The sequence below is a fragment of the Candoia aspera genome, chromosome 1 (genome assembly GCF_035149785.1).
Source record: "Candoia aspera isolate rCanAsp1 chromosome 1, rCanAsp1.hap2, whole genome shotgun sequence".
Taxonomy (NCBI): domain Eukaryota; kingdom Metazoa; phylum Chordata; class Lepidosauria; order Squamata; family Boidae; genus Candoia; species Candoia aspera.
In genome coordinates, this window is record NC_086153.1 from 271,436,753 (window position 1) to 271,714,762 (window position 278,010).

Sequence of the window (278,010 nt, forward strand, 5' to 3'; positions counted from 1 at the left end):
TTTTTTAGTTTGATCTTTGTTATAGTAGACAGGAATGTATAGAATAGTAGTAGGAATGAAATAAATAAATAAATAAATGTTATCAGGGGAGGAGTTGATTAGGGTGTGTGTGTGTATTCTTTTAACATAAGGGGAGGGAACAACTGTATTTAGTGACTTTTATAATGTGCTAATGGAATAATTTATAGAAATAATATGATTTTGGTTTAATATAGAGTAAGGGATTGATTAGGGAAAATTTTTGTATATCCTTGCTGTTAAAAGTTGGAAGTCACCTCTTTTTGTAATTTTGAAAAAAATTCTCTTGTGTTTCTACATTTTTTTTAGTTTTTTTTCTTTTTTTCTTTGTAGTTTTTTGTTTTTCTGTAGCTTTTATCTTTGCTTGAAACTTAATAAAATTCTTATTAAAAAAAAGACATAGAACAAGGGCCCATGTGAGTACTGAAAAGTGAAAGCAGTATACATAGTATTTATTTATTTAATCAATTTATATGAGTGAAGGCAGCCTTTCAGGTATCGAGATAGGTCCCTAACAATGTTATACGTTAAAAGTTGGGGGGGGGAATAAAACATTTGAAAAGAAAGAAAACACTTACTTCAGAAATAAATTGTGAGAAAACCAAAGTACTATATTGCAAAACTGATATGGTAAGTAAAACTAGTTCCTATTCACATTCTAATTGCTGCATTATGCAACAATTGAAATTTTTTGGCCATGTTTCGGAAATAATCTGCACAAAGGATATTTACAGTGCTCCAGCATAGATGTTGTGTTACTGTGATGGTTTCCTCAAAATTCAAAATTGGTTTGGGACCATGGTGAATAAAGGGGGAATGCCTTTTCTGCTTCTGCCATATCATCATCCAGTTTTCCCTTCCCCAAAGTTATGTATTAATTGAAAAAAAAGCTAAAGATATCTTTGTCCCTTAGCTCTTCCACTTTGTAAAGAGCATGCTCACTCTTCTTCTGAAGTTAGAAAATATACAGCAGCTGTGAGGGAATGGTAGCATTTGAGTGGGTTGGTTCTGGCTATTTTTTGGCTGATGTTGATGTTGGGAGATGGGGAGACAGCCACAATTGTTGAATGGCATTTGAGTTAGCCATCTCTCCAATTCAGTTTCCTTGTGTACAAAACTGGTAGAACAAGAGGTCTGCCTTCCATGCTTTTTGAAGAATAAACACCATTAATTACCACAAAAGAGTCTTGTGGTGCCACCCCTAAGACTCAGGGATTTATTAGAAACTTTCTTGGATGATGGCCCAATTGTTGAGGCCCAAAATGTAATCCTGAATTATATACACATGGGTGGGGGTGGGAAATGGTAAACAGTGAGGTCAAAAAGAATTCAAAAGTAGTACTGTATGCATGGACAGTCACAGTATTAACAGTATTGCCATTCACAAAATGATTGCTGCTCACAGAACAAACATTTGGGCATGTTAGCCCTTAAGACTTTCAAAGACTTTCACCACAATTGCTAGACAGGGCTGTTCCTTTACAAACTATTGCAATAAAGATTGTAATGTAATGTATAGATTCAAACTACCTGGTTAGTAAATAAGTCCACTAGAGAGGTGTACACAAAGCTGTCTGGACTGCCCCAGATGAAGGAAACTGCCTTTCCCCAACGAAATTTGTTTAAATTGTTGGATTAGGACTGGGGAGACCCAGGTTCAAATCCATCCTCGGCCTTGGGTGACTTTAGGCAAGGCCGGCTTTCTCAGCACAGCCAACTCCACAAAGTTGTTAGGTGGTGGGAAAAAATGAAGAGTGTAATATATGCCGCCTTGAGTTTCTGGAGGAAAGCTGGGATGAATATGTAACATCCTGCCCAGCCACGCCAACAGCGGATAATGGGACTTCTGCTGGGCTGGCCACGCCTGGAGAGCGCCAGGTTGGGGAAGGCTGCGGTTAGCTCCAGTGTGGCGGGAGTGCTCGACCAAGCCAGTCTCCCGGCTGGTCCTTCCTCCAGCTGAGGGCAAGGGAACCGGCTGCCGCACTGCCTCTGCCGGACAAGGCGCTACTGTCCTGCGGCGAGGATTCCTTCCCTCATCTCGGAGCCCTGTACAGCGGGAACTTGTTCTCACTCGCCCGGGCTTGAGGAGAGGCTTCTCTCCGAGAGACTCGGGGCTGGAGTTGTGCGGGGTGCGCGCGCGCGTATGTTTTCCACGTCGTGGTGCCGCGGCCGTCTGGTGCTACTAGCTGCTACCTTTCAGGAAGCGCATAAAAAGAGGAACCGGGCGGGGAGAGAGTGGGAACAAAGCCGCTGCCCCGCAGGACCGATGGCAGGGAGCTGGCGAGGCTGCGCTCTGCTGGAAATGACTCCGGAGCCCATCCACGGGGGCAGGAAGAGGAACGCCAGGGGGACCGAGGTGGCCGCATCCTTCTGAAGAGGACCTGCTGAAGAGGGCCTGTCCTCGGAGGGCAGATGTGGTGGCATCGGTCTTGGGATGTTCCGCGGAGCCCCCCAGGGAAAAGCGCCGCTGCGAGGTACTTTAGGCGGGGATGGTCTCGGCTGGTTTCCTTTTGCCGTCTGGGCTGACGCCCTGGTCTCTCGCACGGAGAGCTGTTGTTTACATCCTGCTATTGTAGCGGGGAAAGGCCCTTTGCCTTGCCATATTTCCCCCTCTCCCTTCCTCCCTTTGGGGCCCTTCGCCGGCTGCGTGTAGGAAGGTAGGCCTGTTCAGCCGGGACACAATAGAGTGGGTGGCCAGGCAGGCATGCAGGCAATCTGTTCCTCCCGAGACAGGAAGGGCACATGGAAGCATGGTGGGATGTGGGGTGTCCAAGAGGAGAGAGAAACTCGCTGGGGGAGGGGGAGGCAGGGAAAGTCTCCAGTGTGATCCTTCTTAAGAACCCCTTCCAGGCTGAAGCTACAAAAGGGCATCCTTATGCCGTATCTGTAGAGAATGTATTAGGGGCATGTGTCCTCTTCCTCACAAAGCAGATTTCCTTCTCTATGTCCTCTGCTTGGTGATGAAAGCTAGAAGAGGAAGGAGCCAGTTCTCAAATATATTTGCTTTGCAAAAAAAAAGTGTGTTTGTGGGGTGAGTGAGTGATGTGACAGCTGCTGTCATTTCCGAGGAAGAGGTGTGGGTTTCCTAGGTGAAGTCAAGTTCTCCCTTGGAGAGTTCAAATAGTGGGCATGTTGAATAAGAGGACAAGGAGATGGGCATGTAGCTTTCCATTTCTGAAAACCGCAGGCCAGGACAAAATGCCTGGAGTCCTAGAGTTCAGTGAGAAAAGAAAAATAAACAGGCTCCCCCTTCGAAAACAGAGCAAAACGTTCAAAACTTTCCAGTAGCCAACTACACTCTCTCTTGTTTCTCCCTTAACATGTCTGTTTTGCTAACACGCTGTGCTATGGCTTTTCTCACTCACACATCCCATGATCCACTGAAGATGGCTAAATATAACTTATTGAGAATGTCCATGCAAATGGCACATTTAAAAAAAAAGGTTATTTTCAAAATCAGTTATGAGTTAGTGGAGTGCTTTGAGAGCACCCCAGACAGTCTGGGCAAAGTACAAGTACGATAAGAATAAGTCATTTAGTTGAGCCTAATGGAGTATTTTAGGATTGAAATGGCAAGGTTTAGTAGGAGAAAAACAGGTTTTTCAGTTATATCAGGCTGTAGTCTGCATTTGGTTTCATTCCATATTTTTTAAATCTTTTATCATTTAAATATTTGAGTAACAATTTGATTATAATAAATGCAAGGCAGTCGCAAAAGATAGACTGTTAGCTGAGCTGCAAAGTAATATACAGGACAATTAAGTCAACCCTAATTCTAATTTGATTGGGTTCTAACAGTTTGATGTTGCATTTTTTTGAGAATACCAAATATCTTAGTGTATTGCAGGCCAAGAGCCTTAAGAGATAAGCTACGGTTATAAAACAGCGTATTCAAATGATTTTGCAAATTTGTCCTCAGGAGATGCATTTCCTCATTCTGGCATTAGATAGATGGCCACACTAGATGAAGCATGAAAGAGGGCTTTCTCTTCTGGAACTTCCTTTCTAGGATCATACACCTAGCTCTTTGTTGCTCTTTTTCCAGGAGACTAGGAAGTTACTAGTCTTCTGGAAACACATCTTCCTAGTAACTGAGTCAGTCAGGCCCATAATTTCTGCATGGGCCAAGAAGTCCTTTTAGCTTACCTATTCCTGGTGGTTCATGTATCAGTTTACTCCTGCTATTTTGTCTAACTGTATGACTTCAGTCTTTCAGGTGACTGACTCATATACTCTGAGAAATGTGCCTGAGAGGCTTGCCCTTGAGGGCAACTTGAGTAAATGAAGTATAGAAGAGCATTAGACATGAATCTGTATTGCATGTATATTGTACCTGCCTGCTCGTTTTCAAACCTAAACCTCAAGTTACTTTATTGAATGAATGAATGAATGAATGAATGAATGAATGAATGAATGAACAAATAAATTTATAGACCACTTCAGGTCAACTGTCTCTAAGTGGTGTATAAAAGCTATAGCCAATGCAACAATAACATGTAATAATATGCAATAAAACAAATGCAGTATGTAATTAGAGTTAATAATTACAACTTATCATGGAAAAACCATTATATCATTCCTGGCACTAGGAAATCTATGTGACTCAAGTCCCTAAGACCTTCTGAAACAGCTGAATTTTATGAGCTTCTGGAAGTTCATGAGAGTGGGAACCACCCTTGCCTCAGGGACAAGCTGTTCTAGAAGAGGGAAGCCCCCCTAGAGAATGCCCTATTTTAGACCTCCTCACATTGCACGTCTTGATAGGTGAGGGCTTTCAGCAGATATTCCTTGGGTTCTCAGATTGGCCTGGCAGAATCTATACAGGATAGGCAGTTCCAAAGATACGCAGGCCATATAAGACATTGTAGGTGACACTTATCACTTAAATTGCACTTGGAAACATATCAGGCAGCTGAATCAGCTCCCACAGTAGTGATATTGCATGGCAGTAAGGAGACTGTCCAGTAAGCATACAGGTCACTGCACTATGCACCAACTGAGATTTCAGGGTGATCAATGTAAAACAAAATACAGTAACCCATACAAAAATCAATATGAGACTAGTAGCAGTTTTTCCAACGAACAAATTTTATTAAAAGGCATAAGCTTTCATGAGCTATAACTACCAGCTGCTAACAGATTCCTTTTGATTTTTGGCTATCACAGGCTAACATGGCTTTCGTCCTACAGTAATCCATAGAGAAGGTGACAAAGGTATGACCATCTTAGTGTCCTCTTTTCTAGGTAAAACTTGCAATCGTGCAAGCAGGAGCTGTGAGACCAGGAGGACCCCAAATTATGGCCCTTCTTTCTGTGGGGAAGCATAATCTGAGAGTCAAAGATGATAAAATCCCAGAATCAGGAGATTCAAAATGTATACCCACTCTGTCTTGTTTGCATTAAATCTGAACCTGTTCTTTCCCATCCTGACCCTGATAGCATTAAACATTGGGATAGGGTTTATACTGTACCCCCCATTTAGCCTAAGGTGGAGATGTACAACTGCATATCACCTGCATATTGATGGTGCCCTAACCCTCTCACCCTGAATGGGCAGATTAGCCCTCCCAGCAGTTTCATTCAGATGTTAAACAGGATAGGAAAGAGGACTAAGTCCTGAAGCACCCCATAAAAAAGCATCTGTGAACTCAACCTCTTCCCCCACTGTGATAAATGAGTAAATGCAGGAAGGATCACAACCATTCTAACACAGTGTCTCTAACTGCCACCTCTCGTAGGCAGTTCAGAAGGATACTATGATCCATGTCCAGGTCTGAATCCTGATGCCATTGGTCTAAATAATCTGTTTCTTCCAGGGGTTTCTGTAGCTGTTGCCTTATCACTTTCTCCACTAACTTCCCCACAAAGAAGAGAGTAGAAATTATACTAGAGTGTGGAAAAGAAATTGTCTCCACCACTCCCTGGCAACAAAGAATACACATAGTGAAGTCATCACTTTTTATTGCACAGCATCTGGCCAAGAGTAGATCCTGGAAAGGAAATACGTATGTGAAGTTCCAGTCAACCACTTCAGCAAAAGACCCATGCTTTGGGCAGTAGTTCACCAGATAGCAGGCTAGTGGGTATAGCGTTCCTCATGGTTTAGTTCCCTGTACGAATATCTATTACAGAAATGTTTCTCAAGGAGGCTGCTTGCAAGCCTGCCTGGAGCAAACAGATTGGCAATTGCACAGAGGAAAAGCATGGAGGATCTTGATTGTTGTTGCTGTTCACAGGGTTAGGCATACCTCATTTGCACTGCAGAAATACAGATCATCACCAGATAGTTGGAAAACATTAGGTTTTTTTGTGATATTTTGCCTATTTGAGTTAGACTTCTGTTGTGGCTTCCATGACACAAGAAATGGGATGAGTCCTGTGGAGAGCAGGCTTTGGTCATGAGGGGATGACTAGCAGCACAAACATAGGTGTTGTCAGCCCCACTAGGTAGACCAGACCAGACCAGACCAGGAAATGAATTCCACAGGAAGACTAGAACTACTGTTATTGAGATTGGCTATAATAATAGAATCTTTCAAGTCTGAGTCTGCTGTACCTCCTCCTCTTTCTTATATGCCAGTGAATCAGGGAGGTGTCTGCCCAAGTCACTTCCAAATATTATCTTTTCTCAGGACTTAAAAAATGTTTCAGCCCCTTTTGCCTAGGTTGCATATTTTCATCATGATAATTTCCTTGCTCTCTACAGTTGTCAATGAATAAGAATAGATGGTTTACTAAGTGCTCTACTTTTGCTTATGATGTGGCCTTTCCCTTATGGGGGAAGTAGGAGACTACTGTAGCTGTGAGTATATTTTCCCCTTGGATGTTGTAGAACTCTACTTAAATATGGCAACAAGCCACCCAGAGTCACTTGTTGAGATGGGCGGCTATAGAAATTAAATAAATAAATAAATAAATAAATAAATAAATAAATAAATCAACTTCTGCACTGTATGTTTAGATTAGCAGGCAGGAATGCTCAATCAACATCACCAATAATTAGGAGAGAGTGTGAGGTCTTTGCTGACAGATAGCCCACCTGTATATTAGTGCTCTGTCTATGTGGGAGACGCTACTTAAATTTGTTATGGAGGAAATATTACAGAAAAACAGTAACGGCAGGATACAAGCCCTAAGCCCACAGAAGTTTGTTTGTTTGTTTGTTTGTTTATTTATTTAATTTCTATAGCCGCCCATCTCAACAAGTGACTCTGGGTGGCTTGTTGCCATATTTAAGTAGAGTTCTACAACATCCTGTCATGAGTAAGGATGGCGAGCAGGGGGCTCCCATCCAGGCTGTAAAGCGCATGCGTAGTACAGAGGAATTAGGTATCCATTCAAAGAGACACAGATCGGGTCCGCCTTAGCCTTTGGGGTTTATATGTCTGGGTTTTTCCCACGCTTCTTCAGTTTGTTAGGATTTTCTGTTACGTAGCAGTAATAAAACACTAGAGACCTATTCCTTGTCTCAGCGTGGTTCCTGGCGGTTAGGACACATCCAAGGGGAAAATATACTCACAGCTACAGTAGTCTCCTACTTCCCCCATAAGGGAAAGGCCACATCATAAGCAAAAGTAGAACACTTAGTAAACCATCTATTCTTATTCATTGACAACTGTAGAGAGCAAGGAAATTTGCTTGGTTCTGACTTAGCAAGTTGTGTGATCCTAGCTAGTGTGATTTTTTTACCCACAGTTAATGATTAGCACAATGTGTGAACCAACCTCTGTATTCCCAAGGAGCAAAGAGGTATGAAGGAGAAAGAGAAAGATTTTGTACTTTACTGTCCCCTTCCCTTTCTTCCTATGTGCAATGCTTTGTCCTGGGTAAGTTTTGAGTATTTGTATCTGGAGCTCCTAAGGATTTGACAAGAAGAAGATTTTGTAATGTTCTCATTTTAGAGCCAGAGTATACGTGAAGTCAGTGATGAGAGTGTTTATTTTTTTATATAATTATCTGAGGCTGGCGTCAGCCATGAATGTTTGTCGTCTGGTGAGACGCATACGTTCTTTTCTCCTATGTCACCCACATCCTTCCCACAACTTTGGCTATATCTACACAATTGGAATAGCTGCAAGTGAGTATTGATGCAGGGGAGCGGCACTCGATTAGTGCAGTGGGACGTCGCACATATTCTATAATCCCTCAAGCAGCATACGGTACTGTATATTGATTATCTTGCTATAAATGTTTTCAAAATCGTAGAAATGGAAAATGGGTGGTATTGGTTCAGTAGTTATTAATGACTGCTTAACTGTTGTGAAAATGTATTGCCCTCTTCATGCACGCACATGCTCACTTAAATTTAAGATAAGATTTGGGGATTTTAAAAATTTAATACCACGTGCAGCATTTTTCTTATTTTAGTAAACTTGTACTTTCCCCACTAGATGGCAGAAATTTTCAGTACTCTATACAGTACCTTATTACTTATAAATGCTGGTTGGGCTTGATAGCCAACAGTTATTTGCAGAAAACAGCAAAATTGAGGTTCCTCACTTTGTGTTTCACTAAGGCAAAGTACCACAGATGCAAACTCTCATATTGATTTCCCAATATGGGAATTTTTCAGGAGAGAGTGGAGTATACTGTAGAAATCTCTTCCTTCCAGTTTATCACATTGGGATGAGTGCTTTTCAGAAAGTAATATTCACTCATTCTTCGTTGATCAAGATTTAAAAAATATATGAGTCCTATAATAAAAGGTAAAGATGCCTTCAACCTGACTCCTAGTTACTACCTCAATACATCCATGCTGGCTTTTTGTTTTGGTCAATAGGACAAAAGTACAATTCTATTAACTTCATCTTTTTTTAAAAAAAACTTCCCATTCTAGCCTAAATCTAGCCTTGATCTATCATTCACATATCAATCAGGCTCAGCCTTCTTAGCCTAGAGAATGAACTGTATACCAAAGATGTTCCTGCTGGTTGTTGTCAGCTTTAGAAATATAAGGGTCTGCCTTATACCAAGTCAGACCATTGGTTCATGCTGCTTAATATTCTCTATACCAGTACTTCCCAAACCTGGGAATTGGGTAAAAGTGGTTTTTCTTTGGGTAATGACACATGAACCCATTACCCAATCACAACAGGGACATTTAAATTGATATAACGTTAAAAAGAATTTTTTGAAAGTGGTTTTAAGTAATGAAGGAAAATGTTTGGGAAGCACTGCTCTATACTACTTGGTAGCATTATGGAGGGCAGTTTGCTAATAATTCATAGTAATAACTACATCTTCTATGCAATACAGAAATTTAAAAGCAGTCATGAATGGTGCTTTTTTAAAGCCTACAGAATGACTTTGGTTAGGTTAAAAGAATACTGTATTTTTATTGTATGAACATCAGGATTACCTTGAACACATTGGTATAACCAAATCTTTCAGGTAATAACACTGAAAGCATTAGCATGAATAATTATCAATTGAGATGGAAGAATTGTATCTAAAAAGAGAAATACCTTGGCAGAACATATTTTATGGACATTTGTTAGTCTGTACTGCAGTAGATGGCCAAAAGAATGGTATTCTAAAATGTAGTAACATGAAAACCAGAATGATAACAAAGAGACATTAAACAGTAAGTATTCCTTTCTGATTGCTCTCAGGAGGAGTTATAATGCAGGAATAGGGAAACTAACCCTCAGTTCTACTGTATTACAATTATTCTTCACAATGGCCTGCTGATTTAAAGAAATAGAAACACAAATATAGTAAGTTCTTCAAATATTAAAATCAACTGTTGCGGCCCTGCAAAAATGGTGCTAAAAGTGAGACATCAACAAACCAGAGGGAAATATCAGCATATTAAATAAATCAAAAATTACTAAGGGGACAACTACTCAAATCAACCTGGTAAGTTTTAAAATCTTTGCGCTGAAGATGTTGCCTAGTCTGGCAATGAAACATCTGCAAGAAAACAACAAGGCTCAGAGAGTACCAAGGACTCCACATATTCTGTGGCGCTGTGCACTACTTAGGATTTAGAAGAGGTATTTTAGAACACATGAGACTTAAATGTAGTGCCTGTGACCCATTACAGCAGCTGTGTCTGTTTCCAAAATGCATACTCCTAATACTAGTATCCAGCTAAAATGTTATTTAGGAAAAAAATAGAAAATCTCTAGTATCCTGGTCAGCCATCAAGAACCCCAGTAACAGCATTCTTGTTAAGAAATCAGATTTACAGTGCAACATTTTGTTTAATCTATTTTGGAAAAGCAAATATCCAGAATGAAAGTATGGTGATAAGCAAAATCCCTAACAGGAACTTGCATTCTGTCTGGTATTTGTATGTTCATTCTGACAGAAATTTAGAGTATATGAATGACATTGTGCATGGTGGTGTTAAGAGTTACAAAATGTGCTACTTTAAAATGAAACAGATCTGATTCTGGCTGTGGAATCTTAAAATAACTTCTTTTTGGGGGGGTTGCAATTTTAAGTGATACCCTCTTGTTGAGACTGCATGTACATTTACGTATTATCCAGATGTTCTTGAAAAGCTGTGTTGTTACACAGAATTCCTTTTTAGCTTCCTTTTATTTATGCTGTGCAGGCAATGATTCCCTGTTGTGACAGACCATTTTCAGCATTCTACAGCATTCTATTTTCTACATTTCATGGTACAGTATAACCACGAAAATCATTTAACAGCTAGGCATCCATTCCCACTATATGACAAATCCATTTAACGTACCCTGCTGCAGTGACCTGATCATGCTCATACCTTTAATCTGATAGCACCGGTCTGTAGGCGCTCAAGTATGCTTGATGGAATTTCTTTCCCTGTGATATAGACCCAGTGCTCACCTAACAATGGTACAATCAGGCCTAACAATTCCAGTTTTTCCTCCTTGCTCCACAATGTTGCCCTTATCTCATCTTCTCAACCATAACTTGTAAATTATTCTAATATAAAAGTATTTCCCACTGCCCTTATTCTAACACTGAGAGCCCAGGATGTATAAAACTTGTTTCATTTGCTACCTCTTACGCTTGGTCATGTGACATGTAGGTATAATCTAAGGTGTGCTGGGAGAGTGTTGGGAGATATGGGCACACCCTTCCTTTGTGGTTATCAGCTATCCTCTACTGCAATCATTTCTCTCTTAGTGTTTGCACTCTCCATTAGCATTTCATTTCCTGAGTTCCTTTCATACCTGTGCCTCCTTCAGCTCTCTCTTTTTGAGGCCAGCTTCTCTTCCTTCCAATAAGGACAAAGAGGGGAGAACAACCTCTACTCTTTCATTTTAGGAATAATAGTATCTATGTTTATGGTGATCCATGTTAACAGTATTTTAAAATATACTATATCTGTACCACAAGATGTAACAGCCCCGTTTTTTTCTCCTTGCAGTGTCTGGAAAATCAGGAGAGATGTTGAACTGGGGTTTCTTTGTTTATTGCTTTATTACTTACACTCCAAGTAAGAGAATGGTTACCCAGCAGCTAGTCACTGTAGGAGGAGAGCCATGTTATTATATGGCAGCCTTTCTCAACTTTTTGACCCCGGAGGAACCCTTGAAATATTTTTCAGACTTCAGGGAGCCCCTGCACATTCAGGCTCAAATATAGGCCACAAGTTACAAAATCATTATATTCATTTCATGTGTAGGCCTGTATATATGCATTAACAGTATTCTTAAGCTAAAAATGAAGAATGAAACTTACCTCTTTAATGTGAAGTTGCCTGAATTTTAAATAATTTTTAAAATAAATCATGATCTCCCAGGGAACCCCTAGTGACCTCGTGGAGCCCTAGGGGGCCATGGAACCCTGGTTGAGAAACCCTGATCTAGGGTAACCAAAAATCAGGAGGAGTCTGGTAGCCACCTTTTCAGACTAACAATTTTAGTGTTTTCCTCCTTTCCCCCATCCCAATTTAAATCCAGTGGAGTCTACTCTACTGCATTTGATGAAGTGAACTGCAGCTCACAAAAGCATATGGCTTTTAATAATTTTTTTTGGTCTGAAAAGTTGCTACCAGAGTACTTCTGATTTCCAGAAACTAGTGGGTGCCTGTTCTCCTGCTCTGGTTGCAAAATTATGGCACAGTCTGCCTTGTTCCTCTCTGAACCTATTCCTGCTATAGGGTCTTCCCATTTCACTGTATTTCACCTTGTTTGAACTTGTGAGATGCCTAACAGAGTATGGGAGGAAAGGTAGACAAGCCAGTTTATGGAAGCCAGATATCCTGAAGTCAGCCAAATCCCCATCCTCCTGTGGTGCCATGATTGATTAATGTTTCCCCACACTTTAAAAGAGGGCAGCAGTAGAATGGTTACCGCCTTGCCTATCAGGGTGGCACACCACAGTTCAGGCCAGCACCATTCAGCAGTGACTGAGAACCAAAGCAACAGAGGTGGGGTGGGGATTGGCCATGGGAACAGTCAGTGTTATGCTTGCCTGGTTTTGTGCTAAGTCAAGGATGGATAGATACTACTTCAACTCCGTGGTGAGGAAAGGACCTTGGTTACTCTTTCCGTTCCAGGGCAAATATACTACAGTAGCTGCCGGATTGGTAGCTGTTCTTCCAACTCTTGATGTAAATTCTCTCCTAATCCTAAATCTGGAAAACTGTAGCTAACGCTGTTCTGCTCGGGCCTCTCCTGTGCCTCTATCGCTCTTGTCGCTGTGGCCAATGGTTGCATGGAGGTGGCTGGGCTCAGTTTTTGCAACGCGCTCGTGGAAGCGGCAGATGGAGCCACTAGCCCGTCTTTTCTCCTAGAGCAACAAGGAGGCAGCTTCCCGGGCAGCTATCTGGGGTCCTTAGGCGCTTACCTTGCTTTGTATTGATACTTCCTGCACGGCTCTAATTTCTCGACGAGGCGCGCGGGGGATCGGAGTTGGAGCTGAGCATGCACCACCCATTGCGGGGATACGCTAGTCTTTGGCACTCTCGTTTCTGCGGCTGCTTTGAGGGGAGGCGTCCTGGATAAGCCCCTGGCAAAAGGAGCGAGAGCAGCACTTTCCGTTCTTCCGCCCGCCTTGGCAGAGCAATGATTCAGGGGCTCGGGCGAGAGACTGACACTCTCTTTGGGGTTTGATCGCTGGCTGCTTGTCCCGCGGATATGACTGGACCTCTCACGAGCAGGTGAGGGGAGAAGCACGACCAGCGGGGTTATGGAGCTGCACGAGGTCAACGAAAAGGGCTCGAATGGCGGGGACGCCGCCGCCGCCTGCTCCAGCTCGCCGTCCACCGCGAGCTCGGAGACGTCCGTGTGCCCGGAGCCGGAGAAGGTCTCCACACTGGGACGAAGGCACAGCAAAAAGAGGTTTGGGCTCAAGATCTTTGGGCGCAGGTGAGCGAGGGGTGCGACCCACGCTTTTAAAGTGTATGCGTGTGAAAGTAATGGGATAGGAGGGACATGGACACTCATCCATGGTTCACCACACACCGAATCACAATATATTCAGGTGGGGGGCAAAAAATGATTTGGCCAGTTGGTGGCTCAGTGTTTTGTGCAAAACTAGCTATCTTTAAGAAAGGGGTGGCGGGGATATCGATTGTTGTGACGCCCGGATGCCCTGTTGTTTTCGTTCTGGGGCAGGTAATGAAGATCAGTTAGAACGTGCTGGTTCCCTCTGTGTAACTGTTTCCCCAAAATACATGCACACATTTTCTCCGTATGTAGGCTTAGTAATAAAATGGGGATTCCCGCCTGAGCTACGTTTTTGAATGTAGTTAATAGGTGTTGCCAGTTGGCAATAGTAATAATAATATGATGATGATGATGATAAGGTAGTGATACAGCTTGGGAGAAATGTACTTTTACCTTTCGTAAAAAAAAAAAAAGCTAATCCTGTGAAATTAAGGAATGTAAAGTTTTGATTGTCAGCTGTAGTGATAAGAATGTCACTCTTCCTTTTACCCTTCCCCTCTAATCCTTTTTGTTTCATTGGATTGAGGCTTAGTCTCTGATGGTAACAAATGATTCTGTTTTTCTTTTGGTAGGAAGGAATAGAGGGCTGGGTGTTTTTGTATTTTTGTAAATAGTTAAAAGCTTTCAGTGGGATTCAGGTTCTGTCTCTCCTTTCCCACTCTCCATTTACCCAATTTCATTTGCTGTTGAATTAAGTTGTGTGTATAAATATACCTTATAGGGTTCCCTAACCTGGGGGCCTGCTGATGGATTGATTGGCAACTCCCATCATCTCCACCCAGCATGGAATATAGCAAATTGCAGATGGCTGAATAATCCAGCAATGAGGTTAGGTATACATTCTAAAAGGAAATGCTGTATTAGTGTTTGATTTGAAAATGGAGAATTAGGTATGAGTCTGTTTCTCTGTGTAGCAAAAGGAAGGATAGCGGTGACTTTGAATCATAGTCTTCTGGATTCCATGTCCAGGTATGCTGTACTACTGAAGTATTTGCTTTTTTTTTTTTTTGCGCGGTCCTTTGACCATGCTGTTGCATAGCCTTAAACATTATAACTGTCTTTCCAGCAATCAGACATTTGGCTTGTAATCTTTTCGTAGCTGCTTGGAGTTCTATGCCACACATTTAATATTAAAGTTATTTTGCTTTATATAGAGAGTCTAATGTTTGGGAGAATTCATAAGTCTTTAGTTTGAAATGTTATGTTGGTCTTGGACCAATATAAAATAAAGTTGATTTTTTTTGTCTTTTAGGCCAGTAGTGGCACATACCAGGCTTCTGAATTTTTTAAAAACCGAAACATTGTGGTTTGGTAGCTACAGTAATCACATAAACTTTCTCACGGAAGGGAACTAAAGCACTCTTTCACTGATTGTATTTTTGCAAATACTGACAAGTATACTGTTAGCAGTCCATGATGGGAAGTTTTGTGATGGCTCAGCTACACTAATCCAAATGTTATGGAAATGTCCATTTTTTTCCTTTATATAAGAACCAGTAGTTAATGTAATGCAGGTAAGTGTAGCCAAAGGTTATACTGTAATTATTGCTATAATTTATATAGTATACTTAGTCTGCATATTGTATCACACAGTGCAGATAGTTTATTTGGAATTATGTAGAAGTCACAGTAGGAAATGGCTTTCCACTTTACAGAAGGGAACTCCTGAAGCTTAGAACTCTTATGAACCCAAACTCAAAACACGTGTGGGCTAGACTGATTAAGAAAATGAGCCAAGCTGCCTGTTAGGGCAGAATATACAGATGGGAACCAATATAAAATTCAAACAAAGATAGTGAGAGGGGTACAAAACTGTGCCTGTGTATCACATACACCAGGCCTGCACAATTCGTTGAGAGGAAGGGGCCACTTGGAAAAATTAAAAATCCTTGTGAGCCTTAAAGAAAATACCTGGAGTGCTGACCAGCAGCTAGTGGAGTGGCAGAAGCAGTAGCAAAGCTTGGCTATTTTGGGGTTGCGATAGTGGCTGTAATTTACTAATTGTTAAAAAGTAATTGGACATACAGAGGCATGAAAATTTGGAGGATCTGGTATTATAGTACTGACCCCACTCTTAAAAGTTACCACTGAGTTTAGGGCTTCTAGCTGCAACATCCAAAACCAAGTAATGTAAGTGTGTAGGAGATCTAAACATAATTTCATTTCAAATCCAGAAATCGGAACTAAACAGATCAGCTAACAGGGCTCACTTAACCTTCCATTGCCACAGCCTTAACGTAAGAGTACAGGCAGATCCATTTCACTGCCTACAGTATGCTAGAACTTACTTTCTGGGCTGAGTTCACCCAAAATGTCCCTGTCCTTTCTGATACACATAAATCAGTGGCATGCATATATGTATTGTTGTTGTTTATTCATTCAGTCGCTTCCGACTCTTCGTGACTTCATGGACCAGCCCACGCCAGAGCTTCCTGTCGGTCGTCAACACCCCCAGCTCCCCCAGGGACGAGTCCGTCACCTCTAGAATATCATCCATCCACCTTGCCCTTGGTCGGCCCCTCTTCCTTTTGCCCTCCACTCTTCCTAGCATCAGCATCTTCTCCAGGGTGTCCTGTCTTCTCATTGTGTGGCCAAAGTGTTTCAGTTTTGCCTTGAATATCATTCCCTCAAGTGAGCAGTCTGGCTTTATTTCCTGGAGGATGGACTGGTTTGATCTTCTTGCAGTCCAAGGCACTCTCAGAATTTTCCTCCAACACCACAGTTCAAAACCATCTATCTTCATTCTCTCAGCCTTCCTTATGGTCCAGCTCTCGCAGCCATACGTTACTATGGGGAACACCATTGCTTCAACTATGCGGACCTTTGTTGTCAGTGTGATGTCTCTGCTCTTAACTATTTTATCGAGATTTGTCATTGCTCTTCTCCCAAGGATTAAGTGTCTTCTGATTTCCTGACTGCAGTCAGCATCTGCAGTAATCTTCGCACCTAGAAATACAAAGTCTTTCACTGCTTCTACATTTTCTCCCTCTATTTGCCAGTTATCAATCAAGCTGCTTGCCATAATCTTGGTTTTTTTGAGGTTTAGTTGCAAGCCAGCTTTTGCACTTTCTTCTTTCACCTTCATCATAAGGCTCCTCAGTTCCTCTTCGCTTTCAGCCATCAAAGTGGTATCATCTGCATATCTGAGATTGTTAATGTTTCTTCCAGTGATTTTAACTCCAGCCTTGGATTCCTCAAGCCCAGCATGTCGCATGATGTGTTCTGTGTACAAGTTGAATAGGTAGGGTGAGAGTATACAGCCCTGCCGTACTCCTTTCCCAATCTTAAACCAGTCCGTTGTTCCGTGGTCTGTTCTTACTGTTGCTACTTGGTCGTTATACAGATTCTTCAGGGGGCAGACAAGATGACTTGGTATCCCCATACCGCTAAGAACTTGCCACAATTTGTTATGGTCCACACAGTCAAAGGCTTTAGAATAGTCAATAAAACAGAAATAGATGTTTTTATGAAACTCCCTGGCTTTTTCCATTATCCAGCGGATATTGGCAATTTGGTCCCGAGTTCCTCTGCCTTTTCTAAACCCAGCTTGTACATCTGGCAATTCTCGCTCCATGAACTGCTGAAGTCTACCTTGCAGGACCTTGAGCATTACCTTACTGGCATGTGAAATGAGTGCCACTGTTCGATAGTTTGAACATTCTTTAGTGTTTCCCTTTTTTGGTATGGGGATGTAAGTTGATTTTTTCCAATCTGATGGCCATTCCCGTGTTTTCCAAATTTGCTGGCATATAGCATGCATTACCTTGACAGCATCATCTCGCAAGATTTTGAACAGTTCAGCTGGGATGCCGTCGTCTCCTGCTGCCTTGTTATTAGCAATGCTTCTTAAGGCCCATTCAACCTCACTCTTCAGGATGTCTGGCTCTAGCTCACTGACCACACCGTCAAAGCTATCCCCGATATTGTTATCCTTCCTATACAGATCTTCCGTATATTTTTGCCACCTTTTCTTGATCTCTTCTTCTTCTGTTAGGTCCTTGCCATCTTTGTTTTTGATCATACCCATTTTGGCCTGGAATTTACCTCCAATGTTTCTAATTTTCTGGAAGAGGTCTCTTGTCCTTCCTATTCTATTGTCTTCTTCCACTTCCGCGCATTGCTTGTTTAAAAATAATTCCTTATCTCTTCTGGCTAACCTCTGGAATTTTGCATTTAATTGGGCATATGTCCCCCTATCACTGTTGCCTTTTGCTTTCCTTCTTTCTTGGGCTACTTCTAGTGTCTCAGCAGACAGCCATTTTGCCTTCTTGGTTTTCTCTTTCTTTGGGATGTATTTTGTTGCCGCCTCCTGAACAATGTTGCGAACTTCTGTCCAGAGTTCTTCCGGGACCCTATCTACTAAGTCCAGTCCCTTAAATCGATTCTTTACCTCCACTGCATATTCCTGAGGGATATTAGTGAGCTCATATCTAGCTGATCTGTGGTCTTCCCTAATCTCGTTAGTCTGATCCTCAATTGTGCAATAAGAAGTTCGTGATCTGAACTACAGTCAGCTCCAGGTCTTGTTTTTACTGACTGTATAGATGACCGCCACCTTTGGCTGCAAAGGATGTAGTCAATCTGATTTCGGTGTTGTCCATCTGGTGAAGTCCATGTATAAAGCCGTCTCTTAGGTTGTTGGAAGAGAGTGTTCGTTATGCAGAGTGAGTTGTCTTGGCAAAATTCTATCAGCCTATGTCCTGCTTCATTTTGTTCTCCCAGGCCATGCTTACCTGTAATTCCAGGTGTCATTTGACTGCCCACCTTAGCATTCCAGTCTCCCGTGATGAAAATAACATCTCTTTTAGGCGTGTTGTCCAGTAGGTGCTGCAGATCCTCATAGAACTGCTCTACTTCAGCTTCTTCAGCATCTGTGGTTGGGGCGTATATTTGGATCACTGTGATGTTAGATGGCTTGCCCTGAATTCGAATTGAGATCATTCTATCGTTTTTTGGATTGTATTCAAGCACTGCTTTAGCCACTTTACTATTAATTATGAAGGCTACTCCATTTCTTCTGTGGTCCTCTTGTCCACAGTAGTAGATCTGGTGGTCATTTGATGTGAAGTGGCCCATTCCAGTCCATTTCAGTTCGCTGATGCCCAAAATGTCTATCTTTAATCTTGACATCTCACCAATAACCACATCCAATTTGCCCTGGCTCATAGATCTTACATTCCAGGTTCCAATGGTGTGTTGATCCTTAGAACATCGGATTCGCTGTTCACCAGCAGCACCGTCGGCCGCTAACCGTCCTTTCGGCTTTGAGCTAGCTGCATCATCACGTCTGGGGCTAGTTGAACTCATCCTCTGTTCCTCCCCAGTAGCATTTTGACCATCTTCCGACCTGGGGGTCTCATCTTCCGATGGTATACCGACATATCTCTGGTTGTACTGATCCATTTAGTTTTCATGGCAAGAATACTGGGGTGAGTTGCCATTACCTTCCCCAGGGATCACATTTAGTCTGACCTCTCTGTCATGACCTTCCCGTCTTGGGTGGCCCTTCACGGTTTAGCTCATGGCATCATTGAGGTGCTGAAGCTCCAGCACCACGACAAGGTAACAATCCTTTGCTGAAGCATATATGTATACATTTATAGAATTCTCCTTGCCTAGTATGAATGCAACTCAAGAAACATTTGTAAAATAAATCGGCACTAGATAGAAGAGAGATAAAGGCTAACATTATTCCCAACACTCTATTTAGGGGTACTATAATGGGCCAAGCAAGGAGAGGTGATGGCCAGCCTCAAGTGGATAGAATGTGGTGCTATCCATGTTCTCCCAACCAATGATCTTTTAAAAAGGAAATGGATGCATGAATTACTGTTCTCTTTTCCAAAAGAAACCATTGTTTTGCAGTTTTTGAGAGCTTTGCTAGGTAATTAGCTGTTCAGACCTAACCACTAAGAGCTTCTGTTTGTTTTTTAAAAAGAGAATGAATGCTGTTTCAAATGAATGTTTGAAATAAGTAAAGAATTGCAGACTTCATTCTTCAGATTTTACTAAAGGCATTTCTACTCAAACAGAAATATGTGACAATGATAAATCACTATTTTGTATTAAGTACTGATATGAAACTTGCTTAGTCTAAACTTTAGAAACATTCTGAGGGATAAATCTAAAGATGTGAGTCTGTTTCATTTGCCCCTGAGCCACCTGTTCATTCTCATAAAGAACATATTTAGGAAATAGCTTTGCTTGTAGAAATTAGATATTTGGGTGGTAGACTATATTATATTTTTTACCAGCACAGCATAAATCCAGCATCAATAGATGACTTGAGAAAAATAGTAAGCATATCTTGCAAAAACTAGTAAAACCAGTCCTATAGTGATGGATCTGTGGAGAATAGTTAAATCCATGACAGCTCTTTCATTTCCCACTTCTAATTCTTCAGGAATGAGACTTTCCCTTCGGATCTCAGCAGTTGATCTGCTGGTCTTGTAGGGACTAAGAATAACCAGGGCACCCATATTGACTCAAATACAAGAAGAGGCTTTGATGAATCATTTCGGGCTGGGGCTGGGGCTGTTCTGGTGTTCACATTACACTGTATATGTCCTAGTTAGGAGTACTGCCTGTTAAGATAATGAATGGAGATCTTTCCTTTATTATCCTTTCTGGTATAATTAGCCCAAGAATAATTAGGTCTTCTGTTTCTAAACTTTGAATTGTGCCAAGGCTTAAAGCCAAGGACATCTGTGAAAAACATATGTTAATATCTTCTTTGAGAAAGGTGATACACCTGACAAAGAAAAAAACTCGTGATATTGGATGAAGACTGTTGCAACTTTTATTAAATGCCACAGAAAGCATTACTTTGGTTTCGTGTAAAAATGAAGAGATTGGGAAGAAGGGTTGTCTGTTGCTGTTTTCTGTAGCTGAAGAAGGGTCTGGCTGCCCATCCTGCACACATCCCTTGTGTGCTGTATTTACACATGAGTCTACAGCCTGTAGCCACGCCCAGCTGTTTCTAAGATCAGGTGGCTGGTTCTTGCCTCAATGTTCCACCCTATTAACAAAGGATAGGAGAATCCTTGAACACCGGGTAAGAGTTAGACTGTGAATAGGTGCAGGCTCCAACTGTTGCCAGAATCAACTAGCAATCAGTTTTTGTCCCACTGTTCTGCCTATTAACTGAATATAAGTGATTCCATTTACATAGGAAAGTCCTCTCCTCCTATTGATTCTAGCAGGTGACTGTCTAACAAAATTATAGGTCTTTGTCCTTTCTCCCCACCCTTATTCACCCTACCACCCAACCAGCTATTACATAGAGAAGCATCTAACAGGTATCCCAAAATTAATACTATGTGAACTAAATACAAGTAGTCCTAGGTTAACAGTGGTAATTGGGACTGGAATGCTGTTGCTAAGTGATGCAGTCATAAAGTGCGATGTCACATGACTGTGTCAGTTAGCAACGGCAATCCTAGTTACCGTTGTTAAGTGAATCCCACTGGGTCATTAGGTGAGAACCCACCTCGATCCAAACCATTCCCAGCTTGGTGCCTCCCAGCCCCGAGCTTCAGTAAGGTAAGGAACTGCCTCCTCTTCAACTCCCCCACCCACCTATCTCCCCCCAACTCTGCCCTTTTGGCCGCCCTGCGCTCCATCAGCTCTGCTGGCCCTGCTGCCCTGGGCTCCGCTGGCCCTGCCACCTTGCACTCTGCTTTTCCTGCCGCCCCCAGCTGACCTTTGCTGTCTTCTCCCACTGCTGATGAGGCACACCCAGCTGGCCTGGCCCTTCACAAGGCAGCTGCTGGCCAGGCCAGGCCTTCTTCCTGAGGCTGTGCATGCCCTTATCCAAATCGTGTGTGGCTTTGTGGGCTTTGAAGCCTTCCAAAGCCTTGCAAGAAGGCTGCATGCAATTTGGACAAGGCAGGGCCAGCAGAGCGCTGGGTGGCAGGGCCTGTGGTCCTAAGTATGGGCAGGCTGCCAAGTGCCTGAATTTTGATCATGTGGGGATGCTGGAATGGCTGTAATTTCGGGGACTGGGTATAATTACCGTAACTTTGAATGGTTGCTGAACGAATGGTTGTTAACCGAGGACTACCTGTATAGTTTTCCTAATTATAATAAAAATAACTTACAGAAATTATCCTAAAAATATGAGAAATATTCCTAGCCTGTTGTAGACAGTGTGAAAATCCTTCTTTCTGCCCCCTTTAAAAGGTGGCCTGTGAATATATGGGATAAACCTGGTGGAAAAAAAAAGGTGGGCATGCCAGATTGCTTTCTGAGCATTGAGATCAGAAGTGTGGAACAAGCTGTTTTAATAATTTGTCTCTGGTTTTATCCTTCAATCTCAATATAGAAGCAAAATTTTCAGGCCTTGGAAGACCTTAGTGCACATTCTATTTCACAATGACTGGGATTGTGAGACTGATCCCAAGGTCATTGCTGTTCTCCTTGGTAGCCTTTCTCAGCTGCAGAAATGACTATTTGGAAAGCTGAGCATTTTGAGGACTGTGGATTGCAAACTTTTGGGGCAGTGTAGCCCAAAGGACTAGAGAGAGAACTCATACATTACACCTGACACCTGGGCAGATGACAAAACAGTGAACTGAAGACTGGAGATACTTCAGCATCTCATAATGGACAAACCAAATTCATATGTAGCTCCCTTATCCACTATGAATTTGGAGACAACACTTTTATTTCTCACTTCATCTGTACAGGTGACAGTGAGAGTACAAACTAGAGTGTAAAATGGCTTAAGAGAAATGTGTGGAGAAACAGGAATTCTAGGTGAAAGGACTATGGCTAATCAACCAGTAAATATAAAATCCTATTGATACAGCCTTTTAGCTAAGAATGAGGGAAGTGATACCCAAATGATAAGAGCAGGATATTGTTTCCTGTGACTATCCTTTTCATCGTATATTTTCCAATCTTGTATTAATGTGAAAAAGAACCTTTGTATTATTCATTCTAGCAAATACTGTGGAGATGAATGTATTTCCTGTTTATCAATAGTTGCAAAACTCGCTCCTTCTTGAAATTCTTGTACAAGTAGTATTCAGATAGGATGTCTCTGGCTATGCATATGGAAAGCAAACCTAAGCTATTCTGAGAACACTGCGGTGTTGCTGTTTTAATTTCAGTACCATTTCACTACATTGAAGGAGGACCTCAGTGTGGGAAGCTATTGCTGTAGATTAGAAGTGAGCTGTAATTTCAGCCTTGAGGGATGTAATTAGAACCCAGAAAACAGTGCCCTGGTATCTGATTAGCCTGTCAGCGATATGTTATGGCAAATGACTGGGCTTGAATAAAAAAGTCATGATGGCTGTTGGCCAACTTTTATATGTAACCATATTAGCAGATATTTAAAGACAAGCTGTGCTGAACTTGCCACTGTGACGTATGAAGACATTAAAAATGCAGTAGTTTAAGTATATTTGTGGGAGGCTAAAGCAAGGAATCTTCAGTAGATTGTGGCATTTGGTTAATTTGCCCCTTTTCATTGGCCCTAAAGTTCCTTAGATTAGATAGAGTCCCTCTTTTGGGGGGAGATGGGTGGTGGCAAAATCTGTTAAATAAATAGTGGGCCCTAGAAAAGCCAGTCACTTGTGAAGGATGTGGACACATGTGTAATGTTCTGAAAGGGTAGATGGGTGCATTGCCTTTATTTGATAATGTCCTAGATCATACGATTGAAACTGTGCTCATGAAAATTATTTAGTAGTAAGATGAAGCATAATAAGGGTCTACCTGTAAAGAAGGAACAGTGACTCTTTAATCGAACAGCTGTGGATGATTCAATCTTGTTATATTTTATTCCTGGGAAAGGTTGTGTTTTGTGTAACCCCAGGAACTATTGCCAGGAACTATTAAAAGCTGCATTTGGAAGATTTACTCTCACATTGTGGCACATAACTTTTTTCTCTATGGCCTTGTATTTGAAATGTCTCTGTGATCTTAGAGGAAGGAGGCAGATGACTGCTGTTGCCCTCTGCAGCAGATTTAGCCCCCACTTTCCCCTAGAGTACCCTTTGTGAACCTTCCTCCAGATCTATTGTACTATACTCATGTACTATCTGCCTGTTGCTTTCTAATGAACTTATCAGCAATTTAATTTGGTGAGTGTGGACCTCATACCTAAATGTTAAAGCTCTGAAGGGATTCCCCATAACCTGTTAATATAATTTGCTTTTTTCTAGATTTTTAAAATGAATATACATACATACATACATACATACAATGTTAGCGCCTTTGAGTCAGTGTTGACACCTGGTGACTGCCTGGACAAATCCCTGCAGTTTTCTTGGCAATGTTTTCAGAAGCGGTTTGCCATTGCCTGCTTCCTAGGACTAAGAGAGTGACTGGCCCAAGGTGTCACCCGGTTGACTTTGTGCCCAGGCTGGGACTAGAACTCACAGTCTCCTGGTTTCTAGTCTGTTGCCTTAACCACTACACCAAACTGGCGATTTTTTCTAGATTACTGTAGATTTACAAGAGTTGCATGCATCATCCCCCCCCACATCTTGCTTTGAGGACCTATCTCCTTGTCAGGATAATTATTAATTTGCAGAGCCTGATACTAACTTTAGAGAAGCACATACTGCATTCAGGGTAGTCCACATTTGCTTTTTTATCTCATTTCGATCTCGAGTAGAAGGAACATTAAAGTAATTCCAGCCTACATTGTGACTCTTTGTCAGGATCTAAGCTAGAAAATGGAAGCCAACAGGTTTCTGTTTCTGTTTCCTCTGGTGTACAATACCGTGGGTGACATCATTCATCTTTTCCTTCCCTTAAAATGTTGCTTCCAATAGCATGAAGTGCTGGATATAAACTCCTGATAAATATCGGAGTTTTTTTAGAAAAGGAATGTGAAGAGGAGAGTAGTCTTCTGTTGAATGTGCATTTTATTTATTTTTTATTTTTTATAAAGTGAACGTTGACTTTAATAAATTACAAAAAGAATATGAAATAACATGTCTCAGCAAGTTATAAATGTTTTCAGCCGATTTATTTGAGTAAAACACAATTTATCAATTAAGATACTTTAATGTAGGGGTGAGTCCCTGTGGTCTTCAGTCTAATTTCAAACTCCGCAAGAGGTGGGTTCAGCTCTCTGGTGAAACAAAGAGAACAGGATGTGTGAGAGAGAATAGATGCCATCCTCCCACTTGGTTTGCTATCTGAAGAGTTCCAAAATAAGAAACTGTTGTAAATGTAACAAAATGATCCATATCAGAATAAGAACAGAAATTCGTTAGAATATGCTGCACTGTGTTCCATTTATTTATTTATTTATTTAATACATTTCCTATAGGCACGTTGTTTTTAGAATAGATGGGTAGTGTTCAGATTAAGTTACTTGGAGGCATCATTGGAATTAGCAAGCATTAAATTGATTATTATGGCTGTGCCATTGATTTCAATTGTCTATTTTTGATTAATCAAATTTAACCATAGATGGTTAAGTTATAAGTTGCTTTTTGCAGTTCTAGACATTTCCCTCAAGAATGAGAAAAAAGGGACAACTTGCATTCCATATTAACTCAAAAGGGAATATTGCATTTTAATCTTAAATAAAGAACATATCCTTGAAATACAGAACAAGTAGCGAGCCTAACTTCCAACTACTTTTTCTCTGCCCCTCCAATGACTAGATACGGCCCTGCACACAAAAGGCCCCCAACTGTTCGTTCTTAGCCGAAAAATGTTGCCTGCCTCTCTTCTAACAGATCAATAGTTTACTATCCCGCCCCCCCAAAAATATCTGGAACCAAATGCAGTGGCTTTATTGCAAGCCTGTGCAGGTGCTCTTCTGTGTTGCTGGATTGTGATCTTGTTTTCCTCAGGATCACTACTGTCTGGACTGTTCTAACTTGAGATGCATAGAGTTATAGATGCATCTGGAGGCTTCACTGATGTGGTAAACTTAGCAGCTATCTGCTACGTATACTATGATTTGACACATAGGGAAAATTTTAATTATGCAGTTTTATATACGGGGGTGAGAAGGGGAGAAGCTGGGAGTGAATGCCATAAAAGGAGAGTGTTAGAGAGTTATCATACAGATAGCTTACATTTGCATTTCAGAGTTGCTGTTCAGAGATTAGATATGTAGGAGTTACATTCCCCATGTCTTTATTTCCACTAGTGACAGTTGAATGTTCATTGTCATTCGCTTCCTTTTGTTATTTTATTTTATTTTTCTGTTGTAAGTTCTATTCTGGCCTATGTACTATTTTATATGCTGCTTTTACTTTTTATTATTGGTTATTATTGTGTTTTTAGTAAGCACAGTAAGGGATAGGAAGAAGGAATAATAGAAAATAATGGTAGTGATGATGGCTGTTGACTTGAGGATTGATGTACTTTTATTTAAACAGTTATCCAGGAATAAATGCCAAGTATAAAGGATAGTAGAGGTTAAGGCACCAGGCTAGAAACTGGGAGATAGTGAGTTCTAGTCCTGCTTAACTTCAGCAAAGGATCGTTACCTTGTCGTGGTGCTGGAGCTTGAGCACCTCAATGATGCCATGAGCTAAACCGTGAAGGGCCACCCAAGACGGGAAGGTCATGACAGAGAGGTCAGACTAAATGCGATCCCTGGGGAAGGTAATGGCAACCCACCTCAGTATTCTTGCCGTGAAAACTAAATGGATCAGTACAACCAGAGATATGTCGGTATACCATCGGAAGATGAGACCCCCAGGTCGGAAGATGGTCAAAATGCTACTGGGGAGGAACAGAGGATGAGCTCAACTAGCCCCAGACGTGATGACGCAGCTAGCTCAAAGCCGAAAGGACGGCTAGCGGCCGACGGTGCTGGTGGTGAACGGCGAATCCGATGTTCTAAGTATCAACACACCATTGGAACCTGGAATGTAAGATCTATGAGCCAGGGCAAATTGGATGTGGTTATTGGTGAGATGTCAAGATTAAAGATAGACATTCTGGGCGTCAGTGAACTGAAATGGACTGGAATGGGCCACTTCACATCAAATGAATGATATTAAAGGCAAAACTGAAATACTTTGGCCACATCATGAGAAGACAGGACACCCTGGAGAAGATGCTGATGCTAGGGAGAGTGGAAGGCAAAAGGAAGAGGGGCCGACCAAGGGCAAGATGGATGGATGATATTCTAGAGGTGACGGACTCGTCCCTGGGGGAGCTGGGGGTTTTGACGACCAACAGGAAGCTCTGGCGTGGGCTGGTCCATGAAGTCACGAAGAGTCGGAAGCGACTAAACGAATAAACAACAAACAACAGTCCTGCTTAAGGCACAAAGCCAGGTGGGTGACCTTGGGCCAGTCACTCTTTCTCAGCCCTAGGAAGCAGGCAATGGCAAACCACTTCTGAAATCCGGCCAAGAAAACTGCAGTCACCAGGAGTAAAAACAACTGACTTGAAGGCACACACAAAAAAAGGATAGGTCTGTGTAGGCAGGCTATGCAAATGAGGAGACTATTCAAAATAACAGTTCATCTCTCTTTCATTTTCATGTTCATTCATATGGGCAACTGGGCTGGTGGGCAGTACTGCATCTTATGAGGCAGCCTTGGGGAATTTCCAGTGGAATTCTCGGGCAATTCAATAATTCCACTGCTCAGATTGAGAGCCAGTTTGGTCTAGTGGTTAAGGTTCTAGGCTAGAAACCAGGAGTCTGTGAGTTCTAGTCCCGCCTTAGGCATGAAAGCCAGCTGGGTGACCTTGGGCCAGTCACTTTCTCTCAGCCCAACTTGGTGCAATGTAGACTAGCCTCCTCGTAGTGCACCCCGGGCAATGTGAGTTGTCACAGCTAAATAGTCTACACATCTGGCTGCTGGACCTCACAAGGATTTCCCAGCAAGAAAAAGCAGCATGAACACCAAACTGCTATGCTATATGATTTAAAAAAAAACTGCTCAGATTGAGTTGAACTGAATTACCAAGGTAGAATATAACCACACAAACCCTTTTGCTTGTCAGCAGATATCTCCAGTACCACAACTGGGAAGTGTAACTACTCCTCTTTCATTTTGTCCTCTTCTAGATTTTTCTGACTTGCTTATCTTTATGAACTCCACCCTTTCTAAGCAATGGTATGCAAGCTCACTTGATTTCCAGCGGTTGCTTACAAAAAGCCTTTACAGTCATTCACCATCAAAGCACAGACAGCACCACAGCTTCACACAAATGACTGTGGGTCCACCTTACTGTATACACAGGTTTAGTTGTGGCTAGTCTTGCTTAGGCAACATTTAATTGATATGCAAATTGACATATTTTGGTTGTAGGACAATTTTGTGACAGGTTATATAAGAATGATACCCACCGAAAATTCTTAAATTGTATCTAGAAACTGATCTGGAATTACACCTGTGTCCTTTTAGTTATAAGAAAGCCAATGTAGTGTAATACTAAGATGCTGGACTAGTGGTGAGGAGACCCATGTTGTGGTCCTCCCTTCAGCATGGAAGCCATCTCTTTGGACCAGTCACTCTTTTCTCAGCCCTAGTCTGGAAAGTTGAAAAAGAAATCTACCAATCTGCACTGGACCAGCATGGAAGATTATGGTCCATAATCTTCAGTAAAGAGCCCTTCATCTTGCAGTGAATTGATATAGGCTAATAATAACAACAACAACTATAACAACTATTACCACTTCAAGTCATCCTGTAGATTTAATTATCACTGGAGCACAGCCCTTACAGTAAGTAGGACAAGCTAGTAATAATAGGCTTAATGATTTCAGTGTATCTACTGAAGTTTGATTCTAAGTCTGTTTGAGAATTTAGTTAGGCTTATACCTTACCTTGCCTGATTTATACTTTCATCTCAGTCTGCCACCCAACTCACATAATCATGACTTTAGATGGTGTACATTACATAACTCCCCCAACAATATGGAAATAAAAAAACATACAATATCAACAACAACAAAAATCATAAACTGACACATCAAGCAACATGCAGCCAGTGCTGTCCATTTGTACTATCTACTTCCTAGAAGATGGATTCATCTATCATCTTAACCCAATGCCCATAGGAAAAGACTAGTTTTTAAAGCTTTTCTGAATGCTAACAGTGTCAGGGCCATCCAAATCTTGGGGGAGGCGGAGTTCTTCCAAAGGGCAAGTGCAGCAACAGAAAAGGCATACTTCCTAGGTCCAGTCAGATGACATAACCTCAGAGAGAGGACCCTGTGAGAATGTGTGGGATGGAGACAGGTGGTCCCAAAATAAACCCATACTATGCCAAATAGGGCTTTGTAGATGGTAATCAGTACCTTGAATTGCACCCAGAAGCCTATTGGGAGCCAATCATCTCATGAAGTGGTGGTGTTACTAAGATGCTCCCATAAGTACCTCATCCACTACGGTACATTCTGGACCAATTGCAGCTTCCAGTTGGCCATCAAGGACAGCCTCATGTTGCAGTAGTCCAACTAGAAGGTGACTGTGGTGCAAAAGACTATGAGCAGTGATCACCCAATCCTGGAATGGAGTTGTGCAAAGGCCCTTCTGGCCACAGCTGCCACCTTCTCCTCAAGCAGTAACTGTGAGTCCAAGAGCACCCCCTAAATGTGCATCAGATCTGAGTGGGAGGGTTATAACCACCTTCAAAACCAGTGGTGGAAAATTTCCAGTTCAAGCAGTGCCCCAGACCCACAGCCATTCAATCCTGCTAGGCCTCCAGATACAGGGAAAGAACCTTGACAACATCAAGTGGTTGGCTTGGGACAATGATATACAACTCTGTATATCATCAGTACTTCACCATGTGCTGATTAATGACCCCACCCACTGGTTTCAAGTAGATGTTAAACAGAATCAGGAAAGAGTAGCGCCCTGAGTCACCCTGCAAAGGGTAAAAGTAGATCCCTGAGGCATCCCTCAAAGTAGGGATCTAGGGGTCTTCCCCTATCAACAGTGCCTTTTTTCTAGCTAATGGATGCTGTAGATACTAGATCTGCTGCATCTGCAGATAGTGGATGTACAGTAATGCCCAGAGTCACTGAGAGTTGGGGAGCATATAAATGTAATATATTATGGTTGATTGCACAGTCAGCCAGATGTTTAGATTAGATTTAGCATTTTTGTCTACCTGTCAAGTCCTTCCCAAGGACCTGGGATAGGCAGATGTTGTTTAATAATATTAAAGGTATCATCACAGGATGTAAGCTGTTCCAAGCAAAGCTGCCTTTTGCAATTGACTGATGGTGATTTTATTTATTTATTTATCTAATTTATCCCCGCCCATCTCCTCCCTCCGGAGGCCTCTGGGCAGTTTACAACAAATGATTAAAACCATCAGAATAATAAAATACAATAAAAATACTATAAATAGAAATAAAAATAAAGAATAAAGAATAAAAATCCAAGCAATGAAAGATCTAAAACAGTCCAAGTGTGGGAGGAGTGGTCTATAACAACCATCCCCATGTAACTCTATTCCCCTCTCCACCCCAAGCGAGGCGGCAGAACCAGGTCTTCAGACTCCGCCGAAAGGCCAGGAGTGATGGCTGTCCCCGGAGGTGAGATTGGCATTGCAATAGTCTATCTGAGAGATAACAAGGGCATGAGTGACTGTTCGAAAGGCCTCCTGGTCCAGGAAGGGGCGTAACTGGTGCACAGCACGTAGCTGCACAAAGGCTCTCCTGGCCATGGCTGCCACCTGCTCTTCGAGCAGGAGCCGTGAGTCCAGGAGGACCCCCAAGTTACGCACCGGGTCTGTCTGGGGCAGTGCAACCCCATCCAGAACCAGAGATGTTAATGTCCCGGATACAGAAGAACCATTAACCCACAGCCACTCGGTCTTACCAGGGTTCAGTTGAAGCCTGTTGTTCCCCATCCAGGCCCCCACAGCCTCCAGACACTTGGAGAGGGTGGTCACGACATCACTTATTTCACCCGGGATGGAGATATACAATTGAGTATCATCAGCATACTGATGATACCTCATCCCATGGTGATCCCACGGATGATCTCACCCATTTTGTCAAAGTCGTTCAAGTGGTGCTCCAGAAGATTTGGAATTGCACCCAAGGTACCTGTTACTATTGGTACCATCTTTGCTTTCTTTTGCCACAGTCATCCTACTTCTATTTTCAAGTCTTTATATTTTGTGATTTTCTCCAGTTCTTTCCTTTCTATTCTGCTGTCTTCTTCTTCCATGGCAGCATGTATAATTACTTGGGAAGGACGTTGCTTGTCATAGCCTAATGTCAAATTACAAAACCTGTTTGTGGATGTGTTACAGGAAGTCTACAAGGCCAGTCCCTTCTTATGGGATAATTATTTTTTATAACATTGAATGTTACAGAAACATTTGTCCATTTAGGTCTTAGCAAAAACAGTTGTTGCTTGCTAACCAACAAAATAAGTACCTGTATAGTGAACTATGTTTGTATTAGTTAAGCCATAGCCATAATTGCACCATGTTACATAATTCTCATTATATATCAACTCTGTGAGCTACCATAGTGTCTATTGCATGCTAAACTCAGTGAATGTGGCTGGAAAGAACATTGCATTGGCTTTGATGCACAGGTATTTTATGTGTTTACCTGAGAACCATTCCCCAGAATTTTTTTTTTCTTTAAATCAAGATGAATCCTAGAGTGTAAACAAATACAAATCAACAGAAGTTTTCTGTGTGGTGACTAAAAAAAATCTAATCAGAATATTATTTAATATTTGACTTTATTTTTAAAAAAACCCTCATACTGGGATATTTGTACAGAGCTTCAAATTAGCAGATGAGTCCACATATCTGTTTATATTTCACATGTATAAAGTGAGTAATATAAGCAGATTTATTGCTATATTAAGAATAGTCTCTCACTGGACAGTTTGAATCATTATTTAAACCCCAAGTAATTGTGGCATCTGTTGTCTAGATGACATTCTGATGTATTCACAGAACATTGCCAGTATAGAATGGATACATGTGGAGAGGGTAGACAAGAAACATTGAGGGGAAGACTGTTTTCAGATCATAAGCCTTTTAATCCCCGAACAGAGTCATATACAGTTTATTGCCACAAGAGCATTCTCCTCTGCTCCACCACAGAGAGCTTCCTGAGCTGTGGTACCAGCAAAAAATATGCCTTCTCCAGTGTAGTGTTCAGGAAGTCGGTTGTTCTTTTTCTGCTCTAGAGATGGAGATGGGGAAAAGGAAGAGGCAGCTTCCTCTGAAGTCAGAGCTGCTGTAAGTTGGCTTCCATCCCTTAGACAACAAGCCTATTTTTGTACCTTATAATTGTCTGAAGGGAAGTGTAGAATAATTGGCTGCAGCGCTGATTGAAGGAAATGCACAGTACATGTGTCTGGGTTGTCACTTCGTAATGCTTCTAATTGGGCAATTGCAAGTAGTGAGGATAAAATTACTTTTTGAGTTTTGCAGTTACCCTGAAGGTATATGTGAAGGAAAAAGAAAATTAGTTGCCAAAAGGGAAATTCAGGGACTGATTTTCATTTGCATTGAAAGGCAATGAAGATATAAAACTATGACACTTTTACAACCATTAGTAGTTGGATAGATGTTGGAATCTGCAGGACTAAGAACTTCTCTCATATTCTTATACATTCACTGGAAAACAAGATAAAGCTCTTGTGTCTTAAGAGTATTGTGTCTCAAGGTTTTATCTTTTGTATGAAATTTAAATATAGAATATAGCAGTCCTTCCCGAGCCAGGAAGTCTTCACATGTGTAGATGTCAACCCCTGGGATTCTCAGTAGTAGCTATAGTAATTGAGAATATTGGGAGTTAGCCTACAGATGTGGTAAGCACATAGGTTAGGGGAGGCTAAGATATGTTATATCTATCCTCATGTCTTCAAAACAGATGGTATTGTAAGATGTAGAAAGCCCTGGTATAGCTCTCTGACATAAAACTCTGTTAAGCAGCCTTGAATAAATGAAACTCTCAGCCTAATCTATCCTGCAAGCTTATTATCAGGGTTTGAGAACAGGGCAAGAATAAAAATGAAATAAATCAGAACACCTTCAGATCATTATAGGCTCTAAATTCTGAATTTGCTGTGTATGTCATCTGTTGTCACAAATTAAGAGTCTTGGAAGAGAAAATAGGAGCTGCGAGCGAGCAATGCTGGAAAAAAAAGACGACTACAAAAAAAGCTTCCCTTCTCAGCACCCATCAGAAGGTGCCAGATGCCATCTGGCTCCAATAGAGGTCTATGAGCTGAAGCTTATAGGCATCCAAGGCCATGCTGTTCATCATTGATCAAATGAAACAGGAGTTAAATGTGCAGACTTGCAAAAGGGAAAGAAAGGGAAATTCCAGTAATGCCTGTTTGTTCTAAGATGTGGTTACGTGGGGTGGAGGACAGGGCAGGAGGAGGTGTAGAGTGTTTTAACGGCACCTGAAACATTCTTTTTAATGGCTCCTCTCAAGAATCTTCTAACTGATGCATTATACTTCTGAAAAACAGCAAGAGGAATTGATGGATTGAGAACTGCTTTTTGTGATCAGAGCTGTTTACCAGGTTACTCTCTCCACTGAGATTTATTTCAGCCTAAAGGCCTACATTTAGATGTTTTCTAGTAGGATCATATTGTCTTGTATGTATGTATGTATGTATAGAATGTGACTTGATATTGCTTATACTTTCTGCAGAGTCTGAAAAGCACCACATCCTGCAAGTAAATATAGCTGAGTTTACTTTCTGAACTGGTATTCAAACTGTTTGAGCTTTAACTGTCAGGAGACATCTATCCACATCTTTCCTGTACTATATGTTGCTGATGTTAGGCCATATTAACAAGGAGAAAACAAAATGACATTTATAACTACTGCAATGTCTGTATTCACATGAGGCCTGGCTGGCATGACTTATGAGTCATTTGGGCATCTTATTCACTTGAATATACTCATGGTCTAGGTAACTCTGGGAAGCAGAACATGTGTATGATGGTATTCTGTATTTTAAAAATGAAACTGTATATCAGACTGAATTCTAAGGAATTTTTTTAACATAATTTCTTAATTCATCCATTTGTGTTTGTTTTGCATAGTTTGTTCTGTTCCTTTCAAGGATCAGGGAGTATATGCATGACAATGAGAATTCTATCTAAGCAATACTATGTGGTTTGAAGCTTATATTTTCTGTGAATCCACTAGACCTCACTGATAGAAGTTTTAAGCTTGTGAAGCCAAGAGACCTAAACATTCCCTTTCAAGGATAATGCTAAACCCCCAAGAAAAAAATAACATATTTTTAATGGATTTGTAGTGGTTTGCTCTTGCTAGTGACAGTTACGCATAGGTCATGTTGGAGGAGAAGGCTGGAAAAAAGGGAAATGTTTGTGGGGAGTCTGAAATGATCTTTTCTTGGACACAAAAAGAAAAAGGGACTTTTTGATCTTTAAAAGCAGGTTCTAGGATGAGCTTTGGTAGAATTTAGTCTTGGGTGGGGACAAAGAATGTAGAACTTGCTGTAGTTAGAATTTTTATTGAGAACTATGGGTGGCAGTGCTGAATTTCCTAATAAAATAGAAATTCAGGTTTCTATGACAGTCATAGCAGAGATATAGTCTTGTTCAGGAGTGAGAAATGTGTTTTTTAAAACTTTGCGTTCTGAGGATCCTGCATTTTGAACAGGAACTTAATGGGTATGTATGGCTGGGACAGAAACAAGCATGTTGGGCAAAACAAACGTAAGAAGGTGGGGCAGAAGGGGACATATCCTACACAATTTAGTTTGAGTGTAATCATATTTGCAAAGGGACATGGATACACAAGAGAAAGTGTGACAATTGCAATTTATGTAATCCAGATAAGTAATCAAGAGCTGTATGTGAATGTTAGATATTGGGGCACAATACCAGCTAATTTGCCAGACAGAATATTATTTGACACATTGAAAATGCAGAAGTGTGTGTGTGTGTGTGTGTCCATGCATACAATTGGGGATTGTATTACTAAATTTTGCACCTGGCAACATATTCTCTGCAGAATATGAAGAATGCTTAACATGCCCTTGTTGTGGAAGGTTGAACAAGGAAAAACCATTACCAGCAGGTACAATATTAGAGGAGAAATGCCATGTATGAGCTTTCTCTTTTTACTCACTGTGTGGAGTACGGCTTCTAAGGAGATCTCTATATTTAGCTTTCAGCTATCCTCTTCTGGAGCTCCAATTTCTTTTTGTGTTTGTGTTCCCAGGTGACTGCCTGAGTTGTTACTAAACTCAGATTTATACCTCTTCACATGGGTTGTAATCTGGAGCTCTTCCTTCTTAAAGGTTGCTGCTTTGAATATAATCAGATCAGCTTTGGATGAAAGTCATTGCCTCAGACAGCCATCATGCATGGTTCATCTGCCCTAGTTGCTCAACTAAAACCTTCACACAGTATATGTAACTAGCCACTATTTTGGAAGATTTAGGAAACCTGATAATGATTTGGAAACAGGACCAAAGTACTTCTGTAATTTGCCTCTTTCAGAATTCAAAGGATGAATAACAAGGTTTTCTTTAGTGTAAAATTGCATTGCAGAATGTATCTTCTCTTAAACAACAGTTAACCTTACAGTATTCTTTTGATTGCATAGCTTTATTTACCAAGAGACACACAGGAAGAACCTCAGGAGATCACTCTAGCGGACATAGAATGTTGTTCTTCCAGAGGTAATATGTTACCTCCCAGAGGTAATATATAATTACTAATTATCATTGGTAACCATTATGATGAGTAGCCATGGAGAGCTTTACGTTCATAAATTAATCTAAGGCTCTTTTAAAGTCAAATAAGATGATACTTATCACTATATCTCTTAAAATGTGGGGGAGATGGGCGGTGATGAAAATATGATAAATAAATAAAATGAATTTTGTTTTTTGATTATGTGCTGTGTGAAAAATTACTACTATGTATCTTATACTAAATGTTCCACCATTCAGCTTCTTTGAATGATCCTGATTCTAGCATTAGGATAGAGTACTATTGCCTGCTTTCTCTACAGCGTGCATCATTTTATAAACCTTTCCTGTGCCCACACCTCTTTTTACACTAGACACTTCCTAGCATAGTTATTTATTTTATTTGTTTTCTATCCTGCCTTTATTATTTTTATAAATAACTCAAGGTGGTGAACATACCTAATATTCCTTCCTCCTCCTATTTTCCCCACAACAACAACCCTGTGAGGTGAGTTGGGCTGAGAGAGAGTGACTGGCCCAAGTTACCCAGCCAGCTTTCATGCCTAAGGCGGGACTAGAACTCACAGTCTCCTGGTTTCTAGCCCATTGTCTTAACCACCAGACCAAACTGGTTTTCCTTGTAATGGAGTTATTCTAGGCTTTTGATCATTTTGGCTACCCATTTCTGTCCATTTTCTAAGCTCTAAAATATTAGTTTTGAGGGGTGGTGGTAGATCATTTTACATTTGCTTACACTTAATTTTACTTGCCTTGTAATGCATATTCCTTCATTAGAGACAACCCCTTTGGAGCTTTCTGCCATTCTTTTGTTTTAATCTCATTAAATTACTATTAGCTTGGCCATCTTATTGCTTACCCCTAAAACCAAATTATTTGTAAATAAGGTAATAATGTAGTCCTTATTGGAGATCCTTGGATACCTATTGTTTATAACCTGCAAGAATATACCATTCGTATTCTCCGCACTTTGTTTTTTAAGCCGTTACCAGTACCTAACAGAACCTCTCTTCTTATCTCAGGACTGCTAAGCCAGTTCCAGAATCTTTGGTACCACTGAGAGATGTTGTCAAAAATCTTTTGAAAGTCCATGTAAAATTATTATTGGATCACTTTTGTATACAGGCTAGCTGACATTCTCAGAAAAGAATCAGTACTTAATTCTTGCAAAAGCCATGTGAATTTTTCTTCTGCCGAAGTTGTCCTGTATGCTTGATAATTTTATCTTACGTAATCACCTTCTTAGCTGATTTTCTGCTTTTGATATATTTAATTTTGGTGGTAGTGGTGGTCTTCTTTGCATTCTTTATTTTTTTATCTTTTTGTATCTCTTTTGTGCAGCTTTGTGTTCCTTTTTGTTTTCTTCATTTGAACAAGCTGTCTGTTTTTTGAAGGAAATGCCTTTTCTGTAAACAGTTTCCTGAACTGTTGTTAACTGTGCTAGTCATCTCCTGGACTTCTGTAATATTTCCTGACCTGTGGTATATATTCTGACTGAGCTTATTATAATTAATTTGATCTGTTGCCACATGTTCTAGAGAAAATTTAGTTTTTTGACTGTCCCTTTCAGATTCCTTTTTTACTAATACTCTTTTTTTTTTTTTTAAGTTTACCCCCTTTGGGTCCTGGGTACTAGTAGTTAGGATTATGTCCAGTGTTGCCTCCTATCTAGTCAATTCTGTGTTCAATATATTTAAGGCACAATTGTTTAGAGTATCTGGGCAATCTTGAATTTATCTTAACTGGAACATTCATGTATCCAATTTGTAAGTGAAGCTGTTGTCCATTTCAAGATCATCCTGAACATTCTGGCTGGCTAGAGGCTGGCATTAACACCTACAGAGCTTTTGTGGAGGAATCTGTTTATTTTGGTATTCATCATCTACTGGATACTAAACCTTCTTTGACTAGAAAAGCTGTTCCAGCAATGGTAGACACTTGTTTATGCACTCTCTAATATATGTGTGTGTATCTGTGTGTGAAGTTTTTATCTAGTACTGAGTGTATCCCATTAGTTCTCTCAATTCTACCTCACTTCTGTTATCCCTGCTATATTTATTTACTTAGGGGATTTATATGGCTGCCCATCTTACATACGTGACTCTGGACAGCTCACAGTATTAAAAATAATAAAAAAAACTTATATTAAAAAATATAAAATCCATAGCAGCTGGAAAGAAAATTACAAAGCCGCAATCCAACACTCGGCATTACTAAGCAACTGGGTCCATTCCACACCCAGGGCCCCAGGCTGAAGCACAGAGCCATGTCTTCAGAGGTGATCAGCAGGGACAAGGCCAATTTGATCTCTGGAGGGATGATATTCCAGAGGGCAGGTGCCACAACAGAAAGTCTTTTCCTATATTTATAGGAAGATAAATACCATATGGCAAAGACTATAAATCCTTGTAGTTCTGTGATCCTTTTGCCTTTTCCCACTCCCCAAACTGCTTTCAAACAGAGTTACAATTGCATATTAATTTTGTGTGGCCCTGTAAATCTAAGCATGTTTCCTTAGAATAGAGGGTGCTGCTTAGTTTACTTAACAAAGAATGTTTTTCCATTTCTTGATTTTTTTGGAGGGGGTCATAATGTAGAATTAAGTTTTGAAGCCATGGATGCCTTTGAAGTGTACAAGATGGAGATTTTGTAGATAGGTGTCTCATGCTTGTCTGAATACACCCATTATGCAAAATTCATAATTATCCTATTGACACATGCACAGGGATATCAGTATTGTGTATATGTTTTCATGTCACCTAAAATAACACCATTGTAAATCATAAGGTGAGTGAAATTAATTTTGTGTTAAAGTGATAGAACAAAATCCTGGCTTTATTTAATAGTATGGGACAACATAAAATGGTATTTTGTACTAAAGCAGGTTGATGTACTATGATGGTGCCTTTTCCTCCTTGGCATTATATTGGATTAAAATATTGTTTTTATTACAGAATAAACTTTGTTTTTCCAAAAGACCATTCACATATGCTAACTCATTCTCATTATGCTTCCTGTGATATTTTCAGACTGGCCAGTGACATATTCTTATTACTTGCGTTCTGAGACAAAAACCTTTCATTGGGCTCGTGCAGTGGAAAATGTTAAATATAGAGAAACGTCTGCATGGTCATCCTGAGCAGAGTTCTATTAATGTGCTCCATCAAGCCCTCCTCTTTTATAGTCGGAAAAAGTAGTTAAATACTGTGATTAGTTTGGTTGCAGTGACTAAGCATGTCATACAAGCAAAGAAAGGTCCCTTAGATATCTGCAGTTCGCCACCAGTTTAAATAGCTTACTGTACAGATATACACACAAGCAGAGAGATAACCTTTTCTCTATATCTTTTGTGTGTTTGTGCGTGTGTGTGAGAGAGAGAGAAATCTGAAGCATCATGGCAATCCTTATTTGTCACTGCAGTATCTTGTTAAAATTGTTTCACTCCTTTCTTGTTCCCTCATAAAGAATGAAGTGGAAACGTTTTTGAGGGACATCCACATGTTCCTTCTAACTTCAGCTTGAAGGTGCCCATAAAGCATTCTTTAAGAACATGTCTTCATGATGCTGCCTGTGACGGGTGATGAAATGGCAAGTACTAGAATCAGCCCAGTGCAGCCCTCATTGGTTGCTTTCAGGTGCAGGCATCTCCCCCACCCCACCCCACCCCACCCCTCCAATTCACTGCTGACTTACCTTCATGTTCACTTTGGTTTGTGTTGCTGGACTGACACGAAGTCAGAAGAGAAGCAGCAGCACCAAGATTGCTGCAGGAAGTGGTACATCAGGACTAAAAATACACCATATTTTCAAAAGTGATTTGTCTTTGGCTTTCTCTGGCAATATTGGTGCTACTTTGAAATAGCTCCCACCTGAGGTTTGAGGGTTCCCTGTGCTTTTAGCCTCCCAGAAGGCTATGAAGACCTGGCTTTTCCTACAAGCGTTGGGCTAGCATGGGATTGAGTCAGGAGGTTAATAGTCTGGTTGGTCTGGTGCCTGGTGGGAAAGGTGGTTTTGTTTTTATTCTTGTTTTTAGCAGTTGTTGTGAGCATATAAGGATCATTATATGGCATAGGTGGCCATATCAGTTCTAATTATAATCATCACCATCTGATAATCTCATTGCAACCTGCCTGTCTGATCCTTGTAGCAACAAATGCACTAACAGGTAGGTCACTATAGAGAGCTCTTGGTGGACCTGCTGTGGTGCAGGTGGCACCAAGTTCACTAGAGAATGTGGCAGAATCTCTCTGTCAGTCACGGCATTTTCCTGCATGGATCTGACAGGAAGTTTGCACCAATATTGCTGGAGCAATTTAAAGGTTTAGATTTAAAGGTTCTGACAGATGGCTAACCCTGCTGTTTTAGCCATCTGTCAAAAGTTGCCTCTAGAGCGATTTCTTGGGGTTTTCACTGCTGCCAGGGAAATCCACCAATTGCTACTGCTTAATTTGTCCCTCAGTAACCTGTCAGGACAGTACTGTTCGCCAGCCTCCATACAAAGGCAGAGTAGAGACTGGTTATGTAGTCTATTTGTACAACCTTTTTGTTAATATAGTTTGGTGACTATCTATCTATCTATCTATCTATCTATCTATCTATCTATCTATCTATCTATCTATCCATTCATACATACATACATACATACATACATACATACATACATACATACATACATTTATACAGTTCATATAGCAAACAAGCGACTCTGGGTGGTGTACAACAGGGCCAAAACAGTCAATAAATACATTAAAGGATATAAAAAAACCAAACTAAAAGAATAATAGATGAAGGGATGTTAATATTCCCTTTTTAGTGTGTACATGTGCTTATAATTGTTCAGAAGGTTTTAATTACAGTATTTTGCTCCTTTTTAAAAATGTCACTATTTTTGTTTTCCCTATTTATCATCAATATTTTCTTGCTGATATGGGGACATAGCCCCTTGCAGAATATGATATTTCAAGTGATTTTCCTATCCAGTTTGCTCTGGAACCGACTAGCTTAGCTTCATGTGTGGAATCATCTGAGCCACTTTTTTTAAAATCATGTTCTGCATCTATTTTGAGGAAGCCTGTCCGCTCTTGTATTGGCGTATCTTTAGGAGCTGACTTCCTAAACAACAGAGGCAAATTTCTGGTTCATCCAAAGTGACTAAAACAATCATTTTGATCCAAGACCATTGCTACAGACTGTCTTCTGCCATCACTAATGGTCACTGCTGAGCTGTAAATGCACTTCTCCTTAAGCTATTCCTGGCAGTGCCAGCTAATGGCAAACTTTAGTCATAATGTATGGCCACAAACCTGGATCAGTATAGTCCAATAAATGATATCCTGAGGCCTTTTCCAGAGTACAAAGAGTGCAGTCTTGACAGCCACTTCCTTTTTCAGCATTTTTTCAGTGAAATAGTTCAGGGGTTCAAATTCTGTGTGTGTGTGTGTGTGTGTGTGTTTCATTGGTAAGCATTTTAGCCAAAGTGGATATAACAGACATCTGACTTCCGTTGTCTGTGCTACTACTTACATAAAATGCGAACATACACAATTTGAATGTGTTTTTATTTTGCCCTGTATTCGTTTACATTTTATGTATCTTTCGATTGATGGTACACATTCCCATAATATAATTGCTTCCCCATAATTGTTGAGCATATATTTAAGGCAAGTGAGAGCTATTCCCTCTTTTCCAACACATGCAATTTCCCCCTGCACTTCATTTTTTCCTCCTACACAGATTCCATTTTCTTTAAGAACATTCTACCAAGAAACATCTAGCTCAAGTTTTTCCTATTTAGTTTCACATTGTGGTGAGTGTTTGACGTTCGATTGGCAGAGCTGCATGATATATAAATCAAAACTTGGGAAATTAGATTTTTATTTCATTTTATTTCATTTCGCAAAGAACTGATTCAGGGATTTCTAGTTCTGTAAAATATTCTGTAGTACAGCTAAGCTAAGGAGGATGAATGCATTCCTCTTACTTGCAGTTTAATTTTAATGATGCCAGATTAATTCCCAAGACAGTAGATGTAGATGCAGGCTTTGTGTATGTATGTGTACAAAAGTGGAGCAATCTACCTGCAAAATGCCACAGAATGAATGCATCTGATATGCTGAAGATGTCAGCTTTCATTTTTAAATAATGGTTCTACTCCATATGGCTGCACAATAAAACAGGAAGTATAATTTATTTTATATTTTAACTGTTTTAATTGTAATTGTTTTAATTGTTTTATAGTTTTATTGTTGTAAGCCGCCCTGAGTCACTCGCTGAGATGGGCGGCTATAGAAATCAAATAAATAAATAAATAGGGCAGTGTCTAGTGAACCATCAAAAATCAGAGGTAACACAAGGCAAATTTAAATGTACTTGAGTTTAGTACTCTAAACAGCTCAATTCCATATTCTTTTCTCCTTCACCTTTTTCATGTTTTGCCTCATGATTCCAAATTATTTGGAAGCAAGATGAAATATGAAGAAACAATACCAATCTGTTTGTTTAATGTGCGTTATGGTGAATCAACAGATTCTTTAGTATAGTGTGGCTATTTGGGCAATAGATCTATCTAACTGCTGTCAGTAAACTTATACTGCTGACGTGGTTCTCTATGTAGTCATTGTTTTCCACTCCAGAATCCGTTGTGGACTTACGTTATTCACAGTTGTCCTGGAAAAACAGGTGGAATACGGTTGTTTCCTTCCCAAAGAAAAAGCTTCCACCAGTTGTGTGTATATCCCAGCTGTTGTGAATCAGCTCCATGTGACCACATTCCAGAAAGGGAGAGGTGAACTTTGAAAGGGGCTGTAAAACTTTCAGAAATTTTTCAGAAAGTCGGCTGTCCTTGATGACTCTTAGGTATAAAATGCTGGTCCTTTTTTTTCCCCCAGAGGAAAAATAATTTCACATGTCCTTTTCCCCCCCAGAAAATCTCCTCTCTGTTAAGGGTACATAGGGTACATAGATTTCTTTACCACAAATTATTCCTATACAAAGTTGCAGAAATAAGAATTCTTATGGACTATAGAATTATAGGAGCATGTTTTTCAGAACTTTTCAGGGAAGAGGCTTATTCCTATGTGCAAGGGCAAAATATTGTTTGGTGTTGGAGTGAGGCAACTGCAGATACTAAAGGTAATACAAAGAACAAAAACAATTTTTTAAGGAAGGCAATATGACCATGTGCTAGCCAGAATGAATAAATACATAGTATCATGGATCAATATTTATACTAAAATGTGTAGCCACTTTGATTTTATATAAATGCAGATTTTAATATATGTCTAGTAGAATGTTAAATGATTTGTTTAATCAGAGCCCAGGAAATTGCCCAATTGTCCCTAAGGAATTCTTTTAAACATTTATTTGTCAGCTTTGATCCCAGCTTTTGTTCAAGAGCGCAAAGTAAGCTGTGTAGCATTCCTCTTCCTATTTTTCTCTATAACAACAATTCTGTGATATGGGTTGAGCAGAGAAAGAGTGGCCTAGTGAGCTTTTATGGCTGGGGTGGGCTCGAATATGGGTTTCCCAGGTTTCCAACACCTTAACCAGAGCATCACGGTGCCTCCATTTGGAACATAAGGCCAAGTACTCATTTTGGGGATGAACAACCAAGGCAAAACAAGGAACACTAAACAAAAAATGTTCAGCTAGAGCAGAGCAAATGCAGACTGTATAAAGACAAACACTGTTAGGTAATTGGTGATCTCTACGGAAACCTTTTTGTTCACTGTACCATGTTTTGCCTTGATTCTTCATCCTAAAAACGAACAACGTTCATTTTTATTTATGAGCAGAGGGTCCAGGGTTCAGCTAGAGGGGAGTGGTACTGTCCAGGATTTTGCCTTTCCATAGAGTATTTGTCTGATCAAATGCAGAGCCCTTTTGAAATAGCCAGTATTGGTTATGGCCCTTGCTGGAACCCAAATGGTAAGATTTTGAAAGATGTTAAGCATCCCGTTTTTCCTTCTTCCTTGTCATCACCATGTTATGAAAACTGAATTCAGAATTATTGCTCTCCACAAAATAATATACATTGGCTTTCTCTGTATAATCAGACATGAGCATGTCAGAATACGTAATTGACTCCTCAGCCTTGCATCAAATAGTATCAATGCACAAGGTGAAGTCAGACTGCTTATTTTTACATCTATGTGAATCTTCGGGTGTTTACAGAGTGTTCAGACTTTAGAAGGTTCATTGAAAGGAAAGTGCAGTGCGACTGGGATCCCTCAGTCCACATTAGTATTATGCATGGTCTCTGATAGCTGTGTTCTGCACCCCAGGGAATTACTTTTCCCACATATGGCAGGAAAGTCTTTTGAAGTAGACAGATCGTTGTAGTCTGGATACTGGAAAATATGATGACAGTTCTGTTTCAGAATTACCTTAAAGAAAGGTATCTAAATTATTTTCTTCCTTCTCCACAAAAGGAGAAAAATAAATACATGCATAGTGGCTGTGTTCATGTAACAAGCTTGTTCTGGATTCTGGATTAACTGATTTCCTCAGTTTGCGCAGTACATCAAACCACTAGTTAATATGCTAAGCCACACACACAAAAAGAAAACATCCCAGCCAAAGTTATCACTGATTTGGTTAAGCGTATTGTGTGAACTCAACCATTCTGTTTGTGTGAAATTTAATCCACAAAGGTTCCGTATAGGGCACATTCAGGTATAACCATAGGTCGGAGTTCCTGACATTGTAACTTTAAACCTTCTCAACAATGCAGCTGGTAGCCAAAGGTAAAATTTGAAAATAGTCCTGGGAATCAGGAAAGACTGTCCGCCCAAAGGTATCCCATAAAGTTCTGACTCAGTAATAGATCAGAATGAACAAGGGCTTTCAGAACACACTTGGAGGTCCGTCATGATGTCACCTCACAGGTATCAGTTAGAATAGGGTTCTCTAAGCTTGGAGACTTTATCTTGGTGTGCAAGTGAAGAAAGCTTCAGGTGTCTAGCCCAAAACCACAATGGAGTTTGGAAGGACAGCAAAGGGTTGCAATGCAGAGAAGAACAGCAGAACACTTGAATCAATCACCACCAGAATGACAATAAGGTTTGCTCTTGGTTGTGGTGTTCTGAACTGGAAACCAAAAACTGAGCAAGTTCACTCACACACATTGCATGCAGGAATAGGCTGTGAACAGCTTGCTGTTTTGCACTTTAAGTTTGCTTGGATTCATACATGCTAAGCCCTGGTAGGGCCCTTTTCTTGCTAGCCTGTTTCTTTTGGCTTTTAAGTTTCTCCATCCTGTTAGTATTGCTTGTGATTGTTGAGGCCATTGCTCCATTACCTTATTGCAAAATAATATATGAAGCTAGTTGACATCCTTAGAGTTTATTATGCCTCTTGTTTCACTCTGATGATTTTGTTTCCTGAGAGTTCAAATAGCCCAATACAGCTCTGGAGTCAGAGGAGGCTGTGAAGGTGAAAGGCCCCTGTGCCAGCACCGAGTCATGCCTGACCCTTTGGGGGGACGCCGCTTTTGCGACGTTTTCTGGGCAGACTATAGCGCGGGGTGGCTTGCCATTGCCTTCCTCAGTCGTCACCACAGAGGGGGCTACAGACACCCGAATCCCTTCTGTATAGGTTTTTCAGCTCATTGAAGATTGCCTTATCTTAGGATCTTTCCTCTGCTAAAGTTTGCTTTTTTCTTTTGGTTTAATAGAACTGTATAGTTGACAGAGGGTGATATATTTATTAGCTCAATGAGAGACATACCTTAGAGTTCCAACAATGCAGCTGGCACCTCCGTGGAGAAATTCTCAACCCAGGACTTGTTCTTCGGTGGAGTTGGGTATCTTTGAAAATGGGCCGGTTGGATTTTGAGGTGATTCTTTGTAGGGATGTAGAGCAGGGATGTAGAGTAAATGTAGGTCTCCCCTTGGTAAGCAATCTTTTTGCACTGGAGGCTACATTTAAAAACAAAATCAGCAACCACTGACCACAGGGAGACAGGGCAAGGCTAGCATGATATCACATAAATGGGTGCAGCACGTTTTTGGCAGTCTGTATTGCTGCTTTAAATAATGCAGATTGTATCCGAAGGTTTTATGTACCTTATTACCATAGTTAATCATCAGAAAACTGTAGGGTTGCAGCACAATATTGGACTATCTATAAGGGCCATAAAAAGGAATGGTGGCTAGAAGAGTTTGCCATCTCATGCCAAGTTTTAGTGCATCACCAGGATTAAAGTCTATTTGTTGTCTTAACTAGAGTTATCTGTATATATGCTAGAGATCGAACTTCTTTGCTGATCAAAAGCAATCTCTCTAGTTTTGTTTTGTTTTCAGAAGCTCCAGTTAAGCAATGCTTCAGGGTCACTTCGTACAGTGGATGCCAAGCTTGTCCCAGTGTATTTGAATTACAAATCAGTATCTGTGCCAGAAATGATGTGTGCGCTGGAGCTGGTGTAATGATCAGAGCAGGGGAGGGTAGTTCACCATCTCCTGTTAGAGCTGCTACCTGACTCCTCTCTGGGCTCTTTTCTGAAGTATCTGGGTCACACGCACAGGCTAAAAGAGGTTTCAAGTGTGTCAACAGAGCCACTGGTAGATGTTACTTTTTCAGTAACATCGGTTCAGTAGGGAACTGCCTCCACCTGGTGGTGAGAAAAGCATCTTCCATTTATTCCTATTGACTTATTAACTGCTGCCACATTCTATGTTGTCTTTGGGGTTCTTAGAAAACAGCTGGAATTCTTTCCCAAAGGGAAATCATTGGAGTTCTTTGTGGATTGTTTCAACAGCTAAATTAGGATACTGGCTGATTAAATCAATCGTAGATTAATTGTTCATGTTATAGTCATTGTGTCATAGCAATAGATATGGAGGAAAAATACAGTCTTTAAATATGATGCACACAGCTCATCAGACAACAGCTTAGAAGAGGAAATCTATTCTTTGTGTAGCAAGAAAAAATACCACTTCCCATCAAGTACTTTCTATACAATTTTTGAAAGTACAAGTTTCAGTGCATCATTGGGGTTAAAACATTCAGGGTTGTATGGTTAATTAGTCTAAAGCTTTCTATCTGAGATTTGTTATGCAGAGTTTGTAATCCAATTGTATGTAAACAAGAAATTTGAATCCAATCCCATTCATTTGCATAGTATTTTTGGATATTTATTATTGTTCTGCTATAAATTCTTCCGTTAGAGTCTTAACTGTATGGTCATGTAGCAAAAAACCACAGATATAGATAAAAGGCAGCATTTCTTAAGAGTGCATAGGGAAATTGCTGCCACAGGATATCATAAGCTTATGTAGCTTTAAAATTCAAGTAGGATAAGATTATCAGTGTTCCGAATTCAGAGGTATCGTGGTTGGCCACTGTGTAAGACAAAGCATTGAACTAGATAGGCTGGGGGGAGGGGGGGCTTTTTATATCAGCCATATATCTTTGGGCGATAATCCATTGAGGCTGTGCGCTAGGTGTGGGTGGGACTGAAATCAACAGTGGGTGAGACAGAACTAGCCATGGACCACCTTTTCCCTTGTTTTCCTTCATCTTAACCATTCTGCTCTTCTTTGCCTTTAGTCCAATTGGGAGGTTCTGTTATCTCTTGAATATCTAAACTAATTTGAGTTTTCTTTGGTGAAATCACACGTTGGCAGCCCCCAGCCACATGTAGATTCCTACTCCCCCCTGGCCTAGCCTCACAAGACAGTGTACCATATGGCCTCTGGCATCCCAAGATAATGATTCAGACGGGGCTTCCTGCTCCCTGACCCATCCTGAACTCTCTCAGTGCAACAAGATTAAAAGACCATATGTTGCATCAGCAGATGGCCTCTTTTGGAACTTCAGAAAGTTAGCAGTTGAGTTGTAGCCCCATCCCCTCTGGAGTTGGTCACTCCTGGTTGAGGTGGCAGTTGTGTGAAAATTGCTTATTTGGGAGTATTTGGAGAAGGGAACAACTGGTCTTAATTCAGAATGGAGAAAGAGAATAGTGTGCTGATTTGGTAGTCCTTCTGTATTGTGTGTGTGTGTGTTTGTGTGCGGGCATGCATGCACTCAAAGAAAACTATGTGTCGTAATGAGAGACATGACTCGGATGAGCTGACTTATCTCTTTGTATTCCCAGACTCCATCTGTCTCACAGGGATGTCCTGCCTTGCCATCAGGGCAGCCAACCTGGCCACTGGGGAGTCCACAGGATAAAGCACAGGCCAGCAATATATAAGTACGTGGTATTTTTAATAGCTTGCCCAAGCTCTGTAATGCTGATATCTGTAGCTCCATCTACTGCTGAACCAAGCTTTTGTTTTCAATTCACACTGCACCCCTTTAGAGCTTGCACTAATTGAGGGCTTGGATCCAAAGGCTATTTATGGAGTCTGCATGTGTCGCTAGCTTTTGTGTCGGACAACAGCATTCAGTGCCAGAGTTACAAATGCAGATCTGAAGTTTGTGTGCTTGTGTATGCACCCTTACACACACATTTTTAAAAATTTGTGTGTGGAATTATGTCTGCATTCTTGATTAATTGATTGTTAGGGATATTTTATTGGTAGAATGCTTAATTATTTTGATTAATTTACTATAATTGATTTTTAAATTGATATTGTCCATTAAGTTCATTAATAATCATTAAGTTTTATATTAGCTTTACTGACTGGCAGTGGACTTTATTATTTAGGACTTTTTTCTTATGTGAAAGTTGGATGTTTCTTGGAGCAACCTAGGAGAGGACAGAGAAAGAGCTGGTGTAGTATGTTGTGGTGATCAAGATTTTCCTGCTGCTCTGCTGAGGAAAATGGCTATGGGTTGACTTGAACCAGAGTGATCAAGGTTCAAGGCATAGTTAGTCATAGAAATGTACTCATTGGATTGCTTGAAGCCAGTCATTTTCTCCATCCCAACCTTCTATTGACTTGGACTTGGTCAATAAAACAGTGAAACAGCTGAGTCAATTACTAGGGTGTGAATGGCAGAAGTTTTGCCATAAGCAGAACCCAAACAGTGCTATGGCATTGTTAAAATACTTTTTTCCTGTGGATATAACAGTAGCAACTATACACTCCTTCTTTGCTACCCTAGAATCATCAGAATGCTAGCAAGTACGGCTTTTTCAAGTGGAAAAGAGATATTTTCATAGATGTTCAGATGACTGAATCCTAGAAAGTCCACTCTGATCAGTGTACATTGTGTTTTGTAGATTAAATCACATTCATTCAGATATGCCATAGCATGACCAAGCCAAAGAATGGATGCAGATTAGACATGATGTGGACATACTATCTTACTTTTCAGCTTCTGTAAAATATACAGGGTGAGAATATAGTCAAACTATTGCAAACTGAAGTTTACAGCGTATTTCTCAAAATTTGCTCCTGCTTCTCTGACAAAAACCGCAAATCCTGCTTTTTTAAAACCCAGTGGTAAAATATGAACTGAAAAACAAAACTAGATCTCTGATGAAGATATCTATTGCCAATGTCAAACATTCATTTCTTGAGTATGATGATGGAAAAAGAATTAGTATCTCAGCTTCTGGCAGCCTCAAAGGAAACCAGTGCTTTAGATCTGTTCCAATCTGCTTTCCAGACAAGGTTCAGGATGGAAACAGGTCTGTGTTTATGCCAGGAAATGGGCACAGGGGAATATTAGTTATTATACATCTCGTTGGACTTTTTTTAATACTGTGGATCATAACATCCCTCTGGATCACCTTTTCTCTGATAGCATAATTCTGTGCTTTCTGACAGCAGCAACTCAATCAGTTGTGCTGGTGGACACAGCTCTGTTTTAGTGACCTTTGGATTACATGATGCTGCATGTGTTTGTTCTATGCCCCACTTTTTAAATGTGTTATGAAGTTGCTGGGGGAAAGTCATATGAAAGTTTGAACTGCAGTTTCATCAGTGTTTAGAACAGAAAAACAGAATCAATCCTACAGAACCCTAATGATATGTTGTGATTTGTAGTCCCAATACATCTGGAGGATATCGGGTGAGTTATCACTCTTATTTTGGCCTCAAGAAATAGTGTCGGAGGTGTAATGCTGAATTTTAAACACTAGGGGGAAGTGATCCTCTGTTCTGTTTCAGCTGAATGGATCTTTTTGAGAGGTTAGGCTTTATTTTCATATCAAAAGTGATAACCCTCCAACAACCCAATGTTCCGGTAAGCGATGTTGTTGCCTCAACAGTCTGGCTATGAGGCAGCAGAGGGAGAGTGTGTGAGTTCATATGCATTACATTGTTAATTTCACTTCATTAATCTTGTTTCCTTTCAAGTATTCATAGCTAATCTCACCCTTTCTTTGTTTCTTTTTCATTTAATAGAGTCAGGTCACTGTCAGAATGATTCCTGTGGGAGAAGATCCCTGCAGATGCATCCCTGGGAAGAGAGGAGGGGATAGTGTTTAATTCCTTTGTAGAGCACAGCACCTTCTATAGCATTTATTCATTAGCCTCTACCCTGACACTCAGCCTTGCTCTCAGGGGAAGTTCATTTAAAAAAGGAAGCCGTTAATGAGAACTTGCTAGCTTCCACCCTGGGAGCTCCCTCTTATTAGGGTCAATGTTGTTAACCCTGTAGTACCTGCACTAGTAGCAGCTGTAAGTTATAGCTAGGATTTTGCTGAAGCCTAGAAAGATGCTGAAGCATATTACATTCTAATTTTGGTTTGGGGGAGGGAGAAATTATTTTAAAGCAGTGGGAAAGAACCTGTAGCCTCCTTGTCATGTTCACCGTTCCAATGTTGCTGGTACATCGTAACGTTTCGCATGTCATTTCACTGATATGTGTTTCATCTGGGAAGGGCGGTGGATTCCATCTCCGGGAGTTGTTATCTGTTGGCTGCTGGGTTGGAATGTGTTCGGGTTATCTCATGTGTTCAAGGTTACTTTCCCAGGATGGCAGTTCAAACGGTTACCAGCACCTGGGGGGGGGGGAGTTTGCAACGGCAGGGCAAGGGGAGGGATTACGTTTGAGGCGAGGGTTTTTAGTTTGTATTTGGCGCGCTTTTACTCATTCTCAGCTTTCTCTGTATTTGCATACTATTCTTTTAATAAATCAGATATCATTAAGTACCTGCTTGTGAGTCTGAGTCTACTAGGATAGGCAACCATTACACTCCTTGTGTTCTAGAATATATTTCATCATCCCTCAGGGAGAATTGTAGCACAGCAGGGTTTGGGTTTTTTTTACAACTTACATATATGTGATTGTGGTCCTATTTCTTTGCTCAGTTCCTCTTCATTGCAGCACTGGCAGGACCATCATGGACAACAAATGACTGTATTGAGGATCACAAAGACTGCCTTTGATGTGCAAGAATGAAAATATTGAATTGTTCCTAGCTTAATAGTTCAGGGAATAGCACATGATGCTGTTGAACCAAGCAAGGCTTGTCTTTTAGCTGTCTTAGAAGGAAAACTTTCTCACTTGTCTTAAATATAATTTAAGTGTGTGGCATTATGTTGCTAAGCTAGAATGGTCTTACTCAAGATGGCTGAAAGTAATAGCATTTGTAGTCCAACACATCTGAAGGGATCAGTTTGAGCAAGAGTGAACAAAAACTTCTTTTTCTATTCAAAGCTGAATGTAATTGGCTGGGTTTTATAAAACCAAATGAATTTGTATGGCTAGAATTACCATCTCATACATTTTTCAAATAAATGATTAAACTTAGTGGAATGAGTCTTGATCTATTGATTAAAGTTGCATGTGAACAACAACAGTCATTCTAAAGCAAGAAACATACTTGATTTACAAAGCAAGAAGCATACTTGACATGCATATGGGGTCTTATTCCCTCCCCCCCCCCACTTTATGGAGGATGACTCTCAAGGTGTTTAAAATGGTTACCCACTGCAAGTTTTTCAAGTATTTATTTATATTATAAGAACTTGTTCAAATACTGTTAAAGTTTACTTGCTTGTTAATCAGGCAGGGAATCTTTAATCAATTAAGAAATGACTAAATCATTCTAAATGTGTTATATTTGATCTATGCCTAGGTTAACTGCCTGAAAACTCTTTTTCTTGCTGCCTGTTAGAAACAAAGGAAAGGATGCATTTGGTTATGATGGAATTTGCATGTTTTCTTTATCTTTGGACACTGAGCATCTGATCATGTCATCAGTTAATTTGGATGTATTAAATGTGCAGTATTAAAGTCTAATTTTAATAGTATTCAGAGAATCAAACAGTGGAATAAGAGTAGGTCTTAACTCCCAAATAAGCATGCATGGAATTGCTGCCTTAGAGTTTTATTTGTTTAGGCTATCACTTATAATGATTCCCAAAACAGAAAATCTTCAGTGGAACAGATAATATGTTGCATAGTATAATTTGCATGCTTAAATGTGCCTTTGAAAATGTCCCAAATGTTCGGCACAAACTCAATTTGTAGGGCAGTTCTTAAAAGAAAGAGAGAAAGGATTAAAAAGAGACAGTCTGTGACTGGCTATCCCATGTCCTGTATGCTAATAAAAACACAGAACAATCCTCTCCATCTGTTACATATAATTAAAATGTATTTGCTGAACACACATATTAAATCTTAGAAAAACTTTTATTACATAAAAAAGGTACAACTCCTTTGAGTCAAGCTTGTTTGAAGCTATTGTCTTGTGCTTATTTCTGCTCTAAAACAGGGCCAATTCTTTCATGAATGTAGCAGTGTAGTTACTTGCATGCGGAGTATGGCAAAAACAACTGCAGCACCTTTGACTGCAGGAAGTCAGATACAAGTGAGCCATATATGGTTGTTTTACCTTTGTCTGAAAGCGTGTACTCTGTCAATATCTGGTTGTCCTGGGTGGGACCCATGCATTTTTTGAGAATGGCACTTCAGTCTTCACGTATGGGAAGTTGTTTCCAATTTGTATCTATTTGCAGAATCACTTGTTAAGTGCAGTGCATATTCCCCCCCACCAACATGCCCAACTGAAACTTTGGGCTGTAAGGGATGAGAACTTAGTTTCAGTCTCTATCCAAACTACAGATTTTTTTTAGGAAAAGGACTTAGCTTCCAGGTTAAATAAGATTAAGGAGCAGTTGAAGAATTAATGAATTTTTAAAGAAAAGTGTTTCTTCCCTGAGCTAAGAAAACAAACAAACACTTGTTTTAATATCTAATTGATTAACTCCCAGGTTTGGTGCTGTGCTGTGATACTTGCATTCTGGAACTGAATGAAGATGCTGTATGGTAGCACCAGGTAAAAAGATCTCCAATTTACTTTTCTCTTCCACAAAATGCTGTAATTTGGGGATTCATTTTCTGTGGAATTGTTATTCCTCCCACTTTTTTCTCTTAACTTCCTTCCCTTCACTGTACAGACAAAAATAATCCTGGGAGGTACATTGGGGAGAAACTTTTCTTTTAGTGGAAATTGGAGAAGGAGAAATTGTGTATGTCACCATGAGCGTTTTGGAGGAAGATGGTATAAAAATTTAACAAATAGAGTTCCTTCTAAAAGGAAAGGCTGTTGAAAAAGTGGGTTGATACATCAACTTTTGCAAATTATTTCTGTTTTGTCTTTCTCTAGAACTGTATTGGCAATACTACAGGGGTAAATTAAGACTACATAGATTGGAGTGCTATAATATACAGTATGTATGCATGAACTGTGCTTTCTTAATTTGTGGTGGATTGCAGATTAATAATAGCATGTTTATAAGATCATAATAAGCTTTGAACTCTAGTATATGTGGGAAATCAGGAAATTTATCAAGAAAATAGAGCCAGTTTGTTCTAGTGGTTAAGGCATCTGGCTAGAAACCAGGAGACTGAGAGTTCTAGTCCCGCCTTCAGCATGAAAGCCAGCTGGGTGACCTTGGGCCACTCTCTCTCAGCCCAACTCACCTCCCAGGGTTGTTGTTGTAAGGAAAATAGGAGGAGGGAGGAGTATTAGGTATGTTCGCTGCCTTGGTTTATTTATAAAAATTATAAAGGCAGGATAAAAAAATCTAAAAAAAAATACTGAGTTAATTTGCTGTAGGAATATAATTATGATTATTGTGATTAAACTATTGTACAAACTGCTTTGAGCACAGTCCACATGATCACAGTATACAGATAAATGTGACTGGGAATAATTACTGCAGATTTCATCTTTTTGTTCAGTGATCACTTAATGAATTACATATGCATCAACTTAAAATGTGGCTAATTGAATAAAACATATGATCTAATAAAAGAAATTTAGTTGATACCTAGTTTCCACTGGCTACAAAATTGATAATTTATAAAGAAGAGTTCAACAAACTTTTTGAATATGTGTTGTATATATTGATTTCTTATTGGATTTGCTTCTTATTAACAGGGATTTAAACGTAATTATTTCTCAAGACTGCCAATTATATAACTCATGAATTAATTTTGTGGTGATCTATTAGTTCCTTCATTAGGTACATAACTTAAGCCCCAGGGTCATATGGAGCCCCGAGAAGCCTTAGAAAGGCCCCCAGAGTCATCCTAAACTCATTATAGTAAACTGTAGTATGACAGAAGAAAATGATTAAATGCCACACATGAGAGTAATTCTACTAACTGTTTAATTATAATGAAATATAAATGAAATCAAATTACATTACTCTACAGTTTTTGTCCTAGTCCCTCCAGTGTTTTTGAAGTGTGGCTACTTTAAGCACACTACTTAAAGACCAAGTATGCCTCTTAGCACAGAAAAAGTTGCATATCCCACTGCTTTAGGACATTCATGTATACTAAAAATGTTATTGTATCATGGGTTCAGTTAGTTGTTTTGTGAGTTAAAACTTCTGATAGCCATGATGCACGTCCTCTATATTGTCCTTCTTGCAATTTACTTTGATCAGAAAAAATATGTATTCCAGTATAACTTTTTGGAGTTTAATAGATAGAGGCAGCCATTGCCTTTTTTTAGTCCTGCTCTTTTATTTTACGCAGGAAACCTCTTTCTGAAATTTGCATGTTGATGAGTCAACCACAGATCTGTTTACCCAGCATAATCATCCTTCAGTTGGGGAAAAGAGGGTGAAGGCTCTGAGAAGATCAAGTGTAAGCTTTCTTATGCCAGCTTTAGAAGCCATATTGCTCACCAGGTCTCTAGATATTGACCAGCCTTTTGATAGTGTCCCATTCTTCTTCCCAGATGCTCAGGGAAATCTGCATGGAGATAGTCCATTTTATACCTCTGTGAGAAGTTAGGGCCTGCTATGGCATGCTCCAGATGTTTTGAGCTGCAGTTCCCAGAATTCCCAGCTGGCACGGAAAACACATCATAAGGGCATTGAGATGAAGAAAGATGAGTTGAGAGATAGCAATTCGCTTTCAGCTATCCAAATTTTTTTTCCTGTGCTCCTCAAGACCTCAAGCAAAAGTAGTGTGAGTTACAGAATTGACTTAGAAAATCTAAGAAAATACATTTATTTGTTTGATGTATTTAAATGTGTTTATACATTCTAAAAGTGTCTCATAGCAAGTTACCTAATAATAAAATCCAGGCATTTCCTGTTCTCAGGCTTCCAATCTAAGAAGACATGCTACAGATGGAAAAGGAGACAGAAAGGAAAAATAAAATAACTTCCCATTTTTAATGTATCTTCATTCTTGTTATTGCTCAGCTGTGATTGAAATGGGCTACACAGGGAAGCTCCGCTATCACCAGTGCCCCAGGACCCAACAGTCTGCAGCAAGCAGAGATAATTTTTTCTCACAAGACAATGGGTCCCAATGAGAGTAAGAAGCCTGCTCAGAGATCCCAGTATCTCGTTATCTTCTATCTTATTTCCTTATGCTAGAATGTGAAAAGGGAATCTGAAAAATGGCTTTGTCTGAATTGGGAACGAGATAATTACACTGGTCCAAATTTTTATGAACATCAAGAAAGGGCCTTCATCCAACTAACATTTCACTTGATGTTTTTTCATCTCACTGAACTGATTCATGTGGATCATTTTAGATTTACTATCTTAATTAAATCTTTCCCCATAGTAACCTGCTGTATTATATTTAGAAGCCTGATTTTTCCTTTTTTCTGAAGTCCAAGGTGAGGTGGATTGGCAACAAGGAAAGGGCATTCTTGCTGTGGTGTTGCCACTTGCCACTCTACAAGCGTCACCTGACAAATGATGCCAGCTGACAATGTTTTTACTTGCAAGAGTTTTTAATCCTTGTTTTGAGTGTTTATATGCCATTTTGTTTAATTTTGCTGCAATGGTTCTTAGGGTAGCCCTGTTGATATTCTCAGCAATGTTTATTATTTTACTGTTTTTAAAGTCTAAGAACATGTTTACTGTTTTTAAGACCCATTGTGAACCACCCAGCAGATGGTTAGGTGGAAGGCAGTATAAAATGATTTAAATAAATTAATAGACCATTTCCTCCTGCTGTTTCTCAGTTAACTTTTACACTTCCTTTTTTTATAAACAGAAATAAAATGGCACTGAAACTGTATTAGCTGGGGCATGGAAGTTTGTTTGCATCCTGTACTGACAGCCTTCCATGAGGATCTGAAAATGCCTTTTGGCTTTTTAACAGCAGCAGATACCTTCACCTGGTATTGTTTATGCCTGTAATGATAACTGCTCTAGAGACTTGGATCTGTCTCTCTACGTAGGTTAATGATACTCTTTGTGAGGTATATACCATGCTCACTGGTGGGATATGACCATGATAATTGCTTGAATGCCTAAAATTTTCTCCTCCTGTATTTGATACGGCAGGAGGAGGAGGAGAGCTTACAGGCAGTCCAGTCTGTGATAGGTTTAGATATTGTTATGTGGTAACTGCGTAACACTGCATGGTGGCTCGTTACACATAGCTAATTTATGATCCCCCCTCTTTTTTCTTTCTTAAATAGCAAGGTATGTGGGTATAAATCATCTGAGCTAAATCTGCTAAAGCGAATAACAAAACTGAAGAAGTTGGTGTTACTTTATAGCAGTCTTTTTTTTTCCCAACTGAATGTCTCGGGTAATACAAAATGTTTAAAATCTGGGAGGTAATTTGTCTCCAGTCACTCAATTTCTGTTTGCTAGATTATTCTGTAAAAGAACAGTTGAATGTTTCCTAGGACTAATGTGTTTGCTGCACGTACTTCAGGGTTACTCAGAATTTCATGCCACATATCTACGATGAGGTCCAGTGCACCCCCGTCCCCATTAGCATCCCAGAAACATGTCTGTGTAGAAATACATGCACATGTTAGAGACAGTGGTGACTGATCAACATACAAGTTCAGTGCATTGGATTTGAAACTGGGCACTGAGAAACAAGATGGAACGTTGTTGCCGTGTGATACCCCATACTGACACTTAATCTTTAATGGCAGATACAAAACAGTGCCTCTCTAAAAAACAGTTTGGTGAGAGGAGTGAGCATACTCAGAATCTTCTAGGAGGGAAGATGCAGCATAACATTTTCTTGCAAGTCCACCTTGTACTTCATGCATATGTTAACAGAAAACATTGGTGTAATGCTGCAACATGCATAGCAAATATACTTGTAGCACGAAGAACGATGCTGTTCCCAATTGCTTTCTCTTAAATGTCTGAAAATAATTACATGGGGTGATCAGTAGGACACTTCAATATTTAGATATTGCACTATGGATTATTCATCTGATTTTGAAAAATTAAGCTTTTTCAGCACTGCAGTTAAAAGGTTAATGCATCTGCTGACAGGCCTATGAGGATTTTTTTTCCTTAGTGAAGAACACACTTAAAAGTATGTAGTGACATTTATTTAATAAAGAGGGGAGCTTTTGAGAAGAACAGTGATAAAATATGCTTACTGGTGAAGAAGAAAGGAAAAGGTTGGAAAAATAAAGTGTATTTGAGAATGCTTTTGTGCACACTTTACTAAATAAAAGTTGTATCAAAGACTGTCACAAATTAATCTTGTACCTTTAAAGAATATGTATGTGTGCATATATAAAAAAATCTGACCGCATAAATATTTGAGTGATGAAGTGGATTGTGATCCAAGAAAGCTTTTGTGAACATATATTAGTCTTTAAGAACAACATGACCTTTGTCAAATAACATGGATACCCCTATAGGATCTGTCACAAATTACCCATTAAAGGTTTTTGCCTCCTAGAATATGCTGGCACACACTATAATCCATGTTTTCATTGTTGAGAGAAATGAACCAATCTAGTCCAAATAACCTGCAAAGTGAGTTGAGACATTACGAGAAGAGGAGGCAGGGCAGGGGGACCCTAGGCCTTCAGGGAAAACAATGCCCTTCTAGTGGAGCAGATACCTGATGGCACTGTGGGGTTTGGGGCGGGGGGTGTTGCTGCAGTCATTAAGACTTAGTTCATCTCCATCACTTAGTCTGATAATAGAAAATAGAATATTAGCACAGTACCTTTTGAACCAAGAAATAAAGGTGTTGAGTGTGTTGCTACTTGCGCTTGTTTTCCCCAAATAGGATAATTTAACAGCCTGCTATTTTTCAGATAAAAAGGTGTCACTGCTGCATGAAGGCTGTCGTTGAGAACAGGGTTGGCTTAAAGGGAGGAATTGCTCACTGAGGAGCTGAAGGAAGTGAAGCAGAAGGGATACCTTTTACTGAAGCAAAATCAGGTCAAGATAAAGCACTAGAGCAAGGGGGGAAAGCAGATATTTAACACAAGTAGAGTTAGCTAAGGAGGATTCCATCCCCCTCTTTCCAGATTTTTGATGGTTTCTCCACTTCCAGATGCCTTGTATGCACCTCCCTTTGACTTCTCCATGTGGTCTTTCAAAACCAGGAAGGTGATGGCATCCTAAAAACATGGGAGCAAAATCCTGTGATACGTAGTCCTGAGAATTAAGGTTTTCCCCTTGTAATTTGCTGTGTCTGCGGAGTTTGGCGGGACACGTTTCTGGGGCTGTGCGGCATTGTTCTCGCTTCCTCCCTCTGTGTTTACATTTCTGTGTTAAACGGGAGCTAATAAAATAGAACTAGTCTGACCTTAAGTAGCACAGCTCTCGCGTGGAGTCTTTATTCGGCCAGGACGGTTTGGCCCAGCTTAGCCAAGATCAGTAAGCCTGCACGTCTCTGTCTCTCCGTTCCCGCCCCTTCTAGCAGTAGCCGCCCTCGTAACTGCTGCAGGAGGAAGTGCTCTTGGTGGTTTTAAAAAGGGCTGTCATGATTTGTAGCATGGGGAGGAGGCAGCCGGATAAACAGAGACCTCTCTTTCCAAACTAGGACTGAAGCTCCACACGCTGGCAGCCCGTCCTCCTCCACTGGCCCACGTTCTTCACCTGCAGGATTTCCCCCTTCGGCTTCGGATCAGGTCACAAAGGCTCTGCCGGTCCTTCCTTCTGCCTCCTTCCCTGCTTAGAGTTATTTGCTAGGTTTGCCAGTCAAGGGCGGGGAAGTAAATAGCCTCATTTCCTTCCCTGAACTGAGAGCCAGGAAGACGTTATCCTTGGGGGTAAACAGTGCCGGCTTACGAAGTTCAGGAAAGGGAATGTTAATACTGGACAGTGGTACTGTGCTTGCAACCATTGGTTAGAGGTGATTGCTGCTTGTTGCGTTTGGGAGGGAAAGAGTATTCTGGGTCTTCTATGCCTGGCCCTCTGAAAAGACTGTCCAGTGCTGATGAAGTGTGAATGATGAAGATGAAGTGATGCGACCAGTGTCATCGTCGTCGTTGTTGTGTTTAGCAAACCTGTTAAGCATGTCATAATGTTCTAAGATGTAGGGAGACTGAAGCCAATAGCAGTTTATTGTGCTTGCATTTCAAGTTATATACATGTGGTAAGGGGTCTGTATGCATCTGTGTCCACATTGGGAGACTTGAGTTATCATCAGCCAGGTAACTTTGGCTTTTTAAAATGCCTGCTGTGTTTTCAGCATGCTTCACCAAACCAAAAAATTACTTGCGAGATAAATTCTAGTATGCCTGCTAACAGATGGGACTCAGCAGCTTCAGCTAGGCATGCATCCTCATTAGGCTTTAAATCTTTGAATAATATCGGTGAGGAAGAGAATGCTTCAATGTCCTATTTGCCTCAGCATCAGTTTTTCAGGATATAGTCTTAGATTTTGTCACCCATATCAGCAAAACTTGTTTGTGTCTTTTTCTTTATTTCTATCGTTAGCTTAATTTGCTTACCTAGGATTGCAGCAAGGCTGGCAGTTCTTTCCTGCACGCTCTCCAGATTCTGTGATGGGAAATCTAAGAAAGAAGCCCTCAAAAACATATTTTCCCCTGTCGTATTAAATTCGACACACCAGTTGTAAAATCTTTCTGGCAGAGAATGTCTAAATATTTCTGTGTGATGAGCTGTATATTCCTAAAGCAGAAACCAGCAGCACAGAAATACATTTAATATTTAGATTTCAGGTTAAATTCTTTGTGCCCCTGCTTGATATTGTTGCTAGGGTTTCTAGACAGCTTGCCTCTTCTTTTTAACCTGAATGTCTTCAATTTTTCAAGTTCCACTTTAGGTATCTGAAAAATGTTTTAGTCAACCCAAAGTTACACTAAGGAGTGCTATGCTTTGTGCTAAAAACTGGATACTTTCTACCAGTAATAAGAGGATATAAGTTAGCTCAGAATTGTCTGGAACAGCTGATACACATGTTTAAATCATAGCTTATGGCAAGCTACATGTCCCGCCGTTAACTACCCTTTGTGTCATGAAGTTTTCTCCATGCCATGGATCAAGCAGTTTTTTTCCATGACCCAGCAAACCCAAAATTACAGTGATTTACGTGATGACTGCAGCTCACCACATGGGTGTGGCACATCAGCATGTAAAATCACTTAAATGGCCTCTGTAACCATAATCGTGGGCCCAGCCCCTGGAAGAATACCTGTATTTGGGCTGTATTTTGTCCAGTCAAAACCAGTCACCTTTTAAATTTATAGTTGCTTAAATAAGAAAATGAAGATTTCCCATGATAGACCAACACTTGATTCAGCCTGAGTATCTGACAGTTTTTATCCTCAATTGATAGGTGGACACCTGAACCAGACAACTTACTCAAGCTCCAAAATAATCAGTGACAAAATTTCATAAGTAAGGCAAGGTTTCATTATTAGGCCACCTACATATATAAATATGAATGTGTGAAATTATGTTTATGTAATTTTAAGTAATCCAGTTAAAATAAACTTCCTCTCAAACTGGAAAATATAGAACATACAGCATTTTTGTAACAACTCTTTAAGGAAAAAAATACTTTATGCATCAGATGGAAGACTATCCTTTATATACTGCCTTAATATTAACAAGATGACCGGGGTTCATGGACTATTATGCTGGCCACATTTTCAGAGACTTTTCAAATGTCGTCAAGATGGGGGCAATACAGATCTCTTGGGGAATGCTGTTTTAGAGGGCAGACACTGAAAAGAGAAGGCACAGAGATACTTATAATAGCTACAGATGAAAAACGGGGTACCAGATCTGGGTTGCAAAAACCCAGATGACTACTTAATGGCAGCAAAGAGTGTTGCCATCTAGTCATTGTATGGATTTTTGCAGCTCAGATCTGGTAGCTGTAGGCAAGATAATGTTAGCGCTGATAGAAAAGTTGATAGAGAAGTTTGATGCTGTGTCTCAGAGGTTAGTATGAAGTGACTTTCCTGCTCTTGGTAAGCAAAAGTTTGTAATGATGCAAGGCAGAGGTTGTTTCTATCCATCCTATCTGGTCCGGTAGGAGGGGCACATTCCAAGTATCATCAGCTAAGGAATGTCAGCTGGTGGAGCCCAGAAGGAGAGCATTTTCTGTTACGGCACCCGCCTTCTGGAGCATCATCCCTCTGGAGATCAGATCAGCCCCAACTTTTCATGGGCTTTGAAGACCCGGTTCTGTGACTAAGCCCGGGGCCTTGGTGTGTAACAGAGCCCATCTCCTGGTTGTGTTAATGGCTGTCTTTATGGATATAATCCTTGTTCATAGGAATTCTCTTTTATTATTGCTATATAAGTTCCATGCTGCTACTGAAAACAGGCTAAAGCACCATGTCAGAGATCTGTGGTTTTAATTATGTATCTTCCAAAGATACACTATGCAACATAGTTTAATTGATCAGTTCTTACGGTACTGTGTGCTTATTTGGTGGGGGGGGGCAGTATAAATAGCATTGTTTAAAACATGTCACTGGATGCATTTTAAAACATGTTTTGCCTACTGTAAATAGTTACCAATGAAATACTTGCACGTGCATGAATGTGAAGAATGTTTCTCTTCCAGATGCTATGTATCTAAGTTAAGACTTTATGCTAGTCTAATATAATATTCATGGTATATCGGTAAGGAATGAAATTGCAGAACTGGCAGTTATTCCATACTTTCTGTTTTGACAGTTGAATTCAGTCATCAGAGAGTCCCACAACGGCAGAACAAAAGTGTATCAATATTCCTGTGGTTGTAGATCAGCATCAGTAAAGTACTTAGACTGAAGAGATCTATGATTACTGAGCAGGAAGAAAAAAATTATATTAAGAACTGTTTGCAAGACTTTGAGAGAGGATTATTTTATGGCTTCAGCATTCAGAGCACACAGAGGTTGTACGTGAAAATGCAAAAAGCTCAGAACTTGCATTGCATAGGGAGGGTGGTTTTTTTTCCATTTGTGGATGTGTCCACCAGCTGTCAAGCTACGTGTGGCTTTGTAGCTAGAGCAGTAAAGCTGTCAACAAACTATGCCTTCCTTCTATGAGCACTCAATACATACTTTACCAAGAATTGCATTGAAGAAGTTCTTGCAGAAGGTACTCTTGAACTACTGACTGGTCAGCAGAGCTACTGCATATAACAGGAACAAGAAAATAAGTCAATTCATGATGACTCAAAGAAATAGTGTGCCTAACCATACAAAATATACTGTGTGTGTGTGTGTGTGTGTGTGTGTAGTGGGGAGGGGGCTTCAAGTCAGTGTTTACTCCTGATGACTTTCTGAACTAGTCCCTGCAGTTTTCTTGGCAGAAGTGGTTTGCCTTTGCATTCTTCCTAGGACTGAGAGAGTGTGCCCAAGCTAGGACTCAAACTCATGGTCTCCCAGTTTTTAGCCTGGTGCCTTACTTATTTTATTTTTAAAATTTTTAATTACAAAAAGAGGAGAAGGAAAAAGAATACATAAAAAGTGCTGTAACAAAAAAGTGAAAGAAATACAACAAAGAAAAAAAAATGTTAATATGTCATTATAATAGTAAACAATTACAATTCTTTATATACTTACCTAATGCAAATATTATTCACGTACATATATATTTCTGACAGATTTATATGACTATCATTTTTTTTAACCACCTGTATTTTGTATAAATGAGTCCCATATTTCATTATACGTGTCCATACGAAGTCTACATCTATAGCCCGGTGCCTTGACCACTACACCAAAATGGCTCTCATACAAATATCAAGCAAGTGTGTATGCATAGACCAGTGTTTCTCAATTTTGGCAACTTTAAGTTGTATGAACCAACTCCCAGAATTCCCTAGCCAGCATGCTGGGTGGGAAATTCTGGGAATTGAGGTCCACACATCTTAAAGTTGCTAAGGTTGAGAAACACTGGCGTAGACATAAGTGCATATACATACAGACATAAAATCGGGTTTGTTCTAAACTGTGAGAATAACAAACTAAAATGCTATCCTTTTATTGTGTTGGCTGGTTTCTTTTTGATACCTTAAGTAACATGACCAGATTTGGTCTGCAAAACTCCAGATAACCACTAGATGGCAGCAAAAGTTACAGGAAACCAACCATTTTCAAACCTCTTCAGGCCACGGAATATGTTGTTAAAAGAATTTCAGAACTCCTGATCAAGAGGCAAAGTCCTAGTGATAGAAAATTGCCTGTGTCGAGATGAAGATGATGTTATTCTTTGTCTCTCACAGAAAGTTATTGTGGAACTCATGGAATACATTTTGAAAACCTGCAGGGAAGTCTTAACTTTTTGCAGCTGTCTATTGCTTGTCTGGACTTTTACAGACTGGATCTGATAATGTTTCCTTAAGATGTACTTCTGCAGTCCTGTTTTTCAAGATTTTCTGTTATTTCTGTCAACTTGTTATGGTACAACAACCTGTACCAGGCTCTACCACTGCCACCCCATGATATAGTCCACGACTTGCCTAGCTACTTGTACTAGCCTCACCTTTGCTAGTTTCAGCACTGATTGAATGGAAGTCTGTATTAACATAGACCTGGAAGAGTGCCATTGGTTGCCTCTTGAGACGGCATCTAGTAAAGGTAAAGGTTTCCCTTGACGTTAAGTCCAGTCGAGTCCGACTCTAGGGGGCGGTGCTCATCTCCGTTTCTAAGCCTTGGAGCCGGCATTGTCCGTAAGGACCCGTCCGTGGTCATGTGGCCGGCATGACTGCACGGAACGCCGTTACCTTCCCGCCGAAGCAGTACCAATTAATCTACTCACATTTGCATGTTTTCGAACTGCTAGGTGAGCAGGAGCTGGGACGAGCAACGGGAGCTCACCCTGCCGCGCGGATTCGAACCGCCGACCTTTCGATCGGCAAGTTCAGCAGCTCAGCGGTTTAACCCGCAGCGCCACCGCGTCTAGACGGCATCTAGTCAGTCATTATTCTCTTTCCCCATTGCAGAGATTGGGAACTAGACAGCTTCTTCTGTGTCAAAGGATACCAAGTCATCTTCCGAATATCTGCTTCACAGATGATAGGATTCTTTTCACTGCTGTCAGTAAGCCTATTTTTCACCCCATCCACTCAGATACTTAGGTTACAGTGCCATCTTAGTTTTACTGGCTCTTTTGAACTCTGGTTAGGGAGAGTGTAAAAGTGTTATCTTTGGAGTTCTTGGTGCTCTCTGAGCTTGGTTTTTTGCTTGCAGACATTTCATCACAGGTAACATCATCATTGCTAGTGAGTCTGGGGTTTGCTGCCTGTTTATACGCAGTAGCTTGCCCTTCCAGTGTTGGTGGGGGTGTGGTTTTCTCCTTGATACTTCCTTGATTAGGGTATTGTTTTCTTCTTGATTGTTTCTCTGGTGTTAATTCCTTGAGTGGTCAGGCACATTTTGATAAAGTTGCCCGGGTATCCATTTTGTTAAAAGATGTTGTGCAGGCGGTCTGTTTCCTTTTTCTGGTGTTCTGGGTTGCTGCAGTACATTTGTACTCATCTGAATTTACAGGTACCACTCAACCCACTACAGCACAAGCAACAGAAGCTATGAAAAGGATAACACTACCGTACATCAAAAACTTCTCAGAAACAACCAACAGACTGTTACGACCACATGGTATTACTGTAGCACACAAACCAACTAAAGCCCTCCAAAACAACTTAAGTAAACCAAAAGACCCAGTAGTTCAAGAAGAAAAAACAGGAGTCATCTACAACATACAGTGTAAGGACTATAACAGCCAGTATGTAGGCCAGACAGGCAGAAGACCAGCAGAGCGCATCCACAAACACAAACTAGCAGTCAGAAGACATGATGAAAACTCCTTAATTTTGCAACACATGGACAGACTCAACCATAGTTTTAACTGGGAAACTGAGAGCATCTTAGACCTTAAATTCAAAAGTGCTAGGGAATTCCTGGAAGTTTGGCATTCAGACAAATCAGCCATCAATAGACACACAAAGATAAATCACATTTACACACCATTCAAAAGAGACAATGAAAAAAAAACTAAGAAGGAAACAAAAAGACCAGAACACATCCTCTCCAGCAGCCAACACCCAGATAAGCAGGGATTAACACCAGGCAAGCAATCAAGCAGAAAACAGTACCCTAATCAAGGAACTACCTAGATGGATGATGAAATCCCTGCAAGCAAACAACCATGCTCAGCACCAAGAATTCCACGGTTCAACCCTGAGCTACAGATATTCTCTTCTATTGGAGTGATATCTTTGATTTGCCTTCCAGCTTTTATTCAGACTAACTGGCAAACAATATACCAGTTTGGGAAATCACATCTGTTTCATGGGTTCTATCTTTTATTCATTTTTGTTAATGCCACGGAATTTTATAGCTTTCACTTCTGTAACTTAACTATTATTCTTTCATTGTCACACTCATGTGATCCAAGGCTGAAGTGCCTCCCCAGAAAGGAGTAATAGAGCCATTTCCTTGGTGCACTCTTGAGAATTCCACTTCTGGTATTTCTTGGTGAAGAAGGATGAAAATATGAGAGTGATTTTGGAATTCCAGGATCTGAACTTGTTTATCTGTACCAGAAAGTTTTCCATGATTTCTTTGGAAAACACCCTCCCTTTCCTTCTCTCAGGGAATTGGTTTTTCTGTAAGCTTTCAGCATGTGTACTTTCATATGTCCACTAGACTGTTAACATAGGAAATAATTCTGGTCTATATTCTACAAGCTGTACTCCAGTTTAGAACACTTCCTTTTGGTTTTCCTCTGCCAGAGTTCACCTGGCTGATACTGGGACTGGAAGTAATGCATGTAGTAGTTGAAGAGCACAGATCTCTGGTTAGTAAGTTTATTGCAAGAACTTAGGAAAGCGGTTAAAAAGACTTCCAGTGACCACTAAATATAAAACGTAAGTCATATTTCTAGTGAAATCAAGGCTCAATTCTTGTACCATTTTCTTCTGCCTGCACAATGCAACATGCTGGAGATATCCTGCTTTTGAGTGGGAAGAACTGTTACTGCCTATCCCTTGTTATGAATTAGTGTGATTTCATGCTATTTGCTTCTGGCCTGCGTAGAATTAGCACTCACATCCACTATGCTGACAGTTTTTATGAAGTGTTTGAGATCGTACATGAGGATCATCGTTGCCCACTTCTGCTTCCAAGTTTAAGATTGGGGTTATCTCTGTCTTATCAGAGACAGTTGTCTGTTGGTACTCATTCTCATTCCATGCTCCAGGATCACATCCATGGTTTACTTAGATTGAGTTCATGCAACTGGTTTTAAGATTTATGATAGTCACTAATTCTAGATTCTGATTGCAAGGTGATTTTTCCAGGACCTTTCTGATATACCAGCCTCAAAACTTACATTCACACACACTCTTCTGAATTACTAAATAAGCTGGTAAACCTAAGAAAATGTTTTCTTTTCTTACCGAACCTTCCTTTGGTATTGATTACTGTCAGTGCTTCTAATATGGGATAAGATGCACTCTCCAGCTCCCTAATCAGTGGTCTCTCCCCAGACATCAGTCAGTTATTTGGAACTCATGGACATATTCAAGGCATTAGAGGTCTTCTATTTCATCCTTTGGAACTAGGTTGCCTCAGAAAGTGTTACAATTATCTTTTACATCAGCAAGCAATGGAATATTCAGACCCAGAGTTTCATGCTCATTACCCCTTGAGTTTGGGAGCACTGCATTCTTCAGTAATTATCATGGAGATTCACCTGGCAGGGGCAGGTAACAGTGTCACTAACTACCTCAGTAGAGCCTTGGTGGTAACTTACTAATGGGAGCTATACCATACAGTAGTGGGGGCTCAGTTCTACCAAGGGAAATTACCATCAGTTGATTAGTTTACATGGGTAGCAAACATGCAGTGCAGATATAATTTCATCAGAGCAGGCTGTAGCCAAGGCACACAACTCAACCCTCCATCTTCTTAATAGTTATCTGGCTTCAGGTAGCCTGGTTTTTCCCCCCCTCCCCAGAGGTGCTGCCTTGGGAAACTTAGGGAATAGGTGGGAACAATTCCCAGGAGTATTTGTGCTGAGGAGCATGCTTTTCATCAAAAAGCTGTCCATGCCTCTAAAAAATTCCAACATTGAATGACTTTTCACAAGTGCATCATCCATATATGTAAATGCACAGATGATCACTTGAAGAACCACATTTACATGTAAGCTATATTGTTGCCCTTTTTTGTGGGCACACCACCAAACAAAGCAATTGAGAGTAGCTGGTCATTCTTTTTATGTTCTAAGAAAGTTTATGGAGCCCATTTAGGTTGCAGGAACATTCTTGGGAATAAAGATTATGCTGAAGCCAGTGCTTTGTTTGGTAAAATTCCAGCTTCTCATCTTTTTTTAATTAAAATAATTATTTTTTTTAATATAAAAAGTCAAGTGGAGCAGACAGCCAGAGATGTGTTTACAGGCACTGTTTGGGATCTGATCCATAGACTATGGTATTATTTTTTTGGTTGTCTCATAATTGCTTTGCTGGGATCAGTTTTTCTTAGTTGAAAGGTAGAAATATATCATCCAAGAAGCATGTATATAAATAATTAACTGTGAATTATAAAAATGATTTTGTAGTGTATTTACGAACAATAATAATATTAATTTAATTTATATGCTGCCCTACTCCCAGCAACTCTTGGGAGTTTCTTGGGTAGTAAATCTGAATGTGAACAGATACACCTGACCTTCTCACTGGCTTTCATGTTTGTACATTTTATGTTCAGCAATACTTAAAAAAGCTTTGGCTGCTACTGCATAGCTTGCTTCTCTCTTCCCACAAGGCTGTTATATGCATGTTGTTTGACCACACATTCAAACTGTGGAGGCTTTGGGGTTAGCAAGTTGAGAGTTGCAAATCTGAATGTCTGCTCCTCATGGTTCAGGACTCTTTAAGTTGCCTCATACATGGCTTCATATTCTCATGCTAGGTCTCATGTGGTTTGTGACTCATAGACCAAGGAGTAGGTAAAGTAGGTGACAAATTATGTCAAGAGTTAGGGATATTCCCTGTCAGAAGTGTATATCCTTCTTCCCAAGCCACCATGTCTCACAGTGATACAGGATTTCCTATACATGATCACATAAACAACCTATCTAATCTGTTGTGCTGCACCTGATGAAGCATAGGGCCTTGCAGTCCTAGCAAGGGAACCCTCTAGTTTTCTTAGTGCTTTTGACTAAGCATTGTTAAATATAGTATACTTTAGTGGCTGAGTAGGATCAAAAGCTGCAATAAACATTAGAGATCAGCCCAGTTAGAATGAAAAGAGGGTATTTATGGAGAGGCAGGGAGATGAGGCAGCTGCATCTATGAGAAAATACATCTTGAGATGTCAGAAGGGTATGGGAGTGAGTAGATTTCTGTGAAAACATGAGCTGAAGAAAAATTTCTGGCATGTGAACTGTGCAAAACTTGGAGTGAAATCCCTGGATATACTTCCCAAGCCTCTGTGTTGGCCTTTTAAGCATTCTGATGGCAGTGATAGTGAAGGAAGCCTCTAACGTCCTTGTGTCAACAGTAGCAATTATTAATAATCCTGTACTTTTAGCAATTTCCTGATGCTGGGGATATAATAGCTGATATTATAGAGTAAAATAACCAACTAGCAGACTTCAGGCTCCTCCCTTTCTCTACTGTGCTGTGAAGCACATTTCAGAGAAATAAATAGGCAAAAGTGAGAAATGGTCTCTCCTGTAGCCTCTCTTAATCTTAGTAAAGGTAAAGGTTTCCCTTGACATTAAGTCCAGTCGTGTCCGACTCTAGGGGGCGGTGCTCATCTCCGTTTCAAAGCTGAAGAGCCGGCGTTTGTCCATAGACAGTTCTGTGGTCATGTGGCCGGCATGACTACACGGAACGCCGTTACCTGCCCGCTGAAGCGGTACCTATTATTCTACTCACATTTGCATGTTTTCGAACTGCTAGGTTGGCAGGAGCTGGGACTAGCAACGGGAGCTCACCCCGTCACGTGGATTCGAACCGCCGACCTTCCGATCGGCAAGCTCAGCAGCTCAGCGGTTTAACCCGCAGCGCCACCGCGTCTCTTAATCTAGGCTGACAATAATCTAGTTACACTTAGTAGAAGCTTGTGCCTTACTGTAAGATTAAACAATAAAGAGAAGGTACTATTTACAATATTCTCCATGATTCTCCCTGGCACCAAAGTAGGCATCTCTGGCTGCAGCCTTTGCAAAAATTGAATGGATGACTTATACACAGTTCCAACTACTTTGGGGTTACTAGGCCTGGTGTATTCACAGGAAAGTATTGGATAGGTCAGAGTCTTAGCTATAATTCTGTTGGATGTAGGATATTATTGTTTGCAGGTCTTTATATGCCTCAGAACGATAGTGAACTTTTTCAATTGGGATAAGCCTTATTCAGCCTTCCAAGAAATAAGGCACAGATGCTGGAATCTGAAGAAGTCAGTTGTTGCAGAAACATTTCCTGTTAGAGCCCTAAAAGGAAGGAACTATTTTTTGTGAACTGGGCAGTTTTGGGACCTTATGTCCAGAAAACATGTCCAACTAATAAAGCTTATCACCACCCTGATTAGCAGGTCAAAGATCCAGGCTGTGTATCAAAGACATTTTGGTTTCAAATGCAACTGGAAAACAGAAACAGGAGCCTTTAGAGGTATCTGTGGCTTGGAAGCATTTTTTATATGTGATTCATTCAGATATTCCAGACTGAATGAGATAAGTGTTCTTATTTCTGCTGAAAAACTTGTCTTGTGGATTAGCTACATTATCAGTAAATGTGAGAGGCTATTTTTAGTGAGATGAAACTACAGCTGCCACATAATGGCTTCTTTTCATCTAAACTAATATTCATGATAACTGCAGTTTCAAATACACAAAGTTTATCATTCTATCACAGTAATTCTGTATATAGACCCATCCATGTGGCAAACATAAGAACTCTTTTTCATATGGAAAGTTTGTTTGTTTGTTTGTTTGTTTGTTTGTTTGTTTATCTATCTATCTATCTATCTATCTATCTATCTAATTTATCCCCGCCCATCTCCTCCCGTCGGAGGACTCATTACAAATAAGTTTTGTTTTTGTTCTTGCTTTTTGCCAACCAGATGAAGCAAAATTTGGTAAGAATTCTAACTCTTGTTTGTGGGAAGCTGACATGAAAGCCATGCTTGTGTTTTTAAGGCATTCACTCAATAATTGCACACCCATGCTGAAAACCTTTCTCTTGTTTATTCATCATGTAAATAAGGCTAGAGATATGAATAGAGAATTTGTATGCATTATGAGTATTCCAGAGTAAAGATAGAATGGTTTTATCTTCAAACTACTGTCTGGATAGCCATGTTTGGTTAGCATTCCAACTTTGCCCCCTGTTGTCTGCATAAAAAGTTAGCTATCCAGATCTTAGCTTTCATTTTTTTCCTTAAAAGTAGTCTTTACATTTACTCTGAGTTATAAGGAAAATGGATATACAGTTTGTAAATGAGAAGCTCATACATAAACATTACATAATGCATAAACATATGCCTCCCACTGTTCTTGCAATGAGGAATGTTGCTATTAAGACTGGCAGGCAAATTAAATAAGGTCCTTCAAGTCATGCTCATTTCTGCTGACCTCATGGTCGCCTTCATGTAGTTTTTTCAACTTTTCTATGACCTGTAGTCCTATTATTCCTTGGTGGTCTCCTCCCCTCCAGGTATTAACCAGGCCCCATTTTGCATGACATCTAAACCCAAGTAGGTTTGGTAGGTTTAAGGGCACTGCAAATATCTAGTATATATTTATGTTTACAGTTGCATAGGCACTCCTGGTCAAATTGTATATTTCAGGGGTCCTTAAGTGAAAAGAAGCTGACATAACCTCTGAATCGTACAAAATTAAGCAAGACATCCTCCTATAAATTTGACTGAAAGTTTGCCAATTCAAACTAAGAAAACAGCAAATATAGCAGGTACAGAAATTTGGATACCCTTCCAGTTGATTCAATACTAATTTTTAAATTATATTGTTAATAAGACCTCAAAAAATGATTGACTTGTTAGGCCCACAATTAGCCAGAAGACAATTCCATAGGTGACCAAATACTCTAATCTTTCTAACCTCTTCTGATTTCCCACTTTGTGATTGTTGTTTTGTCTCCTCTCAACAACTAAGGGTTCCCTAAACAGCTCTCTAAGCATTTGGGGAAAAAAAGATGATTCACCGTTACAAAGCAGAGGAAGTCCATTAAAAAAATCTTTTAACAACTTCCAGTGATGAGAAACATTGTTAGGGAATTGATGAAACTGTTGAAGTCAAGACAAAAAAAAATTCTGTAGAACTGCCTGAAAACAGTTCACTGCAAACAACATGCTGAAAAGTTTAGCTGATGTTGCAGTAGTGGTTCACAGATCCACCATTCAGTGTTGCTTATGCAGCAGTGATTTACATGGAAGAGTTACCAAAAGGAAATGTTTTCTCCAGCCTGTTCATAAAAGTCATTGCCTAAAGTATGCACGAGAGAACCTTGGTAAGCCTGAAATGTTTTGGAACAAAGTGACTTGGATGATTGAAAGAAAAATTGAGCTGTTTGGCTACAACCACACAAGATACATTTAGGGGGGAAAATGAAGCATTTGAAGAAAAGAATACCTTGCCAACCATTAAGCACAGGGATGGCTCTATTACGCTTTGGGGTTGTGTGGCAGCTAATGGCATTAAGGCTATTTTGTAGGTGGAAGGAAAATGGATTCAACTAAATATCAACAAGTCCAAGAAGCTACTGTCTCATAGTCAGTGAAGAATTTGAATCTGGAAAGAGGTGGATATTTCAGCAAGACAACAGTTTAAAACATACCTCAAAATCAACCATGATGTACTTAAAGAGAAGAAAGATAAAAGTTTTGGAATAACTTTCACAGTCCCCAGACGTGAATAAATCTCAAACATGCTGTGAATGCGGATACCTACTCTAAGAATGTTTCTGCGCCAGAAGAATTCTGCAAGGAAGATTGGGGGGAAAATTCCAAGAGGAAAACTAGAAAGACTCTTAGCAGGCTACAGGAGACATTTGGAAGTTACTTCTGCCAAGATGGGGTTGCAAAGCAGTGACAGAAAGGCTGTCCAAACTTTTGCACCTCCCATATTCACTGTTTCACAGTGCAAAGGAAACAAGAATTTTGTATCCTCCCCTCCCTTTTTTCACCCAAAATCTAGGAAGGAAGATTTAATAAATACTCATTAAAATGGCATTAAAAACAATCCTTCCAAAGTGTGTTTTGAGATATTTGCTATCTCAACGTGCTGATTCTCTTTTCATTGTTCTTGCTATGCACTTTAAAATTCTTTGTCCCCTGCCCCATATCCAAGATTTCTCTTTCTCCAGCACTGTGAGGGTTCAGTTTTGACCCCCATCACCACCACAAACATCTTGTTTGAGTACCCAGGAGCTGACAGAGAAACATGGTGGTGGGGGAAGCGTGTTGGAGGTAGCTCATAGTAATGGGGGGAGGGAGTACAAAACATTCATTCTTTGAATTTTGTTAAGTTCCCTTAGGAACCAAGGTAAATGTCATTTGGGCAGTGGTCATTATCCTATAACTTTATAGCTACTCAAGTAATTTTTATCTGGTGACTGTCTGCCTCTTGGCTTACAAAAATTCTGACGTTAAGGTATTTCTTTGAACCAATACAAAGTTCCACCTAGTCTTCTCCAGGGAAAAGCCTTTTAAAAAATAAGGGCAAAGTGTCTTTGAAGAGGCACAGAAGACATATATCTTCTATAAGACACTGCTTTTTGGAGACTTTTGTTTATGCCATAAAATTAGGATAAGATTATTCCCCCCCCCCCCCCGCTTTTTTTTTTTTAATATCTTGTCTGGTTTCGTGCCTTGTGCTACACCATGCTTTGTTCAGCTGTGGTTTATTGAATAAAGAACAAATAATTGGGTTCATACAACACATTAATCCAAAAAATGTATGTTATTATACTGCAGTAGTTGGGATAATACAACACAAGCCAAAGACAAACAAATTACATTGTGTTTTAGTATAGTGCCAGAACCTGAGTTCTTTGTGCTAAACCATAATATGGTTTATTTAGTTTTGCATTAAAACAATGTAGACACCTAGTTCTTGCATTTTAAAGTAATTGTTTATGGGTTACCATAATGTGTGAACCAGCTATATTGGTTTATTTAAAAATTGTTGAGACAAACCACAGCTCAGTATGTGTGGGAGTTCAGTATGAGCATATAATAAGCTGAAATAAAATGATGCCAAACATCTGCTTCTCAAAGGTTAGAACTTCAAATATCATCAAATATCTACACTATTGTGTGCAGATATTTACATTCCCAACATACAAACCTCAGGATCAAATGTATCCATGAGTGTCATGTGGTGTAGTAGTGCGTATGTTTGCATTAAGGCAGCACACCTGTGTGTACTAACGGCAAGAATAGTTCAGCTGTTTTTATGTGTGTTGTTTTGGTCTTGTGCCCAACCATATATTCCATAGTCTTATGTTAGGCTGATTTGCTCTTTAAAACTACAGACGAAAATGGCTGATTTTTCTCTGGCATAGCGTGTTATTTGTTTTCTTCTGCAGAATATTGTATGTGTGAAAGAAAGGGATGGAGGGAGGCTTCATTCCCTATGGCATGGATTTCACTTTCTGTATTGATATGAATTAAGATGTGAAATTTGGTGGTAAAACTTCACAGTTTTAACAGTTCTTAAGTTTACTGATGATTTGTAAAATATATACCAAACACTCCTGACCATGAGTGGCAATGTGGTATCTAAGGTACTAAGTTGTCTGCAGCACCCCCAAATATTTCCATGAAACCACAAAATGTTTTATAAAATTTCAATAGGATGATACCTGATATCTTCTAAAAGAATGCCAAAATCTTGTCAGATCTCAGGAGTGAGATTGCTGAAATCATTTCTGGACATTTTAAACCAACCCCAACTCATGCTTTATGCTCAGAAGTCTATTTATTTATTTGTTTTTATGTATTCCAGGTATCAACTTTGTTTAAGGTAAATAGTAGAATTTTGCCCATTAAAATTGTTTGTTTTTAAACTGAGTTTTGATCATCAGTTTTTTACAGTTTCAAGAACATCAGCTCTGTTGGTCAGTTGCTCAAAATCAACAAGGAAATTTCTACTACCAATTTTACATTTTTAATGCTAGTTTTAATCACCAGTTTTGATGAGAAAAACAGCTGTGTTGCCATAAAACCAATCAATAATCTTGTATTTTCTTAAAGACTGAGAAAAGCCACTATTATGGCTTCAACTTTTGTTGATTACAGTCTGTTTTCAAGCAGGATAAATTGTATTCTAGCACATTATTCCATAATACATGTACTAGTCATTAAGAAATTGCAAGCATAGGGAAATATAAGGGACCTTTTATACATTAGGAGTCTGTTTTTGTACACAGTTATCAGTTAGAACTTAGATGGAAGCAAGTCCTCCCAAATTCAGTGGTTCTAAATTTCCAAATACCAGGTTTAGTGATCACAGTTGGGACCGGCAACTTGGTCACTAAGCAAAGTGGTCTCTAAGTGAAACTGACTGTGCTTATGATCTTACTTCAGTTTTCCTTTGCTTTACAGACCTGCAAAGGTCAAAAAATGCAAGGACTGGTTGCAAAGTTACTTTTTCATCACCATTGTTAACTGCAAACGGTCACTAAACAAAGCAGTTGCTAGACAAGGACTACCTGTAAAAATACTCAGCTAGATTTGCACCAGAGAACAGCAGAAATAGGAATTGTGCTGCCAGCTAAAATAGCAGCAGGTGGAAGAGCACTTTCTTTATACTGTAACTACTGTACAAATAACAAAGGATAACAAATGATCATTCTTTTTTCCATGAGTAAATGGTCAGATAAGATCTTTCCACAGCTTTTCCCCCAAATTATATGGGAGCTGTCAGTTGCAGTTCTGAGAAAGTACTCCATATTTTCAGTTCAGTCTGTGTAACTAACAGTTATAAAGCACATAAAAGGGGGTTATGTCATGAGCACTGATGGTGAGCAGGAGGGGGCCCCTATCCAGGGGGGAAAACGCATGTGTAGTAGTGAGCAGTCATTCAGAGAGACACAGAACAGACCTGCCTTGACTTCTGGGGTTTATCTGTATGGGTTTTCTCACGCTTCTTCAGTTTGTTAGGATTTTCTGTCTAATGTAGCAGTAATAAAACACTAGAGACTTCTTCCTTGTCTCAGTGTGGTTCCTGACTGTTAGGACAGGTTAGCTGCTTTTTATAGTTAACAAAGTAATTGCTTTCTCCATATTAGCATTCCTCTGAAAATAAAAGCTTATGCACATGGAGGATTCTCCAATTGCTACTTGTACTACTTCTCAAAACTCAGAAATGCGTGAAATCTGAATGAACCTTTGATGCACTTACTCATTTTAGCCACAATGTGTTGCTCTAATATATTGTGGAGTTACTATTTATAAACTTGAATATTTCTGAGTGTTTGGAATTCTTGTTATTCCTTTCCTTAATCTCAAGGGAAGTTCGCTGTTGCTTCTCGGATTTATCATGCTATAGCTTTGCCAACTCATTTCTTGTTTGTCACAGATTACTTTAGTTATACCAACTTTATAAAATGAGTTTTAAATTTTATTAAACAGGAAACATTTGGGTTTTCCATCAATAGTTGAAAGGCAGAAACTGATTGAACTGATATATTTCTCTCATTTTCGCCCAAGCAATTAAAAAATAAAAAAGAGAAGAGGGTTAGGGATGTAATCCAAGCACCTTTCCTCCTGACACCACTTTAAGGTTAACTCTGCCTCTTTCATTGTATGTTTATATGCAGGTCAAAGGACTGTATTTTATGTGTATCCGTTTTACTTGTTATATGTAAAGTGGATGAGCAAATTTGTGGTACATGAGAATATCTGTTTAGTATGAGAATTACTGACATCTCGACCTCTGCTTATCTGCTCAGTAAATTCTAAGAACTATGTGTAGATGATCTGAACTTTATTAGCCACAGTTCTCACATTTTCCATATCCAGTAAGCTTCCTTCCTCACAGGTTCTTCAGCAATCAGCTTCTTTCGTCATTAGTGTTTGGGGTGAACTGGATGGTTTAGCATAGTTAAGAGTTTTAGAGCTCCAGGTGGTTGGCTGTGTGACACAGAGCTGCGTATGGCCTTAAAAAGTTGATTAATGCTTGTAACAAAGTGAAGGAGTTGGAGCTGAAGTAATGCTCAAGGTCTGGAAGTGTCCATGATCTGTGCACTTAGACATCCAGGAGTATTCTAGGTAGTTAGATGAGAAGGGGGAACTCCTCATTTAAAACATGTACTTTTTTGTTAACAGCCCCTAATCTCCATGGAAACTTTTTTCAAAAAACACTTCAGGAGGAAGATTGCATCATCAAGGCCCCAACGCACCAGTGTGGTGGCCTTGCCTGCAAGCAGAGCAAGGCGGCGTTCTGTAATAGGCCAGCCCTCTTCCATACTTGTGGAACGCCGGCGCAGATCCAGTGCCCAGCTGCAAGGGATGTCTTGCCTGGGTTCCCCACGCAAGCATAGGTCGTGTTCCCGGAGGCGATCTAGTACCACCCCCCCTCACCTGAGCCCTAGATTTTCAGTCCAGAAGAAGCGTGGGGGCCGGGTGCACACCATAGATACTCATCTCATAGGGCCCTCCTTGCTTCTAGCCAGTCTCATCCAAGTGTACAAGGAAGAAGAAAGGGGACAGTCCCATTGTACTGAAAGCTCCAGCTCAGAGTCTCCTAAAGATGCGGTAGCGGACAGTGACTGGAGTGAGGAGGCACTTTCCTCAGGATCTGAAGGAGCAGAATGTGAAAGGAAGGCACTGCAAACTGAGTGCTCACTATATGCCATTCCCCCAGTCCAACACCCTCCTGATTTAAGACTTCTCCTACGAGACCCTTATTACCTGCGCCGCAGATCCTCCCACCTCCTTCCTGCAGAATTTGTGCACAGCAAAGCAGCCTACGGGCTTCAAGGCCGCTACAGATGCTTCAACCAGCGGCGGTGCTCAGGTGAAACTCCCAAGTCAAGTGCTTTGCTTCAGCCACGCAGGTTGCAAAGGGCTGCCAGGAGGTGGAAGGTGCCTGTCGGAACCAGTTGGCTGCCATTGACCACCCATAAACGCTTGGGAGTGGATCCTGCCCACAGCAGCTGTGGCAGTGACTCCTCTGAAGGCTGCAGTGCCCTTTTGATGTATGTATGGCTTATAGGTGGTTCTAAACTCATTTGGCTGTGGGTGATGAGGATGGCAGGGAGGTGATGAGAAGGGAGGAAAAGGCATGGCAGCAGGAATGCTCATTTGAATTCATTAATTTTGGAAGCTGAGCTCCACCTCCAAATAATTTGAATTGGGTGCATTAAGAAGATCGAGAGACCAGATTGCCCAATCATAACAAAGCAGAATCTGTATCTGCCATTCCTGAGACCAGCATTTTACTAGCTGCCTTGATCCTTGCTTTAAATTGTATTTTCTATTTTCGTAAGCAGTTTCAGGTGTTGTAGGACTGCAATTCCCAGAGCTGCATGGGTATTGACTGCTGGCTGGGAGTTACAGTCTGGACATCTGGAAACTACAAGGTTAGAAAAAAATCAATCTAGAAATTAAAAGCCACATGCAATCTTAACCATTGTTTTTAGCTTTCAAACTATGCTCACCACTCCTCCCCCCCCCATCAACTTCAAATGTTTGTACTTGAGAAACAACAGGAAACTGGACTCTGGTTCATCTTCTCAGGGATCTTACTAGCCTATGTAATTGCATCTGTTAGGTATTTTTTCCTCTACCCTTTTGAGAAAAATGATGCTCTACCCCGGAGTAATTTTTCTCATGTGGTTGGGCTGATAGAACACACTTACTACTGTATAGTTGGTTAGTGGCAAAGTAAGTGTGTTGTGCAAACCTCATAGCTCAGTCAGCAGTTGGGAAAGAGAGAATTAGCTTTAATCCCCCAAAAAACTCAGTTTGTTTTGGGTTTAACTACCTTCACAGACTTATGCAAATACTGTAACTCAGACAAATGTGGAGTAGTTTTTAAACCCCTTCCTAGTCAGTCATCCAAGAAAAAGGGGCTGAAAAAGCAAGGTTCCCCATTCATGGGTGCTCCTGAATAAGCCTTTCTATACTGGTTGGGTGCAGCACCCAATGAAGCCAATAGCTGCCTACCTGGCCAGTGAGAATGGGGCTAGTAAAGCCATGCTGCTACTCTACTGACACCAGAGTGCATGAAATGTGGGCATTTATTAGAGGAAGTGGGTGGGGGCTCAAAAGCCAAGCTTCCCCCAAAGCTTGGCTTTTGAACCTGTGTCAAAGTGCTGTGACTGGATTAAACAGGTTGGATGAACATGACCATGGAGCACTTCTTCTTCTTTTTAAAAAAGGTTGCCTTTATTTAGCATCAGGGGTTTTAAACATAACACATGTTGTCTATTTTGTGTGAACAAAATGCCCTTACAAAATGCCACTCTTCTTCTTGTCTTTCAGAAAAGCCATTGCCAAGTCGGGTCTCCAGCACATGGTAGCCCAGCCAACCCCCACATTTGCCTTAAGAAGTGACTCAGAGAGGGAGATTCGTAACTCTGTCGACTGGAGTGTAAGTTCCAGTTCCAGTCTTGGGGGAAAGAACAGAAGAACAGATGGTTTCTCCACCATTGGCTTAGCTGCAAGTATCATGCACAGTGCAAGTTCACACATAGTTGGCCTTCAGGAGTAGAGGCAGGGAGTATATTTGACCACAGTATGCTTCACAATCAAGTTGCTTGAGATCAAGGATAACATAGAGAAGTGGAAGCATGCAATATACTGGTATCCTATCATGTGGTTCATGTGTGTTCCCATTTCTCTGTAGCTATAATATGTCACCAGAAGGATGCATCTCTGGTATGGCTGAGATAATGTGCCTCTTCCCAGTTCATTATGAGGCTGAACTTAAGAGATAAGTCCATGAACTGGAATAGATGATGATGGAAAACTGGTCAGATTCTAAACTAAGTGTAATTTTGCATGGATCAAAATTGCCCCTGTCTTTCAGGAGACTGCAGTTTATGGAGAGCACATCTGGTTTGAAACCAATGTCTCTGGGGACTTCTGCTACGTGGGGGAACAAAACTGTGTGTCAAAAATGCTGGTAAGTTGTGTAAGAAACTGCCATTGCCTGGCACTTGTGAGACTGTATCACCATCTAGTGGAGAAATCAGATACACAAAAATTATTAAAACGGCATAGAAATTGGTTTGGTGAGTTGAGGCTGATACATGAAAAAAGGAAATACGCCCATTTTACTGGATTGATTTAAGCTTTATATGTTGTCCACCTCTCTTACGGCTTTGAGAGGCTTACAGCGATTCAATAAAACGTTATTTTAAACTGCTATTAAAAGATCGATTGAATAAAAATTCCAAAATTATAACAATAATCTTAAACAGTCTGAATTAATACATAAGTTTTAAGCTGCCTTCTAAGTGCTAGCAAAGAGGGGCCTCCTGCAGCCCCAGTGGCACTTTGTTCTACAGTGTGAGCCCCACCCTGAAAAAAGCTAAATTCCTTACTAATGTCAAATGCTCCTGTGGCAGGACTTCCCAAAGATGTCCTATTAATGAGTGGAAAGTGCACAGAGGACTGTACAGAAGTATGTGCTTCTGTGGGTAGCTTGGATTTAAATCATATAAGGTAAGACACACCTGGTCTATCAGTGGAAGTTAATAGAATACCATCATCACCAACTGATGATATGCAGCCATCCAGGGCCAATGCTGGAACTAAGAGGACTCTCATTTTGCAAGCCTGCTTCTTAAGGAGGAGTGCATCGTCCTGAATCTTGAAGTAAATCCATGAAATGAGCTATCTGTTCTGAACTTTGCTTCAGTTTATTCTCCCAGTCTTTATAGTAGGTAGGAAAGGAGACATAAAACTGAGAATTGTCAGCTTATTGGTGGCATCTTGCTCCAAACCTGGGAATGATCCTTCCAGTGGCTTTAGTATTAATACTCATTTATTTTATAAAGCCCCATACAACACAGTTTTGGTAAAATCAGTTTTAATTTCATTTTCTATATGAGGAATGGGGTTGTGAATTTATATTATGCTGAACAATCTTATTTGCACAGGAAGTTTCACAGTCTTTACTGCAAAACTCTCAAGAGAAGATGAGTTCTACCTCAGTGTGAAATGGGCATGGAGAGAACTTCACCAAAATCTAGGAGCACCTCTGCAAAACTGTTAATTGTCTAACTATGGATCCATGGGGCATGTGGCCCTGTCCCCAAAGTAGCACCCTCCCCCTCCAAATTGGCAGCCAAATTATATTTTTAGCAACCTTTTTTCCTTTATTTTAACAAGATAAATCCCAAGACAAGAATATCTTATAGGCCTAGTGAATGTAAAAACTGGCACATGCAAGCCAGGGTAAGATCCCAGGCCGCTGAGTTACAAATGCATTACTGGCCTTTTTTACCATATCATCAGGGAGATGGAACATGAGTGTGCTTGCTAGGACCCAGAGGGTGGTGAATTATGAATGCAGTGCCAAAGGAAAGGAGACAACTCAGAATCCAGAATAGAATCTAACCAGGTTAATGAATTTATTTCAAGTCTATCCCCAGCTCTCCTTCACGTGTACCAGAAATCTCAGATCTGCCTTGTCTAATGACAAGCAGCCCTTGAAAATTGAGGGTTGTGGAGTTCGGCAGCTATAACCAATTTGAATGAATGAATGAATGAATGAGTTTAGAGATAGAGCTGCTGCCCATTAGAGATTGGATCAGCTAGGATACCTGGCCAGATTTCTGAATCAGTATAAATGTATATAGTAAAACCTCCATTTTACAAACCATTTGGGAGAAGTAGTGCCTGTTGGAGATGAATGTCCATTAAATATGAATTTAGACAATTGATCTACTTTACGTCATCTGCATAATTACATCAGTTGTCCCAACCGCTTCAGAAACAACAGTTTGTCCATTATTAGGGATGAAGTCCAAACTAAAATTTTATTTGTGGCGTCCAAAGTTTTCTGAATGTGTCTGTAAAATTTAGGTTTAACTATGTGTTGATAATTCTGCAGTGTTCATCTGCCTCCCAAAATCTCACCATGCTTTCTGCTGAATATTTGGTAACAATATTTTCTCTCCCTTAATTTTTCTTTAAAAGCAGAAGCAAATTTTACAACTTTCCCTACTATTGTACAAATCTTTCTTGATCAAATAGTTTATTATAATAATTGTATTCATATTTATTGGCATTAAAATTTAGATTAAACAAAGCAAAATAAATATACACTTAAAAAAAGTGAATGTTCTTGAAAAGCTTTCACAAAAGATTTCCTAATAAACATGAGAAAAAGTAGTCAGAAGTCCAATGTTGAATTGACAGACAAGACTTCATTTGATATATTTAATGTTTCAATTAGTTTGCAATTTATTTGTTTGTTTATTCCATGATGCTTTAAAACTGACGTGTGTGTTTACATCCAACATACAGAATTATGAATTTATTTATCTAAAAGATTCTTATGGCCACCCATTTTAAAACACAATTCTGGGCAACTCACAGCAGAAATATATAAAAAATATATTTCAAGACATCTCTTTATTGAATCCTCTGTTTGGGGGCTTGTAATCTCATTCAGATTTGTTTGCCTCTCCTGGATTCCATTTGATTCATTATGATCAAGAAATGGAGAAGACATTGTACTCCATATATAAAGTCACTGTCTTCCTTGCCCGGCATGTATATAGAGATGGAAACATGTGGACTAAAAAGTGGCCTTTGTCTGAAGGTTTCTTATATGTTGGTATTTATTCCATAGAGTTGGTTTTCTAGATAATTTACGATCTTCTCATACACTGGTTGATTATATGAATATTGTATTTCCTTTGTTGCAGCAAAAACCTATGTCCAAGCGCAAATGTGCAGCCTGCAAAATTGTAGTCCACACTCCTTGCATAGAACAACTAGAGAAAGTGAGTAGAGTGTCATGAAAATGCTCTGCTGTATTTGATTCAATTTTGTCACAACCAAAATCTGAAGAATACTTATTTGCCTAACAGGATAAATTCATAAAATTTAAACTCTTTTTCTTATTCCTTGATCCTTGTTTTGCAATCTGATGGCCCTAGATTCAGTTAAATCTAAATTCATCTAAATCTAGACATCACCAATTAAATAACCCTGGTTTGGAGAACTGGGAGATACCTTTTATGAGAGACATTCAAAGAATTACTGCTATTTAGTGTAGACCATATTGAGCTAGATGAATTCAAGTTGCATGTAATGTTTCATACATTCTTCTGCTTAGTTTTTCATTAAAACTATTGAGAGAGGGGAATGGCAGAAAAAAAATCATATCAAAATAGACTATTATTCATAGGATTAAGTCCTTCTTCTGTTAAATCCTCAGATTAATTTCCGGTGCAAGCCTTCCTTTAGAGAATCTGGATCAAGGAATATCCGGGAGGTAAGAACTGCATGAACTAGTTAGGATTTTGTAGCATTGTTGAAAGTGGGGGATTTTTTTTAATATGCAGCTTCTTAAATGCATTTAAAATATTTGGCCTAAATTTGTCTTGAAGCAGAGAATTTGTAGCCAAGTCTGAAGCTGTACTCTTCCATAAACCTAAAAATATGAATATGTTTATAGAATAGAAATTATGACCCATTCATTCTTATCTTTGAGAATCTATATATTCGGATAGTGAGAAGTAATAACCTTTGTGCTACGCAGTGTCTCTGGTTCAAAAATTGTGCATATGTAATCACCATGGATAGATTTTCTTAAACCAAGAAAACAGTAAGTTACCAACTGCAAGACCATTAAAAGAATAAATGCATGCTATGTGGTTAGTCATTATATTTGTTTATAGAACTATTACTTAAGGTATTCATATGTTGACGCAGTATTAATGACCTGCTTTATAAATATAATATTTCATTCATCTTATACTTCATATTTTACTAGTATAACATGTGAATCCTTATGAGAATAGTGACTCTGAAAGTAAGCTCAAGTTTGCCACAAAAATAGTTGAAATTTTCCAGTCATTAGATAGCTTTTGCTTATGTGCATTAATTGTATTTTTAACACTTATTCCAGAATGTTAATTCCCAAGCTGTATAAATGTTTCATGAACAATATTGACAGCATCTCTGCATGGTTCTGTATTTCATGGATGCTATTTAAAGCCTGCAGAGGCCATATTGTATCTTCCTTCTTGAAGAGAAACAGAACTACATTCCATTTGGGGGAATGGGACCAGCATTTTGTAGTATAAATAACGGTCTGGAAGTAAAAGGTGGAAAAACACCAGGCAGCATCTATAGTTGATAAGAAGGGCAGTGCTTGCCTTTAAACTGGATGAAGAACAAAGGCAATCTTCCTGTATGAATTAACTCCTAAGGCCACTTATGCAACACTTCCCCTAGCTCCCAACATGAACAAACTGTGAATGAAATCTAATGCCTATCTTCATTTGCCAGCTCTTACCAGTACACCAGCAGCTGAATATCTAGCAGCACTGAAAGCTGTTGTGTGCCTTCCTGTTCCTTTGTTTCTTTTTTCCTGAACTCACTCTCCTGTTTCTTTGCAGCCTACTGTTGTGCGGCATCACTGGGTACACCGGAGACGCCAGGAAGGGAAATGTCGACAATGTGGAAAGGTGAGGAAAACAATGCATATGTATATCAAGATCTTATCAAATGAGAGAGGTTATTTTAGAGCAGCTAAGCTAGGATGGAGCTGGTGAGAAACTACATTGGACTTGTATCTTCACAGAAGATTCTGCTTCAGATCAGTTTATTCTTTATTCAGATCTATCATATTCTTTATTCTACTAAATAAGAATTAAAAAGTACTATATACCAGTGTTTCTCAACCTTGGCAGCTTTAAGGTGTGTGGACTTCAACTCTGGGAACAAAATTTGTACAAATTGTACAAAATTTGTAAATGTATTTTTGGCAATAAACAGCACTCTTATTATATAGTAGATATTACGCTTTTCACTGTAGTGTAAAAAAGAAAGTGAAAGTGAATGATTTTTCACCCTTCTCCTTTTTTTCCCTTCCTCTGTGCAGGGTTTCCAGCAGAAATTTGCCTTCCACAGCAAGGAAATCGTAGCCATCAGCTGTTCCTGGTGTAAGCAAGCAGTGAGTGCAGCAAGTATCTGTTTGCCAAGCTATTCTCCTTTTTTTATACATAAGTATCCCTGCCTCCGTTTGCCCCAGAAAACAACATGCTACTCACTGAAGTTTTTTATTTTTGCTTCATTATTTTTCTTGTACAAAACTGTTTTCATATACTGTATATGCTTTTATCATCATAAGTTCTTGGATGCAGTACAGTTTCTCCTTCAAGGAGAAAAATGAAAAACGGGCTGAGAAGAGATCTGTACAGTATGGGGGGAATAGAGAATTAAAATACAAGTAGTCCTTGCTTACCAACAACAATTGGGACTGGCAACTCTGTTGCTAAGTGCCGTGGTTGCTAAGTTGAAACATCATGTGACTGTGCCGGACTTACGACCTCACTTCTGCTTCCATCATTAAGCGAATCACCGCAGTTGTTAAGCAAGACATCATGGGACTGCAGCGTTCTCCATTAATTCTGCTTGTTAGAAGCTGGTTGTGGAGCACATGAATGGTGATCATGTGACTTCAGGATGGTCGTAAGTGCAAGGATTGGTCGCAAAGATGTTTTTTTTCCAACATCGTAACTTCGGATGGTTGCTAAATGAGGTAGTCGGTAAGCAAAGACTACCTGTAGTATCTGAGGTGCAGAAATTAGTCGCTCACCTTTCACTTCTTTATGTATTTCCCAAGAGTGTTGTTGGCTTGTCTGCCAGTGAGAAACATCTGAATGTAGAAGAATTGCAAGATGCTGTTCTTGAAAAATAAGACTTTTTCTGTGGGGATGGATTGATGCATGCAGAGCTAGTTACTCCCTTCTGTATTAATATTCTGTGTAGCTTAAGTATTTTCTTTAATATAGGAGTGCATTCAGAAATGTAACTCCTGCACAGAGAGATACACAAAGAGACTATCCACCTCCTGAAATAGTACCATCTTTTCCACCATCTCAGCGGTCTTCCTGTTAGGGTTCAAGCAGACAAAACAGGAACCAGAAGTTCTCAGGCCAGGCCAAACGTACAATGGCGCTCAACTTCAAGGCCACCAAGTGCTGAGTCAAGTTTCTGGTTATTCAGTAGGGCAGGAGGAAAAAACCTCAAGTTAAAATTCCTGAAGGAGTTTTTTTTTTTTTAACTTCTTTGCATAGCAGTGGATGATCAACTATTGTGTTACAGCTTTGTTACTGTCTGCTCTGAATAATCTATCTGAGCCATGTCTGAGAGTTTTCATCCAAGTCAGGCCCAGGAGTTGTGCTAAGGCATGAAGTCCCAGGAGATTTATTCCAAGCCTAGGATGAGAAGCCCAGCACTTCCATCTGATTTCCAGACCTTTCTGCTTACAGGAGTACGCTAGTCCAGTATTGGAAACAGGCTTACAGAAGCAGTGATTGTCCTTAATCATTTCTGTTCTTTTGCTTCTTTTCAGTATCACAGTAAAGTTTCATGCTTCATGCTGCAGCACATTGAAGAGCCCTGTTCATTGGGGGCACATGCTGCTGTTGTCATCCCCCCCACCTGGATTTTGCGTGTCCGGCATCCCCAAGTATGTTGCAATTTTAGGTTTCTTTCATCCCAGTCTAAATTCCTCCGCTAAATCCATTTTATCCTTACCTAGGCCCTTCTGTATGTGTTAAGTAACACTTAAAATTCCCAACAGAATTCAGGGAGTTGCAGTCTAACACATCTGGAATGTGGAGGAGGCACTTTAAATCAACTCCTGATTTACTTGACTTGTTCTTTTCTCCCTCTTCTCTTTCTAGAACCCTCTAAAGTCAAGTAAGAAGAAGAAAAGGACATCCTTCAAACGAAAATCCAGCAAGAAGGGGCCTGAGGTCAGAGATTAGGATTAAGATAGAAGACAGCTGAGACAAAATGAAGTAGCAGGCAGCCCTAAAGAAGCAATAGGAAAGAAATTCTAGGAAATTGGCTAGTGCTTTTTGTACTGCTGTATGTTAATTCACTGGACTGAAGTGGGTGAAAAGATACCTTTTAATAATGAACTGTTCCGTTCATTTTAATTTACAAAATTGCCTCCTTGGTAGCCCTGGACCATCATGGATTGCATATAGGAGGCTGCCTGGAAGCCATTCAGGCAAGTGAGTAGCCTGATTGAAAAGAAATTGAATGCTTCCTCCTCCTCCTCTTCCTCCTCACTCAGTACAAAGAACTGTCTTCTGTCTTTTCCCAGCCAGACCCTAGAAACATGGTGAAATCTTTGCAGATTAGTAACTTTTCCTAAAGACTGAGGAAAAATAGTCCAACAGAACTAAAGCGAATTGGACAATGCCATTTAGCATGGAGGTGAATAGTGTGTGGCTCTCCAGATGTTACTGGACTATCATCCCAGTATTCTTTATCACTGGCCATGCTGGGACGAGACTGCTGAGAGTCATGGTGGGGTCCGGTTGTCACCCCTTGGTTGTTACATTAAATACTAATAGAGGAAATACCTTCCTCCAAATTTGCAGTAAAACTTCTTGTAGATAGTGATAAAAATTAGTCATTCCTTGTAAGTATGCATTAAAAAACAAGGGAAGCTGGTTAATAGTGTCTTGATTCCAGAATATACTAAGTATTTTCATAGAAGCGAGAACTACTTACAATTATTGGGTACAAAGGCTAGATGTTGTCCCCAGGGAGCCTCAGAATATTGGTTGCTGGGGAACAGGTGGATATAGTTGCACTCATGTCTTGCTTGTGGGAATCCCTACAATATCTGATTGACTAATTTGGACATAGAAAACTGAACTAGGTAAGACTGGTCTAACGCAGCAGAGCTATTATGTTTTTAAATATTCCTGGCTCCACTCAGAGTAAAGGTCTATGGATATTTTGTTCTTTTACACCAGATAGTCCAAAAGGAGATTGTTTACAGCTTAAAACAATGAGAATTGAAACCCAAAAGAGGGCAGGGAGAAGAAAAGCTAAAAACAGCTTTTCAGATGAGATGTAGATGCCTGTTCGGCTTTACAATAGTTGAAATTTTTAGATCGCCGTCATTTTCATGGTCTTTGTTCTTGTTTCTATAGACCTTGACAAAAAAGACAAGATAGATCTCCTGTTCTACAAAAATAAAACCCAACTATTGCTCATATTCCTAGTCAAAATAAACCTAGCACTTTAAGTCATGTGCATTTGTCCCATTTTTTGTTGTCAAAAGTACAAGGAATTTAGTAACTGTAACAGCATGCATTCAACATAAATCCTGTGGGCAAAACCTCTGATTTCTTCATTTGGCATTCTGTAATTCAGGGCATCTTTTTCAGGAAGGAAGATGGAAACCCTTTGTTATCAAACCCATCCCAGCACCTCTCATGAAGCCTCTGCTTGTGTTTGTGAATCCCAAGAGTGGTGGGAATCAGGTAAAATTATTTATCTGATGTTATTTCTCACATACCATTGGCCCTCTATTAGCCTTCTTCAGCACATTTCCTTTTTTTCTTCTTCCATTCTATAGGGAACAAAAATGTTCCAATCTTTTATGTGGTACCTCAACCCTCGGCAAGTTTTTGATCTCAGCCAAGGAGGTCCCAAAGAAGCGTAAGTAACAATTAAAAGTCTGAACCTCACCCAAGCACATTTGTCATTTCCTACTGACACAGACCTGAAATTATTGGAAAATTATTTATTATATTTGTATCTTTCTTTTAAAATGGGCAGAGTGGCACTTTGGAGTTAGAAGAGTGAATGATCTTAAGAGCACTTGATGAGGTGACCTTGTTGAACTTCTGAGTGTAGATCTCAATGCAACACAACTGGCATTCCCATAGAAGGCATTTTCAACTGTTCAAATAGAGCTTTTCAACCATTGTCATTCATGCTTTCTCCTATGCTACAGAATAGTGCCCATTAAAAAGATAGTAGTCTAAGGGAAAAATACTACTCCAAAGGGAAGGAGGAGGAATAAACAATCCTGTAGAGTGACTCGAACTAAACGAGTTTCAATTCTCTCGGGTGATCAAGCAAGCACTATGGTTGAATTTTTGGTTTTCCAGGTCCAATACAACATTCTAGGAATGAATTTGATATCTTCACTCATCTTTGGGAAAGCCTGGTCAAGTTGCTGGATGCCCAGTGAGGTGGCTTCAAGGAGGAAAAGCAGTTCCCTAAAGCCCTTCCTCTTGGACCAAACCTCTCTTCCCCTGCTATAATTCTTCACAGAGAAAGAAGGATCAGATAAATGCTCTCTTTTTCTCTGGGTAAAGGGGAAGAGCTGCCTTTTTATATAAAGGAGAAAGCATAGAATTACTGCTCTCTGCTTTCTGCTCCAAAGAGAAAGGCAGTCTGCGAAGGAACAGATAAAGAGTAAATCATTCCTTACCATTGCTAGCACCAAGACATCTATTGTCTTGGTGCTAGCAGGGTCGATTGTTTCCTGTCATATCTTGCATGCCCATGCCCTTGTGGGACGAGGAGCAGGGTTGGTAAAAAAGGTAGAACTTCACCAGGGCCCCTGAAGACTAGAAGCAGCTGCTTTGTGAACTACATCTGGCTTTGCACTGGAGCTTTCCCTTACCACTCTAGATGGTATTCTGCAGTTGAATACTAAGCATAGTACTGAAATATGCTACTTAAATACATCTTCTAACCATGCCCCTTTCTGCTCTTTGGAAGAAAAAAAATCTAATACTGTTACTCAGAGAGAACGTATACAATTCAAAACACAAAGCTTGCTCACTGTTATTCACTTTTCATTGTTTGGGTATGCAGCTTCTTTCAACAATGCAGACAAAGCTGAGGAATCATTCTAAAGATAAATATTTTAAAATTATTTTTTACTGAGTCCCTGCTTCATACTATGTATCATTTCTAAAAATATCCTATGGAAACAGGGGTACTTCCTCATGATTTGGGGGGGGGGTCCAATAGATAAATATAAAATGATCTCTCTGTTTTGCACAGGTTGGAGTTGTATCGTAAAGTGCACAACTTACGGATTCTGGCATGTGGAGGAGATGGTACAGTAAGTGGCTTGGATCCCCTTTCCTGTGTGATAAGCTGTGATGAGGTAGATCTGCATCAGTAGCAGAACCTGGATTGGTGTCCAGATAGTTTCATTGCATTGAGTTATGTGAGAAGAATGGTCCACCAAATTACTTAATATAGCCATACACATTCAGGTCTACCTGTCCAAGGATACGGAGTTGTTTACATTTTAGCTAAAGCACTAATACAGCAACCTATTAGAGATGGACATTTCTATGAGCACCATCTGTGTTATTGGTTGGTTTATACTAGCTCCTGGCCTACTACTATTTTAACCTCTGGAGGAACTGATGTGGTATTACTATGTGCTGGAGCCCTTTATCAACTTTACAGTCCTGTCTAACTTGTAAACCAACAGTTCTTAGTATTCATAAGAAAGATTCCTTTTAATTGGCTTTGGCTAGTTGTTGGGTTAATCGGGACTGTATGGATGATAGCATAGTCACTTACAAAGCCTTCCCATCTTGTAACTCTTCTTTTTACCACCTTTTGGGGTTGGCTCATGTTGATATATATAGAAAGTACAATAAATAGCTGAAGCAACTGAACAGTCATGGGAAATTGCAGTAAAAATTCTGTCTGAATCTGTGTTTTTCCTGGCTGAGTAGGTGGGATGGATCCTCTCAATTTTGGACCAGTTACGCCTGAACCCTCCACCTCCCGTGGCCATTCTTCCTTTGGGGACAGGAAATGACCTAGCAAGAACGCTGAACTGGGGCGGGGTAAGAATTTGCCAATTCATTACAAGTTTGGTATTTGGCTATGTTCCAAATCAGCACTGAACAAAGCCAGCTAGATTGAAGGGAAGTTACTTGTTTCCACTACCTTGTCTCAGTTCCTCACAGAGAACATGTCAACCCACAGGGTTATACTGATGAACCCTTGTCAAAAATCCTGTCTCATGTAGAAGAGGGGGAAATTGTGCAACTTGACCGCTGGAATCTGCAGGTGGAGCCCAAACCAGAGGGAAATCCAGAAGAGAAGGATGAAACAGCAACAGATAAGGTGATCCCAACAGTATCATTACTGCTAAGTTAGTCATAATGTCATATGCAGATAGATCAACTGCTCGCACCCCCCCCAAACAAGTTATACTTTATAATTTATTCCATAGTGGTCGAGTATAATTACAGATTAGTTAAATATAATGAGACATGTTCTATGATATCATGGAAAATACACCTTGCTCCCTAGCCAGCTTTAATAAATTGCAACAGTGAAGAAGTAAATTCTAAAAATGAAGATGGAAAAGAATGGGTGGCAGAAATAGTGAATAAGCGTAATCTGAAACCAGTAAAATAGACAATATTTTCTAGAATCTGCAATTTGTGCTTCTAATGTACAGTGATTAGACTTAAGTGTAGAGCAGCTTACTGTCATAATTCATCTTAAGTGCAATAAAAGAAATTTGCAGTTCTGTGTTCAACTGTAGGAAGGCCAGCTGTAATTTCCTAGTTAGATCAGCTATAAGTCAAAATTATACACACTTAGCAGAAAGAAATTGTAGAAATTTTATTTGAAGCTGACTTCTATCAGAATGCTGATGACACTCAATCTTTTTCTCTGTAACAGTATCAGAGAAATATAATAATATATCACCACTGAATAGCTGCCATAATCAGTAATAGAGTGAATGAGGGATAATAAATTGAAACTGTCTTCTGAAAAAGTGAAGAAGTTCATCATGATGCAGTCTGGTGTGTTTCTGGAACCAAATCCCTCTGGTTTCCAAGGTTGGGGTAACAGTTCAAAGCACCTTTTATCAATGAGAGAATAGGATTATACGTACAGCCTTGCCCCTTACCCTCCCTGACTAAATTGAAAAGTCAGAAGGACAGCATACTCATGGATGCTTTTATTCAAATAAAGCTCTCCATGTAATCCAAGGCCTTAATAAAGCAGGTTTCCAGATTTCACAGTCAGCTGTACTTGCATTCATGTACACACAAAAGTACAGCTTTCCTTCTGTTCATGGGCTGAACATTTGATATGAGAGAGAAGGGGCTGGAGTCACTGTGAATGCGCTGTCCTCTCCGCATTTTAAGCCCTCCACACATCCAACTGAATGCTATTGTGAATGGACAAATTGTATGTGTGTGAGAAAGGAGAAAATGCTTTAAACTATTGCCACTTCTTGATTACCTTGCTCCAATTTGCCCTTGCAAAGAACTTCCCAGTCTCTGGAGTTTCAGATTCCAAACACATTCTTGGAAATTGGAAAAATGATGGATTGGAGTAGAAAAACAAAACTGTTTTTCTTTTGAAGCATGACTTAGACATGGATATATGTGGGATGCCTAGTTTGACCCTAATAATTTCTTCTGTATTTAGAATCACTGTGAGTTAATGTATCAGGGTTTCAGCTAAAACAGCTTTCTGAAAATTTTGTGAGAATCTCAAGCACATGTGATTTGTTATTATAGGACACTTCCGTGGAGAAGTTTCTGGATTCAGAATTTTATTTTCATACAATAAATAACAGATCAGAGGAGACTTTAATAGAAGAAGATGGCACTGTTGTAGTCATAGAAAACTAATCTCATGTATCCATTCCTGTTCAAATAACAACTATCATACAAAATTGAAAGTAGAGCAAGCTGGTAGCTACACACACACACACACACACACACACACACGGTAAATATAGGAGGCCTTTCTTGGCCATGGGATATTCATGGTGTTTGATGACTAAGGGCTGTTATCGTATGCAATTTTCCTCCATTCATTGTCCTTCATTAGGGAAGAGGGTTTATATTCACTGTTCTAAACTGCTTTATTTGTTCCATACAAATATCTATATACAACTAAAAAAATCTCTTTGTCTTCCAGTCTTAGGTTAAGTGTTCTGTTTGTCTATTTCAGCTCCCTCTGGATGTCTTCAACAATTATTTCAGCCTTGGTTTTGATGCTCGAGTGACACTGGAATTCCATGAATCTCGAGGTAAATGTCAACATGACTGATACTCTCAAAGCACCAGTTTATGCTAGGGTTGGGGTGATCACTTGAGAAATACTTAGAACTTTGACTTTGGAGGAGCTGAAGTCAGAAAGGTTGTAATTTAATTTATAAGACCAGGGAGGGAGGGAAAAGAAAGTGATTAGGAATTGGAAGCAATTGGCTCAGAGAAATAATTAATGCCTTTCCGGGAGTAAAGATACATGTTATTACTAATGCTACTGGGAGAGGGACTCAGCTTCCTGAGAACCAGTGACTCATAATAATGGATAACTAACTTCTTTCTCCAGAGGCCAACCCAGAGAAATTTAACAGTCGATTTCGGAATAAAATGTTCTATGCTGGGGTGAGTTCACCAGGATGCATGCCCCAGTCTACAATTTGTATCTTTTTCTTGATATGTCCCCGAAGTTATTTATTAGAGTATAGAAGCAGCCTTCCAGATGCATTGGGATTTCATATCCCAAAAATACCAGGAGTCATAGCCCCGATACATGTGGAGGCATTCTGAGTTGGGGAAAGGTGCTCTTAGTTTCCTTTGGAATACACGTGAAAAAAAAATACTTTATCTGCATTGAAAATCTGTATACCAAACTAGGCACAGTTTGATTGGCATTACCAGAATTTGGGAGTAAGAGAGGGAGAGAAGTTGGGGTGTGTATATGGGAAAGTATAGTTTTCCTGCTTTGCTTTGAAAAGCAGTTTGAATAATTCTGTTGCCATTAGTATTGGGTCAAAGTTCTGTATGAAATGTTTTTTTATGTAAAATAGGGTGTGCAGGTTGTCAGTAAAATGAAAGAAGAAAATCCAGAAATGTTCAAGTGCACTCAACTTACAGGGGAAAGTGGTAGCAGCTTTTCCCTTTCTGAGTATAGTTTTGCTATCCTCAGTAAGATGACAAGCCTTTTTCATATCCTGAGAGGAACTATGAAAGTGGGAGACATATTGCAATGTGGTTCAGCGCTAGGTGCAGCCAGGGGGTTGAGATAGTGGGATGGGACTTGGTATGCCCTTAGAAATTTACCCAAATCATGTATAATAGGGACTAGATACCATGCCTGTGAAGTAGAGAACAGCCTGGAGTATGGTAATATTAGATAATTGAATGTACAACATTCCTACTTACTGTAAACATATCCTGTCCTGCTATTTATATTGACATCTAAAAATGTGGTAATTGGCTGAAATCAATTTGCCCTCTCAGTTTCTGTTGAGGACTAGGTAGGTCAACTCTGTGAACTGTTTCAATTCTTCTGTTTGTAGACAGCATTCTCTGATTTTCTCATGGGGAGCTCCAAAGACTTAGCAAAACACATCAAAGTAGTGGTGAGTATATTACAAAACTGATGGGTTCTTTCAGAATACTGGAGAAAGGAGGTTATTGGCTTGGATAATAAGATTGGCCTACTCTCCAGATGAAGCTGGTTATTATAGAAAATATTGGGAGAATAAATTATCCCCAGGCCAAGTCTGAGGCAAGGAGAATTTGTTTTTCCCATAGAGATGATAGAGTCTGCCTTGTTGCATCTTGCCTTTGATACTGACTACTGATTCTCTTTTTAAAAATTCAGTGTGATGGAACGGATCTGACTCCCAAGATCCAAGATCTGAAGCCTCAATGCCTCGTCTTCCTAAACATTCCAAGGTGGGCTGTTACATTCACTGCAAAAAAGTCATTGCTTTTAAGCTGCATTCCCAGTCTCTAAATACCTCCCTGGGGTATGTAGTTCATTTTTCACCTTCCTGTCTATGCATAGGTACTGTGCAGGCACTATGCCTTGGGGCAACCCTGGAGAGCATCATGACTTTGAACCCCAACGCCATGATGATGGCTGCCTTGAAGTCATTGGCTTCACCATGACATCGCTGGTAAGTCAACCCAGCTACTCTGACTTTTTTACTCCAGTCTGCCTAGGTAGCCATATTGTTAAAGTGTATTCATTAATTGATTTCCTTTGTACTCTTTGGGCAATGGCTTACTGACACAACAGGAATTTCTCATACTCTACACTTCAGGTTACATCTAGAATAGCTGAAATGAATTAAGTAGTCACAAAATATAATTAATAAGTAAGAGCAGTGTCAAGCCCTTTATTTGTTGAGCAAACAACAGCCTGCCTAGAAGGAGTTACTTGACACAAGTAAACAGTGGTACATTTGGGTTCTGCAATTGTTGATTTGGGATCTAATTCTGTGGGGCATAGAATTATATGTATAGGTATAACCTTTTGTCCCCTGCTCTATTCCAGAGCTGAATTGGACCTTCACCACTTTCATTTTGAGTTGCTAAAACAGGTTCCATTCATTTCAATTGTACTTCATTTTGAAATGCAAATTGTCAGTACTGGAAACCCAGCCTAGATTAGATCCACATGTATGGAATCCACTGAGATTAAAGCCCAATCAGTATTAATCCCCTGTGCTAGCAATTTATATTGCATGACGAGGTCTCATTGACATTAGTGCAAAATATGAATGCTAGGACTGAATTCATGTTGAGATTCAACAGGAAACAAAGGATTAAAGCCATCACATAAGGGTCCTGATAAAGATGCAGAACACCCTTATAGTTTGATCTGAAGTGTGTGAGTATGCACGTTGAGGGGTGAGGATGTATCAGGCTGAGAAATGCCCCTGAGACTTTTCAGCATCACTGGTATATCGCAGCTACATGTACCATTGGGAGACAGCTGTAGCACCTTGGGTCAATGGGTAGAAACTGCAGGAAAGTCAAGCTTTCTGATACATTCAGAGAAACTTTTTAACAGAATGAGTTGAGCCCCAATAAAATATTGTCTCAAGAGCAGGTGATTTATTGTGTCTAAAAGAGCAAGGGGGTTGGGCTACATGTCCTTTTACATTCCTTTCCAACTGTAGATTCTATGACAGATTTCATGTCTCCTGCATTACATTTTATGGGAGAATATTTCTTTGGGGCCCAGGCTGGGCATAGTACTGTCTGCATGCATGTGGGATGGTTCTTCAGAATAGATTGAACTGAAACCATTTTAATACCTAGTTTTAGTCCATATGGTATGTATTAGTGTTAGGTATCTGTAATCCATCCACTTCACACGCTTCTTTGTTCTCTAGGCAGCACTGCAAGTGGGTGGCCACGGAGAGCGGCTGCACCAGTGCCGGGAGGTGGTACTTACCACATCCAAAGCCATCCCCATGCAAGTGGATGGGGAACCTTGTAAGCTAGGAGCTTCCTGCATACGCATTTCACTGCGCAACCAAGCAAACATGGTGCAGAAGACCAAGAGGAGAAACTCCATGCCTCTATTAAATGAGTATGTACTATTGACTATAGGGAGCATCCCCCAAGCTTTGGTACAAGGAACGAAGGAGGTCTCACCAGTTCACAGTACTCATTTTGACATTGTCAAGCTTTGCTTCGGTTTCTGTTGGATTTCTATCATATCTCAAACACTGAAGCTCAATGTCAGTGAAGGTTCTAAGACTATAAGAGGATTTTATAACTCCCTGAAATTCAAGCCAATATCTTTAGTTTAATTTTGAGTGCTTTTTAGATTTATTTTAAATAGGTTCTTACAGCAAGTTGGAAAGAACTAGGTGGAGGCTGTATAAGACATTATGAAATCAAAGAGAATTAAATCCTCTGTCAATAGTGGAAAGGTTCTGTAACTATCCTCTACTGAACCCATGAAATCCAAAAAGCTTTGGAGACAAACCTCTTCCTCAGATGGTTTTATTTGGAAGAGTCAAACTTATCCTAGATTCTGTAGCAACAAATAAAAGAAAAATTGAGGAAATGATGTTATGTGTATACCTATAAATAGGTTTCTGATGAAGTAAAATTATTTCATTGCCATACTATCAGAATATGTTTGGGGGGGTGGGGTGGAGAGTAGTTTCACCAATTCCCTGATGTTGATAATTTACATAATATTTTGGGAAATATTAGCAGCTTCTTACTTGGGATGGATGAGTTATGCCATATAATATACTCAAGGTATATGAAAGTGCTTGGGAGAAGAGCAATGACCAATCTCGATAAAATAGTGAAGAGCAGAGACATCACACTGACAACAAAGGTCCGCATAGTTAAAGCAATGGTGTTCCCTGTAGTAACATATGGCTGCGAGAGCTGGACCATAAGGAAGGCTGAGAGAAGGAAGATAGATGCTTTTGAACTGTGGTGTTGGAGGAAAATTCTGAGAGCGCTTTGGACTGCAAGAAGATCCAACCAGTCCATCCTCCAGGAAATAAAGCCAGACTGCTCACTTGAGGGAATGATATTAAAGGCAAAACTGAAATACTTTGGCCACATAATGAGAAGACAGGACACCCTGGAGAAGATGCTGATGCTAGGGAGAGTGGAAGGCAAAAGGAAGAGGGGCCGACCAAGGGCAAGGTGGATGGATGATATTCTAGAGGTGACGGACTCGTCCCTGGGGGAGCTGGGGGTGTTGACGACCGACAGGAAGTTCTGGCGTGGGCTGGTCCATGAAGTCACGAAGAGTCGGAAGCGACTAAACAAATAAACAACAAATATGAAAGTGCAGGTCTGGGAAAAGTAAACATTTATATCTTTCTAAGCAATGTTTCCTATTCTCTGGAGGGCAAATATACAACAGCTTGTATCCCCCTGCTCCCCATTTGAAACAACAGTACTAGATTGTCAATATTAGCCTTCGTATTTAGCCTTATCTCAGTGGATACAAGTATACATAGCTCTCCTGCCTATCTGTATTGTCCAGGTGACTTTATCTTCAGTAGCTATTAAACATTTTCTCGGGGGGGACTATGGGTGCAACATGCAGCTTTGAGTATGCTTGTTCACAACTAAAGGAGAAGTTTGTTAGAAATACTACTCACTGAGGTTATTATGGTTAGAGAGTATTGCCTGTCACCTTCTATGACCCTCTCAATTAGTAGCATCTCCTCTTTCCTGCTTGTACACAAGTGTTATCCTCCCTAATTTTTCAAACACCTTTCCTTCCTTCCTTTTCAGTCAGCAACCAGTTCCAGAACGGCTAAGAATCCGCGTAAGCCGAATTGGCATGCATGACTATGAGGCACTTCACTATGACAAGGAGAAACTCAAGGAAGCATGTGAGTAATTGGTGTCCTTTGAGCATTTGTTTAAATAGGATGCCAAACACCCTACAGCAGTGTTTCTCCACCTTGGCAACTTTAAGATGTGTGGACGTCAACTCCCAGCAAGGCTGGCTGGAGAATTCTGGGAGTTGAAGTCTACACATCTTAAAGTTGCCAAGGTTGAGAAACACTGCGCTATAGGAATGTCTGGAATTTTGAGCTGTTTATTATTGTACACATTTACTCAGAATGTCTGGCAGTTGGCTAATATTAAAACAAGATCTCTTTTGGCTAGATAGATAGATAGATAGATAGGTAGATAGGTAGATAGATAGGTAGATAGATAGGTAGATAGATATAACATTTACGTCCCCATGTTTTCACTTTTTTTTTTAAAAGGCCTTGCATCAAAATGTGAGAAATGGCATACATCTAGTCCACAATGTATATCCTTGAAGATTTCCCCTCACAGAGAAGTTTTTTTCCCCACACACAGAAGTGGTGCTATTGCGCCAGCAGTTTCCCATATGCGTATAAAGCATGATAAATAGTTGGCACACTGAGTGATTATAACAAATGTGGTTAGGAGGCAAAAATAATTGCATTTTTTTTTTTACTTTTCAGCTGTGCCTTTAGGAATTATTGTAGTTCCAGGAGACAGTGATTTGGAATTATGCCGGACCCACATTGAAAGGCTTCAAGAGGTGAGTTGTTAGAAAAACTACTGGAAAGGGAAGATGCAGTCTTGCTACACTCTTAGGACTCGTCAGACAGCATACCCTAGCGATATCCTTACTTCAATAGCATCTGTACTTCCATAATGATAATTTTCTTGTTTTGAAGTTAAAAGCAAAAAATACATTAGGAGATATTCTTGTTCCCAGTTAACTGCACATAGAGGAAAAGGAAGAGCTTTATTTTTGTTTAAATACGGAATTCTTCCTCACACATTCTGGCAAAGAATTGTGGGCTTAGCTGTAAAATTACCAGTTGTGTAAAGGAAATATATGGACAAAACAATGAGTAAGAAATCCAGATAGGGGTCACTGACTTTCGGGAGGTATGGCAAACTGAAGAGTGGAGCCGACAACCACAGCAAAGACCAAAGAACCAGTGAGTAGACCGGTTCTTCGGAACCTCTCTGGATAAGGAGAGGACAGGAGATCGCCCACATGTGCTCCAGACAGCTGCTTCTCACGAGGAGACTGCAGGACAGTGGTCTTCCCCAGGTTTGAGCACCGGGAGACGAAGGGATTAGCCATGTTGCTCACAACCATGGTGGTGCCTTTTGAAGGACACTAACTTCACAAACCTCACTTTCTAATCACTTTTGGAAATTGCCTATTAATCATCTTAAAGCTATTAGAGATCTTTGCAGTGACAAGTTTGAAAAGTCACTGGGTGAGTTTAGCTTCAACTCTAAACAAAAGAAAAATTAATTATGAACTTAAGAACTTAAAGAATTTGAAATAAACAGCAAAAAGCTAAATAAGATTTTGATCTAAGAAAATTACAAATGGAGTAAGGGTCCAGTGAAATTTGGAATATTGACTTTTACTGTAAGATTTTGGAATTAGCTATAAAAATAAATAGCTTCTTGTGGGAACCAGTTATTTTGTCTATCTTGGTACATAACAAAGCAAGTGACTTTATGATTTTAGAAACTGGACACTAGAGGGGGCTAAAGATTCTAAGTAGAAGGAAAAAAATAGAAGCCAGCTTTTGGTATCAGTTAACTGGGACTTGCAAAACGACACAAAACATCATAACATTGGAAATATTAAAGGAGTGAATGGAGCCAAAAATTAGTAGCTACAGTATCAACAGTGTCAGAAATGATGTCTGATTCTATGGATAGATTATGTCCAAAAGATGTCAATGAGGGAATGACAGATGTGGAGCAAATTTTGTCTGACAAGACAGAGAAAGTACCAAAAGTGAAACTACAAACGACAGGCCAAGAGAATAATTTGGAAAAGGACACTCTACTGGATATATAAAAGAAACTGGCTGAAGTTTTAAAAATTAAAAGGGAAATACAAATGACAAACCAAGAGGATGACCTGGAAAATGTTTTTTTTACTGGATCTACAAAAGATGCTTGTTAAACCCTTGAAGAAGTCTGCAATGTGATAAAGAGAAATTGAATCCTACAACAATATTTAAATGAACTCCAGATTAAGACTGTTAGAAGTAAAAGGAAGGAATATAAACTTGGTTTATTTGATCAAGGTTAAAATAAGACATTTGTTTGCAAAGTTCTGGCAACCCTTTACGGACTTTTTGCTGACACCAGGATTGGAAAGTTCATGTTTTATGGATTTGCTTATAGATAAGGGATGGGATATTGGATGAAGAGATATCTATCTGTAATCTTATAGGGGGTGAAGTGTTACTAAATTTGTCTGTATGTGTTGTAATGAAAGTTGGATGTCATTTCTTTACATATTCCTTTTCTTTTTCTTTGTCATATTCTTTTCTCTTTTTTCTTGCACTTTTTATTCTTTCTTACTATTTTCTTTAAGTTTAGTTTGTATTAGTTTTTAGTATAGTAATCAAGATCCTTAATAAAAAAATTATATGCAAAAAAAAAATCCAGATAGGACGTGTAGTATAAAAATTTAATCCATGTGAACTACCCAAAGGATTTGATTGAAAGGAGGTAATGTAAATATCCATAATCAATAAAGAGGTAGTTGCTCTTGTTACAATCTAGTGAGCTTACTACTCCAAGGATGGACAAGGAAAAATAAGTACACATTTATTCTCCTATTGTTTAATATCCTCAAAGAAACATTCCAAACAAAATTGTAATCCTACTTATGACAAATGCTTTGCAAAACAATAACTGACTCATTCTCAGATTTGGAGAGAACTTCAGTCATGAGAGGTTTTGCATGTTGCTTGTTGTTGTCTTTCTTCTGCCTTTATCTAAAACCCCACTGTAAGCCTGCCTTCATTTCTAAGAGAAGCTTGCAATTTACCAGGAAATATGCACAGGCAACACTCCAAATTCTCTTTCAGCTGAAACGTCTTGCTGGCTTCCTCCTTTGGCTTAACTGAATGTATGGAGGAGCCCCCTTCTAGAGCAGCTTTCTCTTATTTGGTGGCTTCCAGTAATTTTCCTATCCAGCTCAACTAATTGCCATGCATCTGGGGCACCAGGTCTGGGAAGGGTGCTCTAGAAGCTTGATTTATAGAAAAATGAAATGAAATGGGTATTCATTTATTTCTAATCCCTTTTCTTTTCTGCTCTCTCTCTCTCTCATTCTGGATTCATTCTTTGTTTAGTGCTTGGGTATCAACCAGGCAATGAATAATGCAGATGCTTAGTCTAGAAGAGTCCTGAAGCTTTACATCTCTCAGTTTCTTCAGATAGTCTGGACCATTATAGAAAAGAACAGTTATTAAGTTGCTTCATTTAGTGGATACAGGCTATGATAATGCAGTCCTTGAATTACAGGGGCTGGTGTTTTTGAGCACTTAGGTTCTACTATCAGTTCACCTCTTCAAAGTCTTCTTATCACTTGAGACAATTGACCTACAGAAGCTTATCAAAGGTATGGCGTGCACCTGCAAATCTCAGCGAGAAAGCTCTTTATTTTTATTTTTATTTTTTTGTGCCTTTGAGTCAGTGATGACTCCTGACAACTGCCTGGACAAGTCCCTGCAGTTTTTTGGCAAAATTTCAGAAGTGGTTTGCTATTGCCTCCTTTCTAGGGCTGAGAGAGAGTGACTGGCCCAAGGTCACCCAGCTGGCTGTGTGCCTAAGGCAGGACTAGAATACACAGTCTCCTGGTTTCTAACCTGGTGCCTTAACCACTTCACCAAGTTGGCCCTCTAATGAAGCTCTTCATTACTATTCTGGTAACTCAGCTCCTTCCCTTTCCACAGGACTTCCCTTCTTGCACTTCCACTATTCAGAATCTATTTCCTCAGGTGTGTATCTTTTTTTCTCTCCTTAGCTATGAGTCCTCTGTTCCCTTTTATTGTTTCCATCATGCATGAATAGCTTGCATCAGTATCTGTTCAGTGATGTCTGGGGCATGTTTTTTAAGCTTTACAACTTTATGCTCTAGTTCTATCCCATACTGTTTGGCAACATACATGCACTGAGTCTACCTGAGTTATCTAGGTAAGAAAAAGAGAACAAAAGAAAAAGTAGGCCTGGATGAAACTGAGGATTGATTTTTTGTTGTTCATTTATTTTGATCCAGGAGGGAGATGGAGCCAAACCAAAGACGTTGTCATGCCAGAAGCTCTCCCCCAAATGGTGCTTCCTAGACTGTGAGTACATATGTCTGGTTATTTCAATATCCATAAACTTTAGAATCAGTATGTGGGAACTGTCGCAACAAAGATTTCCCATGCTACCATCTTGGGAAAATCTTGCCACTAACACAGGCACTGCAGTGGAAAATGTTTCCATAATTGGATTTTATTTTCTTTCACATGGAAATTAATAGCATTCGGCTGCACCTTTGGAAAGTTATTTTGTCCTTCATTGCTTTCCCTGTCCATTTTTTGGCTATTCTTGAATACATAGCCAAATGGAAGGAGCTCTTCAGGATTAAATGCAGGAAGCGCAGAAACACTGAGTTGGAAGGGGCCATATTAGTCATTGAGTGCAATACTCCTTCTCAGTGCAGGAATCAAAATTAAAGCATCCCAGGCAAACAGCTGACTATCCTCTGTTTGAACAGATCATTTAAAGGGGAGCTTTTCTTCTGTTGATTTTTTTTTCTGATACTCAATCTTCCTTTCTGTAACTTAAATTCCTCATTCCATGTCCTGCACTCTGACATGAGAGAAAACTGGTCTTGACCTCTTTCCATGTTATATCCTTCAGGTATTTGAAGAACACTGTCATACATCCCTCCACTGTCTTTTCTTAAGGTTAAATCTACCCAGCATTTTCAGTCTGTTTCTAGACCTCTGATCATCTTTATTGTCCTCTCAGATCTGATCCAGTTTCTCTGAAACCTCCTTAAAGAACTAGACTCAGTACTTGAGGTGAAGTCTAACCAAAACAGAATAATTACTTCCCATGATTTAATTGAATTAATTTCTGTTTGATGCAGCCTAAAATTGCCTTGGCTGTATCTGCAGTAACATCACCATGCTGACTCCTCTTTGGTTTGCAGTGCAATACTATTCCACATAAGTACAGAACAAAAGAACAGAGTCCAGTTACAGTGTACCCACTGTGTTCATATGCATTTTATATTTGTTTCTTAAGCAAATCATTTTTTTCACTTTTCTCTATTAAATTTAATTCTGTTACTTTCAGCCTCTTTCTCTAACCTAGCAAGACATTACGGATTTTATTTATGTTTTTTAGGGTATTAGGTATCCTACCCAAGTTTGTTTCTCCTTCTCAGTCCTTCCCATGTAGATATGTGCTCCACCAATGAGCTTATACTCCATCACCTACTTTAACTGAAAAGTTAGTTGGTGGAGGAATAAGTGTAGTTTAACCCGACTTTTGTAGTTAGTGATAACAAGGCAGCTACATTTGGACTGCAGTAATCCAGATGACCACAGAGGTGACAAGGAGATACAGAAAACTCTGTCTCTGAAACTATCAAGTGACTGACCTGATTTTTGCAGCCCAGATATGGTAGCCCTGAATTTGGCTTAATTCATGAGAAAGCAACATAAAACATGGAGAGACATTTGCAGATATTCTGTACCTATATGCACTAGTTTGGGGGCAAAAATACTCTAACGCTAATGGAATTGTACAAGCTACTTTCCTTTTTTGGGGGGGGGGCTTCTGTTTTAAAGAAATAGATGTCTGAAAAGAATTGTTTACTCAAGGGGTGGACAATATTTTTGCTGAAGGCCAGCACTGGTTTCAGGAAAGGATATCTGGGTCTACATGCCAGCAGCAGCAGTGCTGGAACTGGAAATGGGCAGGGCAACCCCACTCAACCTTTGTAATGGTTGCCTAATCCCAAATACTCAGTCTCACAAGCTCGGGCTTAAAGATAACTGATTTATTAAAGGAATAGTATGCAAATACAGAGAAAGCTGAGAATGAGCCAAAGTGCGCGAAATACAAACTTAAAAGCCTTGCCTTCAATCCAGTCCCGCCCCAAGCACCCGTCAGCACGCACCCCCTCCCAGGTGCTAGGAGCCGTTACACACGCCTGGGAAAGTAACCTTGAACAGGATTGCAAACCCAAACATACATTCCAAAGTTCCAAAACAAAGCAGAGTGCAGGAATGGAAAAACCCAGCCATGAGCCAGGCGGGTATACACAGAAAAACGGTCTGACATGTGAAACGTTACGATGTTAACAGAACATTGAAATGGGGAACATGACAACCTTTTACCCACCTCTCTTTCTCTCCAATGGACAATAGAGTAGCAGATTGTCTCCAATGGACAATCAGAGCAGGAGGCAGCTTCAGACATGCTTCATATGCATCATATAAGATACTTAAATATCTGCAAACATGAAATATCTTCATGTTTGGTCCTTTATGCTTTCTAGTTGATTGCTGTAACTAGACACAGACCATAACTCACTCTATTCTGTCACTGCAGTTCATTTAAATCCTTTGGGTTCTAGATGACAGTTGGAATAAAGTCATTCATTCGTTCATTCAACCTCAAAGTTCAAGAAGGACTGTTTCTGAGCAATAGAACCTGTGTTTTGTTTGTAGAAAGTCCTTGGTTCAGTTCTTGGCATCTGCAGATTAGAGAGAGCAACACTTACTGTATGTCTAAACTAAAGAACTAGTGGCAGTCATTATACAACAGTGTTATCTTACAATATAAATATGAGGGTCCATTTAGATGGATTAACAGCATGTATAGGAAAGCTTTTTGTGTTTCAGAAAAATAGAAGCTTGGCTTCAGGGAAATGTCTTGAACAAACTCCACTTTTATCAAATTACAGAACCTTCTGACTAACCCGAATTTTGGGCAGGAGTTTGCACTGTTGGCATTTGTTGCCATTTCTCCATATTGGACTGAATAGTAATGCCTGAATTAGATTAATCCTGCTGTTTGCCAGCAGATGGCTGTACAGGAAAAAGGTTGAGGAAGATAAAGCAGTTTCACCCAGCTTAGCAAAAGGTTCCCAGAACCAATGAATATGCTGCATTGAAAGTTACCTTTTGTTCATCAAATTAAATTACAGCTTTTCCGTTGGGGGAATAACAAGAGAAGGCAAAGTAATAACAATTGATTTCATTATTTTTTCCCCCTTGCTGGGCCTGCGACCCAACCGGCTGTGTTTTGCAAGAATTCCCAAGTGCTCGGCAGGGCAGCAGAAACTTGTTTACAAACACAGTTTTGTTCCAACTTCTTTCCCAGCTGCAATTTGCCCCCTACCTGAAGGCCTTCCTAAAGCTTTCCAAGCTGCACATTTCACTTTTACTCGCACACTTCGGCTCTTTCTCAGTTTTAGTTTGAGCAAGACTTTGAGACTCTCCCACAGACTCAGACAATAGGGGCTTTTGTCCCCCTGTAGCAAAGCTGGAATAAGTTCCCAAACACACAGGGAGCAGCTTGCATGGTCTTTTAGCCTGTTGGCTGCACTGCGTCCCTCTAGGCCTCTGTTCAGTAAGGTTATAGGAGGTAGTAGCCACAAAGCTCTAGAGACTCAATAGATGGGAACAGCATGAGATACAGTGGGATTTAACTAAGATAGATGCTGGAGAGCGCAGAAAGCTAAAATGGACAGGCCAAAATCAAGACTGAGGATGACACTGATAGAAATTCGTTTCACTCCAGGTTCTCTTCATATAATACTGACAGATTGAACTTTGTTCTGTTTTCTTCCTTCATATCAAGGTGGGTGGATGAGTAAGAGAAAAAGTAGGGTAATTCATTTCACTGGTTTCTCCTAGTTTCCTGATTCCTCTTCTCTGGGATTTTTTTAATCTTTTCACCACCTCCACTCCCTCAAGGAACTATAAGATACTAATGTTCTGTCAGTGTCAGTGGGTCAGTTATTAGCTTCTCCTTCACTCCAGTCCATCCCTTATTCACAAGGAATAGAGGAAATAGTTCTTCCAAATGTACATCATTATGTAATCTTGCTCCCAAATGAAGAAGTGAGATCACCCATCCTGATGCACAACATACAGGCACATGCAAACATTTTATTAAGGGATCTCAGTGAGAAAAGGCCATATCTTTTGTGCCCCTATATGAGGATCCTGTTCCCAGATATTGTTGCTGCAGATTGTTTTCTCCTTTCCTGCCAGTTTCCCAGCAGCATGTTCCAAATAGAGGAAAATGTGTCAATGGAAAAAGCTGGAGTGGTATTCAGGGGCAGCACAGGCTCATTAAAATGGTTGAATTACTCTCCTTCATCAACAGCTCTGCGACTGTAAATCTCTCCCCAGGACAGGATAAACGAGGCTCTTTCACTCTTCTAATCTGCTCTGGCTTGTGTCATGAGCTCCCCTCCCTTCCCCATCATTTCTGCTCTATTCCCAAAGAAAATTCCCCAGTCTTTCTAGGGTCCAGCCATAGCAACCTTGGCTTGCCCACAGCATTCTGGAAATCCAAAGGAAGTAAGGAAAGCTTTGTAGGTCAACAAAATGCATTCACCTGAGCTGTAATTCTCTACCTGACTGCTCTCCTATGCCTGGAGCCCTTGGTACATAGCCATGCATACGAGACAAGAGTATTAATGACTCTGACCTGTGGGGTGTGAGCACTTCCCCTCCACTGCTATATAGCTCAGCCTCTTGCTCCTGGGCTTTGGATGCATTGGAGGTTCAACACCTCAGAAGGGCCCCAAGCTGAGGAACTGGGCACCTCTGTATTTTCTTTGTAACCCAGCAATGCCTTTTGAGTAAGACAGCATAATCCCCTGTTGGTCGAAGGAGAACCAAGGCAGAAGACAGCTTTCTAACATGTCACAGAAGCATTGTCAGAAAAGGAATTGTCTTGGTATCCTGGCTAGTATCCTATCTACTTGCTCATCTACCTTAGCTTTTGAGGACAGGTGAAATGAGCCAGGAACCTTCCAAAAAAAGGGTGGGGAAAGATTGGAGAATCACAGACTATTTAAATTAGGCAATAGCAGCAATTTATTTCCCTAGTTGCAGTCAGATTCTGAAAGCCAATACACAAGTACAGCAATTGCTTGCCTGAGTTCCCTCCACACCATCATAATTGGCGTGTGCATGCATCCTCTGGTCTTGGTGAAGAAAGAAATGTGCATAACATGGTATGATAGAGCATTTAGGAGCAGTCAATTCCTGCTGTATTCCTCATGGAACTTTTTATGTCACTTAGCATTCAAAGATGGGAGTAATTCCTGCTAACTTGAATCCCTGGCACGCAAGGGATTTAATTTATGTTTTATTACTCCCTCATTGACTGACAGATAGTGATGATAATAACCTATCAGTTTAAATGTCAAGATATGAAGTGAGTTTAAACAACATACTCAGTGTGACACGTATATATCCTGAATGAGATTTTGTCAAAACATGCAGCTAGGCTTCAGTTGCATATGCAAACATGCATCACAGAAAAAGCACATTTTAATGAAGCAGCATGCTTTTTTGTTTCTCTGCTTGTACTCAAGCAAGATGATTAAAAATAAGAGAATAATTTAATCTGTTTACCCTAACACAGTAAATCGTATTTTATCAAAGTGGTTCAACATCTCCAAGCTTGTAGGTCAGCCATATTGCTCTCAGCATTCAATTATGGAATATAGTCTTGAGCTCAGAATTCAGCATTTCCCAAATGTCTGTTTGGAAAGGCAAATTCCAGGTCTTTCGGCTGCACAGATATGTTGGAAAGTAGTTGGACAATGTCAGCTAATATATTAGATTCCAGGTAGTGATTGAGCAAGACTTCTGGCTATTTCACTAGTTACAGGGGTAGGAAGCCCTTTCTCTGTTGTTATGTTCCCTCAGGAGTAATTTTGGAGGGGATGCATGGTGGGTGGGATTAAAGTGAGCTGTGGGCAGGAATATAGCCAAAAAGAGGTAAGTGATTTGGGGCATCCTCTTTTCTCTCTTTCCTAAGCAACAGACTACAGGGAAGAGGCAGCTGACTCTTACTTGATAACTCTTACTCTGAACTGATATTGAGGTATTGAACTTAGGCTAAGAGTTGTAGGTTGCCCTCCATTTGGGTATTTCTTCTGTTATTTGAACCTTACCTTGACCATAATTTAAGCACCCTTGCCTAATTTGCATGGTTTATGGAAGAGGAAAAAGACTAGAATTCAGCTTTTCTTTGTGGAAAGGTGAATCATTTGGTGCTAATTGACTTAATGCACACAATATTCTCCTTTCCATTTAAATACCAGCAGAATTTGAATATGCTTGTGTTCAGAGTAGAAGGATTATCTTTGTTCTTCCACTTCACTTACAAGGGTGAACAATGTTTTTCCACCTGAGGATGGAAGGGTACTTTGGAGATTACAGATGGGGTCTGGGGAGGGGGAGGGGGCAATTGTGGCCCATAGCCCATGATTAAAAGCAATATACTTGCCTATTGGAAGAGCAGTTAATAAAGTTTTGTACTTACTCCAGCTACAGAACTATTGTCTTGTATGGCTGTTGCAATTACTAACATAGATTTTCACTTAGTTATTAGGATGTATTCTCATGATCAGTTAGTGCATCAGTGTGATTATATCTCAAATTCACACCATAAAACAAAAAATGTTTGAAGAGTGTATGTGAAAGAATGAATAAGCTGAATCATTCCCCCATCTTTTTTATTTTTACATTTGAGTGCATTTGTATTAATATATTGCTATATTAGTTCCTGGGTTCTCTAAGCTCATTATTAGAAATACAGATTAGAAGGTATTAATGTGCCATGTAAACACAGACACACACAAAAGAAGTCTTTTTAAAGTTACAGTTTTCCAACCAGGTTCTGTGGGTAGGAGCAGAACCAGTCACAGAACCCAAAAAGCCAGCTTTGGCACTCAGTGTGTATTAAGTGTGCACAATGGTTTATACTGAAACAATGTGAAATATGCACACACATTCAAGATGACATTTAACACTTGGATCGCTGTACTGCAAGGGGACAAGAGTTTCTACACCTGCAGTCCTGCAAACAAGTCATCTGAATGCACAAGAAATCCCAAAATGGCTGCAAAGCAGATTTGGAAAGCTTTCTTTTCTGCTACTCAGCATCCCAAAAAGTATAGTGACACACAAATAAATTAGGGAAGGTGGAGAAGAATTTTGTTGTCGTCTACACCGTGTTCTGGTATCTGTGTATCTGCACATCCATTTATTATTTGTTGAGTTTATGTGAGAGTTCATGATCAGCCAGAGCTGCTGCTACTTAAATGGACAGCTTTACCAACTGATCCATGTCGAGTGTAATACATGCAAGGATGTTACTTATTAGTTGCAAATTCTCAACATAATTGAAGCAAATCAAATCTTTATTAGTCATAGACCAGCATAAGGAGGGTAGGGTACAGTCAATTAAAAAGCACAGAAAATACATCAGAGTCTAAAAATAAAAATTATGAAAAGCTAAAAGATATATTAAAACAGAAAGTATATATAAAAAACAGGAGTCTAAAAGAATCTAAAAGGAGGGGTAGGAGCATTAGATGGGTGTAGGGGAGCAAAAAGTTTAGTATGTGGAAGACTATATCAAATTACAGAGCACTCTAGTGTGGCGAATTAGATACTCATTAAGTCTAATTTATGGCACAGGTCATCATCCAACGAATTTTAAGTGCTGCTGCTGCTGCTGCTGCTGCTATGCAGAGCCTGGCAACGTTGTATGTTGTGGCAGGGTTGGTATCTGAAAGCAGCAGGGAGGTGTAAAATCATCCTGCGTGCCCTGGGTATTTATGCAGTAAAGGTGAGATGAGGCTAGTTCGAATGTCTCTGTAATACAGGCACTGAGAAGCACATGCTCTGTTGTTTCTGCGTGTCCAGAGTCACAGGGGCATTGTCTCTCTGGGTAAGGAATCTTCCTGTATTGGCCTTCAAGGACAGCTGAAGGGAGGGAATGACATCGTGCCAGAGTAAAGGCCCTCCGGTGTTTAGGTACTTCAAGTTTAGTTTAGTACTCTGCCATAGGGGAGGGAGAGTACCTGTTGGATTCACTGGCAATAAAGGTTGGGGACCTGGCTAGATCCACTTGGCTATTTTAGTTGCCACTGCCTGTTTCCATGTGGATTGAAAATCAACACTCACCTCTCAACATAGCATTTCCTCTTGAAAAGGTAAAGTAACTTAATTTTGGAAAGCAAGATTTTTTTTTCCAATGAATGCATTCCCACTGCTGTTGAAAGTGGTTTGTGCACTATAGTTTGTCACATCTTAGGGGTATCTCTTAACTTATGGCTTGCCAACTTGCAGTGCATGTACTACAGTATATTTGTGGCTAGCCTCGACAGGAGTTGGAGATTCTCTTGATTAGCTGTGATCTGAGTCGGAACTGCGGTCCTGACTGCCCTTCTGTCACTGCACTGCTGCTGACACATCTTTTTCTTACTAGCTCCAGAGTTTAGTCCTCTTTTTGTCCTTGAGGACTACTAGCTTCTGTAATGTGTTACTGCATAGCAGGTTAGGGTGGTTTCTCTTTGGGTTACCAATGAACACTGAAATTACTGGCTTTTTTATTATTGTTTGCATATAACTTTGTGGAAGAGTTCAAAACTGCCCCAAAACCCATCTGAGGGATGCATGCATTTGAGGAAAGTGGTGTCAGTAGGTCCCACAGTGATGTTTTGGTTTCAGAAGCTCCTCATGTCACTTTATGTATTGGTATTTTCTTCTGTTGTCCTTTATAACACCTTCTGAGATTCTTGAGTGACATTCCAATCTGTAGCCACCCCAGCAGCAGTAGCACACAAAGTGGTAGTGAGCAGTGGTTCCTATGGTCCCACACTGATCCCCCTGTCTCCCAGCACCTAATGACTGCTGAGCTATTCTTCCTCTTCTGTTTCTGTCCTGAGGTGGCAGTCCTTAAAATGGTGTCCCACATTCACAAGCAACAAAACTGATAGCCACTTCTTGCTCTCTCTCTAAATGCCAACTCTGTCTCCACTCTTCTACAGGGACCTCTGGCTCTTCCAGCAACTACAGATTCACAACACTGTGTTGGCCCTTCAAAGTCCAGATTTCACCACTGTCTCCATATTCCTTCTTCCTTCATCCACTCCCTTCTGGCTTCCATTCTCCACATGCACTTGATTGTTATTCCACACTCATTTACTTCTCTTCAATTCTTAACATTTCTCATTTTTCAGTTCCTAAATTCATTCATTCATTCATTCATTTTATATGGCCATCCAAATTGTATGCAACTCTGGGCAGCTAATGTCCCAGTTAAAAAGAGCAAAAACTTTCCTCTCTTCTTCCATTCTTCTTCCACCAGTTCATCTGTCTCTTTTGACTTTGCCTTCCAGCTTCAATTTAGTCATCCTTCCCTCAACCATCTCATACTGAAAAATCCCAAGTGACTCCATTCTGTCCCTTCTCACATCTCATTCTACCACCATAAGACCTTGCCACATGCCAATTCCTAGGTGACCATAACAGTTTCAGTAGCATATTCCAGGTGAATACCTGATTGAAATGGGTCCAGATAATCAATATCTTTTAGCTGCATCTGGAACTGTGAGGCTTTTAATTGTACAATTCTACCAGGGTATAAAATACTTCAAGTGTATCTCCTTAGCAGGTGGGGTCTACGCCTCCATAGCCATTTTTATGTGGCAGCCAGAGGCACCAGATATCTCACTGATGCAACTTGCTGCTGCTGCTGCTGCTGCTGCTTCCTCCTCTTCTTCTTCTTCTCCTTCTCCTTCTCCTTCTTATTCTTGTTGTTTGGACATGGAATATCAACTTCATAGAAGATGGACCTTAGGCCTACAAAGAGGTTGATATTCCCATTGGTAGACAAGAATAAAAAAGCCAGAGCTTTGCCCAGCAAATTTTTCTCCCTTGGCAGATGTGGAAAGGAATAGCTGCAGAGTGTGGCTGTAGAGTGCTCAATCTCGTGTGTTTCTGCATATGCATATGGAAGTGTGTGTATGTGTGTCTGTGTGCAGAGAGAGCGAGCATGGAGGCATTCTTAAAAATTATCTTCCTCCCTTGTTTGATAAACATAAGGCAGCTCATTCTGTTGGCTGCATTCCTTGAGATTTGACAGTCTTATCAGTATCGAAACTGTGCTAATCTGGCATAGGTATTTGGAATTAAGTCCAATATATTCAGAATGATTAGAGGGGGACCATATAAGATTAAAATAATTTTTCAGTTTCCCAAACAGAAGGGAGTGGCTAACAATACAGAATGAAGAGCTCCAGAAATCAATATTCCCACTGAGGATAAAAGCCCCCTCTAATTGCTCATGGACTTCCCAGATGATTAAAGGAATTCTTGAAGTAAAGAATCTTACCATGTTGGGTCTGTGAAACCCACAATCCATTTGAGGAGTGATCATTCATCTCTGCTGGAGGAACAGAGGATGAGTTCAACTAGCCCCAGACATGATGACACAGCTAGTTCAAAGCCAAAAGGACGGCTAGCGGCCGACAGTGCTGGCGGTGAACGGCGAATCCGATGTTCTAAGGATCAACACACCATTGGAACCTGGAATGTAAGATCTATGAGCCAGGGCAAATTGGATGTGGTTATTGGTGAGATGTCAAGATTAAAGATAGACATTTTGGGCGTCAGTGAACTGAAATGGACTGGAATGGGCCACTTCACATCAAATGACCACCAGATCTACTACTGTGGACAAGAGGACCACAGATGAAATGGAGTAGCCTTCATAATTAATAGTAAAGTGGCTAAAGCAGTGCTTGGATACAATCCAAAAAACAATAGAATGATCTCAATTTGAATTCAGGCCAAGCCATCTAACATCACAGTGATCCAAATATACGCCCCAACCACAAATGCTGAAGAAGCTGAAGTAGATCAGTTCTATGATGATCTGCAGCACCTACTGGACAACATGCCTAAAAGAGATGTTATTTTCATCACGGGAAACTGGAATGCTAAGGTGGGCAGTCAAATGACACCTGGAATTACAGGTAAGTATGGCCTGGGAGAACAAAACGAAGCAGGACATAGGCTGATAGAATTTTGCCAAGACAACTCACTCTGCATAACAAACACTCTCTTCCAACAGCCTAAGAGACGGCTTTATACATGGACTTCACCAGATGGACAACACCGAAATCAGACTGACTACATCCTTTGCAGCCAAAGGTGGCAGACATCTATACAGTCGGTAAAAACAAGATCTGGAGCTGACTGTAGTTCAGATCATGAACTTCTTATTGCACAATTTAGGATCAGACTAAAGAGATTAGGGAAGACCCACAAATCAGCTAGATATGAGCTCACTAATATTCCTAAGGAATATGCAGTGGAGGTGAAGAATAGATTTAAGGGACTGGACTTGGTAGATAGGGTCCCGGAAGAACTCTGGACAGAAGTTCACAGCATTGTTCAGGAGGCAGCAACAAAATACATCCCAAAGAAAGAGAAAACCAAGAAGGCAAAGTGGCTGTCTGCTGAGACACTAGAAGTAGCCCAAGAAAGAAGGAAAGCAAAAGGCAACAGTGATAGGGGGAGATATGCCCAATTAAATGCAAAATTCCAGAGGTTAGCCAGAAGAGATAAGGAATTATTTTTAAACAAGCAATGCACGGAAGTGGAAGAAGACAATAGAATAGGAAGGACAAGAGACCTCTTCCAGAAAATTAGAAACATTGGAGGTAAATTCCAGGCCAAAATGGGTATGATCAAAAACAAAGATGGCAAGGACCTAACAGAAGAAGAAGAGATCAAGAAAAGGTGGCAAGAATATACGGAAGACCTGTATAGGAAGGATAACGGTATCGGGGATAGCTTTGACAGTGTGGTCAGTGAGCTAGAGCCAGACATCCTGAAGAGTGAGGTTGAATGGGCCTTAAGAAGCATTGCTAATAAGGCAGCAGGAGACGACAGCATCCCAGCTGAACTGTTCAAAATCTTGCAAGATGATGCTGTCAAGGTAATGCATGCTATATGCCAGCAAATTTGGAAAACACAAGAATGGCCATCAGATTGGAAAAAATCAACTTATATCCCCATACTAAAAAAGGGGAACACTAAAGAATGTTCAAACTATCAAACAGTGGCACTCATTTCACATGCCAGTAAGGTAATGCTCAAGATCCTGCAAGGTAGACTTCAGCAATTCATGGAGCGAGAATTGCCAGATGTACAAGCTGGGCTTAGAAAAGGCAGAGGAACTCGGGACCAAATTGCCAATATCCGCTTGATAATGGAAAAAGCCAGGGAGTTTCAGAAAAACATCTATTTCTGTTTTATTGACTATTCTAAAGCCTTTGACTGTGTGGAGCATAACAAATTGTGGCAAGTTCTTAGTGGTATGGGGATACCAAGTCATCTTGTCTGCCTCCTGAAGAATCTGTATAACGACCAAGTAGCAACAGTAAGAACAGACCACGGAACAACGGACTGGTTTAAGATTGGGAAAGGAGTACGGCAGGGCTGTATACTCTCACCCTACCTATTCAACTTGTATGCAGAACACATCATGCAACAAGCTGGGCTTGAGGAATCCAAGGCTGGAGTTAAACTCTCTGGAAGAAACATTAACAATCTCAGATATGCAGATGATACCACTTTGGTGGCTGAAAGCGAAGAGGAACTGAGGAGCCTTATGATGAAGGTGAAAGAAGAAAGTGCAAAAGCTGGCTTGCAGCTAAACCTCAAAAAAACCAAGATTATGGCAACCAGCTTGATTGATACCTGGCAAATAGAGGGAGAAAATGTAGAAGCAGTGAAAGACTTTGTATTTCTAGGTGTGAAGATTACTGCAGATGCTGACTGCAGTCAGGAAATCAGAAGACGCTTAATCCTTGGGAGAAGAGCAATGACAAATCTTGATAAAATAGTTAAGAGCAGAGACATCACACTGACAACAAAGGTCCGCATGGTTAAAGCAATGGTGTTCCCCATAGTAACATGGCTGCGAGAGCTGGACCATAAGGAAGGCTGAGAGAAGGAAGATCTGTGGTGTTGGAGGAAAATTCTGAGGGTGCCTTGGACTGCAAGAAGATCCAACCAGTCCATCCTCCAGGAAATAAAGCCAGACTGCTCACTTGAGGGAATGATATTAAAGGCAAGACTGAAATAGTTTGGCCACATAATGAGAAGACAGGACAGCCTGGAGAAGATGTTGATGCTAGGGAGAGTGGAAGGCAAAAGGAAGAGGGGCTGACCAAGGGCAAGATGGATGGATGATATTCTAGAGGTGATGGATTCGTCCCTGGAGGAGCTGGGGGTGTTGACAACCGACAGGAAGCTCTGGCGTGGGCTGGTCCATGAAGTCACGAAGAGTCGGAAGCCACTAAACGAATAAACAACAAGAGTGGAACAAAATTCAGGAAGCAGTAAAAATTACAACTGAGCAACTGAACTGTATCTTACCACACATTCAAGGAAGCAATTAGTGATTGGTTTTACCAATACTAGGTGACACTGGGTGAGAGGAGACAGGGCAGCCAGAAAGCCTCAAATTGATAGCAACGTTAGCTCCTCTGTTGCCAAAGCATGGTGGTAGGCTCTAGGGGCACTGCTTTTGCCACACATTCCTCCTGACTCACAGACAGGAGGAAAGTACAGTTCCCACAGATGTGAGGAAGAATACTTTAAATATCCTTAAGCATTTGATGATTTCCTTCACTTCAACCTTACCTCTGCGATACAAGGGGGATGGAGTGATTGCCCCGCCTTACAAGGTTGTTGTAAGACTTGTTGAGAAAATGAATGAAAGCACTTTTATAACTTTCTGGAATTCTGTATAAATACTGAGTAACCTATGTATTTCTCTTACAGCAACCACAGCAGATCGTTTTTATAGAATAGATCGTGCCCAGGTGAGCTTTAGTTTGTTTTCCAAAGACAGTAGACAATGAGCTTGTCCATTTCCATGCTCCTTGTGAAACAACATTTGATTTTTGGCATACATCTTGGTTTTTATTTGTTTTTAGAATATTATAGTACTAACTGAATGAAGGGATCGTTCTCCTCAGAAATAGTTATTATCTCCAGCTAGATTTTTTTTCTTTTCTATTTGTTTTTGATGCACTTCTGTAGAAAAAAAAATTACAGTGATTTGTTGCATATTATCAAACAGTACTGACTGAGGTTCTGACTAGTTAATAATAGTAGAAAAATAAATCCTGTCCCTGAAATTATTTATCTGTATATTTCCAGGAACATCTTAACTATGTAACAGAGATCTCCCAGGATGAATTGTTTGTGTTAGACCCAGAACTGGTGCGCACTCAAACAGTGGGCACGTCTCCTGCCATGCCTGACCTTGTTGATGTTCCCTCAACACCCACAAAGCAACACCTTCCTCTCCCAATGTCTCCACCATCGACACCAGTCTCCAGGTGAGGCTGTCTGCTTGGGGACTAGAGGTAAGAAAGACCAGGCTAGGTTAAGGGAAGGACCCTGAGGAAGAATTGCTTAAGGTTTTATACAAAATGGGGGATGAGAATTCAGTCTATGGGATTTGAATCTTTGAATTGGAAGAGGAGGGCTTATTGTCACCCTTTGTCAGCCCCACTAGAAAGATCAGACCATGAAATCAACTCCACAGGGTGGCTACGATGACTTTTATTGAGATTGGCTATAACAACAGAATTTTGCAAGTCTGATTGTGCTTACCTCCTCCTTCTCCTCCTTATAGTTCAGTGAATTAGGGAGGTGTCAGTCTGAGCCACTTCCAAAGGTTATCTGGATGTTCTGGACTTTAAAAACGTGTTAGTCCTTTTTGCCTAGGCAACAGCACCGGTGTCAAGGTCATCTTCCTTACTCTACATCCGTAGCCTCAATAATCTGAAGACTGGATAATCTATTTTAATCTTAACAAAATGGCATGATGGTTCAAACTGGGTGAAAAAGCCAAGGCAAGATAGGATGTGAATTCCTGCAGACTTCTCAGCACAGCGATGTCTTTCAGCTGACTTCATTTCTTAAGTAGAGCAAAGCAGAAATACCAATCTATAGAACACCAGCATCTTCCTGTTCTGTCTCTTTGATTCTAGGCAAACAGAGAGTAGTTCTTATGGAAGGGAGGGGTTTGAACAGAAGGACCTGTTTTTTAGCTTTGAATCTTGTTTTGTTTTCCCAGCTCAGCAATGGACAGCAGCCAGATCCTTAAAGGTGAGGCTTTTTGTTCACAATATGGACTTGCAGTATAATTTGTTCCTAAGTTTTTTTAGCATAACTGATACAATCCTTGGAATTGAGAGGTGGGAAGCATCAGTGTTGTGTCCATAGTTATATTTATTTGAATATCCACACTGAGGGAAAGAAGGTCTGTCACCAACGTGCTTGCTCATGCAGTTGAGACTTCACATTGGAACAGGCCCAGATTTGAAAGCAAACTTTTTAGTACAGCTTGCAGCGGAGTTTACTTTCAGCCTTTGGTAGGTGACATTTAGATATATTACCATTACGGAGCTATGAAGGAACAAGTGGAAGCCAGGCTAGAGCACTATGCTATGTGCTCTAATGCAGGAAAATTGGAAGTTTAATGTCTTCATCCCTGCAACAGGAACTTAAAAGTGGTAGAACCCTGCTTGGGGAATTCTTTCAGGAGAGCAGCTGCTTGAATGATTGAATTATTCTCCAGACGAGATCCATCGGCTTTGCATACTGCCTTCCTCAGCTCACTTATAACATTTGGCAGAAAATGCCACAGTGGTACAAAGTTAATCTCCTGCCTGTAGCAGCGTGGGATGCATGGAGAAGCAGCAGGATTAAGGTCTGCCATATACCTGTCAGGGGCCTCTCTCAGTTGAACAAATGGAAGGTGTTTCCTAGAGTTGAACAGAATGGAATTCCTCGAAGTATGAGTCACTGACGAGGCACCTTCCAGGTACTGTCTCCTTGGGGACATCTGCTTTCTGCTTCCCTGTTCACCTTTTCTGCTTCACCTTTTCATGCTGACTATTCATTATCCTATGAAAGGAGTCAGCAGTTATTTTGTGCCATGAAATCATTTCAGAAATGGAGAAAGCATCCAAAAGCCATCACAAAATGGCTGCCATGAGGACTACCCTAATGACATCAGGCAAATTCTTTGCCAAAGAAATCAACTACAAAAGAGATGTTGGACAAAATACCTATTTCTCGGGGGGGGGGGGGATGATGATGATGCCAATAAGAAAAAAGCTTAGACAAAAAAAGTGCACAAACTTAAAAATGCCTAGACATCCAGAAGGAGGAAAACTAGTAAGACACGTATCAAACTACCATCAGCTCTCCCAACACAAAACCCCAGGCATCCCCCCAAAAAGCTATGCACTTCAACGGTGCCATCCAAACAAGAAATCACATAAAATATATACTCCACAAGCACATACCGTAGGCAACCCCCATAAATACAGGCCACTTCTCTGCCTTCAAAAAAAAAAAGAGGAAAAGTTAACTCATGTGCACATGCAAACGGGCAACATCCTATCCCAGAGTCCAAGTAAAATGGATAGATGACCCCCAAAAGCATTACAATCCCCCTAAATTACAGAAAGTATTTTAGGCAACACCTTCATAAAAATCATACACTGGGAAGCTGCATGATTTATTCCCCGCCCCCTTCCATTCCTCTGTTTCCTTAGGGCAGCTTGATCAGGGAGCTAGAAAGCACAGGTTTTAACTACTTCACTCCCTTTCTTCATTTTCTTTTCCTTGGGAGGAGCATGAGGTACTGTGGGCACCTAGAAAGGTGTAATGAGTTTCCCACTGGAGATCTGATTGTGTGGTTTTCTCTCTCCTTGAATATCTCCTTTCTTCCCATACCTTGTGGCCTGCCTTTCTCCTTTTCCCGCTTGCACCCTCTTAATTTCCTCCGTAGCTTACTTCTTAAATTCTCTACAGCCTCAGTGATATATTAGGTTGTGTGGGTGTGAGAGAGAAAGAGAGACTTCTGCAGTTTTCAGCTAAGACTTGGAGTTGTAGGAAAAGGAAAGCAGAATATTAGCACCCCGTGAAGATCAAGGAATTTCACAAGTCTTATGCACCACGCCTATGTAGTACACACATTTCTACAAAAAAAGAGTAGCTAAGGCTAGTTTAATGTAAACAGGGGAACATTTACTCAGTAAATAATGAATTTGTATAAATTACCTTGCCTCCACAGTAACATACTTTTTTGTGTCTGAATTTTTTGTGCCTTATCTTGACTCCTCCAGACAGGCCCAAGGGGAGATTACACTCAGAAAAGTTTGCATGCATATAACCACATTCTGTTGCTTATTTTTAACATGTAAATTGGGGACCCTAATACAGGGGATTTACATCACTTTCTTCTTCCTGCTGTGAGCAAGTCCTCTGTGTCTATAGGTTTCCATAGGAATGAAGCTCCCATTCACCTCATTGGGAACTTTTTTCCCTATATATGTTGCAGGAATAGTGAGAGATCCAGTTCAGGACCTCCACAAGAAGCAAAATGCTGTTTGTTGCCCTTTTCATACTAGAGTTCTATTCTTACTTCTGAATAGGAATAACAATTGCAGGCTTCCCTTCCTGATTAAGATCTCTAGAAGTGTTGGGTTGCAACTTGTCTGAGATTGATGGAAGTAGGAGTTATCCTAATGAACATAGCAGTACACAGCTTGGCAGATAAAGTCCCAAGCAATTTCCTGAGGTTCTCTGGGTAATTATCTCTGGATTTATTAGCCAGTCCCTGTCCCTAAATTGAATTATTGTCAAGCCCCCAATTGCTGTTTCTTTGGCATTTCTCCTTCTCACATGTCTTACCATCTCTCTGTCAACTACTTCATTTTGCACTCTGATCTCTCTTCTTTTACAGATGATGCTTTGATAGATGCTGCCAAGAATAACGATTTCCCCAAGGTAACAGCTCTGGTGTGTTAAAACCAAGCTGCAAAGTTGAGGAGAGTACAGAACCTTTGCCAGAGCAATATCATCCATGCTGGTTTTATTTAGGGTTGCATGTAACAGTGTTGTTTGCATTACATCTGCAAATCTCTTAGTGGTGCCAAGTGACTTGTTGATTTCAGCTAGCCTGCTTATCCTTCACCAGCAGTTTAAGCCAGGTAGGCCCTTTTATCCAGTGAATTCCTAACTGGCTTACTGAGGGCCTTCAATTGCTGTCAGAGCTGTATTGTGACACCTAGAAGGTATGAAGAAAATTGTGGTTGATTTTCTAATAAAGTTATCTAGACAAGTTACAACTTAAAGGTTTTGGTCTGGATGGTAGGCTTCTAAGATCTTGAATGAATTACAGATGTATGGATCTATATGGTATCATACCCATTCATTTGCAGAGCAATTAAGAGTGTCAGAACAGAGCATTTTCTACCTTTTGTGGGGGGATGTGCTTTTGAGTCAGTGTTGACTCCTGATGACTGCCTGGACAAGTCCCTGCAATTTTCTTGGCAAGGTTTCAGAAGTGGTTTGTCACTGCCTACTTCCTAGGGCTGAGAGAAAGTGACTGACCCAAGGTCACCCAGCTGGCTTTGTGCCTAAGGTGGGATTAGAACTCACGGTCTCCCTATTTCTCACCTGGTGCCTTAACCACTACACCAAGCTACTTAGGGAGTACTAATTAATCTTGCTGAAATGGGTATCTTAAATCCAGCTATTTACTCTTAATGATCCCTGCTAGAAATATGTTGGATGTCATCTCTGTATCTATTCTTCTAGAATTCAAGGTAATTTAGCACAGTGCTTTATATTCAGTGTCAGAAATAGCTGTAATGCAATCATTAGCTTATTGTATTACAGCCAGATTTAGCTTGTGTTCCTTGAGCCAATTGTCAGGTAAGACAATGGTTCTGCAAAAGAAAAAAAAAAGCCCATCAGATTACTTTAGTGGTGTTTCTTAATAGTGTTTTTATCCTCTAAGATAACATTTAGAACAGGAAGAATTGTGATGAAACTGAGTAATTACTGTTTAGAAAACCATTAACTTTTTGAACTCTTCTAATTTGTGAGTAGGCAGTTATATACTTGCGTGAACTTCTGCGCTTTTCTTGATGTGCAACAATAGTATTTTTCACATCCCATTTTATGGCAATGTTCTTTATTTTGGTAAGAATAAGACATTGTAATTCTGGTGTTACTGGGACCAACACCTTAATTCAGGCTGAAATTGGGTTGGGGTTAGAACTACAGCCATTATCTTAGCATGGTGTATAAATAGGGCATTATACCATAATATTGTTTTCTTTGTTTGGTCATAGCATATTATGTGGGTTTAGTTAACCCAGATTTAGCAACCAATGAATAGAGCAGAAGAGATGGCAAGAGCCGCCTGGCCATTCAGCTATCTTGGATGAGGAAGCAATGTCTTTGATATGGATTGTGTAGCACCTGGTTAAGTCTACCAGCCAGCTGTCCCTCACTGTTAGCAGCACAGAAATAGGATTCTGCTGCAAATTTAGTCCACTTCTTAGCAGGGAAGAGCATTAGCTCATAGATTCCCTCAGGCACTAAAATATATCAGATCAGCTGCGGGTTTATCACGCTGCCTCTGGTTACATCCAGGAATACTCTCTTTTATATGGGAGACTAAAACATCTTTCCCTGGAAAAGCCTTTTTAATTGCTTCTGGCTCATACCACAACCCAAGTGATTAACTGTTAACTTCTTTTTCCAGTAATCTTTTGTTATTGCTTGTTTTAAACTTTTTGTGTAAATTGCTTTGATTGAGGCTTACCTCAACAATGTCTGTATTGTGGCTCATTTCAAGTGATCCTGTCTCGCTCTAGTTCAAAGAACTGCACCAGGCTGGAAAAGACTTGATGATCCGTGATCCCACAGGCCAAACTGTCCTTCACCATGCTGTCAAATCAGGGAGTAAGGAGATTGTGAAATACATAATTGAAAATGGTAAGTTAGGTCAGCAAAATGGATGAGGTTCTTAGCTGCTATTTTAGCTTCTATTTTAATCAGTCATCAGTGTAAGAAACTAGTCAACAAGAGCAACAGATTTCAATATTCTATTTTTATTTTGGATTCTTACTGTGTTGTATCGTTCTGCATAAAGCCATTCTGACTTCAGCCTTGAAAGCATTATAGACTTTCTTATGCCATCAGTTGAGCCTTGCCACTTAGAAGCTGGCTGCCCAGATGGGCACAGCCAATTGCAAAACATCTGTCTATCAGAAAGCCAACTAGTAATGTCACTGCCCAGTCCCCTGTAGCTTCACCCAGTGCTCTTCACTATTCCAGTTGACTTTTCTCTTTTCCCTGGGCAGGTGGGCACACTAAGGCAAACAAAGCAGCTTTCTGGTATTCTTATTTTCTAAAAGAATCCATGAGCCAATGTAAATCAAGATGGCATCCATAGATTTTGGTAAAAAGAGTACAAAAACCTGTGACCTGATCACAGAAGAGGCAGATCTGGCATGTATTACTGAAACCTGGCTGGGCGTGGAAGGAGGTGTTGCTTTTTCAGAGATATGCCTGGCCGGGTTTCGAGTCTGGCATCAGCCGCGACCTCAGGGCAGGGGAGGAGGGGTGGCTGTTGTCATCCGAGAATCCCTAGTGGCCATCAGAGGTCCTGCTCCACAAGTGGCCGGGTGCGAGACCCTGTTCTTCAAGCTGGGTTCCCGAGAACAGTTGGGAGTGTTGCTACTCTACCAGCCTCCCTGCTGTGTAGCAACCTCCCTGCCTGAGCTGCTGGAGGCCGTCTCAGGTTTGGCAGTGGAGTTCCCCAGGCTTATGGTGTTGGGGGACTTCAATTTGCCTTCCCTGGGGCAGGCCTCAGAAGCATCCCGGGAGTTCATGGCTACCATGGCAGACATGGGCCTGTTCCAGATTATTCAGGACCCGACTCGAGACAGTGGCCTCACCCCAGTCCTAGTTTTCTTGTCGGAGCAGTGGCAAGGTGATCTGAGGGGAGAATTACATCTTTCCCCTTTGTCATGGTCAGATCATGCCCTGGTGGCCTTGAGATTCTCTCGTGCCGCCCCCATCCACAGGGAGGCAGGACCCATTTGATTGGTCTGCCCCGGGCGACTGATGGACCCAGCTGGGTTTCAGAGGGAGCCGGGGGTTATACCCAAGTGTCTCCTGCATGGTCCAGCGGAGGCCCTGACTGCTGCCTGGAATAGGGAGGCAGCCGGAGACTTGGACAGGATCACGCCTGTGTGGCCTCTCTTGCCCACCCAAACCCGGCACTCGCCGTGGTTTACGGAGGAGCTGAGGGTTTTGAAGAGGGCTAAGAGATGCCTAGAGTGCCGCTGGAGGAAGACAAAAACTGAAACCAAGCGGACACAAGCTAGAGCCGCGATTAAGGCCTACCTTGTGGCGGTAAGAGCAGCAAAGCGCCAGTACTTCTCTGCTCTTATTGCGTCTGCAGAATGCCACCTGGTGGCCCTGTTTAAGATTACCCAATCCCTTTTGGGGAAAAGGGAGTCAGAAATCCATCTACAGGGCCATGCTGAGGAATTTTCAGGGCACCTGCAGGATAAAATCGCTCGGATCCGGATCGAGTTGGACTCCAAGCGTGAGACAGAGTCAGAGGAGATACCCAGGGAACGTACTTACCAGGTTATCTGGGACCAGTTCGATCCTGTTGAACCCGAGGAAGTGGACAGGATCCTCCAGACTGTAAATGCTACCACTTGCCAATTAGATCCATGCCCCTCCTGGCTGGTGAAAGCATGGGAGGTGACATGTGGCTGGGTCCAGGCGATGGTAAATACATCCTTGAGAGAGGGGGTGTTCCCAGCAGCCTTTAAGGAAGCACTGGTGCACCCCCTCCTCAAGAAACCATCGCTGGACCCTACTATACTGGACAATTTTCGCCCAGTCTCCCACCTCCCCTTTTTGGGGAAGGTGGTTGAGAAAGTGGTGGCTTTGCAGCTCCACAGGATTCTGGATGAAACGGATTATCTAGACCCCTTTCATTCAGGTTTCAGGCCCGATTATGGGACAGAAATTGCATTGGTCGCACTTATGGATGACCTCTGGTGGGAGCAGGATGGAGGCAGTGCATCCATTCTTGCTCTTCTTGACCTCTCAGCGGCTTTCAATACCATCGACCATGGCATTCTTCTGGACCGGCTTAGGGAGTTGGGGGTGGGCAGCGTGGTTCTGCGCTGGTTCACCTCCTTCCTCCAGGGTCGGTCCCACTCGGCATTGATAGGGAGCGAGAGATCTGGCCCACGGCCCCTACTTTGTGGGGTGCTGCAGGGTTCAGTACTCTCTCCGCTCCTTTTTAACGTCTACATGAAACCATTGCGTGAGATCGTCCGTCACTACGGGGTGAGGTATCATCAATATGCAGATGATACCCAATTACACATCTCCATCCCGGGTGAAGTAAGAGATGCTGTGGCCACCCTTTCCGAGTGCCTGGGGGCTGTGGGGACCTGGATGGGGGACAACAGGTTGCAGCTGAACCCAGGGAAGATGGAGTGGCTGTGGATTAGTGGCTCCTCCATTTCTGGGAAATTGGCATCTTTAGTTCTGGATGGGGTTGCACTGCCCCAGACAGACCCGGTGCGTAACTTGGGGGTCCTCCTGGACTCACAGCTCCTGCTCAAAGAGCAGGTGGCAGCCATGGCTAGGAGGGCCTTTGTGCAACTTTGTGTGGTGCGCCAATTACGCCCCTTGCTGGAGCAAGAGGCCCTTCGAACGGTCACTCATGCCCTGGTTATCTCCCATATAGACTACTGCAATGCGTTCTACATGGGCTACCCTTGAAGAGTATCCAGAAGCTACAGCTGGTGCAAAATGCAGCTGCGTGGGCGATCTTGGGTTTCCCAAGATCAGCACATGTCACCGCTTTGCTCCACGAGCTGCATTGGTTGCCCGTATGCTTCTGAGTCCAATTCAAGGTGTTGGTTATCACATTTAAAGCCCTATATGGCACGGGTCCAGGTTACCTAAGGGACCATCTCCTCCCCATCACATCAACCCATCCCACCCAGTCGTGCAGAGAGGGCATGCTACGGACCCTGTCTGCACAAGAATTCCATCTGGTGGGGTCCAGGAGATGGGCCTTCTCTGCAACAGCCCCTGCCCTTTGGAATATCCTTCCCCCGGAAGTGAGATTGGCTCCCTCCCTCCTGGACTTTAGGAAACAACTAAAGACCTGGTTCTGTAATTATGCCTGGGGTGGGAGAGAGAGCAGCCATTCCTGGGGATGGTTAGTTCCTTAGAAGGACCCTGCTCTGCTTGCAAATCACTGCTTGCAATCACAAGAGAACTTCCAGCCATCGGGGTTTTTATCATATTTATTTTATTGTGTATTATAGTGTTTTACAGTTTTATATTTTTATTTATGTTTTATTGTAAACTGCCCAGAGTCCCTTTTGGGAGATGGGCAGTGATAAATTTGATTAATAAATATAAAACTGATTTAGAATACTGTCTAAACGCACAATATTCATCTTCTAATACTGTCTAAGTATTAGAAGGTGAATATTGTGCGTTTCACAGAATGGTTTCAATACTTATGTGTCATGTTCACTGATTCAGTGTAGTTTATACATCGTAACGTTTCACATGCCAGGGCGCTGACGTGCGCTTCTGTTTGGGAGGGAGCTGCTGCGAGACCTTGTACCAAGCTCTGTTTGTGAAATCAGTACAATGGAATGTGTTTGGGTTATGTTCTCTGTTCAAGGCCTTTTCCCGCAGACCATCAGAAACCGTTAGGAGCACCTGGGATTGTGAACTTGGGAAGACTGCGGGGGGAGGGATTTCATTTGCACCGAGGGTTTTTAGTTTGAATTTGGCGCGCTTTCATCATTCTCAGCTTTCTCTGGGATCCTGTATACTATTCTTTAATAAATCAGATATCTTTGAATTCCTGCTCATGAGTCTGATGGTATTTTAGAATAGGCAACCATTACATTATGAGAAATGCATATCCTACTTTCTCTATAGGGGGAGGCAGTGGGGAAGAAAATAGATTCTCCATCTATAGGGCAAGGGGAAAGAACTGGCATGGATCAAATCATGCAGGTTGCTTTTATTTTATTTTCTCTCTCTCTCTCTCTCTCTCTATTCTAGCTCCTGCAGAGATTTTGGATGTGGCAGAAGAAGAGACGTAAGTTCCATTCTGGGTTATGGTGGCTAATGATTGCATAGTAGAAGATCACAAGGGAATTGTGTGCACTTTTTTTCAGTTGACGCAGCTCTTTATATATGGGTGCATGTGTATCCATCCATCCATCTTGTATGGCCACCCATCTCAACAAGTGACTCAGGGTGGCTAACAATCTTGTATGTGGGCAAGGATAGCTCAACCCAGCAGACCGTCTTTTGGGATTGTCCTCCTCATGGCTGCGAGAGCTGTCATGTTGAGTAGTTTGTGTTGTAAGCATAAATGCCTATGCCTAAAAAAACAAGTACAGTAGACTCTCAGTTAACCGGCACCCATTGGGATTGGTAGATGCTGGATAAATGTAGTTTCTGGTTGCTTGAGAGTTACTATTAAATTTTATTTAAAGTATTATTTATTTGATTTTTTGCCGGTTGCTTGAGAGTGAGTTCCGGTTAACTGAGAGTCTACTGTATTATTTATTTGATTATTTTTTATGGTTGCTTGAGTTCCAGTTGACTGAGAGTCTACTGTAGAAGGTTAACTCTTTTTCTTCATCCCTGTCCCCTACATACAATTCCAGCTTCCTCTGTGCTTAGTACTGGCTATTTGAAACAGGATTTGTGTCCATAGATCTGCTTGCAAAGGCAGTGAAAGCCTTATTTTCCTGCCAGCAGATCCACTTGTAGAAAAGGTGGGCAGCCTGCAGGTCATCACAGAATCCCAGATACCTGTACAATGGAATTACAGAAGCCCTTCAGTAAATCACCCTTTCCTGATTCAGCCGTTTCTCCATAACTCTCCTCCTCCATCCCACTTAACTCTTAAGTTGCTGTTTCCCTTTCCACTGAGGTCTCCAGGTAGCAAAAAGAAAATGCTGGGTCTGACTTGTGAGAGAGAACTTTCCCTCTCTGTTCTGAACGTCCCTCAGCCTTTCTTCCTAGCTGATGCAAGAACTGATCCCCATGTCTTACAAACATTAAGACACAAGAGCCTGTGTTAGGGACTGGTTCCATCCAGAGCTGTGCGGGGCCGTTTTGTATTGCTTGCCTTTTGGAGCATGGCAGAGGGGGTACGTACTGTTGACCCTAGTTCTCCATTTTAATCTTCCTGTTAGTGGTGAGACCAGTTTACATCAGGCTGCAGCTCTTCGCCAGCGGACCATCTGCCATTACATTGTGGAGGCTGGAGCTTCACTGATGAAAACAGATCTGCAGGTGAAAATTCGTTATGAGCAACGGAGCATTGGGAATACGGGAAGGGAAGGTTCTGTGTTCGGTTTCTGGATTCAGCATCAATAACAAATCTTTATATATAGTAGAATAGTGTATCCATGAGAAAAGTTGGCTGTAGTTGACTTCCTGTCATGCTAGCTAATTAATTTTTCAGGCTGGGGAAGTGTAAATGTGCCACTTACGCAGTGCTACCCACACTTGAGAATTCTACTATATGTATAAACTAGTCTTCCCCAAAAGTTAGAATTCATGCTAGCTGAGAATTCTGGAAGCTGTAATCCTATCACCTCTTGGGAGTTACTGGATTGAGCAGAACAAACAGATCTTGAAAAGGTGCTGGCCAGGAAGAGAATGATACTAAGCTAGGAAAATTAGACAGTGTATTAGATGAAGCTAGGTCTGGTTGTGGTCTGCTGCATTTAAGATAACAGCTTTGCAAAGGGGTTTGATTGATCTCTTATGCCGCCAACGTTGCAGGTTTCTTTCTCTAAATGTCAATCCAGATTGCTTCATTTCCCCTCTTTCCTTTTCCTAACACCGTTGCAAAAATAGCATCACTATAATTTTTTCCCACTGTCAACTGCATTGTCAAGCTTCCTGTAGGAGAGGAACACCCCATGGAAGGGAGAATGTTACAACTGTTAATCCAAACTGACAGAGAAGGTTCAGTCATTTTCAATATCAGAGAGATGCAGAATTTTGGAATACAGTAATCCAAGGTTATAGCTCTATTTTAATACCTAAGGGGATTTAAAGAAAGAATTGAAGTTATTCTTTGGTACCAAGACTCCCAGCGGCTGGCCTATAATGTGTATTTTCTGGTAGCTAATATGTGAAGGGGGCTTGAGTTCCTGACAGGAGACAGTACTGAATCTGTGATTTTCTTAATATGACTTTCTGCATTTGGAACAAGACTTGAGGGCCGCACAGCTGTAGCCAATGTTCCATAAATTTCAGTGTGTCTTCCTAACTTCATGCCAACTGCTGAGTGTTCATGCTGTAACATGGTTTAATTTTGCTCATGCAGGCAGAGTAAACTGTGTTACCAGAGTGTACAAACCTCCTTTCTGAACAAGTGCCAGCATGAGTCAAATACAATTTGGTCCCCGCTGCCTAAACAAAATAGTAAAGTGGCTGAAACATATTGGATCACAGTTTCCAGCAGCAGGGGAGATGCCTTGGAGACCCGATTCCAGATTCAATTTCTGTGTATTTAAGGAGGGGACCTCTCTGCTGCTGTTCCTGTTGCAAGAGAAAATGGGCAGTTGCATGGAACAAACTCTCTAGTGGTTAAAGATGCTGACAGTGATCATGAAGGAGCAGCCTCTGGGTTCTATTTGTATGTGTGTATCGATGTTTGCATACACTGCTTTAGAATGGGAAATTGTAGTTCCACTTTGTATGTGGCTTCATGCATGTGCTTTGCTTCTAGCTTTGTCCTTCATTTGGAAAACGGCTGTGGTAAGGGGAGGGAAGTGAGGCTAAGAACTTGTATGTATGTATCTGTGGCTGCTTGTGCAGGAGGCCCTGCATGTCTGTGCCCCTGTGTACTCCACTGAGATACTGAGATACAGCTGGCCATTGCCTCTGAAAACCCACCCACCCACCCTTCCTTCCTTCCTTCCTTCCTTCCTTCCTTCCTTCCTTCCTTCCTTCCTTCCTTCCTTCCTCTGTTGCCTTCTTTCTGCTAGGATGTGAGGGCCAGCGTGGGAGGCTTGCCCTATACCACTTTCAATACAAGCGGCAGCTAGCCAGTTTTCCTTGGCCCTTCTCAGCAGCGCATTTGTTGAGCGCTGGTGAAGTGTGGGGGTAGTGAATGAGAGGGAGGGAGAGTTTGTGCCAGGGGGAGGAAGGGGAGGCATGGCTGAAAACTGTTGACAGATTTACTTTTTATGGAGTGCAGGAGTTCATTAGCGGACACAGTCCAGATGGCTGCAATAACTTCGTGAAACGTGAGCCTCCTTGGGGATCAGGAGAGCTAGTAAGGCTGCAGGGATGGTATTTCAGGCCCTCCCCAGGCATTTACCTCACCAAGTCAGCCCCCCACTCCTCCTTGTTTTTGCAGAATGAGAAGACAAGTGATGAAGTCAAGAAAGACAAGCTTATGTCAAAGCTTCTCACTTTCCTTATTTACACTCCTGCAGTGCGATGTTATGGAAACACAGGCTCCCCCTCCTTACCCCATCCAGTAAGAGGAGTGGGGTGGTCATACAAACAGGCGCTGGAGGACCCATTTAGCTGTCAGCTGCTAATCTTCCAGAAAACCCTGAGCTTCCCATCTGGGCAGGCTCTTCCAGTCTTACCGCTCTTCCCCTCATCTCTTGAGGCAAGACTGGAATCTGTGGATGTAGCTGCAGCCCTATATATGGGCCCCCTTTTTTTTTCAGGGCTGCATGTGAATACAGATTTCTCAGGATAAATGGTGGGCGCATTCAATATAGATATCCTTATTTATGGAAAACTGTATGCACAGTTGATGGAGTTCTGAGTCAATGTAGAAGGCTACAGAGGCATCATTATTGTAGTCATGGTACATGTACATCTGCAATACAAAAAGAGGGGGAAAGATGTATTTTCTGCACTCATTTGTCTCTTGCTCCAAAACTTTGCCCCAATGTACACACATGAGGTGTGTATGTGTGTGTGTGTGCATGCACTTGTCTACTAGTTTGTTTATGAGAGAAAGCAAGACATAGTAGCAGCCAAATAATCTGATGTTTCTGCCTATGGGAATTACATGGAGCCTGAAATTAAATTTAAATGTTCTTGGACACTTTTATAAATTATGTAATGTCTATAGCTATGTAAGTTTGATTTACAAATCTAAGGTTTTTTAGCATTTATTTTTCACTCTCATACCCAAGCTAGTTTGCTTGTTTTAAAATCTTAGTTGAGACTGTCAGCCCCTCAAATTGCCAACCATTAGCAATATGTGCCAAACATCACAACAGAGTTGATGAGTTGAAAATGAGGAGAGTGAAATTCTGTTGTATCAAATAATTTTGTGCTCTAATCTCCTTCATTGGCCTTTTGTTTCGCCTTCTCACAGGGAGACACACCCAAGCACAGAGCTGAGAAGGCAAATGATCCTGACCTGGCTGCCTACCTCGAAAATCGACAGCACTACCAGATGATCCAACGGGAGGATCAGGAAACAGCTGTGTAGCGCTCAGCATGCCTTTATCCTTCTTCTGGGGGCAGAAGCAGAGTGGCACAGGAACCTGGCTAGCCTTTTCTTGAATATTGATCACAGAGAGGATCAAGAGCTTTTTGTCTGGGCTTGGCCATGGTGCTGTTATTTATTAATGTAGTGGGTGTTGAACAATGCTGACTCCACATCCCCCACCCCCACCACATTCCATGGATGGACACTGTTGCCTAATGCTTCATTCCTATCTGCTTCCAAGTTCTCTTGAGAGTCATTGATGCTCCTCTCAAAGCAGGAAAAAGATTCCTTCCTTGCTATTGCTGGAGCTCACTTTCAGATATCTGCCCCCCACTCCACTCTACCCCACCCTCTGCAACCATGTGCTATGTCCCTACAGGCAGCATCTGCAATCCTTTCAGGTCTCCTGAAGCTTCATCCCACCAATTCTGCTGATTCCTAGCAGTGGGTATTGTCTTTCTCAATAGTTTCATCAGTAGCAATGCCCATTGTCTTGGTATATTCTATACTGGAATATTGCTAGCACAATTTTTGAGAAGGCATACAGAAAAGACACGTGTTCATTTACTATAGTCCTATCTTGTTGCTCAGGCACTGTAGTATTCAATTACTTGTGTAAACTTTGGGTGACGGTCGCATTGGCAAACAGTCCAAGTATCCAGAGCAAGCTATGGGCTAGGCTTGCTTCCTCTCAGTGCAGCATATCCCTCTTCTTCCCTTTCTTTCATGTCCTTTATTCTGTTGACCCTGTACTGCAAACCCCATGCTGTAAAGGGTGTTTATATAGCTTGTAAAAACAGGGAACACCAGGCAAAATCCCACTCCCTCCAATTTAAGTTGCTGCAAGCTGAGTTTTGAGACTGCCACACTAAATGTTTTGAGCATCCTCTCCAGCTTTTTTTCCTTTTTTCCCCTCTTTCTATTCTCATATATCGCCTTTTTTCTGCTTTCTGCATTCACTGATTTAGGAAATAGTAGCCTGTTGTGAATGTATTCAAAATATGTTTAGACAGCCTGAAGTTTGCTGAAAAGGGGACACAAATCTCATCTGAAAAGGCCATTGGTACTTGTCATTCTTAAGGACAAAGCATTACCAGTAGGGAAATTACCTTTTCGTTTTAAGGAGATATGAGTAACTATGAAATACATTGATATGAAAGGAACTATTCCTATCAACCAGTGTTAATGGCACATTTATCCTTTGGTCCAGGGACTTGTACTGACAGTAGCAGTAATGGATCGAAAAGTTCCTGCACGGCCATCTGATTCCTTGCCTGAATAGGAATGGTCTCTACAATTTGCTCCTAGACTCATGCACGGGCACATAGTCATCCATTCCAATTTATAATACTTTGGTGCACACACTTAACAGTGTGCAAGCACTGTGAGCACTATTGCAGGCACATCCTACTTACCTTCCTAAGATGTTTGGTTGCCCAAGTCTCCCAGCACTAGCTGTTTGTCCCTTTTTTTAGTTTTGCTGAAACAAAACAACCCAAAACTTCCTAACACTTAATGTTCAGAGAACTTGATATGATATTACTATAGCTAGTAATGGGATACTTGTTTCCTTAACTGCTCTGCGCATCTCTAGCTGTTAAAAAAAACTTATTGTAGTCAAACTGCATATAAATTGAATAGGTGGTCAGCTGATGCCATAAAATAGGAACTATATGAAATCCAGCTGACGTGCACTTGAGTTTTTACAACTTTATACATGCGCTGTTCTATCTGAACAACTCAGATTAAATAAGGTGAGAGCTCTACTTGGTCAAGAAGAGTGGACTGAAACTGGACCAAAAGTTTTTATTAATTTACATCTCCAGGGTGGGCAAGAATTCTTAAATCTCAGTGAAGCCAGGGGCTCTGCTCTGGAACCACTGGAAAACAAGTCACTTTCCATGGACTGATGACACTGGACCACAAACGAGCACTGAGTCTTAAGGGCCCACAGGAGAAGTCTTTGTGCACGGAATATTTTTAAATTGGTGCATCGTAAAGGGCATGAGAGGCAAGCTGCTGGTGAAGAGAAACCTGCATGCAAAACTTACCAGAGGTTACCTTTCATAGATGCAAGGGTTTGAATTTAGAAAGAACAGTCTTTAAGGCCATGATTCTCTGACTTTTAGGAGGCTCAGCAAGATTAAGGTCAGGAACCTGTTGCATACCACCCAGATATATAAGAATATCCTATATCTGCCCGGACTTGCTTGCTTGCTGCATCTAATCCTTTTAAGGTTGAGGTACTAAAAACCTCTGATAGCAACTGAAACTTTAACAGATGGCCTTGTATCCATTTGAATCCCCTCTGGGAGCTTGCTTTTTTCCATCTGGTTGTGTCCCTGTCCTCCTTTAAATGTGGCACCATGCAAAGGATTATACCCAAAAGCAGACTGCACAGCACTCTGAGCATGGATCCCAGGCAAGATGTGAATTGTCCTAAATCAGAAGCACCGTCATCTCTTTGACATCATCCCCTGCTTTCCTCTCCAGAGATGTGGTAAAATAGCCAAAACCTTTGGGCATCTGAGTGTGGTGCAGATTCGCAGCTGCACCGTATCAAGCCTAACTGGTTGGATCAGCCAGGTCCTTGGCCTTTTACAACTGCCGTGCCAATAATGGCAAACTTCCCATCCTGGATGATGATGGATATTGTAGGTCAGCTGAAGAGAATGCCCCAGCCTTTGCTCTATCTAGCAGGACTCCTGCTCTGGGTTTTTAAAATTGTAAACATTCCTCTATATAGCTGAATATACAAGCTGACTCCCTAAACGTGTTTTATACCCCATAGGCCTGCTATCTTTTCTTCCCTCCTTTTATATGTCTTCTTAAACTTTGTACAGGTAGTTCAAAAGCACACTGTTTCCTCATCTCTAAATGTTTGTTTGTGCATGTGTGTGTCCTAAGCTGAGTTGCTGTGCAATTCAAACCTTGGCTTGTTCTACTCCAAGGGGGAAGGAGTGTGTTTGAGAGTGTTTTCCCCCTGTGCAATACCTAATTCCCATTTCCTAGATTCAGACTAGTAGGACACTTTTGGTTTGACTGTTTTGGTTTGGGTTGTGTTTTTTTTTAATGTAACTACATTGGAAGCTTGTGCTTCCGTTGGCTTTCTCTTTGACAGTTTAAATGTTTTGTTGAGTTTTGCCATTAAAATAGAAGGATGAACATTTTACTTCCCCTCTCTTCTTTTTTTCAAAACACTTCCTTTCCCCATATATGGTGTTTATAATAGAAAAGATCCTTTTATCCCCTGGAAAAAAGTAGTAGCTAACCCTATGTGTTGGAGACAGCTTTTAAGCACATTCATGCCCCTTTAACCACAGAACGAACTTGGCCACCTCTCTTCTCAATTTCTTTCTTCACAAAAGATGAATGAGTTGGGCTCTTAGCAGTTATTTTGCTTTTTGCAATATTTCATATAGTGTTAAAAGAAAACAAAAAGTGACATGGCAATGACCATTAGGTTTTTTGCTTCCATTCTAGCACCAGTGCTGAACCACAATTGCTGGTAGGTATTCCAACAAATAGCCCAACATTAAAATGTATGCTTGCTTGGTCATTAACATACTGCATAGTAGAACCTCATGTAGAGTTCCTGGAGGGAAAAGAAGTCATCTTCAAGTGTTTCAGGAAAAGCAACTACATCTTTGAAAACTAATATATTGTGACATGCAGTTTTGTACTGCAAATCCTAGCTCAACAGAGGCAGGAGTGTTTTCTGAAATTCAGGTGGACTTGAAATTCTAAAGAACAGTCATCCAAATACTGAACTGGATTTGAAGAACTGGGAATGGAAAACCTTTTCAGTTGCAAATAACTTCCCATTTGATCACCCAGGTCATAATGGGGGGACTTTATAACACCACTTCTTACTTATCCAGACTCAGAAGTGCAGGTTTACAACCTCTATTAATTTTGTGCACTAAAAGCTTCATACAGTCATGCATACTTATTTAAATCAAAGTCTGGGTTTCAGTTTTTAAAAAATGAGGTGGGATGCCCACCATGCACAGTGTCAACTAATAAGTCTTGACCAGTCCCAGTTTGACATTCTTCTCATACCTCCTGCTATTTCTCCATTTGAGCACCATTGCCTCACCCAATTTACATGGAAATTACCTCTTGTTTTGAGAACCATTTTCTGTTGTCTTTGTTCTTGTATTTTTTTAATATGCTGCATAAGCTGAAATATTCCAGAATTCGCTCTTCTGCTTCTGTGGTCCCTAGTACTTTTAGTAGGTCTCATGCATTCTGTCTTTCATTCATGCCCCTTTATACGTTCACACAAATACATGGTACAGGGTATAAAAGAATCAAACAGTAATGCTGGAAATAACATGATGGTGTATCCTTTTACACATGCATCTCTCTTTCATCTGACCCAGCAATCTGTCTGGTATTCCTTCTTAGATAATCCAAAAATACCTTGCTGTGAGGAACAGACCATCAGTCTGAGACCATTCTCATTTCAATGTTGCCATCCTCACTGATAAGTGTTGGCACATGGTCAGAGTCAGACACCTTTTGGGGGGGTGTTCTGGGGAACACAATTTTTTTCTTATTATTTTGTTCTCTAAAGGCCACGGAGGTTGTCTTGAGTGATACAGTGGTATCATATTCAGCAGGGCAGCTGAAATTGCTTAGCCTATTTTCTCATTTTGTGGCCCATTAATAAAACCTGGTGTAAAATGAACAAAATAAGTTGTGTTGCACCCCAAATTATCCTGCCAATAACTTTTTTTGCCACCTGATTTGGGGATGCTAGATGCCCTCCCTTTGTTAGATGTGATAGTAGCCTCATACAGATGGAAGACAGAGGAACATGTGTTTAAAATGGGTGATACTTCAGCAGGGAAAAAGTTCCACCAGGAATTTTTTTTATGATCAAGAGTGTGTTTTAAAAATACTTTTTAAAAACTTCAAACTTGTTAATATCTTGGAATATCCATGCTTCTGACCAGTACTTGAATCCTATACAGACCAGTCCTAGCAAATTTTGTTCTTGAATAAATCATGTGTATTTTAGTAGGACTTGTTTCCAAATAAATGTACTTCAGACTACAGCTGCAATCCAACACCAGTAAGTGAGGGGACAGATTTCTGCTGAACAGAGGTGTTTAGTTCTGTACTTAGGGTAGAAACTCCCTGAAGGCTATAACATCAATGAGAGCAGGCCCCTAACAGCAGGCTTGCATTCATAAACCAGACTTTCCTTTTCATTTATTACAGACTTCCACTTGTTCATAATATATCTCGGAATTTTTAATCAGCAATGTTTCATTTGGAAAGCCTCAAAAAAGCCTATTTGGCATTCACTCTACTGTGTCCATAAACTGCCTGCTCATATCTACTAAAAGATTTGTGGTTTCAAAGTTGAGCAAGGTCTGCTTTTAATTCTATTCCATCTTAGCTTGCTGACTCATATTTGAAAGGGGAGTGATACATCATTTCCTCTGTTGATTTTCCTCTTTGTAAACAGATAAAAATCCTGAAGTCCACATGCAAATGAATATTCTGAGAAAAACTTACGTTAATTTGAGGTGTCCCTTTAAAGCGGTGTCCTAGACATGGCTGTCTCATCAAAAGCCTTGCTATTCCATAGCTGCACATTCCACCTTAAAAGTTTGATTAAATACAGATGCTGTGGCTTTAAAGATCAGCCATTCCCCCCTTTCCCTTCTCCAGTCTTTTACTTGGTTTAGCATCTTGCCTGGGGGGGGGGGGAATTCTGTGGCACTAAAAAGTTTGCACACCCTTCTGACCTTACATAAGCTTAATATGCATTTTAGAATGTGCCATTGCATCAATGAACATTCAACAATAATCTGGGAAAGCTGAAAAGCATATATTTTTCAGTGATGTATTGTTCAGTCTTTATTACATGACATTACGATGAGACCAGTATAAGATTGCAGGTGCCAGAAAATATCTCCACATTTTTATAGGAATGGATGGAAGTTGGTGCTCATTCACTAACTACTAGGGACTGGAAGATGTCCAAATGACATTTTCCATTGTAGACTTAAGAACAAGATGTAGATTTGTTCTTCCCTAAGCCCTGGAAATGCATCCATGTGCTGGGACTTCTTGGATTTCTGTCACAGCCTCAGTACTTTGGGTAATGCCACTGGGTGCCCAAAGTAACAACAAGGTTATGAATAAATCTGTACCTCAGCCCCTTCAATTTCTGAAGCACTCTTGTGTCCCCAACTCATACATACAATTGCTGCTTTGTCATACATTAATACAGCACCTATTGCTGTATTAAAAACAGCATAAACAATGGATTATTTATTTTTTAAAAACAATGGATACCTCACCAATGCATAGCACTAGAATTGTGGGGAAAGTAGGCTTTGAAAAGTCTCATGGTTCATTGTTTCTATTTAGTGACAGCATAAGCTACAATCGCAAAAAAGTGACAGTCATGTGGGCTATTTCAGATTTTTTAAAAATGATTAAGTATATGCAGACGTATACAGATTTTAAAATCTAAAAAGTTATTTAGTTACTCATAGAAGCACCACTGTGTGGAAATGCAGTGAAATTTGCAAACCCACCTTCATGAGAAAAATAGATGACAGTTATCCATTTTCAGCCTTAAATGTATCATCTTGTTGAACAAGGTGAGAGTGAAGATGAAGAACAAGGGGTGTCAAAATAAGTACTGTAGTTCTGAAGACACCCTAATCTATATAACCTATACTAGACTGGAATGGTAATTGGGCTTATTTTGATATCTCTTCCTGATCACCAAAGGATGGATCTGAAGGAAAGATAGACATAACTTGCCTCTTCTAGCTGGAAGGCAGGACTTAAGTCTCTTCCTGTCCCCTCCAGTCACATGCATGGATTTCAGCTGAGTGTAGTTTGACTTTTACAGTGTAGTCCCCTGTAACAACAAAGTTGTAACTGGTAAGTTACATGGGAACAGAAGAACAGTGCATAACAGTTAAGGGGCAGGCGTCCAAACCAAGTTACCAAAAACCAAGGAGTTTTTTGCCCCCAAGTTACCATGCTGGGTATCACTAGGCCAGGTCATGCTCCCCTTGGCTGCTTCCTGGGGCTGTCCCCAACCTCCCACATCCAGCATCCTCCAGCTTTCCTGCCACCATCCTGTTGGTGGAATAAAAGGTGATCCAGTGAGTTCAGTCTCACTGAGGCTTTGGGAGGTTTAGCGCTGTCTTCTTGCTCTGCCCAGCCTCTGTTTCTGAGCTGGCTATCAGAGGATCACCACGACTGATGTACAACAGTTCCCACCTGTCACAGGGAGAGAGAGATTCTAGGAGCCAACAATCTTACTACGTTTTCCCGCTTCCTTCTCTGCCTGCTTTGGCAGTGACTGACCCCTAATCAGCTCCATCAACTATCCAGGGACACCAAACTCACAATGAGTGGATTTATTGCAGCAGAGTGAATGAAGCCATGATGAAAGAATTTGAAATGCAAGCCTATTTATATGGAAATCGAGCTCAAATTCTTACATCTTTTCCTCCCACATAAGATAACAGCTAGAAGCCATGGGGCAGGGGTGGGGGTGGGGGTGGGGGGGAGCAAAACCAATAGTTTCTGTTTGTTTCTTGTTAGGGCAACAGGCTGGTTTGGTATCAGGTCGTTTGCTTGTGACTGTGTGGGAACTTGCTTTCCAGGCTGTCTCCCAGCATTCCTTCCTATTGGGAAGGGTGTTCTTTCAGGCTGCCAGAGAATCCCAGCAGTTGGCACTGCACGATGCCTCATCTATTGAGGAGGGAGGGTTTCTGAATGGACTTCAGCTCTGCTCTGTTGTGGCTGGGCTCAAAGCCAGGGCCGCCCCTCACCTCTTCCATGCTCTACCACCTCTGCAGGTCTCACTGGATTCTTTCTCCATTTCCTAGGTTGCTCTTGCCCAGCCATGAGGCTTCTCTAGTGCTGCCTCTTGCTGACATGCTGATCAGCTGGTGCACAGCGTGGGGAAGACTGGTCATTCTTGGTTCCCAAAATGGAGCCAATGGAAAATTATTACTTTTTCTAGGATGAAGAGGTTAAGGGGTTTTCCTCCATGGAACAGGAAGAGGCCTTAAGCCCTACCATCTAGCTAGAAAAGGTTTCCTTTTTGCTTCATCTCTGGTGACCAAGAATACATGTAATTCAGTAGCACATGAGTTATTGCAAGCAACATCGTCATAAAGGGAATCTAAAACACTGTTTTGAATAATAAGCAACAGGCAAAGAGACTGAGGAGGGCATTGTGCGCCATGAGTGAACCCAATATTGTAATACTAAGAGTGGGGGAGGGAACCACTTTACCTTAGCAAAGATTTCCATTGCTGGCAAGACTTCTATTTTCTCTGTGGTCAATTACTGGGAGGACGGAATTCTGTTCTCATAGGATTACAGCAAACGTTCTCTAGAGAAAATTGTATCAGTCTTCAGAAATGGCATTGCATCTCTAAGGCTTACCGCAGGGGCTGTGAAATGGTGCCAGGGAGACTCTTGAGGTTTAGGGCAAAACTAAGGGGAGGTGGTGAATAAATTAGTAGTGAAGGGAGAGAGAAGGAACCACCCAAGCCAAGCTAATCAGCACAGAAGGGCAGCTTGCCAGCAGCTTTATTAAGGCTGGAAAAGTTACCGCAACTGAATGGCACAATAGGCAAGAGAGAAATAGAGGTCAGACCTCTCCTTTTTCATATCCGGGCTACAAAGACCAAGGCACACTCTAATTATTGCACTGAAGGAATAGCGCATATGTGCAGATGTTATTTAAAATAAGACATACTGTGAGTATGTATCTGCCATTTTTTAGAGCTTTACAGGATTTAACTCCAGATTGATGATTTTAAAAAAGCTCCATCTCCTTAGGCCTATCCACTGTTTTAACAGAGCCAGAAAGTATCCTATTTCAACATCCCTGTCATCAGTCCCGAACCTCTCTTCATTTACACGATAAAGCTATAAAGGTGGCTTTCCCAAGTCTTGGACGATCGCCCAGTCTTACCTTCTATCACCCTGGATGTCTTTAAAGGATGGGTCTTTCACTTTCCTAGTGGAGGTGGGGGGATGGATGTAACCATCCTTTAGTTTCTATACATATGCAATAGGGTTACTAAAAAAGGCCAAGGATTTTAGGCTGCAGCAATAGAAGCATAGTTCCCAAATCAGGACAACAGTTCCACTCTATTCTGCATTTATTAAAAAGTTTAGACTTCAGAGAAACCGGAACAGCTGTATATGACAACTGCAGCGAGATTATTTTATGCTCAAAGGTGGTAAGACTCGGCTTTACCCACAATGGAGGAAAGGTTGATGAAGATGATGGAACTTGCAGAAATGGCAAAATTGACTTCCTTGATTAGAGAAAAGACAATGTCTACATTTATGGCTGACGGGGAACCCCTTATAGACTTTTTGCATGAAACAAAAAAAATGCACTTATAATTTGTGGTTTTGGTTATTAGAAAACAAAATAGATAATAGAAAAAAGAGGGGGTTTTTTGGAACCATAGAGTAAGAGAGAATGTGGTAATTATACTCGTATTTGCTGCGAAGGAAATCAGAAGCTGCTTCTATTTCTTCTTCTCTCTTTTTTCCCTACTTGTCTTTTTCTCTTTTTTCTCTTTATTCTGTATTAGTGTTTGTTAGTTTTTACCTTTAAAAAAAAAAAAAAAAATTACTTTAAAAAAGAGCAATTTGGCAGCAGAATGAAGTACTATAAGAAGTAAACACATCCACTTCACTGGATGTATTCAAATTGAGGCTGAGAGTCAGCTGTTTGGGATACTTTGGATTCCTGTACCGAGTAGGGAGTTGGGCTTGATTGTCCTACATGCCAGCTTCAAAATCTACAATTCTATGGAAAGTTCAGATGTTATATTTTCAACATTTGCAGAAGCACTGAAGAAGAGAAAATAAATTCCATAGGCAAGTCAGAACCTTCATCTACTTCATTCAGAAATAAACGGTCCCAATGCTAAAAAGCTCCCTTCTGTTGCTAAGGTTATTTGGTCCAATCTCACAAAGGGTCTGCAAATAGAAGAGTGCGTGGTTTAGATCAGGTTTTCTCAAGCTTCTTACCCTGGAGGAACCCTTGAAATAATTTTCAGGTCTCAAGGAACTTCTGCATAAAAGTGGAGAAAAATATGAAAACTTCACAATACAATTTACATCTAACCTACAAAATCCATGTTTGACAATGTTTAGAACAACGGCAAAGCAGCAGGCTGGCGTGTAAAAATTCCCACTACTAGTATTGTGTGGTGTGCAAAGGTTTAAAAAAAGTAGTAATTCCCCCATCACAACATCTTGCAGGGTCCAAGGGTTCCACAAAAGCCCAGCTGAGAAAGATATACAGTGATTACAAATCCACATCCCTCTGACCTTAAATTATTCAGCCCACAGTATACTGATTAGATAATACTCTTGTGCTGAATGTTTATGAAGTTTGATTTTCCCTGCAAGAATAATGATCTAAGGGATGTGAAAAAGCTCATACATAGACTCAAGGAAAACACAACCCCATCTTCCATTCTCACATTTTGTCATACAGTTGTTTTCCTTCGGTCTTGTGTGGAACTTAGAGGTTATCCTCTCCTATGCTGTCACACTGCTTTGACAGTCTTATTGTCAATTTGCTATATAAAAAACTTTCCCAGTCGTCTTGTATGTTCTATTCTACAGCTACTTCTTGTTTTTGTGAAGCCAATCTCACAAGCTTAGACAGAGGAAAATAAAAAAGCATAATCATTCTCAAATGAGGTAGGCTAAGTATCAACTTCTCCTCTTGGCAATGTTGTTAATGGTCAAAAGACCCGAACCTTGGTAATGATTTTCATCACTGTCCTGAATTCCTGCTAATATAATTCAGCTTAAAAAATTCTTCCCATTTAAGGTCTTTGAAAACAAACAGCTTTTAAAACATGGTTTGTCTTTATATTTGAAAGTTTGTGTCCTAGGCTGAGTTACCACAGTGTATAGTTGAATGTGATGTTTGAATTGCCAGGATCTTATAGCAGGTCTCTGGGTGCTTAATGATTGAAGAAAGTTTACCAATTCCCACTTACATTGAACAGTAGAGTGTAAAAAAAAAGCAATGTTATTATCGAAGCTGAGTATGTACTGAAACTTTATATACAACTGAATTCAAGGACTTTTATATCTGTATGGATATACCTAGTGCCCATGCATGCATACACAGACCCAGACCAGTCACTGAATTGAAGAGACAGGAAAATCAGTACTATAAGAATTAAAAATAGGTATGGCTTGGCAGACATTTCCAGTGTGAAACATCTCACATACTTCTTAACCATTTTAGCCGTCTCTGCACAACCTTCCAGAGGAGATGGTGGAAATATGGTCTCATTTCATACCATTAAGCCATTCCTTTGGTATGACATGATTCCCACACTCTCCTGAAAGCTCAGCAGGAGAGCAAGATCCCCTATTCCCTCAGGGCCAGAGAAAAGCAAATGGGTCATTTCCAAAAATGATACTGCCGTCAGTGAAATAAAGAAGGCTGAAAGGAGCAAAACAAAAGTTCTGGGAGAGCAACAACTGTAATCAAGACTTCCATCCAGATCAAATGTTAAAAAAAAAATCACAAAGCATCCATCACCCTGAGTTCTACCAAATTTTCCTTAGTTTTATGGTGAAAAGAAAGAAAAGGTGTTTGTAGAGTAGGTAGATTATAACTCTAGGACTAGGAAAATCTAGAGTGAGATCACTAAGTGACTTTTAGACAGTTGCTATCCACTTAATGTGCACTACAGGATTGGGGTAAGAAAAAAGTGAAGGTAGATAACCATGCACACTGTCTTGAGTTCCTGAAGGAAAAGTAAACAGTAAATAGGTATTCGATAATAATAATAATAAACTTCAAGTTAGTTTTCTGCAGCTCATTGCCACCATCTAATCTAGCAACCATCTTAGAGTAACAAGGAATAGATAAGCAAAGTTCCAGTCCCACAAATCAGAATAAAATATAGATCGCTACAAGTTAAGTAAACACGTTTAAAAAAAAATATTGTAACACAGTAAAGACAATTCTCGGATAAATTACAGCAGACTGCAGCATCTAGCCAACCTTGGCTAGTCCCCCCAAAGCAACCAGACTTTATTAAATCTTGCATTTAAGAACAATTGGAGACCCCAAGCCTAGACTGGGGAGAAAAATAAATAAATCCAGAAGAAAGCAATGTCAAACCACCTTCATACTGCTGTCAAGAAAACTCAAGAGATGCCTTTATTTAGTCACCGGGAATTGAAATCAGCTTGGGTGCTAGAGGAGAAATGGGAAAAAAGCACTCCATACAGCTGCTGCAGGGGTGTGTAATCCACACAGGTTTATGCAAACTTACACATTTAGTCTTCAAAGTGCTCTATGTCTATGTAAACTATGTTGTTCTTGCTTTAGCAGAATATCATAGCTACCCATCTGCAAAAACAAATCTGTTTTTAAAAAAACTTCATCCCAGCAAGCCAAATAACACCTGGAAAGGAACCGTCTTAGCCAACTAATGAAAACTCAAGAAACAGGGAATCAGATGAAGCCATTTCATTCCATAGTTGGACTGTCATAACAAAGGTCTCTTCCTGAATCTCAGTCAGACTTTTTACTGCTACTGAAGACGCCAGATAAATCTCTCCCAGATCTTAAAAAACACTTTGTGAAACTTTACTAAGATCAAAGATGTACCTGCTGCTGCTCTTTAGAGCTCTCCTGCCCAATCTATTGGAGGCTTTGAAGGTAATCCTAACATATTATGATCAGCATAATGCCATTATTCACTGCTTTGCTCACTAGTCAAAATGAAGTAGCTCACCTATGAGCAGCCCCAACAAACCAAGATACAAATATATCTCTTTTTTATAATATTTTTATTAGAGATCACAATTAGAAAAAAAAATAATACAAACTACAAAAAATAAAAGAAAAAAAGTGTAGAAAGAAAAGAAAGTACATAAAGAAGTGACTTCATCACAACCAGTATAAACAATTTTAGTAACTTATCACCTTCTCTTAAAATACAACAAATTCTCTGTTCTTCCCATGTTACATCTCTTAACTATAAACAAAATCCAAAAGCCACCTCATTCAATCCTTATCAACAAAAGTCCATTAAGTGTTACCAGAGATAACTACACATCTATTTTAACCTTGATCAAATAAGCCAACTCTATATTCCTTCCATGTACTTTTAGCGATCTTGGTTTTTAATCCCTTCAAATAATGACCTAGAACTTGATTTATTTTCATTTTTTCTCTGTCCCTTCTCAAAGAATTCTTCAAAACTTTAACAGATCTCTTTTGTACATTCAGTAAAAAAAGGTTATCCTAATCACTCTTCTGGTTTGATATTTGTATGTTCCCTTTAAGTTTTAAGACATCAATCAGTTTCATTTGTATGTCCAGTATATCATCTTTTTCCATATCATTCTTATAACTTGATATATTTAAATCCACACTCAAATCAATTTCAGTCTTATCTGGTATAGCTTGTTCCTCTTCTGTGACATCATTAATATACTATCTATGATGTCAGACATTCTTAAAATTAATTTCTGAGTCCATTGTTCAGAAATATCCTTCAAGACATCAACTGTTAAAGTATTTTGCGCCATTCTTTGTTAACAAGTCAAATTTATTCTTCTCCTTTAATTGTAATCTCTAGTTTCTTCTAGTTCCCTCTAGTGTCCAACCTTCAAAGTCCCATCCTATCATTTTTTTCTCCAAAGAACCAAAACAACAACAGTTTCCCATAGGAAGAATTTTTATAATTAATTTCAAATTTTTATTCCAAATCCATCTGGATTTTTAACTTTTTAACTTTCCAAAAAGCAAACCTCTAAACATCCTTTTGCTGTTTATTCCCAAAAGTAATATTTTTCTGAATCCTTAAAGTCATATTTAAAACTACTTTCACTAAAGAGGAGACTCACCCAGTGAACGCAATAAAAACTTGCCATTCTGAAGGGTCTTAATATTTCCAAAGCAGTAAAAAATAATTCCAAAGGTGATTGAAAAATTACGCTTGGTCAAGCATTTTGTCCATAACGGCTGTGTTACAAATGCGATCTTAGATGGAATCCCTTGATTCCCAGCCACTTGACTCATAAGCCAACTGCAAAGACCTTGGTTCCTGAGGTCTATTCACAAGAAGCAGCTGTCTGGAGTGCATATGGACAATCTCACAAACTTTTTCTCTGGAGAGATTTCACCATCAATCTCTGCCATAAACACCATCCTGTTGTGGCAGGAATGTCTAGCTCGCCATGGCCTCACTGGAAGTCTCTAGATACAAATATACCTCAAGAGTTTCTTTTCTGTTTTCGACATTTTCCAGAAGGCAGATAAAACTGGTGACAAATGAACCTCCAGTGGGAGACCATTCCAGAGGGCCAGCCCCATACAGAAAAATAACACTTTTGGCTTTGCTCCCTCCAACCTCTCAAAAATGGGGGACAACCAGTAGTTTCTCTCAGGATGATTGAAGTAGTTTGACCAATTCTACTGGGGAAATGCAGTTCTGCAGGCAACCCAGCACAAGCCATAAAGAGCAAAAGGACCTATTTGTTAGGGTTTTCCTTAATATGGTACAGAACACAGACACAACGGCTGCATTGGTTTTCCCCACACAAAACAGCTTTAATGTACAAAATTAAACTCCTATCTTATTCTATTTTCTTATTACTATAAGTTTACAACTATTTCTATTCTTATTCAATTTATAAATTTCTATCCCTATGTTCTATCCCTATGTTCCTATTCCTATGTTAGCACTATGTTTTCTTATCTTCTGTTTCTTCTTTAATTTTTTTCTTTTCCCCCCAGGTCTTCAGCTCTTGTAGCCAAACTCCGTCCATTTTTGCATACGAAAACCTTTTTCACTCCTTTATAGACTTGTGAATGGGCTTTTCTCTCCCCCCCCCCCACTCCACAACCCCCAGCACTCCCAGTCCTCTGTTTCTGGAGCTGGTCTGTAGAGCTCTGCCCCTGGGCTGCTGCACACAGTGGGCTTGGTTCAGTTTGCAGCCTCTAGCTGGGCTCTCTTCCTCCCTGTCTCTCAGCTCTGCCTCTCAACAGTCCTGCAGCTCCAGGAATGGAAGCTTTCTCTTGCTGTCTGAAGACCACTGCTGAGGTGCTTGCCTTTGGGTGGGGGTTTCTCTTTCCCGCTTCTCTGCAGTCTTTCTGGCTTGTCTCCTTTCTTGACAGACCCACACACATGCCTGTTTTCAGTTCCCTTTTCATAAAACACTCTCCAGTTAAGGAGAGGGTGGGGCTATTTTAACTCTCCTTCCCAGGTAGCACCAATATTCTGGATCCCAGGAAGAAAAAATGCCTGTTCTCTCCAGGTGTGAGTTTAGTCTTCCATACTATTTAAACTGAATAAGTGCTGTACACGATACAGACTTTATCTGTAGTCAGTATAATCTGACTTTATAAACATGTGTATGCAGAAATGCAAATTGTTGTATACTGCTTTATAATCTCAAGAATAATACATATATGAACAGTATAATGGAGGAACTAGTAGTTCATGTATCTCAGGTTCAAGGTTTTATTATTATTATTATTATTATTTATTTTATTTCTATCCTGCCTTTATTATTTTTATAAATAACTCAAGGTGGTGAACATACCTAGTATTCCTTCCTCCTATTTTCTCTACAACAACCACCCTGTGAGGTGGGTTAGGCTGAGAGAGTGCGACTGGCCAAGGTCACCCAGCTGGCTTTCAGGCCTAAGGTGGGACTAGAACTCACAGTTTCCTGGTTTCTTAACCACTAGACCAAACTGGCTTTTTGTTTACTTACAACAACTACCACAAAAGTAGTAAAATAACTTCAATTATAATTCTCATACATTTGGAGATCTTCCATGAACTGCCATGATCAGAGTAAGGTATAAAACTCCTTCTTGACTAAAACTGCAAGATAGTAAATCAGGTATGAAGATGCTTGTTGGCAACATTTCTACTATTTGCACCAATGCTTTTTTCAATTCCTTTGTTACGATTACCAGATCTGGCCTACAAAAATCCAGATATTCATTAAATGGCAGCAAAGAGATGCTGAAAATTCTTAGCTGCCACAGAGCAGTCTCCCAGATATGTGGAGCCCAGATTTGGTTTCTACCTTTCTTAACGTAAGGGAAAAATGGGGAAGAGGCATTTTAAATCAAACAAATATTCACATTTTATGCAAGAAGTGCAAAAAGAATGTTAGATACAGTATGGCTACAGCAAATCAATTAACGATAGCAGTTCAGGAACCTTATGGAACAATCAACTTATTTTTTCATTTTAAAAGAAAGTTGCACAAAACTTTTCTGCAGGTCATTTCAAAAGAAAAAGGAACAAGTGAAAAGAAGTTTCTTGGCATGGTGCTTGCAGCTTGCTACACTCTTCATATGGTAAAGAGGACAAAGCATTCACAAGATACCAAATAGCTAAAACTACATATCATACTTCGGGAGATAAAATCAAACTTTGAGTCTGCCCGTGCCTGAAAGAAGGAAGAGGCCAAGAGGGCAGTTTCCAGACTCCTGGAAATGTGCTGAATTACCCTGAGGAAGAGGAAGAGAAGGCGGGGCGCGAACTGAGGTCGGACCCTAGTTGGGGATTCTTCAACAACCGGACCCAGCTTCAGTTTGCCCTACGGCCACTTTGCCTTTTGTCTGCAGCGACTTCACGAGGGAGGTGGAGCCTTGGCAGTAATTTTGGGCTCCCCAAACCACCTTTTGTTGTCAGCTGGGCGTGACGTCAGGGGCTGCCGCCGCGCCAGGCAAGGTTGTGTCCACATGTGACCAGCTGAAACTAGTTTTGAAGACACAAAGGGAAAGAGAGGGAGATAAGGAGCAGATAGCAGGGCAGGCGGTGGAGCAGCGCCAGCGGAGCGGCCGGGGAGCACGAGGAAGCCTTCTGCAGGAGACGGACCGAGGACTCGCCCGCTAAGCCCCCAGCATCCATCCAGGCAAGTCGGCGGGCGAGCTCCCGGGCGCGAAACGTCGCCGCTGCCCCGCGGGCTGGCCCGGGAGGGGGAAAAGGAGGCGCCTCCGAGCCTTCGCTCTCGGAAGAGAACGGGCCCCCGCCTCCCGCGTCCCCGGACCCCCGAAAGGGCAGGCCTGGTCGCATTTTTTCAAAAGAGCTTCGCTCGCTCTTCATTTTATTAGCGCCCGCGTTTAAGGTTCCAGAAACTGCAGTAGCCCAAACCCGCCCGAAGTTCCATCTTAGGACTCCTCTTTCCAGTTCAGCTTCAATGCAAGTTCTCAAAGAGAACCTTTGATTACGTCCGGGAGGGGCCACGAAGTTGGGGGGGGGGGGCGGCAACCCGCCTTTCTCAATAAGTGGAAGTTCTTTTTTCTGCACTCGCCGAGTCCCTCCACCAGATGATGCTCCGTTAGCCATAAAGTTCCTTCCTTGGAGCGAAGGTGGAAAGCAGCGCGCCTGACTGAGCGGGGGTGGAGGGGTGGGGTGGGGCTGTTAGCGATTTCGACGCCGAATCCCCTCGATTCCTCCCGTCCTGTCCTCGGGTTATGTTCCCCTCGGCCTTACATAGCATTTATGGTGAGGGATGTAGTCGTACGCGTCTGTGCAACCTTTTGCGTCCCGAAACTTCCAGGCAGAACTTTCTTTGAGTGGAAACTTCAAGAGTCTTTCGGAAGCCACCTGTGTCTACTTGCGGAATGTCCGGAGTCACGGTACTGAGCACCCCAGCAGAGACTGAGAAAGCCAACAATCTAACAATATCCCTAAAAGTCTGCTGTGCTGGGGGGTAATGAGAAAAGGGTTGGAATAAAACATCCATTTGCTGGGTCCATTTTACTAATTGTGCACCAGCCTTCTGGGTCCTTGTGTGTTTTCCTACCTATAGTTTTTCCACTCTGAACACCAATTTGCTTGAGCCATCAGGAACATAGATGAGGAAAAGTTTCCTTGTGCTTCACACTAGTTAATCAGGAAGACCTGTGGATAGAGAGGATGCAGGCACACCCTGAAGGGGTGGTAAAATCTGCTCTGTAAGAACATTCCCGCTGGACTGAGCCTTGGCCTTAGTCTAGCATTTTGTTTGTTACAGCGGTCAGTCAGAGCTCCCAAACAGGAGATGAACACATACCCTCTCCCACCATTGTTCCCCTACAACAGGTATTTGGAGGCATGCTACCCCCAGCTCAGAGGTAACAGTGAGTCTTCAAGATGAATAGCTCTTGAGGGACCTCGTCTGTAAGAGCTATGATTGCAAATGCTGCAAAATGGATGCAAAAGCTTTGTGTTAATCTGCGTTAAGTGCCTTTTAGCATCCACTTCTGAAATAGAACATCTGAATTTCTCTGCTATTGTTGCTCCCCCAATTATCTGGGCTAAGGCTGTAAATGGCATTAGAGTGGAGAGGTGTGTATGTGTGTAGGGAGAAGGTGTACTCTTGATCATTTTTAAAATATATATTTTTATTAAAGATTTTTAAAAAGGAAGATAAAAACTAATATGAACTAAGAAGAAGTAAGAAAAAGAACTAAAGAAGAAAGCTAAAAGTTCAAGAAAGGGAAAAAAGTAAAAGAAAAATAGAAACAAATTATACCTGTCGATAACATTTTCTCCTTGCAACCATCTTTGCTGCCACAATGACATCCACATACCCCTTCATACACTGCCATTTGTTCTTTGAGCTTCTCACCTATATTTATCAGGATCTCCTCACCTCCATCCCACCACAACTTTATTCATCTTCCTCTTCCTTTCAACCAATTCACTCTTCCTTCCTAGATTGGTTTTGCAATTCCATGTTTATTCATCTTCTCTATATGATCAAGCTGGCTGAAAGTACCTCCCTTATGCTGGTCACTTACTTTTGTGATGTGGAGTCAATAACATCTGAATGAGGCTCAAAGGTAGATGAAATATGATAAAATAACTTTCAAAGTTATTTCAAAGAAATTTGTAATTTCTTTGAAATTTCAAAGAAATTTGAAATTTGTTTATAAACCATGACAATATTGAGGTCTTTGGTTGTTTTTCCTTCAGCTCACCTGTCTTTGATCTCATATTTTAATTTTAATTTTTTTTTTGCACTTCCACAGACTGGGCTTTGATGATGGTCAGTGTCAGGGTATTGGGGTTCCACTTGCCTCTGATTATGTGTGAAAAGAACATCAAAAAGTATTCCATCAGAAGATTATTTTCCATCATAAATTGTCAAGGCAGTATTCCCACTGATCAAAAGGATGGGTCAGGAGAAATTATGTCTGCCTGCACTATCCAGCCATAATCCTCTGTGAGGGCATTCTCCAGATGTGTTGGCACTGCAGTTCCCAGTATTCTCAGCCAGGTTGGGAATGCCTGCTACCAAACCCATTTATCTTAGAAGGCTCATTCTGCAGTACCACCCTGTTTGTATATCCCTTTTTCTTCAGCTTTGTATATCAGAAATAGAGCATAACCTATTTTAGTTTCATAGTGCAATCCACACAACTCCTCTCCTTGTATGCTGTCTGGAATTTTGATTGTCTTGTTGGGTGCTTTGAGATGGTAATGGCTCTTTCACTGAATTCATGTGAATGAGTGTTGATTCAGCTCATCAGATGGCACAAGCCATGCAAAAGCTGATGGATGCCACCTTTTATTTGCTAGATGGCAAGCATGGTACTTGGAGGGGATGAGTGCAGATGGTGGAAAGTTTAGCTGTGGAAAGTAGGTGCAAAGTTTGGTACTTCTCCCAAGGCAGTGCAACCCTATGCATATCTACTTAGAAGTAAGTCCCATTGACTACTATGAGATGACATTCCAAACAAAGTTATATAGGGCTACTGCTTGAGCAGCTGTCCCTTGTTTTTCAGGCTAGCGGAAATTTCTTCCCCATCACATCAGCCCGTCCCACCCAATTGTGCAGAGAGGGCATGCTGCGGACCCTGTCTGCAAGAGAACTCCATTTGGCGGGGTCCAGGAAGCAGGCCTTCTCTGCAGTAGCTCCCGCCCTGTGGAACATGCTGCCCCCGGAGGTGAGATTGGCCCCATCGCTCCTGGCCTTCTGGAGGAGTCTGAAGACCTGGCTCTGCCGCCTCGCTTGGGGTGGGGAGGGGAATAGATCCACATGGGGATGGCTGCTATCCTAGACCACTCCTCCCACATATGGGCTGTGTCAGATTCTTTCGCCAATTGGACTTTTTTACTTTTTTACTTTTATTGTATAATCATTTATTAAGAGTAATTTTATATTTATATATTGTCATTTTAATCGATTATTTTTATTGTAAACCACCCAGAGTCCCCCGATGGGAGGAGATGGGTGGGCACAACTTAAATAAATAAATAAATGATAGCAGTGAAAAAAAAATTGTGAGGATTCAGCCTTCTGAACCTTTATATATTCATTGGGATCACTGCAACCCAATGAATATATAAAAAGGAAAAACTCTCAAGTAGAGCTTGATTCCTGATGACTGCACAGACATATCTAGGTAGATATTGAGGCAGAAGTATGGAAGTGGTTTGCATTGCTTTATTTTGAATGATTGCATATCCTCAAAAGAATAGAGGTGAAAAAAAAGGAAAGGGTTAAGAATAAAGAATGGTAGGAGAAGGTGGCGTGGAAAGCAGGCTCTGAAGCATCTCAAGAGACGGCCAGGGGAGAGGGAGGTAAGAAGTGGGGAAGAACACTGCATATTATTGAGTTGTACTGGGCTCTAGAAATTTGAGAAGGCTGCAAGGAAAGAGGGAATTTTGCCAGTGTTTCACTGAGAAGGAGTAGCTAAAGATTGGAGGGGCGGGGGGGGGGGGAGAGATGCAAAGAGAAACAGGTAAGACAGGACTGGGGAAAGAAATGCAGTTGTTCTCAAAATGGAGTAGAAAACAAATGCCCCAAAGAGGCCTGAGCAATTAGGTAAAACACCTATCCTTTAGATTCCCTGTAGCTGCCAAATGAGTGCCTATATATTTTAAGAGAATTCTCCTGGAGTTTGTGTGTCTTTATTCCAAATTTTTAGAGAATCTCCACAGATGTTATATGAACCCTAATTTAGACAAGTTTCCAAAGTATTCATTGTTTCTAAAATAGTCTGTCAATGTATCTGAATGCAGGAGAAGGTAAAGTGAGTTGTCCATAGTTAAGAAAATGAATTGTTCTTTTTCTCCATGCTGGATCAACAGCATCTGGATTTTTTTTTTCATTCCTACTACTTTTACTGTATGTTCATCATGGCAAATTGGATTATTTGGGGGAAAGGGTAAACTTTATACTTATAAGTTTTACTTTTTTAAAAAAAACTAGAAATCTAAGATCTACCAAATGGAACATTAGGCAAAATACAGACTCTTAAGGACAAGTCACATTAAATACATATCATGCAACAGTCCTTCCACTTTTACTGTGCTATAAAAACACAGTAGTTCCATACTGATGTTAATGAACTAGGAAAGAGCAATAGCATAAATAAGTAACCAACTGATAGCTGCAGTTTATGACACAATAATGTCTCTTGTTTCAGCTGGATGTGTGAATTCCTCAGTCCCAGAGTTGAAGAAATCTGGAGCCCCCCAAATAAACAAAATCTTATATATATATTTTACGATAAACAGGATAGTTTTTTCCAATGAGTTAGCATGCTGTGTGGCACAAGATTCCAGCATTGTCTTCCTTTCTAATGATGCCTGTGATATGTGGCTTCAGCCCAAAATTTGCCTAGACCAGCCTTTCTCAACCTTTTGACCCCTGCACATTGAGGCCCAAATATAGTCCAGAAGTTACAAAATTATTATATTCGTTTCATGGGCAGGCCTGTATATATGCATTAACAGTGTTCTTAAACTCAGAATAAAGAATGAAACTTACATCTTTAATATGAAGTTGCCCGAATTTGAAATAATTTTTAAAATAAATTGTGATCTCCCAGGGAACCCCTAGTGACCTCTTGTGGAGCCCTAGGGTTCCACGGAACCCTGGCTGAGAAAACCTGGCCTAGACTGAACCTGTCCAAAAAAGGTCTAAAATGGTTCTAGGGAATGTCCAAGAGTGAAGTATTAAAGGGGTCTTATTCTAGTAAGGCAGCATTTATAGCCTTATAATGTACATCCCTGATGGCAGGCACTCCTGAAATGAATAAGCCTGTTCAGCAGCCATTTTATCAGAGCTATACAGCAGGTTTCCGAAATTTCAAATGTGCACGCAAATCCCAAAAGCAGGATTTATGTGTTAGTTTGGGATGTTAAAGGCTTCATTTCATATTCCTACTAGTCCTTAAAAGCCAGTATGCTTAATCTAGACTGTAGCTCTGGTGATAAATAAAATGTAACAGTAAAAATATATACCTACTTAGTTTACTTTTCAGGTTTATATTCTTACATGCTTGTAGATCAACCTTCTGAAATCTAGCATCTTCAGAATGTGTTGGGACTTCCTGACTCCCCAAATTCCTAGCTGTCGGGACCATACTATTAGGATCCTGGGAGTAGAAAACTTAGCAGTCTAAAGCAATGATTCTCAAACTGTGGCCTCTGGTCTACAGCAACCTTTCTGCATTCCCTGCCAGCCAGCTGCCTAGACCAAGAATTTGCTTGCTGCTTCAGCCCCTGTCCCCTGACATTTACCACCAGTCAGCTAGTCTGCAAGCTAGTCTGATCAGTGGCTGAAAAGTGGTTCACTGAAGTGTACAAGTGATCCTACAAACTGCAACACGAATTAGTTCAGGTTCAGCAGTAAAAAAAAGTGCATTGAGTAAATAAATATTAAAATTCAGAACAGTTGATTTATTGGAAGTTGATAGAATAAATTTTGTCTATTTTGAGAGAGTTGGGCAGATTCAACTTCCTGGAAATATTTCTCCCTATGCCAACCCCAAGCCCTATGAGATCAGCAGTGGGTGCCACATTAATGGGGAATGTTGTCTTTTCTTCCCACTGATTTCTGAAATCCCTGCACAGGCAGTATGCAGGCTGCATAATTTCTATAAGCACTGAAGTTCCAAGAAGGAGTTGCTGATGATCTCTCCATATGTTTAGGAGAAACTAATCACTCAAGTCAAGAAGACAAGTCTGTTGGCTCAAAGGATTTTAAAAGGTGTTAACAGTGAAACATTACTCTAGATTTGCAGCCTAGTTCTGTGATGGTTTAGTCAGAAGTGAATGTATTAAATTTAATTTAAAAAGTCCCGATAATAGTTGCAGCCAAAGTCTTATAGAGCCCATATGAAGGAATTCATTGCATGCCTAAGGGTTCATCTGATTAAGACGACACAATGTAGCAGCTACAGTTGTGTTTGAAGTGGCACCTGGAGCAGATCTTGCTTGGCAAACTTGATTGAATATGTAAAGTCCAAGCTAAGCTCTTTGTTATTGTGCTTGGCACCTGCAACCCCATTCCAACATCACTCGAAGGTTTTCTGTGGACATAGTCCAGGGTTGCTTGCATCTTTAGCAATCCTAAATGTTGCCAAAGTATGTCTCAACTTTCAGCTTCATCTCAGCATGTGCAACTGAAAGAGCTAGTAGGAATTAGGTATGTTCCAAGACATAATTAAAGTTAAACGTGATAAGAGAAAATATTGAGTCATTTGGGAGAGGGTAGTCCCAAGGACACCTTTTTATTAAAAAAAAAAAAAGCAAGATTTGAAGGAATAGAAGACTTGGGAGGATAGACTATACATTAGATTTTTCTTATTTGGCTATGTTGATCTATATCATATATATACAGTATATATTATATTTCAGACTATAGTAGACTGGTAGTCAATATTTTAATTTTTATTTTCCTAGTTTGCAAATAGATACTTTTATTACAGTAATTAGAAGAATGAAGAAGAAAAAGCCTTGCCTCTAAATGTGAAACTATAGAGGAGGGTAGGGATTGTTGTCTGTATCTGTACAGTACCTTCCTTCATTGTACACAAGGAGAAATATGTGAATGTAAACTCCATAGTATTTTAAGCAAAAAGCCGTAATTTCTTATGGTTCCTGATGATTAATGTTTCTTTGTTAGTTTTCTCTTTTTCTTCACTTCTGATAATTCATAGTAGCCTTGAGTCCATTCTTTACTTAAGCTTAATTGAAATATAACGTGGAGGATATGTTCTCTTGAGGTTATCTCAAGATAATGGTTGCCACTTCAATCAGTTAGAACAGTAAAGGTAATGGAAATGCTGAGCCTGATATCACACCCCAAAAAGCTTTCAGCAGACATGAATCCCAGCCCAATGTTCTGCACTTGAAGGATGCATGATGGATTTCAACATTCTGGCATGAAAACAGTGCTCTGTAAAGATTGCCCAGATGGTCATTCCTATCTGCAAATAACTGACTTCCTGTACTTCTCTGCCTATAATATGCTTATCTTTAGCATACCTTCTATGGTTAAATAGTTTAGTTCAAATAAAATGGTCTTGCCTTAAGTCTGGTTTCAGGCAGTTGACAAATCCCATAAATAAGTAAAATAACATTATTTTTCTTTCATGGTTTGATTTGCCACCTAGTATATATATATATTACATATTACTTGGACTTGTTATGTTTATGGTTAAAGATATTACATTCTGTTTTCACATAGCTGGGAGATCAATCCTGTTTCTGAAACAATTAATGAAAGCAGAAGAGAGACACTGCTAAATCTGGAGAGAATGGTATTCTGCAGCCAGAAATAAAAGAAAGGAAGGCCCTCACGTAAGACTGAATATGCATATGGAGAGTATGGGAGCAAGAACAGTGGTTCTTTGCTGGATTTTGATTTGGTCAAAGAAGGGTTCAGGATGAGCAATTGTATTTCTTGCGTGTCTCCAGGAAAAAGGGTTCCAGAAACCACACTAGCCTGGGCCAGTGAAGCAGCCTTGAAACATTTAACAAGCAAGAGTCAGGCGGTGATAGGAAGATGATAAAATCAAGCTGAAGGTATGAAACTAGTGGTACCTGTAATGGTGCTGGGCTTGCTACCATTTAAAATATAAGCCAAGTTCAGACATTTGTCAAAGTCTTCATAAACCATGACACTGTGAACAAGTAGCATTAACCACCTGTCTTCCTCTCTGCTCCTGGATCAGTTTTCAATACATTAAACATGACTTACATTCAGACATAGTTCCCTCCTATGTCCAAACCAAAGAATTTGAGTAGAATGCCATTAAGAAATTGGCAGAATAAGCCAGGATTTATCCTGATCCAAGTCTAAATCTTTGGCGGCATAATGGATGTTAAACCAGTTCCTCCGTTTGGATATTTCAAGAAATTTTGCCTTAATGGAAGCTGATATCGTGGTGCCAAAGTAGGTGTGCCAGAACCTGTATGTGTAGTCCTAGAATTCTATTTTTTTTCTCTTTATCAAACAAACAAAAGTAAGTTTGGTACGTGGCAGTCTGAGTGCTGAAAGATTAGGTGAAAATAAACAGTTAATCCTTCCCCGCTTGTGATGAATTACGCAGGAGAAAAAGCATATATGAAGTGGCCAAGGTTTTTGAGTTTAACAAGTTAAAGAAAACTGCATGGCATCTCACATATTTTCTTGTTTGACCTTGGGACATCTAGTTAAAAAGTTCCAGTTCAAGGACAGAGGTACAGTTGCCTTTTTTGATGATGATTTTCCCCCTTCCTTGTCACTAGTGGACATCATTCCATGTCTTCTGCAGGGAGAGGGGGAATGAGGAACCCCACAGGGGGTCTCTTAAATTCCTTCCTCTGGAGGACTGAAAAGAACAGCAAAAATTATTTAGGCAATATCAACAAGAGGAAGATCAATATCTTCTTGTGGGGAAATACCTTGTGCTGACATTTTAAAGGGAAGAAAAACTTATGCCCCCTTTTGCATGGGCTTTGCCACGTGTTTGATCAAGTCTCATGTTGCACCAGGAACTCCTGAAAGTGGGAGAAAGTATAAAATAGGCAGAATGTAGAGTTATTGCAGACAATGTCCCTGCCACTGTGGCTACAAGGGGAAGAAAAAGCTCCATCAGCCTAGAGTTCCCCTGCTGGAGCAAACCGCTGTAGTACAAACTTCATGCATAGAACCAGGGCATCTTTAGGGATGGTTAAAAACATTGTGGCGGTTGTAGCTGTAGTGGCCATCTTGTTTTTTTAAAAAACAAATAAACCTCCCCTCCCCCACAGATACTTCTGCAGAGAAGTAAGACCTGCATTGCAAAACTAATGAGAGAGTCAAAATTGAGGGCTCCTCCCAATAAACCATATGCATAACATATTCACCCAGACTTATTGGGTATGTCAGTTTTTTTTAGGGATTTCAATGTTTCCCCCAAAGGAAATGCATACCTGAAGACAAACTCTGTTTACAGCAGGAGCATTCAGCGCACAAAGCATTAGTGACATGCTGAGGACCATCCTGGCCCCAAAATGCATGGAGCTGGAGCAAAGAAGTGGGCAAGACTAGAGCAATAACAAAATGTGGTTTTGTGACTTGAATTGTTCCCTGTGGTATTTAAGAATAAAAACCATAATTTGAAGACAACTTTTGGAAAAGCCCTGGGTTCTCCAAGCCTTTGTGTGGCTGGATGTGGCCCTGGGGCTATGGGCGTTGCGCCTCTCTTTTGAAGATGGGCTGGTATCCAGAGGAGAGGATCAGACCAGCTTGTTCAGTGCATTGCAAGCAGTGAACAGCAGCCTTTCTTGGCTTGTGGCAGCTGATAGAGGATTCAGCAGACCCAGCCTCTGGCAAGCCTGTTGCTGGACTTTGCAGTCAGAGCCGAGTTCAGATCCAGATTGCTCTTACAGTTGAGCTCCTGCGCTTGTCTAAAGAGGGCTTTGAAGAGAGAGAGAGAGATGCCTGGGCTGCGTCCTGACAGGCACTTTGCTCTCCCTCAGGATGTTTCCCCACTGAAAGCTGAAGGGGGGGACAGGGGTCTGCCTTCAGCCTGTGTAATTCTCTGTGACAGTTCAATTCAGAGGGAATCTGACCACTTCCCAGCATCAGGTGCAGCCAGCAGAGCCTCAGTAATGAGCTGAGCTGCTGTCTGCAGTGGCCTGCCTGGGGGGGCCTGTTGGGAAGGGAGCAAAAACGCTGATTGTGCCTTTCTTTCCTTCTGCCACCTCTTTCCCCTCCACTGAGCACAGCAGGCTTCAGCCTGGTCCCACCAATGTAGGAAACGGGGGCCAAAGACTCTTTCCAGCAGGGCTGTGGACACACTTCCAACTTATTTTGCCTAAAATGCCATTTAGGGTCTGCCTACTTTCTCTATCCTTCGCCGCCCTCCCCACTTCATTGCTTGGGATGTGGAAGAACAAGGATTAAATATCCTGTAAGTGCATGTAATGAAAGACATGTGCTGGTTAGATGCCCCAGTATACTGGATACCCCTGGAGTAGTTAGGAGCCTAAAAAGGAAATATGAAGCAACCTTATGCAAAAAAAACCCCCAGGAAGCCCTTATCCTTCTTAGCACCTTACCAGAAGCCTGGACAGAGTTACAAGCAAAGCTTCCAGACCTCTTGTCCAGGTCCACCATTTAACCCCTGCCTGAAGTCAGTTTCATAATCAGCCTCTACAGAGGGGAATGGATTTAGCAGCTGCATATGCCAAGTTAATGACCAGATTGTGTATTTTATTTTAAAAGCAAAACACAATTCACCCCTCTAGGGCAATGGGCTAGAGCAGCGGCCACTATCTGGTGCTCTCCAGATGTTCCTGGGTTGCAGTTTGCAGCCCCCAGTTGTATTGCTGGAGGACCTAAGCCTGGGAAAGCTGAGCTCAGAGTATGGCCCACTCTGTGTTTCATAACTGCCTCCTCTGTAAAAACATTTAAGACAAATAAGCAGAAAGATGCAGTGGTGCATGATATTCATGATTTTATAGAATACCTACCCTGATATTTGCTGATTCATGGAGTTTTATAATAAAAATGCTAAGCGAGGAACCAAAAACTGTATTTGACAGAGTATTGTCCTCTTTTTTTTTCAATGTGTGTGTGGTTTTTTTTAATCACTTTGGAACCTCTGAGTCTGGAATTGAAATTAGCCATTTGCAGCAAAGGACTGCAGAGTTACTGTAATTTGCTCAAACAACCCCTTAATGGCCATGTTTCTACATTCAAGAGGCAAATTAAAAGGCTCCATGTCATATACTCTGTCATCTTCATGCCCCATCCATGCCACTGAAAAAAAAAAAAGCCCTGGGAAAGGATGCCTTGACAATTAACAACTTATGTGCAACTAAACAAAGAGTTCTGTTTCCTGATTTATCCTCACATTTTCTGTTTGTGTGGGAGACCCAACAGAAACATTTTGCTGTTCCTTTTAGTTTTTGTTCTTTGATCTGTCAGCTCTGCTGTTGGCTGTCCTGCGTAAATAAGAATTACATTTACACCCATCAATGGAATCACCATTGTGGAGTTCCATGTATGGGAGAAGCGTATAAACCCGTTAAAAGGAGAATGACTAAATCCTGCTTTCTGAAATAAGTAATAGAGGAATTGGAAGAAAATGGCAAAGTAACAGTGATTTAGCAAACACAGCCTGTGCAGGATGGCTTTGGGCATGTGTGCCATTCCCCTTCTTCATGGGATGTGTGTGCACATACACACTCCTGCTGCGGCACTTGTTTCCACAAGCTCTTTGTTGGGGTATGGTAATAGGCTGACATTAAGTGAACCAGCAGGGGGAGCAGCCTGCCTTCTAAAGCACTCCACGAGATCTGATTGTGATGAGCTTTTATTTTTAATCTTCTGTTTTAATTCTCAAAACTGCCTGTCAGGGTTTCTTCCCCCCCTCTGGATTCTTTTTGAGATGCATAAAGGCTCCATGGCAGCGGAGATCGCCCCAGCCTCAGGAGCTTTGGCAGAGGCGAGGGGGCCTGCTGAGAGCTAGATAAAAGGGACACTGGGAAATGAGGGGATGGTAGCAGCTATGGAGGCGAGTGAGGAGCAAGGCCTCCCTATTGCCAGCCCGCTGACACCTCCCAGCTTTCCAAAAGTCAGGGCAGCATAAATCCCTTTGGCAGGTTTATTTTTCCCAGTTTTCCACTTGGTTGCGCCACACTCAGTCTGGGAAGGCCAAAGAGGGGATGCGATTTGGAAATGGGAGGTCTGAACCTTATCTGGTTTCAGCCCTCTGCTTGGGTAGTTGCATTGGAGAGGCCCTTTAGCTGGACCTGCAAGACACAACTTGTAGTGAAAGGCATTTCCATTGACTGGTGTCACTCTGAGAATGGTGTGTGAAGGTGTGTAGAGTCTTGTGTAGCTTCCCAAGGGGCAACACATATCAAAAAGAAAGCCCAGCTGAGCAAAACAGATAGCAAGGGCAGGAGTTAAAGAAACTGATAACTAATAGAATTATGATTAGACAGATAGCTCAACCAGGGGCCATTATATAGTCTTCAGTAATTTACTACTGTCCTTTGCAGCAACCTAGCAGAGAAGTTCTATAGATCGCATCTTATAATAAGAGCTAGTTTGGGCAAATACTGGGGTTAATATGACTAATAAGAATAAATTCCTGAACTTTTGGTTTGTCTACTGGGGTGAGAAATAAAATCAGAGGCACATATTTCAAGCAGGTAAATGATTCTACAGGATTTTGAGGAAATCTGTGTAAATTAGTATTTACAGCAGATGGCAGCATCTAACTGACCTTGGCTGATCTTGCAAAGCTAAGCCAGGTCTTTAGTACTTGGATTGGGTGACTACTTGAAAATCCAGCGTTGTAGGCTGGACTAGGAAGTGAAAAATATTCCACAGAAGACATGGCAAATACTGCTAAGAAAACTGTATGGGCACCATCACCAGGGTCAAGCTCAACTTGAGGGCATCTTTACCTTTATAGGCTAGACTAAAGTAAAACAAAAACAAAAGATTGTAATGGAAAACCACTCAGATATTGTTGCAAAAAACCCCTAAAGACGTATGTTCATGGAGTCACCAACAGCTAAATATTTACCTTTTGATAGAAATTAAAATTCCCCATTATTTACCAATAATATAAGCCATGCTATTTATCAAAGGGGAGAGCACAACTGATCATTTGTCTAAGTTGGTTTTAGAATTATGCAAACTTAAGAGTGATGCTGTTTCATTAGAGTTGTCATTTTGTTTGTTTATTTTGAGAAGGAAGCTTCTCTCATCTTAAGAGTCTGCTTCTGTTCCCTTGAATGTCAAAAAGCTAAACAGATTATCCCACTGCAAAGTCTAAAATGCTAGGAATTCACTAGACAGCCAGAGTCTTGAGGAAATTTGAATGAACTTGAGATGGCAGCTTTTTAAAAAAAATAGAACTGTTCTCTTTCTGTGAATTTAATTACAGCTTGAATTTCTGATGTGTAGCAAAGGATGCATTTCCTGCTATGGTAATGAAGTGGGGGGAGAGCTTAACCTGTTGCAAGTTTACATTCCAGGCTGCAGTTCAAGGCCCAGGAGCAAGGCCAGCAGAAAATCATATCCCTCCCCTTTGTCACATGCCTCCATCTTACTAGCTCTCTCCTTGGGATTAGAATGTATTTTATGCCAACAGTGATTTCAGTATTTTTCTTCTTATAGAATGCAGGCCCGTGGACTCTTTCTCCTCTTGGTTCTCATCCTTCTGGTTGTATCTTCAGAAGCTGGCAAGATTAAGAAGGGTGAGTGTCAGACTTCTGATTGCCCAAGAGATAAGTTGGCTATTTTTAGAAGATGTCTTTCAGTAGACATCTAGACATAGTAGATGTCATAGTAGACACAGAAATGAACTATGAAAGTACAGAGAGCAACACATTTCCTCTGAGTACTGGGCTAGAAACTAGAAAACGTTAAGTTCTAGTCCTGCCTTAGGCATGAAGCCAGCTGGGTGGCTTTGGGCTAGTCACTTGCTCTCAGTCCTAGGAAGAAAGCAACAGCAAACCATTTCCCAAAAACATTTATTTATTTATTTATTTATTTATTTATTTATTTATTATTCAAATTTCATTACCGCCCATCTCCCCCAAAAGAGGAACTCTGGGCGGTTTACAATAAAATCAAACTATAATCATAAGTGTTAAAATCTCATAAAACCACATTGCCAGCAAAACTGCTGCCATGCAGTCAGTGGAGTCAGGATTGACTTGAAGCACAAAAAAGCCCTCTATCCTACTTTAGGTGAGGAGAGATGGGCTGCTTTTAACAGTTCAAGATAGATTATAGAAGAGAAAAGGCTGTGAGTCAGAAATGTTTGCCTGTTCTTCACGTAGACAAGGTCAAGAAAAATGGTTCCGATTGTGAGGAGTGGCGCTGGGGTCCTTGTATCCCCAACAGCAAGGACTGTGGCGTGGGCTTCCGTGAAGGAACTTGTCATGAAGAGACCAAGAAACTCAAATGCAAGATTCCATGCAACTGGAAGAAGGAGTTTGGAGGTGAGCATGCACCTGGTTTAAAGGAAGACTCGGGGAATGATTCACCAGTCTTATCAGACCCCCAGGAAGCCAGCCAGGTAGTGTTCAAATTGAAATTTGAGAGAATAGACACAGACAATTAATACCTGCATTGTACGTCAACCCATTGCTTACTTCAATACAGTATCCATTTGCCTTGGTCGGCCTCTGGCAATTGGCTTCTTCCATTGCTTCTTGTTATGCTTTCATATCAAAAGCATATCCTCTAGCTTCTGAGGCCAACTGGTCTTTCCAGAAAGATATTATTTGTAGTTTCTGGCAGCTGCAGTCCTTTTACCATTTAGAAATATAAGAAGCTTCCCTCTGTCACATTAGCCAAACAGTCCTGGTAGCTCTGCTGGATGGCAGTGGTTTGTGACCTTGTGAAGCATGTGCACATTTCCTGGACATCTGGGTTGTTTCTCATCTTAGAGAAAATGAAAGGGAGGGGAAACCAAGCTGGATCTAGGTTTGTTGTAGATCCTGTATATATCTTACAGTTCTTACTTCTCCCCTAGCTGATTGCAAGTACAAGTTTGAGAGCTGGGGTGGCTGTGACTCTGCAACAGGTCTGAAGGCCCGTTCAGGTACTCTGAAGAAAGCTCTTTACAATGCTGAGTGCCAGGAAACTATTCAAGTGACTAAGCCCTGCTCTCCTAAGGCCAAGTCAAAATCCAAAGGTCAGTCTATCTGTAGGAGGCCATTGATAAAGTCTTTTGTGTTTTATTTTGCATGCCTCTAAGTGATACAAGAGTGGAAATGGACCATTCAGAACATTTGGAATTCACAGGTGGATATCCTGGTTGCCAGTCATGGTTCTCACTGTAATTCCTTAGGATTCCTTCTGCTCAAAAGAGGTTCTGATCTGTTTCACACCCTCTGCCATAGGCACCCTCCTTAGTATCCATAAAGGTCCCTGGCCAAGTTCATTTATTTGTAATGTATTTTGAATTGCTACAAAACAGAGGCAAACCACTACAAGATTGTTGCTAAGAAAACTATGGATGTGACCATGTTATGCCCAAAGGGCTTGAGAACACCCACCATCCTCATTTCTTTTCTCCACAGTGCTTCCTGGGGGCACAGTGAGACCTGGAGAAGTTAAGACAAGCAGCATCGCTAATCCTGTTCCAATGTCCAGAATTCCTAACTGGCATTCTGGTAGTTGTGCGTTTTCCATAACTAGTGGGCACCAGTTGGGAAAAATATTACAGCAGAGGAATCCACACATCTTATGTTTCTCCCACAGAGATTGGGAATGCAAAAGCCCAAATGTGACAAGTCTAGGCTTGTTTACATGCCAGCATAGCCAGAATGAATCAGGAGATCAGTTATCAATTGGCAGCTTTGTAAAAGCAGATGTTGGAGTAATATTGAACCTGCAAACTCAAATCGTGGTTTATTTGGTTGTGATGTAAAATGCTGTGTGAATCCTCTCAGTGTAGCTTGAAAACTATAGTTTATGGTTTATTGTGTTGGGCAGATCCAGCAAAGTGTGTTTTATTCAGTATCTGATTGTTATGCAAATCATGGATTGGTGTATTGTAGGAATTTGGTCTCCATGTAATGTGTTGCACTAATGTTTTTCCTCCTTGTTTCATACAGCCAGAAAAGGAAAAGGGAAGGACTAGTATGATGGATCCAGCCCCACTATCTTCAGGGCATGGTGCCTGAACCCACTTGGACACTCGCCACTTGAAGCTGCAGATTGGCCTCTCCCAGCTGGCAATGCTTTGCCAAACCCCATTATTCTTCAGCCTGCACAGCCTTATCTTTAACTGCAGTACCATTTCTAATCACTAGTTTTGTAGCGTGCAAGCCCACCCTTTCCTAAAGAAGGTGCTGCTTGCCTGACCCTTAACTTCTATTCTACCTCCTGTCCTCTCTCCTCTCTCTGTGTCTCAGTATCCTTTGCTCTGGTTTGCTTCCCTGAATGCAGCATGACCTTTGGAAATGGGCTAGGCTGCACAAAGGTCTTGCTCAAGCTCTCCACCTGTGGGGTCCTTTGTCAAAGACAAATGGCTTTTAGGCAGCCTCTTGCAATCTTAGCAACACCTGTGGTTTCTCCACATAGCTTCCTCTGGTCATAAACCAAACCATTCATTAAGGCACCCAAGGAAACCCTTTCAGGGAATGGGGGAAGATGGGAGAGGAAGTACAGTGGAAATGGGGTGGGGTGGGGTGGGGGTGAGAAGCTGTATCTGCCTCACCTTCCTAAAAGAGGCACTGTGTACAGTAGGAAAATGCAGACCTCTTTGGTGTTGTTTTGTGCTCCTTTTCCCACAGGAGAAGTGCCTACTTCCTGGCATGCTCTGCGTGTGCGTGATGCACACACCCTTAACTACATGTTTATTGATAGGCAGACTTCCCATCCAAGGAGTAGCATGGCTGGATCATCTCACTGAGCCATGTTTGCTCGGTCTTTCTGCCTACAAGCCACACCTTGCCTTCCTTTCAGCGTCCAGGAAAGGATCCCTCAGAGCCGCTGAACCTGGTTCCTTGATTCAGTCCCCTTTGTCTGTATTCCTGCTGGGATGCTGTGGCTTTCCCCCACTTTACTGGTGCTGGGTAAGCCCGCTCTGCTTTTCACAGTTTCCCCCCTTTCCAATAAAGGTCTTTTTACAAAAACCGTCTGCTCCCCCTTTGGGTCCTGTTTGTACATCATGAATTACTAGTCTGTGAACAAGGAAAGGACTGGGTCTATATGAGAGTAGCAGCAGGTAGAACACAGTGGATGCAGTTGCTCTGTGTGTGTGTGTGTGTGACTGTTCAGTATCACTGAATGAATGTCTATCCAAACTTGACAACACTCAGCATCCCAGAAACCATCTGACAGACACAGGCAGGAGGAGCAGAAGGATATTGCTGTCTACACAGATTTCCTTGAGGCATTTTTTTAGGCAGACAAAGTGAGACATGGTTAGCAATACAGTATTAAAAACAACCATTTTAGGTAATTAAGGATAAATTCAAAGCTTGTCTGTCATGAGCGGCTAAAGAGGATGTCAAGATCCAGATAACTGTCACTTTCCCAGAGCGGCTAGCCTGTCAGAGAACAAGGGTGGCAGCAGAACACTTGTCCTCAGAATAGGGACAGGGTGTAACAAAGCTGAGAGAACAGGATCCTGGCTCTAAACAGGGGTGGAGGTGTGCTATGAGGTTTTGTTGAGTGGTTTTGCTTCCTCTATATTCCTCTGTTGACTCAGCCTTCCATCCTTCCGAGGTCGGTAAAATGAGCACCCAGCTTGCTGGGGAAGGTGACAACTGGGGAAGGCAATGGCAAACCACCCCGATAGAGTCTGCCAAGAAAACATCGCAAAAGCGGCATCCCCCCAAAGGGTCAGACATGACTCGGTGCTTGCACAGGGGACCCTTCACCTTCGTATTCCTCTGTTGGGAAACAGATCTAGTCTGAGATAGCAAAAAAAATGGCAGCTTGGAAAAATATTTCACATCATTTGTGCAATAATATGATTATTGTAAACTAATCATATTTGTATGTGAAATAGGTAAAATATTTCACATCGTTTGTGCAATAATATGATGCACATGTTGTGTCTCCCTTTGCCCTCTCTGTGGGCACCCATGTCTGGAGCATTGTTCATCTAGAACCACCTTCATCTGTTACTAGCTTATTCTCCAGTTCAATGGATAGATCAGGTATTTCTTCTTAATTAAGCTCCTCTAAGAATATAATCAAGTAAGTAAGTACAGTATAGCACAGTGGAAATTCTGGGAATTGTCCTAACACATCTATAAAGTACTGGGCTGAAAAAACGGTGTTCTAGGCAACCAGAGATGATATCTGCTTGCTTCAGATCGGGATAGTCCACAACAGAAGAATAGGAATCTGTGGACAGCTCAGTGGTAATGACTTTTTTGGACTAGAAGCTTGTGCACATTTGATTTTCCCTAGTAATAAGTCTCATATATATCACAGCAGAACCACCTTTCAACAAATCAACCATGTGTTAATTAATTGCCCAGGATGTCAAATTCTGTTTAATGGTTCCTTGGACCAGAAGAAGACAGGGTTTCCCACTAGTAAACAGGTAACAATTCGCCAGGTCAGCATTTTACTCTCAGCCACTGTGTTCAGCAATGCAACACTCTTCTCCATTCATCCAGTATGCCTCAATTTTGGTTTGTGAACCTATTCCTTATATGTGGCCTGTTTACAGGGGCATCTTGGGGGAGGTGGGATCAAAAAGTGAAGATGGCAGCTAATGCAAGCTGCCATATTGACTTTTTCAACAAGCCCCCCACCACTACCACCAATGGATGAGCCTGCCTATTTATTTCCACTTTTACTTTACATTTTGTTTTTCTGTTTTAGGTACTCACTGCCTTGTTCCTGATAGAATGAAGTGCCTACTTTCATGATTATGCAGGGATGGAGATGTTGAAATACACCTTCCAATACCCTTGCCCATTTGCCATTGAGGGGGGGCACATTGGGAAAATCCAGCTCCCCTCCCCATTTTAATGAGAAGTGTTGCTCTTGATGGGTTTTGGGCTACTTATGCCCAAGGTTGGTGGTGCATTCTTTAATCTCTGCCACTGGACAACAACCATTTAAGAAAGCAATGGTGAAAATGCCACTGTATTTTACCAGCTGCTCCCTGGATTCCTTCAGCCCATTCCTGACCAAGGATATTTTCTTGTTCTTACTGTCAGTCAAAAGGAGAGGAGAAAGTTGGCAAATACTTAATGAGGGTTTTGCTGCCTTCTTTCTAAAAGTACTTTCATATGTGAGTGTGCACACACGCACACACATGCACATTCACTGGTAGCCTTTATAGTATTCTGTTCCTTTTTGCACAGAAGCCAAAAATAAAACTGATTTAGGGGAAATATTTGACTCCAGCTCTGTGTTGTTCTACACGGGGGAGAGGAGGGGGACAAATAAGTTCCTTCGTGTTCCTTGAAAAAAGGTTCACTTCATTATAGTGAACTTACGGTTCAAATACAGACTGAAGCAGCTATCCTCAGGAGCAGCTGATGTTGAATGTAACAAAGGAGTAGCAAAGTGTCAATTGTTTGATTTACTGTGATGGTATTTTTACCGCTGAGGGTTGTTGGAAGAGGTATGTGTGGTGGTTTGGTCTAGTGGTTTGGTCTAGTGGTAGTAGTTTTGGCAGTTTGATCTAGTGGTTAAGGTGCTGGGCTAGAAACCAGGAGACACTGAGTTCTAGTCCCGCCTTAGGCATGAAAGATGGCTCGGTGACTTTGGGCCAGCCTCTCTCTCTCAGCCCAACTCACCTCACAGGGTTGTTGCTGTGGGGAAAACAGGAGGAAGGTGTGTTAGGTATGTTTCCCACCTTGATTTATTTATAAAAATAATAAAGGCGGGATAATAAATAAATAAATAAATAATAACCGCCCAGAGTCCCTCTTTTGGAGGAGATGGGCAGTAGCAAAATTTGAATAATAAACAAATAAAATAAAAAATAAATAAAATTTCCCCCCTCAGGTGCCAAAGCCTGAATCCTGTGCCCTTTGACTGGAGGACAGGTGCTGTTTTTGACTGAGTCAAATACCTAGTGAACATGGGAGTGAGTCTGTATGCTTGACTGATACACAGGACCATATGTCTTACTAACAGCCCTCTCCTACTTTCAGAAATGTTGAGATGGCAATTTCCCAGAATTCTCAGCCAGCATATTTAAATTCTAGATTCCCAACCTGTCTGGAGGGCAGGAGGTTAAAGAAAGCCGATCTAGGGGTTTGAAATTCTGTTGGATAATTCTGAGAACATGCAGCATCAAGATACTATTGTTATAATTATTTTGGCCTTTGCAAGTGGTATGCTTTTCTCTTAGGCAGCTTCTAATTTTTAATTTTTAAAATTTCTAAAATAAAGTATTTTTAATTGCTAAAAAAAGGAAGGACTACAGCTTAGTGGCAGAGCACATCCTTTCCTGTTTTGACCTAGTTTCAGGGCCTGGCATCTGCTGCTAAGAATGGGTAAGACCCTTGTTTGAAGCCCCAGAGAGTCAGGGTTATTCCACTCCCTCCCTGCTGGCAATTCTCCAGGGCCCTGGACTCACCTTCCTTCTAGAGGTGATGTGAGAGCTGCTGCCATCAGCCTGCTTTGGCAAGGCCAGTGTGCTGAAGAATCCTGACTGAGCTGGGTCAGTGGCCCAAGCTGAAATTTGCTGTGTTCCTCACCCATTTAAGTCCACCTGAGCTGTCCCCTTCTTCCTCTGGAGCACGTACTTGAGCATTCGTTAAGGGGCATCTAGTATTCCAGTACTGCTGAAATAAATGGGTACTGTGCTCTTGTTACATCCCTATGGAATCTCCCTAGGTTTTGGTTGGAACCCGCTCCTCCTCCCCACCATACTCTGTTTTTCATTTGATATATTAGCAATCGAGTCCCTCCCGGAATTTGCTTAACTGGGGATGGGATTGGGAAAGATCAGGTGCCTAGTCCTTGTACCTCTGCTGTCAGTGAAAACTTGGCTTGAGGAACTGCTTCCTTTTTCACTTCTCACGGCTTAGGGTAATTAAGCTGGCAATTCTGCTGAGACTGGCCAAATAACCTCCACTTGGTTGAGTATGCAGGAATGCTGCACAGCTTTATCTCTTGACCAAAGAGGGTCTCCAAGGGGCCTTTGTATGCCTTGCCACCCATTTGTCCATTCTTCCTTTTCCTCTTGGAGAAACAAAATTCTCTCCACAGCCTCTTGAACTTCGTAGAATTCCTCAGTTAATGCAGCATAATTGCGACCAGACCAGACCAGGACTAGAAATGTTGCAGGATGATTGGAAGCAGACTCAAGGGCAGGGGACCTTCTCTAATGGGCAATATTTAACTATCCTGGTTTCCCAAAAGAACTCCTTCAGGAACTCTGCCACAGGCCAGGTGCCAGACAAAACCTGGCTCCAGTGAAAGTAGATCAAGACTCCATTCCAGACTCATTTCTTTAGTTTGCCAAGTGAGGCACTCTGGAGCAGCCCTCTAATCCCTGGAAATGATCATGTACAGCCTGCTCTTCCCCCTTTTCTCTCCTTTGCAAAGTTTTTCTTTCCTTGGTTCTATACAGTTTCATGTCTCTAGTCAAATAAAAAAAAGTATGAGAAAGCTGTTATGACCACAAGTTTGTTTCAAAAGCCTAAGCATCAGCTGTTTTGTTGATAGATTGTAAACGATGGCATTCCTGTGAACATAGAAAAGTCCATATTTTTGCAGTGCAAATACCATGCCTGTGCACTGTATGTATGCAGCAACCTTTTATAACTCTTCAAAATCAGAACTCTTCAGCCCAACAGTGTGAATGGCCTCCAGGTTATGCTGAACACAGGGCCGCAACTAGGGGGGCAAGCAGGCATGAGCCCCAGGCGCCACGCTGGGGGGGGGCGCCAAAATGAGCACTGGGGGGGGCGCCAAAATGGGTGCGGAATCCATGTTTGCCATGGGTGACACAGACCCTAGCTGCGGCCCTGGCTGAACATTTAATACAATAACAACAGAAATAAGAGCAGTTTCCTCTGAGGTGCTGAGATGCACCTCTCTGCATCACGGTCTTGAAATGCTATCAGCATGGACATCTTCACTAGGAATGCTTACCATCAATTCAAGCCATATTTTGTATTCAATAAGGTTCTGGAATTCCCCCAACTTTTTGTCCTCTGGAATTATTCTTTCTGCATTTGTTTCATTTCATTTGATTGCATTTATCTTACTATCCACTAATCCAAAGGAAGAACCAGTGTGTGAGTAAATGGCAGAAACAAGTTAAGAGTACTTCCACATATTCATTTTACAAAGCAATTTGATGGTGGCCTCCCCATCTACAGAACTGCAGTGCTGAAAATTTGCAGCAGTCACCACAAGCTAGACGGTTCCCTGTCACTCCTCAACAGAAGAACACAAAGAATATTGACCAGTAAATGCCCTACCCTTTGTGATGCCTTGGATCCCAGTTTAACAAAAATCCCCTCATCAATGCTCCGTGCAAAAAGGAAATTGAAAATGGTTAGCATTCTTCCTCCCAAATAGTTATAATGAAATGCCATGTAAGAGAAGGTTGCTTGTTTTAAAAAAAGAAACAGCCAAGCCATCTTGCCACCACCTCTCTGCTTCATTTAAAAGCCTCAAAATGCAAATTTGAAGCATATTGAATGTTTTGCAATCATGTGCAGGAAAGAATGAGTGATAAGTCCTGAATAATACAGACAACCTCCAAGATACTGAGTCTCTATAGCTGTGGGGTGCGGACAACACAGAAACAGTGAGTTGGGATGAGTCAACAGATGCCACCAATGAAAAAGTGAGCGACATGCAAGCTCCACAGAACCGCAGCATGTCTGAGAAAATTCCTGCTGTGCTCTGGTTTCAAATCAACCCTAACAGAACCAGGAAAACAAATCAACTCAGCAATCAAAACCACCCAATATCATGCAATCAGATAAATTCTAAGTTGGATCAGAAATGGCACAGATCCTTTATATAGATGTGTCCTAAACTTATGCAAGATCCCTCCCTGTGATTTAAACACCTTCTAGAATCACCCAGTCATCATTAAAGTAATGTAAAGTCTATTCTCTGTACTATTATTTCAGGACAGCAATAGTTGGAAGATGCAATATATTACTGCTGAGGATCCTGTGATAGTCCAGACAAGATGGAAATATGGTTGGCAGCTCCTCTGCTAAGGCAAATGCTTCCATTTTGTCTTAGCTGGAATACAGTACCATTGAAAGATGAGGTTTACTCATTAAACCAACACTTTCCTTAGAAGGTTGAATCTTTGCAGTTCCAAGATCTTCTATTAGCTTTGGTTGATATGCTCGCTGCAAACTTACCTGGATGAAAACAGCTTGATCATGCCTGCATGTTCTAGTAACTTGTATTATGGCAATGAATTGTGGAGAGAAGTGCCTTTAAATTCACTTCAGATACAGCAGTTAATCCAAAACAGGGTCACTATGACACTGAGAACTGGACATTTCAATCTTATTATGCTAGTGCTTCCCCAGCTGCTTTGGCCCTGATCTGCTTCTGGGTCCTGTTTGATAAGTTGGTTTGAAGTTCCTTAAAGCTACAAATAGCTTTGAACCAGGTTGGCTGAAAGATCGTTTTCTTCTATATGTATTTTTCCAAATGCTAGGATCTTCAGGAGTCCCATTCCAATTTCTTCATCAAATAGATAAAGGGCCTTTTTAATTGTAAATCAACTTGAGAACTTTGTTATATAGCATATGAAACTTGCAAAGCAAAAAACACACCTCTTAGATGACAAATGTGAAAAACAGGAATGTGGCTTTCAACAAGGTTCTCTTGATGCAGGGTCGGGAACTTTGCATTTAAACTTATGGCAAACATTTTGTGAACATTTTAATGCTTGAAATGCTATCTGATTGCTGGCATCAAGCAAGGCTTCCTTATTTTTGCAATACTGCAATCCCAAACTGTATTCAGAAACCAAGTATTTTGAATGCCGTGGAGCCATAAACCTTCAACTCAACTGGCAGCCTCAACCTGTCCCCACTTTAAGACAAGGAACAGACTGAGATCTCTTTGTCTGCAACCCTGTTTCATGTTTTAATGCTCTACATTTTTACATGTACACTTAACATATAGCTCTAGGATTTCACAGCATGATTACAGGATAGCACAAAACTTGCTGCTGCTCTGTCCTTAATTGCTTCATCCATCAGGAGTCCCTGTTGGCCCAGGGAAGAAAATTGATCCATTGGCTGTGTAGTTATCACTGTTTGGCAATACCCCAAGCCCTTGATTAAAGCTACCTTTCAATTGGGTCCTCCAGGGGCATTCCAGGATGCCACAGTTGACCTCCCAGACCTCGCATTAGAATAATAAAAGTCTGAGGGGCTATTGATTTTCCTCACTTTTAAATAACAGAAAAACAACCTCAAAGGATGCATTTATTAAGCCCATTACTTCTTCTCTTATGGGTGTCTTTACTAGGAAGCAGAATGTTAAGGCAATCACCTGGGGGTCAAGAGGGGAAATTTTTGTTCCAGATGGCAAAGCATTTAATTATGTGATTAAATCTTGTCATGTCCTTGTTGAGCATTTAGGATTCATCCCATACGTCTGACTGTTTGTTTAATTATCTGAATGATAACCTTTTCCATTAAAGAATGGTACTTGAAGCAGTTAAAAATAGAGTTTTTAAATCAAACAAAAACCCAACCCTTGTAAAAACCTTTGTTAAATAGTACTCTAGTTGAAATACTATTTAAAAAAAAACCTTGCTTCAAGACATTGTTCAAACCTTCAAAACTCAGCTCAGCAGTCCATCCAACATACCATTTAAGGCTTGTCTGAATTTTTTTAAAAAAAGTTTTTCCCCTGCCAGAAGATGGACTTTAAAAAGGGGCTGGCCTGATCTCCCTTGGCAGGGAGTTCCAAAGACTGGGAGGAGCTGCCATAGTTAGCAATTTCCTGTTGCAAAATATGAACCTCAGCAGCTCATCACAACTGCAGTCATCCTGAGGAATTATAGTAGAATTAGCTCTTCTCTGGTCTACACTGCAAAAATCCAAACTGGAATAAGCTTTTCCCCCTGGTTTTGCACCATCTAAGTTTCAGCTTCTGTGGCATACTTTTTCCAGGATGCTTCATGTTATATAAATAATTCAGGAACCTGGGAAAATTACATTTCCAAGGGCTTTTGGGACATTCCCATAGCATATGACAGCAGGCATCAGGGAATAAGAGTAGTCTTCAGAAAGAGCCCTACCCTTAAAGCTTGGCTGAAAAAATACACTCTGAGGCAAGGTCAAAATGACATCCTCAACCCATTTCATGCACAAAAGTTGGTAAATATCCAGATCTGCTACTGCTGCCCTCTCCATCTGCCACTCCAAATGGCCACCTCACTTTGTCTCACTATAGGACTATCATTAGTCTCTAGATTAAGTAAGTGGGAAGAAGCTGGTGTGATAGGATTGGTGGTGGGGTAGTGGAGGAACTGTTCAGACTGAACTACAGCAGAGACTTAAGTATTATCACACAACATGATGAGCATTGTCTAGTGGTAAACATGGACCACCCCTGCTTTGCTGGTTAGCAGACATTTTGGACGAACTCAACAGTGTAGAAAGGCAGTGTATAAAAGGTATCACAATGACCTGGACAGTGTCAGACCAGCTGACACTTTTGCTTTGACTGTTTTGTTACAATATGTGGACACAGCTTGAGCAGTCCTATTTTGCAACCATTCTAGTCACCTGTTGTTAGTGTGGAGGCCAGAAGGAAAGTTTACAAGCAATTAATCTTGATGTCTAGGTCCAGAAAATACAAGGAGAGAAGGTTAACAAAACATTGTTAAAATTGTGATTAATGTACTCCTTAACCACAATTTAACCTACAGTCCAGATTCCAATGACATGCTAGGCCTGCCAAGTTGTCTTAGTTTATTGTGGGAATACAGCTATGACAGTGCACTCTTAATTTCTCATTGGTCATTCTAGTTCCAAAATTATATTTCAGGATATATTAAATCTGAGCAAGTCATCTTTAAGCATCTTAACCAATAACTATTTCTTATTCTAGATTATCATAACTTTATTTTACATGTTTTATAGCTTTATAACTTATAAAAATGTGACCAAGCTTACAAAAGTTCTATTATATTACCCTAAAAGTTATCCAAAATATCCTAAATCAGACTTTCCCAGCTTGGTCCCCTTGGGATACACTGAATTAGCCAGGAATTCTGGGTAACAGATCCAGAGGCCACCAGATTGGGGAACCCTCCCTAAAATGGTCAACTAGTTCATCTTGTGTTTTTTCATGGGACCTCTTAATTCACAAAATCTTCTAGAGTAGAGTTTCAAGTTTAACCCCTAATGTGCTTAAAATGTGAAGAGTATTGCAGCTAGCTGAAAAATGATTGACCAAAGATGTGCTACATTTAGTTCAATTACTTTATTTGTTTAAGTGGTTCCCACTGTAGTTGTAACAAATAAATTAATAAATTAATTTTAAAAAACACTGCAAGGCATTCTGGGCAACATTATGCAAATTATTCAAAAGGCAGAGGCAGCATAGCTGCCTCTACAGCCACATGAAGCAGGAGCCTTTGGCCAAATGTAATGGCATCTCTTAAACTGAGAGCCCTTAGCCATGAGATAGAGAGAGCTCTATAGCCATGGTCACCTCCACCAACCCAGGAAACATTGGACCACTGATTATACTCTGCTCTGATATGTTCCTGAAGGTGCTGGAGACACTGAGCAACACTTGGATTTAACTGGTCTACACTGAACATGAGTATTCTGGGATTTAGGCTGTATATGTACACTGGAACCCACATGCTGAGGGCTCTATGACGACACTGACTAGAAGGAGGCAATGCTCATTTACAAAGCTCATGAATATCTTCTTAGGATGCCCTCAAATACTTAATGCAGAAGCAAGTGGGGTGGCCTCTCATAGTTTTCCTCCCCCCAGCCTGCTTAAGAACCTACTATCAGAATAAAAAAATATTAAGTACACAAAAGAAATTATCCTTAAGCAAGTATGTATGGAGCATGGGGAACTTGGTATGCATGGTGATATAATTTTATGAGGGGCTTTAGAGACTCTCTTAGAAAGACTTGCCAGTGTAGAGATCTTCTTCCACCATCATGGTTGCTTTGTTTGCTGTTCTCCTTGGAGCTGCCTGTCGAGTGTCCACTGCCTCAAGGATACCATGCTTACCTTTTAGATTAATAACTTTAGACAATCATTCCTTTGGCACACAATCCAAAATGTTGTAGAACTGACTGTGGGTATCTATGCGATATCTGTTTTTTTTTTCAAAACAAGCTGAGGTGGCATTCTACCTATCCTGAAAGGAGTCTCTCTATTCAACCACCTGTTTGGCTCAACGGCCTGCCATGGAGAAATGGAGTTGAGGCAGGTTTGGTAAGGTCCTTGAGAAGCCTATGAAGCAGACAAGTCTATCCAGCAGCTGGTATATTCCCTGAGAGGAACAAGTCCCTTGCACATGGGACACTGGAAATTCTACTAGACAAAGTCCTAGAATCTACAAATGGAAATTGGTACATCTTGGTCTATCTAAGCATGCCCAATTTCAGATGCCAAGCAGAATCTACTGCCAGCTCGATGACTGGTGCTGAGACAGTATATTTCTTTTCATTTTCACTGTTTATTAATTAATCAACCCTGCTGTCCCTTGCTGCTCTTTCTCTCTCAAATGTGCACAAAGTATAAAGCCAGCAATGCATCCAAGGAAAGAAGGATCTTTTTTGTTGCATTTCTTTCTAATGTACCATCTAGCCACCAGTAGAAGCCTCCTAGTTTAGTCAGAGATAAATTAAAAGGTCATGAAAGTCTACCAGTATTTCAAGAGCAGTGAGGCGAAGAGTGGGGTCTGTTACATCTGTCGGGTGAACCTGTGACACTTGGCCACATCTAATCCCTAACTTCCTTCTTCTTTGTTTTCTGAAGAAGCACAGTCAAGAGGGTCATCTGTGTGGAAGGCCTGCCTATTTCTTGGTGAATATTCAAGAGCCAAGTATGATGAAAAGTGTATGTTTTCACTAGTTCTCATTCTGCATTTGGTGAAAGGCTCCATCTAGTAGTTAATGGTAAGACTAAGAGTCATACATTTATCTGGTTGGAGAATAGCAAATCTCCACACACAACCCCATTGCTGAGCACTCCCCCAAATCCAGATTATCTCGCAGTACCAATGTTCCTGTACTGACACATAAGAAGATGCTTAAAGGTTTTCTTGAAGGTAGCATTGCAAAGGGCATAACAAGCTGGGTTGATGGTGCTGTTGACATAGCACAACCAGTACCCAATGGACCAGACTGTGTCAGGAACACAATAATCGCAGAAAGTATTAATGAGGACCATTACATTGTAAGGTGTCCATGTCAAAATGAAAGCTAACAAGATGGCAAAAATGGTTCTGGTGACCTTCTTCTCTCGAGCTGCCATTTGTCGCTTCTTCCTGACCTGACTCCTGGCGATGCTAGCAAATTTCCTGGCAACATTAACTGGACGGCTGTTTGATAAGGTAACTGGGGTGGAACGGGCTTCTTTGTCCGGGACAATCTCAATGGCAGTGACACATTCAGTCCCAGTTTGTTTAGTGACTATCTTAATTTTGGACCACTTAGAGGCAGGGTTGGTCCGTGGATGGGCAGGGCTCTCACCTGTGTCAGCCGGTACAATTTCCAGCCCCTGCTTCTCCTTATTGGTCTGGGTGATGCTTACTGTGCTGGATTCATTGGAGGTTTCTTTCTCCTCTTGGTGGCCAGTAGTTTCAGATGGTTGCAAGGGCTGCTCTTCTACTCTCCCATTTTTTGCTTCCTCCTTCACCTCCACCACTTTCTTGGGAGAATTGTTGTTATTCTGCTTGACCAGCGGGCTTTTCAGAAAGCTGAGTGGCTTAGTCCGCTTCTCTTTCTTGCTCTCCGGTTTGTGCCTTCTCACACGGCTCCGGCTGGCCAATGAGATGTGGATGTACAGCACAGTCATGATAACCACTGGGAGGTAGAAAGCAGCAATGGCTGTGCCGAAGGTTACAGCTGCATTGGAGAGGAACTGAATGTAGCACTGTCCTTCTGGCACTGTCCTCTCTCCAACGATGAACTGCCAAAACAATATGGCAGGTGCCCAGAGGATAAAGGATAATATCCAAGCAACTGCAATCATCAATCCTGCCATTTTGGTTGTCCGCCTAGCTGGATAGGTTAGTGGTTTGGTAACGCAGAAATAGCGGTCAAAACTGATGATAAGTAAGTTCATGACAGAGGCATTGCTCACTACATAGTCCAGAGCCAGCCAGAGGTCACACACTACAGCCCCAAGTGGCCAATAGCCCTTGACAATATACACTGTGTAGAGATTCATTGAGAAGATGCCAATTATCAGGTCAGCACAGGCCAAGCTAAAGAGGAAATAGTTGTTGACAGTCTGAAGTTGGCGGTTCACCTTGATGGACAGCATGACCAAGATATTTCCAACCACAGTGACAAGACTAAGTGACCCAGTTACAGTGGCTATGAACACTAACTCCACGACTTTATACTTAGTGATGCCTTCCTTGGTGAAATTGCCATTGGTGAAGTTGGCCATCCTTAACAGTTCAGGCTGAGAAGACAAATTATATGTGGAGTCTGCAGAAAGGGAGGGAAGGAAGGAAGGAAGAAGACATTGGAGATATATTATACATCTGCAATATTCAAACAGAAGAGCAAGTATGGGCAACTCAACTGGGACCAGGAAGACGGGCATTCAGATCTCCACTCAGCTATGATGCTCATTGGATAACAAGCTTAATTCCTTTATGTCAGCCTAATTCATCTCCCAGAATTGCTGTGAGGATAACATTGAGCTGTTATTTATTAGTCAAAAATACTAATAAATAAGAGTTAATTCTTTCCCTCTGAGACAAAAGCAAAAGAGCGTACCTCCCTTGTTTTCGTTATCATTCCTCTCAGCATTTTAATCCTTGAGACTTTCAGATGATATTTGCTGGGTGTCTTTTTGGGACTGTGTCATTTTAGTTAAAGGTTTACATTTTTTTTCCTTAAAAAAAGTGTTCTTCTACAACAGTCTCATATAGCCAAATGGCTGTAACTGATTTGTACATTATGATCATTTTCAAACCCTTTATATCTTATTCTTATTCAAAGGAGTTCAGAGGGATGCACCATGTCCTCAAAGCAGTCCTGTAAGATGAATTAGGTGAATCCACTGATGCTCTGGGCGCAAACAAACAAATAGGATCAAATGTATTTAGATCCATCATTGTTAACACTGTAACACCCTGTGGGATGGGGATGCCTAAGTTGTTGATCAAACTTCCCTTCTGTTATGGCAGATGTTAATCACCCAGCCAGCTCCCCCCACTGGGTTGTTGTGAAGATAAGAAAGGGGATGCCTTCAGTGTTTCCATTTTCCTGGAAAAGGGAAGGATACAAATGTGATATGTGAAAATCAGAAACTTCTAATATGCTCCCAACTCCCTTTCTGTAGGCCCAAGAACTTTCAGAATTATACTGCCAAAATCTCCCCCATTTCTAAACCCCCCAACTCCTTTACATGTATTGCATTGCATTGCACTGTGACTACTTCAGTTCCAAGGGATTCTAGGCGATAAATACCTACGTCTAAAACATAATAATAAAATTAATATATAACATGACATGAAACACTGATAATTGATAATATAACTCCAGTAACTCCATACAATCAGTTCCTAAAGGCTTTCAGAAAAAGGGTCTTGCTATCTTTTGGAACACTATGAGAGTGGAAGACCTTAGGGTGCAGGCTGTCTGAAGGAGGGGTCCCCCCCCCCAAAATACTTATTGTCTTCCCCCTCCCATCACATGTCACAGTAAAAGGAGAATTTTCTCCCTGGTCATCCATATTAGGCTGGCAGAATCTACCTGGGAAAGAATGCAGACTATATTGGGCTTTATAGGCAATGATCAGCATCTTGAATTGCACTGAGGAACATTGGTAACCAGTGCAACTCCTGCAGTAATGCTGAAACATGGCAGTACTGAGCTGCAGTATTTTGTTAATGCAGCAGTATAAGTGCTGCTCCATTTTGGACCAACTGAAGTTTCCAGGTAGTCTTCAAGAGCAGCACCATAAAAAGTGAATTTCAGCAATCCAGTTGCAAGATGACAAGGTATGTGTGACCTTCCTCAGCGCACCCTGTTCCAGATCAGGACACAACTGGCGGACCAGACAAGCTGGGTAAAGCCTCTCCTGGCCTGAAGAGGTAGATGACTTCTTCCGGCAGCATCATGTAAATGTTAAACAGTATTGAAGAAAGGACCAAGCCCATTGTAATTGAGTGTCCAAGAACCTCTTCCCTGCCTGCCACCACCAATTGGACCCATCTACTCAGGTAGAAATGAAACCACTGTGAAACAGTGCCTTCAGTTCCTAAATCATGCAGAATACGATGGTTGACAGTACTGAAGGCTGCTAAGGGTAGTTATGCTCCCCTTATCCAAGTCCTATCACAAGTAATCCATGGGAGCAAACAATGTGGTTTCTATCACATGCCAAGGCCTGAATTCAGGCTGCCGTAAGTCCAGATGATCTGTATCCTTCAAAGCTGTTTGTAACACCACTGCTATATCAAGAATCTTGGATATGACCCATTAGCTGTCCATTAAGGCTGGCCTCTTAAGCAAAGGACAGACCATAACTTGCTAGAGAGGCACTGACTACTGCCTGCATCCAGTTTCTGATCCCCTCCATGATTACTCTAGTTAGCCAGATGGGACAGGGTCCAGTCCATATGTGTCTACTTCTTGAGATCTACAGGCTCAAAAACCTCCCAAATAACAACTGGGAGTATAGACTTCGGTCACCTTTTTGGATTCTGTCCACCCAGCTTCCTATTCTGAACTAATATGAGTTATTTTAACCACAAAATGTTTGGCTAGACAATTAGAAGTTTTGGGCACTCTAAACAGTGTATCTGGCTGACTTTCTGCAAATTTAGTGAGTTCAGAGAAGTATTCCCACATTGCCATAGATGATAAGAGCTCTAATTTTTGCTCCTGAACATGTCCAGTTATAACCATTTCTCATTTTCTACCAGTTTCACTACAGGCACCTATTCACTCACTTCATCTCCCAAAGCACCTCAGAGAACTAAGGAGCTGTCTAAGATTGATGAGCAATGAGAGACTGCTCAATCCTATCTAGTGCCCTAGTCACTCCCATATTCCAGACAAGCCGTTTAATAGACCTGCCCTCCTGACATCTAAGAAATTTCCAAGTGCTGTCTGGAAATCCTCCAGGTCCATCAAAATCTGGGGCAGGCCCTTCCTATCTGTAAAGGTTAGTGGCTCCAGTTAATCCTATTGACATGATGAAGTGATCTGTCCTCAGTAAGTGAGTGATGGAAAAGTCTGCCAGTACTAGAACTTGTCTCAACTGCTCTGAAATAAAGGCCAGATCTAGTGGGTGGTCAGTTACATGGGTTGGACCAGTGACAACCTGGGCAAATCCATGGTTGTTATTGTGGCCATAAACTCGCAAGCCATCTCAGACCTCAGAGAAGGGAGATTAACACTGACCAGCACTAACACTCTGGACAGATCTACTGCAGTGTGATCAAACAACTCAAATCTGGCCACCTGCAGAAAAATGGTCTTGCAATGGCCAGGGTTTTCTAATAAACAATTGCCAGTCCACCTCCTTTAACCTGAAATTTGGACTGATTCTCATGTTCACCGTTCCAATGTTGCCGGTACATCGTAACATTTTGCATGTCATTTGGCTGATGCGTGTTTCGTCTGAGAGGGGAGGAGGATTCCATCTCGTGGGATTAGGCAACCATTACAGTTATATGTTAACAGCTGGATTGGAATGTGTTTGGGTTATCTCTTGTGTTCAAGGTTCCTTTCCCAGGACATTGGCAGAAACGGTTACCAGCACCTGGGGGGGGGGGGGTGTGCAACGGCAGGGTGAGGGGAAGGATTATGTTTGAGCCGAGGGTTTTTAGTTTGTATTTGGTGCGCTTTTGCTCATTCTCAGCTTTCTCTGTATTTGCATACTATTCTTTAATAAATCAGATATCATTAAGTTCCTGCTTGTGAGTCTGAGTCTATTAGAGTAAGCAATCGTTACATAAAGCTGAGAATCCAAAAATTTTTTTCTGTTAGCCCCTTTCCAGATTTATTTTGTGAGGGAGAAGTGCTAGCAATGAGCAAACCAAATCCCCAAACCACGGGAAGCGAGGAATCGAGCAAGGGGGAACCCGACTCCACAGAGATAAAAACGGAGAGAGTCCCTCCTCGAGAGCCCTCAGAAGTTCAAGAGGGGTCGAGCTCCAGCCTAGGAGAAGAGGAGGTTGGAGGTAAAAGAGCCCCTGAACCAACCGGTGAGTCACCAAGCGAGCTGCTCACCTGGGATGAAACACAGGGATCCCTACCAGGGACGTCCAAAACATCTTGGAAGCAGCGATACTCGATGACCCCAACCGTGGTGAGGCAGGAGGGAAAGAAGGATTCCCAAACCCCTGATCGTATAAAACTGGTGGAGGCCAAATTGGAGTCACTAGAATTTATGTTCCGTAAAATGTCCATGGACTGGGGTCCCCGGGAGAGGAGGAGAGAGGAGTCCAGTAATAGGTATTCGACTCCTTCTTTGCCCCCACCTTCCCCGGGGGAAAGGAGTAGGACCCGGCACAGAGAGGAAGTAAGAGTGCCGAGGGTGAGAATTTCAAGGTCCCCTCCTCGTGAGCGGAGCTCCCTGGGAGCTAAGAGGAAGCCCAACCAACCAGCTGTGGCCAAGGGACCACCCAGAGTGGGGGTTAAGGACTTTACCGTTAAATTTGATGGAGATCCAACTAAGCTATCGTTCTTCCTTACCAATGCAAGGAGTTATATGGACAAATGGGAACAGTGTTTCCGCTCAGAAAGAGCCAAGATTAATGCCATTGCCACTAAGCTCAAGGGGCGAGCTGCCGATTGGTATGTGCAGTTATGTCAATCGGATGCCCCTGAGCTGGAAGAGTTCGAAGAATTCCTGTGGGCGTTGAAACTACACTTTGAAGACCCGTTAGCTAAAGAAAGGGCAAAACGGGCATTGAGGGAGCTGTGCCAGGGGCCACGATCGGTGGCAGACTACGCTCTGGAATTTAAGGCTCTGGCTGGGAAAGTTGAGGATTGGTCCCAATCCACATTAATAGAACTTTTTAAGGACGGTCTGAATACGGAGGTCCTGAGGTGGTCACTTGGCAGGGACGACCCAGATACCCTGTATGAATGGATACAGCTGGCAGGGAAGGCTGAGCATGCCCATGAGACTTTTGCTCACCGGAAGGTGATGAGATATGCTGGGCTCAGCAAGGGTTCCTGCACTGCTGCACCCACTGGAAAGACCAGTCAACGTGCCTGGGAAGAGGAGAGAGAGTGCCGCTATGTGAAAGGACAATGCCTCCGATGTGGGAAGGAAGATCACCGAGCGGCGGCGTGCCCAAAGGGAAAGACCGATGATCGTCCGGGAAAGTCATCGGGGAAATCTCCGTCTTTACCCAGGAAAATGAAGGCAGCCATGGCTGAAACTGAAGTGGAGGAGATTCCTTACTTCGGGGATGAGGGGGAGCCCGATCTACTCCAGCCGGCGGGAAACGCCAGCCACCTGCTTTAAAGAGCGCCTCTGGGCAGGTGGTGGAGGAGGGGCGCGACCATATTTCGGTGAGTGGCAACTATCCCACACTGACAGTGAAAGTGAAGCTAGGCTCCCGCACAAGAACCATTGAAGTTTGGGCATTGACCGATTCAGGGTGTTTGCGTTGCTTGATGCACCCTGACGTGGTGGCTGCTTTGGAGTTACCCAGCTTTCCACTAAAATGTCCCATGATTTTTACCCAACTGGATGGTTCTATGGCGGGGGGGAAGCCAGTCACCCATTCCACGGGCATGGTGGCGTTGCAAATGGGCAGCCACTGTGAGGGGCTGCCGTTTGTAGTGGCACCTGTGGGGGGTCCCTTAGTCATTCTGGGGATTCCCTGGTTGGTCCAACAAAACCCATATATAAATTGGGTGCACAGGACTTTGACTTTTGGGGATGGTTTCTATCAAGCCCCTGGGGAGGACGACGCTCCGCAGGCTGTAGTGGGGAGGGCGGCAGCAGCAACCCCGCATTTCGCTGTCACCCCACTGGAGGGCTTGCCAGAGCAATACCAAAGCTTTGCAGATGTGTTTAGTGAGAAGGGAGTGGACCAACTTCCACCTCATCGAAAAACTGACTGTGCGATAGAGTTGGTCCCCGATGTGCAACTGCCCAAACCAAAAATCTATGCCATGACGCAAAGTGAACTGGCGGCGTTGCGGGAGTTTGTGGACAAAAACTTGGCCAGGGGTTTTATTGAACCAGCAAATTCACCAGTGGGCGCCCCCATCTTGTTTCGAGTGAAGAAGGATGGGACATTGAGACTTTGTACAGATTACCATGGATTAAATGCGGTCTCGATATTAAACAAATATCCTGTCCTGATTACCAGGAAACACACTGAGGCGAGGACTTGGTCTCTAATATTTATTAGTAGTACTTAACAAGAATCCTAACAAACTGAGAAAGCGTGGGAAAACCCAGCCATATAAACCCCAAAGGTTAAGGCGGTCCCGATCTGTGTCTCTTTGAATGGCTGAACAGTTCCTCAGTGCTACGCATGCGCTTGACAGTCTGGGTGAGAGCCCCCTGCTCGCCATCCTTACTCATGACATATCCTCTGCCAATAATAAAAGACATGTTAGCACATCTGGCTAAGGGGAAAATCTTCTCTAAGCTGGATTTGAGGGAAGCCTATTTCCGTATCCGCATACGGGAGGGGGATGAGTGGAAGACTGCTTTCAATTGTCCTCTGGGTTCTTTTCAGTACAAGGTTTTGCCTTTTGGGTTGGCAGGGGCACCAGGGGTGTTCATGCAATTGATCAATGAAGTGTTACATGAACATTTGTTCAAGGGTGTACTGGTCTATTTGGATGATGTTTTAATTATACTGAAATGGAGGAGGAACATGAGCACTTGGTGAAACAGGTGCTTAGCAAACTGAGAAAGGCTGAGCTTTATGCTAAACTTTCTGAGTGTGAATTTCATCAGACTCAGCTTGACTACCTGGGGTACAGGATCTCTGACAGGGGCATTGAAATGGATCCTGCGAAGATTCAAGCTATTTTGGGGTGGGAGCACCTGCGTACCCACAGGCAGCTCCAAAGTTTTCTTGGCTTTTCCAACTATTACCACCAATTCATCCAGGGGTTCGCAGAAATTGCATTGCCTCTGACTGATTTGTTACATACAAAGGGGTTGGGGGACACACGCAAGGTGAAGAACCCGGGGCATTGCTCAATTGGACACCTGAATGCCAGTTGGCTTTCAACAAACTCAAAAGCCTGTTCACTGCTGAACCCATTCTGCAACACCCTGATCCCACTAGACCCTTTGTGGTTCAAGTGGATGCTTCCGATTTCTCAATTGGAGCGCTCTTGCTGCAAGCGGATGCTGCTGGCTGCCTGAAGCCCTGTGCGTATCTGTCCCAGAAATTTTCCGAGACGGAAAGGCGATGGCATGTTTGGGAAAAAGAAGCTTTTGCAGTCAAGGCTGCTTTGGAGGCATGGCGCCACCTCTTAGAGGGGGCTAAATGTCCTTTTGAGGTTTGGACTGACCATAAAAATTTGGAAGCGCTCAGCATGCCCCGTAAGCTCAGTCCTAAGCAGATCCACTGGGCTCAATTTTTCAGTCGCTTTGACTTTAAGTTGAAGTTCATTCCAGGCAAGAAAAACTTCCTGGCTGATGCGCTTTCCTGCCTGCCCCAGGATTTGGTCCAGGCACCTGACATTGTGGGTACGGTGTGGATAGCACCCCAATTGGGGTTGCAAGCTGTCACATGCAGTCAGACTCGTGCACAGCTGCCCCCAGCTTCGGTTTCACCGGCTGGGGGAAGGATGCCAATTCCCTCGCAATTGCAACAACAGTTTCTGCTAGAGCTGAAATCTGACACTTGGTTGCAAGCGAATAGAGACAATGTTACATTTGACAGAGGCTTCGCTTGGAAGCAGAACCGCCTCTATGTCCCTGACAGTTTGCGAAGGGAAATTTTGATTAGGTCTCATGATGATAAAGTGACTGGTCATTTTGGGTTTGTCAAAACCTTACACCTCGTGCGCCGCCAATTCTGGTGGCCCACATTGAGATGTGATGTAAAAAGTTATGTTGCTTCTTGTCCTGTCTGTGCTATGTCTAAACGGAAGGGGGGGAAACCGCAAGGGCTACTGCAGCTGGTGGCCAGCCCCTCCCGTCCTTGGGAGGAGGTTTCCATGGATTTCATTGTGGATTTGCCTCCTAGTCAGAGAAAGACTGTGATTTGGGTGGTGAAGGACTACTCTTCTAAGCAAGCCCATTTTATTCCATGTGCTTCCATTCCATCTGCGCAGCAATTGGCCCACCTTTTTCTAGTCCACATCTACCGGATTCACAGGAGCCCCTCCCGCTTGATCACGGACCGCAGAACACAGTTTACTTCCCAATTTTGGAGGGCATTTTTGAAGCTGGTGGGCACCAAGCAGGCGTTGTCCACTGCGTCGCATCCAGAGACTGACGGATCTATGGAGGCTCTTAATTTGACCCTGGAGCAATTTTTGCGGGCATTTGTCAACTATCAGCAGGACAATTGGGTTGATCTGCTGCCTTTTGCTGAGGTGGCTTATAATAACGCCGTCCATCAGAGCACAGGGCACACCCCTTTCCGTACTGTGTTTGGCCGGGACTTTGTTCCCATTCCTGACTTGCCTCAGCCCTCCACACCACCCTCCTCCACTTCTGATTGGGCCGCTCACCTGGCTGATTTGTGGCCGGTAATTCAACAGGCGTTGGCTGATGCCCAATCTGCCTATAAACTGCACGCCGATAAGCAACGAGCCCTTCAACCTGCTTTTAAAGTTGGTGATAAGGTCTACCTTTCCACCAAGTTCATTAAATCCCCTCAGCCCTCAAAGAAGTTGGCTCCTAAGTTTGTTGGTCCTTTTCCCATTGTGGGAGTTGTAAACCCTGTCGCATTTAAACTGGATTTGCCACACAATCTGAAGCGTTTACATCCTGTTTTTCATTGCAGCTTGCTCAAGCCTGTCAACCACTCTGATCATTGGCATCCGCAACCCCCACCTCCTGCTCCGATCATGATTGATGGACAGCAACATTTTGAGGTGAAGGAGGTCCTTGATTCTTGCAGACTTCATGGCACCCTGCAGTACCTCATTCAGCGGAAACACTTTCCCCACCCTGAGTGGATGTCTGCCTGTGATGTTCAATCTCCTGTTTTAGTTAGACGCTTTCATCTGGCTTATCCTATGAAACCTGCTCCTTGATATTTTTGGGGGGGCGGTATGTCATGTTCACTGTTCCAATGTTGCTGGTACATCATAACGTTTCGCATGTCATTTGGCTGATGCGTGTTTCGTCTGGGAGGGGAGGAGGATTCCATCTCGTGGGATTGTTATATGTAAGCAGCTGGATTGGAATGTGTTTGGGTTATCTCTCGTGTTCAAGGTTCCTTTCCCAGGACATTGGCAGAAACGGTTACCAGCACCTGGGGGGGGGAGTGTGCAACGGCAGGGTGAGGGGAAGGATTATGTTTGAGCCGAGGGTTTTTAGTTTGTATTTGGTGCGCTTTTGCTCATTCTCAGCTTTCTCTGTATTTGCATACTATTCTTTAATAAATCAGATATCATTAAGTTCCTGCTTGTGAGTCTGAGTCTATTAGAGTAGGCAATCATTACACTGATGTATTATGTGAAACCTGACTGGACAGATCTCCATAAGGGGAACTCCCCATACCTCATCCAGCCAGGTCTCAATAATGCACACCAGACCTGATCCCTTATCCACAATTAAATCACGGACAAGGTTAGATTTATTAAAGATATGAACGCCTGCCCCCAAGATGGCGACGAAGCCGTAGCCTCCGTAATGGGCTCTTCCATTCATACCTTTTAAATCATAACTACTACTACGGTCAACATGGGAAAATGAAAGAAGCGACAGAGAACACGTCTGCAACACAACTGCCAGCCAAGCCATTAAAACAGCAGAAGGTTGATAGATTTATTACCAGCAAGCAAGTCTCCCCTCTAAGTAACATTTCCCCGCTTTATCTAACACACAGATACAACCTGCTTGAGTGGGATTTGCAGGCTGAGATTGAAAGCCAGCAACTTTTAGACCTTTCCTCATCACTGATAGAGAATGCTTCCTCTCCACAGGCAGTTGCTGTTAGCTCAGCCGCTGAACTATTTATACAGGAGGGAGACATGGATTCTAACCCTAAATCCTTGAAAGAACAAAATGCACTGGACTTTATAACTAGGCATAGCCTACTAACTGCACAGACGGTTCTTTCAATTTTTGACTTGCTGACTGTGATTAAGGATAAAGTTGACTCCCTAAAAGAATCCTTCACGAAATTTACTGAGGGTCAGCCTAATCATATTATTTACCCTACCAAATTAAATGACTGTGCTTTACATGCAGCCAACAGAGGAAAGGAAGAATTTACCTCCAAATCCATACCTTTGAGAGGGAGTGCCAGCGGGGGGAAGGAAAAGATAAGCAGCTCCACAGAGAAAGGAGTGAAGGATGAAAAGTATTCATTAAGAAAATTTCTTCTACAAACTAATAAGATAACTTTGCAAATCTTAAACAACAGAAGAAACAGAGGCAGATGCGGATCAAAAAAAGCCATTATTCAGTCCTTAAGTCAGCTTTTACGCTGTGAAAGGAAATCTATGGACTTACAAAAGGTAGCATGGCTTCCATCCAGGGGCAATTATAATCGATCCTGCTAACATTTGGACAGCCTGTGGTAGCCAGCATGCTCTTCAAAATGAAACCTTTTTTGAGTACATTTTCAATCTTTACAGTTCGTGTTTTTCACTTTGAAGAAGTTAGATCACTTGTGGCTCAGCGCAGCCAAGAGGATACTGGCGCTTTAAAATACAATAGTAAAACTCCCCCAGACAATTTCAAGGACTTTTCAGCAGCAGAGCCTCTGCCAAAGAAACATTCAAGCAAACAACTAGCCCATCTTACAACTACACAGAAAGCCTGATCAACTCCTTCAGTGCTCTGTCAGACTCAAGGCAGGCCAATATACTTCAGAGATTAGATGTTCTGAGAGAAGCCTTAATGACAACTTGCCAAGCAGCCAAGCCATTAATAAATTTTGCCCTACAAAATATTCAGGACGATAAGCCCAACTTTAAGCAACAATGTGAAGGTAATCCTGAAAAAGAGCAATCTCTCGGCACACCCACAGCTGCTATAAAAAATCAAGAGCTACAAAATTCTAAGGCAGCGTCTGATTTGGTGGATCTCTCTGCTTTTAATTCTTGTCCTAATAGCCCTCTGAATGTATTAGAAGCTTCAAAATCAAAAATTCTTGTAGTTGCACAGGTTCATGCGGACTGGGCCTCCTCATCTCCACCTCTCCAAGAGTAGTACCTAAATCTATACCCTCGTTGAGGCAAATGGCCTTGGCTTTTTTGCTTGACTGGTGTTCTGCCACTCTGTTAATTATCGATGTCCCAAGCTGTTTGTTATAATGACTCCCATCCACCTGTCCACACCCTTTGTAACATGTAGGATGTATCATTTCACATACTGTTTATCTGGTACCCTGATGTTATTCTGTGCCTAGAAGTAGATGACAAGAGATGTGGATTTTGAGTTGGGGCTGACAGAGGCAGTAAGAGTTTTAGTACCATTGGATCCAGGATGCCCACGGGGATGGGTGAAGTCACTGTGCTTTCTTTGTGGAGTGTCGTTCTGTCACCCAGGTGTGCAGAGAAACAATCGTGTTCTGACTGCAAAGTGGATTGTTAGCTTCTGCTCTGGACTTGGAATCTGTGATATTACTTCTATGCAGATAGCAGGTCAATGTTGCCATTCTTTGACATCGCACACAGAGAATACATTTTATAGAACTCATTGGGGTTGCATACAATTCACCTAAACCAATATTGTCTTAGAGTCTAATATTCATCTTACTATATATATCTCTATTCCTTTTTATTGTATACTATTTTACCTTATCTTTTATTATTTTACCCTATCTTACCATATTTTATCTATTTTATCCCATTATATTGTATCTTACCTCATTTTGTCTTATTGTATTTTACTACAGTTGATGTTTTGATATGGTCAAATAGACTAATCAGTAAAGTATAAAGTGAGTATTAAAGATCTACTGTACCTAGTGTTCAGAACCATTAACCAGAAACCAGCACACCCAGTGATTTGGATGCCTGGCTCATTAGTTGAGATAGGGAGCTGGAATTAGAGATTGGTACCAGATATTCAACCTCTCTTCCTCCCATCTCCCACCATACTTCCCTTTTCCTGCCAAAACCACTATCCTCCCTTTCATCTCCACTCCCCTGGGCTGCCTAGTTCTTCTCTTCCACTCTACTATATTAGTGTCAGCTAACAGCAACCCCCCAGTAAGATCTAACTTGCAATCACAATATACATCCATCTGGCAGACACCCTCAATTCCCCTCAGTTATTCCAACATTCTCATACAGACAGTAGAAATAATTAATTCCTTCTACCCACTGTCCTCATTTATTTCCCTCCCCAATTCTATACCTGATTTTACCCAAGTAGATCCCAAGAGGTAGGAAACCCCCCTTCTCTCACTGCAGGGAGGGGGACCTTCTCCTCACATCTCAGATCCTAACTGTAAAGAATGAAGCACATGTGTGTGTGTATATATATGCATTACACGCTACTTCTGGTTTTTATCTCAGGCAGTGCCAGTGTGATCTGGAATTGGGTAATGTTACTATTAGCCCCTTGTCATGGACAGATCATGTCCTGTTGGCCTTGGAGTTCTCTGTTACTAACCTCTGCTAAAGGGACGAAGGACCTGTTTTGGTGCCTAATAGACCCGGTAGGGTTTCAGAGGGAGCTCAAGGTTGACCCTGAATTCTGGTGTATCAACTGAGGCCTTAGATCCTGGTTGGACTGAGTCACAATGGAGACTTTGGATTGAATTACTGCTCATGGATCCTGGACAGCCCCCTGATTTTTGGAGAAGCTCTGGGAGAAGAAATGGCAGCAAAGACACCTAGAGCAACATTGGTGGAAGACAAGGAGCAAACCCAACCAAGCACAGGTAAGAGCCTTTTTAAGGATTTCCTTGTGGCAAAACATAAGTACTTCACCACTCTTAGTGTCCACATATTCCTAGCCATCAGCTTTATTTAAGATGATTGAGTCATTCCTTGGTAGGAAGTGGACAGGTCCTTGGACCACCTATGTTTTAGATTCAGGCCCTCCTGTTGGTCAAGGCTTCCCAGGAGATGGCATGCAGTTAGATCCTTGTGGTGTGAATGCATCCTTGGGAGAGGCGGTCCTCAAAAAACCATCATTGGATCCAACAGAATTGAGAGCTGGGTATGTTAGGAGGAACATAATAGCAAGTTGAATATAGTGGGAATGGGTTCCTTAAGCATGTATGATATAACAAGAAGAGATAGGGTGAAGAATGTATGGATGCTGAGTGAATATGGATTGAATGCACAAATGAGTGATGGATACAAAAGAAAAATATTGAGGAGGTCTAGTCATATAGAGGAAATGAATGAAGATTGAATCACAAAACAAATATATGAAAGAAAAGTGAATAGGTCAAGAGAAAAGGGGAAACTGAGCAAGCCCTGGTTGAATGGATCTGATGAGATCCTCAAAAAGATAGTAGTGAGATGTGTAAAGAATTAGAATTGAAATGTATGAAGCAGAGTATGGACACAGTGGAAGCATGGATAGCTCATATGGAGAGAAAGACATGGAAATGTATTGTGTTGATATATATTAGATTTCATTAAATTTCCTTTTCTTTTCTCTTATCTCCTGCTTCTAGTTTCATTTATTTATCTCCTTTTCTCTGGTTTGCATAAAACTGCTTATCCCAAAATGGAATTGCATGATGGAGATGTATGCATGTATGTATGCAAGACATTTTCTCCCCCATAAAAATAATCTCACATAGAAATTATGTGAGATAATTTTTATATATAAAATATATTATTTCTTAGATAATATTAGGGTGAATGTGTGTGTGTGTGTATACACACACACACACACACATACACATACATATACACACACTCACACACATGAAAGTGTGCTAGCCTAGGTTTTCCCTGTGATCTAAGCACTGAATATTCTTGGGAACAGAATTCAGCCATATGCAGGACCAGCCATTCTGTTAGATGGAGTGAGGTGGCTGCCTCATCAGATTTTGGCTGTCATGGAAAAATAGCAAGTGATTCATTAGATAGAGTACATAGATAGAAATTATTTTCTTCCTCTTATGCCAAAATAATTTGACTGACAGAGTACTGTGCAATTTGATTTGGCTGGCTGGGAGAAGATGCCATTTGTGCTCTGATACTAGTCTCATCTGTAGCCTGAAGTCTCTCTGCTGTAACAGGTAAGCCCAAAAGAAGCCTAGAAGCCACTCTGTGTAATTATGCAGTTTAGTCATTAGGTGGCTTTGGAATTCTTTGTATTTAGGGTGAATCAAGGAAGTGTAACTATTTTATACCAGTTGGAAGAAACAATCAGTTCCTTGTGTAGCTTTCTATTGGTGTTTTCTCCTTAAACAGGCCTCTTTCAAAGAGGACCTTTCAGATACAGGTAATCCTTGTTTAGCGGCTGCCTTGTTTAGTGACTGTTTGCAATTACAACAGTGATGAAAAAGTAACTTTATGACCAATCTTCGCATTTACAATCTTTGCAGGTCTTTAAAGCAAAGGATAGCTGAAGTAAGAGCATAAACACAGTTGCAGTTTCATTTAGCGACTGCTTTGCTTAACAACCATGTTGCTGGTCCCATTGTGGTTGCTAAATGAGGACTAAGTGTATTTTGTCCTCTAGTGGATGGAGTTGGTGGATGACTGCTGAATGGGGAGAACATTTGGCATTAGAGTGACTAATGGAGATATTCAGATGTGATGGCTGGGTGTAATATTGGTGCACATCCATCCCTTAGGCTTTGAAAATGTTTTGACTGGCTGTCTTACCAAGCAACAGCTACAGCAAGCCTGCATGCTACATTCATCAAGAAGCTGTGTGAGGCTACTAGGCAAACTGGTAAAACTAAAGTCCTTTTAATCCCTCCCTGGATTATCAGTTCAGGCAGAAAAGACATGTTATTCTAAACACCGGCATTTTCCCAGGCCAGTGTTATCTTTGACTGATATTTGAAAAATCTTTCTGTGTTGTTCCTAGCTGCCCTCAAATCCTGTCAGCCCCCTCCACACAAGTTACTTGTAGCAGTCGCAACTAAAGAAGCTCCTCACTTTATTTCAGCTTCAGAGAAAGTAAGAGTGATTTGGGCTCATATATACTCCAGGAATTTTCTTGTGGAAGCCTGCCCTCTCCTGGATCATTCTGGTATTAACCACTATAGTTAGATATTGGGGATCTCTACCCTAATTTTATCTTCTTCAGTGGAGCTTTTTTTTTTTTAAGTCTAAAGAAAGAAAAGGGCATAGCATATTCCCAAATTGCTCACTATTTGCCAATGATGTATTGCTCAGTATAGGATGAGCTTGAGCTTTCTTCTGGGCCATTTTAACTTATTAAACAGAGTTTCTGCGGGCAACAGAAAATTTACAAATTTATTAAACTATGGAACAAGATGGAGATGTTGTAGAACAGATAGCTAGTTGCTGCAAATTTGAGCATTTCCATTAGTGTAATTTGCTTTACAGTGGAAATGGCTTAAGAAGACAGTCACTTGTGTGTGTTTGTGTGTGTGCGCACCCGTGCACACAATACACACACTAACACCTACAGTTGGTCTGAAGCAAGCTGCCTCATTCCACTGCCTAAGAATAGCTGCTATTTCTGGGTCATCTTAGCAGACTGAGACCACCAATTATCTTATCCAGTCCCAGCCAAGTTCTACAGTTTTTAACAGGATGATGAATTCCTTGTCTGCTGAAGAATCAATATCTCATTTTCATAATAGCTGGGGTATTTCCAGAGGAGCCTTTATGGCACAATCACCTTGCCTTATGCACTTAATTTTAGGAGATGCTCAGATAATAATGTCCATGTTTATAGCCTTACTGTCTTTCCTCACTTTCTTCTACCATTTTTTTTCTTGCCAGAGAAGATTTGTTAAGGAAGAATTTTTTTAAAAGTGCTAATTGCTAGTGCTAGGTGCCTTCTGTCAGAAAGCAACACAGTTGTTTTTTTTAATAAGAATTTTATTAAGTTTCAAGAAAAAAGGAAGCACCACAGTTTCTCATCATCCTGACATATCTGAAGAACCCCCTGAGCTTCAGGGATGGGGAGGGGACTTAGGATCCAGCAGATTTCTCAGCCTCTTAAAAAATAGCTTTGAAGACTAGTGGGGAGACAGGAAGCAGAGTCAGATATTACATTCTTTTCTCCAAACCTCCAACCTCTCCCTGCTGCTTTTCAGAAAGGAATCCAATGCATCCTATAATTCCAGGGACCATGGGTTTATTCCTATGAGAGGGTAAAATGAGAACTCCACATGCAACTTGGAAAAAAAAGTAAAATATGGGTATGACTAGATGGGCAGATAATGGAAACTGGTTCATATATATATATATATATATATATATATATATATATATATACACACACACATACACATACACATACATACACACACACACATACATATACATACATACAGAGAGAGAGAGAGAGAGAGAGCACGCTTAAGATTTAACTTTACTTCACATGGAGACAATTTCTTTTCTTCAAAGAGGAGGGAATCAATGAAAGTATTAGAAGAAAATAAATCAGTAAAAAATTAGGTGCAAAATTTGTTCTTCAGTAGATTAAAATAGAAACTTTCTGCTTTTCCTTGTTGAATGAAACCTTGTTTCTATCATATGACAGTGGTCTAGTGTACACTAAAATTCCTGTTATGACTCCATTCATTCCCTTAAAATTAATCATGAACATCTGTCATTAATGGTCATGTCATGTTATATTTTATATAATAGGCATGAGGAAAAGTTACCTGTGGAAAAGTGGAATAAATAATGACATAACTTTGTATAGTAACATATCATGAGGAAAAAAGTTTGGAAATATCCAGATTTCCATAAATTTTTCCAGAGTGTTCAATAGTCATTCCAAGTCTTCTATGAATTAGAGCATTTCAGAGGAACTTTTATCCCTCAAACATCATAAACAAAAGGCTCATGCAGAAGAATGCACATTACTTGATTTAATCTCTTGATTACTCATCATTTCTCATAGCTGAATGGATAAAGTAGTGATTCGTAAGTTCTGTTTGTAATGAAGAATCTATGAAGGGATGCATCATTTATATCATCACCTCCATCAAAAACAAGTGTGAATCAACCCTTGGTGATATTTGGTTGAAAGTAAGGTAGGTCCTTTTGATCTAGTACGTTTCATATCCTTTGAGTAGAGCTCAAATCCTGATGACTTCAACATATCCATGCAATTTTCTTGGCAACAACATGTAAGTGGTTTGCTGTTGATGTTCCCTATTGCAAGCTACACTAAAGCCACAAACAAAGAATTAAATGTGTTGCCCTTGGCCCAAACACCAAAGAGTTCCTTTGTAACAAGGAAAGAAAATCACAGGTAAGGGTACCAAGGCTTCAAACCTGAACAGACTTGTAATAGAGTAAGTCCTACTGAATCCAATGTGACTTCTATAAAATAAACATTACTAGGAATTCTAATGAGCAGTATTTAAGCAAGTAATTTCTGTTCTTTTCACTCCTCTTTCACCTGTGTTTCTTTCACTTATAGTTTCTTTATTCAGATGATGAAGATGATTTCTCTTTTCTACCAATCTCATTCACCTCTCTCAAGACTCCTGTGGCAAAACCAGGTTTATTTGGACAGCAGTAGCATAAATTTCTTTTAAGTTTATTGGGTGGATGCATAAATATATTTTAAAATCTTGCTCCCCAACCCTCCCAAAACCCTGATAAATAGAATTCTTACACTTTCTTGTCAGTTCTTTTCTTGATAACATTTGGGGGGGGGGAATTATTATACTTTCAGTTATTTGGAGGACCAGTTGATTAGGAATAATTATTTTTTTTATTTAACAAGAGCAATGTATGAACAGACATTATAGGATATGGTTGTTTCTGTTTAGAAGTACATCCTAGGTGCTTAATTATGGAATGATTGTCACAAGTGCTATCAGCATCTTCCTTTCCTTTCCTTTCCTTTCCTTTCCTTTCCTTTCCTTTCCTTTCCTTTCCTTTCCTTTCCTTTCTAGTATCAGCAAATGATCAATGGCTTTAGTTCTCTTCAATTCTCTTATGTTTTTGCTTACTTTCCTTATAAGGAAGTGGCCAGTTAACCATTCATTTGCTTTACCTGAAGACAAATAAGCAACCCTTTGATCACAACTCCCCCCTCCTTGCAATCTAATTTCCCTGTCTTTAGCTCAAGGACTGAAGAGAAATTGCAGACCCAATGCCATGATGTCTGGAGAAGGGTCATGAGCATGGCAACCAATAGCAGCAATAATAAAGATGCCAACTGGATTTGCTCCTTCCCGTTCTGCCAAAAAGCTGTCTGCAAATGCTCTAACAGACACATTTTGATTAGCATGCTGGAACAAGCTTAATTTCTGTCTTTGTTCACCCACTTCCCTCATCTCTGCCTGTTAATCTAGAGAGATATTTTGCTCTAAGCATCATAATAATACCAGCCTTGATATTCCTGGAAGATAAGAGCCAGCTGTGTTCCTCTCTCTTTCACTTGAGGCCCCTTCTGTCCACCAAGTGTTTGGAGTGCAACACGAACAAACTCAATATATTGACATTCCCAGAAAAGGGAATTGAGTTAAGGGATCTAAAAAGGAAGGGATCCAAGCTGTCCTCTTCTGTCAACGCTGTTCTTCCTGTTCTTCCTGTTCCTCCACTGTCATTCCCAGTGACAGTGGTGCTTGCAGACTCCCCAGCTGGAGCTTTGTTTCAGCTGTGCACATGAGTCTTGCTTGCAGGTGTCCCACCTAGAGTGCCTGCAAGTATGGCTCAGTCTCATCCCCTACCTTCCCAAAAGGGAAAGAGGCCAAGAAGCCCACCTGGACCTCTGCAGGGACAGCTGGGCTTCATCCATCCTACATATTCACCTCCTTCTCCCCATACACAAATCTACTAGTTTGGCAGCAGGCACCTATTGTTTACCTGGGAGACGTACTTTTCTAAAGTTCATTTTGATCTCCAAGGACTGCGCTGGGCAAGTCTAGTAACACCATAAGGTAGCTGAAACTTTTTGGCACATTTTGGGGATATGTAATATTTTAAGGATGAAAAAAATCTGAAAACCCTGAATTTGGAAGGTTTGATCCCTTCAAAACAGGCAACCTTGACTAAGAAGAACATCCTTTTTAAACAAAAACAGTTAAAGACACTGAATATGCATATGTGGACACAGAGAGAGACAGAAAAGCCCTGCATTTGTTTACCTAACACTTGGCAGTCTGAAGTCCCTGAATAAAAAAAGATGGATTAATCTGATTCTTCTTTTCCTCCCCGCCCCCCCAAAAAAACCACTGAATAGCCATGGTATGATTTCCAGCGATAGCCATAGCAAACACCAAAGATCTGGATTTTTGAACAGGGAGGTGTGGGGAGGTGTGGGGAGGAGACCCTCCAAATCTCTCTAAGGTAAGCTGGCTGTTTTCTGAATCACAAACTGAACTCTAAATTCTCCAAAGCACTGAAGTCTTGAAACAAGGAGAGGTTTAAACATATTCTCTGAGTAGCAAAGTAAGGGCAGCAACTAAAACAAAAGGCTAAGTAGAAGCATCTGCCTAATAAGAATTATCATAAGAGGAGGGGGAGAAAAAAGACAAGCAGGAATGACGATAGACAGAACATGTAGATATGGGAATGACATGAATGAGATAAACCAATGAATTTCTCTGAGCCATATGAATGTTATGCCCTCCCAGAGGAGATTGGCTTTTGATCTGGGCTTATTAAATCAAGACTTTTGGAGAAGAACAGAGCCTGGGCTGCTGGAGCTGTCTCTTTCCCAGACAGTAAAAGAGGTTGATGTGATTATTTATTTCCCTTTCAGTGCATAGAAACAGACCCTCTGGTACTCATCCAAAGCAGCAGGCTGATTGCAATCTTTAAACTTGCAAGTTCCTCCTCCTCACCCCACCACATTTCACATCCACCACATTTCTTACCAAGAAAGATGAGGCAGACAGATCTCATGAAAGAAGTAGCTTGCAGGAAATTCAATTTTACTGTAAATAAACCTGACAGAATGCACACCAAGAGCCCTAACCTGAGCTAGAAACCTGCACGGTGGGTTTCTAAAGCAACCTTTTGGGACAGGTACAATAAGTATAATGGATCGTAATGCTTCTTTTAGGGCTGGAGTTGTAGAGAAGTAATGCTTTGGATCAGGAATATCTTTCTTGGTGGAGATTAAAGGTAGCCTCCATATGAGCTTTGTCTTTGGTGGAGGCAGAAGACACGCTGAAGAGGACATAGCCATGCCCTCCAACTCCTGCTGTGCTGCCCCATCATGGCAGGGGGGCACGTTCCTGGGAGGTATGAGTCAAGGATGCCAGAGTGTATGCCAGGAGTATATATTCCCAGCAGAGTCACCCGAAGCCTGAATGTCATCCCAGCTGCCAAGCTAAAGCAAGCAGAAACCTATATTGGGCAGCAGCGATATAGGAAAATGCAGGAGAGGGATGATCACTTTAGTGACAATGGCAAAGGCATCCATTCATACTGCATGGGATATGGCAGTGATAAGCCACACCTGTATTTTTACCAAGAAAACCACATGGATAGAAAATAAAAAATGATTAACAATATACTGCCAGATGATGGGCCTCTCAGGTCAGATGGCACTTGACATGCTACTGAAAAAGAGCTGAGGATCTTTCAGAGCATAAATGGTATTTATAATGTGGCTGGATTAAAGCCTTCACAATGTCTAGTTGTTGATGGTGCCATACAGGAAAAGAAAATCTGAAGCTGCAAAGACAGAATTACAGTGGGAACATGGAACTTAAGAAGTATAAACATGGGAAAGCTTAACACAGTGAAAGATGAAATGAAAAATCTATAAATTGACATCTTAGGCATTAGCAATGTGAGATGGACTGGGATTAGACAGTTTCAGTCAGAAGATCATACTGTTTACAACTCAGGCTGTGAAAAACAAAGAAGGAACCTCAAATTGATATGGTAACCAATTGTAATGGTATGTGGGAATGACCTTGGGAGACAGGCAGAAGAGACACAACCAAGAGAATGGTCCGATAAAAGGCAACTTAGCCCACAGCAGGAATGTGGGTGGGGCAAGCAGCTCAGAAGGGACCCTCCCAGGTTTCTTGAGCTGTAAAGGCGATGTGGGTAGAAATGTATTTTTAGACTTGCAAGATTGACGTCAGACTTGTGAGGTAGACCGGACAAGAAGCACAGCCAGATGAGCTAATTATTGTAAGGTTACATTTACAGAATCTTGCAAATCTGAAAGTACATTTCTCCCCACATCCCCTTTGAAGAATCAGTCAAGATTCTAACCAATCTATGCAAGCAAATCTGGAGAATGACACAGTGGTCATCAGATGGGAAGAGGTCAATTTACATTCCAATACCAAAAAAAGTAGACTTAATGAATGTGCAAACTATCGTACAATATCCATAATTTCACATATAGCCAAATAATGCTTAGGATCACCCAATGCAGACTAAAGTCCTACATGGTAAAGGAGATGCCAGATGTTCAAGCTGGCTTTAGAAAAGGCTGCAGAACACAAGACATGATTGCTGATGCATGTTAGATAATTGAGAAAGCCAAAGAATAAAAAAATAAGTCACTGTGTGCTTCATTGATTATAGAAAGGCCTTTGATTATGTTGATTATAGAAAGGCCTTCTATTGTGTCAATCATGTCAAGCTGTGAAAGTGCTTAGAAAAATGGGAATACCAGAACATCTCATTGTCCTCATGTGAAAACAATGTACAGGTCAGGAAACCACAATATGAGCACAACATGGAGAAACAGACTGGTTGGCCAGGTTGGTAAAAGAGTATGAGAAGGCTGTATACTCTCCCCTTCTTCAGCAAAGGATTGTTACCTTGTCGTGGTGCTGGACTTGAGTACCTCAATGATGCCATGAGCTAAATGTGAAGGCCCACCCAAGACGGGAAGGTCATGACAGAGAGGTCAGACTAGATGCGATCCCTGGGGAAGGTAATGGCAACCCACCCCAGTATTCTTGCCGTGAAAACTAAATGGATCAGTACAACCAGAGATATGTCGGTATACCATCGGAAGATGAGACCCCCAGGTCGGAAGATGGTCAAAATGCTACTGGGGAGGAACAGAGGATGAGTTCAACTAGCCCCAGACGTGATGACGCAGCTAGCTCAAAGCCGAAAGGACGGCTAGCGGCCGACGATGCTGGTGGTGAACGGCGAATCCGATGTTCTAAGGATCAACACACCATTGGAACCTGGAATGTAAGATCTATGAGCCAGGGCAAATTGGTTGTGGTTATTGGGGAGATGTCAAGATTAAAGATAGACATTTTGGGCGTCAGTGAACTGAAATGGACTGGAATGGGCCACTTCACATCAAATGACCACCAGATCTACTACTATGGACAAGAGGACCACAGAAGAAATGGAGTAGCCTTCATAATTAATAGTAAAGTGGCTAAAGCAGTGCTTGGATACAATCCAAAAAACGATAGAATGATCTCAATTCAAATTCAGGGCAAGCCATCTAACATCACAGTGATCCAAATATACACCCCAACCACAGATGCTGAAGAAGCTGAAGTAGAGCGGTTCTATGAGGATCTGCAGCACCTACTGGACAACACGCCTAAAAGAGATGTTATTTTCATCACGGGAGACTGGAATGCTAAGGTGGGCAGTCAAATGACACCTGGAATTACAGGTAAGCATGGCCTGGGAAAACAAAATGAAGCAGGACATAGGCTGATAGAATTTTGCCAAGACAACTCACTCTGCATAACAAACACTCTCTTCCAACAACCTAAGAGACGGCTTTATACATGGAGTTCACCAGATGGACAACACCGAAATCAGACTGACTACATCCTTTGCAGCCAAAGGTGGCAGACATCTATACAGTCGGTAAAAACAAGACCTGGAGCTGACTGTAGTTCATATCATGAACTTCTTATTGCACAATTTAGGATCAGACTAAAGAGATTAGGGAAGACCCACAGATCAGCTAGATATGAACTCACTAATATTCCTAAGGAATATGCAGTGGAGGTGAAGAATAGATTTAAGGGACTGGACTTAGTAGATAGGGTCCCAGAAGAACTACGGACAGAAGTTCACAACATTGTTCAGGAGGCAGCAACAAAATACATCCCCCCCCAAAAAATCAAGAAGGCAAAATGGCTGTCTGCTGAGACACTAGAAGTAGCCCAAGAAAGAAGGAAAGCAAAAGGCAACAGTGATAGGGGGAGATATGCCCAATTAAATGCAAAATTCCAGAGATTAGCCAGAAGAGATAAGGAATTATTTTTAAACAAGCAATGCGTGGAAGTGGAAGAAGACAATAGAATAGGAAGGACAAGAGATCTCTTCCAGAAAATTAGAAACATTGGAGGTAAATTCCAGGCAAAAATGGGTATGATCAAAAACAAAGATGGCAAGGACCTAACAGAAGAAGAAGAGATCAAGAAAAGGTGGCAAGAATATACGGAAGACCTGTATAGGAAGGATAACAATATCGGGGATAGCTTTGACAGTGTGGTCAGTGAGCTAGAGCCAGACATCCTGAAGAGTGAGGTTGAATGGGCCTTAAGAAGCATTGCTAACAACAAGGCAGCAGGAGACGACGGCATCCCAGCTGAACTGTTCAAAATCTTGCGAGATGATGCTGTCAAGGTAATGCATGCTATATGCCAGCAAATTTGGAAAACACAAGAATGGCCATCAGATTGGAAAAAATCAACTTATATCCCCATACCAAAAAAGGGGAACACTAAAGAATGTTCAAACTATCGAACAGTGGCACTCATTTCACATGCCAGTAAGGTAATGCTCAAGATCCTGCAAGGTAGACTTCAGCAATTCATGGAGCGAGAATTGCCAGATGTACAAGCTGGGTTTAGAAAAGGCAGAGGAACTAGAGACCAAATTGCCAATATCCGCTTGATAATGGAAAAAGCCAGGGAGTTTCAGAAAAACATCTATTTCTGTTTTATTGACTATTCTAAAGCCTTTGACTGTGTGGACCATAACAAATTGTGGCAAGTTCTTAGTGGTATGGGGATACCAAGTCATCTTGTCTGCCTCCTGAAGAATCTGTATAACGACCAAGTAGCAACAGTAAGAACAGACCACGGAACAATGAACTGGTTTAAGATTGGGAAAGGAGTACGGCAGGGCTGTATACTCTCACCCTACCTATTCAACTTGTATGCAGAACACATCATGCGACATGCTGGGCTTGAGGAATCCAAGGCTGGGGTTAAAATCGCTGGAAGAAACATTAGCAATCTCAGATATGCAGATGATACCACTTTGATGGCTGAAAGCGAGGAGGAACTGAGGAGCCTTATGATGAAGGTGAAAGAAGAAAGTGCAAAAGCTGGGTTGCAGCTAAACCTCAAAAAAACCAAGATTATGGCAACCAGCTTGATTGATAACTGGCAAATAGAGGGAGAAAATGTAGAAGCAGTGAAAGGCTTTGTATTTCTAGGTGCGAAGATTACTGCAGATGCTGACTGCAGTCAGGAAATCAGAAGATGTTTAATCCTTGGGAGAAGAGCAATGACAAATCTTGATAAAATAGTTAAGAGCTGAGACATCACACTGACAACAAAGGTCCGCATGGTTAAAGCAATGGTGTTCCCCGTAGTAACATATGGCTGCGAGAGCTGGACCATAAGGAAGGCTGAGAGAAGGAAGATAGATGCTTTTGAACTGTGGTGTTGGAGGAAAATTCTGAGTGCCTTGGACTGCAAGAAGATCAAACCAGTCCATACTGCAGGAAATAAAGCCAGATTGCTCACTTGAGGGAATGATATTAAAGGCAAAACTGAAATACTTTGGCCACATAATGAGAAGACAGGACACCCTGGAGAAGATGCTGATGCTAGGGAGAGTGGAGGGCAAAAGGAAGAGGGGCCGACCAAGGGCAAGATGGATGGATGATATTCTGGAGGTGACAGACCCGTCCCTGGGGGAGCTGGGGGTGTTGATGACCGGCAGAAAGCTCTGGCATGGGCTGGTCCGTGAAGTCATGAAGAGTCGGAAGTGACTAAACGAATAAACAACATACTCTCCCCTTATTTATTCAACCTGATAAATAAACCTATTTATGCTGAATTTACATTAAGAGAAGCTGGATTAGAAGAAGATAGATGTAGTTTTAAAATTGGAGGAAGAAACATAAATAAGCTTTTCTGTGCTAATGATTCTACTCTGATAGCCAAAAAATGCAAAGGATCTGCAAGCTTTAGTAATGAAAGTCAAGGAGTTTAGTAAAAAAATGGGACTTAAATATAAGGAAGACCAAACCAATGACAACAAGTACAGCAACCAGCCTTACAAGAGACAATGAAGACATTAAAGTAACAAAGTCTACCTTTTAGGATCAATCATCAACAGTAAAGGAACCAGCAGACAAGTAATACATCACAGACTAGCACTTGGTAGAGTAGCCATGAAGGCCTTGGAAAAGATATTCAGATGGTGGGTTGTGCTTATACTACAAAGATCAGAATCATGCAAGCAATGGTTTTCCCTGTCACAGTCTATGGAAGTGAAATTTGGACTTTGAAGAAGCAGGATAGAAAGAGTATTGATACTTTTGAACTTTGGTGTTGGAGAAGACTCCTGAGACTACCATGGACAGCCAAGAAAACAAACTAATTGATCATCAAACAACCCAGAGTTCTTACTTGAGCCATAAATGACCAGGCTCAAATTATTATATTTTGGACACATTAGGTGAAGGCCCAGCTCTCTGGAAAAGGCTGTAATGCTGGGAAAGGTGGAAGGAAAGCGAAGAGGAGGATGAGCAGCAAGGTGGATGGACTCAATTTCAGTGGCTGAGAGTGCACTTCTGGAAAACCTGAAGGACCAAGTTAGGGACAGATCATCAGGGAGAAAATCTATCTATATGTTCATTAACAGTAGACACAGGCTTGATGGCAGATAATCAATAATCAATCAATCGCCATGCACTCTCAGCAGCAGGAAATGGGCACAGGGGATTTGCATTATGCCCTTAATGAACATTTGATTCAGCCACATTTGGAATGCCATGTAGCATTTGAGTTTCCTCCACTTAAAATGGGACATTACAATGTTTGGGGAAGGTGTAGAAAAAGATGAAAACCACTGAGGGATTTGGAGCAATTTTCCAAGAGAAAAAGCTAAGCTTTAGAAGCTTCAAGAGATGTCTTCAGGGTATGGTAAAAAAAAAGTCAAGATGCTGGCCATGATGGTGTGGTTGAAGCTTCACCCTTTTTAATGCACTGAAAAATATATATATTAAACTTCTGATCAGTAGAAGTAAGGAAGAGTTTAGGGATTTCTTCCTGAAGGTGAAAGAAGAGATAGCGAAAGCTGATCTGCTGTTCAGTATTAAAAAATAAACAGTGAAGATTCTGTCAAAAGACAATGCTAGCCCAATGCAAATAAGTGGAGAAAAAATAACAGACTTTATCTTCCCATCTTCAAAAATTCACAGGAATGGTGACTGTAGCTATGAAATAAAGAGGTGTAAACAATTTGGGATAAAGAAAATAACAGAGTTAGGGAACTATTACAGTGCAGAGATTTTATCCTTCCAACAAAGATACATCTTTTCATGTTTCTTCAGTTGCAAGATGTGGCTCTGAAAGCTGGAGAAAATTGTTGCGAATACTTTAGAATGCAAGAAGAATGACTCATTCTAGATGAAGTGAAACCAGGCGGCTCACTGGAAACACTAATAATGAAGCTAAAGCTTAAATATTTTAGAGACATAATGGAAAGGCAAGGGTCATTGGAGAAGATCCTGACAGAAAAAGGAGCTGACAGGAGACAAATTGGCTAGATACTGTCAGTAATACGCAAGCACAAACTTATAAGAACTCAGGATAGGGTTACTGACAGACAGTCCTGGTGAAACGATGTATACTTCGTCACAAAAAATTGGAAGTGACCAAATGACTGAACAAAAACAGCAATTCTCTTTCTAGACCTCATCTAAAACTATTCATTCTATATCACTGAGTGCCCAAAACACCCCCATTCCCACCTTCCTCTTTGGTATTAGATTATTTTCCACCATGTGGAATACAGCAATAATCTGCACTAGTGAAGGTGTTATCAGAGATGAAGTATTCAGAACTTTACCATTCACATTCAGCTGTCAGTCAGTGAACAGATGCACAGAATCCAATGTATAGAAATCAAATAGGTTTCAAGTTTGTGTGAGATGTATGAACCAGTCAATTAATATGCTCTATTGTGAATTAATATGCTCTGTTGTGACGACCGGGGAAGGCACTGGCAAACCACCCCACTACAGTCTGCCAGAAAAACATCGCAAAAGTGGCGCCCCCCCCAAAGAGTCAGACATGACTTGGTGCTTGCACAGGGAACCTTTCCCCTTCCACATTGTGAAGGTCAGGAATTTAATGACTAAGGAGCTCTTACTGTGTAACGTGTCCATGAGAAATTATTGTCCATTATCCCAAGGCCAAATAAAACAGGCACAAATTAGCTCTATAAAGTGGCTCACTGCATTCTAGAGAAGCCATCCGGAAGACCAATGGGAACCTTTCTTGAAATACAAATAGCTTTTGTCATGGCCATTTTGTCACAACAGAAAGAAATACATTCCTCCTTCCCATCTCAAAGAGATTTGGATTTATCCTTAGTTGCTTTTTCAGAGAAAGCATGCACATTAACTACATTTATCTAGTCTAGCTTTTAGATGGGGAATGCATGATATCCTGGTAGATAAGTGGAAAATATTTCCCCTTTTCAGTATGATTCCAAAAATATCTATTATATTTCTCCACCAAGCAATGTCTGAAGTTACTTGATACAGTCCTTTAGACTTCTACAGAAAGTGTGAAAAACATATTTCATTTTCTTCTTTCCCAACCTCTCTGCCAGGCTCCATAACATCCATGAGGACGGGGGCTAGAAGGGAGCAAATTATGACACAAGCAGACTTTGGGATGCAAATATATAATCATGGTATCTAATACGATGATGTCACCACATGTGTGTCTTAATTCTGGAGAGATTAGGGTTGGCTGTGAACGTCACTACTACACATCTTTTTCTTATCCTTAGTAGAGAAAGGCATTTGGCTACATTTTAAAAATAGATGGTGTTGCTTTGGTTTCAGTGCATGGTTGTTATATTAAACTTATTCCCATCTACAATGAAGGTGGTGGGGTAGAGGATGGAAATGAAAGTAGCCAAAACTTTCATCAGGTAAAGAAAGAAAGGATAGGATCATCAAAAGTCAGAAGATGTTTAATTTTATAAGCTTCAATTTTTAGTACTATTGGAATCTGCTATTACGGGATTAAGTATTTCAGCCATTCCTATATGAATAGTTATCTAATTAAAGACGGTTGTTCTTATTTTGTTTTTGTCCAGATTACAAGCTTGTTTTATCTGCATATTGAATAGGGCACCCTGCTATTAGCATGAAATAAAATAAATTACAATGCAAGAATACTGGTGAAGCTTATTTTATACAATTAGGTTCTGCACATCCTGTTTCTCTTAAACCTGGCTGCTTCCCTGAGCACAAGATGGATATATTGAGTATAACTCTCACTTGTGAACTGAGTAGATTTGTGGGCTGGCTAGATGCTTCAGTAGGATAAATTTAATGATGCATTCCTAAAAGCTGTCTAAACATTTATTTCTTTAATAGCCAGGAGTAGCTGAATGGAAATCAATCACATCACTGACAGGATCCATCGTTCTTTTATTTTATTTATTTATTTATTTGTTTATCTAATTTATCCCCGCCCATCTCCTCCCATCGGAGGACTCTGGGCGGTTTACAACAAGCGACCAAAACCATCAGAATAATACAAAAAATAAAATACAGTAAAAATACAGTAAAAATACTATAAATAGAAATAAAGAATAAAGAATAAAAAATCCAAGCGATGAAACATCTAAAACAGTCCAAGTGTGGGAGGAGTGGACTATAACAACCATCCCCATGTAACTCTATTCCCCTCTCCACCCTAAGCGAGGCGGCAGAACCAGGTCTTCAGACTCTGCCGAAAGGCCAGAAGCAATGGGGCCAATCTCACCTCTGGGGGCAGCATGTTCCACAGGGCGGGAGCTACTGCGGAGAAGGCCTGCCTCCTGGACCCTGCCAGATGAAATTCTTTTACAGACGGGGTCCGTAGCATGCCCTCTCTGCACGATTGGGTGGGACGGGTTGATGTAATGGGGAAGAGGCGGTCCCTCAGGTAACCTGGTCCCATACCATGTAGGGCTTTAAAGGTGATAACCAACACCTTGAATTGGACCCGGAAGCAAACTGGTACCCAATGCAGCTCGCACAGCAGTGGTGTTACATGTGCCCTTCTGGGGGCACCAAAAACAGCTCGCGCAGCTGCATTCTGGACCAGCTGAAACAGCTCTGGACCAGCTGAAGCTTCTGGATACTTTTCAAGGGTAGCCCCATGTAGAGTGCATTGCAATAGTCTATCTGAGAGATAACAAGGGCATGAGTGACTGTTCAAAGGGCCTCCTGGTCCAGGAAGGGGCGTAACTGGTGCACAGCACGTAGCTGCACAAAGGCTCTCCTGGTTTTTTTATTGCTCTTGATGAGATGGTTCACTCTCTCTTTATCTCTGTAGGTTTACGTGTGTGTGTGCGTGTGTGTGTATTTCTGGCCAGGAATCTAACTAGTTATAACCTAATGATCCTTAACTCCCCAATGACTACCATCTGGCTATCTATATGCATATTGATATACAGGTGTGCTCAGGGTAACATGAGATCTGACTCACCTGAACTTCACCTTATGGAAATATTTCCATATGCTACATCTAAGACATTCAAGATTAATCTCAATGTTCATTACGCATGTAACACCAAGTAGTACAGCACACAGGATGATACTGTAGAGTGAGACCCTAAGGCAGGAAACATCTTGCAGAAGGCAGAGGCTTTCTTCATTTTCTACAGCAGAAAATTGCAATAATAAAGAAATACAAAAGAGGACAAAACTGGTCTTCCATCACACATGAGCTTTCATTGCTCATTTGGGGGCAGTTGGTCCAATTCTGACTTATACAAAAATTGAGTTAGGCAAGGTTTTCCAGAATAGTGAGGTAGCCAGCTGGGGAGCATTTGCACTTGCAGGTAGTCAATTTTTATTTCCCCTCTGCCAGAAACCTGTGCATCAAAGCAACTAACGCCCCATAATTAAGCCCCTGAAAACCAGAGGTAAAGGTTGTGTGGTAAAGCTTCACACTGTCTTTCTGGGAAAAGGGCTTAAAGAATGACTCTGAGCAGCTTCTGCTGGGAGGAGAAAAAGGCCCCACTTCCCCTTCTGCTGCCAGTGTGAGGTAGGCCCTGCTTAGGAGGTCCCTGTTTCGTTTTGTTTTGTTTTTATATAGTTTTTGTTGAAAGAAAAATTTACACCAGATTAAAAAATTACAGAAACTTAAACAGAAAAATGGAAAAAATAAAAAGATATGAAAGAATAAAAGAAAAAGTGAGGACATCAAAAGACAAAAAGGAAAGAAATCTAAAGAAGCAACTTCCAATCTCTGCAGCAGTTATAAACATGATAATTACCATTGCACCCTCCCAAATTACGTATTTTGGTTCCCTTTTTCCCATAAACAACACTTTTTAATCAGTGAATCCCAAAATCACCAATTCATTTTTATCGATTTTCAGCAATAGTCCATAAAGGTTTTATAAAAGTAACTATTGTTCCCTCCTTAATCAAACAAGTCAGTTTAGCCATTTCTGAAAGCTCTGCCATCTTTACAACCCATTCCTCCATTTTGGGTATTTCTGTATTTTCCGTCTTTGTGCATACAATAAACTCATTGCAGTTACCATATATAAAACCAATTGCCCACAAGCCTTTTTAGTTGACTATCCATAAGTCCTAGTAAGAAAAATTCCGATTTCATCTGAATATTAATTTTATGCATTTGTGTCCAACATTTTTTCACTTTCTCACAAGTCCACCATGCACGGTAAAACGTCCCTTCATGTTTTTCACATTTCTGGAGGTCCTTGTTTTGTAACGCAAAGATGCCTGTGAATTTCACTGCCCTACAGACAGGCCCTCCACACAGACAGTACCAGCCATAAATTCCAAACAAGTCCGTTTCTATAGGAACTGCTTCTAGTTATGTCATTTTTTTCTTGCCAAAAGAAGAAATACTTCTTTGGCTGTACATGCCAACAGCCACTAAGTGGCACACTTGATTCTGAAAAGTAACATGGGAAAAAAGGCTTCTCTAACTGTGATAACAGTAAGTGCTGTTGATAGGTCAATAGAATTACATCTAATTGATCAGGAAGGCACTACCAAGGCAATGGTATCCTACTGAAATAGCTTTGATCTAGCAAGCAGGGATCCTGTTCAGGTGTATCCTGAACAATTATTTGTAAGGGATGGTTTAGAAAAAGGCACTTTCCCTCCACAGAGAAATCCCTGAGTCCATGTGAACAAGCCCAAGGTATGGGATTAACAACTTGATCCAGAGGTTTCCTGTAGATGCCAACTAGAATTAGGAAAGTGACATTGCAACTATAATCTGTTACTTACCGCACATGTCCTCTATTAATCTATCGTAATTAGTAATATTAGTATAAATTTGAAAGTAATGATTAGTATTCATACATTCATGTATTTACCAAGCTTTTTCCAACACTGACAGCTGGCAAGGTGATTGGCAGTAAAAGCAAAACAAAAGAATTCACAAATTAAAACAAATTGAATCTGGAAATATTTCTGGAAACACACAAGCAAAATGCATAACAAAGTCACAGCAACAGGAATAAATGAAACAACCAATGAACTAATTCATCCTCCCTGCCTCAGGCCTTTAAAAATGATGCAAAGCTACCTACAACATTTCTTGGCTTTTAAATAGCATTCTAGTAGTTTGTTTAATTTACCCTCAAAGCATGTTACTTCCCCTCTCCTGGACAAAGAAGTTTCCTTCCTGCTGCATGACTTTTCCTAAAACCACAAAAAGAGGGCACTGGTGATTCCTGCAAGTTCTGTGTTGGCCACTAAATAACCAGAATTGCATATATGTGCATGTGCACACTCACACAGAACCTAAAGAAGTGCTTCAATACCTATAACCCAGGAATAATTCTGGCAGCTCTGGATAATCCACAGTGGAAATAAAACTTCTTTTAACATTGCACATGCTGGGGGATTTGGATGACTTGTCGCCTAGCACCAAAATCTTTGCTCTGAAAGAAATGTTCTTCTGCACAAGCCCCAGTGCGCAGCTGGAGAGAGAAATCAACATTTTTAATCCATGCAAACATAATTAATAGAGCCAAGCAGATACTTCTGCATATGAACCAATGCAGTGTGTAATGAGATAATAAACTTTATTGTCTGTCTTTATGCTCTGGGAAAACAGAGCAACAGCTATCAAGATCTATGCTGTCCTATGCCAGCAATGGACTTCTGCCATTTACATTGGCCAAATTTAATGGCAAGCAGGGGAATAAATGGGTGCAAATCAGACGTGAAAATGAGAATCTTTGAAAACCAGTGTGGAAGCATTTTAGGTTCTATAGACATCCAATAACAGGCTTTGTTCCTTTCATTCCCCTGAAGGGACGGACTACATTCCCAGGTGGCAGAGATGGCTGCAGTAACCAGCGGGGAAACTGTAATTTTTCAGCAAAATAAGATAGTTACAAAATTAAAGTTTCTGACATAAAACCAGTGAATTGGCATTCATATGCAAAGCTACTTACCAGCAGTGTACACTAATGTAATGCTTATTCCCATGTAAACTTGGAAGTGGGTACATATCCACCTGTGTGTACGTGGGAGTGTATGCATCAGTTCACAATTCACGCATATGAACCAGTGGATCTTCTCCAGGTTTGCTAACGTTGTCATGTATTTGTTAATCTGTCAAGTGCCATCAGTTGCCTTAACAACAGCTATAGTATTTTAATTTTTTGCTATCTAAGTTAGAGTGTTTTCACCTATCTTGCAGGTAACTCTCATTTCTGTCACCCCAGCAGTTACTCCACTATGTAGAACCACTGGTTATACGAATTGCCCCCAAAGATTGTGCAGAGGCAGCCCTCATCAACGTTGAATGTGTCACCTGGAGATCCAGGAGAGGATGCCAAGCTGCCACTTAGGCACTTTTAATGCAGCTTGACTGGGTGCTTTTTTTGGCATTCAGCTTATTTCTTTTTAGCTCTGCATCAGTGCTAAGTGGTGAGCAATTTGAAATTTGCATATGTTTAAGTTACTTATTCAGTTAACTTATTCAGCTGTGCAACTCCCCTTTTCTGTGCCGGGGAAAGAGAGAGCACCCTGAAGGCGGTTTTTCATGACTGCTTCGCAGCACTTGCCTTCTAGTTTTCCACAGAAGGAATTTACTGTCCTCATTCCCCATGCCGTAGTGCAAGAGGCATAACCACTGGCTTCTGCCATTCTTAATTCTAATTGTGCAGCCTACAAAATCTTCACTGTAACAATGCTTGCCTTAGTCCTAGCTGTCCATAATGAGCTTCTTTTACTACCTCTGAGGCAGTCTTTCTCAACCTCCGTGGCTTTAAGAGGTGTGGACTTCAACTCCCAGAATTCCCCCAGCAGGCTGGCTGGGGAATTCTGGGAGTTGAAGTCCACACCTCTTAAAGTTGTGGAGGTTGAGAAATGCTGTTCTAAGGCAACAGACATCTCTGTACACAGAGATGTTGGCACAATAGAGGGAAGTGGAGGTCTGGGGGAAAAAATACTGCTTCTACTGTGAATGTTTTCCATTGCCTTGTGGGCATCAGTGCCACAGCCTTGGTTTTTCATTCTTTCAGTTTAAATATGTGCTGTATCTTAAATACGTGGGGTATCAAACACCTGATATCACATGTATTTAACATACAGCACATATTTAAATTCCCTTTTCATATTAAAAGTGAACTCCCCTCTCCCACTTTACTTCTCAAATATAAATGCTAATAGCCATTTTTCAAAGAGGTAGCCATATTAAAAAAACAGTAAAAGAGAATGATGACCCTAAACTCATATTATTGTAATAATAACCTCTCTCTCCAAAGGGATTAGAAACCTTAATTCCATATGGAAGATTGATCCAGTTCAGTAGGAGAGGAAATGTATTTTGTGCAAGCTCAGAAGTACACTTTCATAATCAACACTGTACATGTTCCATAGCCTCTGACACTAAAAAGAAGGATCCCAAGCTAAACGCAGTGGGTCCTAACCAAAGCAAGCATTGAGCAAGGAAGCTAACTCTTAACTGCCCCTAAAGGAAAAAAAATGAGAGAGGCCAAGAGACCAGGAAAAATCGGCTGGCATCATTTTGCTGGAAACAGTCAGCTAATGCTTTAAAAAGGCCAGAGTGAGCATCATTCAAAAATAGGAGCCAGCTCCAGAGTGCCTATTGCTGTTTGCCAAGAAGCCCAAGAAGGGTAAGAATTGGAAGAGATTAATCCTCTCCCGTAATCCAGGTTTCAGTGTTTTTTGAAAGGATGGCCGAGAAACTGAAATGGGGAGTTGGGGAGAGAAAGCAGAAACAGAGCAATGGCGGAGTGAGGGGGAGGAGAAAGAATGATGAACATGTATTTATTGTTATTAAGCATTTGCCTAACACAGAGAAAGAGAGAGAGAGAGAGAGAGGTTATGCAGTCAGAGATGGTTTGTAAAGATAATAGCTTTATCTAATAGTTGTTAATTAGTTACTGAGTCACTGCACTGGGGAGCAACTGTTCCAGCTGCCAGCTGAGAGAATGAATTTGGGACTTTTGCATGCCAGTAATAGCACCTTTGAGATATGTTGGATCTGATGATTGATAGATAGATAGATAGATAGATAGATAGATAGATAGATAGATAGAGACAACAATCTCCAGCAATGTAAATAATGCCTCTTTTTATGCAGCTAAAAAGAAGATTGTGCTCAGGCTGCTGTCCAATTTCTAATGGATGATAGATCATTTCACCATTTTTGCTTCTGTTGTGTGTTTTTAATTTTTAGCCTAGATATAAACTAAATAGTCCTTCAAATACCCAACTGTTCCCTATTCAGGAGCTTCTGAATAAATATCAAGCCTCTGTTTTATTGCACGTCAGTTTTCTATCTGCAAAGTGGGAAGGCACTATCTCTGCTTATTTTTGACATGCAAAGATGATTCTGCAGTTCATTTTGTTATTTTATCTATTAAAAATCATAATGCGGCCAGGTTTAATGATAATATGTAACATACCATTTTGGGCCTAAGCCGTGGTAGTTTGCCTTACTTGTTTATTTATTTATTTATTTATTTAAGATTTTTTTTATCCCATCTTTATTATTTTTATAAATAACTCAAGGCAGGGAACATACCTAATACTCCTTCCTCCTCCTATTTTCCACACAACAACAACCCTGTGAGGTGAATTGGGCTGAGAGAGAGTGACTGGCCAGCTTTCATACCTAAGGGGGGACTAGAACTCACAGTCTCCTGCTTTCTAGCCTGGTGCCTTAACCAGTAGACCAAGTTGGCACAACCAGATGAGCTAATTCTATTTGATTGTAAAGCTACATTGACAGAACCTTGCAAGTCTGAAAGTATATTTCTCCCCCGACTCCCTTACAGCCCAAGAAACTAGGGAAGGTGTCTTCTGAGCCTCTTTCCCCACCCACTGTTCATCTGTAGGCTCAGCTGCCTCTTATCTGACCGTTCCATTGGCAGCACCTCTTTGCCCAGTCTCCCAAGGTCATTCCCACATACCATTACAGGGTTTTATGCAGAGGCAGATTATATGGGAGACAATAATATCTGAGTATTCCAACCTTCCAGAAATGCTATTACAGCTCTCAAGGTAGTCATCTTGGAAAAAATAAACTTTGCCAGCACAATAACCACCCTGTGTTCTGTGCTCTTGTCCTTCTCTACCCCCATCCCAGTTTAAATCCTGCCATCAGTCTACTCACTCCATTACATCTGATGAAGTAAGCAGAACTCACAAAAGCTTATGCCTTTTAAATAAAATTTGATGCCTTTTAAATAAAATTCATTAGACTCCTTCTGGGAGTAGTTTGGTGGCTATAGTTTGTGTAGAATATAGGTTGTTTAGTGGGGTCCATGCATACAAGACTTTTCTACTGAAAGCTCTGGGCTGGATGATAGTTATTTATTTTATTTAGTTAGTTATAAATTTATTCACTGCCCATCTCTCCCCAACAGGAGGACTCTGGGCGGCTTACAATAAAACAAGATTAAAATATAAAACCATTAGTTAGCTGTTGGAATATATTTAATGTTGGTCTGTGAGGCCACAAGTGACCTGAGGATCCAACTTTCACAAAGGCCTATTCAGTGGTTATGTTCCAGAAAGAAACCTTGTTGGCTGTATATACAACCTGTAAATAAATAAATAAAACTAATCTGCAAGTTTCTGCCATTAGCTAGGCTTATTCTCTGTTGCTCCAAAAGGCAGGCTAGGCTAGAAGGGTAGAAAAGTCAAGGCAGAAGATTTTGGTGAAACTCTAAGACAAGTTTCCAAATGATCATAGTTATTCAGCAATGGAACCGAATTCCTAAGGAAAAGGGTTCTCCTACCCTGGATACAGTATATCTGTCAGAGATCCTGTGGTTGCAGCTTCCATTGAAGATCCTGTACTGAGCAGGGGGTTAGGCTAAATGACTGCAAGAGCCTTCCAAAAAGCCTTTGAGCTTTCAGGATATAACAGTTACATAAATCAAGCTAATTAACATCATTTCTCTACCCTGCATGGGAAGAGAAACAGCTTTAGGAGATCTCAGATGAGTAATGAGATTACAATAAAAAACCATAATACTCAAGAGCACAAACCAGGATCATTTAGACAACAAGGAGAAAACTGAGAATCTTTCCATGGACAACTACTTCTACTGGGCTCAGGGAAGATGCACATGGTAGATTAGTATTAATTATCATGGAAAACAATGCCTCTGATCACACTTGTATTCACTTCCTTTATACACATTCCACAATATTAAAAGATGCATCAACCACCTCCAAACAAGAAAAAAACAAGACAGCTTTGCATAAAGAGTACATATACAGATTTTGATAAACACATGCAACTTTAGAAATAAGTGCTACAGTTTAAAGAGAAATGTAAACCTATTGCAGAAGTTGGAAAAGACTATGACCGGATGAGCAGCATGCCTACTTTCAGGCAACCCAGTCTCCTGCTTTCCCTTTTATGACTCTCTTTGAGAGAAGTCCCTAACAAAAAATTCCTAGCAATTCCCAGAATTTCATGAAAGTGGAAGGAGAAATCAAGATTGAAAATATGGTAATAAATCAATTTATTTTAGAAAAGTCCATTAAAATGCAGTCTAGTCTATCTCATAAAACAAGTATGAAGGCAAAATTTTAAAAAACCTCATTCTTGGAATGAGATATGTAATCTCTTAAGAGCAGATTACAAATGATAGCAAATAAGGAAGTTAAAAGATACAATTCCCTTTTGAAAACATCTATGAACAGAGGAAGTCCTTCTATATATTGCAACTAATAAAATACAGGCACACATTAGTATCAAGGGACAGCTTAAAATAACCCTAATGGCCCTGTAGATTATAGAAAATGATTTCTGGGTCTATTTCGCACTAACTTTTAATATCATCCCATAACCAATAACAAGGTTATAATGTAATATAGTTCTCTTGAAGGAATATTGTAATACAGTGGAATCAAGATTTATATTTATGAGGTCTGGATTCAAAGAAACAATTACTTAAATTATACCAAGTTGTTTCATATGTCTTCAAATCAGTCTGTTCTAGAACTCTCAGAGAACTTTAGCAGAGAAATGTTCCAGGAAGAGGCACATCACTGCCATAGTTCCAACTCACTTCTAAGCATGTTGACCAAGAAGCACATTTTGCTGATTTCAAGTGTCCAAAGCCAAGCAGCATATTAAGTTAAATGCAGTTGTGGTTTTGTGCTAAACCTTTGCTCTCTCTGCTACAATCCAATAACAACAACAACAACAACAACATAACACAGTCACCAAAATGATTCACTGGAATATCTCTAAAAATTATCATGTACCAGTAATGCAAAATTGGTGAGAACATATAGTTGAAAAAGTAATTGAAAACGAGCAGGTTAAAATATTGTGGGATTTCCGAATACAAACTGATAAAGTCTTGGTGTGTAACACACCAGATTTAACTGTGGTTGAAAAGAAGAAAGTGTGGATAATTGATGTGGCAATACCAGGAGATAGTAGAATAGAAGACAAAGAATTGGAGAAGATCACGAAGTATCAAGATCTGAAAGCTGAAGTTGAAAGATTATGGCATAAACCAGCCATGGTGGTCCCAGTGGTTATCGGCACACTGAGTGCCATACCAAAAAACCTTGGACAGCACTTAGAAAATCTGGGCATTGACAAAATGTCAATTACAATATGACACACTGCTTGGATCCACACATATACTATGCCAATACCTTACAACATCCTAGGTTCTTGGGAAGAATTTGATGCAAATGAAGGCCAACACCAGCTAAAGAACTGGCAGCTGTGGTTTCACATTGTTGTGTAAATAATAATAATAATAATGCTCCAGAATAAAAATTGCCATTGTTCCATCTTTTGTCCTGGTCAAAAACAACTTCAGAAGAATAGTTTATGCAAGGCCCCATAGTTGGGCAACAGAAAGGAGAAAGGTTAGGTTAGACTCCCTTCTTGCATGCTACAATTCTAACATTAATCCCCCCTCCTTCTTTCTCTGTATTTCTCTCTCTCATACAAACACATACACATTAACCACAAATATGATCCTGCATTTAATCCAGTTTATACTTTGGCCCTTTGGATGCACTTATGTTCAAAAGTTATTTTCTACAAAGGGATGGAAACCACCAATTCAACAGTATTTTTGGCATTTTATGTATTTAAATAAATTTGGATCGGGTTAGATTAGGTAAAGATGGATTAACGATTCTAATTATTCTCATTAGCAGCAGCAGGAACATTATCAGAATCTGGAAATTTTTAAAGACAATGCTACTTATTCGGTAATGACATCTTGGTGTCTCATGGGTGGAATATTTTATACTTAATTGATACTTCACATTACATTTTTTAAATTAAGCTGCCACTTCGGGCTTGTTGTTACAAGGATTTTGATAATGGTCTGGAGCATAATGCAGGAGCTGGTTTTCATAATATTTTTCATCCTTGAATGATCATGAAGTGATAATAAAATCCCAAGTGTCTCTATGCATGTGCGAAGTGCCCTTTCTTTCCCATAAAGCCAGCTCTATACCTATTAGATTAGGGAAAGGGGCTTGAAGATACAGGCTTAGCTTTCAATTAGTTAAAGCCCTGGCATTGCTTTGCTAGAAATGAAACACTTCCTCTCATCTTCTCCAGACCCTCAGAATGTGATCAGTTTAATATTCATAAATGCTAATATTAAGTATTTGCACCGCACACATTATGTGTTCCAAATACTCTTTATTATACAGTGTCCTCAATTTTAGCAAGAGCACTTTTAAGAATTAAATGTTCTACACATACTGAATAGTGTCAAGCCACAGAAAAGATAGCATTACCAGAGGATACCTTCTGAATTAGCCAATAGTCCATCTAGCTTAGCATCTGCATCTAGGAATGTTTAACAAAATGCTCCTAGGAAATCCTCAAGTGAGTCATTATATCTATAGCAGTTGCACTGATATGAATTATATTGTATTATATATTTCAAGCTTTCTAAACTATCTCTAGATGGAACTGCAGGCATATATTCTTTTTGTACCTAAGGTCATCTTGACCTGGAAAAGTACTAAGTCATTGTTAGCTTCTTGAACCTTTAAACTGAACAATGAAATACTTTGTTTAGATGTGCAGTACACAGGCCATGCTATCATTTGTCTTCAGCTGAAAGATCAGACATTGCCTGGAGCAGGGCAAAAACATAAATTACAGAAACAGATTTCTAGTAATAACTTTTCCTCTGCCTTGCCATATGAGCCAAAAGTGCTGTAATGCAGTCAAACATGAATTTCTTGTGTAATATGTGACTATAAGTTCATGAACAAACCATAATATAAAATGATTAATCACTGTAACATGTATGTCACATCCCATATGAGCCAATATTGCCATCTGAAGCACTTGAAGTTAATCCTTGCTGAGAACCCTCCAGACATATCATTGTTTGGGTATCTAAAATCTGTTTTCTCATTTTGTGTGTGCGTGTGAACTGATGGGTCTCTACTGTCTACCTCTTTTGTAATCCAGATGTGAAATTAATAGGAAGATGAAACTAACCTCCAAATAAATTTTTCATTATCTACATATACAATTTACATCAGAGAGAGAAATTACTTTGTCACGATCCAAATTACTTTATGAGAGTTACTGTAGCCTTTTTGTTTTGTTTTTTTCACCATAACTATGTGGAGTGTATAATCAGCCAAGTTTATCTTTGGGGAATCACATACTTTGAAATTCAAGACACTAGTGAAGAATAGATGTTAAGCTTTCCAAGTAGTTGAGTTTATGTTTTAAAGTTCTTATTGCCTGGGTATTGTAGACACATTGGGGGGGGGGGTTGTTACTGCCGTTCTATTACTATAGCCCAGTGTTTGTCAACCTTGGCAACTGTAAGATATATGGACCAACTCCTCATGCTGGGTGGGGAATTCTGGGAGAAGAACTCCACACATCTTAAAGTTGCCAAGGTTGACAAACACTGCTATAACCTATATCAATAAAGTACAGTTCCAGTCAAACTTGGGGGGTCTGTTTCTTGACCTGGACTACTTTGAAGGGCTAATCTTGAAAGCCCGAGTTTTCCCTTTCCTCCCTCTTATGTGCCAGGGAGTTAGGGTGGAGCCAGTTTAAGGTGCTTTTTTGTGCTTTCCTCATTTCCTGGCATTCATTTTGTTTTTGTAACTATAGATGCATAGTTTCTCCAAGTCCACCCCTGTGGCTCTCTACACCAACAGCAAAATTCAAAAGGGTCAGTACTTTTTTTGTCCTGCTTCTTCAAAGCACAACTTTCCCTTCCCTAGAGTTTTGCAGGGATAACCATAAGCCTGCATTATTCTGATCTTTGTAGCTACAGACGCATCACAACATCTGAATACCTTTTCTAAGGCCTTCATGGCTGCTTTACCAAGTGCTAGTCTGTAATGTATTTCTTATCTGCTGGTTCCTTTACTGTTGATGGTTGATCCTAAAAGGCAGAAGCTACCCACTACTGCAACATTTTTCTATCAGTTCTAAGAATGGTTGTTGCCATTCATTTGGTCTCCCTTATATTTAATTGCAGTCCATTTTTTTCACTGTGTTCCCTGACTTTCATTACTCCAGCCTGCAGATGCTTTGCATTTTCAGCTATCAGAGTAGAGTCATCTGCATAGTGCAGGCTATTGATGTTTTTTTTTCTCCCATTTTAAAACCACACATATCTTCTTCTAATACAGCTTCCATTAATATATGTTCAGCATCTTAGTTGAATAAATAAGTGGAGAGTATACAGCCTTTGCCAATCTGGAGCCAGTCTGTTTTGCCATATTCCACCCAGACTGTGGCTTCCTGTCCTGCATATCGGTTTCACAAGGGGACAGTGAGATGTCCTTGGATATCCCATTTTCCTACCACAGCTTGACATAATCAATGCAGTCAAAGGCCTTTCAGTAATAAAGGGAGCACATCTTGTCTTCCTTTCATTATTCTTTGGCTTTCTCAATTATCCAGAATGCATCAGCAATAATGTATCTTCTTCCTCCGCCCATTTTTAGTTATTTTTCATTAGTTTAGTAGTCACATCTCTGGTGTTTGTGTGTGTGTGTGGATTATTTATGTATTTATTTATTTGTGAGTTTTGTCCCTGGCTGAAACCCAACAGATTCTAGGTGCTTATAGAACTTATAAAATAAAACATAGTACTAAGATCAATATTATAATTAATTAAAATAGTAAAATCCAAAATCTAATCCCCCAAATTAGGTGGTAAAGTTAATGAGCTAAAATTAGTTTGATACAGCAGTGCTGGTTATATTTAATCTCCAACGGCCTTCCAGACAAGCTAAGTGTGCACCAACTTCTGGAAGACCCTGTAGGTGGGGGCCATCCTTGCTTCAGGGGGCAAGCAATTCCAAAGGAGGGGAGTTATTAAGCCCCCTCTTGCCATATTTCCTGGCAGTTGACAACACTGAGCAGGCACTCCCTAGTAGTTCAAGTAAGATGAGCAGAAATCATCAGAAAAAAGTGGTCTCTAAGATACCCAGACTCCGAGCCATATATGTATTAACCAGCACCTTGAATTGTACTCAAAAACCTACTGGTAATTACTGCACCTCCCACAATAGAAGTGTAATGTGGCAGTATTATGATTCACCATTAAATACTCATGCCACTACATTCTGGACCAGCTGAAGTTTCCAGGGCAGCCCCATGTAGATCTAATAACAGAATTCTAATGTAGCAATGACATGGGCATGAGTGAACATCTTCAGTGCAACCTATTCCAGGTAAAACCACAACTGGCACACCAACTGAAGCTGTGTAAAAGCCTTCCTGGTCACAGTCTCCATCTGTTCTTTCAGCAGGAGCCATGAAACCAGGAGAATGCCAGATTGTGAGCTTACTCCTTCTGGGGGAGCACAACTCTATCAACAGCCAAAGATGATACAGGTAGTCCTCATTTAGCAACCACAATTGGGACTGGCAACTCAATTGTTAAGCAAAGCAGTCACTAAGTAAAACCGTGACCATGTCTATGATCTTAGTTCAGCTTTCCTTTGCTTTACAGAACTGAAAAGGTTGTAAATGCAAGGACTACTTTTTCATCACTGTCATAACTGCGAATGGTTGCTAAACAAGGTGGTTGCTAAATAAGAACTACCTGTACAGTTTTGGATCCAGTTGGCCTTTGAATCAACAGCCACTTCATCTTTTGTGTTGAGTCTGAGCCTGTTTTTCCCCACCCAGACCCTGATCATGACTTCTACCATATCTCCCATCAGACATGGGGTAGAGAAGTATAACTGAATATCATCTGCATATTGATGATATCTCATCCAGAACCGCTGGATGATTTCTCCCAATGTTTTCATGTAGATGTGGAAGAGGATGGGGAGAGGACTGAACCCTGGGGTACTCTGTAATAAAGTATCTGTGGGTCCAACCTTTTTCCCCACTCCACCCCACAAACACTATCTGGACATGGCCACTCAGGTAGGACAGATGGGTGGCTATATAAATGGAATTAAATAAATAAATAAATAAAAACAAGACCCCCCCCCCAACTCCCTACACTCACAGATGATCCAGAAGGCTACTGTGATCAGCAGTATTGAAACCCACTGAAAGATCTAGGGGGACAGGGATGGTCATAACCCCTTCATCCAAGTCCTACTACAGATCATCCATCAGAATGACCAATGAACCCAGACTGCCATTGCTGTAGATAATCTGTACCCTCCAGAGCCTTCTGCAACTGCAGCCCACCCACCTTTTCAGTAACCTTCCTCACAAAGGGAACATTAGAGATAGGATGGTAGTTGTCCAATTTTTTTTATGGAGCAGGCAGATCATAAGAAAAAAAGCATGCCTCTTTAATGGCCTCTGCCATCTCCACCTCCCTCAAGAAAGTGTTGAAACAACTGGGATCCAACTTCCAGTCCCCTCCCTGGCCACTTTTATTAGCCAGGTAGGGCAGGAGTTCAATCCACAAATGGTGGAGCTAAGATCACAGAGGACTCTGTCTACTTCCTTGGGAACCACAGGCTCAAAAGCCTGCCAAGTACCAACAGAAGATGTCATCTCTATCCTCTCAATAGATTCTGTCCATCCAGCTTCCAACTCAGAGTGATTGTGAATGATTTTATCCACAAAACAACACAACTTTCCAGAGATTCACATCCAAATTTTCTTCAAAGAAGAAGAATAAATCTTTTTGCTTAACAGGAGCCTGCTAAGATTTACTCAGACTTTTATTTATGAAAGGCATGCTCCTGATAACCAAAGAATATCTCTTTGACTTTTCTGTGATCATATGTATTGGCTATGCAAGGTAAGTTTATACTGTGACACAGAAACCTGTTTGCTTCTTGGATAAAGGGAATGTTTGCATCTGTTTGAAGTGGATTACATTTTCTTGCAGACTACCTAGCTTGTTAAACAGCCTTTAACCTCTAAGCAAGAATAATTACTAATTATTTATTTATTTATTTATATTTATTATTAAATTTAGCCACCGCCCATCTTCCCCCAAAGGGGGGACTCTGGGAGCTTTACAACAAGATAATTGGCTTGCTGGTGTGTTTCTTTTTTCCGTCCATCATTTTGTACTTCTTTCTATTTTCTCCAAATAAATCCTTGTTTGAAGAAGATTCTTGAATTAGCCTCATGAATTTTGTAGCCCTTAGCTCAGTCCATGCTGCTTGATCTTTAACTATTTGGTTTTCTACAGCAGCCAACCAGTGATTTTTACTGGGAATAGATACTAAAATTGGAAAGCTTCTGTGACAAAACAGGAAAAAACACTGACCTTGAGCCTCTTCCAAGCACTTCTGTTTGTGCAAAACCAGGATGCTTTTTTTCTGGTTGGCCTATTCCTATAGGGATGCTTAAAGGTCAGTTGATGAACAAGAAGAATAAGAAGAAACATGTATGTCTCACTAGATAAGCCCCTGACCTGGGGCAGGAACTTTCTGAGGGTTAACCTGAGAGCATGGTTGTGATACAAGCAAAGACCATATTAATGCAACAAGGAAGGAGAGGAAGTTCACAGTACAAAAGAATACAATTTCCAAGAAGAAGCGGGCTGAGGACCTATTCTCTTCAAATCATGCACAATTTATACTTATTTATAAATTGTGCATGAAGGATATACATGCAGATTTCAAACAATCCTAATAAGTCATGAGAAGGAAAGGATTGAGCTCTTGCTTCCATTGTTTTAAAGGGAGCATCTCTTTAAAGGGTTCATCCAAAACATATTTGAGTGTACATGTGCTCCAGTATCAATATTATACTACAGAATATCTTGCAATAGTGACATGTGTCTGGGTAGGTCAGATATTCCCAGATGACATCTCATAAGCATCTTCCTTGGAAATGGTAAAAAACCAGGATCTTTGATAAATTTTCACAAATATTTTTATGGTATTATACAGTACCTATTGGCAAACAAGTATTCATTTTCCCACAGCAACGTATCTTATCATCTGCATCAAAAAACAAGATCACATCCACACCCACACCCCATTCCACATACAGAAGCAAACTGGAACTGGCAGTTTAATTTTAGTCCGAACCTGGACAATGACAGGGTCACTGACTGCAGCAGAAAGCATCCAGGCTTTTCAGGGGCTCCAGGACAAGCCATGCGGTGTACATGATTCATTCTCCAACAATGGGCTCTACAAACCCTTGGACTGGAAGCTGCAACTGCCCCCTCATCGTCATCTGCCTCCCAAAGTGCTTGTCTTATTCTGCTTGAAGATAAAAGATTACCCTCTTGTTTCCAAGTAGCAGAACAGTGTTTAGTTCATACCTGTAGGAGACGTTAGACTGTTGTCACAAAGATACTGTTGTCCCTTAGTTGGCACATTCAGGTGATGAAAGCTGTAGGAAGAATGTTTGAAAAGCTAACCTACGCAATCCATAGTCAAACAGGCAATGCATGTGACTTACAGTATGTATGCAGCATACGGATGTTGATACTTCATTGAGGAATCATGTTTTGAGCATTTGCAATGAGGGTCTGCTATAGTTTCACCCATGCTTTGCATTAAGAAGGTCCTAGAATTCAGCCTTCAGCATCTCCAGTTAAACTATCTCAAGGAGCAGGCCTGGGAAAGATTCACTGTGTGAGACGTTAAAAGCTCCTGATAAAGTACTGGACAATGGCTTGACTTGGTACAAAACAAATTCAATTATTTGTATATTAAATGTGCTGTAGTGGCTAAGGTGGTAGACCCGCACTAGGAAGACCCAGGTTCGAGCTCACCCTCAGCCAAAGAGGCTCATGGAGTGACTTTAGGCCAGTCATTCTCTCATCTAAGCCTAACTGGATTTGGGGGGGGGGGTAGGGAAAGATTGGAGAAGGGAGTGCTGAGTATACTACCTTGATTTCCTGAAGGAAAGGCAGGATATAAATTTAACAAATAAATCAGTAATAATAAGCATGATTATGTGCAAACACATTGCCAGCTGATTACATTTTTTCAAAAGGGGATCAAAAAAGTTAAGATGGTGGCTGTGATCAAATGACTGAAGCCCTGCCTCTTTTTATGTAATGCCCTTTAAAAAGGGCAGGGCTTTGAGGACTTCCAGTGGAGGAATATGGCGGAGTTATCAGTCCTACTGAACTCCGGGGTTAGGACTCACAACGTGGCATTTGTCTGGCAGCTCAGACAGGACCTTAGAGCCGCTAAATATTCTCTGGGAAAGGAGAATTCAAGGAAACATTCCCTGTGCCCTCTGGACAGCTGCTTTTTGCTGTAGGATTGTGAAATGGTGTTCCAGCAACCAAACAGTAAGTGATCAGCTCAGAGGCAGGACTGCCATCTCTTCCAAGCCACATTGAAGCCAAAAAACAGACATTAACTCCAACCACCCCACTTCTAAAATTAGCTTTTTGCTTTTGAAGTATTGAATTTAAAGAGGTTTTTTCCAGTACAGAAATACTGACTCTCTTGGTTGAACTTTCATTATTTGGGATTTCTTTTTTGCATGTTTTAACTGCTTTAAAGGATTAAAGTTTGAGCAAGGAAGCTGAAAGTTGAACCACTTTAGTAAAATTCTTTTTTAAGGGAATAAATGTTGTGTTTTCTATTTTCTATTTTTTTTAAAAAATTAAGTAAAAGATTTTGTTAGATTTGGGACTGGCCTTTTTTAGTCACTGTGGGAAAGTATCTGCTGCAGTTTTTTGGTTTTTTTTAGCTGGGATTGGTTACTTTCTTTAAAAAAGAGTCCCCCTTTTAGGGGGAGATGGGCAGTGATAGAAATGTGAATAATAAATAAATAAATACTAATAAAGAAAGACTTTCTATTTCAACTTGTGGCTTTGTAACTGGATACTCTGTAATTGGAAACTTTCTCCCCCCTTCAATTACTTTCCATTACTGGAGTCATCTTCCACTATAAATATTATTGTTGGTCACTAGAGGGAGCCATTATGCTCAAAATCCTACAAGCTAGGCTTCAACAATATATGAAACAAGAAATACCAGAAGTACAAGCTGGGTTTCGAAGAGGCAGAGGAACTAGAGATCAAATTGCCAACCTTCGCTGGATCATGGAGAAAGCAAGAGAGTTCCAGAAAAATGTCTACTTCTGCTTCATTGACTATGCTAAAGCCTTTGACTGTGTGGATCACAACAAACTGGCAAATTCTTAAAGAGATGGGAGTACCACTACCTTACCTGTCTCCTGAGAAACCTGTATGCAGGTCAGGAAGCAACAGTTAGAACCAGACATGGAACAACCAATTGTTTCAAAATTGGGAAAGGAGTACAACAAGACTGTATTTTGTCACCCTGCTTATTTCACTTATATGCAGAGTACATCATGAGAAATGCCGGGCTGGATGAATCACAAACCAGAATTAAGATTGCCAGGAGAAATATCAAAAACCTCAGATATGCGAACGATACCACCCTAATGGCAGAAAGTGAAGAGGAACTAAAGAGCCTTTTGATGAGGGTGAAAGGAGAGAGTGCAAAAGCAGGCTTGAAACTCAACATTAAAAAAACTAAGATCATGGCATCTGGTCCCATCACTTCCTGGCAAATAGAAGGGGAAGAAATGGAAGCAGTGACAGATTTTATTTTCTTGGTCTCCAAGATCACCACAGACACTGACTGCAGCCATGAAATTAAAAGACACTTGCTCCTTGGGAGGAAAGCTATGGCAAACCTATACAGCTTATTAAAAAGCAGAGACATCACCTTGCCGACAAAGGTCCATATAATCAAAACTATGGTTTTCCCAGTAGTAATGTATGGCATCTTGTATGCCTCCTGAAAAATCTGTATAATGACCAAGTAGCAACAGTAAGAACAGACCATGGAACAACGGACTGGTTTAAGATTGGGAAAGGAGTACGGCAGGGCTGTATACTCTCACCCTACCTATTCAACTTGTATGCAGAACACATCATGCAACATGCTGGGCTTGAGGAATCCAAGGCTGGAGTTAAAATCGCTGGAAGAAACGTTAACAATCTCAGATATGCAGATGATACCACTTTGATGGCTGAAAGCAAAGAGGAACTGAGGAGCCTTATGATGAAGGTGAAAGAAGAAAGTGCAAAAGCTGGCTTGCAGCTAAACCTAAAAAACCCCAAGATTATGGCAACCAGCTTGATTGATAACTGGCAAATAGAGGGAGAAAATGTAGAAGCAGTGAAAGACTTTGTATTTCTAGGTGCAAAGATTACTGCAGATGCTGACTGCAGTCAGGAAATCAGAAGACGCTTAATCCTTGGGAGAAGAGCAATGACAAATCTCGATAAAATAGTTAAGAGCAGAGACATCACACTGACAACAAAGGTCCACATGGTTAAAGCAATGGTGTTCCCCGTAGTAACATATGGCTGTGAGAGCTGGACCATAAGGAAGGCTGAGAGAAGGAAGATAGATGCTTTTGAACTGTGGTGTTGGAGGAAAACTCTGAGAGTGCCTTGGACTGCAAGAAGATCAAGCCAGTCCATCCTCCAGGAAATAAAGCCAGACTGCTCACTTGAGGGAATGATATTAAAGGCAAAACTGAAATACATTGGCCACATAATGAGAAGACAGGACACCCTGGAGAAGATGCTGATGCTAGGGAGAGTGGAAGGCAAAAGGAAGAGGGGCCGACCAAGGGCAAGGTGGAAGGATGATATTCTAGAGGTGACGGACTCGTCCCTGGGGGAGCTGGGGGTGTTGACGACCGACAGGAAGCTGTGGCGTGGGCTGGTCCATGAAGTCACGAAGAGTTGGAAGTGACTAAATGAATAAACAACAACAATGTATGGCTGTGAGAGTTGGACCATAAGGAAGGCTGAGCATTGAAGAATTGATGCTTTCGAACTGTGGTGCTGGAGAAGAATCTTAAGAGTCCCTTGGACTGCAAGGAGGTCAAATCAGCCAATCCTACAGGAAATCAACTCTGACTGCTCATTGGAAGGACAGACACTGAAGCTGAAGCTCAAATACTGTGGCCACCTTATGTGAAGAGAGGACTCACTGAAAAAGATCCTGATGCTAGGAAAGACTGAAGGCAAAAGGAGAAGGGGACAGCAGAGGACAAGATGGTTAGATAGCATCATCGATGCAATGAACATGAATTTGAGTAAACTCCGGGAGACAGTGGAGGACAGAAAGGCCTGGTGTGCTATGGTCCATGGGGTCACGAAGAGTTAGACATGACTTAACGACTCAACAACAACAGAGGGAGCCAAAGTATTAAATTTTAAAGCACTGAAGTTTTAAATCTATCTATGTCTATATCTAGCTATCTATCTAGATTTAAAACAATATATATACTATATATAAAACAATATATATATGGGGAAATAGAAATCATAGCCACTAGAAGAGTACAAAGATGAGCCTCTGGTGAATATGAGGGACTAAAGAGCATATCTGAGGAGTTCACAGCTAAGTGTACACAGTCTATTGCCCAATCTTTTGAGGTTCTTGAGAAAAAGATGGATACAAGATGTACTGATTTCAAAAAAAGATCAGAGCAGAAATTAGAGAAAACAGAAGGAGATGTGAAACAAGTAACTAGCAGAATTGATGCATTGGAAAGTGAAAGGGAGAAAGAGCTTGACAAAATTGCACTGCTTGAATTAAGGGATAAAGAATTTTGCTTAAGGCTCAGTGGGATTCCTGAAGCCAAGGAAGAGAGTCTTAAAGATAAGATTTCACATCCTTTGGCAGCTTTAATTGAATGGGAGGATGACAAAATGACGACAGAAATAGAAAAAGTCTTTTGCATTAACTTGAGGTATGCAACTATAAATAACAAGCCAAGAGATGTTCTGGTTCAGTTTCTGAGGAGGATAACAAGAGAAATGGTTCTATAAGGCCACTTTGACTCTAAACTTAATATTGACAAAGTGGATATAATTGTACTAAAAGAAATTCCTGTGAGAATTTTAAGGAAGAGAAAAGAATATGCTTTTTAAACTGATGTTCTGAAAAAGAATGGGATTCCTTTTTGTTGGGAGAAATTGGAAGGGGTAAGTTTTACTTACCAACAACAAAGGTTTAGACTAACTTCAATCTCTAAAGTCAAAGACTTCCTTGTCAGGCATGGAACTAAGCAGGAGCAGGATGCAACTGAAAAGATTGCATCTGGAACTAAACAAATGGATTCCACAATACAAGATGATGAGGTGGGTGCTACATCCAAAGACTTTAGTGGGTTGTTTGCATAAAAATGGCCTTGAACTGTCTCACATGGAATATAAATGGGGCAAATGCCTATCAAAAAAGAATTTTTTTCATTATTTGAAAAAATTGAAACATGATGTGATATGCCTACAAGAAACTCATATAAGGAAAAAAAGATATAAAATATTTGATAAATAAAAATTTGGGACAAGAATTTATTTCAGCAGGTCTGAAGAAAATTAATGGCCTTGTATTATATGTTAAACCATATGTGAAACCATGTTTATTATTAGCTGATGAGTATGGTAGATATGTAGCAGTTGAAGTGGAATGTTATAGACTTAAATCTATTTTTGTGGGAGTATATATATCAGCTGAAGATAAAAGTAAAATTTTTACACAACTTTTGAATGAATTGTCATCTTTTTTCGTACCAAAGTTGGTGTTTAATGGGGGACTGGAATGGAGTTATTTCCTCACTGATTGACAGAACATCTGAGAAACAAATAAAATTAAACAAGGGAAATTACCAAAATCCTTTTTTGATTTGATGGACAATTTGGCATTGGTGGACTCTTGGAGATATAAAAGTGGACTGGCAAAGGATTATACTTTTTATTCAGAGAAACATAAATCTTTTTCAAGAGTTGATATGATATGGATTTCAAAGACTTGGTGAATAAAATTTCTAAAGTAGATATTTTACCAAAGACTTTTTCTGATCATAGTCCTGTAAGCCTGACAATAAAGAAAACATTCAGGACATATAGATGGAGACTGAATGAATTAGTTTTACAAAAAGAAAAGGTTGTGGAGGATTGTAAGAGGAAATTAAATGATTTTTTTGATATTAACTTGGAGAATGAAATAGCCTTAAAAACCATTTTGGATACTAGTAAAACAGTTATGAGGGGGCATTTTATCCATCATAACCATAGTCTCAAGAAGAAATCTCAACAAAAGTTACAAATGGTTTTGGATCAGATCAAACTGAAAGAAACTGAGCTACAGAAAAAACCAACAGGTAACAATATTGTGTACCACCTTAAGTTATTACATCAGCAATTGACAATGTTGACTGTGAAATAAATAGAAACAAAGTTGAAATATGTTAAAGAGACATTCTGAATTAGCTAATAAACCAGGAAGATGGTTAGCACATAAATTGAGGAAAGAAAGAGAGAAGAAAATGATATTAAAGATTCAAGAAGGAAATGTGGAATTATTGGATAATGAGAAGATTAAGAAAGCATTTTATAGTTTTTTTCTCTAACCTGTATAAAAAACAAGAAGTTTCCTTGGAGAAGATAAATGAATATTTGAATAAACAAGATTTACCAAAACTTTCACAGTCACAGAGAGCAACACTGAATAACCTTATAACTATGTTTGAAATAGTCGAAACCATAAAAAGAACTAAATTGGGAAAAGCACCAGGTCCTGATGGTTTACCCACATTATATTATAGATGTTTTGAAGATCAGATTCTTCAACCTTTTAAAAGACTGATGAACTCTATTTTGTTAGGTTCCGCAATGCCAGATTCATGGAAAGAAGCTAACACAGCACTTTTACCAAAGGAAGGACAAGACCCTTCTCTAATTAAGAATTACAGACCAATTTCATTGTTGAACAATGATTATAAAATATTTGCTTCAATACTGGCTGAAAGAATGAAGAAAAATTAACAGGAATTTATCCACCACTATCAACGTGGATTCTTACCCAAAAGACAGCTAAAGGACAATGTAAGAATTGTTCTGGACATTATAGAATATTTACAACGTCATAATGAATGTCAAGTGGCTCTTATTTTCCTAGACTCAGAGAAAGCTTTTGCCAATTTGAACTGCAGTTTTATATTTAAAGTCTTGGAAAACATGGACTTTGGAGAGTATTTTAATTAAGTTAATTTATACACCTCAAAAGGCAAGCATCACTGTGAATGATGAGTTAACTGAACTGTGTCATATACAAAAAGGGACAAGACAAGGATGTCCTTTGTGGCCTTTGCTCTTTATTTTGGTGTTGGAAGTTTTTAATAGAGATATTAGGAGAGACGAACAAATAAAGGGTTTTTTATCTTTATTTATTTTTAAATAAAGATTTAAAAAGAGGTCTTTAAACTGAGGGCTTTCGCTGATGATTTAGTTTTGATACTACAGGATACTCTGGATACTGTGGAACATCCGATAAAGAAATTGAAAGAATTTGGGTCATTGGCAGGACTTAAAGTAAATAAACAAAAAACAAAGATGCTGATCAAAAATATGACTTCGTCCAATCAAGAACTGTTGATGGGTAAGACTGGTTTTAAGATTGGAAAAAAAGGTTAGATATTTGGGGGTGATTTTATCAACTAAGAATAGTATGTTGTTTCAGAATAATTATGTTAAAATTTGGAATGATGTGAAAAAAGACCTGTTAAGATGGGAAAAATTACAATTGTCTCCTATGGGGAGAATATCTGTGATTACGATGAATGTTTTGCCTAGGATGTTTTTTTTTTCAGACTATATTTTGTTGACAGATTTACCATTTAAACAATGGCAGAAGGATATCTCTAAGTTCATTTGGCAAGGCAAGAAGCCAAGAATTAAATATAAATTGTTACAAGATGCCAAAGAACAAGGAGGTTTGAGTTTATATTGAGTTTGTATTTTGATGCCTGCTGTTTGCTTTGGATGAAGGAATGGATAATGGATAACTTTGAAGAATAAGAAGTTATTGCACAACTTGAAGGACATGAATTGAGATATCTGTGGTATGATAAAGTTAAAGTTAATAAAGATTTTAAAAACCATTTTGTTAGGAGTGACATATTGAAGGTTTGGAACAAATATAAAGCAAGACTGTCCCCTAATGTACCATTGTGGTTGTCACCTCATGAAGCATTTGTTAGAAGAGAAAATGTGGGGGGAACAAGTTGGTTAGATTATAAAGATTTGTTAAATTTTGAAGAGGGTGAACCAAAGCTTAAAACAAGGGAACTGTTACAGTTGGGAGGTTTTACATGTCATTGGTTTACATATGTGCAACTGTTAGAACATTTTAAAGTGGATGAAAAGAATCTTAGATTTGTTAATGAAACAATTTGAAATGGAACTTTGTATAAATGATGAACATGTTATTACAAAGATGTATAAAATGTTGTTACAGATGAATTTAGAAGATGAACAAGAATGTATGATTAAATGGGCTAAGAATTTTGGATACAATATTATGTTGGAGCAATGGGAAAACATGTGGAACAAAGGTTTGAAATTTACTTTCAATTATAACTTAAAAGATAATTTTTTAAATATGATGTATCGGTATTTAACTCTGGATAAGTTGTCAGAAATGTATAATGGAGTAACAAATGTTTGTTGGAAATGTTCTCTTGGTGAAGGAACTTTTTATCATCTTTGGTGGACTTGTGAAAAGGCCAAAACATTCTGGGACCAAATATGTGCTAATATTCAAAAGATCCTTAGAGTGGACTTACAAAAAAAACCAGAACTGTTTCTCTTGGGCAGGACAGAGAAGCAGCTCGAAAAACAACGTGGGACCTTGCTTTTATATATGATTACAGCAGCAGGAATTTTATATGCACAGAGATGGAAAGATCCACAAATACCTTCAGTGGAGGACTGGATTATTAAACTGATGGAGCTGGCCCAAATGGCCAAGTTAACAGCATTGATAAAAGAAAATACTGTTTCTGGATTTGCTTCTACATGGCAACCACTTTTAGACTACTTGCTTGTGTTAGAAAAAAATGAAGTTTTGATTTTGGGTTTCAATGATTAAATGGCTTGATTTGATAGAAGTAATGTTACTAAGGTTTAACTAATGATAAGAGATTATACTTGTAAATGTATTCAGATCTGTATTGGAGAAGGTCGGAAGTCACTTTCTGTTTCTGTTCTCTCTCTGTTCTGCACTTTTATAGTTTTTCTTTTTTCCCCTACCTGTACTCTATCTGTTCTATATTCTGTATTTTGTATTTTAATTACATTTGGAAAATTAATAAAATTCTTATTTAAAAAAAAGGGCAGGGCTTTGTATAGTCATGGCTGCCATCTTGCCCTTTTTGATCCCTGGGTGCTCCCAGCTTAATTTGGTTAGGTCTGTGGTGCAGCTAAGGGAAAAATTGTCCACCCCAACATACCACACCCTCAGCCATTTACTGTTTTTTTTTTTAAGTTATGAATTATATTACAATTTGCTTGACCCTGAGCAGGAAGTCAGATTTAGGGAAGAACCAAGACTGTTTGACAACATCTATCCTCCACAGACCATTTTGCAACAGGTGGAAACTGTGATAACTCAGTTATTGCCAATATCTTAACTATTTATTTATTTATTCTTTAGCATATTTATTTAGCCAACCATCTCACAAACACATGAATCTGGGTGGCACACAACAAAAAAACAGTTAAAAACTCCATAACAATCTAAAAACAATCAAAAGGAAATAAACATAAGTATGTTTATATAAAGTACCATAAACTAACTATGCAGACTATTCCTCTGGAACCTAGCCATGTGGAAAGATTTACTTGGGTATGTGAGTAAATACACCCTATGCGTGTTTATTCAGAAGTAAGTCCTATGGGAGCAGTGGGTCTTACTCCTAAAGTAACTTCCTTAGGATCGAAATTTCAATGAAATGAAGTTTGTGTATACATGACAAATTGGGTTCAGCTTAACATAAACCATGAGAAAGCAACTTACATTAGACAATACGATGAACTAAAATTTCCATTGGTATCAAGTAACTGACATTTTCTTCTGTGTTTGTTTTAAGTTTTAGAGAGAAAAACTGCAGTAAAAACAGCTGAGAGAAGAGAAAAGCTGACAGGTGAAGTATCCTCCTTTTGAAGGTGCTCCTTTCTCCCATTTCTTTCTCTGGGGTCTGGAAGGAGGAGATGCATGATCACCATGATTTTGGTAAGTAAGCTAACAAGCAAAAATTGCAATTAAGATGCTCTTTCTTAGGCATTTATGGAAGTTTTGTTCAGAGTCTGGATGTCACACTAGGCGTGGCCACGGTATGGTTTAGTGTGTTGTGTGAACTGCATCATAATCTGAAACCATCAAGGCTTTTCAAGATCTAAATGAATACTGAAAATAACCAAAGCTATTGTTCTAGCAAAAGGGTATGGCCTCCTTTTCCTGGTGAGCCACTGCATTCTGCACCAGCCATGTCTACTTCCAAGAGATGCTAAAGGCATGACAGTTTAGTCAATGGCTCCCATCAAGGCATAAACATGAAATGCTTTATATGTTTTTCCCCCCTCTAGAACAGATCAGCCATTCTTCTAGAAGCAGAATGTAAGAACTGACACCGTGAGTCCCAGTAATGACCTGACTCATGCACAGCTGAAATATGCAGAATTCAGATTTGTTCAGATTAGTGTACAGATCAAGAGGAAAGCTGAGATGGAAAGCTTCCCACTTAAACTAGCTAATTAAACCTTTCCCGTCACCCCGCTCCCCCCCTCCTATCTCTTCCCACCTAATTCCAGCGGTCAGCCATACCAGGCACAGATGTCTTCCGGCAGTACGACCTTGACTCCCCCACCCCCTCTAGCCCAAACAGAGAAGATTCACACTCCTTGCAATTCCCCATCCCCATCCGGTTCTTGACATGCTTTGACTCATCATGGCAGACAAACGCGATCAGACGATTCGGCAATCATTTGATTGTGGAGCCTGACACAGAATTTCTTCTAGCTTTTTGTAGGGGGATAAGAAATGCGCATGACGGAATCCTGTTAGGTTTTGGGACACAAAGTGCTTCTGATTAAGCAATTGATCAATTGCATAGCTTGTTTAAGGTGGATGCTATAAGAACTTTGAACCTGATTGTTAAAGGCAAGGAGATTTTTTCACCACTCTAGACCAGCTGTCCTCAACCCAGCTAGGATGATGGGATTTGTACTATACCACACTGTAGGCACTAGCCTGGGAAAGCCCGATCTAGTCCGAGAGCCAATAGGAGGTAAAAATATATCTTGTCCCACGTCACCCTCAACTGAGAGACAAAAGGAGCTAATTGCCAAATAGTGAGCTTTATGCTTCAGTTGAACCTAAGATTATCATGTAAAATGCCTCTGTCCCATTCAGGCCCCTCATGCCTATTTTCTGCCTTCTTTTTTGTCACAGAAAGCTATGAAGATGAATGTATTTGCAACTGCAAAAAATAAAGAGCTGGAAATAACCACCGCAGCTTACACTGTAAGAATCCTGAGGATTTGGGAGGGGTAGTGAATCACGGTTTTGCTCCTCACTGCTTCACAATGATTGGTCGTGGCTTAGTCTTCATCCTAGCAAGTACAACACAAGCGTTTTCTTTTCAACACGGCAGCCCAGCTCTTTCCTTGCCTGGAAATATAACAGTGCTACATCCAATAGCTGACACACATTACTTACAATGCGCAGCAGTTTATGTATGAGCTATATCTCTCCAACGTATAACAGAACCCTTACTGATTTTAAAGAGACTTGGATTTCAGCTAAATCATCAGTAGAGAACATAATCAGCTGCGACTGAAATAGTCCTGTGAGTACAAAGGAATTTATGCCAAATAAATTTGTATCAGATTGCACCCTCCGGTATGCCAGGGGGAGAGTCTTCTCTCTCTGTCTGTCTCTCTCTCTCTCTCTTTGCTGTACTGTATATGAGCCCTTTTCTAGGCTTCAGCATTTTTTGTGATCTGAAAATCAAGCTGGACTGTTTAACGAGATGCTTTGCAGGCAGTCGATCCTTACTCCAACTTATTAAAGCTACAATTGCTTCCTGATTATGTTGATTGCCGCCATGCAGCTGACAGGCCAAAGCTAGGATTGGACCTGTAAGCAGAACACAAGGTGCAAAAAGATGCAGAGATCCCTTTTGCTAAGGGGATGTTGTAAAGTGCAAGATTCCAGAAGCAGACCTGTCCTTCTACATGATCTAGTAAATCAAAAGATTTTACTGGTATTCCATAGACAGAGTTGTCAGCAAAGTGGTAGTAAGATAATGCTCAGAATTTTGCAACTCACAGTTCAGTAATATATGGAATGAAAATAATTAAATGTATAAGCTGGATTCAGAAGAGACAGAGCACAAGAGATCACATTGCTAACATCTAATAGATATGGGAAAAGGCAAGGAAGTTCAGAAGGACATCTATTTTGACCTTACTGATTATACTAAAGATTTTGGCTGTGCAGACCACAATAAATTATGGATAACTCTTAAAAAGATAGATGCACTGGGCTACCTCATTTCCCTGTTGAGGAATTTGTATGATGAAGCAACAGTTAGAATGAAATATGAAGCAACTAGATGACATTGGGGGAAGAGAATGCCACAGTTACATACTGTCCCTTATTCATTTAACTTGTTTGCAGAATATATACCCAGAGAAATGCTGGGTCAGAAGAAATAGAAATTAAAATTAATATTGCTAGGAGAAACATCAACAATTTCAGGTACACTGATGAAACTACTTTGATGGCTGGAAACAAGGATGACTTAAGGATAGATTTAAAAAGACTGGTCTACTGCTCAACAGTAAAACAAAAAACCTTAAGATTATGTCACAGAGAATGCCAGCCAAATGCAAATAGGTGAAGAAGCTAAGGAGCCATCTATTGCTTGGGAGAAAGACCATGATCTGGTGAAACTATTACCAGATCACACCAACAAAGATATGTATGGTCAAGACCAAGGTTTTCCCTGTTGTAAAACAGAGCTGTGAAAGGTGGACCATCAGAAAGGCTATACCAAGAAAATTCAGTGCCTTTGAATTGTGGTGCTGGAGAAAATTATTGAGAAAGCCTTAGATTATAAGAAAAGCAGGTCTTTAAGGACTAAGCAAAGTAAAACTAGATTAATCCTAATCCTAAATATAAACTGTAGCTTAGAGATTTTGGATACCTAATGGAAAGGCAAGAGTCATTGGAAAAGATCCCAATGTTTGGAAAAATCAAAGGCAATCAATATGGAGGCTGACAGAAGACAAGGTGACTAGATACTATAATAACGATACAAACATAAACTTAGACAAACTCGAAGAAGCAGTTACTGATGGACCCCAAGAGTCAATAGCAACTGAAGGACTGAATAAGAACAACATAGAACCAAAGATGGGAAACGGATCCTGTTGATATCTAGACTGCAGGTGACCAGGTAGAAACAAAAGGCAAGCCTTCTTTTCCTTTTCTACCAAGAAGGGCTTAATTATACAATAGACAAAGGCCATCAGATTCAGTATTAAGTTTCTAGTACAATTCTCTTTTGCTGGAAAATGTTAATTTATGGAGAACTGAAGTGGGTTTCTTTCAAAGACTTCTGGATATATTTCCAAGCTATCAAGAGGACAAATTCATGCTAGAGGTTTTATGTATTTGAATAAGATAGAGAAGTATATAGCTCTATATAAAAGTATCTGTTTGATACTGTATTATATAGCCCTTCATTATAAAAATAAAGAACCATAAGAAGGTAGAGCACATGACCTGAAGTTGCTCAGCAATTAGTACTTAGACTGAAAAAGATAGCTATAGAGGTCACTACTTGGGCTCCAGTACTGAAGGGGTGGTCAAGAGGATTCAGTGCTGCTCTGGGAAATCAGCCCTAATGCTGGGGCAGTCCATGGCATTATTTACCCTTCACTACTGCAGATAGCTCATCTGAGAAGAAAATAACAACAATATCCTTCTAAAGTTCTGTATGAGAGCCAGTTTGGTGTTGTGATTAAAGCCATTAGGCTAGAAACTAAGAGACTATGAATTTTAGTCCAGCCTTAAACAAGAAGCCAGCTGGGTGACTTTGGACCAGCCACAGTCTCTCAGCTCTAGGAAGAAAATGTTAATAGCAAACTACTGACATGTCCAGGCAGTTGCCAGGAGTCAAAACTGACCTGAAGGCATAAAAAAAGTTTTATATAAAACTACATGGGGTTTTTAGGTCAGTGAAAATTGGGGCTACAATACCTCAGGTGCAAGAATCCATCTGACCAGTAGAGTTTTCTGTATATCTTTTTTGCCATCTAGCAATCATGTGGATTTTTGTAGTCCAGATATGAAAGCCCTGATTAAAATAATTTTAAATATTCACACATTGATCAGTCCAAAAATGTAAGCCAAGCAGTCCAAGCAAGGTTTAAGAGTGATGTGTCAAGGCTGTATACCAATGGTGCTGTGAATGCATCTTTCTGAAGTTTGGAGTACATTTGCTTATTGTTAACTTCCATATGAGAGCCATTTTGGTGTAGCAGTTAAGATATCAAGCTGGAAACTAGGAGACCATGAGTTCTAGTCCCACCTTGGGCACAAAGCCAGCTGGGTGACCTTGGGCCAGTCACTCTCTCTCAGCCCTAGGAAGGAGGCAATGGCAAGCCACTTCTGAAAACCCTTGCCAAGAAAACTTCAGGGACTTGTCCAGGCAGTCTCTGAAAATCAGACATGATTGAACAGATTAAAAAAAACAACCTTCATACACACCAACAGCCTCATCACACCTTTCATGGTAACATTATGTAAACCATGGAAAAGGAGTAAGAGAATAAAGACATGAAAAAAGAACAGGAAATATCACTCCTACACTGACAATATCTCTATATCGCTCCAAACCTTTCTGTCCCTGCAAGCATACTTTTACTACATATACGGATTCATACAGTAGTTTTTGTTCTTTAAACTTCTGATCTCTCTAAATGTTTCTTATGCACTTTGCATTAGAGAGAGCAGATCCTGAACAGGAAGAAGCAGACTAGACAGCCATTGAGATACTGTATGGTGCTGGTGAACACTCTTAATGTATTATAACTCCCACTGTGGAGCTAAAGTTGATCTTCCTGTCTGGCATTCAAATCCACCGGTACAGCTCTGTGCACAGGACAAGAGATACTTGCCATGCATTTTCTGGCCAAGAATCATGGGCAGAAACCCACAAAGTGATTTGAAAAATGAAAATCTTCTCACAAGCTCAGCCAATGGACTACCCTGAACATACGCAGAGGAACAAATACCAAAACATGTTCTAGTGAAGCAGTGTGGAAAGGAACTAATCCGGTAAATTAAAGGTTCAGAAGCCACCTAACCAAAGGCATCATTAGAGCCAAGCAACATTCACTACAGGAGAAGGCAAATAAATTGCTATGGCTGGACTTGCAACTAATTAATGCACGGGCTAATTGAATAGCGTAACATTATAGTATTTCAGCCAGTGTTTCAGAATGTGACTTAGGCAGAAGACAAAATGAGTTGTGTCTAGAAAAGCTGGTATTGTTTTTAAAAGAGTCTATTGGAGGAAAATTCCAAGAAAGCCAAAATAACAAAGAAATTTACATTGTTTTAACTAAGTTTATTATTTCATAAACTTTTGGAACAGCTGATGTTAAGTTATTTATTAATCTGGAAGAGGGAATGCTGTGTCTATCTGAGTGTATAAAATAAACTTGCAGAATAATCCACCTGAATATAACTCACCAGCCAACTATTATAACTTACAGTACTAAATGCTCGACACATCTCTCCTATCTGATTTTTGCAATCCCAGGTAGGTGGCATAAGTACCTTTATCTGAATGATGGATTGCTGGTTTGGAATGATAGTCACAAATATAAAGGCCTCATAAAAATGTTTGCTAATAATTTTATTTTTAATTATTGAAAGAAAATCCTGTATTTCACATAGAAGTCTTTGTTACCATCCCATCTTCTGTAAGATAAAAATAAGAGAACTACAACTTTTCTTTTCCTTGTAAAAAGATAGGCTACTCAGCTACAATATCTGTCTATTGCAACACCATCAAAACAGATTAATTCTTCATGTTGGTGAATAGAGGCACTGCACAGGATGGCATGTTCACATGAATCATGATCTCCCACAATGTTTTGATTGTGGCTCTTTTCCATGAATGTCTATGGGAAAAAGACATTGTACTGCACTAACAGGCTCCATCTTGATGCTAATTCTGCAACACTGATTCTACCAACTATAGCCCAACAACATCATATGGTGGATTAGGAAGATGGCAATCCTACCATGCCCTTCTATTGGAACAATCCTACCGGCTTGCAGCAATATCCTGGCATAAACAGTGTTGCTCCTTAATATGACCATCACAAAATATGTTGTTGCCTGAGGCAAAAGACAAGATTCTCAATCAACATTATGCCCAGAAGTTCCTAGAAGTTACAGTAGCAATAGGATAGCATCCTACGCTGTACCTCAGGCCAGCCAGCAATCTTAAAAGGATACATGGTACCCTCAGCTCCATCCTCCTGCATCTTGCCATGGCCATTGTCATGCCCCCCAGTCTCAGCATAGAAAGCAAATAAATAAATAAATTTGCTGCTTGAAGCAGCTGCTTTATCTAATGATAGGGCTGGTCCTAGCCTGAATATCAATATTGTGATTTTGCCTCAGATGATAGGGAGCAACTAGCCAACAAAATATGATTGCTTTTCAATTCCTTCTGCTTCATATTAACAACCCAACCAATTTTTCTCTTTAAAATCTCCCATTTAAATACCATATAATTGGACACTCTGTGAGATCCAATATTGCTGTTTGCAGGATTTGGACACCTCTGAAACGATTAAAACCGGATATATGCATGCCAAGGGGGGGGAAAGCCTTCTTTGTTTTTTTTCCATCAAAGGTTTATATTGTGGAACAACTAATTAGAACAGAAAAGCTCCATTCATCTAAGATAAACTACCTTGCCTGGCCCTAGCTGGCATCATCATCATCATCATCATCATCATCATCATCATCATCATCATGCTTTTTGGTTACATGGTATTATACGCCAAAATTGTTTCCTATGGCTAATAATCTTTAGGTAAAGGTAAAGTAAAGGTTTCCCTTGACATTAAGTCCAGTCGTGTCTGACTCTAGGGGGTGGTGCTCATCTCCATTTCAAAGCTGAAGAGCTGTAGACACTTACATGGTCATGTGGCTGGCATGACTGAACGGAACGCCATTGCCCACCGAAGTGGTACCTATTAATCTACTCACATTGGCATGTTTTCGAACTGCTAGGTTGGCAGGAGCTGGGACTAGCAACGGGAGCTCACCCCGTCACGCGGATTCAAACCACCGACCTTCCGATCGGCAAGCTCAGTGGCTCAGTAACTTATAAACTTTGTAATATTGTGCCTAAATTGCAGCAGGTGTTTATAGCTTGGGGACAACACTGAGGCAAATGAAATGGAAGGACTTTGTTAATGCTATTTAGCTTGTTTATAGCTGAGCTGAGACTGGAAATTTAGATTTTCCAAAGTTATACTGAATATTCATAACTAATACATTATACCAACCCTACCTCAAGTTGCAACTGTCAAGTCTTCATTGCTTACCTTGCAGGGAACTGACAGTCCCACCTTGCTGTGTATCCCAAGTGAAGCTTGTGCAAGTCAAGCAATGATTGAAAACTCATTATCCAGCTGTCATGTTCACTGTTCCAATGTTCCTGGTACATCGTAACGTTTCGCATGTCATTTGCCTGATACGTGTTTGATCTCAGGAGGGAGGAGGATTCCTCTTCGGGGAGTTGTTATCTCTTGGCTGCTGGATTGGAATGTGTTTGGGTTATCTCATGTGTTCAAGGTTGCTTTCCCAGGATGTGTGGAAAACGGTGAACAGCACCTGGGAGGGGGGTGGTTGCTATGGCTGGGCAAGGGGAGGGATTACGTTGGGAGCCGAGGGTTTTTAGTTTGTATTTGGCGCGCTTTTCGTTATTCTCAGCTTTCTCTGTATTTGCATACTATTCTTCCAATAAATCAGATATCATTAAGTATCTGCTTGTGAGTCTGAGTATATCAGGATAGGCAATCATTACACCAGCTAAATACAGCAATGCTAGATAACGAAAGGGCTGAGAGTACCCCCTAGTATTTAGACCCTGACCTCAGGCATCTATTTTTTCAGCAGCCTATAAAACATCAACTTGTTCTTATACATATAGCCAGCTATTCCATAAACTAGCATTTCTGTGAACATCTTACTTGTGTTCAAAAGTGAGGGTGCATGTTTGAACTTCACCATATCCCCCTACCACACACACACCCATGCACACACCCAGCACAGGTAATGTTCATAACTTGGACAGTGATATGCTACTCAGTTTTTTAACTTTGCATTGAAAAGAAGCAAACTACCAGCAAGCGCCAGCTTTTCTCTCTCTCTTGCCAATAAAATTTCACAAATCAAGACATTCAGAAAATGTATCTTAAATAAATAGATAAATAGAGTCTAGCAGGAAGCTTGATTTTGCTTGAAAAAAGTGTAATGATTCTGTAATGAAAGTATATTAATGATTAATCACTTTATTTAGATTAAAATGAAATTGCACTAAAAGAAAACCACATTCATCCAGTGGAGTCAGTGTATGATTAAACTAAGAAAACCTATTTAAGTGTATTACAGTAATATCATTCTCCTAGAGCCTGTCTCCAGTGTAATAACTGCATCCCACATATCAAAACCCTTGCATCCCTGATCTGACGTTTTAAAATATGCTGAATTGCAACTCTCACCAGAGCCGTCCCAGCTGGAGATAATGGGAGTTGTTGTCCAACACTTCCAGAGGGCCGCAGACTGGGGAAGACTTTTTAAAATATTATATTCTCTTATAGCCAACTTGTGAAAAGTTCAGAGTGTGGAGGCCCCCAAAATGTTTATTGGCTGCAGTGACCTGCCTGGTCAGCGGGAAAAGCTCTTGTGATGTCACACAGTTTTATCAGTATTCTCTTGGTATTAAGGTAATTGGTACTTCCTGGAGACAACAGGTGGAGGCTGTTCCCAGAACTATGATTTTTGGTACTGTCACTGTGATTGTGTATTGGCAGAATCACCAACAGGAGATGTGACTGCATTTGTGATCGACTGGGTTGATGTGCAGTGGGATTAGAACTATTATTTCTGCAACACAGAACTTAATTTGCTCTGCTAACCAATAGCAGCCAGTGACATGTGATTATGTGGGCCAGAATTGCTTTGGTAGGAGCACAGATGGTATGTCCGATGGCCCTGAAAATAGATATGTTTAAGTAGTTCAGGCACTTGAGTAATTATCTCCTGAAGCAGGAGCTGAACACGTGCTTTACTCCATCATTTTTTCTTTGCCTTTTCTTATGAAAATAGTGGATCCCATTCTGTTACTGGCATGAGGTGTGCTGCCTCTTTTATTCTATTTGATTCCACCTAGAATTAAGGCACAACATTTGTCAATGGATCTGTACCTTGTAATTTGTTGTCTAGCACATGGAGCCCTTTATAAAATATGGGCTGCTGTTGCCAAGCTGAAACTAGCATTGCTTTCTTTAAGCAATAGAATTTAGTTGATACTAGGAGCATTCAAGTAAACCCAGAATTATATATACCACTTGTTTAGAGAGGGGGCTATGTAATATTCACAACAACTTTAGACTGGATTAATAAATGTAGATTAAGAAACATAGGACTGTAGCTTCATGTGCAGCACTGGGAATATGTAGTAGAGCTTCTCATAACTGTACCTTGTTACAGGTCCCAGATATGTTTATGGAAAGCCATGACAGTTGAACTAGTGTATAACCAACCTGAGACATAGTGTAGATATGGTCTGTTTGTGCCATGTCCAGGTAGCTAGGATTACTTTAGAACTAACTAAACACAACTGAATAACATAACCTTTTTGGTTGTAGCATATGCTGAAAACCAACATGTTAATTGTTTTACCAGATTTCCATTTGTTAAATCAAGTGTGTGTGTGTGTATTATAATATAATAATATGTATATATACACACATACGCATACATGTACACACACACACAAACACATTCTGACTCAATATTTACTTGTGTCATGAACATGCCATGAGTTCCAAAAGATATTGGTTTTAACCTTGAAAATCCATTAATGAAAGCTTATACATTTTAACTTCAAATGAAGCAATATGAAAAAGAAAAGTTATATGACACATCCTCAAATCCAGGTTATTTTTGGTAAATCAAGGTTCCATTTATCTTAAATTAGCCCAACTGCACATAAATATCTTCTAGATCAACATCACATGGATACTTATTTTTGAATGCATATGGCATTTGTTTAATAAGAGTGTGTGTGTGTGTGTGTGTGTTTAGCACAAATATGTGTGGGGTGGGAAGAGACACCAGATGTTTTTACTTTATGCCTTTTTATTTTTATGGAGGTGATCTAACTAACTTTATCAGGTCTAACTTAACCAGGGCTTCTACTTCCACCAGTCCATTCTACAAAGATCACCTTCCCCCAACTAGATACCCTGTAGTTGTTCTTGAAGTTTGTTTAAATAAAGTATGGCCAATAATCTTGTCCAAAAGAACAACTATAATAATAGGCTTCCTATCATGCCATTCTAACAAGAGAAGTGGTATTCAAGGCATCTAACGATAAATAACCCCTTTGGCTAGTTTGGCTATTCATTGGTCTTACCAGCTGTGAATGATGTAATCCAACACATCTGGGGGGGCAGAAAATTGGGTAAAACTGATATGCCATCACTAGCATCATCAACAGACTTCTGTGGATAGATGATTGGAGAGTAACCTTAAAATGCAGACAGTTTGTTACTACAAAGCGATGTTTCTTTGGCAGAGGAAAGTACTTTAGAAACAAGGTGGCTGCTAAGATCCCAAGATGTCAAGAGGCATTTACTGTCATGTCACTAAATTCTACACCTTTATAATGGGATGCCATAGAGATGAAGAATTTGGGTAGTAGAACACAAATCAAACCATTGTTCAAATATGTTCACAGTAATGAAAAGACTGTGATCTTTAGGACATTATGTTGTCTGTGCTATCCAGGGCTACTTTGAGTCATTTTACATCCTTCAGTGGGAAGGGAGTGAAGGTTTCTGGACAATGCCATAGTTATTAAAATATGTATACAAATAAATGGGTACAGTTCAAATATGGGTCATCAGAGAAAAGGAACTTGCATCTAGATGCCCTGGAAGTACAGACAGGTGAAAATAAAAGAAAGCATCTAGCAAGAGAGGAAATAATCCACATTTTGTGATTTCCAGACTACAGTCTTGTACCCATTTACTTGGGAGTAAGCTTCATGGAATGCAATAGTATTGACTTTTACTCAGTGTACACCAAAATGTATCAAAAATCTTACAATTTATATCCTATTCTGGTGAGTTTGTGGAGCCAACTTTTTAGTTTTGAAATACAAGATGCTAAAGGACACTATTAGCTTCCTTTCCCTCCAAATATCCTTACGCATCCAAATATCCTTGCACAGCTAATGCTTTTTAATATCAATTATTCTGCCTCTGATTTTTGAATCAGAGTTTATCATGATATAGATCTAGGGTTCCTTCCCAACCAACCTTCTCGCCATATGTACAGTTCTTCAATAGGCACAATAGACACAAGTATGCATACAAAAATGCATGTGGGTACAAGCACACCCACATGTGCCCCCACTTTTGCTGTGGTGCTTGCAACCAAATGCAACATGCCATGTTGCAGCCCATTATTTGTCCTTAGCCTGAAATAGCTTTGCAAATGTCCATATTCTGAAACCTTTGCCTCTCTCATGCTTCCCCCATGCACAATATTTAAATCCACAAGGCTAACCTTATGATGCTCTTCTAATGCTGAAAATTATATCTTAAACACCATGGAGCAGTGGGTCTGTAAGAGCGCTCTTAAAATGATAAAAGCAGATAAATCTAATTTCTACCTGGGTTTGTAATCACACTTATTAATACCGGATAGAAGCCCATTTATAATGCAGTTGCATTGTTAATATTTAAAAGTGGTTAAATAATGAGTAAGATCACTGACTAGAAGCATCCATACTGCAATGTGACCTATAGTGAACTCCATCTGTGTATTACTCATTAAATGCTAATATACTAATCAGATACTCTTATCAGTGCTTTTTTTAGCTGGTCATGGGGAGCAAAGTTCCCCACCCTAAATGTCCACAGTGAAAGAGAAATGAAAAAAGCAACTTTTGCTTTCCTAGTTGAAGTAATTACTCCATTCAGTCAAACTCAGCTCCTGTTTACTTTGTAGATCCATCCAGGCCATTTTCTTCAACAATATGCAAGGATTGGGGGGAATTTAAAAAGAAATACCCAATTTAACTTGTAGCCCAAGTCTTTCCTAGCAGTCTCTCATCCAAGTACTGACTAGGTCTGATCTTGCTTAGCTTCTTGAGATCCACTAGGGTTGTCAAATGTTTCCTAATGAGCATTGCTTTATTCAAAGGGATAATCCATATTTACATAATCCTGGATCCGAAAATAGCAACTCAGTCAAGGGACCCCGCATTAAACTCTCTAATTTTCAGATAGGTAAGTTGTCAGAAGTTTGCTCTCCCAATAAGAGACTTCTCCAAATTATTTTCTCTCTTTTCATGAGTTTGGGAAAATAGGAAAGGATACAATCAAGAAGGAGGGAGATGAATACAGGAAGAAAAGGAGGACTGCCCCATGACTGCAGGGAGGGGGAGCTGACCCCTATAGTCATTTCAAACTCAAGCCAACCAGGCAAGCATTCTCTGTTGCAGATGGGGTGGGGGTGGGGGGGAGCTATCACTGTCCAACCATAAAAGAAATGCAGAGATGATACCTCTCATTGCAGACCAAACCATTTTATTGCTTCCCAGGACTACCTTCCGACAAGGAAGAACGCGACGGGCCCTTATTCAGACTGAGCTTTGGGGTATCCGTCCCCTTGGTTCGGATTGCAGTATCTGCTGCTGAGCAAACCCCAGAATCAGCTCTAGCAAAGATCCAGTCATTCACATCAGCCTCTCCTAGCCCTCTCCCGCTGCTACACGCTCCCCGCCCCCGCGCGCCCCCCACACACTGTTTGAGCAAAGGGAAGCCTGGTGGCAACTCGCAGTTACCCTGGTTGCTTTTTCCTTATCCCTCTCCTTCCAAGATCCGCTGCTACTGTTGTGAGAGTTGTCAATCTTCATCAGTTTTATTTATAGTCGTATACCAGACCTTTTTGACTAGTGCCAACATCCACGCTAACCGAGAACCATAAGAGTTGCCTTTCGACACATCTGGAGGTCACCAGATGTGGGAAAATATGCCACTTTCTTTTTGCTTCTCACACCCGCACGCTTGAAGACCAGAGGGATAGAATAAAGCGAAAGGAGGGGATCAAGAAGGTACTACGGGCAACGGAACCTGGGAAAGTTGGAAAGAAAGCAGTGCAGCTTTCTCTTCCCTCCACACACACACACACAAACTCCTCTTTTCTTCTGATTGTCCCCCGCCACGACCTGAAGCCCCGCAAACGTGGTAATTGCTTGCCTTTTGGAGGTCGCCCCCTCTACGCCACGTGACACCTCCTGGCCCCTGGTCGTCGGGCTCTCCTAAGTAACACCCGGAATAGCTTTGGTCCTCGGTTTGGAGCAGAGGTCGCTGATGGACCCCTTCGAGGCTCCCGCAGCAAAAAGAAAGCAAGAGGGCAACCGACCTCTGACTAGCGCGGATTCCTCTCTTCTTGCCCGCCCGGGGTTACCCCGCTGCCCGCGGGCGGGCTTGAACGGAGCCCGTTGGCCCCTTAGGAAGGAAGGCTCGTGCTGCCGTCGCGTTCCCCAGGCAGGCGAGGTACCCGCTCTCCCGGGGTGAAACTTACCAGCCATCCCCCAGCGCTTCTCCGTGGCATTCTCAAAGCCCATTTTCCTGCGCTTTGGCAGCAAGTGCCGATCAGTGGAGAAGGAGGAGCCCTTGTCCTCCGGGATCCGCTTCCTGGGACATCCCTCGGAGCATCTCGTCGCCCTCCACGCTCGTCTTCTCCGACCCCGGGGCTGGGCAGGAGTTCGAGCACCGGCTGGCCACCGCTCCAAGGATTAGGGAAGCTACTGCGCGCAACAATCTCTGCCTCGCGCCGTCGCCGCCGCCAGCTGTTCCCCAGATGTGCTTCCCGCTCCCTCTAAGTAGCGCGCGCACACACTTTTCTCTTCAGCGCAAGAAAATCATGAGGCAGCCCAGGAATCATGATGTAATGGCGCCTCGCCCAATCATCGGGGCGCCACGAGCACTACTTTGGCTCCTTAAGCCGCCGGGGGGACTGGGGCCGCCGGTGGCAAGCCGGGAAGGACGGGGGCAGCAAGGGCCCGGAAGGCGAGGGAGGCTGCCCTAGCTCACCTGCAGTAAAGGCCGTCTCCAACTACCGACGAGCGGGCCAGCCAAGTCCCGCGAACCACCCCACGCCGCCCCCCGCCGCCGCCGCCTTCCTACCGAGGTCCCTTCGCCCTGGCAGTGAGGGAGCAGCGCTATGCTGTGCTGGCCCAGAGAGGGAAGAACCGGGGACGCCGCTTGACCTTGTTTAAATAGAGCCGGGTGGCTCAGGGGGGCAAAAAGCCGGTGTCCCCGCGCCCTGGACAGGGAGTGAAGCAAGCCGGCTAACCAGCTTTTAACTGGGAGGGTTTGGAGCGATCTTGAGCCCGGATCCCTTCGCTAAGTGAGGTGGAGGAGGGAAACGTGTCGTGGGTCTGAAGGCTTGTGGACCCGCCGACGGCTTTGCGCTCGTGGTGGAGGAGGGGAGCCTCCCGGTCGGGTCCGCCGGCCTCGCGCGAGGCAGCTGGGCGCTTCCAGCCCAGCTCAAGGCTGACGCTCCCGACCTGAGTTTCAGCACCGGACAGCTTCTCGCGAAGCGGGATGGGATGCGCAAGCGCTCCCCGGCCCCGGAGACGCGTCCAGGGAGCGCCCAGAAGTCTTCCTTGGCTGGGCTTAAAAGCGGGCGCGGCTGTGTTTTTCTGCTCGAGCGGGAAGCTGGGCACGGGCAGCCCCTGGTTCAGATCTCGCCTTGGCCAGAGTTGAGAAGGGAGCCTGAGAGCGGACACCAGGGGCCCCAGCCCCCTCTCGTCTGTAATATGGGGGTTATTGCATTTCAGGCTTCCGAAAGATTATTGTAACCCGCGAGGCATCGGAAGTGTCCAAAGAATCCAAATAAAGCGCTCTATACCGAAATGACTAGATCTCTTTGGGAACAATCTCAATACATGAGGACACACGGCCAGCAAAGCCGTCGATTCACTAAAGCAATGAACTTGTGGGCTTTCTCAATCTTTAGGAGCAATAAGGCAAGATGAATGGGGGCTAATTTGGAGCAACCCAACTAATATATAAGTACCACTTATTGACTAAACGTTTACTCCCTACTCACTTTTCCTTTGAAAAAGGAAAAACCGCTTAGCATTTGTCCAATGATACCTAATTTTCTCAAGGCTGGACTACTGACTTGCATTTTTCTACCTGAGGGATGAGTTTTAACTACCTCAAAAGTCTGTTTAAGAAGGAAAATAAAAGGTCAGGTTTTTTAAAATGGTATTAGCATGATAATGAACCATCAGCAACAAAAGCAAGTTTGGGGTGCACCAAGAATCCTGAGCTAGATATATTCTTTAGTACTGTACTGGAGTAACAATGTTAGCTGTGTTGATCCAGGAAATCCACAAGGGATCATGATTACAAGAGAACCTACCAAAATTAGACAAAAGGATGTGCAAGCTTTTTCATGAGCACCATGACTATTTCCTTTTAAAGAGTCCTTATGTTTAGAAAATGATGATTTCTGCTTTTTCTGGAGTTTTTAAATTTCCCTTTTGCCTTCAGAGTGTTTAAGTGATCCAGGAAGAAAAGCCTGATATTACTTGGAAAATAATTGCACAGTCTCTAGAGAGGTCATCTTCTCCAAGATTTCCCAATGCAGAATGAGAACTTTCCAGGGTGCCTTGCCTTTTAGAATAAAGAAAAGTACCAGTTGTCTGGGAGAGAAGTCTAAGAGTAAGTTTCTTCCACTGACACACAATTAGTTCTTCAAACAAAGTATAATATATATACAATATTGCTGTCATAAGCTGCCTTGATGGCAACCAGCTACATCAACTCATGGCTATTGGAAATGAGTGTGGGGAAGGGGAGATAGGCATAGCTGGTGTCCCTCCTAAGTGAAATGTGGTAAGGCCACACAAATTAGAATAGAAGCAGATGAAGTCCATAGTCTACAAATAGTTGAGTATAACTTTATTTTAAATTATTTTAATTTAAAATAAATTAAAATAATTATTTTAAATTTTGCCCAACCTAGTGCCCGGACCTACATCTCCCATTACTTCCAGTTGGTATGGCTATTGTTGCTGTCCAAGGCATGCAGACTTTAGTTGAAAGAGATGGTTTTTGTCCTTCACAGTGATGCAAATTTGACAACACACTGCCATATACCTGGGTGAAATGAAAGGTTTTTTAGGGAAGGGGGGTGTTGTTTGTTTTTGAGCTCATTTGAGGGTGATAATGACACATGATAATGACTCTGAGTGAGTCGATACTTTTTTACTGTCACAAAACATTCACTATTGGAGTAATTTTTTCTCAAGATATTTGAAAGTAATATTCTATTACATTTCATTTTCATATAAGACAGGGGAGATTAAACTTCAGGTTGCAACCCCCTGGAGCATTGCAAGTAAAGTGGGGGGAGGCTTGCAAATTTGGGGGGAGGCTTGGGAACACAAAGAATCACAGTCAGAAAGTTATTGGCTTGTCCAAATGAGGCAGAAAAGAAAGCCTAGAACATAGTCTGGCTCCAGTTTTGCTTGTGCAAGCCTAAAGGTTTGTACACATAGTCAGATTACTGTCAGAACGTGCCCCCTTCTGCTTAGACAAGCAAGCAGCTGGCTTGTCCAGGCAAATCCTGGAATGAGTTCTGCCACAGCTTTAGCTTGTGCACCTAAAGCTGGATTGCTTTCAAAATTCACCCCTCTGCCTGGACAGCCTAGAGCTGGTGCCTCCAAGCAAAGCGGAGTGCCCAAAACATGACCTGATGGGTTGCACACACAAAGCTGGATCCCTGGCATTCCTGGTTCCTGATCCGCCTAGACAAGCCAGCAACAAAGCCAGGATTTGCTACAGTAGCAGCTGTAAAGAGCAGATATTGACCCAAAACAATGTGGAATGAGAAATGACAATGGCTGTGTCAATAAAACCCAGATTTCAGGAGTTATGGGGGGAAAAGCAGGATTATAATTCCCATTAACCATATATGTGATTTCATTGCTTATTTCCAATGAAAAAGATTTGTTTTATGAAGTTGCAAGGTTCTATCATTCTTTTATTTGATACATACATTAAATTGTAATTATTGAAAGTAAGTGGCACATTTATTTCTGCCCAACCCTAACCTTAATGAAATAATTGGTTGCATTCATATGGGGATCACACAAATTCATTTATCGTATTAGAAGATCATAACACCAGAGTTTTATTCACATGGAGTTTGAGAACCCTGATACAAGCCTTATAACGCAGCCTGAAATTGCTAGTATTTTTAAAATGCAAAATATTTATGGAAGGTTTTCACAGTAAGTGGGCAAACCATTGTGAACTAAGTTCCTTTAGGACAAGAAACCATTAGGTTTTGTTCTATTTTGTTTTTAATGTGATATATGAATACAGTATGCAGAGAGAGAGAGAAAGAGAATTATAGGAATATATACTGTAGAGCAACTGTACAGTCTTCTACAGAAGAAAAACATTCCTCCTATCTCCTAATGTTGCAAGAGCTCTAAAACAATTGAGAAATGCAGTATATGTTACATATATACAAGTTTTATTCAAACTTGTATCAACCCTAGCTAGCAAGACTAAAAATGATAGATGATGGGTACCACAGACCAAGAATGTCTGCAGAGTCACATGCTGCCTGCTCCTGATTTAAAGCTGTGCTCTTACAAGCTGGGTTATGACATTCTTCCTCCATAAAACTTCTGGCTATGGGCCTGAGACCTGCTTTGCATTGCTGGAATAGATCATGTAACATACAGACGCACACATAAATAAAAACATATAATAACTAGGTATCAAAGTCATGACACCTAGCAAATTCTCCTAGGATGAAATATAATCTTTACTAAATGCCTGAGTTAGAAGAAAATCCTTCCTAAGGAGCCATTTGGCTGAAGCTGCAGAACTCCATCTTTACAACAGAACCTGATAGAAATCCTTTTGTTCTGGGAATAATGTTTCATTCCAAATTTTATCATTTATTTCTCTTTCTCTCTGTGTGTGTTTCTCTCTCTCTCACATGCACACACACACAGAGGACTAGATTGTGTTTTTCTGCTCTGATTATTCAAATACTTCTGCCAATGCAACAGATCAGGGAGATGAGAGATTACTGATGCTATCATAAAAAAAAAAAAACCAGAATCCACAAAAGCAGCAGCTGTTCACATTTCAGAAGATGACACCTGGCAATTTTACCTGACATTCATCTTAAATATTGATGAGAAATTTTCTTCTTCTTTTTATCTTCCCCAATGTACTTTCAATGGGGTGGGGGACTGCCATTGGAATTTTTCTTGCAAAAAAAAATAAAGAAAAGAAAAGAAAAGAAAAAGATATTCAAACGCTTTGCAGGTCCTTTTTGTGGAAGTGTGTGTACCAGTACCACCAGGGATCTAACTTAAGATGCATGCATTTTCTTTTAATGCATTTCCCACTTTTTCCCAGGCTTTTATCTTGCACTGTTTGCTTTATTGGCTGTCCTGGTTGGGTGAAAAGCTAGTAAATAAAGCAAGCAGAGCAATGGTTCAATTTAGTGCAAAAGCCTGTCTAAGCCATGAAGGTGGGGAGTGAAAGTGCTAAAATTTGGAAGTTCCCCACAACTGAAGACCCTTTTTTTTTTTAAAAAAAGGGTTTTTTTAGACTATAGTTTTGTACTCTAGTGGTATCTTTTTATCTTGAAGAACCAAGTTAAAATTGTCCTTGCCTTTTAGCAGCCTGGCAAAACAACCCTTCCATGCATATTCCTAGATAGCCCGTTGGTTCATCCATAAGGGCTTCAAAGAGACACCGTCATTTCTGATGTCTCTCAACCTCTCTTGTTTCGTGTGTTCTGAAGATCGTTCATGACTTTTTCTCACCTTTCCAGATTTTCCTCCTTTGAATTGAGGCCATGTGTCAGACTGACATTCCTCAATCCAAACTGGATGCGTTACTTTTCCTCTTTCTTGTGAAATCCAGTCTCTGTATCCTAATAGAAGTATGAAAGAGGGAAGTGGAATAAATTAGAATTATGGCATGTAGTTAATAAAATGTTCAAGGAGAAATACAATCCCCCCATTTAAAAAATGAAATAGGGCCTACAGCAGCAAAATACTATTTTTCAACAATTTATTAGCCCCTTGGTTATATTCTTTCCACATAGAAGAAGACGTTAAATAAATTGATGGAAAAAAATAAATAAAAAATATAGGGGCATTCTTCCCGATATCTCTAACAGATATCCCAAACGTTGATGTCAGAAAATCTAAATGATATATTTCCTCCATTTAATGCAACTCTTCCGTTTAATTAGCAGAGACACAAATGGGCAAAATTTGGGTTGAACAAGGAAGGTGCAGAGGAATGGTTCCTAACTCACTCCAGTTCTTTTCAGTGAAATGTTCATGGGGGAACGTCCTGGTTGATGGTTGCCTGTGGCCTTCCTTTCACTATCCTTTATGGCATCCAAAACAAGTCACCATAGGCAGCTGCTGCTCCATGCTTTATACCAGGGCTTTCCAAGCAATGGACAGGACTCTTGCAAGCCTCAGCTCCTGAATGTCTCTTGTGAGAAACTGAGCAGATTTTGTGGGATCTTATTAAGCTGAATTGCCATTCTTTCAAGCCCCCAGAATTTAAAGATCAGTGAGGACTATGCTTGCTGCCTCAGCTGTTCCCTCCCTTGGAATTTCTTGCCCTGAAAGAAGATGTTTCTGAGTCACTGCCAAGATAATACCATATTGTAATTGGGGCCATTTTCACTCCTGTCACTTTGTCAGCACTGGAAGCTTCAAATGCATCATTCCGTCTCTGGAAAAGGTCAGGCATAGAATCTGCTTGCTATAGCTCCTTGTGTGCTGCTCTCCAGTGACTTGGGACAATCATCTATCTTCTCTGGACACTGGGCAGTCCACAGAAACATCTTTGTTGTTCTCACCCCCAGCAAGTTGCACGTATTGATCAGCCTCAAGAATGGAGACAGGACCTTTTCTGCCAAGACAATAATACAGAAAACTGGTATAGTGCAGGGACCAAATGAAATGTGAAAGCCCGTTAGGTCTAGAATTTGTGTTATTGTATTATATTTTTAGGCATCTTTTAAAAATCTGTCGCCTAATGGCAGGCTTCCCAAGCTACTAATACTCCCTGATATTTTTATTTCTATTGATGATTGGTCTATTCTATTTTTGCACTGGTTTTATTTTATTTGTATTATATTTTCATGCTGTTTTTACTGTTTTTATCTTGTTTTATTTTGGAATGACTTTACTGTACACCACTGTAAAGTGTTATAAAATGATACCATGGTAAAGAAATACTTCTAATAAATTAAATAGTTTTTACCCCACAATGAATGTATGCGTAAAGGGATCTAAACTACTCCCCTTCTTCATCTTTCTTTCATATGCCCCATTGTGCCAATATTACAGCCATTATTCTCTGCAGCACACAAAATGGGGATGATTAAGCCCTAGTACTGGAAACTGTCATAGGTGAGCCAGGAACTGGGGATCAGGGCCAGGAGTTGATCCAGGGATCTGGAGCTGACAATTATGTCAGAATTAATGTGCATCAGTGCATCTTGTGATTTAGATATTTCATACAGGGTAATTTTATGCTCTTATTATTCAAGAGGACCTCCAACCTGAGAACACCACCACTTAGAAAATGTTGTTATTGTTATATTATTTTGATTTATATCCTGCCCTTCTGCCCATGTGATAGACATCTTCTAAGACACAGCTTTGATAACTTGCTGGAAGGAGCAACCAACATGAATTGAAAAGTTCCTGGTTTCAGTTTTTAGCAACAGTTCTTCTTAAGAAACACCTAATTCCTCTCACTTGTTCACCTCTTTTGATGTTACAAATCTTAACATTTTCCTGCTGGAATAAATAATAAAGTTGAGTTTGCATGCAGTAATACAAATGCACAGAATATCTCTCAACATTTTTAGTGAGTCATCTCAAACCATATTCCTCAGTATCTAAGACCTAATTATTTTGATACATAATTGATGAGCCACTGAGGAGTAGCCCAAATGTATAGACACAACAAGCACATTCCCAGGGATACCTGAAGCTGTCTTACATTGGTCAAACATTGGACTATCTCATCCTTCTCCAATTTGGTGCCCTCTAGAAATTTTGGACCCCAACACCTGTTGGGTTTGGGGAGGTTAATCGGTCTAGAGTAGCATTATCAGTGGCTCCACCAAGATCTCAGGATACTATTACTTGCTACCTGAGATTCTTTTCTATTAGTGAAGCCAGAGATTGAACCTGGGTACTTCTGCACATAGAATGCCTTACCTTTAAAAATAAAAGAAATTCTGCAACAGACTATTTATATTTATTACCAAAAACCTTTTCTACCATGATTTATTATTTGCTAATCAAGACAGTTGATTCCTTTCCTGCCCATTCTTTCTGTCTCTCTTCTCCCTGATATCAGAGCTAAAGAGAAATTATGAGAAGTTTTGTATGAAGACAGTTGGAGAAATGAGCCCGTGTTACTCAGCTTACTCAGCTTCAAAGACAGTTTGATTTTACTGAAATTGTGTTAGTTGATTGGATTCCTGCTTCAAGTCTTGGCTCCCCACAGATGGACATAAGACTATAATGAACAGCATGGATTCTTCCTCTAGAGATGATCAGAGACCAAGAAGAAAACATGTAATCAAACTGGGTGGAAGAACATGAGTTTTTACATGGTTAATTCCCATCCTAGTTCCATCCAGCCTTGTTAGCAGAGGAACTTGAGTCTTTCCTGCTAGAGCAAATGTCTTACCTAATGTAAGTAGGAATAAACAGATATTTCTCCCCCATCCCCAATATATGCCCATAAGCATATAGGCACGTATAGAAACACACATATACATGCATTTTAATTTGTTTATCCTTAGTTCAAAATATTTTAGAAAATGCCATTGCAGAGAGTTTTCTCTCACACACACTCAGTATAGAACTCCCCCTCCCCAATTTTCAAACATTGGGCAACAGGAAGCTGGGATGGACCACCAGGGGGTCTTAATGAGTTATTCACCTGCTTTTGCTTGTACTGCAGCCTGTTTGTTTCAAAGGGCTTTTAATATCTTTTAGTCTGCTGATCTGCTGACCGTGTATAGATGTACTGTGTGCATAGCACTGATATATTAAAGACAGGAATTGTGATGTAACTGTCCTCCAGTGTGGACTAAAAAGGCTTCATCATTTTACATTTTAATGTATACATTTGCCCTTTAATAAATAACCCAGTGAACCTAACATTTCTGGTGGTTTCCAAGTAAATCAGCAGGCAGACTTGGATGCTTGACTGTCTCATACTAGTTCTAATTCAGCACTTACCTTTGGAAAATATATAACATATAATAAATTTTCTGCTGGTGTGTATATTTTTTGCATGTATGCATATTTGGGGACAGAGAAGCTGAAGCCTGTGGCACAGCCCCATTTGCAAATGATGCCAATGGATTCAGAGACACGATTGCTTTCAAAAATGTATGGTTTACCAGGCTTCAAAAATTGATTCTTTTGTTAGCTTTGTGTGATTGAATAAATCATTATGGAAATGCTAACAGTCACAGAAGATGAATTGAACTTTGCAGGCTTGCAATAGAAAATAAAGTTCAACCATTGTCCTCCAATGCACTTAGCTTTTGAGTACAATTCATTGGAAAACTGTCCTGCAAAAAAGCCCCACTTGGGTAAACGGGGACTGCCCAAAAGCATTACTGATGGGCTGTGCCCTCCTCATCATATGTTATGATTCTAAAATCTGTAACTCTGGTGGTGAGAATAGTACCTTAGTTAATTATCCTGTAGGGTTAAAGATGCTTTGCGCACTGCTAAAAAGACCAGATAAACTGCTCATATACACATGAAAGCGTAAACAACTTCTGTCTTGCTTTTAGTAGTGATGGAAGTACTAAAAGAAATCATGTCAGGAAATAAACATTTTCCTGGTACAATACCATAACTCATGAGGCAAAAGACCACAACACATTTATACTTAACTGCTTGAAATGACAACTGTTTCCAGAAAGGAAAGCTTTCATTCCTCCATGGCATTAGGAAAAGCTACAACTTAAGGCAAGTTGGTGAAGTGTTGTGATTGTGGCATATCGGTTTTAATGGCCTGGCCTGGCAGCTGTTTACTGGCATGAGCAAAAAGGGAAAAGCAGCTCAATTCTCGCCTTGAAGGGCCGCTCTGCCGTCACGAGACCTGATGAGCTGACCTGGCTGCTGGCCAGGGCTGGTGTGGTGAGATGTTGAGACAGCAGTCCCATTGCTCCAGCCTGGTTTGTAGGCATTGGGGACTAGAACCCTGGGGGACCCCCACCTCCTCAGTAGCTGAGGGACATGCTGCTGGTCTGGCTAAAAATTGGAGAGAGAGTGAGAAGGAGAGAGAGAGAAAAATCTGTGCACAGAGTGAACAGAGTGGCTGGAGAGGAAAGTTGGAAGAAGTTACAGTAAATGTGCAGAGCAGTTATCAGTTCCTGATTAGGAAGGGAGAAGAAAAGTCCAGGGGTGGCTTTCCTGGAAGAAGGGAAGACCCAAGGAGTCGAGAGCTCCACCCAAGACCAAGAACAGGAAGGAGGAACTCGACTGACTGCAAGCAGCAGCTTCACCAAGAGGAAGGAGGGGATCAGCTGTTGTGGAGAAGCCCTGGTCTCTGTGGAAGGCAGGGGGAGGCTCTCCCCCCAGTGGAGAAGCAGTAGGTGTTTGGCTGAGCAGATCCAGGGGAAAGCCAGGCCATGCTGAGCACACTAGTTTCAGTCCATTCCTTTCGTCTCCCTCTCTCTCTCTTGCCAAGCCCAGAAATGGGGGAGGGAGTCAGAGGGAAAGGGAGGAGGAAGCAGGAGGGATAGAGGGGGATAGTATCCCGGAGGGAGACTTAGGAGGAAACCTGACACCAGGTGAACACTGGGACTGTGTTGTAAATCCTTGTTGTAAATAGTCTGACTGTAAATAGTAAAAAAACATAAAAGCCTCCACTGTCATTTTCTTCTGTGTCAATTGCTACCCTTGCAAAAGCACAATAACCTCCAATTCAAAAAAGAACCCCGTCACACTGTGACAGTGACACACTAATATCACTTGCCTTGCTTTATCAACAGGAAGATAAGAGTAGGAACTCGTGGGATAACAGTAGAGTACTATAGTCCACCGTACACTGAAGATTGCTCAGAATACGCCATCCACAATACATCTGCTAGATCATGAAGTGGGACCAGTTGTTGGATGCAGCTTGCCATATGTGGGGTACCGATCCATTTTTTCCAGCACGACTAAACCAATGATTCTTATTTTAAAGGTCTTCAGAGCTTAGAACTTAGGAACAGGAAGAAGCATTTGCCTCTAACCAACCTTCCTCAACCTGTTTCTGTTCAGTTATGTCCCTTCCTAATTGCAATATTCTGGCTGGGAAGTTTTTGCCTAGTATAATATATGAAGGAAACATACTGTACATATGTTGGGTTGGGAAAAGCCATTATATTAATCCAATCATGTACTCAGAATATCTGTGCAGACTCTTCTTTGGGTGTTGCTATTGTTTTATGTGAAGTGAGGGGCAATCAGGGAAAAACCCTCTACAATCCAAGTATTGTGATTGTAGGTTTGTTTCCTCAGAGAAACTTGCCTTGTGGTTTCCTGAAGAAGCTGAAGTTCTCTTTGTTTTCACGGGCTTTCCCCATCTGATGTTTTTTCCTCCTATTTCACAAATGCTTGCTTTATTGTATTGCACTGCTGTTATTTTCTGAATAGTATTGGCAATTTATTTCTTAAAAGGTGAGGTAGAGTAAATAAAGTCAAGGGTGAACCGGCCTTTGGGCTTCAGGTGGGTGCACAACTAGCTGCAAGAGAAATTTCAATAGCAAATTATAGAGGAACCAAATATCATACATTCTCTGAAGCCGTTTTCCTTGGTTTCTTATTAAATTGTCTTTGGCTATATTTGAAAGAATCCAATAAAAGTTAATTATTCATCATCTTTACTGCTCTGATGCTTCTCTTCTTAGTCAGTCTCTGGAGTCTAGTTTTGTGCAGCTTTCTTTCTGGGCTTATATACGTTGATATCTGTCAAAACTGCAGTCATTCATTAAGACCAAATCTGACTTTGGTCTCAATGTCCAAAATGGGGGATGGGAGATGGTGTGAGATACTTGCTTGATAACAAGGCCCAGGGATCCTCCCAGGCACTAAAGGCCTCGATTTGATGTGGTTTCCGCTCCAAAATGGCAGACTATAAAATAACTTTCAGCATGGTAGCAAAAATGACACTTAAAAGAAAAAATGAGGTCACCTATCTTCCAGAGGAGGATCTCTGTGTTGTTATCATACTTTATTATTGGTTTTCAGATGGCTCCTTTTTTATTGCCTTTCCCATAAAATTATCTATGCCTCTTGTCTGCTTTTAACAATTATTTTGTCTCCATTACCCATTGGCAAAGTCCCACCAGCTTCCTTTTATGTTAAATTTTCCCTGTTCCTGTCTTCAATTAATAATCCTGGGAAACAATAGATGGTGTCTCGTTTATAGTTTTCCACATAACGATATCCGTGACTCACATTTGCTTTAACTACCCTGTTGCCATTATCAACTGGCATAGATCCACCAAGATGTTTTCATCCTTCCACACTATCACATGCAGCGTACAAATCTGAGAACCTATAGCTCTATACTTCCAAAAGAGCAAAAAATGAAATACTATGGATCCTCAATATAAACTAAGACAACATCTTTTGGCCTTAAAAGGATATTGATTTCATGAGTGTGTAGCAATATTCTATTAATCATTACAATGTGAGTGAAAAGTTGATCCAAGAAGAGGGCAATCCCCAAACCAAGGAAATGAAGGATTAAATAAACTCCTTATGTACTGTAGCAGGCTAAATTGTTAGTGCAAACCCTTTCCCTGTCTGAAAAACATGGCTCTGTGGTGAAACAATAGTGATTGTATCCCTGCGTGGCTTCTGATATGGCACTTTTTCATTTTCCTTTCCCTCCTCAGCACAGAAGAAAAGAGAAAATACATTTTATGAGCGCTGCTGCAGAATGATAAAAACTCAGGATTCTGAGTTAAAATCCCTGTTCTCACTACATAAACTCTTAGAGAGCATAATCTCTCTCTCATGGTTGTTAAGCAAATAAAATGAGAGGAGGGACTTGAAATAATGGGAGGAAGAGGTATTCATGTGGAATGCTAACAGCTGGAAGGAAGCCTAACCCTCTTACTAGGAACACGAGAGATGTAAAGACCATCACAGGTAGCAAAAACCCTCTGTGAATACTGTGGTTATGGTTTCCCCACCCTGTCGGATAGAACTAAGACTTTCTGTTGTCCTCCAGCAATAAGAAACATTATGGGTGGGACTGAAGTTCATTGGTACTTATTCACAAGTGGAGGATCAAATAAGTCCTGATACTCTTTGGGTCTGTGTGTGTGTCTGTGTGTGTGTGTGTGTGTAGCATGCAGTATGCCTGTATTTGTTGGGCATGGAAAACTAGATCTCTAACCTAGAGTCCTCACTAATGTTTTAGTTTTCCATGTATAGATTTATTACGTATTTCTTTTTTATAGTAATTTTATTAAACATTACAATTAAAAGATAAAAACTAGTACAAACTAAAAAAAGAAAAGAAAAAGAAAAGAAAAAAAGTGCAGAAAAGTAAAAATAGAAAGAAAAATAGAAAAGAAAGAAAAAATAAGAATATAGTACAGAAAAAGAAGTATATAAAGAAATGACTTCCCCCTTCATCACAACAAATATAAACAATTTTAGTAACTTATCACCTTCTCTTAAAATACAACCAATGATCTCTTCTTCCCATATCTCATCTTTTACAGTACCTACAAACAAATCCTTAAAGCTTTATCATTCAGTCCTGATCAGTAAAAGCCCATTAAGGGTTACCAGAGATAACAACATACCTATTTTAACCTTTATCAAATAAATCAGCTTTATATTCCTTCCTTTTACTTTTAACAATCTTGATCTTTAATCCCTTCAAATAAAGTCCTAGAACTTGATTTCTTTTCATTTTTTCTTTGTCCCTTCTCACAAAATTCTTCAAAACTTTAACAAGCCTCTTTTGTAAATCCAATATAGGAAAGTTATCCAGGTCACTCTTTTGGTTTGTTATTTGTATATCCCTTTTAATTACTAAGACATCAGCTGATTTCATTTGTATATCCAGTGTAGCATGTTCCTCATATTATTTTTGTAGCCTATCATTTTAAAATCAGATCAGTCTCAGTCTTGTCTGGTAAAACTTGTTCCTCTTCCATAACATCTTTTAAAGACAGTCTATCTATAATGGCAGACACTCTTAAAATTAACTTCTGGGTCCATTGTTCACAAATATCCTTCAATACGTCCAGTGTTAAAGTGTTTTGCTCCATTCTGTATTAGTAAGTCAAATGTAAATGTTCTTCTCCTTTAATTGTAATCTTTACCTCCTTTTGGTTCCCTCTAGCATCCAATCTTCGAAATCCCACCCTATCTTTTTTTTTTACAATTCAAAACAACAGCATTTTCCCATCAGAAGGATTCTTAAAATTAATTTCAAAATCCTATTTCAAATCATCTGAACCCTTAGTCCATTTGTAACTTTCTAAAATCAATGTTCTAATCACCCTTTTGCTGTTTATTAAAAAAAAGATTTTTTTAAGGTCATTAGACTTGTATTTAAAACTTCTTTCACTAAGGATTGAAGGAAGCTCACCCGGTGCTGTCAAAAACTTGTTGATCCAAAGGTTCCTACTAGCTGAAAAGCAATTAACAGTGATTAGGAAAGGAAGTATGCAAACGCAATGTCCTTTTCAAAAGCGCCGACCATGGTTTGAGCAAGATAGCTATTCCCTCATCTCCCAGAGCTCTAAACCCACCAGAGACCAAAGACCAGAGGAGCAACTTTCTGGAGCACTTGTGGGTGATCTCAAGTCTTCTCCTTGTCCGGAGAGGAATTATGAAGGGCTGAACTACTCACCCGCTCTTCATTCCACCACAGTTGTCAGCTCCACTTTTAGCGGAGCCATCTTCACTTCAGCATGTCTTCCCCAGAAGTCCAGAGTCCTTGATTTATTACATATTTCTTGGGAGGGCAGTGGGCACTCCATCCGTAGGAAACTCATAGCGGCAAGTTAGAGATGTTGTTAAACACGACAAGATTCTTCCATGCATATTCATTTGATTGATGAGATGTTGTTCGGATGCATATGAACTGGTTCTGCACTTCAGTCTTGGAAGCTGATCAATTCAGATTTGTCACTCGCGTTCCAGTTGTGCCTTCCACAAGAAATAGGATTAAGATGAACCCTGACACAGTGGCAGACAGAAATTAATTTAGCCTTAAAAGAGGGGACACAGATATGCATATCATTTGCATATATGAGTATGTATGAGTGTGTGTGTTGTGTGTATGTACATGCAGTGAAGCAGAAACTATTTTATTAAATATTGCAATACGTGTTTTACGGATTCATTGCATCCCTTTCAAACTGAGAGCTAACTTGCTCAAAGTAGTGTTTGAGGCTTCAAAAACTCTCCTTGCCTATCTGCCTCTCTCCTTCTCTTTCCTTATATAGCATGCATACACACAGATTATGACTGGAATAAAAACACAGTGCAGGGACATGAGCATTTGTCATGTATGTCTGTGAAATCTGCTAAAAGCTTTTACTCTCCCTTCTTACATGTCTTTAGTTTTAAACCTGTAATGGTTGCCTATTCTAAAAACACTCTCAGACTCACAAGCAGGAGCTTAATAATATCTGGTTTATTTAAGAATAGTATGCAAGTACAAAGAAAGCTGAGAATGATAAAAGCGCGCCAAATGCAAACTAAAAACCCTCGGTGCGAATGAGATCCCTCCCCCCGTAGAATCTTCCCAGGCTCACAATCCCAGGTGCTCCTAACGGCTTCTGATGGTCTGCGGGAAAAGCCCTTGAGCAGAGCACATAACCCAAACACATTCCATTGTAATGAACACAGATACAGAGCTTGGTACAAGGTCCCACAGCAGCTCCCTCCCAACCAGAAACGCGCGTCAGCGCCATGGCATGTGAAACGTTACGATATACAATGCACATTGAAATGGTGAACATGACAAAACCAGAGCTGGACTGAAGAGCCCTTTCAGGATGGTGATATGAGAGAGGGAGGGAGGGAGAGACCATGCTATCTTCTTTCAGCATAAGCAAAATTGTTCAGAGTCCAGAAAAGGAGTAAAAAAAATAGTAAGCCAAATAAATTAAAACCAAGATATTGAAGAGGAAAAAAAAAAGAAACAGGCAAAACTAATTTACACCCATACTATTTCATATACCTCTCTATATCTTTCTATCCTTGTAACCATTCTTGCATCTACCTTTTCATACATTGCAGTCGATTCTTTATCATCCTTGGTATAGTTACCAAGCTTTAAAGTTTTCTAAAGCTTTCTAACCAATAAACAAACCCCCTGCAGGTAGAAAACTAGGTGTCAAGAAGAAATGTTTTATTCTAGTCATTTCCCTGATATGCTACTTGTTATTCAGGATTTTCTCCATTTGGAAGCATTTGACCATGCATTTCTCCATCTGCATTTGGAAGTACAAACCCACTTTATATAAAATGTATTTTAAACATATACTATACTTGTGATCGTTTCCTAACTATGTTTGCTTCCTGAGCATTCTGCAATGAGTTGACCCAGGTATTCCAAGTGCCTTAGGTCCTTGAAGTTGGTGCAGCCCCACAGCCTGAAGCTCCAGGAAACAGTGAGCCACAATGGAAAAGGCCGAGGGCCACTATAGTGAGAAAGATATTGGGACCATAAAATACTGAAAGGCCCACCGGGGCTTATGGCCTCAAGGTTTACTTTGTTTTGCTTTCTAGTTTTTAACATTTTAGTGTTCTGAAGAGAAGAATCAAGTGAAGCCTTCAGATAACTACAGCAAAACAAATGACAGGGCTCAGAGCTACCTTGGATAGTTAACATTTTGACAGCTATTGCTATAGCACTTCACCCAGCATGTTTCAGCACTGGGCTAAGTAGACCATTGCCCCCATTCTCACTTCTGCCCACTGCCATGTGGCCTGGCAAACTTACCAGAGAGGTGATGACAAGGACAAACAGTGACAGGCGATAGCACTCAGTAGCTCTGAGGTGAGAATTGCTGGACAGTATCCTCCCACGTACATCACTTCCTGGAAAGATACCTAGATGAGGCTAAGGGAGCTCAGAGAACCAAAATTATTTAAATTAAGTATTAGCTGTGGGTGGTAAAGCCCAAAGAGAAACTGTTTGCTGAATCCTAACTCTCTTTAAATGGTGTTTGTTCCTTTTTGCCCATGTACAGAAGTAGCTAGCATCTGGGGTACAGAGGATCTCATCAAAAGTAGAAGCAGATGTCAGTCAAAGCAGTTGGTGATTTCTGATGTAAAACACTGAACCAAGATACTGAAGTCTGCTGTGATATGGAAGCTTCATGGTGATGCCTTGGCATAATTCCTTTCCAATCCCTTTTTAATTCTAGATGGTTTTACTTACTGCTCAGCAAGGAAAGCCATTTCAGAGAAGCAATTAAGCCATTGCTGAGAGACATTTTACACATAGATTCACCAGGCCAAGGCAGAATTTCCCTTCTTGTTTCCTGAACAGGGAGGCAGCATCCTGTTCCTGTCCTTTGGGAACCAGTTGCTGAAAACGTCTCTATATTTCTCAACTTCTGAAGTTTGGCATGCCCTGCCTTCCTTTTTTTTAATAATAATTTTTATTGAAGTTTTAAAATACTAAGAAAAATATAAAAAGACAAAAGACAAACTGCAGAGAAAAAGAAAAAATAAAGAGAAAAGAGAAAAGATATATAAAGAAATTACTTCCCCCCCTTCACCAAGACAAGTACAAGCTATTTCAGTAACTTATCACCTTCTCTGACATTTCAACAAAAAAAATCTCTTCTTCCATATCTCATCTCTTCTCTATAAACAAATTATAAAGCCTTGTCATTAAGTCCTAATCAGCAAAAGTCCGTTAAGAGTTACCAGAAATAAGTATTTTAACCTTAATCAAATACATAAGTTTCATATTCCTTTCCTTTTCTTTTAACTCAGTAACTTACCACTTTCTCTAAAGATACAACAAAAATGTCTTCTTCCCATATCTTATCTCTTCTCTATAAACAAATCCTTAAAGCCTCATCATTTGGACCTAGTCAAGAATAATCCATTAAGAGCTACCAGAAACAACATATATATTTTAACCTTGATCAAATAAACCCACTTTGTATTCCTTCCATTTACTCTTAAGAATCTTGATCTTTAATCCCTTCAAATAGTGTCCCACAAGTTGATTTCTTATCATTTTCTCTTTTGTCTCCTCTCAGAAACTCCTTCACAAGTTTAACACATCTCTTTTGTAAATCCAAGATAAGAAAGCTATCCAAGTCACTCTTCTGACTTATTATTTGTATGTTCCCTTTAATTATTAAGACATCAGCTGGTTGCATTTGTAAATCCAGCATAACATCATTTTCTGTATCATTCTTGTAGCCTGACATTTTAAAATCCCTTTTCAGGTCTACATTCAAATCAGTCTCTGTTTTATCCAGTAAAATCTGCTCCTCTTCCATAACTTCTTTTGAATCCATTTTTATAATAGCAGACATTCTTAAGAGTGATTTCTGAGTGCATTGTTCCCAAATACCCTTGAATTCTTCCACAGTCAAATAATATTGCTCCATTCGGTATTAATGGGTTTCTTCTCCTTTAATTATAATCTTTAGTTCTTTCTGGTTCCCTCTAGTCAACCTTCAAAGTCCCCTCTTATCATGTTTTTTTTCTCCTAATCAACCACACTTTCCCATGGGAAGGTTTCTTACAGTGAGTTTCAAAATCTTCATATATATTTTTGGTAAAATTTTAAACAACACACGGGAAGTATTCTTGTAATCAATTTCAAAATCTTATTTCAAGTCCATCTAGAAAGTTATAATCCATTTATAATTTTCCATAATCAATGTTCTACATGAAACTTCTTTCATCCAGGATAGAAGGAAACGCACCTGATATAATGAAACTTGCCCTTCTGAAGGTTCTTAGCATCCAAAAAGCCATTAAAAAGCAATTTCCTAAAGTGGTTAAGAAAGGAAGTATGCGAACCCAGTGTCCTTTTGAAGGTACTGAACCATGGCTTAGGTGAGATGACTTTCCCCTGGCTCCCAGAACTACAAAACCCACAAGAGACTGCTATCTTACCATCTCCTCATGGGGAGCCACTGTATGGAGCTCTTGTCAGTGATCCTGGTCCACTCCTTGCTCCCAAGAGGAATTCTGAGAAGGCAATTCATTCACCAGCTTCTCTTTCCATCACAGTTGTCAGCTTCACACTCACAGAGCTGTCTTCAGTCTACCACTGCTTCCCCAGAAGTCTGTGTACCCTGATTTCCTCACTTATGCCTCACTTAGAATGCCTCACTTAGATTTCCTTTCCCTTACTTCCTCTACTAGATCCAAGCTTAGAAGACGAAGCAAACTTTTTACCTCCTCTTTGTGGGAGCATTGAGGTCCAATCTTAATATGTTTCTGAGGTGATCTTGACTATGAAGGCTTTATTACCCCTGTTTGGCACAAGGAAGACCCAGCATTTGCCACAAAAATGTACATGAATCATTCAAAAGAGAAAAATGTTTTGTTCAGATATGAGAACTAAAGAACAAGGGAGGGAGTCTCTCTTGCATTTTTTCCCTGGCTTCCTTGTGGTGTAATGTCAGCTAGACATCTCCTAATAGAATCCTTCCTAAACATTACCCTTTGGATAAATGTTTTACTTCCATACCTCAGATCCTCCTTCAGCTCTCCACCTCTTCCACATACTTTGACAGACCTCCTAACCAATTCCTCTGCCTTTAGTATTCATAAAAGTCAACTTCAATCTAAAGAAAACATGTGGCGGCTGCTGAAAGCATTTACATTGCAAATCACTTTAATAATCTTTCCATAGTTAATCTTGTGACACATTCTAATCCTTTTATCAACAGAATGAGAGACTCCAATTCCTCTCTAGTTTGGAATCTAAAGGGAGATTATAGAAATGTTGTCATCGCCACCTGTTTCTTTATTCCACTAAACTGAGACCATGTGTGCAAGAATGTTACCAGAGAAAAGGAGTCAATTAGAAAAAAAAACTTAATGGGTAAAAAGCTAAGTGCAAAAAGTGTTAACATGCAAATCAGAGTGTCTACGTGACTACCGCAGAGGGAAGATCTTTGCATGAATGTGTTAGCATATATTAATCTTTTCCAACCCAGAGCTCTCCAAATGTATTAGACTTCTAACTGGTAAAATTCCCAGGGAATTGTAGGAGATGAAGTCCAACACATCTGGACAACTCCAGGTTAAGAAGGTTAGATAGGAACTCAGGGATATGAAAATGAATTGTTAGTGAATGCCCAGGGAGTTAATTATGGAAGAAGCATATTGCAATTTATATGTAACTTTGCCAAGTCTCACTCCTGTGAACCTGCTTGATCCTTTAAGTAATCAGAAACATGGCAAATAACAGTGTCCCAGCAGCTGGGCATTAAAGAAAAAAGCTGTTTATGTCAGATGTCATGGTAAGGAACAGAAAGAAGAAGAGAATTGGATCCTGTGATCAAAAGGTCTGCTATCACTCCAGCATAACTCTAGCAATCAGGCCACCATAGGGCATCCCAAGCAGAGTAACTCTTAAGTTCTCACCATCGCTGGTTTCCCCAGTCATGGTGTATTGGAAAGGGTGGATAGATGTTGCCAAGATCTTTCCCTTAAAGAAGATATTCAAGGTAACTTTGCAACTGATTTGTAAATTATTCATCTTATCCTGTCCCCTCTCAACTGACAATAATATAAACAAAGAAAAACAATGGTAGTATAGTGAGTCAACAGAAGTTATATCAGAATTAAGAGCTGTATAAATACTCACTGAAAACAGTTGCTCGAGAGTGTCAGATTTCAGGGTGGGAGATTGGGGCTTTCTATGTCTCACAGTCATTTTCTAAAAAAGTACTCTTTCTGCCGTACTGTACACAATCTGGTATAACCTTCCCTAGTCTGCACCCTCAGATCTACAACTCCTGTCACCCCAATTATCAGGTATGATGTTGATGGAGGATGAAGCAAGCTACTACTCAACATCTTTGAGGACATCAGATAGTAAGCAGCCAATCAAGACCTCTGAGGCTCTGCCTTCACTCCAGTTGATGCTGTTCCTCCTGTCAAAGAGACCCCCAATGGAAAGGAGGCTTTTCTCCTGATAAACAGCAAGCAGGGTCACCGCCCAATAGATCCATTTAGAAATGTATTAGAATAGAGAGATAGAAGTGGCTCCAGCCAAGGCAACATCTGTGTTGGGCAATCAAACCCACACAAAGACTGCTGCCTGAGACACAAACAGGCATTAGCTCCAAGCATTTCTTCTCCCATTCAACCCTTCTCCAGATAGGAAATGACATTCCTTTCAGAAAACTCTCCTACCTATCAGCTTTCAAGTGCTACAGCACCTTGCTTTCTGTGACAGCAGCACAGCAAAACCCAGGCTAGCTCCCCATTCTTGGAAAAAAAGAGGGGAGCATGAGTTCGGGCTTCTTTGAGATGAATCACCACACTGCCACTCATGTGTTTACTTAAAATCAAGTGCAGGAAAGTCAGGTGCTCCAAATATCGTGTAAAAGTGCACTGGGATGGGGCGGGGACTTGAACCTTGAGCTCTAAGCTTAGTTCTGTAGAGCTACAAGAGGAACAGTCCTAAGGAATCCACTCTCTCTAGCAGTGTATTGAATGCAACCTTCAAAAAGCGGTTAATGCTGCAGACGTTCGTTCATGGAATTACATCTATTCAAAATCAATGAGGCTTACTTTTGAATAAACATGAGTAGGATTTCACTGCAAAACCCTTTTCTCCTCTTTATAAACTTATAATAATTATGGAAAAATACCACATGCACACACATAGAGATCTATGAATTGCAATTTTTCTCCTTTCCTTTTGCAGTTTTTTTTTGGGGGGGGGGGATACACCAGAGAAGGAGATCTGAGGCAGAGAAATAAGTTTTTTTAATCAATAGCCTTTAGTGACGACAACAATATAAGGCTGGCTAATGTTGCCTCCTACTGGAGATACTTAGAGGCATTTGCTATGTACATTTCTCTTATAGAGAGGGGGGAAAAACCCACTTTTAGTTGATTGTGGTTCATGGGCATTTATTTAGCATATGAATTTTAACTATCACTTAACTATCTGTGTAATCCCATCAGGAGTTAATCAGAGGTACTATGATATCATAAAGTTCATAAATAGTGTCAAAAATCTTCAGCAAAGGATCGTTACCTTGTCGTGGTGCTGGAGCTTGAGCACCTCAATGATGCCATGAGCTAAACCGTGAAGGGCCACCCAAGACGGGAAGGTCATGACAGAGAGGTCAGACTAAATGCGATCCCTGGGGAAGGTAATGGCAACCCACCTCAGTATTCTTGCCGTGAAAACTAAATGGATCAGTACAACCAGAGATATGTCGGTATACCATCGGAAGATGAGACCCCCAGGTCGGAAGATGGTCAAAATGCTACTGGGGAGGAACAGAGGATGAGCTCAACTAGCCCCAGACGTGATGACGCAGCTAGCTCAAAGCCGAAAGGACGGCTAGCGGCCGACGGTGCTGGTGGTGAACGGCGAATCCGATGTTCTAAGGATCAACACACCATCGGAACCTGGAATGTAAGATCTATGAGCCAGGGCAAATTGGATGTGGTTATTGGTGAGATGTCAAGATTAAAGATAGACATTCTGGGCGTCAGTGAACTGAAATGGACTGGAATGGGCCACTTCACATCAAATGACCACCAGATCTACTACTGCGGACAAGAGGACCACAGAAGAAATGGAGTAGCCTTCATAATTAATAGTAAAGTGGCTAAAGCAGTGCTTGGATACAACCCAAAAAATGATAGAATGATCTCAATTCGAATTCAGGGCAAGCCATCTAACATCACAGTGATCCAAATATACGCCCCAACCACAAATGCTGAAGAAGCTGAAGTAGAGCAGTTCTATGAGGATCTGCAGCACCTACTGGACAACACGCCTAAAAGAGATGTTATTTTCATCACAGGAGACTGGAATGCTAAGGTGGGCAGTCAAATGACACCTCGAATTACAGGTAAGTATGGCCTGGGAGAACAAAACGAAGCAGGACACAGGCTGATAGAATTTTGCCAAGACAATTCACTCTGCATAACAAACACTCTCTTCCAACAACCTAAGAGACGGCTTTATACATGGACTTCACCAGATGGACAACACCGAAATCAGATTGATTACATCCTTTGCAGCCAAAGGTGGCGGACATCTGTACAGTCGGTAAAAACAAGGCCTGGAGCTGACTGTAGTTCAGATCACGAACTTCTTCTTGCACAATTTAGGATCAGACTCAAGAGATTAGGGAAGACCCACAGATCAGCTAGATATGAGCTCACTAATATTCCTAAGGAATATGCAGTGGAGGTGAAGAATAGATTTAAGGGACTGGACTTAGTAGATAGGGTCCCGGAAGAACTCTGGACAGAAGTTGGCAGCATTGTTCAGGAGGCGGCAACAAAATACATCCCAAAGAAAGAGAAAACCAAGAAGGCAAAATGGCTGTCTGCTGAGACACTAGAAGTAGCCCAAGAAAGAAGGAAAGCAAAAGGCAACAGTGATAGGGGGAGATATGCCCAATTAAATGCAAAATTCCAGAGGTTAGCCAGAAGAGATAAGGAATTATTTTTAAACAAGCAATGTGCGGAAGTGGAAGAAGACAATAGAATAGGAAGGACAAGAGACCTCTTCCAGAAAATTAGAAACATTGGAGGTAAATTCCAGGCAAAAATGGGCATGATCAAAAACAAAGATGGCAAGGACCTAACAGAAGAAGAAGAGATCAAGAAAAGGTGGCAAGAATATACAGAAAACCTGTATAGGAAGGATAACAATATCGGGGATAGCTTTGACAGTGTGGTCGGTGAGCTAGAGCCAGACATCCTGAAGAGTGAGGTTGAGTGGGCCTTAAGAAGCATTGGTAATAACAAGGCAACAGGAGACGACGGCATCCCAGCTGAACTGTTCAAAATCTTGCAAGATGATGCTGTCAAGGTAATGCATGCTATATGCCAGCAAATCTGGAAAACACAAGAATGGCCATCAGACTGGAAAAAATCAACTTATATCCCCATACCAAAAAAGGGAAACACTAAAGAATGTTCAAACTATCGAACAGTGGCACTCATTTCACATGCCAGTAAGGTAATGCTCAAGATCCTGCAAGGTAGACTTCAGCAGTTCATGGAGCAAGAATTGCCAGACGTACAAGCTGGGTTTAGAAAAGGCAGAGGAACTAGAGACCAAATTGCCAATATCCGCTGGATAATGGAAAAAGCCAGGGAGTTTCAGAAAAACATCTATTTCTGTTTTATTGACTATTCTAAAGCCTTTGACTGTGTGGACCATAACAAATTGTGGCAAGTTCTTAGTGGTATGGGGATACCAAGTCATCTTGTCTGCCTCCTGAAGAATCTGTATAACGACCAAGTAGCAACAGTAAGAACAGACCACGGAACAACAGACTGGTTTAAGATTGGGAAAGGAGTACGGCAGGGCTGTATACTCTCACCCTACCTATTCAACTTGTATGCAGAACACATCATGCGACAAGCTGGCCTTGAGGAATCCAAGGCTGGAGTTAAAATCTCTGGAAGAAACATTAACAATCTCAGATATGCAGATGATACCACTTTGATGGCTGAAAGTGAAGAGGAACTGAGGAGCCTTATGATGAAGGTGAAAGAAGAAAGTGCAAAAGCTGGTTTGCAGCTAAACCTCAAAAAAACCAAGATTATGGCAACCAGCTTGATTGATAACTGGCAAATAGAGGGAGAAAATGTAGAAGCAGTGAAAGACTTTGTATTCCTAGGTGCAAAGATTACTGCAGATGCTGACTGCAGTCAGGAAATCAGAAGACGCTTAATCCTTGGAAGAAGAGCAATGACCAATCTTGATAAAATAGTTAAGAGCAGAGACATCACACTGACAACAAAGGCCCGCATAGTTAAAGCAATGGTGTTCCCTGTAGTAACATATGGCTGCGAGAGCTGGACCATAAGGAAGGCTGAGCGAAGGAAGATCGATGCTTTTGAACTGTGGTGTTGGAGGAAAATTCTGAGAGTGCCTTGGACTGCAAGAAGATCCAACCAGTCCATCCTCCAGGAAATAAAGCCAGACTGCTCACTTGAGGGAATGATATTAAAGGCAAAACTGAAATACTTTGGCCACATAATGAGAAGACAGGACATCCTGGAGAAGATGCTGATGCTAGGGAGAGTGGAAGGCAAAAGGAAGAGGGGCCGACCAAGGGCAAGATGGATGGATGATATTCTAGAGGTGACGGACTCGTCCCTGGGGGAGCTGGGGGTGTTGACGACCGACAGGAAGCTCTGGCGTGGGCTGGTCCATGAAGTCACGAAGAGTCGGAAGCGACTAAACGAATAAACAACAAAGTGTCAAAAATGTGTTCTAACACAGGAGTGGGCAATCTTTTTCAGACTAGAGGATGCAGCCTTGCTGCAGGGCCATGGGAAGTTTGAGTGGTGGTACTGTAACATCAGCAGATTAGGCAGGATTCATATTTTTTGGAGGAAACATTGGCATATTTGAGGAGATTGGGACTTTTTATCCTCACCCTGAAGTGTAGCAAAGATCTGCCCAATTTGTTGGGATTAGGGATTTTAAGGAATGCACTGGGTATTTGCAAAAACTAAGCAAGGATGCAAAAGGTCCAGCCCATCAGCAATTCTTCTGAGGATTCTAAGACTGGGAGGAGTAAAATAATGTTGTCCTTCTTTGAGTTTTGAGGGAGATTGGGGAATATTTTCAAGAGTAAAGTAAGTGTCTTAAGCCTTATAGCACGAATTCTACCTTTTAAAAAATTCAACTCTTCCACCCAAACTTGAGACTCCTTTAGATCCTGATTCCACTCACTTCTGAAGTGTGACTCTCAATTTATGGAGTACCCCTCAAGCCAATAGAAGCTACAGTATGTGTCACTGTGTGCATTCAAATCTTCAAACAGAAGAAAAGTTCCGAAAATTTCAGGTCTATTCACTTGAGGTAGCTCTTGGAAGTACAGATGGTCTGGGGGGGCACATGTTTCCCATAACCTGTGACTTTTTCACCCTTGCTTTAAGAAAAAGAGAAGGACCTCCCATGAAGGACCTACAAATGGAATTATAGCGGCTTGTATATTAAGGGAAAAAAAACAAATTTAGCTTCAAGTTGATTGGTTTTGTAAGAACAATATTTGAAGCATCAGCGTTCTTGCTTATAAAAGCCACGTTTTGCAGGCTGTATATCCAGACCCAGACTCTGGAGGTGTCTCATTCCACTATTTTAATTCCCATCATCTCATCAGGTATCAGAGTATATAAACAGGCCACTAGCACATTGTTAGATTTGTCATTAATAATAAGCAATGAGATGCTCGTTTTTTATCAGTCAGATGCTGGAGAGGAGAAATCACTTAAACATTTGTAAAACATCCTTTGGAGAATTACAGTATATAGATAACAGCTCTAAGAGGCAGATGAAAATCATAGAGCTTCATACACTTAAAATGCCCCCCTCCAATATTTGGTAGCGATTACGGTTACCAGATCCGGGATACAAACATCCAGATAACTAGATGGCAGCTTTCTTTTGTCTTTCCTGTATCCAGTGGCTGCCTGGATTTTTGCAGCCCAGATCTGGAAGTTATACTAAAGAGATTTCTGGGTGATTGTGGTCAACAAAAGGAAAATAATTGCACTTTTACTTGTCTGACCAAGAGGCAATCCCTATTATTTCTCATGTGATTACACCAGCAACAGAAGAGCTGGCAAAACTCTTGCCATAGTCCAACTGCCCCTCTCAGTTTAGTACATACAGATTAAGATGGCACATGAATAATGAGTGTCTGTGTGTGTCAAAAGAAATCACCTTCAGAGAATTCAGAATTAACACAATCAAGGTCATTGTGAAAAAATCCTCATAACCAAGAACAAGCCACAGGAACTACATAAGGAATACAGGGGAGTTTGAAATTCATTGTTTAGCACATTGTATGAATCCAACCATGGCTTATCATAGTGTGTGAACCCAGTCAATATGCTAGAGAGAGAGGGACAAGAAACTATTTATTTATTCATTCATTCATTCAATTTATATAGCCACCCATCTCAAACCAGTGACTCTGAGCAGCTTACAAAAATTAATTTTTTATTGTATCATCATCTCATACACCTATCTAATATCTCATATCTATCTACCATCTATCTAGGGTGATTCTGCCATACACTTTGAATGAGTTCTCTGAATTGTAGCCATTAGGTTGAATCCAGATATTACGTTTGCTGGAGAAGAGTCACTAAGTACAAATCCATTCAGGGCATTACTGCTAGGAGAATGGAGTGGGGAGATCCCCCTTGCTGATTCCACCTCTCTCCAGCCTCCAAGAATGCTTCACCTTTACTTCAAAGAGTCGTCCAGCCCACCAGAGCAGCTTTTGCAGGTGAAAATGAGTGAAAAGGAGGACTATATTAAGTTCACATTTATGGGATGTACCAAAAGCTGGCCCCATAGGCCAATTACAATATATTAAATTAATTATTTCCCTCTATCTAGAGAACACATTACTGTGCAGAGGGATATTCATGCATCAAACAAGTAAGGAAGTGTTTAGAAGAAAATGGTAACCAATTTGAATACTTTATGTAATTTATGTAAGCAACTATCTATGGCGCTTTTAAACAAGCAATGTGCGGAAGTGGAAGAAGACAATAGAATAGGAAGGACAAGAGACCTCTTCCAGAAAATTAGAAACATTGGAGGTAAATTCCAGGCAAAAATGGGCATGATCAAAAACAAAGATGGCAAGGACCTAACAGAAGAAGAAGAGATCAAGAAAAGGTGGCAAGAATATACAGAAGACCTGTATAGGAAGGATAACAATATCGGGGATAGCTTTGACGGTGTTGTCAGTGAGCTAGAGCCAGACATCCTGAAGAGTGAGGTTGAGTGGGCCTTAAGAAGCATTGCTAATAACAAGGCAGCAGGAGACGACGGCATCCCAGCTGAACTGTTCAAAATCTTGCAAGATGATGCTGTCAAGGTAATGCATGCTATATGCCAGCAAATTTGGAAAACACAAGAATGGCCATCAGATTGGAAAAAATCAACTTATATCCCCATACCAAAAAAGGGAAACATTAAAGAATGTTCAAACTATTGAACAGTGGCACTCATCTCACATGCCAGTAAGGTAATGCTCAAGATCCTGCAAGGTAGACTTCAGCAGTTCATGGAGCGAGAATTGCCAGATGTACAAGCTGGGTTTAGAAAAGGCAGAGGAACTAGAGACCAAATTGCCAATATCCGCTGGATAATGGAAAAAGCCAGGGAGTTTCAGAAAAACATCTATTTCTGTTTTATTGACTATTCTAAAGCCTTTGACTGTGTGGACCATAACAAATTGTGGCAAGTTCTTAGTGGTATGGGGATACCAAGTCATCTTGTATGCCTCCTGAAGAATCTGTATAACGACCAAGTAGCAACAGTAAGAACAGACCACGGAACAACGGACTGGTTTAAGATTGGGAAAGGAGTACGGCAGAGCTGTATACTCTCACCCTACCTATTCAACTTGTATGCAGAACACATCATGCGACAAGCTGGCCTTGAGGAATCCAAGGCTGGAGTTAAAATCACTGGAAGAAACATTAACAATCTCAGATATGCAGATGATACCACTTTGATGGCTGAAAGCGAGGAGGAACTGAGGAGCCTTATGATGAAGGTGAAAGAAGAAAGTGCAAAAGCTGGTTTGCAGCTAAACCTCAAAAAAACCAAGATTATGGCAACCAGCTTGATTGATAACTGGCAAATAGAGGGAGAAAATGTAGAAGCAGTGAAAGACTTTGTATTCCTAGGTGCAAAGATTACTGCAGATGCTGACTGCAGTCAGGAAATCAGAAGACGCTTAATCCTTGGGAGAAGAGCAATGACAAATCTCGATAAAATAGTTAAGAGCAGAGACATCACACTGACAACAAAGGCCTGCATAGTTAAAGCAATGGTGTTCCCCGTAGTAACATATGGCTGCGAGAGCTGGACCATAAGGAAGGCTGAGCGAAGGAAGATCGATGCTTTTGAACTGTGGTGTTGGAGGAAAATTCTGAGAGTGCCTTGGACTGCAAGAAGATCAAACCAGTCCATCCTCCAGGAAATAAAGCCAGACTGCTCACTTGAGGGAATGATATTAAAGGCAAAACTGAAATACTTTGGCCACATAATGAGAAGACAGGACACCCTGGAGAAGATGCTGATGCTAGGGAGAGTGGAGGGCAAAAGGAAGAGGGGCCGACCAAGGGCAAGGTGGATGGATGATATTCTAGAGGTGACGGACTCGTCCCTGGGGGAGCTGGGGATGTTGACGACCGACAGGAAGCTCTGGCGTGGGCTGGTCCATGAAGTCACGAAGAGTCGGAAGCGACTAAACGAATAAACAACAACATCTATGGCGCCTGACTTTGTCTAGTGGTCTGACTTTTGGTACACCCTGTATATACATGGACAATAGAAAAGCTCTTTGGAATTAAAGGCTCCACGAATAAATCCATCTGTGGGAGGATTTTGCTAGATCCAATATATTGTTGTATTTTCTGATTGTCCTTGTTATATCCCATCATTCTGATTCAGAGTGCACATCCTTGAAGCAACAATTTCATTTCCATTTCACTGTTCTTCCTACTGTGGGACACAATCAGAAGGTGCTTATATCCTAGGTTGAGTCCAGCCCTAAAAGATATACCAATTCTCCATCCTGCTGAATTACACAGCTAATTATTCCATCACCACATGCTTGGTTTTTCTTAATAGAAGACCTTCCAGGTTCACTCACTAGATCCCAAGAACAATAAAGATTAGAAAGTGAAGTTTCCACCTCAATATGATGATGATGATGATGATGATTACATGCCATCAAATTGTTGTTGACTCTTAGCGACCACATAGATAGATCTTCTCCATGATGATCTATCCCTAACCTGGTCCTTCAGCCCTTCCAATGGTGCACTCATTGCTACTGTAAGTGAATCTATCCAGCTTGCTGGATATCCTCTTCTCTTTCCTTCCACTTTTCCCAGCATTAGAACTTTCTCCAGAAAGCTAGGTCTTCACTTAATGTGTCCAACGCAGGATAATCTGAGCCTGGTCATTTCTGCCTTTAGTGAGAACTCTGGGTTGATTTGTTTGATGATCCATTTGTTTGTTTTCTTTTTTTTCCACCTCAAGACCTTCCCGTTTTTTAGCAGTATGTGTGAGCAAAAACCTTTGACTTGACTTTGACCAGTTCCAGGAATGCACAAAGAAAGGGTGGAAATGCACAGGCAGTTCTACAGTCTGTCCGTAGCTTTGTTGGCACAATATTTTTCCTGCTTCTACCCTCAGTCTCATTTCTCTTCTTTTCTCTACCCTCAGTCTCTAAGTGTCTAACTAAGCTAGAGAGTTCCCCTTCTAAGTCAACTACCTAACCTTGAGCCATTTCTTGTCCTGCTAAGCAGCTTCCAGTCTTATAGGCAGACGGGTTATCAGAATCTCATAGCATTGTTTCCAGTGGGAACAACAGAGTACAGTACATCGCGTAGAACACCAAGAAAGCTAAAATGCTTTAAGATTGTATTCTGCACCTAAAACTAATTTCAGTGTTTTCCTGTGTTTTCACATTACTATCGCATACCTAAAGGCCAAGAGCTACATAAAGACACCATGTAACAAATAACATCTGTTATCCCAGATTGTGATGTTTCAATGCCATATATTTCTTCAGCCAATGAGAAGGAAAAAGGAATGAGAGCACCACAACACAGCATAAATACTCATCTGTGTATTATGGTAAAAATTCTTAACTTGTAGCCATTTTCAGCTACAAATCATTTACCCTGTGTTCTCTTCTGTTCCCACCAGTACCGGAGCTGTGAAGTTTAGATTATTCATCTGCCAAAGAAAGTAGTTAGATTTAGACTCAGCATTTATCTTTAATGCTTTCCTTTTTTTAAAAAAGCAAATATCTAGTCCACATGGATGTTAAGAGCACTTTTCTAACGTTTTCTGCAAATAGTTAAAATGATTTAAATATAAACCCTACATTTATACCATCTAATAAATATGGTAAAAAAGAAAAACATGGGATGGTGATGGAAAAGAAAGTCAGGCTTTCATATTTATTTACATTTAACTTGATTCCCACTTTTCCCTGATAGCATTAGATCTCAGAGATGTCCCATAATTTTATCCCTACAACAACAACCCTGTGGAGAGGTTATTGAGGAATATTGGTTCCATTCCAGGACAGAAAAAAACAAATGTGGTTGTTTGCAACTGAATGTCACTGAGAAGTCCCTGATGATGGACCTCTTCCCCAAGGCTGTGAGGGCAATTGGAATATGTTACAAAATGCCTACTATAGCCTTTCCAAATCTTGTACCCTCTATATGTATCCGGTACATTTCTCAGCCACAGCCAACATGGTCAGTGGCCTATGGCAGAGGTATTTATGGAAGTTGAAGCCACCAGACTGAAGAATGTTGGCCAACTGAAATCTTAGAGACAAGAGAGGAGGCTGAAAGAGATTTCTAGAAGTATCTTCTATACTTGACCAATTTCCTAGTTCCTCTCATAAGTAATAATAAAACATGTTAAATAAAATAAAGACTACAGTGTCAATTATGCAAAAGAAAAGAAATTATACAAAATTGCTTGATTTGTACATTGAAATATGCTGAATTTAGTTAATCTGCATGGGTTGGTTGGTTTGTCTTAACACTGAGCAGCCAAACCTTTGCTAAGAAAAGTCAGCAGAAGAGAGAGGCAACTGTGATTTCATTCTAAGCATAAAATGGGGACAACTGGTAATTACTTTGGGATAAAACCCTCAGGGCAATGAACACATGAACACAATCCTCTTCTTGCTAGATGTGTACGACATGGGTTTCCCCAGGCAGTTCTGGTTAGTTGCACTTTCTCTTTCTGTAGTTAGTAACCCCAAACACTACACTGAATTCCAATTCTTGATGCACCTTTTATGGAAATTTGATAAGCAGTGGTGCACAATAACAGAATCCCAGAGACCTTTTCTGAACACCATTGATTGCCACCAATCCATGGCTAATGAACCTTGTAAGCCAATGCTTCATGTGTCATCTTGCATTTCCTTACAGTATGTCACTTGTTTCCCCGGGTTATAAGCAATTGAAGATAGGATCTGCCAATATCCACCGTATTCCAGGACACCGACTCAGCTGGAAAAGAAGCATGACTACAAACAAACCTGACAAAACATCAGCTCATGTTCTGGGAAAGAGGACTTGGAGTTAAGTGCACTATTCTTCTCTCCATTCTTGTGCACTGTGTTCTCATTTCCCTCAATAATCATCCACTTTTGTGTTTTAAAAAGACAGCTGCTGCTATTTTAAGGATGCACTCAATTTTGTCACATTTGTCACAGAGGCACGGCATGAAGTATTTCAATTGTTTTGTTGCATACTCAGCTAGTCTAACTCTAATTTTTGGTACGCAAAAACAGAGAAGTATATCATTTTAAAATCACTTCTTTTATGGTGTTCAGAAAGCAAAACCTTTACCAGACTGCATTGCTACCCTATTACTGTACAGTTTTCTATGCTGATGAATAAGAATCAATTGCTTTAATACCGAGTCTATTAAAAACTCACTCAGAAAGAGCGCTGTTGGCAAGCTGTATAAAGAACATTTTAAGAAGATGTCATTTTCTATCCAGTGAACATACTTCTGTCTATTACCCAGTATTTGTTTCAGGAAGCCGGTGGTCCTTGTGGCTATAGAAAGGAGTCTACTACGTATGATGTGCTGCAAAAAGATGCAGCAATATCACCAGTCAAACACCAGAATTTCTCAGAATTCCACACAGAGATAGGACTTCATCCTTCCATTCTGTGCATGTAGAAAGGGTGCAGCTCAGAGGCAGAGGCAGACTTTGAATCAAAAAGGCCCCACATTCAGTTACTGAGATTATCGAAAGCATTGAAGGGCTATGCATTTCTGAATCCTGGAAAGTTGCTGCAATATGGGAACACCACATTGGAGTAAGTGAACTGAGGTTCTCACTCTCTAGATAGCAGCTTCCTATTTAGGACTGCCCTCAAATAAACCTTTTAACAGAGTTATGCTTGCTAGGCTGGTGCTAGATGTTAATAAGACTTTTTGACCCACTGCAGCTTAGGGAGTTTGAAAGAGCTGTATTTGTTAGACGTCTTTGCAATTGATTCGTAAAGGCTTGTTGTCTTTGGCCTGTATGTGTTGCTTCAGGTCTTTTCCTTAGACCCCAGTGAACATTCCCAAAAATGTTAAAGCCAGAGGAAAATATTAAAATCCATTTTCAATTTCCACCAAATTGCAGTTCCTTAGAAGTGACCTTGAGGAGAAAGACAAAAATCTAAAGGGCCGCCAAGACATTTGGAAACAGCCATCTTGGATGGCAATTTTGATTACATTTGCCTGATGCCAATTCTAAGTATGGTTGGGTTGTAACCCGAACAGCAGTTGTTTAACATAACTCTATGGGAACCATAGATTCCATAACATCCATGCTGTAGGCTGTAAAATATTCCAACTCAGGTTGGTGTGGCTGCCTCTACTGAAATGAAGCTCTTTAGTGCTGCTTAAGGGGGGTAGATGTGACTACACAAAGCTCAAAGCCCTGGTTTGCATGTCCCCAACTGAGACTGTGGTTTAAACCTAATAGATTAATTGAAGCTGGACATTAGTCAAGCCCATTATTAAAGCTGGCAGACAACCTGCAGTGGCATGTGTGAGGCTATGGGATAACAAGAGACCAAAAACCTGCTTCAAATACAGTAATACAAATCTCATTTGCAATCAAAATGATGCAAACTGCAAGCTGCACTGACAGGGTGTTTGCTTTCAGTGTCAGAGCCAGAGGAACCTGGGCTGGGCTGATTTCAGGCACTGAGAGCATAATTATCTTGTACATGCAGTGCCAGCAAAGACAATTTTAGTTACTTGGGGAAAAGTAACTTAGGAATCCAATGAGCAAGCAATCAGTTGTGCCACAGTTGGGAACCTGAGTATTTTAGACAAATGAATAGGGAAAAGAGGCTTAATCCCTAGAGTCAAAGGGGAAGGGTGCTCAGTTCCTTGGCATTTCATCTCTCTTAACAATGAAGGCACCTGCAAATAATGCACAAGGAGCAAGCTCAAAGTGTCTGCTTCGCAGGTTTCCCAGAAGAATGCCGTGCTGTTGTGTTCCAAAGTTTGGGGGTGCCCAGAAAGAAAGCACAGATCTTACCA

At 40.8% G+C, this 278,010-nt stretch overlaps 3 protein-coding genes and 1 long non-coding RNA gene across 12 annotated transcripts; 3 read left to right on the forward strand and 1 right to left on the reverse strand.

Annotated features, from left to right (window-relative positions):
- The first annotated feature begins 2,132 nt into the window (after positions 1 to 2,132).
- DGKZ (diacylglycerol kinase zeta) lies at positions 2,133 to 132,332 on the forward strand. 7 transcript variants are annotated; one of them, XM_063289670.1, is made up of 32 exons: positions 66,675 to 66,764; positions 75,921 to 76,792; positions 78,081 to 78,189; positions 78,628 to 78,723; positions 81,479 to 81,556; positions 81,994 to 82,050; positions 83,180 to 83,248; positions 83,665 to 83,736; positions 85,141 to 85,257; positions 85,475 to 85,546; positions 86,981 to 87,076; positions 87,172 to 87,254; positions 88,617 to 88,677; positions 89,309 to 89,422; positions 89,565 to 89,705; positions 91,563 to 91,641; positions 91,947 to 92,002; positions 92,920 to 92,982; positions 93,228 to 93,301; positions 93,414 to 93,525; positions 94,750 to 94,949; positions 96,635 to 96,735; positions 97,345 to 97,424; positions 100,938 to 101,007; positions 114,562 to 114,602; positions 114,943 to 115,124; positions 115,868 to 115,899; positions 118,550 to 118,593; positions 120,474 to 120,594; positions 124,729 to 124,765; positions 125,877 to 125,976; positions 129,044 to 132,332. In XM_063289670.1, the coding sequence occupies exons 2-32, from the start codon at positions 75,933 to 75,935 to the stop codon at positions 129,158 to 129,160; spliced, it is 3,534 nt and encodes a 1,177-aa protein (XP_063145740.1). In that variant the 5' UTR covers positions 66,675 to 66,764; positions 75,921 to 75,932; the 3' UTR covers positions 129,161 to 132,332. The 7 variants fall into 7 exon arrangements, 6 of the variants coding, with proteins under 6 accessions (XP_063145743.1, XP_063145741.1, XP_063145744.1 ...); XM_063289673.1 differs by lacking the exons at positions 66,675 to 66,764; positions 75,921 to 76,792 and adding an exon at positions 2,133 to 2,492; XM_063289671.1 differs by lacking the exons at positions 66,675 to 66,764; positions 75,921 to 76,792 and adding an exon at positions 12,821 to 13,325.
- Positions 45,326 to 50,687, forward strand: LOC134487714 (uncharacterized). 2 transcript variants are annotated; one of them, XR_010066880.1, is made up of 3 exons: positions 45,326 to 45,600; positions 47,136 to 47,234; positions 50,248 to 50,687. It is a non-coding gene; the product is annotated as an uncharacterized LOC134487714 (long non-coding RNA). The 2 variants fall into 2 exon arrangements; XR_010066881.1 differs by lacking the exon at positions 45,326 to 45,600 and adding an exon at positions 45,904 to 46,510.
- A 27,188-nt stretch (positions 132,333 to 159,520) lies between the features above and the next one.
- On the forward strand, positions 159,521 to 163,060 carry MDK (midkine). 2 transcript variants are annotated; one of them, XM_063289675.1, is made up of 5 exons: positions 159,521 to 159,663; positions 160,252 to 160,413; positions 160,950 to 161,111; positions 161,500 to 161,592; positions 162,037 to 163,060. In XM_063289675.1, the coding sequence occupies exons 1-5, from the start codon at positions 159,585 to 159,587 to the stop codon at positions 162,060 to 162,062; spliced, it is 522 nt and encodes a 173-aa protein (XP_063145745.1). In that variant the 5' UTR covers positions 159,521 to 159,584; the 3' UTR covers positions 162,063 to 163,060. The 2 variants fall into 2 exon arrangements, with proteins under 2 accessions (XP_063145745.1, XP_063145746.1); XM_063289676.1 differs by lacking the exon at positions 161,500 to 161,592.
- Positions 163,061 to 172,981: 9,921 nt separating this feature from the next.
- CHRM4 (cholinergic receptor muscarinic 4) lies at positions 172,982 to 175,639 on the reverse strand. The gene has a single exon (XM_063289677.1). It carries the CDS (start codon positions 175,502 to 175,504, stop codon positions 174,092 to 174,094), a length of 1,413 nt encoding a protein of 470 aa, XP_063145747.1. The 5' UTR covers positions 175,505 to 175,639; the 3' UTR covers positions 172,982 to 174,091.
- Between the last annotated feature and the right edge of the window lie 102,371 nt (positions 175,640 to 278,010).

Coding starts and splice junctions, on each gene's coding strand:
- DGKZ (XM_063289670.1), top strand. CDS start 75,933: ATGGAAACTTTTTTCAAAAAACACTTCAGGAGGAAGATTGCATCATCA. Junction 78,724..81,478: donor ACTGTGTGTCAAAAATGCTG/GTAAGTTGTGTA, acceptor CCTTTGTTGCAG/CAAAAACCTATGTCCAAGCG. Junction 101,008..114,561: donor CAAATGGTGCTTCCTAGACT/GTGAGTACATAT, acceptor TTTCTCTTACAG/CAACCACAGCAGATCGTTTT.
- MDK (XM_063289675.1), top strand. CDS start 159,585: ATGCAGGCCCGTGGACTCTTTCTCCTCTTGGTTCTCATCCTTCTGGTT. Junction 159,664..160,251: donor AGCTGGCAAGATTAAGAAGG/GTGAGTGTCAGA, acceptor TTCTTCACGTAG/ACAAGGTCAAGAAAAATGGT. Junction 160,414..160,949: donor CTGGAAGAAGGAGTTTGGAG/GTGAGCATGCAC, acceptor CTTCTCCCCTAG/CTGATTGCAAGTACAAGTTT.
- CHRM4 (XM_063289677.1), bottom strand. CDS start 175,504: ATGGCCAACTTCACCAATGGCAATTTCACCAAGGAAGGCATCACTAAG.